Raw genomic sequence first — 224,246 nt, forward strand, 5'->3', positions numbered from 1 at the left:
TGTAGATGTGCTCAACAGTAAATGACAAGAGGGCCAGCAATATGGCTCAACAGGAAAAGGTGCTTGCTGCCAAGCCTGACAACCTGAACTGCCTGGCATTTGATCTCACATGGGGGAGAGAATCAACTTCTTCAAGCTGTCTGGCCGCTACATATATGCTGTGACATAGACACCTTCACACATAGACACACAGAAAATCATGAATATTTTAAGTGGGGGAAAAAAGGTACTAATAATGTCCATGTGTCACAGTCTTTGCTAACATTTAGATCCTGGTACAGAATCTCACACCAAAGGCAGGAGGCAGTAGTTAGGCCAACCTGCCCATGAAGGGATGTGATTTTAGGAAACAGAGATGTCCAAATTGCCACGAGAGGCAGCGGCAACCACAGATGTTTGAGATAGACTTTTTTTTTCTCACCTTTGTTGACTTAACAGTCCACTTGTGCACTCAGATTATATGACAATCGGAGTCCAGGCTCACGCCACAGGAGAAAATTGTATCATGCTCTGAAGACCCCCCAGGATCCACCGGGGTACCAGTTTTACTTTGCATTTGAAGTATCCCCACTTCCCAAATGGTGACATCATTTTGGAAGGTTCTAGAAACTTTGGAAAGTGGGACCCTGCTGAAGAAAGCAAATCACTGGGGAAGGTGCTTGGGGTCCGTGGCCACTTCCGGCCTCCCTTCCTGCTTCCTGGTTGGCCAATTAGTGGTGAGCTCTCCTCAGCCACACACTCCTGCCGCCCTGGAGTCGTTCTCAAGCGATCGCAGCCAAGCAATCAAGGACGACGTACTCTGAAACCATAAACTAAAATGAATTGTTTCTCCCCTAAATTGAAAAAAAGTAACGAACACAAATGTCCAAAATATGCTTTGGGAGTTATGAGGCAGCTTCTAAGAATCCCGACCAACCCCAGCCCATGAGAGAACTCTCATGCCCATCTACCGAAACGGGGGAGGTGGGGGCTGGGGGGAATCACCAGTTTCACAGATGAAAAACATTCCAGTTAGTTAGATAGAGGCCAACCTCTCCCCTCCTCTCAGAATGCAGAAAAGACCCATGGCCTTTCCAATTTCGAGCTTGCTCCACTACAGCAAACCACCATTTCTACAGCCACAGGGGTGCTTCCTCTGCCTAGTGGGTCACTATTAGGGCACAAAGCGGAGGTTCAAACCGCACAGACCAAGAGGTCTCAAGGCCCTGTGTGCGCTCCGTTCCTGGGTCATTCTTATCAACCCCACTAGCTGCAGTGTCTCAGAGAGCATGCTCGCCCCGAGAGCCGGGTCACCCTGAGCTGCCTGTTTATTTTCCTTCCTGGACACATTGGTGACTTGGTGTTTGAAAAGCCCCAACGAGGTTGGAATGAGAGCACACAAGAGAATGGACAGTCACCTCGAGGAGGCCTGCTGGTGATTTGGAATGTCCCTTTAGAAGGCTTTTTAATAAACTTTGTTTGTATCTGCCTTGATGAGGAACACATTTGTCTGGGACCATGCAGAGATGTTTGGCTTCGAGGCTTCCCTTTCTTGGCCTTAGAAGTTCTTGGTGGCAGTGGCTGCCTGCAGGCCCTTGGGACTCCCCTGCGGAGCACTGACCTGCCCACATCTTTGTCCCAGTAACTTTAGTCCGGCTACACTCCTGGACCTGATGTCTCTGATAAACTCCAGAGCCAAAAAAAAAAAAAAAAAAAAAAAACAGGATCAGATGATTAGGGAGTTCAACAGGAAAGGGGGCCCCCATTACCTTTTTCAAGAAGATTCCAGATTCAGAGCTGGGATTTGTTTTTCTCAATTTACCCAGCAATGTATTAGAGCATATCTGTAAGCTTAGCACACAGTAGGCGCCTGCGTGCGCGTGCGCGCACGCGCGCGCACACACACACACACACACACACACACGCACGAGAGAGAGAGAGAGAGAGAGAGAGAGAGAGAGAGAGAGAGAGAGAGAGAGCAGTAACTGGCTGTCTTTTCAGACTCTCTACTTGAGATAGTTGCCCCTCGGGATCTGCTGCTGTTCATCATATCCTATTGGAAAAATAATAATACTAAAGATGAGCACACAGTCCCCCAGTGCACAGAGTCCAGAAGACGAAGCTAGTGACCAATTGTACTCTAGCGAAAGGGTGGTAACCCTCCTCTGCTGACTCATTCCCATCTGGCTCTGGGGTGCCCAAGGCAGAACTCAGTGTAAGTAAAAGAGTTCGGCTGGCTGTGTCTGCAGTCAGGGAAGGGCAGAGGCAGCCAGGAACAGCTCCACGTCCTTTATTCACGGTGACATCCATTTGGCCCAAATGCCTGAGCGTCCACCTCGGCTGACACGTTCGATGTAAATAATAGAACGTGTGGAAGGGTGGCACGAGGGGCGGCACAGGTAAGAAGCGAATGCGTGACCTTGGTCTTGTTCACTAAGACCAAAGTCTAAGCCTGGCTGAGGTCAGGAAGGTTCCAGAAAGGCGTGGTCTGCCCCACGACACTCTGCACTCAAGCCTGCAGGCTTGCATTTCACAATCAGACTGTGTGAATGAGGGGAGGAAATGACCTAACCTCTCTTTGCCTCAGCTTTCCCATCTATAAAATGGAAATGCTTTCCGTGGTAAGGCTAGTTCTTGCTTTTATGGTTGAGATAATATGTGATGTATCCATGCCATTGAAGAGACTCTATAAACCCCAGTTGTGTTCGGAGAGGAGAGGAAGGGTTGGGTGGTGGGAGAGGTATGTTCGCTATTCCCAAGCAGGTAAGGGTGACACACTTGGAAAAGACAGAGATGGAGAGGACATGGGAAAGAATCGCAGGGAGCTATTGATAGACACTACGCATCACTTTTTTTCCTCGAGACAAGGTCTTATTATGTAGCTCAGGCTTGTGTCAAACTCATGATTCGCTCTCCTTAGCCTCCCAAGTCCTGGTGTCTGTGTGCCACCACATCTGACAGCCTTTTTCCTCTAAATCATGGCTACCTAGGGGTGTGGTTAATAGACTGTTTCCTTTCATTCTGAGGGAGAAAGAGAGTAAAGAATTTTGGTCAAAGGATCCCAAATCCTTTTTTTTTTTTTTGACTCAAAAGTGACAAGAGGAGAAGAAGCTGGGCTTGTGGACCCTCTGTGGTCATTTTTGTGTTATGAAATCTGAGAGAGAGCACTTCCTGCCATGCTGGTAGTCATGGGCCTCGCTTCAGGCTCCACAGGAGCCCCTCCCAAGCTGTAGCCTACAGCGCCTCCTTCCTAATGCCATCCTGGAGGGGCGGCCAGATATGTGGTATAAAAACACAGCAGCCAGCGGCCCATTCCACAACATCACGTGTCCAAATAAATGAAACTGTTGGTTCAGGCTGATTAGATGAGGGGCCTTTCCTAAAAAGCAATCCATGTGAGTCTAAGAAAAACAGGATTCTTGGTGGAATTAGGCCTCTAATCCCCTGCTTCCCTGCCACAGCTTGGTGGATCTGGGGGGCTGGGGGGGGGGGGGGGGCTTGATGCTCCAGAGATGTTGTCAAAAGCAGGCCAGAGACTGCATTCCTTTTGTGCTGCCTGCCTCCAGGCTGTTGAATCCTGCTAGACAGAAGGACTCTGATTTCTAGGCTTCAGTGAGACCAGGAACTCTGAGCTGCAGCCAGGGTTGTTGAAGAAACCCCATACTCTCTCATCACCCCGGTGAACTTTTTTTTTTTTTTTAGAACCCAGAAGGTGCAAGCTGTAGCAGCTCCACTTCACACTCCTAGTGAAAACTTACCAACGGTTGAGCTGGATTTATAGAGCACTGTGTGCACCCATGGCTCCGTACACCTAACAAAGCGTGCAAAAGAAAGAACAGAAAAAAAGCAGAAAAAGGCAACCAGTAAGGCCCCTTCAGAGTGGCTAGCCATCAGCAAGTCACAATGTACTGTACACACGGCTTTTATTTCAGGCACAATGACCTGCATCCACAGCTCTTACTCTGATACCTAGGAGCGAGGACCTGGCTCTAGTCACATGTCTATCAGGGATAGTGCTGATCTGATGCTTGCCCCAGCCTTACAGATGCTAAGGATAAAGCAAATGAACAAAAGCATGGCAGGCTCTGGAGGGAGATCTAGTCACTGTGTTCCTCCCCTAGACACGCTGCCCAGACCCTCTGAGTCTCCAGCTGCCTCAAGAGTTAGCTTGTGCTTGCTTCACATGGGTGCTATGAAGACTGAACCAGGAATTGCATGTGAAGAGCTAGACCCCTTGTGTTTGACCCCACCCCACCCCCACCATTGCCCATTTGACCTCCATCATTGCCCACGATGATGCCTGTGGGGCTAGCCAAGAGCTGGGAGGCTTGGGGCCCCACTTGAGCTGGGGAAACATCAACGACAGAGGTGAGGCGGACTCTGGGAAGAGGCGCAAGTACTTTTGACTAAAAATGAACGCAACTATAATGGTCAAGGAAAGAAGTCCAAGGGCACCGAAACTCCAGTGGTTGGAAGGTATGGGCAGGATCTGGGTAATGGAGGTAGAAGGAGCCAGGAAGCAGGGACAGCTAAAGCAAGGTGGGTGCCAGAAAAGAACTCCATGATAACAGGCAAAAGCAAGCAACCACAGCGAGCTGGAGACAGGGCCCGCTGGAGAAGACTATATCATGATGCGGAAGGCAGGTGGGACAGAAGGACAGACAGCTGCAGGGACATCAAGAGGACCCAGCAGGGTCCCCAGTGCTAACCTCTCCCTCTTTGACCCCACACTCCATCAACTTGGTCCAGCCCCTTGCTTGTGTGTCTGTTCAGTTCCTACTACCTCCAGGACTGGCTAATGTCTCCCTACCTTTCACTCCCATACATCCCCATCAACCAACTAACCTTCCCCTCAAAAAACCCCCTCAGTGAGAAAATGGCTTTAGGACCAGAGAGGGCTTAAGCAAGCCACTAACTTCAACACATGTAGATGTATGTATTAGCACCCGTGTAAGATGGGAAGCGCCCTGCTTCCATGACTGTGATAAGGATGGAGTAAGATAAGCTAACTAGGTGCCTGATACCCAGCTCTCAGTGAATTCAAAGCCATGGTTCACGGAAGAGCCTTCGGTGCATCCTATGAAATCCTATGCCTTCCTTCCTCCTTACACTCACAGGTATAGATGTTCCACTGGGATAACCTCTGGTTCAACCAAAGTCCTCGTGGAGACCCTCCTACCTGACATCACACAGCTTGGTGGTATTTCCAGCACCACAGGTTGCACTCTTGGAAGGCATGTCTGGCCATTCACTCTTGGGGACAGAGTGCATCCCTCTTTAACCTGCACCTGCTTGGCATATGAGGTAAGCTAAGTATCTGCAGGGAGCCAGTGCTCAAAGACCTTCAAAGGCCCAACAGGTAATACAAATGAGGCAGAGATGCTTGCACAGGCAGCAGAGGATGGGAGAGCCTGAGGCAAACAGCAGAACCAAGCTGTGCATTACATGGTTTGTTGAGTGACAAAGGGAAGAGGCTTTGCAGAGACAGAAGTCCTGAATCACTCTCTCAACAGGTCACCGCACACAACTGGCTCCCCCTTCTATGCACCGCGGAGGTACTGTCGGCAGAGGCCATTGAGCCCATCCAGCCAGGGCCAGTCCCTGCTGAAGATCAAACGCACCAGCTCTTCTGAAAGCACTTTGAAAGCCTGAGGCTCCAGAGACCTTGGGGACTATGTTCAGAAGTTCTGACGTTTTCCCAAACCAGTCCCCAAATCTCAGATGATCATGAACAGGTGTACAGTGAGGGGGGGCTTAAAAGGCCCCTGCTACCCTGCTGGGAGCTGCCTCCTATCTCCTCTGGATCTCCCACGGCCCTGGCTCTGCAAAGAGATGGTAATTGGGTCCCTCTGGAAAACAGCAGAAGCGGCTTAGGGCAGCTGGAGGCGGCAGAAACCCTATCCCCTCCAAAGCCCTGACAGTCTCCCATCAACAGAGCCTGTGCCTGCAGCCTCCTAAGACCACCTGGCCTCCCTGCCCTCCCTGTTCCCATGGCTCCCTACTGCCTTCCCACACACAGCGGCCAGCAGAGGCCAGCGGTTGGAGACACCGCCATCTTCCCTCCAAGGTCCTGGTGGCAGCTGCCAAATGGCACAATGACCTCCTCAAACCAAAGGTTCAGCGGTCACCCTCACTTTCTAGGGCAGAGGGACACTGAGCCCTCACCTGTGGTCCAATCTGACCTCAGTGAAGCCAGGTGTCCTGGTCACCAAGACCCCAAGCTGCATGTGATCAAACGTGTTCATTGGTGTCACATCAAAGATAATGTGACTGTTGTCAAGGCTCAGGCACCTGCTCCTCATGGAAAAGCTTTCCAGGATCTCCCAGCCACTCCAGGAGATGGGTGTTTTTATTCCTGCTGTTTACATGGGAAAACTGAAGCCTAGAGAGGCCAAGGGACAGAAAGAGAACCCGCTCCTGGTCTACTGTAAGCTACAAGCCTGTGGTAGCAGAATGTCTCATGTGCAGAACTTACGTTTAAAATTTCTTCTGTTTAATTTTTTTATAGCTAGGTGCAGTGACAAGTGCTGTGGAGACAGAAACAGAAGTCCTGGGACTCGCTGACCAGCCTGCCCGGCCTCCTTACAAGCTCCAGCTCAGGAAGAGACCTTATCTCAAAAAGGAACAGTGGAAGGTGACAGGATGGCTCAGCAGGTAAAGACACTTGTTGTATGAGCCTGACAACTTTCAAAGTCCACAGAAAGGGAAGAGAAGCAACTCCACGGGGTTGTCCTCTGACGGCCATGTGTGCACCAAGGCACATGTGACAAGAAACTAATAATAATAATAATATGATAATAATAAATTTTAAAATAATAAAGGAAACCGGACAGTTCTAAAGAACAGCATTCAATGTTTTTCTCTGGCCTTCACATGCACACACACACACACATGCACATAAAAACAAAGAAATGAGACAAATAAATGGTTGTGAGTGCTCTACGGAGCCATGTCATGCCTGACACTGAGTCAGAAAAGCCTACTGGGGAAGTGTCATTAAGCTGGGTCCTAAGACCCTGCCAACAAGAGCCAGGGAGCAGCCTTAGGACCTAGGGTTCAGATTATCCTCACTGGGACTATATAGCGCCCCTCGTCATTAATATCCATCCTGTCTCTCCTGACATTTCATCTGTTCATCTCTTTAAATGTACTCTGTGTAGCTCCTTTATCCCACTCAATAAACTATAGTGTGGCTGTTACATATCTCCCCTTAGCCTAGTGTCAAAAACAATTAAAATGTTTATATCAGCTCTATGATATGTACCCCAAAATTGAGCAAAACTAAGGTGTTCCACACAAGACAGTGGATAAGCAAGATGCATTGAGACCAAGCCCTGGAATACTGCTTAATAATAAACACAACCACTGATCACACACACACACACACACACACACACACACACAATGGATTAATCATTATTATCCAAAACTGTGCTGAAGGCAAGAAACCTTGCCTAAGGGTGCAGCTACTGGGAGTCCGCTTATGTGATTTTTCTATTCTAAGAAAAGCTAATCTTGATATCCATGGGAGAAAATCAACAGGGACAAAGACTTGTCTACAAGATAGTGTCATTTGCACTCCACACGTTGATGTGGACATACTCTTCATAAATATAATCCTTAATCTCACCTCACAGAACAGCAGAGCTTAGGTGGATCCATTTGTGCCCAGAGAACCATTAAACAGAGCTTTAACTCCAGTTAGCAATACCCATGCTGAACGACTTAGGAGTGCAAGGCCTGAAGTTTACAGTGCAATGTATTTTGGAAAGTAGAGGGATTAGGTTGAGGTTTCGTGGGCACAAGCCTGCTAACTGCAGTTTGGATCCCCAGAAATCAGGTGAGAAGCAAGAGGTTGTGGTAAACATCTGTACTATCAACTCTCCTGCATTGAACCGAGGTGGAAACAGGAGATGGATCCCAATACTCACAGGCCAGCTACCCCAGAGTCCTCAGACCATGAGGTGGAACAAGAGAGGCCTGACTCAAGCAAGGTGGGAGGAGAGAGTCAACTCTTCAAAGTTGTCTCTGACCTCCATATGTTTTCCAGGGCATGTGTGAACACACACACACACACGGGGGGGGGGGGCTTGGGGGTGGGATGCAGGGAGTGAGGGGGACTAGCAGAAGGCTAGGCAAAGGAATAAATCCATGATAAAGCGAATTTAGCAAAATGAAAGTGATGATTAAGGATTTGCTGTGTGTTTGATGTGTGATGGATTATGTTTGGAGCTTTCCATGATGAAAATCTGGACCTATCACTATTAAAGGACTCCCTACAAGCTACGGTCAGGGGAGTCAGGAAAGCCTGGGTCCAAATCCTGACCAGGCCATTTCCTCCTTGTGTGCTCTGGGACAAGATTTAGACTTGTGAATATTTGGTATATGAATGCATGGGAGGAAGCTGACAAATGTCACCTCTGTCCCAAGACAAGAGCTTTTGGGGATGAGGGAGCAGCATACAAAATGGTTTGCCAGAGTTCAGTGTGACCTGAAACTGTAATCTTGACACCCTGACCCCAGTGCTGGGGCTACAGAACCAACCCAGCTTTCACCCGCATGCTAAGGATCTGAGCTCTTTCCTGAAGCAAGCACTTTCCCCACTGGGACACCTCCTTAGCTCAAAAGCCTAAGCCTTCTAATGTTCAGTAGGACAGTAGGATAACATTTCTCAAAGGAAAGTCTCAAATTAGCTAGTAAACAGGACTCGGGCTGTGCCCACTCCACATGAATGGTGAATGTCTAACATGATCAACTTAGTTACCCTGACACAGTTACCTTGTATTAATGTGTTGCAGTGTTGCAGCGTCCTCATAAATGTGCCTGATCACTGCATGTCAACCAAAAATAAAATACATTTGAGAAGCTACAAGAGTAGCATGCATAGTGCCATGGATTCTATCTCCATCATTTAAGTAATTAATTTACTTACTTACAAAAAAAAAAAAAAAGCAGGATTTCAGCTAAGAGGTAAAGATGAGTTCTGTGGTTAAGAGCACATACCGCTCTTGCAGAGACCAGTGTTCTGGGATTTTGTTTGTTTCTTTTTCTTTCTTTCTTTTTGCTCTGTTTGCTTGTTTATGTTTTTGTTTTTGTTTGAGACAGAGTTTCTTTTCTCAGTGTACCTCTGGCTGTTTTGGAACTGAGTCTGTAGACCAAGCTGGCCTTGAACTCAAAGATCTGCCTGCCTCTGCCTCCAGACAGCTAAGATTAAAGGCGTGTGCTGCCACCACCCAGTTTTAGAATTCTGTTTTCAACTCTGTCCAGTTAGAGCAGTTCACAGCCACCTGTAATTCCAACTCCAGGGAACCTGACACCCTCTTCTGGCCTCCATAGGCACTGCATTCACGTCCACCAAATAGATAGATAGATAGATAGGTAGATAGATAGATAGATAGATAGATAGATAGATAGATAGATAGATAGATAGATAGATAGATAGATAGATAGATAGATAGAGAGATAGAGAGATAGAGAGATAGAGAGATAGAGAGATAGAGAGATAGAGAGATAGAGAGATAGAGAGATATAGTTAGATATAGTTAGATAAACATATATATGGTTTTATTATTTAAAAATAAAACCTTAAAATATAATTTTCCTGCTCATTGCAAGACCCTGGATCCAATAACTCAAGACTTTTGGAGAACTGCACCCTTTGTAGAAAAGAGAGATTAGAAATCACCGCCTCCCCGACCCCCCCACCCTCTCGTCCAATCAGAGATGTAGCTCGGAATCTTGTCTTTTTTAGGTCCCCCAAGGAGAAATCAAAGCACTAAGGTGTAGGCAAGGACTGTGGAGTTGGACTTAGAGCATTCTGTGCATCGATCCGACCCCAAAGTATTAGCAAATAAACAGAAAAGACACCTCACAAACCCAGAATAAAAGTTCTCTGTGAGGCTAAACTCTATACAATACAGGCACCACAGCATTCTTTCAGACAAAGAAATCACCAATGAGAGGCTAAAGAGATGGCTCCGTGGTTAGGGGTACTTGCTGCTTTCTGGGGACCTGGGTTCCACTCCCAGCTCCCATATGGTGGCACACAACTGTTTGTAACCCCAGTCCCAAGGGATCTAACACCTTCTTCTGGCCACTGTGGGCACAGCGCACACACGTGGTGCACAGTCATACATGCAGACAAAACAACCATACACACAAATAAATAACAAATGCCAGGAATTTTCTTAAAGAACAAAATAAATCTTCTGAGAATTAAAAATACATGGCCATGCTCACTTTGTAAAAATACATGGCCATGCTCACTTTGTAAAAATACATGGCCATGCTCACTTTGTAAAAATACATGGCCATGCTCACTTTGGCAGAACGTATACTAGAACTGAGAAGACGCTGAGGACACTTACACAACCCGTGCACAAGGATAACACCAATCCTTGGGTATCCTATACCTCTCTCTCTCTCTCTCTCTCTCTCTCTCTCTCTCTCTCTCTCTCTCTCTCTCTCTCTCTCTCTCTGAGGTGGGATCACAGTGAATATTTACAAATCTCTTGCTCAGATTCCATGCTTTATGCTTATATCAGCCTAATTAATTTCTTTTAAATCTGAGATTAAGAACCTGTGTGGCTCGGGAGGCAGAGGCAGGCGGATTTCTGAGTTCGAGGCCAGCCTGGTCTACAAAGTGAGTGCCAGGACAGCCAGGGCTACACAGAGGCTACCCTGTCTCGAAAAAAAAAAAAAAAAAAGAACCTGTGTGGGATCACTCACCCGGAGTGAAAAGTCACCAACCAGCAAGACATGGTGGCAAATACCTGGAACTCAGAAAGCTGAGGCAGGAGGGTCACACATTTTAAGATCAGCCTGGACTATATAGCAGAACCCTGTTTCAAAAGAATCATCAATATTAAAATTTGTGAAAGCAGGCAAATTTGTAGGTCAAATAAACTTGAAGAGATCATTTGTAACATAGAAAATCACAAGAATTATCCACAGGGTTGGACAGTGTGGTGAAGCCATAGAGGGGGAGCCGAGGTCCACTAAATCCAGAATAAGAAACCATGAGAATCGGAAAGAGGTCATCATAAAAGATCCAGTCATTGTGAGTTTCAGTAGCAATGAAAGAAGACGAATCCTCATAAGGACAAAGCATTCCATGCCCCAAGCAAATTAAACACAAACAACCTCGTGCCAGGACACACTGTAGCAAACATCAAAAAAAAAAAAATTCCTGAAAGAGTGTCAGAGAAGAACCATGTCTCCTATAAAGGAATGATTAGCCTTCAGGACGCCAACCACAGATGCCAGATGCCAGAAAATAATGCAATATCGTGTGTATCTTCTACATGCTGGGGAGAAATAACTGCTGTTCCTGTGTTCTATGTTCAGCTATATTATCATCTGAGTTATGACTCACAGACATTAGTGGACGTACACACCGCTAGAAGAAGAGATTGATTCAGGACAGGGTGGGGGGTGGAGGGGCAAAGAGAATCCAGGCATGGGCTAACTCCTAAGAAAGCAGTGGCTGTATAAGTGTACATAGATCAGTTGCGTGGGCACATAAGCCAGACAAACGCTCTTGCTTGGTTACTCGGTTGTCTGTGCCTCATCTGAGATGTTATTCTGCATGTGTTTGGGGCATGCTGCTCAGAGTCACTTCTGCTTACCATGGCTGTCACATCATGTTGACTTCTTCAGTTCTGGAATGTTTCACTATTTCGGGTCTAATGAGAATAGCCCTTCCTCTTTTAAGCACAATCCCACACTTTATCTTTTTTTGTTGTTTTTGTTTTTACCATCTTTTGTTGGTGAGGACGGGGATACTAGTTCTGTACACTACTTACAAATTCCACTGAGTAATATTTTATTTAACTGGGGGTGGGGGGTTATTTGCACTCCTTTGATGGCGCTTCAAGAAAAATTGGTACTGGCGAGATGGTCCAGCAGGTAAAAGTTTCTGCTGCTGAGTGATGTCCCCAGGACCCACATGGTGGAAAGGAGAGGAGCAACCCCCAAAGGCGACCCACTGACCTCCACGCATGCACACACATACATACACCTACAACATATCTACATACGTACAAGTACACATACACATGCACACAAAAAAATACATGTCATCTTTTCAGAAAGAACAGTTCTTGTCTGCCGGATTCTGCAGGAGGTTTTTTCACGGTGACTTGTGCGGCTGAAGGTTAAGGGTCCAGCAACACAAACAAAGCCTGGGAAGCCACACAGCATGACTTCCACTGCAACAAATATCTCCAGGCAGCCACAAACCCACTGAGATTCAAGGAAGGGACAGAGACCTGACCTTAAGGAATAGACCACACAGAATTTGGAAGCCACAGTTTTAAAATGATCACCTGTATTTTTAGCATGGTTGAAATCAGATGCACTTCCACAGCAGGAGCTAAAGTGTAAGATCTGTAACTGATGTAAACGCACTGTCTACCGCTCACCTTCCATAATCCTTCTATCTCGATGTCACAGAAAAGGAGTGTGTTGCTGAAACTGTTGTAAACATCCAAGATCCAACAGCTAGTATGTGGCCTCATTCAGAACAAGATGTGCAACGCGTTCTTGCTGTTTTGAAACTAGGTCTCTTTGTAACCCTGGCTGGCCTTAAAACCTTTGCTCTTCATGTACGATGCCTCTGATATGCTGGGGTTATAGGTGTGTGCCATCATACCTACTTTTTGTGCTATCATACCTACATGCCTTTTACCTATTCTGCCATCCAACAGAATTAAATGACTTCAGTCCCATTCATTGAAGCAGCCTATGAGGAATACAAGTTTAGATCCAGCCATCAAGAGAGGGAGGTGGCATCCAGGAGCAAGGGCTTCCTGTGTAAACAGGAGGTGCATGGGAAGCAGGACTGTGCTGCTGGGACAATGGGCAGTGAGCGGGCAGGGCCTCCAGTCTCCGGTGGGTGACCAGGCAGGAACAGCTGGGGCCCAGTGCTCTGCTGCCTGGCCCTGGAGAGGAACTGGCCTGCTTCTGGCTTTCCCAGGAGGAAGTTCCCCACTGCTTCTAGGGAAACCCTTCCCATCCCGGGCCTCCCTGTGCCTTGGCTGGCTTTCTTCTTCAGGAGCCTGTTGTCTTTGGGGCTAATCTGGGAGACAAGTCTCTTGTGAAGTCCCTGTAGCCTGGAAGTGGGGGGATGGAGGGGGCAAGGCAGGCCAGGCTCAAGATGTCAGTCCAGAAGTCAGCCCCTGCTGAATATATACCAACGGAAAAAGAATAAGGAGAAGGGGGGCAAAAGGCAGAGAGAGAGAGAGAGAGAGAGAGAGAGAGAGAGAACATGCAAGAAGGCTTAACTGGAAGGTCCAAGTGCAGTCCTGGTCCAATTGTGGATGAGCTTTGCAATCAAGACAAGACACTTGGGCTGGTGAGATGGTTCAGTGGGTAAGAGCACCCGACTGCTCTTCCGAAGGTCCAGAGTTCAAATCCCAGCAACCACATGGTGGCTCACAACCATCCACAACGAGATCTGGCGCCCTCTTCTGGAGTGTCTGAAGACAGCTACAGCGTACTTATATATAATAAATAAATCTTTAAAAAAAAAAAAAAAAAGACAAGACACTTATCTTCCCCGAGTCACAATTTCCTCATTTGTAAAGTCGGAAAATCGTGTCTATATGAAAAGCCTTGCTGAAAGATAAAACAAGGGAACACAGGTAAAGCGACAGGCACCAGGAGTTGTGTGAACGGCAACATAAGAACCAGAACTCTGACCCATATCTAACAGGTGTTCTAGGTGGAGGGGTCTCCTGAGACTCAAGGGAGGAGGCATGGTTGTGCAAGTTCTCAGTGCATGCTTGGGCATTTAAGTGTGCAATGCACCTCGTACTGCAGGACACACAGCAGCCTCGGCGTGTTTCCGAGTTCATGCGTACTTTGAGGATCACCAGTGCCCAGAGTGCTACTTCAAGTAAACATGTAATGCAAATTGGCAGAAGTGTGGTTAGAGTCATTTCACCTTTAGAACACAGAAGAGCATGGACAAAGGATCCCTTGAAACCAGAATTAAAGACAGTAGAAAGCCTCCAAGTAGGTGCTGGGAATCCTTCAGAAAAGCGGTCAATGCTCTTAACCACTGAGTCATCTCTCCAGCTGTACCCTCCCCCGCTTTTGAACAGTCTCTCCCTATGTGCTTCCGGCTGGCCTGCTACTCTCTATGTGAACCAGACTGACCTCAGAATCACAAGGATCCACCTGGCCCTGTCTCTAAGTGCTAGGATTAAAGGAGTCTACCACCATGCCTGGCTCGTGAAATAATTTCTTATGCAACTGGAGTCAGCAACTCAAGCAGCAATTTTAAAGGCCAAATATTCTGGGGCTGGAGAGATGGCTCAACGGTTAAGAGCACTGACTGCTCTTCTGAAGGTCCTGAGTTCAATTCCTAACAACCACATGGTGGCTCACAACCATCTGTAATGAGATCAGATGTCCTCTCTGATGTGTCTGAAAAACAGCTACAGTGTACTTACATATAATAAATAAATAAGTCTTAAAAAAAGACCAAATATTCTAATAAATACAACCCCAGGACAGACCAATGTGATACTATACAATGAGGGCTAGCAATAAGAAAACGTTTGCAAATTATTTTTATTTTATGTGTATAGTTGCTTAGCCAGCATGTCTGTAGTGCACCATGTCTCCTCTAATGCCTGCTGCCAACAGAGACCAGAAGAGAGCGTCAGAACCTCTGAAACTGGGGTTAGACTGTTGTGAGTTATTCTGTGGGTGACAGGAATCTAACCCGGTCCTCTGGAAGAGCAACAATGTTCTTAACCACTGACCAATCTCGCCAACCCCAGGAAAACCTTCGTGAGGTCTTTATTTTCCATAGTTAAATCATTGAGTTTCTTTGAAAGGCAGTAAACTTCCCTCGTACAGTTAAAACACTACTTATAACTCAGTGGTCTCGAGTTTGAGTTCAAGGATTCTGGCTAGCATACCTGTGTGCTCAGAACTGAGGCAGCTATGGAGTCTCCCCACTTGCTGCAGGCAAGCCCTGCCAAGAATATCTGGATTGTGTTTGATTTTTAACTCTTTTTTTTGTTTTGTTTTTGATTTTTAATCCTCACCTGTGAGAAAACTTTGAATATTGCGATTTTCCCCCAGCTAGGCCTGACAGTCTCATACAACGACCAACAGTTGAAGAAGCTGTGCCCTAAAGCCCATTCCCATAACAAGTTACACCAGGCAGCTCCATCTGTCTTTAAAGGCTGTACGCATGCCTCCATGGGGACTTCAGCTGGTCCCTGACATTGTGCCTGCCTGGACAGAGTTGCCTGGGCTTTCCTGGCCTGGGGGCCTGACTGTACTCCTGTGCTGGATGACACCCACAAAGAGGTGGGGTGACTCTCTAAAGCGAGGGAGCTTCCCACTCCAGGAACCCTGCTGCTGGCCGAGAGAGATGCCCCCATGCATTGCTGCACAAGCAGCCTTGGCACACAGGGAGGCGGTGCCTTCGCCCTCTGTCCTCCTGTCTGGGACCCTGTCTCAGAGCGCTCTTACCTTGTCCATTCTGCTGCTTCTTTATGTAGTTGCCATTGCTTCCACGAGGACACTAATGATAGCCACAAACACTGAGCCAGCTTCCCTCAGTCCCTACCTCTCACCGACCTATAATTAAATGGGACTGGTTCAGACTAGAGAGGTGATTCGGCTCTCTTTCAGAGAGCCCAGGTTTGATTCCTAGCACCCACACAGCAGCTCACAATTGTCTGTTACTCAAGTCCAAGGAGAGCTGAAGCCCTCCCTCTTCTGGCTTCTTCAAGAACCAAGTGTGCACACATTTGCACAGATATACATGCAGGCAAAATATCCATACACATTTAAAAAATACATAGCTTATTGTTATTTTCCAAGACAGCGTATCTCTCTTACACCTTACTGTCCTGGAGCTCACTCTGTAGATCAGGCTGGCCTCGAACTCATAGAGACCCACCTGCCTCTGCCTCCCAAGCGCTGGGATTGAGGCATTCGACACCACTGCCTGACCATAACTGATTTTTTTTAAATAGGACTGGTTCATATTAAAGAATCAATGACTAGTTGAATATCTAATTCCTCCCCAAACTAAAAGTTCGCCGAAAAGAAGAGACTCTAAATATGGGATTATAAACATTTATTCAATAAGTGTTTTCTGCCAGACACTGTACACATCAAGTCCTTAAGAATATAAGGATGGGCCCAGTATAGGGGAATGCCAGGGCCAGGAATTGGGAGTGGGTGGGTTGGGGAGCAGGGGGAGGGGGTAGAAGGTAGGAGATTTTCGGAGGGGAAACTAGGCAAGGGGATAACATTTGAAATGTAGTAAAAGAAATATCTAATTTTAAAAATTACATATAAAAAAGAAGAATATAAGAATGGGGCTGGAGAGATGGTTCGCCCACCAAGAGCACTGAATGTTTCTGCAGAGGACTCTGTTTTAGTTCCTGGTACCCTAAAGGTGGCTCCCAACCAATCATAGGCACACAGGAGCTGCACATACATACTTATATACATACATACATACATACATACATACATACATACAGGCAAAACTCATAAATGAACCTTATAACAATAGAATAATATAAGGATGAATAAGAGGCCAAGTGTAACAGGAGTCTATAATCTTAGCTACTGTAAACTGAGGCAGGAAGGTCACTGACATCACAGCATGGGAAGGCAGAAATGGGGATGCAGAGACAGGAGAAAGCTAGCCAGCCCCACCCTCTGGGAGCCAACGGTCTAGTGGAAGGAGACAAAGTAACAAGTAGATGGTGGTATAGGATAGCAACTTCTCCCATAGGAGTAAGCACAGCAAGGTGGTCAGGAGCCCAAAGAGGGCCCAGCTGCTCACATTCAAGAATGGGCCAGCGAGGCCTCCAAGAGGTTCTGCGAGACTGAGTGGCTGTGGGCCAGCTGGATGGCACAGCAGATAAAAGGGGCTTGCCAGGCAAACCTGGCAACCTGTTTGATTCCTAGAACCTACTAAGGGTGAAAGAAGAAACCCAATTCTACAAGGTTGTCATCTGACCTCCACACATGCTGTATGCCACCTGTACACACACACACACACACACAATGATTAATGGGCTTATAGGAAGACTCTAAGAGCAATTCAACTTTGTTATGTTCATGGATAGTAGGCAAAGGAATGCACCCCTATTTCAAGAAGACAGTGGAGGGTGTAGGCATGCAGAATACCCAGAAGATGGATATCCTGAGATAGCCAAGAGGCCATATCCACTTATGCCCCTGACACACGGACACCTTGTTAAACCATACTGAACATGAGGGTATCATAGGCGCAATAAGACCTTTGCTTACACCTCCCAGAGCACGTGGTACCTACTTTGGTCCCTGTTGGTGTGTGGCTGACAGTCTCCCTGGACTTGGACACTAGCACCTGCAGGAAAATGGGGGATGCCTAAAAGCCTTCTGTACTCTTCCTCTGAGGCCCAGCTCTCCCCTGTGAGGCCATCTCAGATTGCACAGTCTCGAGTCCCCCTTTCTGCATCTTCCCACCTGAGACACTAGAACGTAGGCTTGGAGAGCTACAGGTGGTGGGGCCCTGTTACCTGGGGTTCTGCTGGGCAGAACTCCCTTATCCTCCCACGGGCAAAATGGCCATGCAGCACACGTCAGAGAGGCGACCAGTCGTGAGATGCGAAGTTGGTGTGTTTGACGGTCATCCTCTCTCTTCCCCTTTCTTCTTGGGTGGAAGATTCTGCCCGACCTTTCAGAACCCGTGAGGTCAGCAGTCTCCCGAGTGGTCATTTGGAATCCCATTGTCATTGTCATACACATAAGAGAAATTTCCACTCGCCTGCCTGCCCTTCACAGCCCCAAATCGTGCTTATTGGTTTGCTTTCTTTCTCTTTTAAGTTGCTCGTTGTGAAGCAGTTTAGTTCATTCCTGGAGAATGACAGAATTAAATTACCACTGTTTTTGCAACCCTTAATGAAGAATGTCTCTAGGCAGTGATCATCATTGATTGTCAAAATCTAATAATAATAATGCAGACACCAACTGTAAAATCTCTTGACTAAATTGAGCAAATATGAACACTGAATGGGTGTGCATTACATCACAAAAGGCCATTCTCAGCTTTTAGGTACAATCACGGTGTGATAGTTATGTTTTCTCCAGGGTTTATATTTTAGACCTACAAGTTGAAATTCTTAAAGATGAAGTGATAGATGTCTCTGTGGTTGGATCCAAGTAGTCTCCTTCAAAGCAGACATAGTGTGGTAGTACACAACCATAATCCCAGAATTCCAGAAGCTGAGGCAGGGGGAATCAAACGTTTAAGGATAGCCTCAGCTATGTAATGAGTCCCATGCCTGCTGAGACCATGTCTCTAAGCACAAGGTAAAAGGTTCCCGAAGAACAACACCCAAGGGTGAACCCCAGCCTATACATATACATAAAGAGACCCTGGGGAAACAGAGAGGAACACAGGCAGAACATAGGAATGCTAATATATACTTATATTATCGATAATATATTAATAAATATATATAATAAAATATATAATACTTATATTATGGATACTGATTACTGAGATTTTCCTGCCAGACTCTATACTAAATATTTACATATTACATACTACCTCAACTTGTCTCCTTGGGAACCCTGATACCTGGATGCTACTACCATCACCATTTGCATTAGAAAGAACCAAGTCACAGAGAGGCTGAGAAACCATTCCAAAGCTACCCAGCAAATACATCACAGAGCCAGGATGGTGGGGGATATGGCTGAAACCCAAGCTGACACTTTCTCCCACTGCTCCATCTTGCTTACAGGCTCCAGCAAGATGGCGGCTCCACTAGCAGCAGCTGAGGCTCTGCTTGGTGGTAACTGATGTCTGCCACCTTTGACTCAGCACTCCCACCCTTGGCAAACTCAGTAGCAGCCATGTATGAGAAAGCCCAAAGCAGGGCTCTGGGCAACAGTAAAGACTAGGAAACGATCCAATGCCTCCCAACAGGAACATGGATAAATAAACCACAGCGTGCTCATACAATGGAGTGGTGCCACACAGGGAGAATGAACAGTGCCTGTCTTTGTGTATCGACCAGGAACTTTTCACAGACATATGGTCGAATTAAAAAGGCAAGCACGTGTCTTTTAGAACAACCAGATACCAGTTATAGAAAGCTACGAAATCCAGAACTTGATTTATTGCCCAGGAGTACATACACATGTTACACACATGTCATAACAGGTACAGGAATGTTAAACACCAAATCTGCCATGATGATCACTCCAGGAGAGAAACAGACAGAAAGGAAGATGCAGATGGGGCCTCAGCTGTAAGGTCTCTACCTTGAAAAGCGAAGAGGTAGTGGGTCAGGCTGGCATACACCGCAACCCCAGCACTCATGAGGCAGAGGCAAAGACGCAGAAGAGTTTGCCGTCAGTCTGTGCTACATGGGGAATCCCTCTCCTGCACCTTAAAGTGTGTACTGAAATCTAGAAAACAACTGGAATCCAATTCCCTGTTGATGGGAGCCTATACTGGTACTTCCTAGGAAGACAGCTTTGCATAACTTACCAAACTTAAAAATGCACACACCACATGACACAGCTACTAGAACATGTTGCTTTTAAATATATGGATGTGTCTACAAAATTAAGTATACAAGACTTTATACTGAAGTATTGCTTTAAAAAACAAAGGTTTGGAAACAACCTAGACACCGCTGTGTTAGTTAACTTTCGTGTTACTGGGCTAACAATGTATCTGACAAGAAAGCCTGGAGAGATGGCTCAGGGAGTAAGAGAATTTATTGTTCTTCCAGGGGACCCAAGTTCGATTCCCAGCACCCACACTGGGAAGTTCACAACTGACTGGGACTCTAACTGAAATCCTCAGGTATCCTCACACACAATGGCACACACCACACGCACACACATACACACAGAGAGACAAATACACACACCACTGAGTGGGTACGCACATGCATAAATAAAAAAACTAAATATATATATACATATGTGTATATATATCTGTGTGTATATATGTGTGTATGTATATGTGTGTATGTATATGTATATGAGTATGTATGTGTATATATATATATGTGTGTGTGTGTGTGTGTGTGTGTGTGTGTACACATATATATTTGGGCTTGCAGATTCAGGGTATAGAGTCCACCATGGTAGGGAGAGCATGGCCCTTAGAAGTATGAGGCAGATGGTCACATTGTGTCCACAGTCAGGAAGCAGTGAGATAAACGCTGGTGCTTTGCTGACTTACTCCCATCTTCGATCTGATGCCTTCCTCCCTTCTTTGTATCTAGTCCAGGGCCCCCCAGTCCGTGGGGATGCCCTCCTGCACAAACATGCTCACAAGTGTGTTTCCTACGTGATTCCAAATTCAATCAAGCTGACCGTGAAGATGCAGAACACAGCCCCTCTCAGCTCTATAAAGAAAATGCATTGAGATGGGGCATCACGACACATATCTGAAATCTGAGAGTCTGAAGGAGGAGTATCTCAAGCTCCAGGGTAGCCTGAGCTAAGAGAGGGACCCCGGGAGTGGGAGGGACTGCTATAGAAGGAGTTCTATGGTGCCGAGCTTGGTGCACTAGTTGCTACTCTGTAACTAGGAAAGTGGCAGTGTGCGGGTGCGGGAGAAAACGGGTGTTCACACTTGGATTAGGCATAAAATACAGAGTTCTGTCGGCCTGGGAGAGGTGAAAGAGAGAGAAAGAGACTTTGTACTGCAAGCCTTCTGTATTTGGGAGCCGGGTGGGGTTCAGGTGAATATATTGCTCTTCAAAAACTGATAAAAATATAAAACTCTGAAGCAAGACAAGGTTCCTTAATTTCCCAGGCTGATACAATTGAAAATTAAACAAGGGCCTTTGTCATCTGTCCCACTGTAGTGGTCCCCAGCTTGCCAATGCTATGTATAAAGACTGTGGTGTATGGTTGGCTGGCACATACCTTTAATACCGGTGCTCAACAGATCTCAGCCAAGGCCAACCTGGTCTACAAGAGAGTTCCAGGCCAGCAAGGACTATACAGTGGGACCTTGTCCTAAAACAAAAAGGCAGAGCCAGGCATAAGGACCCCCCCCATTCTTTCTGCACCAGGTACCTCTGTGGGCTAACACACATCATGCATGACCATGTATGTCTCTGGACTTGAATTTCCATTTCCATACAATGGTATCCTTTCTGTTCAGACAGGTCACTGATCTTTTATTCCACCAAGCAAAACACCAGAGCCAAAAGGTACCTGGAACAGGGCACACCAGGATCCTCAATTATCCACTGCCAAGGACCCCAAATGCAGACTACTTCTACCTGTGCCACCACAGCAGTCTGCCAGTAATTATATCCAATCACAAACTCAGAGCCCAGCAAGGCTTGAATTAGTCTGCAAAGGGGCCTAAGGAAGGATGGGTTGCTCAGCGGGTAAAGCCCTTGCATATGACTTCTTCAGAGTCCTGATAAGAAAAGGTCCCTAGGGGAGGGCTGCTGGCTATTGGGGCCCCCTACAAGACCCTGTCCACAAACCCACTTCCTGCTCTCTCACTGTCCACAAATCCTTCCCTGGGAGCACTTTCCAGGACAAGGTGCAGCATCTTCAAGCCGTTCTAGAACCTGTGTCCATCCTTGAACAAACACTGTAGCCCACTCAGGCTGGGCTTCCAGAAGGTATCCAGCGTCTAGTGGCCCTGGCCTGATCTGCAAATGTCCTGAGAACACTATTGGGTCTCTGAACTCACAGCTTGGCAGACTTTCACAAAATGGAATTCCCCTCACGTAGAGCAATGATTTGGGAAGCCATGAAGTGGGAGGGCACGCTGGCGTGAAGAGACTTGGAGTCCGAAAGCCGGTTTAACACACTTCTACTAAAATACTCAGAGTCTGAACAAATATTTGCAACAGGTAAACTGGGGGAGTAAAGGGGCGGAGAGAATTCAAGGTTGGCGGGGAGAGAGATGGGGGTCACTGTGTGTTAGAGAGATGTGTGTGGATGTTTAAATTGTAGGTGTGAAGCTGGAGGTCCAGTAGGGACGTAAGTCCCCTTTGAAGCGCTCCTCTTTCCAATGTGCTGCTGAAGCAGCTTGCGTAGAAGAGGGCTTCAGCCTCCTGGTTCCTGGTTCTTTTCTTCTGGCGGGGGAACTCAGGCCAGATAAGAAGAGGATCTGAAAGGACTAGCAGCTAGCAGCCAGCCGGGTGGCTGAGCGTCCGAGCTGAGAGGTACTGGGGAAACACTAGCCTGCCTCGCCTGGCGGTCCGCGGTGTTTCTGCGGCAGCTGCAGGAAGCTCGGCCCGGGAGAAAAGCATCTTCACCGGGGATCCACGACTTGCTCACGTAGGCGGCGGTCGAGACTTCGGAGCGTTAGACCAGCTTGCTGAGAGGCTTCTGCTCTGTCCCTGGCTCCCCCGGCAAGGCATGGGCAGGCATTTCTCTAGAGGCACAAGGAGTTGGAGGCGCTGAGGGTTCCTGAAAACCCGGGCCAGAGAAACACGGAGTTCCTCCGCCTGGCTCAGGACCGAGGCCTCGGCCACTATATGGATGGTGCCTAACCTTGCCAGAATGAAACGGGGGCTGCACAACGGGCCCGCACAGGCCTAGAGAAACAGATAGACCTGGGTCCCTACCCAGCCTGCCTAAGGGGACTGGGTAGGAGTAAGAAGTAAATCAAAGTCCACCCGGCCACTTTCTAGAGCGCCTGCTCTATCCACCTACTGCTGTACCACCGAACAGGCAAGCACCTTCATCCCAGTCTTCTTAGCTCTGGCTGCTTACCCAGGGCCAGACGCGCGGTCCGGAAGGTGACCCTTTGGGGCGCCCTGCAGTTGTGTTTCCCAGCCTTGAGCGCACAAGGGGCACCCTTTCTCCACCTGGGATTGGGGTGCTGATCCTGCAAAGGACAGCAAGAAGTCAGTTCCCAGGAATCCCAGTTCCTACTTCCACTCAGGAAAAAAAAAAAAAAAAAAAAGTCCTAAAGAGATTCTGATCTACAGTCCCAACACACACACACACACACACACACACACACACACACACACACACCTCCTTAAAGACTGAAAAGGGAGCCGACAGAGGAATTCAGAGAAGCGATGACACATGCAACAATTCTGTCACACCTGGCTGCTGAGGAGGAGCTGAGCGGCGGAAATGGAGCCGTGGAGGGGGTGGGGGATGAGACCCAGGGTCAGCTTGGGTGGTCAAAGAAAGAAAAAAAAGGAAGAAAAAAGAAAAAGATGAAGAAGAGAGAAACCGACCTCCACCCTCTTTGGTCCGGACCAAAGCCAGATATTTTGCCCCTGCCCAGACCAACCAGACTCAGATCCAGACCCTTAACCTGGGCATGCCTGATGGTGAGGGAGAAGACAAACACCTGCAGGCATGCTCAGAAATCAGACAAATATTGAAGAAGTGCTGTTTGTCTCTTGAGTGTGCTCAGGGCTGTGAGGGATAGCTTAGAAAAACATGGAGGCTACTTGGGGATACTGTCAATAAGTGGGTATTTCCCGGAGAAATTTAGAGAAGCCTAGCTCCCTTGTATCCTGGTGGTTAGGCCGGGTTTGCCCGGCTGACCTCTCTGTAGTCATCTTTGAGATGTTGGACTACACACACACACACACACACACACACACACACACACACACACACACACTGTCCTCCTTTCCCTTCATCTCAGAGTGGGAACCACACACTGTAGATAAGTGAGATAAGTGGTCTTCGGACCGGACCGCTGGAGCCACTGGCCAGTGTGGGCTCGTGGGATTCTGGAGAACTCTTAAAGTCCAAGCAACCTGAAAGAAAGAGGTAGAAACAGGCACTGGGATAGCCACCTAGATGTGTGACTGACATACATCATTCATTCAGACCATTATCCTTCACAACGTGTCTGATCATTCTTCCTCAGCCTCTCTCACACTTCCAAGACTGCAAACCTGTGTTAAAGCTGAGTGACAGGGCACACCTGATGTTGTGCTGGCACAGAAGGAATTCCTCTAAGTCCGTTTTCTATTTTCGGAGATGTAACTGGATCCCCACCAGACTTCGGCTATTATCTTAAAAACAAGGGAAAAGACGACTGTCCACTCGTGACTGGAACTCGTTCGTGAAAGCGCCTCCCCAGCCTGTGGTTTTCCTTCCTTACCTGCTGGAAGGAGAAGACGCAGGTAAAGGCTGTAAGGGTAGGAAGGACAAAGGAAGACAGAAAAAAAAAAAAAAAAGACGTTGTACTCTGGTGCTTGATTCATACACCTCACTAAGCAAAAATAAGCAAATACAAGTCTCACACATTATACATACATAAGCATACCTGGGTTTCTGAACAGCACCCTTGCGCAGTATCACCTGTATCTTAAGAACAGATTTTTGCCCCATGCCTTTCACGCGTGACACTTGTGCACGCAACAGTCCCCAAAGCCCCTCAGCAACATCCTCGGTCTGTGTCCAAGCCAGAGTACAAGGGATACCACTTGATCTTTAAAACACACACCCAAATTGTGGGATTGCAAGGCGAGTTCCACGGAGAAAGCTGGTCCCTACATCCACCTCAGCACAGAGAAGCGAAACATCCGATGCCAGTGAGCTGTACTCCTGGGTGTCTCTTCCCAGCGATCCTCTCCCCAGCCTCAATTGGGCTCAGAGAGCTCGAGGGACAGAGCAGGCCGAAGCTTCTGCCTTCCATGACACGAGCTCTGAGCTGGTTTACCTCCAGCTGCAGCAAAGTTCGGCCACTCCACCCCGGTCCGGCCCCCTTAGCATCTCGCCCCTCCCTAAGTCTCAAAGCTAGAAGTCTAGCCCCAGCACAGCCCGAAGCACAGAGCAAAGGGTTTTGTTTTCTTTCACCTGAAAGCTGCCCAGAGGCTTGGATCACCTCTCCTCGCTGGGGTCAGCATTCCCGGGGCACTGGCAGGGCGCAGCGAGCCCCAACCAGGGCCTTTCGGCGAAGCAAACACCCGCAGATTTTCAGGACTCTGAGCGTGAGCCAGGCTGTTGGCGGGGCCCGGGAGGCTCCGGAGGCTCGGGAAGGCCGGTCCAAGTTCTGCCGGCCGTTTAAAAAAAAAAAAAAAAGGAGACTTAGAGATGAACTCGCCCGTGCGCTGCTGGCTGCCCCGCTATAGGGGCGAAGGCCCCTGACGCAAGCGGAACTCTGCGGAGCCCATACGAATCAGAACGGAGCGAGGCTCCTGGCGCACTAGGGACTCCAGGAGGCGGCTGCGCCAGAGACGCGGGTCGCGCCTCGGGAAACCGGGCGGTGGGGGGAGGGGAGAGCTCAGCCAAGAAAACCCACCGAGGCGGGGACTGGCCTGGGCGGGGAGGGGCGGCGGGGCCGGAGCCCCTCGCTGTTGGGCAGACTCCCGATGGCCAGAGGCTGACTTCCACTCCCGCCGACCGCTCCCCGGGGGGAAAAGAGAAGAAGAGAGCGAGAGCCGCGCGAGGCCTCCGGTCCCCGCAGCCTGCAGAAGTTAGAGGCTCTGCGCCGAGCGCACACTCCTGCGCCCGCCTGCAAGGCGAGCCTGCACCAGGAGAGCACAGCCTCCGGGCTGCCGGGCCGCGGAGTGCCGGCTTTTGTCATGATGGCCAGCTACCCCGAGCCCGAAGACACGGCAGGGACCCTGCTGGCTCCGGAGAGCGGACGCGCAGTCAAAGAGGCCGAGGCGTCGCCGCCGAGTCCCGGCAAGGGAGGCGGGACAGCACCGGAGAAGCCAGACCCCGCGCAGAAGCCCCCGTACTCGTACGTGGCGCTCATCGCCATGGCGATCCGCGAGAGCGCCGAGAAGAGGCTCACCCTGTCCGGCATCTACCAGTACATCATCGCCAAGTTCCCGTTCTACGAGAAGAACAAGAAGGGCTGGCAGAATAGCATCCGCCACAACCTCAGCCTCAACGAGTGCTTCATCAAGGTGCCGCGCGAGGGCGGCGGCGAGCGCAAGGGCAACTACTGGACGCTCGACCCGGCCTGCGAGGACATGTTCGAGAAGGGCAACTACCGGCGCCGCCGCCGCATGAAGCGGCCCTTCCGGCCGCCGCCCGCTCACTTCCAGCCCGGCAAGGGGCTCTTCGGGAGCGGAGGAGCGGCGGGCGGCTGCGGCGTGCCCGGAGCGGGGGCCGATGGCTATGGCTACCTGGCGCCACCCAAGTACCTGCAATCGGGGTTCCTCAACAATTCCTGGCCCCTGCCGCAGCCTCCCTCGCCCATGCCCTACGCCTCCTGCCAGATGGCGGCGGCTGCGGCGGCCGCTGCTGCAGCCGCTGCAGCCGCCGGCCCCGGCAGCCCCGGTGCAGCTGCGGTGGTCAAGGGGCTGGCGGGCCCCGCCGCCTCCTACGGGCCGTACTCGCGCGTGCAGAGCATGGCGCTGCCTCCGGGCGTCGTGAACTCCTACAACGGCCTGGGGGGCCCTCCCGCCGCGCCACCGCCGCCGCCACCGCCGCCGCACCCTCACCCGCACCCTCACGCACATCATCTGCACGCGGCCGCCGCGCCCCCGCCAGCCCCGCCACACCACGGGGCTGCCGCGCCTCCCCCGGGTCAGCTCAGCCCCGCCAGCCCGGCCACCGCCGCGCCCCCGGCACCCGCGCCCACGAGCGCGCCCGGCCTGCAGTTCGCCTGCGCCCGGCAACCCGAGCTCGCCATGATGCATTGCTCATACTGGGACCACGACAGCAAGACGGGCGCGCTGCACTCGCGCCTGGATCTCTGAGTGCCACCGCGCGCAGGAGCGGTCCCCCCTATCCCGGGAGTGGAGGAGCCGAGCTCGGGTCGCAGCCGCAGCAGCCAGCCTGACAGCGCGCACTCCGGGACAGCCTCTGGATGCAGAGCCCTCGAGCGGTCTGCCCTTCCTTGGTCCGCCCGGCTCCTGCGACTCCGCTTTGTCGCCTCCGCTGCTCCTTCGGTGCTCTTCCCCACCGCGGCCTCTGCTTTCCCGTGCTGCTGACTGGAGGCCGCCCCCTCTGTGCTTTCCGCGGGCCTTCTCTCCTCCTGGAGTTCCAGAGTCACCGCAGGGAATGAGTCCCCGGCCGAGGTGCGGTCGAAGTGTCCGAGGCGCGGCTTACCTCTTGGACCTCTCTTCCAGGTCGGTGGACTCAAGCTCGATTGTATTTTTAATTCCCCACCCCGACTGCAGTGCTGTCTGCGACTAGAAGCGCTAGGCTGCTGGGGGAAGCGGGACCCACACTACCGGAGAACGGAAAGAACGTGTCTGGTCGCTCTGCGATCCCTCCTGGAACTGATCAGAAGCCGCTTGCAGAGGGGCCCACTGGGCGGGGCGGGGGTTGAGCCCCAGGCTGAAGCAGGGACAGCCTCGTTCCGCGGCCTGCAACCGAGTTCTCATCCCCCGCTCCTCGTCAGGCCGTGGTGCCTCCGCTCTGCAGAGCACCGCTTCGGGCACCTCCAGGCTAGGTCTTTATGAAAAAGATTGGTGAGGCTTTTGAAAATATTAAAAATACTTTTTAAAGAAAAAAAGAGAGAGAGGGAGAGAATAAAACATTCATGGGGAGGGGGGGGAACGGCGAAATGTAATGGCCTTGGAGTTTGCTAAAACCAAACAGCAAAATCAAAAGTTTTAGTTTTCTTCATCGTCCCTGCTGGGAAATTTGTGTAAGAATTCCCGTGGTGACTTCATTAGGCTGTGTTCAGAAGCAGGAGAAAATAACTAGCTAAAATAAGGTTTCCACTACAAATTGGGAGTTTCTTTTCTATTTAAAAGTTGAACTCAAAACAAATTTCCCCGGATCTTCCGATTCTGCCCCTGACGCCAGAAGAGAACTCTGTCTGGCTGGTACACACCGCCCCATGACACTCCTATCCCTGATTTTTGTTTTTCCAATGTCTTGTTTCTTCCACCTTCGGAAGGAGAAATGTGAAACTCGTCATGGCCGGCCCACACGGGCTTGTGGCCCCAGCCGGCTGGCCCGAAATCCCGTGACCTGGTGGTTGAGTAATGTCTTTCGGGGACCAAATTTTCTAGAGGGAACTAGAGCACTTTTGTTGTGTTTGTATGTGTGTGAGGGCGTCCCTTGTCAATTCCCAAATAAATTTTTTTGTTTTTGTTTTTCCTTTAACACGGACTTGCATTGTTTCTTTTACACCGTAGTTCAGCAGCTAGCTAGCTAAGAGAGCGAGCCTTTCAAGCAAAATTGTGTTCTTTTTAAAAATGACACAAACAAGAGTTGAGGACAACCCGGGTGGCAGGCGCTTTGGGCTGTCGCTGCTGCTTTGTTTTTCAGGAGATTGTTTGTTTTTCTGTGTCATCGTTCCTCTCTTGCAGCTGTTTCACACCGGCAAAGATACCCGGCCCTCGCTAGAGGCTACTGTAGGCTAGGTTTGTTCTCTTTTTGCGTTCGTGTAAGTTTATATTTTGCCTCTTACATAATTGTACTAGGTGCGTGCGCTGTGATTCCACTGCTATCCTCATACATCTAAGAATTATTTTTTGTCAAAAATATATGTAACAATTTTTTAATGTAAAATCCAGATTTCAGAAACACCTTGGAAGCTGCAAGCTTTTCTACAGTGTAATCGGTGATTCGTCGTACCATTGTTTTTAGCAATTGGCATTCATTTATCTTGAAATAAGTGTAGGCAACTTAGTGCTTTAGGTGGGACTTAGTGTACAATATGCTACGGAGGTGGGCTTTTGCTTTCTCTTTACTGAGCTCCATCAAATAACGAATTAAGACCCAAGCTCTCATGAAAATACAAAAGGTGTTTGACTTGGTTGCAGATGAAATCTCTCTGGTTGATTAGAGGCGGCTGACCTTCAGTTTTCCAATGGGGTGACAGATATTGGATCCCGCAGTGAGTGGCTGAGGGTTCGTGCAACAGGAGTTTAGATCCCATGCATAACCATGAATCTGTCACCTGCCACTCTCTACCTGGATAAGAGACAGGTTCAGAGGAATGAGCTGGAAGAAGCTAAGAGCTTAAGGGTATGAACCCATGGGTCCTCATTTCAGCTAACCGAAGGTCTAACCTTAGGAATGTCAGGGTGATATCTAGATTATATGTTGCTGGGATCAAGGGAAGCCTGTTCGGCTCAGAATGCACTCTCCTTCCCCACCCCCACCCCCACCCCACCCCGCAAAGATCTCAGAAGGAGGCTACAGTGTAGAGGAGGTGCCCACGGATTCTGGAAGGTAGAAACTTCAGCTCACCCACTGGGGGTAGGCTGAAAGGAGAATCTCAGTTGTGGTGGAAAGGGAGAATCCCTCAGGCAAGAAGGTGTTTCTGTAGACTTACGTCTCAAATGTATGGATCGGATCACTGTAGTCTGTGCCTGGTGTGAGGGTTTCTAGTGTCTGTTATTTAATGGAGATAGGGTATAAGCTGTGTATCTGTCATTCACCTGCAGGGAGGGTGGATGAGGATGACATATATTTAGGATATTGTACTAACCATATGACTAATATTAGGGAGTTCTTACCAGAACCCAGTACTTGTTGCATTCATACCTCGTGCTGATCTACACAGCTGTGCTCTGGGTGTGTGTTTCTGGCTTGCTGAAGGGTAACAAATTATGTGCACCCTTCACTTCATCTGACAGAGGCTCCCTGTTCCGGGGGACTAGCTGTCAGCACCCCCAACAAACTGCTATCCAGAGTAGAAAGCAGGAGGACAAGCCTCGGAGGTAGGGCTCTTGGTGGGTAGGTCATTGCCCAGCTCCAGTAAGATGGAGAAGCTGAACAAGGCCTGCACTGGAGGATTGCCTCTCTCCACCCAAGAACTACCAGCAAGAGGCATCCACAGCTGGGAAGGCTTTGCCAAGTAAGGAAACTTAGATGGAGGGGGCTTTCCCAACTCTACACAGTGGTTGGAGGAGGTAAGAGAAGGGAGCCACTTCCCCACGGATGCCTCCAGAAAGACATCTGTCTCTAATTCCAGCCCTAAGGGGTTCTGCAAAGCGCTAAAATTTGGTCCTTCTCTCTAGTTGGGGACAATAACAGACCTTCCTTGTCTCAAATTTCCTTTCTCTCCTTTCTCCCTCTGCCTTGCACTTTTGAATTTGTTAACGAATCTGATTCAGATAATTCCCTAAGTGAGAGCAAAAGTATTCAAGAGAGTTCCTGGTGCAGAACAACTATGCCTTAGTATACACAGTCTGGCTTGGATACCTAGTAGTCCATGTGGGGATGTGCATATATGCTTGTAGTGTGTTCTATAAAAGCAACATAAATAGAATTTGAGGCAAATATCCTACCAGTTTCTAAAGGATACAGGTAATGAGTTGTGAAGCATGGTACTGAATGGTGTGTGTAGCAGGGGACTCGGTTGTGCACAGACACATCCCTAAATACCGACAGAATGCAACATTTCCTCTATGTTCGAATTCTTATAGTGATCTTTGTATTCCCTAAAAACCTAAAGTAAGTGGGTTTGTGGGGGAGGGGAATTCAATTCTCTAATGGGACTAGAGAAACATTTTACCAATGCAAGAGATACACTGAGGGATTGTATTCAGCCTTGCATTGTTTTTTGCAAGCCAAGACTGAAAAGGTAGCCATGTAGAGAGAGCCCCCTGGTGGTAGGGAAAAACTGGGGGCAAATTCAGGCTTCCTGAAGCCAAGTAACCATCTTCTGATGTGCTGGGGGGTGGGGGGTAAAGCTTGGTGAAGGCCTGAAGCTTTCCAACTGCTGAGTCAAATTCTTGCCACCCAGAAAGGGGTCCCAATGCCTGGAAGTGATTTGTTCAAGCTCAAGATTCCCAAAGTGTCCCCACTTTATTTAAATAGTACTTAACTATGTTCTTTTGGCTGTGTCACTATGTCACTGCTGTGTGACAGCCTCTGCTCCTTAGCCAGAACCTCTCTCTCTCTCTCTCTCTCTCTCTCTCTCTCTCTCTCTCTCTCTCTCTCTCTCTCAGATAGGGACGGGGGGGGGGCAAAACACTGACAGGTCTTCAAACCAGGTAAGCCAGTAAGCCAGTGACTGTGTGCTTTCTGGACAGAGTGAGTTCCAGGCTGTACCAAAGGAGTGCCTGGGACTCAGGAACCAAACTCATACAATTGAGTGGTTGAAGATCTGACCAATGAAGTTGCCAGCCACAGGTCACCAGCCTCAGAAATTCTCAGAGGAGGCCTGAGCAGGTGAGACTACCCTACTACTCAACTCTGTGACAAAGCACAGCCCTGAGTGCCAGTTTAGGCAGACTGTTCATTCAGCAGCAAGTGTGGGGTTTGTGGCCTAGGTTCTGGCTTGAGATGAAACTGTCCAAGCCCATGTCACCCCAGAGAGGTGGCTCATGCAGGACGACACACAAAAAAGAGTCTGTCCACAGGGAAGACCCCACCATGGAAGGCCAGAGTCCTCCCTTAATAACTCTGACCTTGGCAAAATACTGATTCCAGATTTCTTTCTTCTTTTTTTTTTCATCTATAGAGCAGAGATAATGAATGGCCCATCTACTAGTGATTACAATAGTTAAATACTCCAATTCAAAATACCTAGTTTTATTGTTGGTATGTTTCCCATTCCTGGAAGAAGGGAGGAAGAGAAGGGCTCAGAGTGTAGTCATAATGCCAGATGGTCCCCCAGCTGTCATTTCCAGGCCCACCGCTGAACACCCCAGGAACCCAGGCAAACCAGAACCTACTGGGCTCCAGGCGCAGCTGATGGATGTCTGTCTTGCCCAGTCCCTTGACATCAGGAATGAGGGACGGATGGCCTTGAACACTTGACCCTGAGGGCACTCTTGGACTTAGCCGGGGAAATCTCCCTATTGCTTCCGCCAAGGCCCTTTTCTCAGATATTCCAAGTTTTCTCTGAGAAAGAAGCTTTTCCCATACGTCTCCTAACTCACTGGTTCCGGAATGTTTGCATTTTTTCTTTACCTTTTCTTTTTTTCAGAAGAGCAGAAGGTGGCCGTCCTCATGTGAGAGATTGTGGGGGAGAGATTGAGTGCTAGCCTGGGCCTTTGTTGAGAATCAGGGAAACCCCGCGGGAATTGGGGTCGGGTAGACGCAGGATCCGGGCTAAACTGAGAGTCAATGGCAGACACTGCTGAGCTGTGGAGCGGGAGCCGAGTTAGTGCGAGACCAGCGGCTGGGAAAAAAATAAAAACAAAACAACAAAACAAACACAAACACAAAACAGGTGCTGAGCCTCCAGGGATGATACATGCAAGTTCAGATCCTCCTGCTTGGGTGAGACTCTCCAGTTCGCCCTGCACAGGCTTTGGAGATAGGAGAACTAATGATTTGTCAGGCCAGTCTGAGCCTAAGGTAGTCTGCACCGTGAGGCAGGGGAAGGAATCCCGCAGGAGACCGAAATCCCTCAGCAGGCAGGAGCAATCGGATGGACGAGGAAGACCAAACTGAGACCACAGCCTGATTAACTGTCTTTGATAATACTACCAGCACATCAAACAAAGCAAAGCCTTACCCCGGATTCTCATCTGTGTAAAAGGAGCCTTGTTTGGGCAGGCAAACAAAAGTTCAGGGTCCCAGGAAATGTTCACCCCCGTAGACTAGGGGGAAGGGACATTAGCCATTTGGTTTTTTGTTGTTTGCTTTTAGAAGAGAAAAAAGGAAATTCGGCACATATTTTTTGAAAAATCTTGCCCAACTACCACTGAAGGCTGTTAGAGTGAGCAGAAAGTCAGGAAACAGGGCCCCCACCCGTGGTGACATCGGGCCTTTGTCCTCTTTCCTGAAGCCCCCGCGACTGCTGACCGTGCTGAGATAAAGGCCGGGTCAGGGCCTTGTGGAATCCCGGGGGAGGGGGCAGCAGGTCGTCCCGATGGCCCTTTCAACTCAGTGCGGAGAGTTGACGGTTCCAACCCGCTGACCTCCCTCGTGAATCTACCGAACAGGGGCCACAGCCCGCCTATGTTCCCAAGCCGCTTTTGTCCTGAGAGCTTTCTCATTCCTGAGAGCCGGTCCTCATTCTCACCAGCACTTTTATTTTCTATTTAGAGATTTGGACGGGGAAGAGCTGTGCTCCCTGCGGACGTGCTCTTCATTGGAGAAACAGTGTTTTTAGCGTTTGCAGCCACTGCTAGGCTTGGTTGTCCCTACTGATTACTGCTGGTGTCTGTGCTGCCATTAACTATCTGCTTGGCGTTCTTTGTCTCCCACAGCTGAATTTCAAATTGTCTGCACAGTGTCTTCTGTCTGTCCTCCCAAGCCCTCTGCAAAGAAGGCAAGAGAGGGACTGTGAGCTCAGGCTACCAACAGCTGGGTCTCAGCAAAATTCAAACCTGCTTGAGTAACTTTTGTGACAGTGGCGGTGGCATCCCCAGGATACCTTAGACACCCCTTTGAAGGAACAGAGGAGGAGAGCCAAGCAGCTGGCTGGTGTGGAAATGCAGTCATCCTTCAGCTAAGCAGCTCGGTTGTCCATTCAAGCCTTGTAGTCCCCTGAGCCTTCTTAGCCCCAAAGGACCCTGAAACCACATATTCTCCCAAGTCAGCAAGTTCTACTTCCTCCTAGGAGACTGGGGTGAAGGTTCCATTTAATCTCCCCTGAACCAAATACTTTTTATTCTTAGGATGGTTAGACCTGAGGAGGGCCAGAGTACCCTCTACCACCTCCTTCTCTGGCTCCCTGCCCCCATCAACCAGCCCGCGGGGTCTCTGTCCCCAATGAAACAGGAGCTGCCCACCGCCAGCAGATGAGAGATAAAGGAACCGGGTGGCGCCAAGTCGCGCTGACCTAAAGACCCGGATCCGGCCTTTTCCGCACCCCAGAGCGTCAAGAGAAGCACAGGAGACCCTACTTCCCCGGAGCCATTGACCTAACTAGGTAGAAATAGATCAGCTGAACAATGTATACATAGACGTTGGATTGGCCTGCTGAGTGTAGTGTGCGTGTGCTTGTCTCTGGAAGGTTCTCCTGGATCTGTGCCCTTGTTCAAGCATCCTTGTTAATGTGCTTGCATGGAGACCAGTGTGCCCATTTAACGCAGGAACGATGCCAATGCGCGTGCACACAAATGAATGATTCTAGCATCTATCCTGTTGTCTAGCCGGCAAAATACACAGGTAGTAAACAGGCCTGGCCACCCGACAGTCACAATGATGACTTACACGTAGGCTTTCACCATTTTCAAATGTGATTTTTCACAACACCCTGAGAAATGCTCTTCTTTCCATTTTTACAGGAGGGGAAAAGAGCCAAGAGTAATCAAATAAGGAGCCTTTACAACCAATCTGAGAGAGACAGAAATTAGCCACAGCTCCTGGGATTCTGGCTGCTGAACATTGGCGTGTTTGTCTAGTTCTCCCCAAAGCCGGTTTATTTAGTGTTTTCAGGGGACACAAGCCTTTTGGGCCACTTGGACAGGCTTCCTTGGAGATGAACCACACCAAGCACAGATTTTTTTTTCATTCGTTTGCAACGATCCCTTCCATATCTGGGTGACCCAAGTGTTCAGTACAGAATAGTTCCAGGATGGTCTGAAAGCTGCTATGGCATTTCCTGGTGCCTTCAAATGGTGACCTGACCTTGTGCAAATGGATCCCAAATCCCACCTGGCTTTCTGAGGCAGCAACTCCGGACACGGAGAAAAGATCATATCCCCCAAAGATAACCCTAATTAATATCTTTGTTGAGCCAGCGCCCCCGGGAAGCAAAGAAACCCGAATTCATTTAGCTCTTGCTGTCTGGAATCCCTAACTTAAGACCCAGAGCCCATTTTACAGCAGTGGTTACTAGGAGACTAGAGCGGTGAGTTCTTTCATCTCAACACCCAGAAAATGGTCAGGGAAAGGCTGGAATCCCTGGTTAGTATCCTAATCCTGGGTCCTTCTGCTCCCAGAGCGGATCACCTGGATACTGATAGCTACATGTCTGCACCTTGGAGCCATCTCACTATTAGTCTCTGACTTCCCTTGCCAAGGACCTGACAAGAAGTTTTCCCTAGGGTTCACTAAACTAACATAAGGTTTCTGCACGCTTGGAGTCTATTGGGGGATGGGATGGAGCATACATTTCTTGGATACAGAACCCTTGCCTTCTATCTCGAGGCAATTAGTCCCCCGCCCCGTGCCCTTCCCTTCAAACCCTCATTGTCGCAGAGTGAGGTTGTCCGAGGACTGTAGCTTAACCACATTTCTCAGAGTGCCCTTGGGCCTCAGCGTCTGGCTCCTCCGACAAAGGTCGCTGCTCTGGGAGCTCCAAGGCCACCTCTACTCTGCAGGGTCGGGTCTTTGGAACCCAGCCGGAGGTTCGGCAAGGCTGTCGTTCAGCCTCACAAACTACAGGCTGCCCTCTGCTGGCACCGAACAACACCGCCACCTCCTTTGCCACCCGGGAGCTGCAGCCCTAAAAGAGTGCAGAAATAGGTGCTCCTACTCTTGCTAGATCCCCAAAGTGAATGTCGCACTTTCAACTATCAAACTCTCGCATATGCATCACCAACCTATATTAGCTCGTGTGTGTGTGTGTGTGTGTGTGTGTGTGTGTGTGTGTGTGTGTGAGAGACTCTACTAGGAGCTTCATAGTCAACCCAAGCTCTGCGCTGGCAACTCTGTAGCATTGTGGTTTCCACCGGGACCCCAGGAAAATCCGCCCTCCCCAAGGCAAGTTTGAAAAGAGAACCTGCAACCCAGCAGCGCCCAGGTAGCGCGCTGCAAGCTTCTGGAGGGCTCAAGGGTCTCCAGGGAGGGCTCCAGTCTGCGTGCTCAGGCCTTTCTGCCACCGGAGCATCCATCTGATGAGGCACAGGCATCATCCAGACCCCCAAAAGCCTGACTCTAGCATACTCAACACCACTGGATGTTGCCTGGTTCTAGGCACCTCCTAATTCTTGCAATGCATTCCATTTGTCTGTCCCCCCAACAAATGGGCAGCGCTGCAGTGACAGAGGGCTTCTTTCTCTCTCTGCCTTCACACCATAGGCCCTCCTCCGGGTTTGCTGACAGATCCGATTTCAGATGTCTAATACCAATACGGCTCTGGGAAGACTTTAGCAGTGAGGCGGAGAGTGTTCCACCGACTGCAATTCACACTGCGGTAAAAATCAGTAATCACACCTGTGGGTCTCCAGGACTCTGCACATTTTCACTTGTCCCTCTAGTTACAAAAATAACTCAAATTGAAAATCGGGAAAGTATTAAGACGCTTTCTCTCTCTCTCCCTCCCTCCCTCTCCCTCCCTCCCATCTCTATCTGTCTTTCTATCTCTATCTATATTTATCTTTATTTCTGTCTCTCCCATTTTCTCTATCTTTATCTGTTCCTGTATGTCTCTCTTTGCCTCTATCTCTGTCTGTCTCTGTCTCTGTCTCTGTCTCTCTGTCTCTCTCTGTCTCTCTGTCTCTCTGTCTCTCTGTCTCTGTCTCTGTCTCTCTCTCTCTCACACACACACTAACAGCAATCCCAGCCATCCTCTGATGGAGATGACACAGCTAACATCTTGGTGACATTTCTCTTTCAGTTTATTCATATGCTGTAACACAAGTTAAATCCATTTCCCAAATTAGCAGACTGTAATTTTCATAGAAGCTACAGGATCTTGGTATATATGTAGTCCCAGCTGGCCTTCTCCTGCCTCAGCCTCCCAAGTGAGAATTTTCCATTTTGTGTTCTGCTTGTTTTATTATTTATTTATTTATTTATTTATTTATTTATTTATTTATTTTGGTTTTTCGAGACAGGGTTTCTCTGTGTAGCCCCGGCTGTCCTGGAACTCACTTTGTAGACCAGACTGGCCTCGAACTCAGAAATCCACCTGCCTCTGCCTCCCGAGTGCTGGGATTAAAGGCATGCGCCACCACGCCCGGCTGTTCTGCTTGTTTTAAATGCTGTCAATAAGGATTTCTCCAGATTTTGATTGAAAAAAAAATATGCCTGTGATGTACCACCAATTCTGTTTCCTAAACAAGAATAGTTCCTTAGTCACAACTCTTGGGTCATTCAATACACAACTGATAGTTAATCAGAAAATATTAACCTTCGGCGCACGCCTTTAATCCCAGTACTTGGGAGGCAGAGGCTGGCAGATTTCTGAGTTTGAGGCCAGCCTGGCCTACAGAGTGAGTTCCAAAATAGCCAGGGCTACACAGAGAAACCCTGTCTCGAAAAACCAAAACAAAACAAAACAAAATTAACCTTCTAATAATCTAATAAAGAGAGCCAGGGTACCATTCTCAGGACACAAAGAATCCACCCCCAAATTTGTGACTGTCCTACTGTGGAAGAGAGCCTTTCAGCCCCTTCTGACAGCTACCTCCCTCAGCTGGAGACCCAGGGAGCAAGACTGATGGCAAGGGTGGCCTGAAAGCCAGCAGGAATGGGACTTGTATCTGGACAGCTATTCTATGCTGCTGCTAGGACCAAACCCAGGTAAACTGAAAGCAAAGCAGTGTGTGTGACCTGGGTTTATGCAATGGGTCAAACATGCATTCACTTGACCCTCAGAAAAGCTACCCATGCGCTCTGAACTGCTGCACACAAATTCCAAGAACAATACCTTCCACATCAAGTACATAACCATACTCTTAGCCTGGTACTATACAAAGCAAGCTCCAACATGTGGTAGTCACCACTCTCCAGTCTCCATGTCAGCTGTTCCACATGACTGCTGCTTCTGGCTGTAGCTATCTATGGCGTTGGGATCCCTGCAATTGCCCTCTCCCTCAACTCCTGACCCCACCGCTACCGCTAAACACAAGTCAAAATTCTGGCACAAAGCCGGACACAGGTTCTCAGGACTCAGGCAGTTTGTTCCTAACATGCTCCGTGGGCTGCTCATGACCTACTGACAATCAGCCCTAGGCTTGGGTTGTTAAAACAGGAAAATATGCAAACCCTTCATTTACAGGGATCCGGCTATTGTTGGGTCAGAAATGATATTTTTGTTTTTAAAATAAAAGGTACGTTTGCTGCCACACACACACACACACACACACTCACACACACACACTCACACACACTCACACACACACACACTCACACACACACACACTCACACACACACACTCACACACACACACACTCACACACACACACTCACACACACACACTCACACACACACACACTCACACACACACACTCACACACACACTCACACACACACACTCACACACACTCACACACACACACTCACACACACACACACTCACACACACACACACACTCACACACACACACTCACACACACACACACACACACACACACACACACACACACACACACACACACTCTTTTTGCTTGCATCTCTAGAGCTCAGAAGGCAAATGATCTGACTTATTTCACCAGTTCCAAGAGCCAGGCTGGAAAGGTCCATTTAGCTTGAATTGATGTCTGACACACTCCAGAGAGATTGAGCTTTTCTGGGTTCTGTTTTTTATGTCCACAATAAAAGCATTTATGTGGGCTGTGGTGGCACATATCTTTAATCCCAGCACTCAGGAGACAGAGGCAGGCAGATCTCAGAGAGGCCAGCCTGGTCTAACACAGTGAATTCCAGGACAGTCAGAGCTACACAGAGAAAGTCTGTCTTGAAAAAAATCAAAAGAATGAGGGTAGGGGAGTAGGTTTTATTGGTTTGCCACACAAAATACCTTTCAAAATCCATCTACCAGATGGGATAAGATAAGGAGAACACTACTTCCCTCTTGAAAAGAAACTCAAAAAATATTATTTATTTTTGTTGTTTTTGTTTTGAGACAGTGTTTCACTATGTAGCCTTGACTGGCCTGGAACCCACTGTGTGTTTCAGGTCAGTCATACGCTCAAGTCGGCCTCTGCCGCCCAAGTGCTTGTATTAAAGGCTTGTGCCACCACATTGGGTATAATTTAAGGACACTTTAATTTAGACCCAAGTTTGGTGATATAATCTCAGCATGCAACAAACTCCAAGCAGGAAGATCCATGTGTTTGAGGCTATCCTGGGCTCCATCAAAGTAGAGCAGGGCTGCTTGGCAAGGCCTTATCTTTAAAACAAAACAACAAAGCCAATTTTAACCCAGTCAGTCTAACCCTATAATCTCAAATGCACACACACACACACACACACACACACACACACACACATCTCACAGAGAAAGGTTTTAAATTAGATAGATTAATAGTCAGATAGATAGGTAGATAGATAGACAGACAGACAGACAGACAAACACATACATACATACATACATACATACATACATACATGCATACATACATACATACATACATACATACATACATATATGTAGGTTGGAGTTGAGACAAAGTCTCACTTTGTAACACAGGTTGGCCCGAAATTAACTATGTGGCCCATCCTAACCTTAAAGTCATGGCTCCTTTGTGCCTTAGTCTCCTGCATACTGTCGTAAGAGGCATGAGCCACCCTACCCATCTCTTAGAGATTGTCCCTGTCTCTAGAAAGGCTTTACAATCCTGGCACCTGTAGTTCCTCCACAGGACGCTGATGAAGCACATACAGTCACATCAGGAAATCACTGATGTTCCTATTTGAACAGAAAATTGAGGTTTTGCTAAGTGATCTCTGGAAATCAGAGATTCCAAGGAGTTTTCTGCTGGAACCTTGTGGATTTGCAAAATTCCTGAGTCCAACTCTGTGTGTGTGTGTGTGTGTGTGTGTGTGTGTGCACCAGGTAAATGATGCATATTCTATTTCTGTGAACTTTGGTTATGCTGTCCTCTTGGTACATGACAAGTCACTTTGGTCACAAGAAACATAAACCTGCTTTAACTCACTTAACCAAACCGTGGGCAGAATATCGGTATAAAGATTTGTGGATGATCCTGGAACCCCAATCAGAATACCTAAAAGACTTCAAGAAAGGCTCAAGGATCTTCAGAATTAATTTGTAGCTGGGCATGGTGTACATGCCTTTTATCCCGACAGTTAGGAAGCAGAGGCAGGAGGATCTCTGTAAGTTCAATGCCAGCCTGGTCTCTCTATGTAAGTTTCAGGCCAGCCAAAGCTTCCTCATAAGACCTGGCTTCAGAAAAGAATGCATTTGTCTTGCTGCTCCTGGTGATGCACACCTACAATCCCATTCACTTAGGAAGCTAAGGAACAACAACTGCAAGCTGAAAACCAACCTGAGCTATGCAGCAAGTTCAAGACCAGTCTAGACAACTTAATGAGACCCCTTTCTGAAGATAAAAGATGAAAGGGTTCTGGGGAGATAGCTCACTAGCAGATGGCATGCGCTTGGCCTAAGTTCAATTCCCAATAGTTGTCTCCCGACTCTTGTCAGTCCTCTCCTCTGCTCTGTGCAAGAGATGAGCCTTGGTTCCATTCTATTTGAGAGAATCTAATTGGCCCAGAAGGGTCAGGTGCTATCCTGGTTCTGTCAACTGGAAGTGTTGAGGAAAACAGTCTGATCAGTTAGTACTCACTGGAAAGCAGGCAAGCAGACAACCCCTAGCCTCTCATTTTCATTAGTCTGGAACTGATAGAATCATGTACCTGCTGCGGTGGTTTGAACGAGAATGGCCCCTCTAAGTTCATCTGCTTGAATACTTGGTCCTTACTTGGTGGAACTGTTTAGGAAGGATTAGGAGGCGTGGCCTTGTTGGAGGAGGCGTGTCTCTGGACATGAACTTGAGATTTCAAATGCCAAGGCCAAACTCAGTGCCTGCCATCTGTCTCCTGCTTGTGGATCAGCTGCAGCTCCAGGCACCAGATGCCTTCATCAACCATCATAGACTTTAACCCTCTGGAATTGTACACCCAATTAAACACTTTCAGTTTATAACTTACCTTGATCTTTGTAAGTTACCTTAATCATGGCATCTTATCATTAGCAATAAGAAAGGAACTGGCACACTTGCTCAAGAGTTTCCAAGCCCAACCAATGTCTAAGAGTATTTAGGTGGCTTTAAAATGACTGTTCCCAGACTCCACAGGACACCTGGGGCTTTTTTAAAGTAACCCTGTCCATTCCAGTATAGAGTAGAAACTGAGTTCCATTGCAAAAGCCAGAAACAGAACAATAGCCAATCTAACCATTCCCTAATAACATGGACTCAAAGTAACCAGAATTAAGAGAATTATTAAAATATGATTTGGGGCTGGGGAGGTGGCTCCGAGGTTAAGAGCATTGATTTCTCTTCTAGAGGATCCCGGTTTGAGTCTCAGCACCCACATGGTGGGTCACAACCATCTGAAACTCCAGTTTCAGGGAACCTAATGTCCTCATCTGACCTCCTCGGGCACCAGGCACACAGATGGTGCACAGACATAGAGGTAGGCAAAACATCCATACACATACAAATAAAATATAGGTTGTTAAAATGATGGCTTTTACATAGCTTATTTTCCACCTAGAGACTTACATCTTGATCTAAATTTCAAATGCCATGATTATTCACATTTGGTATATTCTACATCTCTTAAATGGTGTGATAAATTCATAAAGAAACTTACTTTTCTGAAGATCTTGGGCAAAATGTTCCCTGGGCTTTTCCTGGGGTCTCTTGTTTGGCATTCCCAAACTCTCTCCAAATTGGACAGTATTGAGCTCTCTGGCCCCCATCCACAGTCCCAAACTTCAGGATGCACACAAAAGTGTGTCTAACCCATCCGCTTGCCTTCGGGTCACAGAAGAGACTAGCCCCACTCGAGCTTGGAATCGGTGATCCAAACCTGCTCCAAACCCGCTCCAAACCTGCTCCAACTCACGGGGTGCTGAAGGAACAGGACTTCATTCTGCGTTGTTCTGTTTCCTCCCTGATAGTGTTCCCTAACCAGCCAACCAGCAGATACTTATGGCAAAAATGCCAACTGCCAGGTCTAGGGTAAAAAGAGACCTATCACCTCTGAGAGTTGCCGGAACTGCCACTCTAGGCTTGGACCCTGAGGTGAATGTGAATAGAATCCTCCTTTCCTCAGCCACCAGCTCTATCCCCTCCTCAAGGAAGGGAGAGGATAAAGGAGAGCAGAGAGTTATGGGGAATGGAGAAAGGAGACCCTTTCTTCCCAGAGACCCTGCATTCAAGGTATTGCCAATTTTTTTTTTTTTTTTTTTTTTTTTTTTTTTTTTTTTTTTTTTTTTAGAAACCTGAGCAGGTTCTAAGGAGCCAGGTATAGGTCCAATTTGACAAACCTCGTCAAGGCAGGATAACTGGGGAACCTGAACCTTCGCTAAGCCACTGTGTATCTGGAATGAGACATCACCGGGAGGGGTTGCCTGGAGATTCCTTTTCAAAGGGGTTTGACATTTGCTCACACATGGGCACAGGCTGCAGGGACAAGTCCCACGGGGTTCAACCTTCCTCAGGAAACCATGAAACAAGGTGTGTATATGCATCTCCGGGTGGACCCTGTGTGTGTGTGTGTGTGTGTGTGTGTGTGTGTGTGTGTGTGTGTATGGGGGGGGTGGTCATTGGACAAATAGCCTCCCCTAGAACTCATCCATCTGAATATAGGGGTGGGGTGGAGTGGCCCGACCTAAGGGTCAAGCTGCTCATCTGTTCCCATCTGTCAAATAACTCTCAAAGTGGCACCACAGGCCCAATTACCTTTTGAAAGCACACACACCCCTCTCCAGCGCACATTCTGAGGCTACACACACACACACAGAGAGAGAGAGAGAGAGAGAGAGAGAGAGAGAGAGAGAGAGAGAGAGAGAGAGAGACAGAGAGAGAGACAGAGAGAGAGAGCCTTTGGAGCCAGAAACTCTGGGGTTGGATCCCAGCACTTCAAACTTCACCTGGCCCCTCTGAGGGGTCCAAGCTTGGAGACCACTGCTCTGAAAATGGTTTGGGGTTCCCCTATCTGCTGTAGCTTTGAGCGCAGAGTTCCTGACCGGAGTCGCGGGTCTTCAAGACCCCGAGGCCGCCGGCGGAGGCTGGCGGGGAGAAATGACGGCCGTGAGATTCCGCCCTGACTGATTTTGTTCCATTCCGGGAGGAATAATTTGTTTCGTATTGGAATCAAAGCGCCTCTCGCGGTTCCTGCGTTTTATCTCGGCCGCTCTCGGGCCCCGTGGGAAGGGGCTTGGCCGCTGCGCTGCGGCTGCTTCCCATTAGACCCAGCATGGTCCCCATTACGCGCCCGACTCCGTGCGGAGCCTGTCCCCGCTAACTGGACGCAGCTGACCCGCCTGTGCGTGGCGACACCCAGGACCCGCCCCTCCCCGCCGGATTACAGATGGCCCCACAGGGGAGAGGAAATGAGTGGCTGGGCGCTGTAGCAGAAGGCCACAGAGCTCACTGTCGCCTGCCAGGACACTTCGAAGGGGCTCTCTTCTGATCAGATGCTGCCCCCAAAGAACACCATGGGCACCTGCTCCTTGGTGAGTTAGTTCTAAGTAACTGAGTTAGTTCGCGCGGGTCTCTTGGCTTTAGTTCTGGGCTTGCCCAATTTGGCACTAAGAATAACAGGAACCCCTAAACCAGGAGATAGAAGTAAATCCCTTTCACCTGAATTCAAAAGTTGGGGCCCCCATACAGACTCTGGAGACCACTTTTTCTCCTTGAGTGGGATCCTTTCACGGATAGTGTCAAACATCAGTGAAAAGGGAAAAACCACACCCAGTCCCCTGCCTTAACATCCCTAGCAGATGAGGACAGCACCAAAACCCACTATGAAGCCCGTGAGTGGTCTCATGGTCACATGGTTTGGGCAAACCAAAGAGCCTTTTCTTCCACATTCTGGCCTCCAAGAGAGCCAACGGGACTGCCTGGGGGACTTGCCTGGGATGTGAGAAACAGCTAAGTCCTACAGCTACAACCACAAGAGAAAAAGACTCGACCCCCGAAGTCACACACAGTCTGATCGAATTTTACACTTATTTTCCTTTATTTCATTAACTTTTTTTTTATTACAAAACAATATTGTAGTAAATCATGGTAACTTATAAGTAGAACGAGAATCCGACAATCTTCCAGTCTGACCACTAACAAAGCCATTCATGTATCCATTTTTTCTATGTTGCTACACAGTTCTTAACCATTTAACAACTGGGCAGTGTAAATGCAACCTGATCTATTGAGCAAGCGACCCCACTTTAGGAAGCTACCAAGTTTTCTACTTTATAAAAAGACAATATTGCTGAAGGCTGCTTTTGTTTAAATCATATATTAAATTTTTCATAGTGTGTTTTATGAGTTTTTACATGACTACGCAGGCAGGGTTTTTGTTGTTGTTGTTGTTGTTACTGTTGTTTGGGGCAGGGAATTTGAAAAATTAGAAACATTTTGTTGTTGTTGTTTTACAAGACAGGGTTTCTCTGTGTAAGAAACATTTTTAAAATGCAAAAATTAGCCAGGATTCCACTTTTGCTCCTTAAGCTTTTTCTTGCCTCAACACTGACAGCACAGGTTCCCATTACTCCTGCAGTTTGGCTGGTTTTTGTGTCGCGTTTTGCTTTGTATTTTACAGCTGCTGCTGCTGCTGCTGCTGCTGCTGCTGCTGCTGCTGCTGCTGCTGCTGGTGGTGGTGGTGGTGTGTGTGTGTGTGTGTGTACATTTTTATAATATGACTAAAGTAATGTTGTGTCCTAGATGTGTTCCAGCCTCAATACTTTATCTCATTAATTTCTCTGTATTTTCATCTCTTTCAACTTACAAAGAAGGTAAGACTGATAAAAATGAAACAACTTGTCGGGGTCCCCAGCTTGGAACTAATAACACTGGGGGCAGAAACAGCTTCCACACCTGTATGCTACCCACAATAGAAGTCAGAATAGACTTCTGTGTACATAGAACCTCTAAGTCTCCTCCAATTCTGGATACATTCATCTAGTTGTGATTAATAACTGCTATATCTTTGCATCTGTCATTCAAATGATGAAGACTGTTATTGTTGTTGCTTGTTGTTATCTCACAATAAAAAGTATATTTGGAGATCAGAGTCTCTGACCTGATAGCTCTCTGGAGCTAACAGAACTGCTGACCAACCATGCTACTTAACCACCTTTTGCCTCCTGAGACTGTAGCAAGTGTCACATTCACATTTAAAATACCCAATAGCAGGAGGACCCAGCCCTCCCAGGGAATCTGAACCATGTTCCCAGAAGCCCCTGGTGATTGCTAAACTCCTGTCACGTGCTTGATTGACAGTGAACTTGTTCTAAAACCAGCCAGTGGTGGGGAGAGAGAGGGTGCTGGCTCAGGCTCACTGGAGTATGTTACAGCATTTGAGCTAGCTTAAATCTCCGAACAAAATCAAGCAGATACATAACACTCTGGTACTGAAGGGAAATGTATTCCCCAAGATTAATGAACTAGACATCCCTAGCACATAGAATGCTGAAGCAGGAGGATTACGATCCAGAATGGTCTACAGAGTACGTTCCAGGACAGTCTGGACTTGGAGACTCTGTCTCAGAAAATAACTAAAATGTGTGTGATCTATAACTTAAACAGTTTGAAATTTTCTTTCACTCATTTGGAATATTTGTATGTGTCTTTAAACATTCTTTAATATGTCAACAATTGGAACTAAATCAGTCAAATACAAAATTTCAAATTAGTACGGTTTGGAATATGAAGTTTCTCTGAGGAAAGAAAAGGGATTTCACTGTGTGGTCTTGAGACTGGATACCAATGGTACCAGAGTTTCTCTGTGGTCTGGCTAGCCCTCCCTCCTGGGCAGCTTGCTGCTTTTCTTACATTTACCATGGTCTGATGGATCAACTTCTTGCTCCCTCCCGAAGCTGGTGTACAAGTGGCCTCCAATAACCCTCCAGTCTCTACCCCCTCTGCGAACTGACAGCTTCACTAGGATTTGGGGGTCGAGTAGGGTCTTCCTTCGTTGCTCAGATTGGCCTTAAATACATGGACAAGCAGTCCTCCTGCCTCAGCATCCCAAGCAGCTGGCTTGTACCACCACGTTATGCTCTGCTTCTTGTCTCTTCCTTTCCCTTCCCTTCCCTTCCCTTCCCTTCCCTTCCCTTCCCTTCCCTTCCCTTCCCTTCCCTTCCCTTCCCTTCCCTTCCCTTCTCTTCTCTTCTCTTCTCTTTCCCTCCCTCCCTCCATCCCTCCCTTCCTTTCTCCCTTCCTTCCTGTTCGTTTATTCCTTGTTGGAGCAGGGATTGGGAATGTGGGAGAGGGCATTTCTCACCAAGTAGCACTAGTTATATAGATCAGGATGGCTTGGAACTTCAGTTCTTCCTGCTTCTGCCTTCCGAGTGCTTGGATTGCAGACATACCCTACCACACCCAGCTTTTTCTCTGCTCTGCCTTTGTCTTTTTAGTACCAATCTCCCGGGCACTGAGTAATACTCTCAGCTCGTCTCATAAAAGTTCTTAGGTCCAAAGTCTAGAAAAAGAACTCTCTTTGTGGTTATATCTCTTTCTTTTCCAACAGGCCCATTGGCTGTCCTGCCTCAGCTTCCTGGAGCATACCAGTCCTGTGCCTTTGGACTTCTTTCCAGCACAGAGCATCTGCGGTTATGTGACTCTGTGATTGTGCACGCTCCCCTCTAGCCAGAATACCTGTGACCCATCACCACACACTCCGTCCTTCAGTAGCTGTGGTTGAGCAGTGCAGCAGCAGTGTGTCCCATAGTTCCATGCTCTCCAGACCACTATGGACATTTGGGTTGTGGGAACTGTCCCCTACGATGTGGAAGTATTTCTAGCCTTTGCCACTAGATGTCAGTGCCCCTCTCCTCACTCCAACTCATCCTTAACCAACACTGAGGACAGTGGCAAAAGTCATGGTATGTGTGCATGTGTGTGTGCTTGTGCGAGTACGAGTGTGTGCTTGAGAATGTGTGTGTGTGTGTGCCCGTGCCCACACTCTATGCAGGGTGCACCAATAATCTCAAAAACCGGGTATGATAGCCATAATATTCTTATTTTATAAAAGACAAAACCAAGGGCTTACGCCTACAGGATGCTGCAGACATGGCCTGGGACCTCAGGCCTTCCTCCTTACCTGCAGCTTCCTCTGCTTCATAACTGTCTCCTGCTTTACTAGAGCACAGAGGATGCTCCTAGACCCAATGTCTCAGCCACGAACACACATTAGAATCACCAGGAACATCTCTTAGACTCCACCTTTGAGAATTTGGTTGGATTGATCAGTGGTGGTTCCCTGAGTAGTATCCTTGCTCTACCTTGGCCAGGTGGTTCTTGTGCTCAGCAGGCTGGCTGAGAACCTGGGGCCGTAAAAGGCATGGACATCTTCCCTCTGCACAGCGTAGACTGCCAAGTCAAAGACACAAGGCCCGGAGGAAATCAAGATGCTATAAAACAGTCTTTAGGGGAAACTATTTCCTCTCCCAGCACGGTATTAGTCATTTCCCCTCTTTGAAGCAGTATTACAGCAAGTATTTCCTTAGTTACTTAGTGGGAGATACAAAGAAAAAGATTGGGTTTCATTTATTGGTGAACTCCCTACTGAATGCTGGAAAGCCACCGCCAGGTCTGAAGAGGTTCCTGTGTTTAGTCAGCTGTGAGGCAATGAGAGCAATGCTCATCACGGAGACTGTGATGACACGGATCCATCCCTGAGATCCTGGAGTCCACACACTTCGAGGGGAACACCAACTTCGGTTCTGTGAAATCTATTTTTAGAAACTTGCTCCCTAAAAGGATGGCTCGTGGAGCTCCGGGGGAACTCAAGGAAGCCACTCCTGAGAAGGGAACCTGAAGGGATTCACATACCCATCAGGGTCCCTGCTGGTCTCTCCTGCTCCACCTAGTGTATGGAAGGTGGGGGAATCCCATTTGGAAATTCTTTGTTAAATTTGGAAATTCTTTGTTAAATTTGGAAATTCTTGTTAAAATGTCCCTTCTTAGCTAGGTTTCTACACATCTGTAATGACAGTACTCAGAAGGTAAAGGCAGAAGAAAAATCAGAAGTTCAAAGTCATCCTTGGACACATAATAAAACCAATGCAGCTTCTACAACTCTATCTACTGCCTAAAAATAAATAGATAAATAAATAAATACAATCCCTTGTTTCCTGAATTGCCAATATAATCTGTCTTTGTTAATATAGTGATCAGCTACAACAATTGACAAGTCTATATTGACTCCCTAATACTTTAAGGGTTCATAAAGTCCAAAACCAAGAACTACCACACTAAAAAGATGCTCTGGGGCTCAGAGGAGCCAGAGAGCCTTGGCTTGGCCACTGAGATTTGCCCTCCCTCTTTACCCACAGTGTCTGAGTGGGCGCCAGGACTCAGAACCCATGACTCGGAGCTCTTTGAAAACTGACACCTGTGCAGTGGATCCTTTTAACAGAAGAATCGTTAAACTGGTGTAGAGTCTTTAAATGATTCGGAACAAGTAAACACAATTTTGTACTATAGAACTTAGAAGATAATGAGTACATAATTACTTTATTACTAAAATCTTAGCATCTGGGACTAGCTATAACTGACTCGAGAGAACAAATGAATCTCAGACTTTGGCTTCTACCACAGCAGACCTGGGATCCTGGTCCATTGTAGATGTGGCCCATTGTAAATCAGAGAACTGAGAGAGGGTGTTTTTAAAAGAATCAAATAAACAAAATGAGAAGAGGTTAAAAAAATAAACCTGCTGAAAAAGGAGGAAGAGGAGGAGGAAGAGGAAGAAGAAGGAGAGGAAGGAAAAGGGGAGAGGCAGAGGGAGATAGAACAAGAACCGAATGGGCAAGAACCCAAAAAAGTACAGCATCCAAGTTTTAGGATAAAAATTGCCATCAAATCATACAAAAAAAAAAAAAAAAAAAGAGTCAAGAGCCGGGGGGCAGGGAGTGGCACAGGCCTTTAATTTCAGCACTTGAGAGGTGGACCTCTTTGAGTTGAAGCCAGCCTGGTCTACAGAGTGAGTTCCAGGATAGCCAGGGCTATACAGAGAAACCCTGTCTCAAATCCCCACCACCACCACCACCACCACCAAAAGGTCATGAGAAACTTTGTTCCTGCAACAAAGTCTCCACCGTCCCCCCAAGTCCTGGTGCTGCCCCCAGCTTGATTCCCACTCTGGAGGGAGTTGGACCAATCCTGTCAATACTGTTTTTGTGACTCTGCTAGAGTCAGGCCGCCAGGTCCATCCTGAATGGGATGACGAGTCCTTCCGATGGGAACTTTCCACATTTGTTTACAGTCGTTAGTCATTCCTTCTACAACCACATCCCAGTGCTTTATCAAAACAAAATAAAAAAGTAGATCAATAGGAGGTAGACGGGGAAGACAGACAGACAGACAGACGGGTACACACACAAGAAAAGAAGAAGCAGACCACTTTGAGCCCTCCTGTTACCTAAGAAGGCAACAAAAACTATCTGACAAGTGGGCTTCTCATTCTTAACTCTTCAAACTCCAATTCCACTGCACTATAGAACACAAACTAGCGGTCCAGGCTCCAATCTCTAGCTGACAAGGACCGGGAATCTTGGGGCAGTGAGGACAGGTTTGGTACCAGCTCCTCACACCAGGATGCGTCCTCGGGCTACCAGCCAGAGCTAGTTGACTCCCTAGGGACAGTTTTCACGGGCCTTGATACCCACCTCGGCAGAGCATTTCCTGAGAGGGGGAGAGGGGGAAGAGGTCACTGGGGTCTGCGGAAAATTAAAGACCTCCAAAAATAAGTGATCTACCCCCTTGAAAAAAAGAAAGTTTTCCAAGTGATTCTGAGGTTCTCGCCATCTTGGTCTTGCATTCTTCCCTCCCCGTCTTTCACCCTTAGCATCTCCAGGAAAGCAAAACTTGAGAAAGTCTCTACAGAACTGCAGGAACGCCTATGGTGTCCTGCGCCTGCGCTGAGAGTCACCTGCGTGGCTCAGGCCGGTGGCCGCCAGAGGGCGCTGCCAGGCGACAGGAGGGTACGGGTTAAAGTAGCTATAAAATGCTAGACCGTCTCAGGGCTGGATGAGATGGCTCTGAGACAAGATGTCCTGGCAAGATGTCTGCGAACTACAACAACATAAAGCACAGTCCTGCTTTTGTGAAGCTTCTATTCAACTTCAGGGGAGGCAGAAATAAGCAGATGTTGTAAAAGGGTGTCAGAAGTGCACCGATGCCTTGGATAACACCGGAAGGAGGGGCGGGACCGGGAGCAACTAAGGGTTAGGGAAGGGCTCTGGGAGCCAAGAGCTTAGCTCCGAACGTGTTGGTCAGACTTGCTGAAGGGAGAGGTCAACCAAGCAGCTGTTGAAGGTAAGAGAATGGGCAGGGAGTAAAACTGTATATATGTTAAATTTAGTAAGCTTTTAAAAACTGCTACATTCTGCTTATTTGCGGGAGTGGGGGGGAAGGCACATGTCTGCCACAGTGAGGGTGTGGATGTCACGGGGGGGGGGGGGCGGGGGGGGGGCACCTGGTGGAGTTTCGTCTGATGCGTCCCAGGGACCAAACTCAGCCTCAGGCTTGGCAGCAAAAAACCTTACCTACTGAGTTAGTAGATACTGAGCTATCTCATCAGCCCTTAAATGAGTGAGCGTTTGTTTCTTTTAGGATATACTAATATACATAATGGGCTTCATACATATTCATACGTGGCCTTCCCAGAAGAGAGTATCAGAACTCATTATAGATGGTTGTGAGCCATTATGTAGTTGCTGGGAATTGAACTCAGGACCTCTGGAAGAGCAGCCAGTGCTCTTAACCGCTGAGCCATCTTTCCAGCTCCCTCCTACTTAGCTCTTATTACTTCTTCTTGTCCCCTTGCCATTTCCACACACCCCCTTCCTTTTGTTAGTTTAGTCACCTTCTACTTTGGGTAACTTCTGCTCCTGTGAGGGATCCCTTACAGGACCCATACTTAGTCCCAATTAAACCCGTTGTTCCACCAAGTAGGCTGCTGGTGGTATCCCTCCTTGGTCTGTTGTTGGTTCCTTATCTAGGATGAGTAGGGTAGATGTTTGCTCATGCCTATCTTCATGACACAATTGTACTAGTGGATACATCTTACCTGGCAGGTCACTATTCGGCTTTAAATTTACAGATGAGATGGCAGCCCCAGTTACAGTATGAAATGCTCAGCCTGAGTGGGCCTCCTGCATATGGTAGCCTCGTCTATCAGTCTCTGAAATGTCTGTGTTATCCTCTAGCTCCATCATAGTTGGAATGAAGCTATTTTTCTTTTACTTCAAAATAAAATTTGTTTGAAACATAATTTTACTAGGTAGCCCAATCCAGTCTGGAACTTCCAAACCTTTGGCTCATTCTTCCCAGAGCTAGGGTTAATGCATGCACACCACACTCTGAGGGCCCCTCCCCCTTTAAATACACATACAACCTTTTCATTTCTGTGTCTGCGTAAGGGACATAGAGCTGACATGCACCTAATATAAAGAACTGCCTGCATGGGATCTTGTCCTTGACCCTTATATTCTTTCTGCCACCTCGTCTGTGACGTTCCTGTACCTTGGAGGGAGTTCTTTTTTTTTTTTTAATTTTTAATATTTTTATTACATATTTTCCTCAATTATATTTCCAATGCTATCCCAAAAGTCCCCCATAGCGCCCCCCACTTCCCTACCCACCCATTCCCATTCTTTTGGCCCTGGCATTCCCCTATATTGGGGCATATAAAGTTTGCAAGTCCAATGGGCCTCTCTTTCCATTGATGGCTGACTAGGCCATCTTTCGATACATATGCAGCTAGAGACAAGAGCTCCGGGGTTCTAGTTAGTACATCATGTTGTTCCAACAATAGGGTTGCAGATCCCTTTAGCTCCTTGGGTACTTTCTCTAGCTTCTCCATTGGGAGCCCTGTGATACATCCAATAGCTGACTGTGAACATCCACTCCTGTGTTTGCTAGGCCCCAGCATCGTCTCACAAGAGACAGCTATATTTGGGTCCTTTCAGCAAAATCTTGCTAGTGTATGCAATGGTGTCAGCGTTTAGAAGTTGATTATGGGATGGATCCCTGGATACGGCAGTCTCTAAATGATCCATCCTTTCATCACCGCTACGAACTTTGTCTCTGTAACTCCTTCCCTGGGTGTTTTGTTCCCAATTCTGAGAAGGTGCACAGTGTCCACACTTTGGTCTTCATTCTTCTTGAGTTTCATGCGTTTAGCAAATTGTATCTTAAATCTTGGGTATCCTAAGTTTTGGGCTAATATCCACTTATCAGTGAATACATATTGTGTGAGTTCTTTTGTGATTGTGTTACTTCACTCAAGATGATGCCCTCCAGGTCCATCCATTTGGCTAGGAATTTCATAAATTCATTCTTTTTAATAGCTGAGTAGTACTCCATTGTGTAAATGTACCATAATTTCTGTATCCATTCCTCTGTTGAGGGACATCTGGGTTCTTTCCAGCTTCTGGCTATTATAAATAGGGCTGCTATGAACATAGTGGAACATGTGTCCTTTTTACCGGTTGGGACATCTTCTGGATATATGCCCAGGAGAGGTATTGCTGGATCCTCCGGTAGTACTATGTCCAATTTTCTGAGGAACCGCCAGACTGATTTCCAGAGTGGTTGTACAAGCTTGCAATCCCACCAACAATGGAGGAGTGTTCCTCTTTCTCCACATCCTCGCCAGCAACTGCTGTCACCTGAATTTTTGATCTTAGCCATTCTGACTGGTGTGAGGTGGAATCTCAGGGTTGTTTTGATTTGCATTTCCCTGATGATTAAGGATGTTGAACATTTTTTCAGGTGTTTCTCTGCCATTCGGTATTCCTCAGGCGAGAATTCTTTGTTCAGTTCTGAGCCCCATTTTTTAATGGGGTTATTTGACTTTCTGGAGTCCACCTTCTTGAGTTCTTTATATATATTGGATATTAGTCCCTTATCTGATTTAGGATAGGTGAAGATCCTTTCCCAATCTGTTGGTGGTTTTTTTGTCTTATTGATGGTGTCTTTAGCCTTGCAGAAGCTTTGTAGTTTCATGAGGTCCCACTTGTCAATTCTCGATCTTACAGCACAAGCCATTACTGTTCTATTCAGGAATTTTTCCCCTGTGCCCATATCTTCAAGGCTTTTCCCCACTTTCTCCTCTATAAGTTTCAGTGTCTCTGGTTTTATGTGAAGTTCCTTGATCCACTTAGACTTGACCTTAGTACAAGGAGATAGGAATGGATCGATTCGCATTCTTCTACATGTTAACAACCAGTTGTGCCAGCACCATTTGTTGAAAATGCTGTCTTTCTTCCACTGGATGTTTTTAGCTCCCTTGTCGAAGATCAAGTGACCGTAGGTGTGTGGGTTCATTTCTGGGTCTTCAATTCTATTCCATTGGTCTATTTGTCTGTCACTATACCAGTACCATGCAGTTTTTATCACAATTGCTCTGTAGTAGAGCTTTAGGTCCGGCATGGTGATTCCACCAGAGGTTCTTTTATCCTTGAGAAGAGTTTTTGCTATCCTAGGTTTTTTGTTATTCCAGATGAATTTGCAGATTGCACTTTCTAATTCGTTGAAGAATTCATTTGGAATTTTGATGGGGATTGCATTGAATCTGTAGATTGCTTTTGGCAAGATAGCCATTTTTACAATGTTGATCCTGCCAATCCATGAGCATGGGAGATCTTTCCATCTTCTGAGATCTTCTATAATTTCTTTCTTCAGAGACTTGAAGTTTTTATTATACAGATCTTTCACTTCCTTAGTTAGAGTCACGCCAAGATATTTTATATTATTTGTGACTATTGAGAAGGGTGTTGTTTCCCTAATTTCTTTCTCAGCCTGTTTATTCTTTGTGTAGAGAAAGGCCATTGATTTGTTTGAGTTAATTTTATATCCAGCTACTTCACCGAAGCTGTTTATCAGGTTAGGAGTTCTCTGGTGGAATTTTTAGGGTCACTTATATATACTATCATATCATCTGCAAAAAGTGATATTTTGACTTCATCTTTTCCAATTTGTATCCCTTTGATCTCCTTTTGTTGTCGAATTGCTCTGGCTAGGACTTCAAGTACAATGTTGAATAGGTATGGAGAAAGTGGACAGCCTTGTCTAGTCCCTGATTTTAGAGGGATTGCTTCAAGCTTCTGACCATTTACTTTGATGTTGGCTACTGGTTTGCTGTAGATTGCTTTTATCATGTTTAGGTATGGGCCTTGAATTCCTGATCTTTCCAAGACTTTTATCATGAATGGGTGTTGGATCTTGTCAAATGCTTTTTCCGCATCTAACGAGATGACCATGTGTTTTTTGTCTTTGAGTTTGTTTATATACTAGATTACGTTGATGGATTTCCGTATATTGAACCATCCCTGCATCCCTGGGATGAAACCTACTTGGTCAGGATGGATGATTGTTTTGATGTGTTCTTGGATTCGGTTAGCAAGAATTTTATTGAGGATTTTTGCATCAATATTCATAAGGGATATTGGTCTGAAGTTTTCTATCTTTGTTGGGTCTTTTTGTGGTTTAGGTATCAGAGTAATTGTGGCTTCATAGAATGAGTTGGGTAGAGTACCTTCTGTTTCTATTTTGTGGAATAGTTTGTGAAGAACTGGGATTAGATCTTCTTTGAAGGTCTGATAGAACTCTGCACTAAACCCATCTGGTCCTGGGCTTTTTTTGGTTGGGAGACTATTAATGACTGCTTCTATTTCTTTGGGGGATATAGGGCTGTTTAGATCATTAACCTGATCTTGATTCAACTTTGGTACCTGGTATCTGTCTAGGAACTTCTCCATTTCATCCAGGTTCTCCAGTTTTGTTGAGTATAGCCTTTGGTAGAAGGATCTGATGGTGTTTTGGATGTCTTCAGGATCTGTTGTTATGTCTCCTTTTTCATTTCTGATTTTGTTAATTAGGATGCTTTCCCTGTGCCCTCTAGTGAGTCTGGCTAAGGGTTTATCTATCTTGTTGATTTTCTCAAAGAACCAGCTCCTTGATTGGTTGATTCTTTGAATAGTTTTTCTTGTTTCCACTTGGTTGATTTCACCCCTGAGTTTGATTATTTCCTGCCGACTACTCCTCTTGGGTGAATTTGCTTCCTTTTGTTCTAGTGCTTTTAGGTGTGTTGTCAAGCTGCTAATGTGTGCTCTTTCTAGTTTCCTTTTGGAGGCACTCAGAGCTATGAGTTTTCCTCTTAGAAATGCTTTCATTGCGTCCCATAAGTTTGGGTATGTTGTGGCTTCATTTTCATTGAACTCTAAAAAGTCCTTAATTTCTTTCTTTATTCCTTCCTTGACCAAGGTATCATTGAGAAGAGTGTTGTTCAGTTTCCACGTGAAGGTTGGCTTTCTATTATTTATTTTGTTATTGAAGATCAGCCTTAGTCCATGGTGATCTGATAGGATGCATGGGACAATTTCAATGTTTTTGTATCTGTTGAGTCCTGTTTTGTGCCCAATTACGTGGTCAATTTTGGAGAAGGTACCATGAGGTGCTGAGAAGAAGGTGTATCCTTTTGTTTTAGGGTAGAATGTTCTGTAGATATCTGCCAGATCCATTTGATCCATAACTTCTGTTAGTTTCACTGTGTCCCTGTTTAGTTTCTGTTTCCATGATCTGTCCATTGGTGAAAGTGGTGTGTTGAAGTCTCCCACTATTATTGTATGAGGTGCAATGTGTGCTTTGAGATTTACTAAAGTTTCTTTAATGAATGAGGCTGCCTTTGTATTTGGAGCATAGATATTCAGGATTGATAGTTCCTCTTGGAGGATTTTACCTTTGATGAGTATGAAGTGCCCCTCCCTGTCTTTTTTGATGACTTTGGGTTGGAAGTCAATCTTATCTGATATTAGAATGGCTACTCCAGCTTGTTTCTTCAGACCATTTGCTTGGAAAATTGTTTTCCAGCCTTTCATTCTGAGGTAGTGTCTATCTTTTTCTCTGAGATGAGTTTCTTGTAAGCAGCAAAATGTTGGGTCTTGTTTGTGTAGCCAGTTTGTTAGTCTATGTCTTTTTATCGGGGAGTTGAGTCCATTGATATTAAGAGATATTAAGGAAAAGTAATTGTTGTTTCCTGTTATTTTTGTTGTTAAAGTTGGCATTCTGTTCTTGTGGCTGTCTTCTTTTAGGTTTGTTGAGGGATTACCTTCTTGTTGTTTCTAGGGCGTGGTTCCTGTCCTTGTATTGGTTTTTTTCTGTTATTATCCTTTGAAGGGCTGGATTCGTGGAGAGATAATGTGTGAATTTGATTTTGTCGTGGAATACTTTGGTTTCTCCATCTATGTTAATTGAGAGTTTGGCTGGGTATAGTAGCTTGGGCTGGAATTTGTGTTCTTTTAGTGTCTGTATAACATCTGTCCAGGATCTTCTGGCTTTCATAGTCTCTGGTGAAAAATCTGGTGTAATTCTGATAGGCTTGCCTTTATATGTTACTTGGCCTTTTTCTCTTACTGCTTTTAGTATTCTATCTTTATTTAGTGCATTTGTTGTTCTGATTATTATGTGTCGGGAGGTATTTCTTTTCTGGTCCAGTCTATTTGGAGTTCTGTAGGCTTCTTGTATGTTCATGGGCATCTCTTTCTTTAGATTTGGGAAGTTTTCTTCTATAATTTTGTTGAAGATGTTTGCTGGTCCTTTGAGTTGAAAATCTTCATTCTCATCCACTCCTATTATCCGTAGGTTTGGTCTTCTCATTGTGTCCTGTATTTCCTGGATGTTTTGAGTTAGGATCTTTTTGCATTTTCCATTTTCCTTGATTGTTGTGCCCATGTTCTCTATGGAATCTTCTGCACCTGAGATTCTCTCTTCCATCTCTTGTATTCTGTTGCTGATGCTTGCATCTATGGTTCCAGATTTCTTTCCTAGGGTTTCTATCTCCAGTGTTGCCTCATTTTGGGTTTTCTTTATTGTGTCTACTTCCCTTTTTAGGTCTAGTATGGTTTTGTTCATTTCCATCATCTGATTGGATGTGTTTTCCTGTTTCTCTTTAAGGACTTCTACCAGTTTGGTTGTGTTTTCCTGTTTTTCTTTAAGGACTTGTAACTCTTTAGCCATGTTCTCCTGTAGTTCTTTAAAGTCCTTCTTGATGTCCTCTACCATCATCATGAGATATGCTTTTAAATCCAGGTCTAGTTTTTCAGGTGTGTTGGGGTGCCCTGGACTGGGCGAAGTGGGAGTGCTGGGTCCTGATGATGGTGAGTGGTCTTGGTTTCTGTTAGTAAGATTCTTACCTTTACCTCTCGCCATCTGGTAATCTCTGGAGTTGTTATAGTTGTCTCTGTTCAGAGGTTGTTCTTCTGGGGATTCTGAGTATCCTCTGTCAGCAGACCTGTACAGACTAAGTTCGGCGGAGTCCCGGAGCCAAGATGGCGCTCCCTGCAGGGCAGGTCACTGTTCTCCGGCTGGGAGGGTGTCGGATGTCTGCGGCCCCAAAAGGGTGCTGCCTCAGCGGTTCTGTGGCTCCCGCCTGTCCCAGAAGCTGTCTGCCTCTGTGGTCCTCACTCTGACCTGTACAGACTAAGTTCGGCGGAGTCCCGGAGCCAAGATGGCGCTCCCTGCAGGGCAGGTCACTGTCCTCCGACTGGGAGGGTGCCGGATGTCTGCGGCCCCTAAAGGGTGCTGCCTCAGCAGCTCTGTGGCTCCCGCCTGTCCCAGAAGCCGTCTGCCCCCGTGGTCCCCACTCTGACCTGTAGAGACTAAGCTCGGCGGAGTCCCGGAGCCAAGATGGCGCTCCCTGCAGGGCAGGTCACTGTCCTCCGACTGGGAGTGTGCCAGATGTCTGCGGCCCCAAAAGGGTGCTGCCTCAGCCCGCCTGTCCCAGAAGCTGTCTGCCTCTGTGGTCCTCACTCTAACCTGTAGACTAAGTTCGGCGGAGTCCCGGAGCCAAGATGGCGCTCTCTGCAGGGCAGGTCTCTGTCCTCCGGCTGGGAGGGTGCCGGAAGTCTGTAGACTAAGTTCGGCGGAGTCCCGGAGCCAAGATGGTGCTCTCTGCAGGGCAGGTCTCTGTCCTCCGGCTGGGCCTTGGAGGGAGTTCTATAGATGCCCCACTTATGGCATTTATTCTTGGCATTTTAAAAAAGATTTATTTATTTATTTAATGTATGTGAATACTGTGGCTGTCTTCAGGCACACCAGAAGAGGGCATTAGATCCCATTACAGATGGTTGGGAGCCACCATTTGGTTGCTGGGAATTGAACTCAGGAACTCTGGAAGAACAGCCAGTAGTGCTCTTAACCTCTGAGCCATCTCTCCAGCTCCTATTCTTAGCATTTTGACTAGTTCCTAATCAACAAGTGGGCTTCAAAGGCCAGGTAACAAACCTTAGATGCCTCTCTATCTGGTCTATACTTACCTCCACATCTTCATCAGAGGGCATCTAAGGCTTATGCTGGACATTTCTGGCTTTGTTATATATAACCTACTTTCCTGATGTTGCCACCAATGTAACTGGAAAAAAATGTGTGAATTTATGATTTTCTTTGTAATCCTACTATAAACATTTCATGAAACTAGTACCACATTTGAACATAAGAATTTGGGCCACAGTCACTCTGGTTACTGAGGTGATGTGTTGGTGTGTTTACTGAGGTGATGTGTTTTAAAATGTATAACACATTTTAAAATTAAGGGGTCTACATAATTTGCTTTCTTTCATGCCAAACAATATACCAATAGTAACTTTCCCTCTTTCTCTTGTAAAATCGAGTATAGTCACGCAGAACAGGTTAGGTGACCTGGCTTCCAGCTTGAGATCTTCCTGCCTCTGTGTCCCATGTGCTGAGATAACAGGTGTGCATCACCATTACTGTAAACCGTGTCGCTATGCTCTGCCAATCAATAGATTCTCTATTGACAAATTTTTCTCAGATAAAAATCTTATAAGGGGTGATGCACACTCACTACTCTCTCCACACTCAGGAGACCGAACATGAGGCTCTCAGTCACTTGCCAGCCTTGACTCTATAAAGGGGTCACATCTCAAAAAATGTATTGAAGAGTAGAACGTATAGCAGTTGAATATTTAATTTTTAAAAGGATCATTGAATCCAAGTATGGTGGTGCTCCTCTGTGGTCCCAGCACGAGGGAGGCAGAGGCAGGAGGACCAAAAATTTAAGATCGCCTTCAGCTGAACATCTTGCATTTTAAGATAGCTATAACCCCAGACAGGTGTCCTGAGGAAGCAAAACTGCAATCCCAGTATTGACTTTCACCTCATCATCTTCTGTCTTATCCTCTAAAACACGGGGCTACAGTCCTGGTGCGACCAGGGCTTAGTGTCATAGCTTTTTGTATCAATAGTCATCATAGTGATTTTTTTTTTTTACCTTGTAGCTTTTCTGCTCTAATTGGCACTTTTCTGTTGTCTTAAGGTGTGGGATGGAGAGAGTGAGTCAGAGGGAAAGAAGAATGGAAACTTGGATTGTTTTAAAGAATCCCATTGAGCATGACAGAGAATAAGAACAAGAATGTGAAGGGGAGACTGTCCCAAAGCTATCACCATGCCTTTGAAATCTATATGCTTCCTCGTATAAACAAAATTCAGGGAATCCCGAAGGGCCAATGGCAGAAGGAAGAAAATGCTTTTAATCGAAAGGCTTAGATGAGTATTTCTTGCTGCTGCAGCAGCAGCAGCAACAGTGTCTTGGTCCCATGGGAAGGATAAAAGGTCCCTGGCAGCCAGAGGGACATGTTTTCACACTGTGCTGTGCTCTGCTTGGCTGGATACAGCCTGGGCACACACCAGGAAGTCTGGCCAGTTTTCTTAGCGTGTAGCTGTCTCCTCCACATTTAAACATTCCTTATGAAGGGAAGAGGGAGGGAGTAGGAGGTTGCTCAGGAGGCAGACTTTCAAGAAAATTAGAGCTCAGAAGAAAATCCTAAGACTCCTGAGGCATAAAGCCCCCTCACTGAGGTTATCTAAGCAGTAAACAATTGCTGGGGAAGAGGAGCCTCTCCTGTGGGAATCCTTGCACTCTGTATAATAAACCAATCTGTTCACAAAGCTGGATAAAGTGGGACTAGTTTCTTTGGCCAGAACTTGGTGCCCGACCTGGAGTGAAGAGTGAATAGGTGTTGGTTCCCATCCCTCCAGGAAAAGTCGCCATGCAGGACTCAACAAGAAGGATGCCTGTACCACTTCCGATTTCATGTCCACCAGCGTGGGCAGGATCAGTGTCTGTGACACACAATGTTATATGGCTCATGAGAAAAATGGCTTCTCTGTGATGTGAACACTTTCCTTTACCAACTCCACATGTTCATCTGTCCATAGATATATGGACAGATTCAGTGTGCATCCACTGAGTTCAAGGTGCCCGACGGACCAGTTTCCCATTGCTACTGTAACAGGGCGCTATAGACTTACTAGTGGCTGAATAAACAAGCATATTCTTACAGTTCTGGGGGCTGACAGGCTGGCATGGATATGCTGGCCAGCCCTGCTCACTCTGAAGCTTCCAACGAGGCACCTCTCCATTTCTGTCCATCTCTGAGCACAACTATCAGTCCTTGGTAGTCTTTGATTTGCGGCTGCAATGTTCCAAACCCTGCCTCTGCCCTCCGCTTCCCTCTGGGTCTGTATGTTACAGGTTAAACTATGCCCCCTCCAAATCTGTATGCTGAAGTGCTAATTTGAAGAACCTCAGAATGTGACTTTGTGGCTAGTGTTTTTACAAAGTAAGTTAAAGTGAAGAACATAATTGCTCTAAACAGTCTTTAGTTCTATTCAGCTTACATGTCATGAAGAAAGGAAATGGTCCACATAGGTGTGCAATGCACACCACACACATACACAGAGAGAGAGAGAGAGAGACAGACAGACAGACAGACAGACAGACAGACAGAGACAGACAGAGAGACAGACACAGAGAGACAGAGACAAAGACAGAGACAGAGACAGAGACAGAGACAGAGACAGAGAGGCAGAGCCAGGATGATGCCTTCATTAACCAAGGACTGACAAAGATGGAAAACTAGCAGAAAGGCCTTCCCTCTCAAACAGAGCAACCAACTCTGCCAACACCTGATTTGGAACTTGTAGAGTCCAAGACTATGAGGAATACATTTCATTTCTCTCATTAAGTCAGTCAGTTTGTATACAGTCACCATCCCTTTGGTGTCTGTGGAGAATCAGTTCCAGAAATTCCCAGTAGATACTGAAATCTAAGGATGAGGGCTGAAGGTTTAACATACACCTGCCTAGCATGTGTGATATCCGGTGCTTAATTCCCAGCACTTAAAAAAAAAATCCAAGAATGCTAACATTCCACATATAATGTCCCTGCATTTGCACAAAACCTATATGCCCAGCCCCATATACTTAATCATTGCTAGATTATTTGTAATATGGTTGCTATATAAATAGTCATATCATATTTCTGGACTAGGAAGATGGGAATAATAAATCTGCGTGTATTTAGTACAATTAAATTATAGATGTATGTATTTGTGCATAGTGAGTCTTTGATGGTGTGTTTTAGTGTTGAGTTTTACATTGAGGGCTTCGGATATGCTAGGCAACTCTTAGACCTCACAGAAGATTTTTGAGTTGCAGTTGGTTGAGTCCATGGTGAGCGTAAGCTTTTTCCCCCAGTGCTAGAAATCAGAAAAGGTAAAGTCTTTTTAAATTGACTATTTATATTCCCTGTCCTTCTAATATCTTACTTGAACATTTCACCAATAATTTAAAAACACCATTTGGCATTTTAAAAATCTATTCATAGAAACTCTTTTATGTAAGGGGTACAATGTGTCTGCCATCTGTTTTGTCCAGTTCTCTCCCATTTGTCTATTCTTTTCTTTAAAAAAAAATTATTGCCATGACAGTCAGAAATTTCAGAATATTAAGTAGAGCAGTGTTCTTTAATGTTGCAGATATTGTGCCTGAAACTTCTGCTTCGTTAAATTTTACTACTTTAGTTTTTTGAAACAAGGCTTAGTTATAAAGCTTAGGGTAGCCTGGAACTTGCAATCCTCCTGTTTTAACCTCCTGAGGGCTGGGTAGATAGGCCTGGTGATCCAAGCACTGGGGAGACTGAGGGAGGAGGGTCTGGAATCCAAGTGTGCTCTTATGAATTACGTAGTGAGATTCTCTTAAATATCAACTAAACAGGCACAAACACTCCCAAATTAAATCTTTATCAGACTTAAAAACAAAAAAACAAAAAACCTCTCATTGGTTCGTTCCCTTTACTTTATGAGACTGTAGATTCTATCCGACATTACTTATCTGTTTGTCTAAGACTTTACAATAGCGTTAGGGACAATTCAGTGGTTGTGTGTTTGTACATATGTATTATATACACTAAAAAATAATTTATGTAACCCACGACCTCACCCAGGATAACTAAACGCCCTAGTATTGAACTCTATACCCTTTCCCTAAGGTTTGTCTGTCAGTAAGTGAAATTCAAACATCTCACTAAAGGAAGAACTATATATAATAGGGAGACAAGATGAGCAAAAACCTCTGGGCTAAGGGCTAAGTGTAAGGCTCGGCAGCCAAACAACACCTGTGGTCATACAGAGGGTTTCAAAGGCCGGACTCTTCCACCTAAAATGACCGTTCTTATAGCAGAGAATGGAAGGCCGGCAGGGCAGTGGGAACAAAGGGTCTCGGCGGAGGAGTTGCCTCTCTCGGAGGTGCGGGTTATTCCGAAGGCTACAAACGCTGCTGTCAGACCTGCACAACAAACAAGAAGGTGACACCCACAGGGCCTAGGGGCAGCAGCGGCGCAGCAAGGCGCACCGCAGAGCGCTCCACTGTGCACAGTGGCGCAGAGCGGCGCACAGCAGGAGCAGGATTGGCCCCAAAGCGGAGGGTAGGCGGGGCCTATAGAGGCAGACACCGGGAATTGGTTTTCGCGCGGAGCGTGGGCGGAGCCTCTGAAGAAGGCTCTCGCACTCGCGCAGGCGCAGTAGGACAGTGGGCGGGGTCTCGTTGAGCCCGGAAGGCAGTAGGAGGCTGGGCGCCCGGCATGCGGGTGCTGGAGCCCGGTGGGCGCGGCCGCGAGAGCTGCTGACTACGTCGTGCGGTCGGGAGCCGGTGACGGCGCGCGGAGCAGGTGAGCGCGGGAGACAGTGCTGGCAGCTTCGGCGGGCGCTTCCAGCTCGGCCTGGCCGAGCGGGCTCCGAGATGCGTGGTGCCCAGGCCTCGGTCGGCAGACAGCAAGCAGCAGTGGGCTCAGGGCAAGAGGCCCCGGAAAGAAAGGGTGTGGGGCGGCCACCCGAAGCTGCGGACCCTCCGGTGCCTCGGCGCAGTATTCGTGGCGCGGTCCGGAGTTCTCGGGCTTCGGACCTGTCGGAGTCTCGGTGCCGCTGCTGACTGCGTCCCAGGCGGCCCTTGGCCGAAATACCCCAGAGAGGTACCTACAAGTACCTACCTACACGTACCTCCCGGGGTTGCAGGAGGCCGAGCGAGCTAACCTCGCCGTAAGTGCTCGGTGGACCGGAGCTCTTGAGAGCAGCTCACTGCAGCATCCTTGCTGGCTGTGGCTACTTCCTTCGTGGAGGTTGGCTTTAGGGACAGATTTATTCCTGAATCGCTCTAGTGTTGCAATAAGCTCAACTCGAGTTGCTTAATGAAGGAGCCTGTTATCTTACAGCAGGCAGAGTGGGGTTCTGTAGTCTCTTCCTGTTGTTTTTCTCATGCAAAGGCTGACTTGGAGACCTGTCTCAGGTATAGAATGAACTGGTTCAATGAAACACAGCGAAATTACGCTGTACTCAAGGTGGAAGATGGTGGGACAGGTAACTTGAGTTGTTTTGCTGTTTAACCATCTAACGTTGCATTCAATCTGCCCCCTGTAACAGCGTGTAAACACAAGTTTAAAAATATGAAAATTGCCTTGCACTGCAACCAATGCTCATGTAAATTCCATTGTGGGCGGTGCTACTGTCGGGTGATGTCATCATAATTAGATTAGATAAGCACCGTTTCTGAAATACTGAATGGATTTTGGAAATACAGTTTATAGTAAAATCATCGTTAGTGATCTGGGGGTTGTTATTCCATATAAGGTTTTATGCTAAGAGCAGACCTGTGCAGGTCATGGTGAAGCTTAGGACAGAGTGGTGAGGTCAGGACGCAGGCGTGAAACAAGTGATAATATGAAGGTATAATAACAAGGTGTAATATGAATTATATTGACCATAACCAAGTAATTTAAGAAAAAAAAACCCTGTTGGGCCAAGAGAGCAACTCCAATGAGCTTTGAAAGTACTGAACTTGAAGTGTGTAAGATCACAAGTCACAAGACTGTTGGAACTTCAGGTCAAACACACAAACAAAAAAACAAACTTGTAGTGGAATCCCAAAGCAGGACTCTTGCAGAGGTATTTTGAACATGTTCTTAAATGTTATATGAGATTTATTGATGCGGATTACACAAGATGGGGAAAAATATTCCTTACACTCAGTGCCCTCTGTGCCTGTGGCCTGCTGGAAAGTTGAACAGATTAGGAATAGCAACGGGGTGTCACTTAAAGAGGCCTCTGTTACTTTGCTATCCCCATAATGAGGGAGAGAGTCTAGCAGAAGTGAGCTCAATGATTTTGTTATGACTTTTCATCGTGGAAATTGTAGGACTGGGTTGTAGCAAGGTTTAATCCTTGTGTAGAAAGCACTTTTAAAAGTTTCTCTTTGAAAGTGGCACAGGATTCTGTGCTTCACCGCCTTTCAGAAGCCATGAATGCTGTTAAAAGGTTTACAGTTGTTTGTTTGTTTGTTTGTTTTTTTAAAAGGAGTTCTAGATCTTTGGGGGCTGGAGAGACAGAGGTTAGGGGGCCTGCTGCTCTTGCAGAACAGAGTCCCAGAGGCTCACAACCACATCAACTCCAGCTGCAGGGAACCTGCTATCCTCTTATAACCTCCACGGGTACCTGTACTCACACATGCATGTGTGCGTGTGTGCACAAGTGCACAGGAGCGTGTGTGTGTGTGTGTGTGTGTGAGTGTGTGAGTGAGCGCACGCACATGTGCATATGCGCACATACACACAAAATGATGCACACACACACAAAATGATAAAAATCATAACAAATCTTAAGTCTTGCTTAAAAACAGTGGGTATATGAACAGGGAAAACTGAAATGCTTGTGAACTCTCACTAAGGCAGCCTTTCTCTTATTTGACCATATCTACAGAAAAAAAAATAAACACAGAAACTTGTGAATTTGTGTTTTGCCAATTTGACACTCACAATTATAAATAGAAATTGTCAGATAGTTGCTTACTCTGACCATTTTATATCATTTTTCCTAAGATGTGCCCTCTAAATTATTGGAGCGCACAACATCACTAATTTCTAAGTAGTCTGTGAATAATTGTGCGTGTATCAATATCTGTTGCTAGTTGCAAATTGTTTTTCTGCTTTTTGTTTGTTTGTTTGGGGGTTGTTTGTTCATTCCTTTTGGTTATTCAAGACTGGGTTTCTTTGTGTGGCCCTGGCTGTCCTAGAACTCACTCTGTAGACCAGGCTGGCCTCGAACTCAGAAATCCGCCTGCCTCTGCCTCTCAAGTGATGGTATTAAAGATGTGAGCCACTACTACTGGTCTAATCTTGTTTTTTTAACTCCCCTTTCAACTCACTGTGTCTTTATTTTATTTCTTTGTTGGTGTTTTGTTTTGTTGAGACACAGTCTCACTCTATAGCTCTAGCTGTCTTGGAACTCACTATGTAGACCAGGCTGACCTCAAACTCATGAAGATCTGCCTGCTTCTGCCTCACAAGTACTAGGATCAAAGGCATGTGCTACCATACCCAATGGCCCAGTGTCTATGATACTTGGATTAAAAAGGTGTTCAAATGAAGGAACCTATGTCTCATCTTTAAGAAAAACTTGCTTTTACTTTGTGTGTATGTGTGTGTGTGTGTGTGTGTGTGTGCGTGCATGCACTGGAGTGCAGGTGCCCTTAGAGTCTTAAGAGGACATCAGAACTTCCTATTGGAGGAGTTACAGGTGGTTGGGAGCTGCCTGCCTTGGATGGTAGGAACTGAACTAGTGTTCTCTGAAAGAGCAGTTCATGTTCTTAACCACTGAGCCATCTCTCCAGCCCCATGCTTTATTTAGTGCATCTCAGTAATATTTGGAGGTCTTTAGATTACAAAATACATCAACTTTCTCAGGTTTGAGTGGTGACCTTCCTACAACACTCTTAAAAGTCATATAACAAAATTTGAGTGACATCCCTTTGTCCTCTCTGATAGGCTGAGAAGGCCTTCAGTAGTTATAGCACATCACTGGGTGTGTCCTGTTGCTAGACATAGAAACCTTTCTTCTGGAATATTTTTGAAACGATTTGTGGCACCTGACTGTTTCTAGCAGAAGGGGTCGGCAGTTTCTCCTTGTTAGCAAAGGGAAGCATCCCTGGGCATCCAGGCAGGGAAGACACTTATTGAGGAGGGTGTTAAAACTGGAGCACACCTTGGGAGCGAAACACAGACAAAGCTATAGAAGCATTGCCAGGAGTAGGCTGCTCACTGCAGCTTCCTCTCCGGCATCTCCTGTGCGTGTTAGCATCTGTATGCTTCCGAGTAGCTCCCTAGCGCCTGCCTTCTCCATGGAGTGTTTGCTGCACCTGTAAGCACAGGCGAACCTCCGGCTTATGAAACTTAACTAACACTGAAACAGTGCTCTTCTTGCTTGGTCCTGGTCTCTGCTTCTAGATGCACCTCTGCTGGAGAGCTGAATGAGACCTGTAGGACTGCGGCCCTGCTGGCTGACGTAAATAAGCGAATAAACTTTGCTCTCACAGGACAAGCTAGCATATTCTTAGCTGTCTCTGGGGGGAAATGATTTAAATTATGTTAACCTTCTAAAATAGAAGGGTTGGGTTTTAAACCTCACCCTGAATGTTGAAGCTGCCCCCGTGTTTGCTTTGGAGTTTCACATATTCACTGTTTGTCTCAGCATTTGGTGTGCTCCCCGGAGCACGGCCTCAAACCCTTGGGGCTTCCTGTGCTCCAGGAAGACACCTGGGACTGGGTGGTCCCTTGGGCTCAGACAGCTTTAATATGATATAATATTCGAGATAAACTAGAATTTGTGCCCCCATTTTAACAAACTATTTTTAAGAAATTATAATCCCAACACTTGGGAGGCAGGCAGATCTGTGAGTTTGAGGCTAGCCTGGTCTACAGAGTGAGTTCCAGGATAGCCAGAGCTACACAGAGACACTCAAGAAAAAAAATTTTAATGAACAAATACATTGTAAACATTTAACATAAAAAAAATGGATTGGCTGATTTGTATGCTCAATTCTCTCTGAAAACAAAAGACTGCCCTTCTCCTGTACATAATTGAATATGTGGGCAATTTATGAAAGGATCGCAAAGTTAAAAAAAAAAAAAAGCCTTTGTAGCTGTCTTTGTCGCTTCCAACCTCTCCCTGCTGCATTTCTGCTTTTCTCTCTTCTGGCTGCTAATTGGATTGCAGACTGTCGCTAACCATGGCGTCTGGAGATGACAGTCCTATCTTTGAAGATGATGAAAGGTAAATGTCTTGTTTTGCAATAAAGCTAGCCCTTGAAAGTTTGGGGGTTGTTAGGATAGGCCTGGAGAGTTCTGCGCCTGTTGGGGACGCATTCTCTGTCATCACAGAATGCAGGCTCTGCTTTCTGACTTGGAGGAGATGGTAATGAGTGGGTATGGCCGCAGTAAATGTGGCATCCTCTTCCATAGACCGTTCTCAGCACAGAAGTCTTAGCAACCACTTGCAGATGGTTTAGAGCATACAAAGTAAGAGATTAGAACAGGTGGAGAGAGAGATTCCAGAGAACAGTGTTGGAGCCAGAGTCTCGATTTACAGCCTACTCCTCTTGACACTGTCAATGTGGCCCTGCTTAAACTTTGGGGACTCTGTACCTCCTCTTTAAGGGACTGATAGCATCCTTCTCATGGAGAGGAGTCTGAGATTTAATGGCAAAACTGGTCCACAGAGAGCACCAGCCAGCCACAGTCAGCTGTGACCCTATTACTTCAGTAAACATTACTACACAAAGCCAATCATCTATATCAATATCAAACTTCTTCTATGATAGTGTTTGAATGACAAATTAGAACACCTTTGTTGTTGTTGTTGTTATTGTTGTTGTTGTTAAATTCCCAGTCATTGGTTCTGAAAAGTTCGAAGAATTCTTGTTTGGGATCGATCTGATATATTTATTAGCACGGCTAATTTCGGGGCTTTTGGTTTTTTGCAGAAGTGGTCATAAAGTAGATGTTTTCCCTGACCTTTCCATGTACGAGACTAGCCCCGCCCAGCGTGCTGTCTGGGATTAACTGTTACAGTCTTAATTGTATTAGTATTTAGGTGACTTTGGGATTATTAGACTATTCCTGTGCATAGCTGCCTCTTGAGGGGAGAGCCGGGAGAGAGAAGCAGCTGCATGTGCTGTGAGTAGGGCGTCTGGGGGCATCACTTTACCATCTCATAGTTCCAGGGCCCCTGAAAACCTGGTATTACCATGCTGGAAGGGCTAACTAATCAATCTCTTACTGAGTTTTTTTGGTTTTGTTTTTTGGGCTTTTTTTTTTTTTTTGATTTTTTGTTTTTTTGTGAGTTTTTTTGGTTTTGGTTTTGGTTTTGGTTTTTGGTTTTTGGTTTTTGTTTTCCTTCCCCATTTTAATGGCTGTTTTATTCCTCCAGCCCTCTCTATAGCCTGGAAAAAATGACGGATCTCGTAGCTGTTTGGGACGTAGCATTAAGTGATGGAGTCCACAAGATTGAATTTGAACATGGGACCACATCAGGCAAGCGGGTTGTGTACGTGGATGGGAAGGTAGGAGACCATGTGTGACTTTGTAAAAACAAGACAGCGACGCTTGGTTTTGTCTACATATTTGGCTTATATAAAGCAACCCAATGGCTACTACAGAATACATAGACTTTAACTTCTAACATCTAAACTTAGAATGACTATCCTGGGAAACTGGACAAGGAGTAATAAAAATATAAATCGTACTGTCATTAGAACACTCTGAATTTTTTTATGTTGTTTTTAAAATCGAATACTAATTTTTCTCTGTGCTTATTACAACTGTATATATTATCATGTAGGAAGAGATAAGAAGAGAATGGATGTTCAAGTTGGTGGGCAAAGAAACGTTCTGTGTTGGAGCTGCAAAAACCAAAGCCACCATCAATATAGATGCCATAAGTGGCTTCGCATATGAGTACACGCTGGAAATCGACGGGAAGAGCCTCAAGAAGTACATGGAGAACAGGTCAAAGACCACCAGCACCTGGGTGCTGCGCCTGGACGGCGAGGACCTGAGAGTTGTTTTGGGTAAGTCGGGACTGTCGCTGCAGAGCCTTCCGGCCATCGTGATATTCTGCTCTCCTGACTTCTGTGGCCACTTTCCTAGGCTAGAGAAAGGGTCTTCATTTAGCCCACTGGGTTTTACATGTGGAATCTTAATGTCAGGTTTGATAAGGTTGGATTTGAAGGTTATAATCTTGGGTTTAAGAAGTAATATCTATCCAGGCATCGACGGTTTGCAATCTCTCTATATAAATAAAAAAGCAGTTAGAAATTTAAGAACCCTCGCGAGGACAAGAATTTTCTGCAGGTAATAGTGGGAATAGGGTTCCATGAGATCAGAGCCCTGAAAGCCCAGGTTAAAGTGAGCTTTTAAGAAGTAACCTTGTCAGCCAGGAGATGGTGGTGCACGCCTTTAGTCCCAGCACTTGGGAGGCAGAGACAGGCGGACCTCTGCGGGGCTAAGCCTAGTCTACAGAGCAAGGTTCAGAACAGCCAGAGCCACACAGAGAAGTCCTATCTTGAAAACAAAAACCAGGAAAGCACCTTTTCGTTATTCTGATGCCCCCATTTCCTTCTTATATTACTAAACAAAAATGGTGTAATAAATAAATGAATCAAATAATTCATTTATTTAGGTCGTGTTTGTTAACTGCCTCTCAAAAGGAAGATAGTCTGCCAGACATTGAGGGTGCACAGAAAAAAGGAACTTTGAGCATGGCTCAGCAGTTCATATTCTCACTGGGTGCTAGCAAGTAAGGTTTTTGTTTGTCTGGATTTGTTTTGGTTTTAGATGAGAAATATTTGTCAATAATAAGTCACATAAAAAAACTCAAAGCCAGGCATGGTGGCTCATACTAGACGTCCCAGCACTTCAGAGACTGAGACAGGAGAAACCAGAAGGTTGAGGCAGTTGGACTACAGAGTCAGACTGTGTCCTTTTACAAGAAGGGAGGGGGAGGTAAATAAAATAGTTACTTAGTGTAAAATGTCAGTTTGGCTTGTGGTGCGTCCGTGTTTTCTGTAAAGTGGTACCTAGCTGAAGAGCTGTCAAATTTGGGTTATATTGGATTTTCTTTCTGGCAAAACCAACTGAGAGTTTGCTGGTGTCTTGATGCACACACAGTGTTTATTGTTCTCTTTCTCTTCAACATTGACAGCTGTATCCACCAGGGTTCCCTAGAGGAACAGAACTCATAGGGTGAAAAAATACACACGCACACGCACACACACGCACACGCACACGCACACACACACACACACATTTATCAGACTGACTGGCTCATTGCTGTGCTCTGGGTATTCCAGTCATGGTGGTCTCACACTGGAGAGAGAGTTCATCCCATGAGTCTGGTGTCTTAGCAGCAGTATCAACCTGGGACCGAAGGCGGAGGGGCCTTGGAGAGCCGCTCGTCTTCAGTCCACAGTGGAAGCCTGATGAAGCTGAGTTCTGATATCAGGGAGGGAAGATGCAGCAGCAGGGTAGACGCACCACCTATCTAGAGTGAAGGCAGGCAGGCTGAAAGCAAAGCTTCTTTCCATGGGGGCTGCCCCTGGGAGGTGCTGCCCTCATTTAGTATGCACCTTCCCACTTCACTTAGCCTGAACATTCACACATGTGCTCTGTGGCTAACCTTTGGGCTGATTCCAGATCCAGACAAGTCGGCAACCAGGATTAAACACGACAACAATTATTAGTGCTTAATGTCTTGACTATTCATTCATCAGCTCTTGCCAAACAGTAATACTTGAATTCTTTCTTTCTTTGCTTCCTGTCTACATGTTTGTCTAACAAGACACTCCCAGTCACCTAGCTGTTGGGCTGTTGTTATTCCTTTAGTCTCCAGCTTTCAAACTACTGACTTGTTTTCAATTTGAAATCATTGTTAGTACTAAGATGGGAACAATTCGATCTGCTGTAGTACCAAATTGTAATTACCACTTTCATCGATGCTTAAAATGTCCCTTTTGGGGACAGGGGAGCTTTATGTATGTGTGTGTGTATTTGTTTTGAGACCGGGCCTTGCTCCATCTCTGCTGGCCTGGTGTTCTCTGTGTCTCCCAGGCTGGTTGTAAACGTTTGCCTGTCCTTGTGCCCCTGCCTCCCAAGTGCGTAGATTGCAGGTGTGAGACACAAAAATGTGCTGTTTTTAACCCCCAAGGAGCTTGTTAGAGTGGCTCCTGAGTCCCTTTGGCATATTCCTAGTGGACTTTGGCAGCCACCTCCAGCTTCCTTCCTTCAGACATAACAGGATGATTGGAGCTGTTTTGAACATTTATGCCTACATTTAGATATTGAGGAAAAAATTATTTCAAGATTTTAATGTAATCTAACCAGACACTAAGAGTATTTGTTCTGTCATCATTTGCTGATTCTCAGTGAGCAAAACAAGGAAATCAGGTTGGGAATTGATGGATGGATGATAGATGATAGATAGATAGGGAACAAGGGTGGGAATAGCACAGAGGGAAGAAGGAAAATAGGATAGGAACAGATCATTGCTGGTTTTGTTTTGTTTTGTATTTTAACACAGGGTCTCTCTGTGTATCAATGGCTAGCCTGGAACTTAATATGTAGACCAGGCTGGACTTGAACTCCCAGATCCTCCTGCCTCTAAGAGAACTTTTCTTTGAGGTGTCTTCTGAGTTCATAGTGATACTTGGTAAGTCAAGATGAGGAGAATAGGTTTTACTTAACCTTAGCTAACCTTTCCCCCACTTAGAATCCTCCTTTTCTTTTTTTTTAAAGGTGTAAGTATGTATGTATGTATGTATGTATATATGTATGTATGTATGTATATGAGTACACTGTAGCTGTACAGATGGTTGTGAGCCATCATGTGGTTGCTGGGAATTGAACTCCAGCCCCACTCGCTCTGGCCCAGAGATTTATTTATTATTATATGTAAGTACACTGTAGCTGTCTTCAGACACACACCAGAAGAGGAAGTCAGATCTCATTACAGATGGTTGTAAGCCACAATGTAGTTGCTGGGATTTGAACTCCAGACCTCTGGAAAAGCAACCAGTGCTCTTAACTACTGAGCCATCTCTCCAGCCCAGGACACATGGGATGATGGGATTACAACATCACATAACTTACTCGCCTTTTGCCAAATTGCAGACATATACAATGATTCCATAGCATTAGCAGCGCTGCCACCATGAACATAATCACCAACAGCGTGTTCACACTGTTTGTGCATCATCCTCCAGCTGCTCTCAGCTCTGCTCCCCTCCTGCCAGCCCTCACTTACAGGCAATCAAGCCATTGTGTTTCAGCTTCTGTCTGGTCACTGTGATGCCTGAATCTTCTGTCAGTGTTCCTGAAGAAGGGCTCATGGGAACAGTATTTTGAATTCTTGTTGTATCTACAGGAGCAGGGCTTGGGGATGCTCAGCCAGCCTGCTCTCTGCTGAACTCTGCCTTTAGGCCCCCACAAGGGGTAACACAGTTGCTCCCTGCTCCCTGCTCCCTGCTCCCTGCTCCCTGCTCCCTGCTCCCTGCTCCCTGCTCCCTGCTCCCTGCTCCCTGCTCCCTGCTCCCTGCTCCCTGCTCCCTGCTCCCTGCTCCCTGCTCCCTGCTCCCTGCTCCTTAGTGGCACAGCCATGCTTCCCCTGCCATTCTGGATTGCATCTCCTCAAGCAACAGCCAGAATAACCCTCTCCTCTCCTGTGTTGTTTCTGTCAGAGCAGGAGAGGGGAGAGTGACACAGACACAGCTTCATCTGCAGGAAGCGTGGGGAGAACTCTGAGCCTTTAACCACGCTGGTTGCTGGTTGCTCTTACTTTATCTCTTTCTGTGAAGGCCAGTCATTGTACTAGAACAGTAAATCCATGTTTGTGAATGTTGGTTGATCCAGTATATAGTCAAGGAATTTGGAAGATGTTTCTGTTAATAATCTATTACTCAAAATTACCCCATTTCCTTTTGCTCCATATTTGAACTGTATTTTTATGTACAGTTCTTATTTTTCCAGGCTTTCTTGTTGGCTTTCTCTTACTTACTTATTTACTTAACTTACTTTGGGTTTTCAAGAAAGGGCTTCTTCATGTAGCCATGTCTGTCCTGAAACTCACTCTATAAACTAGGCTGGCCTGGAGCTCACAAAGATCTGCCTGCCTCTGCCTTTTGAGTCCTGCAATTAAAGGCATGCGCCGCCGCCACCACACCCAGCCTGTCTTTCTCATTCTTGTGTAGAGTATGTGTGTATCATTTGCACATCCTTCCATTTTCTTATGTCAGCATTTTTCTCATAGTCTCCATCCCTTGAGTTCCATTTTATGCGTGTTGGTGTTTTTCCCACATGTATGTCTGTGCACCCCATGCCTGCCCTGCTGCAGAGTCAGAAGAGGTCACTGGATCCCCTTGAGGTGCAGACAGTTGTAAGCTACAATGTAATGCTGAGAATCAAACCCTAGTCTTCTAAGAGCAGCCAGTGCTTGCAACCACTGGGCTGTCCCTCCAGTCCCCCTTCTTCCCCTTTCAATCCTTGGGTTAGTTCCTCTCTGCTGGAGAGCAGGAGATCCAAGCCTTTTCCAGCCTGGCTGCCTAGGGTTTACTCTCATGGATGCTGCTGGCAGCTCCCAGTTTCATCTTGTTCCCTGAAATGCATCTTTAAGGGATTATTTCTGTGGTTGAGGAGATAAACATTTCTTGGCTTCTAAACTGAGCTGCTATTTTTCTTGAATATAGCGTAATCATTTCCCTCAGAATGTATGAAGGTTTTAGTCCCCAACTTTATTTCCATGTTGTATTCTTCACTGTTTTAAATGGGTTGTGTGCCTGTGTGACTCTCCCCCCTCCCCTTATTGAAGCTTTACTAATTGGCTTTATCCATCTTTCTGAATGTCACCATGATGTGGTCAGGGATGCAGTGACTCACTTCATCCCAACACTTACTAATGGGAATTTTAGTTGTGAGGGGTTTAGAGCAGTGGTTCTCAGCCCGTGGGTGGCAACCTCTTTGGGGGTTGCATATCATATATTTACATTACAGTTCATAACAGTAGTGTAAGTACAGTCATGAAGTAGCAACAAAATACTTCCTTCATTGGGTATCACTACAACATGAGGAACTACGCTGAGGGTTGCAGCATTAGGACGGCTGAGAACCCTGGGTTAGAGACCTCGTGCGTGTGAACATTCTGGCCTTCGTTTTTGGACAGCCTTGCAGTGTGGTTCTGGCTTGTTATTATATAACATTGCTTAGATATATCCATGATCTTTTCACTTGTGCAGATTTTGAAAATTTTGTATTCCAATATAATCTATTTTTATTTATGGCTCTGGATTAGCCATGCCCCTCATGGGCATGTCAGCAAATCCTTCTAGCTAATTTAGATAGTCTGAACACGTGTGCATTTCAGTAAATAGACTGACTGCCAGTTCTCACTACGACTGTCCCTGATCTTTGTTCTGGGTGTTCAGCCACACATTGTGATCCACTGGGTTTCCCTGCCTCTGACCATGTGTAAATCACATTCAGACAGCCTCTGGGGTGACCTGTTGCCTTCCCCCTGTCACATTTAGCCCTCCTCAGAGGCTTCCTGCAGTTTAAATGAGGTGGCCATCTGGCTCAGGATGTAGAGAGAAGGGAAGCTCCTTTGGCTTGTGTCCCACAGCAGGTAGCCTGCCAGGGTCACACCTTCTGCTGGACCCTCAGACATGACCCCTGGGCTTGACTTTGTCCTTGGATCCCAGTGCCCACAAAGGTCACTCTTTCTCTCTGCTTCCTCATCTGGTTCCTTGTCACCACAGTCTTCCAGCCTATTCTTAGGACTCCAGTGTTGACAGGCAGTGTTGGGGACTCCCCCTACTGTGAACTATGGTAGCAAGCTACTGTCTGAGGATGTACAGTGATCTTGTAGAGCCCGCACGTGTGATCTGTTTTTCCTTAGCATCTAGGAGTTTATGCCACCATCCAGTTAGCTCTGTCTATGTTGAGGCAGGAGTTATCTAGTCACTGGTGCTAAATCCCACTCCCAGTGAGCATCTGAACTTACTAAACCACGTTTTCTATGACTAAGGGCTTCCTCATTCCCTCATTGATTTGTAAACTCTTTTACAAAGATTATCCTTCAGAATTTTTTTGTTTAATCAAAATTTTTAATCACATTCTGATGGGACTATAACCTTCTTAAAAGATTTCAATAAATTTTTTTTGGTTTCATTTATGAGCAGAGTTTCTTCAAATTTTGAAAGTTCCAAAGACATTGAAAGTACGGAGTCTTAAAATGTAATTGTAGTTTATAGTGTACCCAATTTTACAAACGAAGTTAACCTGACATATAGAATTATAACTTGGAATTCATGTTGCTTTTACAGAGAAAGACACTATGGACGTATGGTGCAATGGTCAGAAAATGGAGACAGCGGTGAGTTGCCTTCCTCTATCCTGGTATGTGACAGTGACAGTGACAGTTCCTCACCCTGGAGCTTTTTAAAACGTAATATAGAGGCAAGGATATATGGGTAAGGAGGGTGAGAGCTATAGAGAACGCTCAGTCATATAAACTGCAGGCAAGTGCAAGGGCCTGAGTTAGGATTCCCAGCTAGGCATGACCCCGCCTCCCCTCCATACCCTCTTCACCCCACCCACCACACACACGCGTACACACACACACACACACATGTACACACACACACCAAACACCACGCATACACACACCACACACACCACACACACCACACACACACACACACACACACACACAGCTGGAGCAATGACTCCGTGGTTAACAGCACTTGTTGCTCTTGCAGAGGGCAGATTCAATTCCCAGCACCCACATGGTGGCTTACAAACATCCGTGGCTCTGGTTCCAGGTGATCAGCGCCCTTTTCTCACCTCTATGGCACCAGGCACACATATGGTATATAGAGATACATGCAGGCAAAGCATGCAGACATATAAAATTTAAAAGTTAAAAAGAAGAAAAATTCATTTTATGTGTTTGAGGCAAGGTTCCTCTGTGTAGCCCTGGCTGTCCTGGGACTTGCTTTGTAGACCAGACTGAACTCACAGAGATTCCCCTGCCTCTGCCTCCTAAGTGCTGGAATGGAAGGTGTGCACCACCATGCCCGCTTCTCAAATAATTTCTTTAAAAATGAAATAGAATTTTAAGACAGTAAATGAAAGCTAGGGCTGTAGCTCACTAGCAGCACACTCACCCACGGGTGAGGCCCTCAACTTCATCCCCAGCACCGAAAAACTGGCAGTAAAAAGGTGGGTTTCTGAAATCATTGCGGATGTCATTCGTACAGAGTAATGGGTTTCAGTTATAAGTGCACGCAGCTTTAGGAAGTAGGGTAAAGATAATGTTCGTCTATGATGGGCTTGTTATTAGTGACTGGCAGGAAGCCAGCATGAAGCCAGGCCTCTGTAACCCCACTGCCTGCTTGTAGCTACAGCAGTTGGGCAGCGTGGGCAGCTTCCCTACCTCAGCCTGCCCCCATCTGTGCACATGTGCAGGCTGCCCACCCCTCCTGTGCAACCCGGATTTTCACCCCAGTGTCATCACTAACGTGTGTGAAGCTGCTAAGAAGCAGGGATCGTGTTAGCAACCCTTGCTGGGCTATCCAAAGGCTTCTGCCAAGGCTCAGGACAAAGTACCCCAGGACATGCCACACACATTACACATCCCCTAAAGACCATCTGCTGGAGCAGCTCAGAGCCCAGAAAGCACTTCCTCTGCCTCCCATGTGCTTGCTGTTGCTCAGAGAGCGTGGGCTCCTGGCTAGCTCACTCTGTCCATCTCTCTGATGCTCAGATGTGCTGTCAGGACCCAGAGACTCATGCGCTAAGCAAGGCCTCGAGCACTGAGTCAGGTCCAGCCCATGAAGACAAGGCTGAAGTCTGAGTGTGCTTCCCTTGCTTTCTGGCACAATTCATCTCTGTCCTCAAAGCCCCTGCTTTTTAAGCTCCAGTTCTATTCCATAGAAATAGAATATGAACCGTAAGTATGAAACTTAGATGTAATTTCACCTTTCCTAGAAACAGCACTAAAGGGAAGGGGAAGGTGGGTTAATTTTAATGCTTAATTTAAATCAGTATATCAAGAGTGTCTTAAGAGGGGCTGGAGAGATGGCTCAGTGGTTAAGAGCACTGACTGCTCTTCCGAAGGTCCTGAGTTCAAATCCCAGCAACCACATGGTGGCTTACAATCATCCGAAATAAGATCTGACACCCTCTTCTGGAGTGTCTGAAGACAGCTACAGTGTACTTACATATAATTAATAAATAAATCTTAAAAAAAAAAAGAGTGTCATAAGGACTCATGATGGTATATGCCTTACTTTAATCCCAGCGCTCAGGAGGCAGAGACAGGCAAATCTCTGTAAATTCAAGGCCAACCTTGTGAGAACTGGGTAGTTCCTGGTCAATTCCAGGACAGTTAATACAGAGTCGTCACACTGGGTACCCATTAACCTTCAACCTGGAGGGAACTGGTTTTCTAGTGGGAACCCTTCTGTCTTTTGCATGATGGCACTTCAGCAAGTTATTAAATATGTTGCTCTTCAATTTCTGTGTCTATAAAATGAGTATAATAAAGATACTTCCGGCAGCTGCTGTAAAGACAGTTGCAATGTTGAGAATAACTGAGGAATGTGTATTGATGTGTTACTGTTTTTAGTTTTACAAACATCGTCTATACTGAGGACACAGAACTTTCTTCTCCTGAAACTTAAGATCCCTCACTGACACCCATGGTTTGTTGTAAGTGAGGGACTCTAAACGTAATCTCTAGGCTCTAATTTCGCAGTGTTTGATGTTATGACCCGTAACTTGATGTACATAGGTATTTTGGCTGTGTGTATATCTGTATATGGGTGTCAGATCCCCTGGAACTGGAGTTACAGACAGTTGTGAGCTGCCAAGTGGGTCCTCTGGAATAGCAGAGCCATCTTTCCAACCCCATGACTGGTTCTTTAAGATGACGTCACTGCTCAGACAAAGAGCTTTCTGCACCCTGACACTTTCTCCTTCGCTGTCCTAGGGCGAGTTTGTAGATGACGGGACTGAGACGCACTTCAGCGTTGGGAACCATGGCTGTTACATAAAAGCCGTGAGCAGTGGAAAGAGGAAAGAAGGGATTATCCATACCCTCATTGTGGATAACAGGGAAATCCCAGAGCTCACTCAGTGACACCTTCTTACTGAGTTCTGAGCTGAGGAGGTGACCTCGGGACTCGCCGATGGCTGTGGTAATTAAATGGGTTCAATATGTACATATTGGTAGATTTAGTCTGCAATGTTTTTATTTTTATCTTTTGTTACTTGAAACTGTAATATTCCAATGGTCAAGAAAAAACATGGACTCATAAAAATTTATTTTTAACTAATATAAAGTGTTTCTAATTCAAATGGAAAATAAAATGTGGACCAAACCACTAACATCTCACAACAGAAACCTTGACTGTAGTTAACACTGTAGAATAAAATGGTGCTGCTGGCCCTGCACAGCAGTGGGTTTGCTTTCGTGTGTTTCGCGCCTGTGCAGCTAGGTTAGCCTGTCATTTGAAGCAATTGATGTAATCAGAGAAAACAAGAAGCAGTTTTCTGCCTGAAGGCATGAAAAAAATTCAGTGATGTCATAGAAGAATTAATGTAAGTGCTGAAGAGATGGCTCAGCAGATAGGAGTGCATGCTGTTCTTGCAAAGGACCTGGGTTCAATTCCCAGTATTCACGTGGCAGCTCACACTAGCTATAATTCTAGCCCTAGGGGACTGAACCCCCTGTTTTGACCTCCATGGATATCATACATGCATGTGGTACACATACATACATTAGGACAAAAGAATCATACACATAAAATGAAAATAAATCACTCACACCTTTAATCCCAGCACTTGGGAGACAGAGGCAGGTGGATCTCTGAGTTTGAAGTCAGCATGGTTTACAGAGTGAGTTCCAGGACAGCCAGGGCTACAGAGAAACCCTGTCTTGAGAAAAAAAGAGGGAAAAAAATGAATTTTATATAAATTCATAGACAGGAAAGAAATACCCTTTATATATGTATATAGTCTTAGAAATCCTTTTATAATGCCCACATTAGGAGAAAATTAATAACCAAAAGTGGCAAAAAGATAAAAAAAGGAACCTCAGGGCTATGATAATGTTCTTGTCTTCATCTGAATGCTGGTTACAAGGACAACTTATAAACATTAATATACCTGTACACTGTTTACTTTTCTATAACATATGCTCTGCACAAATCTGAAAATAGTAATTTTATAATTGGTTTAGGGATGTAGCTCAGTGGTAGAAGGCTTGCCTAGAGTGAGTGAGGCCATGTTTGAACCCAGCACTGCCCCTGTGTGCACACACACAGACACACACAGTGACTGAAGCATATACAAGCCTACTCAACGCATTCTTTAAAAGCACCCTCACTCTCTCTTCTCTTAGCAGTCTGTCACTTAGGAATGAAACCATGAGCAATGGCTCAATGGTAAGAGAACTAGCCAGCCTTGAGCTGAAATTGTGGCCTAAAATAAATCTGTCTTTTAAATTGTTTCCCTTGGGTATTTTGTCATAGTGATGGTTGTGATTACAGGGGGAGAAGTAAAACAGATCCATATAGAGAGAACCTCTTAGAAACGTCCCCTGTCAATAAAAAAGCCAATAGCCGATGAGCTGAGATGCGAAGGAGTGAGCAGGCTGGGACTGGGACTGAAGGAGAGGTAACAAACTACACTGTAGGTAGAGAATAGTTTAAATGGGTTAAATAGCTGGTCAGGGAATGTGGCCTAGGCACTTATTCATAAATAAAAAGCCTCAGAGTCGCCATTCCAGGAGCAGAGATTGGGAAAGGAAAACTTGGAATTAAAAATAATTTTTTTTATAGATCCAAGAGTGAGAGGGTAGAAAATCCCTCTATGGTACCCTAAAACCATAGGGCAGGAGTCTATTGGCAAACCAAGGGGCTGAAGACAGGAAAGTCTAGAGGAAGGGCAAGAAGGTTTAAAACAGGAAGCATTTGGTGTCATACTACTCCTGAGGGCGAAAGCTTGAGAACTGGTGTGCATGGCTGTAGACAGCTCTTTCTTCTGGGCCTGACATCATCACCACCTTGGAGTGACCTTAACCCTTGACAGTCATGGCGCCAAAATCAACCACTTTGGCAGGTAGTGAGGTGTGTGGTAAAACAATGGGCCTTGTGGCTGCTTCCTCTTGGAAGGAGGGGAAGAGTCACAGACCTTCCATGAGATCGTAGTTGATACTTCCTCTGTTTTAATATAAGAGGTAAAATAATTGACTGGGATGGGACTTGTCAGAGGTACAGCTGCCTGGGAGTCACCCATGATCTTGTGAGAAACCAGTAAGTCTCGTTGTTTTCCAAGCTAGATCTGACAGGATCTTTCTTTGCTTTATGGACTTCCTCCCTATTTGGGGTGTGTAGATGTTTATTTTTATAAAACACGAGACACCAGTTGCTCTGGCAACCTGGGGGAGGGTGGTGAGGAAATGGAGAACAGCCCCAGTGAGATGGGCCTGTACTACAGCGAGTGAGGAATTGGTGGGGCATGAGTAAAGATGAACAAAGTAAGTGACCATTGGAAGGCACCTGAAAGCCATGGGCAAGGCTCCATTGGCAAACCAAGGGGCTGGAAACAGGGAAGTCTAGAGGGGAGAACTAGGCATTTGGAAGCCTGGGTGCAGGAGAAGATGGAAGTCCAGAGATGATACTCCATGTGCACATAAACACTGAGTGGCCCCAAGACTGAACCTCAAGCACCAATCAGTCCACAACATGACAGATTAGGATAACAGCAAACCAATACAAGTGCCCATTCATCAAGGGTGGAACAGATGCCCATAGCAAGAAATACAGCCAATGACCAAACTCCAGATACAGATCCTACCACAAAAAACTACATGAATGACCAGGATAAAACATCTCCCAAAGTGAGCATTCTCATAGTTGTATTCCCTGAGAAAAGCAACTTAACAAACAATAACAAAAAGTTATTTTAAAATAGCAACTCTAAGGATGTCAAAGGAACTTGAAGAGGATATAAATAAATGCCAAAATGAAGACTGAAAACACAGTTGAATGAAACAAGGGGGAAATTTCAACATATGAAAATAGAATTTAAAAAAAAGTCTGAAGAAAAGCCAGACTAAAATAAAACTCAAAATTAAAAATTCAGTAAGCCAAATAAAAAGTGCAATTGAAAGTCTCACACATGGAATGAATCAAGTAAAAGAAGATCAAAGCTTTAAAAAAAAAAAAGGTATTGAATAACCTAGCCAAAGAAAATATTAAATCCATCCCCCCACCAAAAAAAAAAAAAAAAACAAAAAACAAAACCATAAACAGAACACACAGGAACTCTGAGACACTGTAAAAGGGAAAAACCTATGACCCACAGAAACCCAAGTAAAAGGTACAGACAGTATTTTCAAAAACTAATAGAAAAAAAAAATCCCCATATCTAAGGAAAAAGATGGCTATCAAGGTGCAAGAGAATATATATCAAATTAGACAGGCCCAAAAGGAAGAAAAACTCCCCATCCCTTAATAAAACACTGAATGTATAGAATAAGCAACAACAATAGATATCAAAAGTTTCAACAGAGAAACAGGTCACTCACCTATAAAAGCAAGCGAAGACTTTAAAAACCAAAAGGGCTTGGACTGATTATCTGAGATTTCTGAATGACCACAGATACCAGCCCAAACTACTATACCCAGCCAAACTATCAGTTGCAATATAAGGAGAAAGAAAAAAAAAAATCTGTGATAAAAGCAGATTAGAGAAATGTATGACCACTAAGCCAGCTCTAAAGAGGATACTGGGACTAACACTTCAATCTAAAAAGGATGGAAACAAGCAAGAGAACATGGGAATATATAAGCAATGTTAGAATAATCAAAAGAGATTTAAGAAAATCTAACAAAATAAGAGGAGTTAATACAGTAACTTAATATTTACCATCACAATTAAAACAATAAAGAGACCCAGACTAGCAGATTGGATTGGAAAGCAAGAACCATCCTTTTGCTGCCTCCAAGAAACATACCTTACCTTAGGCAAAGGGATGGAAAATGATTCTTTAAGCAAACGGAACTAAGAAACGAACCCACTAAGAATCCCTGGCATCTGCAGCAGGAACCCTGTAGTCTTTTATTTCAGACTTTCTGTCTCTACTACTGAGAAGAATTTTCTGGAGCTTGAGCCACCAAGCTGTAGGAAAACAGTTGTTTATCCTAAGTGAGTGACATACAGCAAGATCTGACTCATTAACTCCTTGTGCGGGCGTGTGTGTGTGTGTGTGTGTGTGTGTGTGTGTGTGTGTGTAAGCCAGGGCCCCCTTGGAGGCCAGAAAAGAACACTGAATCCCCTATAGCTGGCACTGCAGGCAGTTGTGAACTATCTGAACCCTAGCCTGGTGAAAGACCAGCCAATCTGTTCAGTTGAGAGACCCTGATTCAATAAAATAAAGAGGAAAATAATTGAAGAATCTCAACTTTGTGTCTCCACAACATATGTGTACACATACATGCACATGCACCACCCTCAACACAAATAGGTACTTTCAGCCAGTCGTTGCTACTTTGTGGATTCTTCTTCTTCCCACCCTTGATCCCCTTTGGTTTTACCCCCATCACTAAATAGGGGAGAGAGAAGGAAAAAGGAGAGAGGGAGAGGGAGAATAGATGGAGATCTTTGAATCTCTTCTTGGTTCTCCTTGAGCATGACTACTAACTAACCGCATCCAACCTCCCTGAATGACCAAAGACCACCAACTGACCTATCAGGTCACAGACATTTATATACCTTCTGAAAAATCCCCAGGATTCCAAACATCACACAATCACAGAAACTATCTGCACCTGACTAACCCATGCCTCTGCTAGAGCATGAGGCAGATCACAGTCAGCTGCTGCGAAGCGCCCCCACATCCCCACACCTGAGATTGAAACGAAACCGTGTTTGTACTATTCCTGTGGCTTTTAGAGAAACCAAACTTCCAGAATATTCACTATATATACTCACACTAATAAATTAGAATATACACATTAGCACAAAACCGTCAGCACCCAGGGGAAGGAGTTGCAGGCGCTGAATTTGCAAGAACGGGACTCAGGAGAGCCACTGCTGTGCTAAACTCCGAATAGGACAAAGAGTGAGCACACTGCAGTTGTTTTCTTTGGCTCTGCAGTGCACCTCTCATCCAGAGAGCATGGAAATGGAGTCAAAGCAATATTGTTTGAAGGACTTAGTTTTGTCTTTTTTTTTCTAAGACTCAAAATTCAAATCATACTTGCTTTATCAATTGATATCCAGAAAAATTACATCTCCAAGATAATTGCCCCGGGTTCCTTAACCCCTTGAATACAGGGGGAACTGAAGAAAGAGAAAAAGGAAACAAAATTATGAAACACCAGTTTATTCTCACTAAGGACTTCTTTTTAGGTTGATGACGTGCGGGAGCACAAGGCACATTTCATTGAAGATACAGGATCAAGGAGTCAGCAGAACTTAATTAAAAGTTCAATTGATGTAACCTCTGGAGCAGATTATCAGCCTGAAAAAAAAAAAAAGGCATCTGCTTAGGAAAAGCAACTGTGTATAATAGTGCAAATTTTACATATGCTAATGAAAATTAGAAATATATTTTAAAGCCTCAACAATGCAAATCACTTACAAATACAAACACGTAATCCAAACATTTAGGAGGAAAGGTAGAGGGAGCCTAAGTTCAAGATCAGTGAGGGCCACAAAATGAGACCCTTAAAAATACATCAATAGCACAGTTAAGAGCGTATAGTACCCTTGGGGCTTGAGAGATCTCTCAGTGATTAAAAGCACTTATTACCCCAGAGAGGACCCAGGTTTGAGTCCCAGTGTCCATATGAAGGCTCAACCTTAATGCTAGTTTTAGAGGGCTTGGCACCCTCTCCTGACCTCTGAGAGTATCTGACATGCCTGTGGTGCAGACACACATACATGCAGGGAAACACACAAAACAAATCTTGAAATAATTTAAAGAATGTACACTGTCCTTTTTAGAAAATACAAACGGGACCGCTGAGATGGCTCAGTGGATAAAGCATTTGTTGGCCATCAATACACCCTGAATTTGATCCCTGGGACACAAATGGAAGGAGAAAACAACTATATGTTCTTTTATGACCTCCAGCATATGTCATGGTACTTGAGCACACACAACTGTAATAAGAATGCATGCACACATATTTGCATAAGTAAACACATGAAGTAGAAGCGGATAAGAGAAATGGCACTACATATACTGAGGAGTGCCAAGACGTGCTTGGAGCGGTGAGACTGAGAACTATGGTCGCTCATTCTGCTCACTTATTCCACACTGTAGGAGACATTTTTTACCTGGCAGCACTCAGGCCAGACAGAGTGCCTTTGACTAGAGTCTGCACTCGTGCCTGTGACCAGCACAGTGTGCTTTCTCCTACCTAGCTCTGTGCCGACACTCCTGCTCTGGAGGCGTACAGCATTCAGAAAACTCTTGAGTTCCACATGGAACTCTTCTTCACCTCCCCCCTTGGTGAATCCATAAAATAAGCTTCATCAAAAAAGGAACAGGGAACATTGGCCTGTGTGTGTGAGAGGTGCCATAGTAGGCCTGCGGATGTGGGAGCAGCCCCTGATGGTCTACATCTAGGGTTGTACCAATCAGAAATTTCTACTAAACACGTGTCCTCAGCAATCTTCCAAAGCATGAAACCCTAGGTCTCAAAAAAGGGATCTTAAAACTGACATAACAGAGCACTTGTCACCGTCCACCTGCATCCAGTTTGCTATGGGAAGAAGGTCCAGTGTACTGCAAGCTATCACCTTTCCGATTTCTGAACTTGAAGGTATTCAGATTGGGCACCGGTCCACAAAGAGGAAACTTTGCAGCCTGACAATCATAAGGAGTCCTATTGTCCTCCTGGCCATCAGCAAGAGCTGTGCACTTCCCAGCCCATCTCATCCCCAATTTTAAGAATGAAAACAGCGACACAAGGGCTGTAACATCACTGCCTGATACCCACAGGCTTCTCCGATCCATCGATTTTCTTCCTCTGTTCCAGCCCCAGTATTCTAAACACCCAGCTCTTCACCACAGAAACCACAATTGTCTTGATCCATGAAAACACAAGCTCAGAGTGCTCCCTCACATCTCCGAAGGGATGACTCCGACAGGTATGGCCATGGTGAAAGCTTTTTATACTCTCTGTTTCAATACACACAGAGTAGACTGGGGCGATGAAATTGATTTAATTCTCAGGGCAAAGTCAGAAGACAAGGACGACAGCCACAGTGCACGGTGCAGCTCGGGGTTCTTCCTCACACAATAAAATTTCATTTATATTGAAAATCATCACGAACTTTGCAAAGAAGTTAGTCACTTCCTATTTTTCTGTGATCTAAATACATGTGATAGCTTTACATTTTAATCTATGTGAGGACATTAGAAATACTTCAGAAAGTGACATTATAATTCTAGGGCTGTGGGTGGGGCTCAGGGACAGAGCTAGCAAGCATGAGGTCCAGGTTTTACTCCTAGCACAGTGAAAATGAACAGATCCCATTATTACTGTAAAATACCGTTTGTTTTATGTAAGTTCTGTGACTTCAGCACTGTGACATTTCACCCTGTTACTGAGAAGGCGCACTCTCTACCCACTACAGTAACTTACCAACAACTGTCAGCTGAATGGTCCCCTTGGCAGTACCAAAGGCATGGGACACTTCACACTGATAGGTGCCAGCATCAGAGAGCTGAACATCAGTTATATGTATAGATGCCTCACCAGACCTGATGTCATTACTTGTAAATTGCACACGTCCTTTCATATCTTGATAGAAGTTGTCGTAAATCTTGTCTGCTAAATATACAATAAACTAAAATTTTAAAAAAAAGCAGAAAAAAAAACCATAAACAAACATGGGCTGAAGAAGTGGCTCTGTGATTAGAAGCATATAGCTCTCATCAGGGGACCCAAGATCAGGTTGCAACACCCACAAAGCAATTCACAACGTAACTTTCAGATCCATGGGATTTAATATCCCCTCTGACCTCCACAGACACTAGACACGCATGCAGTGCAAAAGACTCAAATGTAATAAAAAAATAAATCTAAAAAAAAAAAAAACTTTCAGTAATGCTATGCATATACCATGGTACCATAATTTTTTTTTAAAAAAGAAATAGCAATGAAAGAGAAAGTAAAGAGAGCTGGTGAGCTGGCTCAGATGACAAAGACCCGAGTTAGGACCCTGAGAGCCAATGGAAGAGGCAGCCATGATTTCACGGACATGAAGCCCACCACTAGAATAAGGGGTTGGAGGGCAGGCAACCCCAGGCACTTGCTGGCCACTCAGTCTAGCCATCAGTGAGTCCCAATTTCAGTGAGAGACCATATCTCAAAACACGTGATGGAGAGAGAGCGGGTGACACCTAACCTCATCCTCCAGATTCCACAGATAAAGGCATGCCCACACACATACGCATACACACACATCTGCTCCACGCATACTTCATTATATACAGAGGGAGGGAGGGAGGGAGGGACGGAGGGATGGAGGGACGGAGGGACAGAGGGACGGAGGGACGGAGGGAGATGCTATACAGAAACCCACACTTATAAAGACATAGAACGATGAGCTAGAACTGGGTCCACGTAGACCTGGGATGCAGTCCCTGTACCCCCTATTATTATTACTATTTTAAAGCTTTGTTGTTTTTATTATTGTTTTAAATCATATTTAGTTAGGCTGGCTCAGGTGTGGTGGCGTTCACCTATAACCCCAGCACTCGGCAGCCAGCTGGGAAGAGTACGGGGCCACCCAGAGTCGGAGTGACAGACAGTTAAGAGAAGCCATACCACTGGGTCCTCTGGGAAAGCAGCCCCGTGCTCTTAAGTGCTGAGCCAAACCTTTGGCCTCCATACTCCCATTATGAATGGACAGCCAGGTTTCAGTGTGATTAAATAACTTCTAACATAATTAAATACCATAGTCCCATACTAGAGATGGGGTCGGTGAGACTGGACAGGTTCACACACGTGTTCATTCACGGATGTTCCTGTGTCGCAGCTGCCTCAGAGGGTTTAGTAATAAATCAAGTAAGAACAAGAACAGTCACTAGGGAGGCTGAAGCTTGACGTGACAAATATACAGGACCTAGAACCCACACTCCACACACACACCCTTGTTGCCCAGCCTGCTCAGCACACCCCTCTTGTTCCTTGTCTCCTGTTACACAGGTTCAAGACCTCATTTTCTAAATGTCCACAGCATCCTCTTGTCCTCTGAAACCTTCCAGACATCTGAAGATTCTTCCTCTTCTCAAGTCACGGGTCATTCTGTCCATGTCCACAGGCCTGGGCAGTGGGGCTTTCAGGCTGCAATGCCACACCTGCCTAGTGAGAGTGAGCAGGCACAAGGCATACTCACCATGCGGTTCACCACCTCATTTTGAGGTCCAGTAAGCTGCATCCAGTCAATGAACAGTGGTCCATGGTCCTCAGGGCTAAGGGTGAACGTGCAAGGCAGATGGACAGTTTCCCCTCGGGCTTTCTGAATTGTCTGCTCCGGAGTAGTGATGCTCACACTCCCAATGTGATCTGGAGAGAGAGAGAGAGAGAGAGAGAGAGAGAGAGAGAGAGAGAGAGAGAGAGAGAGAGAGAGAGAGAGGTGTGTGTGTGTGTGTGTGTGTGTGTGTGTGTGTGTGTGTGTGCATGGCACTGAGTATCTATCTGTTGTCACTCACTGGCTGGCTCCAGGCTGAAGTCACTCAGGAGACAGGATGGGGAGATGTGAGTGAGACCTGGACCTAGAAGGATGCAGATCCCACCCAGGGATGCCCAGGTTAGTTTGTGGCTTCATGAAGTGCAGTGACTATGGGAATTTCCTCATCCTAAGTGATCACCTTAGAGTGCCACCACCCTCCTGGCATTCTGCAGACATGAGCTTCCACCAGGAGGTTCTTGCTCTTTCTAGCAGGCACAGACAAGTGGACTTAGCTAGAGCTCTGGGAATGTTGTCAGCATATGCAAGGCCATCCTGACTCATGCTAGCCAGAGGGCCACAGGCTCCTTGCACTGGACAACGAGGCTAGAAGCAGGTATAGATCCCTGAGATTGGAGTCACAGATAACTGAGCAGCCATGTGGGTGCTGGAAATCAAACTCTGGTCCTCTGGTAGAATAGCAGACAGTAGCAGATCTGGAAAGGGTAGGCAGAAACTGTAGTCCTTGGTACAAGCTCCACAAGAGAAAACAAGGTTTCTCTCCTTTTACAACTTATTCCTCTCCTGAACACTGCATACCCCAATACTGAACAAGGAAAGGTAATATGAGAATGAAGGGGGTGGGGTAGGTAACAAACTACTTCTGGTGCACACTTCTCAGTACAGAACCAAAGGTCACATAAAATACAAGCTTCTTGTCCCCTACCCCCAATTGCTAATGTCATTATAAGAACTCCAGTCAGAACAACCTACAAGGTCTTCCAGACAAAGTGTTCTAAAGAGTGGGTATAGCTCTGTGCAAACAACTAAAAAAGAGGACATGCTTGCCGAAAAACTGCATACGGTCAAGCCAGCCAGAATCTCAGGATGGATGGATGGGCTGGGGACTTAGAAGTTTGCATGTTTGAGGAGATGTTGGAATTCATGGCTTCTCATGGGAGAGAGATTGTTTTCCTCAGGGACAGAGGCCATGAGAGGCTGCCCTACTCCAGTAGATGAGCCTCAACCCACACCCAGAAGGCACCACTGAGAGGGGAGACAGGGGGACAAAGAGAGGGAGAAGGAAAGGGAAAGGGAACTGGGGGTACATTTGATAAAACTACATTATATACATTTGTAAAATTCTTGAATAAAGATCCCCTCACTTCATTTTAATTTTTTTGTGTGAATTTTAAGTTTGTCATGGTGCCGCATGCCTTTAACCCCAGCACTTGAGAGGCAAGTGCTGCCATATCTCTGTGAATTTGAGGCTGTCATGGTCTACTCAGAAAGATCCAGGCCCTCCAAAAATGCAAAGTGGGACCCTGTCTTAAAAACAAGTGGCTGGAATGATGGCTCAGAGTTTAAGGGCACTGGCCGCTCTTCTGGAGGTCCCTGGTTCCATTCCCAGCACCCATGTGGCAGCTTACAACCATCTGTAATTTCAGTTCCAGGGGATCCGTCACCCTCTTCTGGCTTCCAGATATACATACATGCAGACAAACACTCATATGCATAAAATAAGATGGGAAAAATGAGAACAGAAACAAGCTGAAGCAGCAACAATGTTACCTCTTTTCTTTTGACAAAAAAAAAAAAAAAAGAGTCCACTTGGTTTTACACAGTTTGGGGATGTTAGAATACCCCAAAGTCTAAAATTATTATTCTAGAGCTAGGCGTGTGGCTCAGTGTCAGAACCTTCCCTAGTAAGCATGAGCCCTGGCCCAGGCTTCCCCCAACAGCAAAAAATGAACATGACTCTTACTTGAGAACCGAAGTTTTGTCTTATAAATTGCTGTGACTTGTGCTGCAAGCATTTACCCTGATTCTAAGACACTCGTCACCACCAACAGAAACTTACTAGTGACAGCCAGCTGGAGGTTCATGTTGACGGTGCCAGGGTATGTTTTCACCTTGCACTGATAAGTGCCAGCATCCGAGAGTTGGACATTTGTTATATTTATGGATGCATCACCAGACTTGATATCGTTACTTGTAAAATACACTCGTCCTTTTAGATCTGGATAGACGTCGTCATGAATTTTGTCTGCAGAATATAAAATAACCTAAAAGAAAACAAAGAAGGAAAAACTAACTAAACCAAAACCAAACATGGGCTGTACTTGTGGCGCATGTGTAGGGTTACCTGCTGTGGTGTTCTGAATAGGAATGCCCCCATAGACTCATGTGTGTGAATGCTTGGCCCATAGGGAGAGATACCCTTAGGAGGTCTGGCCTTGCTGAGAAAAGTGTCACCGTGGGGGCGGGCTTTGGGGTCTTCTATGCTCAAGCTGTGCCCAGTGTGGCACACAGTCTCTTTCTGCTGCCTGGGGATCAAGATGTAGAACTCTTGGCTCCTTCTCCAGCATCAGGTCTGCCTGCCTGCTGCCATGTTTCTTACCATGACAACAATGGGCTAAACCTTTGAAGCTGTAACGCAGCTCCAATGAAGTGATTTCCTTTAGAAGAATTGCTGTGGTTATGCTGTATCTCCTCAGCAATACAACCCTAAGACACCTGCCTATGAGGGCACTGGGGACAGAAAAGGGCACTGGGTGACTTGCTCCATACTCTCTACCTTATTCCTTTGAGACTGGGTCTCTCGCTGAACCTGGATCTGGCCCACCAGCCAAAATGACCCAGGCATGCTCATGCATCTGCCCTGCGCAAGGTTGGAGCTCACAGTGTGAATCACCACACACAACTGTTTATGTCCAGGCGAGGGCTTTCATTACAGTCCCTTACCCTTCTGCACAAGCCCAAACCCACTGAGCCATCTTTCCAGCCCAATGTTGGTGATTTCATAGATAAAAATGTGTCGGATGAAGCTAATATACAACATTTAAGGTAAAACAAAATACTGAAGGACCATCTAAAAGGCAACTGTGTCACAGGTAAGGGAGACTGGATCTGGGGGCGTGGTGCATCCTCAGAGCTATCTTTGGCTTTCTTGCATTCTTCATTTGGCTCTGTTCACTTTTATTAGAAAAACTTCTATAACAATATTTTACATGATTTCTATAATTTAACACTGATATTTGACAGACTTTAAATATTTGCTTGTTTGTTGTTCGTTTGTTATAGGGCCTTACTATGCAGTTCAGGCTGCCCTGGACTTTGCTGTATAGCCCACACAGGCCTCTGACTCTCCTCTCAATCCTCCTGCCTCATTGTACCTATATGGAGAAGGATTGTAGGCACATGCCAGCATGCTCAGCTTTTGTTTTGTTTTGTTTTAAGAAATGTATTGTATGGGGGATTTAACTTGAGCAAAACAGACTGATGACGCTCATTCTCTGTACATTGAGCTCTCCATGTTGGTGGCTAAAGGAGCCTCACGTGTTTTAAAATATATCATGGCCAGGTGCAGTGATGTGCACTTATGGATTAGCTGCGTTTTAGGGGAGGCTGGGGTATGGAAGGATTATTTCACCCTGAACTTTGAGACCAGACTGGACAGCATAGGGAAATGAAAGGATACAAAAGTAACAGGGGACACTTATTCTGAGTTCTGAGAGAGTCTCATGATTCTGGCTCACACACAATATACGTCACCCTCGCTGCCCAGCTGCTCAGCACACCCTCTTGTTCTTCGTTTCCTCTTACACATGTTCAAGACCACATTGTCAGAATGTCCACAACATCCTCTTGTCCTCTGAAGCCTTCCAGACATCTGATGACCCTTCCTCTTCTGAGGTCACATGTCATTCTGTCCATGTCCATAGGCCTAGGCAGGGGGGCTTCAGGCCATGACACTGCACCTGCTTAGTGAGAATGAGCAGGTGTAGGGCACACTCACCACATGTTCCATCGCCTCATTATTAGGTCCTGAAAGCCGAAGCCACTCAATGTTCAACGGTCCTTGGTCCTTGGAGATAAAGGTGAACATGCAGGGCAGATGGACAGTTTCCCCTTGGGCTTCCTCAATTGTCTGCTCTGGAGTAGTGATGCTCACACTCCCAATGTAATCTGGTGAGAGAGAGAGAGAGAGAGAGAGAGAGAGAGAGAGAGAGAGAGAGAGAATGGTGCTGAGCATCTATCTGCTGTCACTCATTGGCTGCTCCAGGCTGAAGTCACTCAGGAGACAGGATGGGGAGATGTGAGTGAGATCTGGACCTAGAAGGATGCAGATCCCACCCAGGGATGCCCAGGTTAGTTTGTGACTTCATGAAGTGCAGTGACTATGGGAATTTCCTCATCCTAAGTGATCACCTTAGAGTGCCACCACCCTCCTGGCATTCTGCAGACATGAGCTTCCACCAGCAGGCTCTTGTTCTTCCCAGCAGGTGCAGAGAAAATGAACTTAGCTAGATCTCTGGATGTCAATGTTGTGTACAAATGCAAGGCCAATCTGACTCATGCTAGCCACAGGGCCACACTAGCTCCCTGGGGACCCTGTGTGTAGTGCATGTGAGGGTAACTTTTCATGCACTTTCTGCAAATTGTCTTTGATTCTAAATTTTCATGAAACCTGAATCTGTAAGTTTTATGGATACTTTGTTCTTGTGGCAGCGGTACTGAGGACTGAGGCTGGAGTCTATATTAGGCCAGCAGTCTGCAATGGGGGATATTCCAAGCCCTGCGGGGTTAAAATTATTTCCAAAGAACAGGTTTTGATAAAGACAGTTTATAAGGAAGCACTGCCAAGTTTCATATGTATCTTAGGTTCTTTTCTAGTGTTTTGGTAAGATTCTGTGACCAAGGCAGCTTGGAGAAGTAAGCGCTTGTTTGGGTTTACAGTTCTAGAAGGATAAGAATTCATCATCTTCTCGGGGGAGAGGCTGGCATGGTAACTTGCACTGGCAGCGAGCTGAGAGCTTACATCCTGCTCAGGAAGCAGAGCAAGCACTAACAGCAGTGTGGTACTGTGGCTTCCTCAAAGGTATACTCTCTCCATCACGGCCGCACCTCCTAAACCTACACCAACAGTGGGACCAACTGAGTGCAGAAAACTCTTAAGTACTGTGTGCGTGTGTGTGTGTGTATACATGCACTAAATAATTGGCCTAGGTATATGTTTAAAACATTTCTTATTTTATCTTTTTTTCTAGATCTCGTTCTAAAATGGTTACTCACATATACTTTACTATTTTTGAGAAGGCATTTAAACTTTCACAATATTTACATCTTAATTCTAAGATTTGTGTTCTGTGACAATGGCATTTAAGACAGGCCCAGTGGTTCAGTGGGTAAAGGAGTGTCCAGTGTAAGCCTGGCCTCCTGAGCTGGAACCTGAAAACATGTAAAGGTATCAGAAGGAAGCCAACTCCACCCCTGTCCTACACACACACACACACATACACACACACACTCACACACACACACATTCACACACACATACATATATACATACACACATACATACACACACATTCACACTCACACACTCACATACATACATATATACATACACACATACATACACACACATTCACACTCACACACACTCACATACATACATATATACATACACTCACACACATATATACACACACATTCACACACTCACATACATACATATATACATACATACACACACATTCACACTCACACACATTCATACTCACACACATATCACACACATTCACACTTACACACATTCACACTCACTCACTCTCACACACACATACTCACACACATTCATACACATACATACACACATATTCACACTCACACACACATTTACACTCACCTCACTATTCTCTCACCAGCCCCCTAAACACCCAGCTCCTTTCTGTAGAAATCTCGTTAGTCTTTGTGCAGCAAAAGCAAAAGTTCAGAGCACTCCCACACAGCTCTGAAGGGGAGACTCTGACAGGTACAGTGACGATTAAAGCCTTTTAGACTCCATGTTTCAATGCACATAGAGTGGACTGCAGACCAAGGGCATGAAACGTATTTAATTCTCAGGACAAACTCAGAAGACAAGGTTCAAAACAACAACAGCACAGACAGCAACACAGCCTTCCTGAGTCCAGGCTGGGGTTCTTCATTTATTTTGAAATATGTCAAGAATTTTGCAAAGGAGTTGTTAGTTGCTTCTTATTTTTCTTGTGCAAAAATGTGATAGCTTTTCATTTTAAGCTATGTGAGGACATTAGAAATGCTTCAGAAGGTCACATTATATTCCTAGGACTATGGGTGAGACTCAGGGGCAGAGCTCTTTCCTAGCAAGCGTGAGGCCCAGGTTTCACTCCTAGCATAGTGGAAATGAACAGATTCAATTATCACTGTAAAAGCCAAGTTTGTCTTCCGTAAGTGTTGTGACTTCAGCCCCATGAGGTTTCACCCTGTTACTGAGGGGCTGCTCTCGACCAACTACAATAACTTACCAACAACTGTCAGCTGAACGGTTGTCTTGGCAACACCAGGGGCTTTTTTCACTTTGCACAGGTAGGTGCCACTGTCTGCAGGCTGAACATCTCTTATTTTTATGGATGCTTCTCCAGACATGATACCATTACTTGTAAAATTCACTCGCCCTCTCAGATCTTGATAGAAGTCAGAATAAATTTTATCTACAGTATACAAAATAATCTGAAAAAAATCCAAAAACAGAAATAAAAAATAGCCAAGACAGAAAAAATATAAACAAAAACCCCATTTCATTACAACTCTTTACATATCCTACTGCCATAGAATCAAAATTAGAAAGATAAGAAGGAAGGAAGGAAGGAAGGAAGGAAGGAAGGAAGGAAGGAAGGAAGGGAGGGAGGGAGGGAGGAAGGAAGGAAGGAAGGAAGGGAGAGAGGGAGGGAGGGGGAGGGATGAAGGACAGACAGGGGAAGGAGTGAGGAGAGAGGCGAGGATATGCAGGTTGAGGAAACCTACAATATTTAAAGCAGGAAACGACAAAGTAGAAATGTGCCCATGCGATCCCGTGCCCATGCGATCCCTGTTGTAGCCCCACACTCCCATTTCAAATAAATCACAGAACCTGACAGCGATGAGAACCATTTGGCGGAACTGGAGAGGAGCACACACGTGTTCATTCCTGTCTGCTCCTGCGTTCCTGCTGCCTCTGAGGCTGCAGTTCATCACCAGGTAGAAACAAGACTGTGCCACCCCTCTGCTTCCGAAGAAGGCTGATCATAATTTCCCTGTGCGATCTAATAGGAAGACAAGTTCCTTTCTTTCTTGATACAAAGTCGGAAGCCAGGCATGATGGGGGCACACCTGCAGTTCCAGTAACCGGGAATACTGAGGAATGATCATGAGTTCAAGGCCAATCTGAACCTCCAGGCCAGTGGAACTATAAAGTGATTCATTGTCTTAAAAAACTAAAATTAAAAAAAAAAAAAAATAGGGCTGGTGAGATGGCTCAGTGGGTAAGAGCACCCGACTGCTCTTCCAAAGGTCCGGAGTTCAAATCCCAGCAACCACATGGTGGCTCATAACCATCTGTAACGAGATCTGGCTCCCTCTTCTGGAGTGTCTGAAGACAGCTACAGTGTACTTACATATAATCAATAAATAAATCTTTAAAAAAAAAATACTGCTGAACTGGAGAGATGGCTCAGAAGTTAAGAGCACTGGATGCTCTTTCAGGGGATCTAGATTCGGTTTCCAGCACCCATGTGGCAGCTCACCACCATCCGTAACTCCAGTTCCATTGGATCTGATATCCTCTCTGGCCTCTGTAGGCAATGCACACAATAACCATACACACACACACACACACACACACACACACACATACATATACATATATAAATACATACATATATAAAATAAACCTTAAAATACTGCTTAGATACTTACAATTCATAAGTGCTAATAAAAAAATAATAAAGCAACTGCTTTAGACAGTTTAAAATCTAACAAACACAAAGCCCAATGTCTCCCAGGACTCACATATCTAAAGCATGACCCTAATGCCAATGAAGACAGATTTAAAAGACAACAGACTCTGTGTTAAACTTGAGTTGGGAAAGAATTGTAATAATCTCCTTGATCATCTCTAAAATCAACTTACCATCTTCTAACTTTCACATTGCTAGTGAAGTTCCTCACTGGAGACACCTAAGACCCGTAACAGCAGTGCCTGAGTCATAACCAGGAACAAAAAAACCGCTGTACCTTCCAGATGCATTTTTAATTGACTGTGGCGCTGGGCTGCGTCATCAGAGTCATTGATTGGCGTCTGGGAAGACTGCTTTCCAGGTGGACTCTGTGGGAACCTATTGAGCCGAGGGGCAGGGCTCCTTGTCTGTGTTTCACCCCCACCCTAGCTTGCAGATGCTCTCCCAGGCCCCCTGGAGCTCTCCTTGGTGTCTTCTTCTGCATCTTGGGAACTAAGCACATAACAGCAGCAGGTGAGGGTCCAAGGCTGGCTCCCTTGAAGGGTTGCTGTTTCATTTGGTTTTCTCATCACACCCTCTTCGCTTGCCCCTGAGTGTCAGCCCGGAGCACAGAAGATGCTTGCTCTTCACCTATGTCTACCCCAGATTCCCTCATGCAGCCACCACATGAAAGTCTTGAATGCTGATGGCAGGCATGTCATGTCTCTGTCAAGGGAGAGCGGGGGGCGGGGGAATAGCAGGACCTGGGGTGGAAGCTGGTACTGAGGATTGCAAAACACAGGGAATGAGGGGTGGGGAGAACAAAAGGGAAGGGAGTGTGGGTGAGTGTGCAGAGTTGGGTCCTACTTCTTATGCTTGGGAGACAGGAGGGAGTTCCAGCAGCAGAGTACATAGAAGAAGTGCATCCTGGGAAGGGAAGATAAGCTATTCACAACCCTTGAAATCACCTCAGTTATCGTCATGATGCCATCGTGGGCAAATTGCTGAAAAGAACCAGACTGCCTGATTTAACACTGACTTAGAACATTCCTTTCAGGGTCTAAATGATGATTTCTCTATGAACTGCGAGTAAAAATAAAGTTTCTTTCATGACATATTTACTAGCTGACTCAAGAGATGGCTCAGTCCTTAAGGGTGTTTGCTGGTCATCCAGAGGACTCAAGTTCTAGTCTCGGCGCCCATGTTGGAAGGCTCACAATAGCATGTAGCTCCAGCCCTAGGAGATATGACTCATTGTCTGGCCTCTGTGGAAACCCCTACCTGGGATACACACACACCTCAAAATATATACCCAATATTTTCATGTGCTTTCTCTCCCTGAGCTAATATAACTTAGAAACATCACTTTTTGTCAAAAACAATATATTTTCATTCGTGTGTGTGTGTGTGTATGTGTGTGTGTGTGTCTATGTGGGCCTATGGGTCTGCGGAGGCAAACAGACAGCAACGGGTTTCACTGAGATCGCGTTCTACCTTATTCCCTTAAGACAAGGGTTTTACCGTTTCTATGATGGAACACCATGACCAAAGGCAAGCAGAGGAGAAAGGGTTTCACTGACTTACGCTTCATCATCATAATTGAAGGAAATCAGGAACTCACACAGGGGGCTGGTGAGATGGCTCAGCGGGTAAGAGCACTGACTGCTCTTCCAAAGGTCCTGAGTTCAAATCCCAGCAACCACATGGTGGCTCACAACCATCTGTAACGAGATCTGACGCCCTCCTCTAGAGTGTCTGAAGACAGCTACAGTGTACTTACATATAATAAATAAATCTTAAAAAAAAAAAAAGGAACTCACACAGGCAGGAACCCAGAGGCCCGAGCTGATGCAGAGGCCATGGAGGGGTATGGATTGCTGGCTTGCTCCTCATGGCTTATTTAGCTGGCTTCCTTATAGAACCCAGGACCACCAGCGGAGAGATGGCATTACCCACAATGGACTGGGTCATCCCCACATTGTTCACTAATTAAGAAAATGAACTCCAGGCTTGCTTACAGTCTGGTCTTTTGGAAACATGTCTCATTTGAGGTTCCTTCCTCTCCAGTGAATGCCTGTAGCTTGGGTCAAGCTGACATAAAAGTAGCCAGCACAGCAGGGTCTCTCCCTGAACCAGCTGAGATGGAAACCAGCAGGCCTCTGTGGTCCTCTTGTCTCTTGCTTGGGTTCAGTGCTGCTGTTGCAGGCAGACATTTCCACACAGAGCTTTCTACAGGAGTGGCCAGGTTCTTGTGTTCTCCCAGCAACTTCTTTTACACACTGAACTATCACAGTGTCCATCACCGATTAGTTTTTAAAGTAAATGTGTCTGGTGAAGCTGGTGAAAGCATTCCAACTAAAACAAAACAAAACAAAGCAAAACAAAATAGAATCAAATAAAATACTAAATGTGAGCCTGTACTTGGACTTGGGGTCACTGGATGTGCCTCTTTTTGGCACTGTCTTTGACTTTCCAGTATTCTTCATTTGGCTCTGATCACTTTGATTAGAAAAACTTCTTGTGGTGGTTTGAATATGCTTGGCCCAAAGGGAGTGGTACGATTAGGAGGTGTGGCCTTGTTGGAGAAAGTGTGTCACTGTGGAGTGGGCTTTGGAGGTCTCCTCCTACACTCAGGCTCCACCCACTGTGGGAGGGAGCTTCCTCCAAGCCGCCTGAGGATCCCAGTCTCTCCTGGTTGCCTTCGAATGAAGATGCAGAACTCTCAGCTCCTTCTTCAGTACCATGTCTGTCTGAATGCTGCCGTGCTTCTTGCTATGATGACAATGGACTAAACCTCTGAACCCGTAAGCCAGACCTAATTAAATGTTTGCCTTTATAAGAGTTGCCTTGGTCATGGTGTCTCTTCACAGCAATGTAAACCCTAACTAAAACTCTTCTACAACAATCTTTTACATAGTTTCTATAGTTTAACACATATTTTATAGACTTTAAATTTTTCTTCATTTTTGTTTGCTTACTTGCTATTGCTGTGCAGCTCAGGCTGGCCTGTAAATTGGATGTAGCCCTAAGCTGGCCTCAAACTCTCAAGCCTCCTGCCTCACTCTCCCTACATAGAAAAGGATTGCAGGCATGTGTCACCATGGTTGGCTTTTTTTTTTCTGCTTTTGAAGAAGTTGGTTGTATGAGAGATTTATCTGGAAATGAGAACAACAGACTGTGAGAATATATATGCTTATCACACTGTATACATCTCATGACCCCTTTGCTGGTTATAGGAGCCTCATATAAATCTTAAAGTCCTTCCTGGGGCAGATGCAGTGCAGTATACTCAGCTGCTGAGGAGGAGGGGTTAACATGGAAGGATGACTGGGCTCTGGAATTTGTGGCCAGGCTGAGCAACAAAGACAGAGGACATTGACTCTAAATTCTGACAGATTCTAGATCACACTCACTCTACACACACACACACACACACACACACACACACCCTCACTGCCCAGCCTGCTTAGCACACGTTCCTTGTCTCCTTTTACACACTGTTTTTTTTTTCCAAAGATTTATTTATTTATTATATGTAAGTACATTATCTGTATTCAGACACTCCAGAAGAGGGCGTCAGATCTCATTACGGATGGTTGTGAGCCACCATGGGGTTGTTAGGAATTGAACTCAGGATCTTTGGAAGAGCAGCCAGTGCTCTTAATCACTGAGCCATCTCTCCAGTCCCTCTTACACACTTTCAAGACCACATTTTCAGAATGTCCACAACGTCCTCTTGTCTCCTGAAGCCTTCAAGAAATCTGATGATCACTCCTGCTCTGAAATAGCAGGTCATTCTATCCATGTTCACAGGCCTGGGCAGTGGGGCTTCAGGCCATGATTCCACACCTGCCTAGTGAGAATGAGCAGGTGTAGGGCACACTCACCACATGGTCCATCGCCTCATTATTAGGTCCTGAAAGCCGAAGCCACTCAATGTCCAATGGTCCTTGGTCCTCAGGGCTAAGAGTGAACATGCAGGGCAGATGGACAGTTTCCCCTTGGGCTTCCTGAATTGTCTGCTCTGGAATAGTGATGCTCACACTCCCAATGAGATCTGGAGAGAGAGAGAGAGAGAGAGAGAGAGAGAGAGAGAGAGAGAGAGAGAGAGAGAGAGAGAGAGAGAGAGAGAGAAAGGCATGGTACTGAGTATCTATTTGCTGTCACTGGCTGGCTGGCTGGCTCCAGGCTGAAGCCACTCAGGAGACAGGATGGGGAGATGCAGGTGAGACCTGGACCTAGAAGGATGCAGATCCCACCCAGGGATGCCCAGGTTAGTTTGTGACTTCATGAAGTGCAGTGACTATGGGAATTTCCTCATCCTAAGTGATCACCTTAGAGTGCCACCACCCTCCTCACATTCTGCAGACATGAGCTTCCACTAGGAAGCTCTAGAGCCCTGGAGGTCAATATTGTCTACAAATGCAAAAGCTCCCTGAGGACCCTGTGTGCAGTGCACATGAGAATAACTTTTGATTTGTTTTCTGCCAAATTGTCTTTAATTCTAAATTTTTATGAAATCTGATTCCATAAATTTTATGGATACTTTGTTCTTGTGACAGCGGTACTGAGGACTGAGGCTAGAGTCTATTTATATTAGGCCAGCAGTCTGCAATGGGCGATATCCCTAGCCCTGAATAGTTAAAAGTATTTCTGAGGAACAGGTTTTGATAAAGGTAGTTTATAAAGGAACACTGCAAAGTTTATATTTCATCTACCTGTCTATGTATATATATATATATATATATATATATATATATATATATATATATATCTTTGTATCTTCCACTTGGAATGGCACAAGTCTTCTGAACCTCAAAGCCTGCCCACAGTGATGCACCTCTTTCAACCAGGCCATACCTCATAGTCCTCCCTAAATAATTCTACCAACTAGGGACCAAGTATTCCAACATATGAACCTATGGGGGCCATTCTCGTTCAAACCACCATATACAGTAATAATACACAACATAGAATTTTAAAAATGCATATTTAGAGCTGGGCCTGAGGACACAAGCTTGCCTTTAACCCCAGCCCCTGGGAGGCAGAAGCAGGTGGATGTCTATGACTCTGAGGCCACCCTGGTCTACATGGTGAGTTCCCAGATAGTCAAGACTGTTTCAAGAGTCTACACCCTCACCCAAGAGAAAAATTTTTCCAGAGGCCACAGACACCCTGTGCCTCCTGATGTGAAAGATGCAGCAACGCTCCCATGCTCCTGCTGAGGAAAGTTCTGGAAGCCAGCCAGGATGGAAGGATATGAAGTGCACTTTCTCCCAGTGTTTTTCCTAGGTAAAAAGTTTCTGCTGTTTCTAGTTTCTCAGTTTGTCCCTATATCTTGCAGTAGGGCCATTGACCTACCCATCCCTGCTTCCTGTAACTGTTAATTCCTCTACCTGTACTACTCATATGGTGCTTAGCCATATGGTGCTTACTCATATGGTACTCACCCCTATGGTACTCATCCATATGGTGGTACCCTATGGTACTCACTCATAGGGCACTCACCCATGTGAGTACCCTATGAGTACTTGGCACATGCTGATTTGCATACCTTTATAAGTGTTAAGGTGACATTCACAGGCAGAGTTTTCTCGCAGCTCTTAACTCTTATCTTTTTCCCAAACTTCCTTGTACCCTTAGGTTATGCAGATTTGTTTTAAGGCTATTTGTGTTCATTCGCCTCCCAAAATTACATGGGAACCATTATGTCTGCCTGTAAGAAGCTGGTTGGTGAAATAAAGTGGCTGGTGGCCATTGGCTGGGCCGAGAGACAGAGGAGGACTTTAGATTTCCTGGGCAAGGGAGCAGGAGAGTAAAGGAGTTTTTAGAATGACCTTGACTGGGGGTGGGGGTGGGGCAGAAAGATCAAGCCTGAGAGCTGCAGGAGAGAAAGCATACAGTATGTAAGAGTTGGGGTAAAGTGACCCAAGGGGCCCCTCCCCTGATTGGGTCTGGGCAGCAGAGATGGAATATAGATTTTAGAAAGTAATAATTCAGGACTATCAGAGCAGAGAGTGTGCTAGTCATGGGGAGGTTTGGAAATACCCATCCATTGGGCTGTTTAAGGCATATTAAAAATAAGGCTGCGTGTATGTATCTTCCTTTGGGGAATCCTTGGGCAGGTGTAGAGGAGGCACGAACAGATGCTGGGGTGTTTAGATCTGGTTAACATTTTACCGAAACAACTGTAGCTGTCTTCAGATGCACCAGAAGAGGGCGTCAGATCTCATTACAGGTGGTTGTGAGCCACCATGTGGTTCCGGGGATTTGAACTCAGGACCTTCAGAAGAGCAGTCAGTGCTCTTACCTGCTGAGCCATCTCACCAGCCCTTCAATGGCTTTCTTTCTTTCTTTTTTTTTTTTTTTTAAAAAAACAGGCTCTTTTTTTTTTTTTAAGATTTATTTATTTACTATATGTAAGTACACTGTAGCTGTCTTCAGACACTCCAGAAGAGGGTGCCAGATCTCGTTACGGATGGTTGTGAGCCACCATGTGGTTGCTGGGATTTGAACTCTGGACCTTCCGAAGAGCAGTCGGGTGCTCTAACCCACTGAGCCATCTCACCAGCCCCTTCAATGGCTTTCTTATAAATTACAGTTTATTGCCAGCATTTAACTTCTCCAGGCATGAATACTTCCTTTCAAGAGAAGACTGAATTTCTAAGTATACTCCAGTTTGAAAAGTTTACCTAAAGTGAGTGAAGATACAGCACCCATATGTGAAGATACAACTATATAAATGAGGGCTAGTGAGATGGCTCCGTGGGCTAAGGAGCTTGCCACCAACACTGACAACCATAAACAGACCCCAATCCCATATGGTGGGAGGAAAGAACTAACTTCTGCAAGTTGTCCTCTGACTTTCACGTGTGCACTAAAGTAAACATGTGCCCAACACACACACACATGCAAATAAATAAATAAAATGTAAATATTAAAAACATGTGCATGTATATATAACTAACGATGAAAAACATCCTGGTTTCTATGTATCTGCTCTCAAATGGAGCAGTACTGGAGAAGAGAGCGAGAGAGCGAGAGCGAGAGAGAAAAAGAGAGAGAGAGAGAGGTTGATTCCGAAGTCCGGAAGTGAACTCACAGGAAGCCAGGAAGTGACCTCATTTCTTTAATTAGGTTCTGCAAGTTTAAGCTGTTTGCTGGTCTGAAGAGTCTTTGATGACTTCCTTCTTCTTTCTGTGAGCCTCAAATTATAGAAAAATGGAGCTTTATGTAAGAATTTCCATTTTTCTTTTGAGTGAGGAAAATCTTAGAGAAAAGTAGAAATTGGCAAAGAGGAAAAAATGTATTTAAAAAGAAAGTCATCACTTGGCATCGTTTGGTAAAACCACAGTAATGATCATTTCAGGCAAGATCGTGGGAGTTGGCAAGCATGGAATGACAAAGATCTGGGTGTTTTATACAGCACAGAGCGCATCCTACAGACAATAAGCATGTGCTTATGAATTACAGAAGGAAAGCCAATGGCTCCCCACTGGAGAACTCAGACAGACAGACAGCACCTATGTCTGATGATCTGGGGCTGGAAAGATGGCTCAGAGCTCTGACTGCTCTTCCAAGGGTCCTGAGTTCGATTCTCAGCAACCACATGGTGGCTCACAACCATCTGTAATGGGATCCGATGCCCTCTCCTGTTATGTCTGAAGACAGCTACACTGTACTCATGTACATTAAATAAATAGATATTTAAAATAAAACCAAAAAACAAAGGGTTTTGCATCAGGGCCAGAGGCTCCAGAAAGTGTCTCAACCACAAAGACACCGAAGGGCTGCCAGGTGGAGTACCCCCGTACAGAGTTCAGCCATGCAGAAAAATGGGCTGATCTTAAATGCACTTAAGGAGAGAGACAATCAGAAAAGGCTGCACAACATGGTTCCAACTCTAAGGCAGCCTGCAAAAGGTGAAAGCAGAGAGTGAAATCATCAGTAGCTGCCAGTGGTTAGCAGACGGGGAAGCCGGCACATGAGTAGTGAAGTGAAAATTTCTGGTTTATTTGGAGACTCAGTTGTGTCATGAGATGTTTTTTCTGGAAACTGTCTTATGAGAGAATGTTTTTTGCTGAATCAGACCTGAGAGAAGATGTTTTGCAGAGAACAGACAGGTGGTGTTTTTCTGGAAGCTGCCTGGAAAAAGGGCATGTGATGTTTTTCTAGAGCGAACACTTGAGAAAACATGATATTTGGAGAGGATATTAATATAACCCAATAGACAGTGGATGACGTTGTGTGGTATTGGTTCACCTTACCATTCTTTGCTGGTCATTGTTTGTCGTAGAGAAAGAATCACCATTAAAGAATTTCTGGCCAGGCAGTAGTGGTGCACACCTTTAATCCCAGCACTTGGGAGGCAGAGGCAGGTGGATTTCTGAGTTGAAGGCCAGCCTGGTCTGCAAAGTGAGTTCCAGGACAGCCAGGGCTATAAAGAGAAACCCTGTCTCGAAATAAAAAGAGAGAGAGAGAGAGAGAGAGAGAGAGAGAGAGAGAGAGAGAGAGGAAGGAAGGAAGGAAGGAAGGAAGGAAGGAAGGAAGGAAGGAAGGAAGGAAGGAAGGAAGGAAGGAAGGAAGGAAGGAAGGAAGGGAAAAAAAACCCAAGAAACAAACAAACAAAAAAGAACTTCTGGTGGTGTTTTGATGGCTTCTTACCACTTCTGCAGACTCAGGCCAATTGACAGAGCCTTGTCATTTCTTCTGGATCAACTTGCTGTTGTTGATTTGTAAATGGTGTTTGTGAGTGGATCTAGCAGCTTCATGTGAACTGAACTGCTGATATCCTGACAACACAGATGGGATTTGCTCCAAAGAGCTATTTCTGAGCAGGCCCACACTGTCCTTTGCTCTATTAACCTTTCCATTCCACTACCTCTGGTGGGTGGTGGGCTAGAAGGGAGGTTAAAACACATAAGAACCCTTATTAAAAGTAGAGTTTGAAAACTCTGAGTCTACAGAGTAGGGCAGTGAACGCCTTCTGTATAAATGGTGCCTGCTTGTTATGACAGGTTTATCCAAACCCATGAGCAAATCCGGCACTAAGAGTGACTCAGGATGCAATATGCAGACTTGGGATGGTACTCCTGCGTTGAGCTAGGTGCAGTGCCTCTTTGGGATGCTGTGCATGAGTGGGGGCAGAGGTGTAAAGGAACACTTTATTCTTTGTGCTCCATTTTGCTGTGAATCTAAAACTCTAAAAATGTAAGGTTTACTAAAGGGGGAGGAACTTCCATGTAAGATAGCAGATGAGATGCCACCTTCATGTGACCCCGTTAAAGAGAGGGCAGACCCTGCTCCAAAGAGGAAGCGTCTGGGCCTCATGAAGGCAGACACAGACCAGCTGAAGGGTACCAGTGAGAATATGGCGACTCCACAAAGAAGCCAAGCTTAGCTTAGCTCCTGCCACTCAATGGCCTGGCCCATGGATGGGAAGCAGAAGCCTCATTCAAAAGCTTAGCCAGGTGCCTTGGACAGAGGAGACTGGAGGTCCGACCCTGCAGAGCAGCCTAGAGATCTCAAATGAAGATGCCAGGCTTGCTGAGACAGTGGTCCCTCTGGTGGATGGGTCAGTCACAGAAAGGAATCCTATCTTTTCACTCTGCATGACGTGGAGAGCCATGGACAGACATGGTCGTGAGAGGGAACCTAGTGTGTATAACTGGTGAGCTTCCTGAGATTAGCCTAGCCTTGCCCAGCATGAGAGAGGACCCTGTGTGGCAGGCACGAAGAGTCAACAGCCTAGACACTGACAAGCAAAAGGAACCAGGTGGTGAGAATCGCAGATTAGGCTGTGACTTGTGCTTGGTGGTCAGGAGCAGACACAGCCTTAGAGTCTGATGGTCCCAAACATGGAGTCAGCCATCTGCCACCCATTGCAGTGGAACCAGAGAACTATGAGGTTCCAGTACAAGACTTGACATGCACACCTGCATCCCTCAGCAGGGAAAGTTGCAGTTTCCGGGGACCCCAAACAAGGTGCTCCAACACCCTGTTTTGCAGGGGTTGTTTTGTTTGGGGGATATTTATTTATTTATTTAGCCTCTGTGATTCCCACTCCTGTGGGGTTTTTGTGTGTTTATATTTGTTTGTGTTTAAGATTTATTTTTTGACCAGGCAATGGTCATGCCTTTAATGCCAGGACTCGGGGAGGGCGAGACGAGAGATCTCTGTGAACTTAAGGCTGGCCTGGTCGCCAGAACAAGTTCCAGGACAGCCAAGGTAACATGGAGAAACAAGAAAAACAAAGATTTATTTATTTTTATTTTACATGTATGAATGTTCTGCTTGCATGTATGTCTGTGTACTATGTGCGTGCAATGCCTGTGGACACTAGAAAAGGGACCAGATTGTCCTGGAACTAGAGCTGCAGAGTCACACAGCTGTGAGCCACCAAGTGTGAGCTAGGAGTCAAACCTAGAAACCTAGCCCTCTGGATGAGCAGCCATGCTCCTAACCACCGCACCATCTCTCCAGCCCTCCCATTTCTTTGCTTTTAACTACACTTTTAGTAATATTTTCACTTTTATAAAAATTTTTATGCTTTTATCCTCTATAAGCCCTCATATATTCATCTAACATTGCTTATCAATTTTTACATTATTGGGAAATCTTTTCCTTTCCTCTTTTTATTCATTCAATTATACTTTTAGTGATATTTTGACTTTTTAAAATTGGTATTTATTTATTTAGGTTTCTATTCTTGTTGTTTCTGGAGACAGGATCTCATGTAGGGTGACCTCAAACTCCTGATGCAGCTGAAGATAATTTTGAGTTCCTAAGCCAATGAACATTTGCTGAATAGATGAGGTTTTCCTTGTCCCAAGAAAACAAAGGAATGGTTTGACACATATTGTTAGGTAACTGTTTCCTCAGCAATTCAAACATTCCATTCTGGAGGGAAGCTCCTTAAATGGGAAGCTCCTTAAACAACTCAAAAAGCTCCAGGAAGTTCCTGAAACAGACCAGCTTTGATAGACCTCTCCCTCCCAGAGTAAGTAATAAAGTTGCCAAGAGTCACTTACAGACAAGCCAAGCTGCAAAGAAGACTAGGACAGCTGAGCTGCCTGGAAGAGGCTTAGTTCAACTGAGTCCCTTGGGAAGGACACGCTCTAACCTGTTGAGCTGCCTCCAGGCTATGCAGTGTGCTCCAGGTTCCCAGCTTTTGTGAGCTGTCACCCATGCTGAGGTGGACTTTGCTGATGTGGCTGTCTTTGAGTCATTTCTGTACCTGTAATTAACTGTCATAAAATTCATTGGCTCATACTGGTTGGTCCCGGGCTCCCTATCTGTGGTGAGCAGACAAGTGTATAAGGTTTCCTCAGGAAAAGTTTGGTCACACAACACATAATTTCACTTCATCTAGTATAAACTGGAGTCCTAGGAAAAAGCCATCTCCATGTGAAAGAGTCTAAGGGTCTAATCATGGATTAGAATTTCCAGTTGTTCAGAATTGGAACATCCACTTTCCCCTTGCTCCACCAGCTCCATTACAGAGCTAAAATTACCTAAGACTATATTAGTATAATGCCCTTCGAAACCACTCACTGCCCACCTGTGTCTGCTCTAATATGCTCTTAGTGATCACAATAAACCTTGGGAATGTGTTAACAGATCATTGCTAAGAATGTCATCAGTTGGCATCTTAGACTGACACCATGTTGCTATTCACCTACCTAGTGTTCTCACCCATGTGTTTGAAGAAGGCTTTGATTTATCACTTTCTTTGGTTTTGGATCTATAAAAGTTCATATAACAACTTCTGCCATTATGGTAGAACACAAGCCACTGTCAAGGTGGGGTGGGCAGTAGCTAAAGGGACCGTTTGGAGAAGAGTACTCTCACAGGGTGAGAATGGGCAGTGGCCTGGTAGTCTTCTGTGCCCACCTACCTGTTTTAATGGGCTTTATGCTATACATGGTGTGTTGAACAGTTTTCCTGAGAGGGGTTGTCCTATTCATGTGATTGAGAGACATTTACCTCTGGCTGCTATGGGTGGTAGTCTGGTGTCTCTTGGGTGGTTCACAAAGTCAAGACTCAGAGGCAGCCATGAGACTCAGGTCCAGTTCTTCTGACCAGCAATGGTGATCAGAGTCACAAGGTTGCTTTTTTAGTTCCTGGTTTTAGAAGACACTGGTCATGAGGGAAGAGTTTGTTCCCAGTGACCTTGAAGCCTGGTGAAACTTACTATGAATCAGGGGAAACGATGCACAGACATGAGGCTCTTCATCTGAGAGCACAACAAAAGAAGATCAGTAGAGATGAGCTGTCAGAAGAGGAGAAAGGTAAGGTGAAGTGTGACTGAACGGGAGCCCTCGCTGTACTACACCTGAACAGATGAAATCCAGAAGGAAGAAATCAAAAGGGACAGCAGTGACAAAGATGAGTAAGCCATACTGGTGGGAGATGCGTGGGATGTTCTGTCCCTTCCTGGCTTTCTCCTCCGCTTCGGTCCAAGAGCTGACTATTTATCAAAGCCAGTCTTTCTGGTGACCGCTCCCTCTCCATTCCCACGGGCAGTTTTAACTGTTCTCTCTGTGGCTTATCAGAATTAATTAGTGGAGTCCCAAAGGCCAGGGATCAAAGGGGAGCCAGATTATACAGCGTTTCCTCTATTATAGGAAATTATTGACAGGTTCCAGCCTTACGTATCGGGATCATACTTCCTCACAAAGACTGGATGCTTAGCGTTGGAGGGTGTGTCCAGCCCTTTTCATACCTAACCCAAGTGCAAGCAGCGGGAGGTGAAACAAATTCATTGCATCCATAGGTCCAGAAATAACTCACCCATTGCCGTAAAACACACGAACCAGAAAACTGGGGTGGCATTCTGACAAAGGCAAAGAGCTGGAGGGTGAGTGTCCAATTGACACCAGAACACAGAACAGACCTCCATACAGCCACGCAAATGAATCAACTAGCAACCCCGACCTGAATAAGCTCACCACCCTGAAGAGGGGACCACACCAAGGACTGCTGCTACCCAGCCCTGTGGACCACTGTGGACCACAGCCCGTAGCACGAGCCTGCATTGTCAGATATCGAAAGGATTAGGAAGAGTCAGCTTTTGAGAGGTGCATTCTGACCTGGGAGGGAGGCAGGGCCTTAGATGTGCTGGCTCATTTTATGATGCTGCTCTGACCTGGACCCTTTATCTCTCAACTGTGTGCTGTGCTGTGCCTATCGACCCCAGAACACAGAACAGACCCCGACAGAGCCATGCAAATGAGTCACATAGCAACCCAGGGCCTAACACCAGTTATATCACAACTCAGGTGCAAGGAGTTTTTGTTTGTTTCTTTTGTTTTTCCTGAGACAGGATCTTACATAGCCCAACCTCATGAGCCTCCTGTCTCAGTTTCCCCAGTGTTGGAATTATGGGTGTGACACCAAACCCACCTGGAAGTTTTATTTAACTGCACTTTTTTGTTTGTTTGTTTGTTTTTTCGAGACAGGGTTTCTCTGTTTAGCCCTGGCTGTCCTGGAACTCACTTTGAAGACCAGGATGGCCTCAAACTCAGAAATCCACCTGCCTCTGCCTCCCATGTACTGGGATTAAAGGTGTACGCCACCTCGCTCGGCTTAACTGCACTTTTTTATCTTACGTGTTTAATTGCTGGAGAGTGAGCCCCAACCCTCTCACACACTTGGCAAGTGCTCTATGACATCCTACATAAATGTAGAATCTTTAAAAAGCTGAAGTAGAGATGGGAGATGATTCAGCAGGTAGAGTGTCTGCTGTGCAAACAAACCTAAGACTCTGCGCGTTGATGTACAGTACCCACACTTTTAAAGCTAGCGAAGCCCAGGAGAGTAACAGGAAAACACCAAGTTTCCTTGCACAGCACCCTGCCCTGTCTGTCTGGTAGCCCAGCGGGATGCGTGACTGCCTGTTCTCTCTGGATTGAAGCCTCACTCACAGCTCTGCATGATCTCCCGAAGCACCAACACAACATCTGGTCCACAAATATGTACCATATTCTTTTATCCACTGGGACTGGGGTTGCTTATAAAAATTTAAATATACAACTCATAAGCCAGTACCCAGAGAAACGTAAGTTATAATGTAAAAAACAATCAAGAGATTTTTAAAAATGTGCCTATAGACCTTGTACACGCATTTTCTGAATTGGCTCACGGCCCGAGGTCCTCTCCTCCCCTCACACACAGACACGCTCCTCCAGAGAAACACTAAAGCTTCAGTCTCAAAAGGACTCTCATCGTGGGCCTGGAGAGGTGACTTAGGGTATAAGATCACTGGCTGCTCCTATAGAGGACATGAGTTCAAGTCTCAGCACCCACATAGCAGTTCACAACTGTTTGTAACTTCAGTTCCAGAGGATCTGATGCCCTCACACTGACATACATGCAAGCAGACCACACACACACACACACACACACACACACACACACACACACACACACACACACACCTTTAAAAATGAAGGAAGAAAGGAAGGAAGGAAAGAAAGAAGGAAGGAAGGAGAAAGGAAGGAGGGCTGGAAATGAGTGGTAGAGTCTTTCAGAGAATGTTCAAGGCCCTTGATTAAGTTCCCAGCACCAGGAAGGAAGGGGAAAAAAAAAAGAAGAAAAGAAAAGAAGAGATGGCCAGAGGAAGGAGGGAAAATTCTCTCAAGTCTGGAACGAGGTCTGGACATCATGGTATTTGAGGTCTTTGGCCCCTCCCAAGCAGAAAGGCCTAGAAAAGAACCTTTCCCTGGCCCCATATCATCCTAAGTTGAAATGTGAATTGTTCAGAGAAACGACAGAATGCTCCAAGCTGAGAAGGGCGAAGCCAGTGCTGTTCAGAGCCACTCGGGCTGACAGGAGCAAGAGCTGGAAATGTGATTTGTTCACTGGATGTGACCACAGTGGACACTGCGCCCTCACGAGGTAGAGGAGGGTGAGAATTAGATTCCAAAGAGCAGAAGAATTAGTGAGCAGTATCAGAATGCTCTGGGTTAAGATGGTGTCTATCAAAATGGAACATTCCAGAAAAAAATATCAAATCTAGGCAATTATATGAAGATCCTCTAGGGTAGATTATTATTATAAGCGACTTGCAGCCTTCCTCATTTCTGCTCTAGATGGCTCTAAACCATGTCCCCACCTCCCCTCCCTCCCTTTCTCTCCCTCCTTCTCCTCAGAAAACACCAGTGTGTTCTCAAAGCTGCCTTCATTGAAGATGAGCCATAGAAACTGGTAACTGTCCCTTTCTCTGCACAGGAAACTTTACTTGGGAAATTTCAGCCAAGCTTACAATGTATCAAGGTGGGAGTACTCATTAGACTCAGATGAAAACGAGGCTTGGAAACAGAGCACTGGCTCCTGGATACTGTTCTCGAGTGTGTAAATAGGATTTTAATGGGATCAGAGCCATTCCCGCAGAAAGACCACCAGGACTCAGAACACAGAATCTACTAATAGGGGCTACTACCTATGTAGCCTAAGTTGTCCACACATTCACCATCCTTCTGCATCATCTTAAGTGCTGGGATTACCGGTATGCATCACATGTGTGATGGGTCCTTGCATTTTAAAAATGCTCCCACACCGCCCACTGCAGCCCCAGCTGCCAGAGAAGAAAAGCAACACAATGTATTCGATGTGTTCTTTAGCAATTACCAAGTCATTCTGTCTCGTTTAAGAAAAAAAAAAAAAATCAGCCAATACATTATGGACTTGAAGCAGAGGGCAGAGTTCCCTTCTGCAATGTGCTCTGGGTCTGTAAGAGATAGCACTACTTGGCTGTTTTGTTTTGCCATTTAGTTAACAATCCTGGCTGTGGTTGGATGTATCCATTCCGTGCCTTTCTCTTAAGGCAGCCTGGACCATCCAAGGCTCAGAGCGGTTGGGAGTCCAGTGAGTTAGGATTTGTCAGTCAGCCTGTACCTGACCAAGCATTTGAAATCTCTGGACAGACACTAAGCACAAGCTAACATGGGACAAGGCAGGAACAAGTGAGTCACATCCTGCACCCTGGGCGGCAGTGCTCTGGAAAAAAGCAAGAGGCTCACTTACATGCCCTGAGCTCCAGTCCCAGCTCTTTGACCCTGCACCCCAGGCAGCTCCCTTGCAGAGGCTCCCTCCACTCCTAGCTCCCGCTCTGGTCCTGTATCCTCCCCAGTGGCCCCGCAGGAGCAGAAGTAGTGCTGGGGACCTAATGGCCCTTACTTACCCGTGACTCCACACAAGAACAGGAAGCCCAGCAGAAACACCATGGTGGCTGTCCAGTGGGGCTGCAGCGCCAGGAGCTCAGCTGTAGCTCTGGGTCCCGAGCTTCCCTAAGAATCGATTGGCACCAGGATTCCCCATCCAACAGGGCAGGTGCTTCTGGCCCCTGTGCCAGCCCCACCCCCATGTAAGGTTACCAGGGCACCCTGGCACTGCTCTGGACTAAGGCAAACGCCCAGTGCTACTTGAGCTGAGTTTCCTGAATTCACCTGTTCAGTTGTTGGGAGTTTGTGCTCCTTGCCCTCTCCTGGGCCCTGCCTTCCCTCCAGAAACTCGTGGCAAGGCACAGATAACTTGCACCACTGTATCAACTGTAGGCATTGCCAGTCATCTTCAGTCCCACCTTCTACAGTTTTCTGCAGAGCCTGGTCTGGAGTTCTAGGGGGCAGGAGAATTAGGCGGTTGCATTAGCAATCTTCTTACAGAGGCAGGTGAGGTATATTGCATGAGATGACTTTTCTCAAGTAAGGTCCCAAACCTGCAGCTGGGGCTTGGGAATTTCTGTTGTGTTAAAGATGACTCCACCAGTGAAGTCTGTCAACTGAACTAGTGAGATTGAAAAGTGTGAGCTAAGCTGGGCGTGGTGGCGCACGCCTTTAATCCCAGCACTGGGGAGGCAGAGACTGGCAGATTTCTTAGTTCGAGGCCAGCCTGGTCTACAAAGCGAGTGCCAGGACAGCCAGGGCTATACAGAGAAACCCTGTCTCGAAAAACCAAAAACCAAACAAACAAACGAAAAGTGTGAGCTATGCAGGGCTGGCTGAAGGCATAAGGTGGGCTGTAGGATGGGAGGTGTGAGTACTGACAGGAAGATCTTCCAGGTTAGGGCGGACCGTCGGGGTCAATTGCGTCATCCTGCTGTTCATTCTGGGTTGCTCCCCCTGGACAATGTCCATGTGGCTGCAGAAGCAGCTGTGGTACGGTGTGATAGACCTGGCCACCATCTGGGTGAGTTATTTAGAAATGGCTCTACAGAGTGGGGAGACACACACACACACACACACACACACACACACATTTCCTGCTTGGCACATTGCAAGGAATGAACATAATATACTGGGCCTGGCGGCGGTGGTGCACAGCTTTCATCCCAGCACTGGGAGGCAGAGGGAGGTGGGTTTCTGAGTTCAAGGCCAGGCAGGTCTACACAGTAAGTTCCAGGACAGCTAGGGCTACACAGAAAAACCCTGTCTCCAGAAAAATAAACAACTAAAAACCCTTTTTGTTGGGCCAGAAAGGACAAGGGACATTAATTGATTAGATTAACTCAGCTGCAATACTGGCTACACAATAAATTTACATGGAGAACATGTTTATTTAAAGACCAAGGGCAGAGCCATACTCAAATTTAACCTGGTAGAATTCTGTTAAGATGAGCCCACATACAGATGGGAGATATGATGGACTGGGGAACGACCTGCTATTGGTGCAGGCGCACAGTCGCACACAGCATTTTGGAATTTAAATCTTTACTTCATCACATTTTATGAATTAGAAAAAGATCGAAGTCATTCACTGTCACACTGCTGAAGACCGTGTGGTGTTTTCTTACTCAAGCGGAAGGTAACACGGAAGGAAGACTTGGGGAAGTGGGGATCAGCCAGACAGTCTTGAGGTAGGTGCTCGAAGATATTGTAAATAAGATATTGCTTCAGAGAAACCTGGAGATTAGAGAACTGGTATCCTCCCAAATTGGATGGCTTCTCCACTCTAAAATCTAAAATTGCTTCGGTCTATTCCAGCCTGCTTATTAAGTAGGTAATGAAATTATATTACATCAACTTCAGTTGGTGGTACCCCCACATACCTTGGAACTTGGGGAGGAAAGAGTTTATTTCGGCTTACAGGTCCATATTACAGGCCAGGAACCCGGAGGCAGGAACTGAAGAGGCCATGGAGGAATGTTTCTCGCTCAGTTTACTCTCTTTTACTACCTAGGACTACCATCCCACGGTGGAACCACCCCTAAGGTCTAGGCCCTTCCACACCAATCACTAATTAAGACGATGCCCTACAGGCCTGCCTTCAACCTAATCTTATAGAGGCATTCGCCAAGAATGCCAAGTAACTCACTGGCAGAGGTTGCAGCACAAGTGTGTGGCTTTATGCCCCCAAGGGGGTCAAGACAGATGTATAAAACACATGCTGAAGACCTGACACTTCTTTTAGGAGCACTCACTGAACCACAGGACAATGAGTGGAATCCTTAGGGTGCCTCTGAGCAGAAGTTCTAATTTTAGAGAGGCACAGAAACACAACACGCGGGCTCATATCTGACTAATGAGTCAGTTACGATGAGCTACAGGTAACACGTGCACGCAGGAACAAAGAGTGATCGCCGTCCACATGTGATCTGATGATCCCCCAGCTGTGCTGCCTGGAGATCTGTGTTAACTCTAGCCTGACATCCTCCAAATACTAACACCAAGGTCTCAAAGCCAACCTGGAGGGCATCTGGGCCTTTGGCTGGGGGCCAGAGAGGGAAAATGTGCTGCATAACAAGCTTGGCATTTAAGGAGATATAAAATATAGCTTGCTCAAAGTCATGGCAGCGGCTAATCAGTCTTTGTTCAAGCAGATGCTAGTACAGCCTAGAGTGTCAATTCATTCCGGAATGTAGTTAGCTTTCTGTCTTCTTAGACAGAGACAAGCAATTCAGCAAGTATGGACGGAGCACTGTCAGTGTCTAGCTACTGAGCCACACTTTCCCGTGTGCATGCGCACATGCACACATGTAGTGCAGCAGAGTCAGGGGAGATGAGGTTGTAACAGCAAACTGTCGGAAACATCTCCTCCTCTAAGGCTTGCATCCTCCTGGTCCAAGAGGCCTCCCAGGTTGTCCATGTGGAGCGAGAAAGCAAGGGGAAGCTGGGCAGAGGCCCCGAGCCCAAGCCCACTCCTGAGGCTGGTTTGTCCACTGACGTGGCCATTTGGGAGAGTCCCAGTGGGAGCTGGTTGCAAAGTCTGTGCTTCCCAAAAAGAAGACACCCACATGTCCCCAAACAGATGAAACCACCCATTTATTTGACTGAGAACATTAAGAAGGACAACAAAATTAAACACTCTTTAATAAAATTCCTATAGAAAACTGAAGTCACAGGGCAAGCACTCAGTTGTTTCCCATGCCACCGAGGATTGAGGGCTCCCATGTCTTTGGAGAAGAAAGCAGTAGTTTTGCTGGATCCTGACATCCATTTACACAGCAAACCAGTAGTTCCTATTGCACATGCTAACACCACTCATCACCTAGCACCCTGGCTATATGGTACCTCAACAAATAAATTAAAGATTCCCATGTGGCATGAATCCATGTCAATTTGAACTAATACCATTGAAAAATCACATTGTTATACATTTTAATAAATACATTAAGAACAGCTGGCATATTACTAAAATACTGAAATTTAGGTTTCGAGTTTATTCCATAAATAGATTCCTTTTCATTTGCTCGCCTCCTTGGATGCATCTGCTCAAGTATTGTGTTCTATGAAACGAACTCTCAGAGCTACACAGAGAACCCGCATTCATGGCGCCTCAGTGCTGAAGCGGCTGGAAGAACTGGATCTACAGTGAACCGAAGAGTAACTTAGGGAAAATCTCTGCTTCTGTAAAACCTGAAAACACAGGCTGAAGAATACCAAAGAAACATCTTCTTATATAGAACTCCCACTAGAAATTTTATAAATATATATGCAGCATATATATACATATATATTATATATATATATATTATATTTGCCCCACCAATAGATTCTCAGCGAGTCTGGCTGAAATGATGCCATCATGATAAATATTAACAAAATTAGTGAGTTTTCACAGGTTTAAAATATTTTCTTTGAAAAATAATAAGTTCAACATAATCAGTGTAATTTGTAGCTCACACAATTTAAAAAGGAGAGGGAGATCCCTTTCTTAGAACTGTTCCCAGCCCCCAAATGTGGTAAGTTGTTGGCTGAGTCGCAGCACTGAAAAGAAGTATGTACACCTCTCTGGTAAAGACCAAATACTGAAGAAAAGAAAGAAAAGATCCCAGCAGTCCCTAGGAGCATTCCTCGCGTGCAAGGTCAGCAGGAAGGGGCCTCCATGCTGCTGTTCACGATGAGTCCTGGAAGCACTCGGGAACAGAGGGTGGGCATGGGGTGGTTCAGACAAGGCTCTGCGGGACACCGTGTTTTGAACTTCACTCTGAGCTTCAGGATTTCATTCCCTTTGCATTTCTGGCAGGGTCGTGTTCAATAGTGCAAGTGCAAAATGGAAAGGAAACGAACAGGCAAGTGCGGCAGAGCAGGGTGGATGCTAGGACCTGTAGTCTTTCCGCACTGTGTGAGCCATCCAGTTCACTTTAGTAGTCCAGCTTTCCCTGAGGGCCTCGTCAAACTTCTGCTTGAACTGCTTCAGTGCTTCTTCCTCGCTCTTCCCTAAGGCAAGCGAGTCCTAAAACCCAAAGTGAGAGAGAGAAGTGTGTGACATTACCCGCCCTGGATGGAGGTCATCTACAAGATGCTGGTGTGGCCAGCCTCTCCATCGTTCAGACGGTTAGTTCCATGTCTCCACGTGGATGTCACCTGCAGAGCAGGATGAACACCAAGGAAGGACAACAATTTGGCCTTAGCAAAGGAATTTTGAGGATGAAATTAATTTGTAATTACTGCAAGACACTCAGCTGCTTTTCTGCTCTGATGACTGAAGGTCAAAGGCAAACCAGTGGAAACCAAAGTGCGGGCAGCTACTACCCCAGTGTGTGGACCAGCACGGTAGCATGACCTTCCACTGTGGAGAAACCATCTACATTACAAACTCCTTCACGGGAACGTCACAGGTTTTTTTTTTTTTTCTCTTTTTGGCAAACACCGGAGGAAATGATCTTGTTCCACTCCCTTTGGATGCTCGATTTTTAACAAGATGACTGGAGGTTGGTATCTCTTAAGTCATCTTTATAAAAAAAAAAATTTATAACATGTGCATGCCCATGCCTGTGAGCATGAGTCAGTGTGTGTGTGGTGTGTGCGTGTGTGTGTGCATGTGGTGTGTGTCTGTGCATGTGGTGTGTGTGTCTGTGTGTGGTGTGTGTGTGTGTGCGTGTGCGTGCATTTTAGAGCAGATCTAAATCGGATCTAAAGCAGATCTAGAACAGGGAGTTGGTTCTCTTTCCAGGGACTGAACTCAGAGCTTCAGTCTTGGCAGCAGGCCACCTTCCCTGAGCCATCTTACCAGTTCCCTTTGGAAAAAAAAATATTTTTTTAAAAGGTTTTTTGAGACAGGGTGTCTTTGTGTAGCCCTGCATGTCCTGGAAATCCTTTTGTAGACCAGGCTGGCCTCCAACTCAGAGATCCACCTGCTGACTATCTAGAGAGTGCTGGCATTAAAGGCAGGTACCGCCACTGCCTGGCTCCTTTGGACATTTTGAATGGCGAGCTAACTGAGCCCTGTGTCCACAGAGTCTCACACACACAGAGAGAACAGTGTTTTACCTTAAGATACTGTATATCTTTGACCGATGTGAGCTCAGGCAGCCCTGCAGTCAACATCAGGGCAAACAGAGTGATGAAGAGATTCCCATGCCGCCGTAAAATCAGGTACGCATCTTCACAGCACTGGCGGAACCTTGGGTTGAAGAAGCGCCCCGGAGCATGGTATTGGAGGGAGGCAGGACATTTGCAAAGGAAAACAAGACACCTTTAGAGCGAGGGCACCTCCATGTGTGCTTCAGCTAATGTGTGCCTCTCCGAAAAGAGTCCTCAGACTATAATTTACATAATTCAAGCTTCCTACAACCATAGGTCTCTCTTCAAACCAGAAGTAATTAAGGTTCTACAGTAATAGGCAAGGCAACAACAATCCACACGCCACATTCGCCTGACCACTTAGTACCTTCTGTCCACACTGCTGACCACAAAACAGTGACAGTTACAGTCTCTAGGCCTTTCTGAACGTCCATCTGGGCTCTGGCTTACTAATCTCGTCAGTCCCTAAAGTCGAAGCTGATGATGTGCAGTCCTGTTTGTTTCTCTCTTTTTCCCCTTTAAGACGACAGTGGTCAAGAGCCATCCAACCCAATTCCCACAGAAATATTACGATCAGTCTTTATTAAGCACAGAGTCTGGTATCCACGTGACACACCTCTGCTCACCACTCAATTACTTCTGCCCACATTAAAACTTTTGTTCACATATATTTATTCATTCATTCATGCCTTTATTTATCTAGTGTGTGTGCGCGTGTGTGTAGCAGGGGCCAGAGGACAATGGTTCTCCTTGCACCATGGAGTTTTGAGGCTTAGACACTGAGCCCAAGCTTAGTGGTAAGCACCAATGGCTCCTGCTGAGCCGTTTCTTCAACGCCTTTTGTCCACATTAAGATAAAGGAACAGAGGCAATATAAGTACAAACATCCAAACAACAATGCTCTCATCAAACCCAGGCTTCCTCTCTGGTTCCCCACACAGAACAATATCAAAAAGCCTGCTCTCCCAGCATCTTCCTGTTAAATATATTAGTTTTGGGATAAAATTTTCTGAAACAGGTAGAAAGTATGCTAAAGCACCGTAACATCAAATTTCTAGCATTCTATCTCCTTCCTGGTTACTTCTGAACTGGTGAGGGATCTGACAGTAACTCCTCCCCACACCCAAGTCTTCTGTTATCCGACCACGAATCTCCCAGATCTAAATAGTCCTCAGCTGGTGTGATGCACAGCGTTAACTGCCCACTGACAGGATCTGGAGCAGATGGGAGCCGGGCCTCTGGGCGTGCCTGCAACTGTTAGCCTTGAGCGTGTTTGATCAGAGGGAGCACTGCTCCCTGGCTGGAGGGGGAGAAGTGAGCAGCAGCAGGCGGTGCTCCCGGCTTCTGGGCCATGACACAAGGTGACCGCCCGCTCCTCAAGCTCCTGCTCCTACGACTTTCCCACAAGCCCCTAAACTGTGAGTCGAGTAAGTCCTTTCTCCTGTATGTTGTTCTTATCAGGGTATTGTATCACAGCAGCAGGAAAGTACTAAGACATTGGGAAATGTGAGGCAGCTGGTCAGAAGTGGTAGACAGTTCTCCTGGACAGCGGGCAATACTCACCTGCCAAATTTTTCAGTGTTCCCCGTTTTTCCTTGTTGAATGACATGAATGAAGTCGTAAGTAAGAATAAAAGGTACTCGCTCCCTTTTAATGCCAAATTTAGATTTGAAATTTCCAAGAATATGCCCAAAATCTATGTGGAAGAGCTGTAAAATAAATGGGATTTTATTTTCCAAGTGAGCCTCAAATATTTCTATTTGGCATAACTTCTGTAGTGCAAAGTCCTAACTAAATACATCACCTGCTTGAGCCGTTCGCCTGATCCAAGGACTCCACTGTTTGCACTGTTGGGTGTGAGGCATCTTTGGTTTCCACCCACTAGAAGCTGTAGCACCACCCTCTCACCCTTATTTAGAACAGCTTTAACTATCTGTGAAAATGGCAAACATTTCAGTGGAGTATCTGGTTTAGACTGGCTTTGGTGGCTATCTTTTTTCTGAGAAACATGGCATAGGTCTGTAATGTCACTTCTCAGAGGCCATGTTGGGAGACTGAGAGGCTGAGGCCAGTGAGAACCCATTTAAAAAGCACACAAGAAAACCAGGAGAAATGAGGTTCAGAGCTTGAGACCTTGAATATTTGAAAATATCTATTTCTGGGCTAGATGTGGTAGCACATGTCTTTGAGCCCAGCACTTGGGAGGCAGAGGCAGGTGAGCTCTGTGAGTCTGAAGTCAGCTTGGTCTATACATGAGTTCCAGACAGCCAGGGCTACCTAATAAGACCCTATCTTTAGAAGAAAAAAAAAAATCTATTCCAGGACTGGAGAGATGGCTCAGGAACTTGCTACTAAGCCCTATGACAAGAGTTTGAGTCCCCACAAACATAGATACAAAAATAAATGTAGCTTTAAAAACGTGACTATTCCATCTTATACTTGCTTTGCTTGCTTTCTGTTGAAGGCTAGAGCCACCTTTCCTCTAAGCTATAAAGGCTAATAACTTTTATTGTCTTATAAAGTTTCCAACACAGCTATTAAAAACTTTTGAAAGGCACTTGCCATCCTGAACCTATGTGGTGGAAAGAGAACTGACTTTAGCTTCTATAGATGTGCACATGCACACATAGACACACAGACACACACACAGACACACAGACAAACACACACCATGCAAAATAAAAATAAATAAAATTTAAAAACATAAGAAAAAATGATTCCTAACTCTGGCATGCAGGCTGCTATGTGTGTGAAAATCCCTTCCTAGAACCAGTCACTTTTCACAAGCATTTTGCAGAGCGTAGGACCAAGAGTGTAGGACCATGCACTTGGTCACTTGTGCTTCACCTCATATCTAACATGGGGGTCTTTGCCAAATGTTTTGTCTGTGTATAATATAAAAAATGTTATAAATAACACTTAGTTGCTTATGAATAATTTAAACAGTTTTTATTTGAAATGAAATCACATCACCTGGCTCCCTAGCTACCTCAGAAAGATACTACCTATACTTGTCCCAACTCCTACGATGATCAAGTTTGATGGTTAAAACAAAACGAGACTCGGGGTTGGAGAGATGGATCAGTGATCGGTGGCTGAGAGTGCTGGCTGCAGCTTATGGCTTCTCTGTAAGAAGCTGTCCGTCTCAGGGAAGCTGACACCTCCTTCTACAGGCACAAGACCTGCACATGCACACAAACATACATACAGGCAGGATACCCATACACAAATTAAATTAAAAAAGAAAAGAAATCAGATTACTCAGGTTCCATCCGGATTTTATTATTTTTTTCATCATTGGTTATTTTTAAAAAGATCTTATTCATTTTTATTGTATTTGCATTGAGTGTTTTTGCCCACATGTATGTATGTGTACCACATGTATGCCTGGTGCCTGTAGGACCAGAAGATGGTGTCAAATCTCCTACTATAACTGGAGTTATAGACAGTTGTGAGCCACCATGTGGGCACTGGGAAAGGAACCTGGGTCCTCTGGAGGAGTAGTGAGTCGTCTTAGCTGCTCAAGCCCCCAACTGGTTATTTTCTTAATTTTTCACTTATTGGTTTGAGACAGGGTCTCGAACAAGCAACCCTTCTGCCTCAGACTTGTGAGTGCTGTGATTACAGGTACCTATCATCAAATCGGGTCCAGATACAAATGTGTGCAATCAAAAGATAGGCCGCTGTTAAATAATAGCAATTGTTAAACATTTAAATAAACACTTAGCACTAGATCCTAACAACACATAAAGTAAGCGGCAGCTAGAGTGGGGTTGTGTGCAGCAAGGCCATTGGCTTTCTTACTGGCAGGTGATGCTTATACGAGATTCTACAGGGTTGGCAGGAAGGTGAATGAAAAGACAAAGCACACGCCGCCATCACGAGACCCACAGCCTCTACAGTGCAGCTTACCTGGCCGGTTTTCTTCACCATGATGTTGTCACTGTGCCTGTCACCAATGCCGAGGACATAAGAGGCTACACAGTAGCCAGCACAGGACAAGGTAAACTCCTCAATCGCTCGGTCCAGGTCATCCCTGAAGGTAGACAGAGAAGCAACAGGAGTTAGAACTCCAGTTTGGGAGATGAGAACTAAGCCCCATCGATGCTGAGGGAGCGCTGCACCAAGAGTGAGCATATGGGCTTGGGAAAGCAGACGAGTCAGGCTGGCAGCCAAGGCCTTGCCTAGCAGAGCCTTAGCCACGTGTCCCGATGTCTCAGGAGTCCTGGTTCAGGAGGCCTTAGGTTTACACAGAAGGTATTGTAAGAGACCACCATGGGTTGGATCATCCTTGGGCCTGGCAACATTCTTACCAGCTTTTGTTTTGGTTTTTAGCTTTTGGAAGGCAAAGTCTTACTCTATAGCCCAGGCTAGCACAAAAATCACCATGGAGCTTGTCAGGTCTTGAACCCATTGCAATTCTCTCCTCTGTCAGCCTCCTAACTGCTAGGTTACAGGAGGAACCATTCCAAGCCAGGGTGGCCTCAGATTAGAATCCAGGCTTCGGAGCCTCAGTCAGAAGTGAGAACACAGACTCTTTGTAGAAGGCTGTAAGACTGAAACTGCTCCGTTCTCATGGAAGCCCTGAACAACATGATGTTAACTGATGACACTTGAGCTGATCTTAAGTCTTTGGCCAACAGTGCCTAGAAAGCACTTCCTTCACAGTGAGACCCTTACTTCCTAGAAGAGGGGTGCAGTCCATCACCTTAACCACAGATAACACGCTTTACTCTTACAGTATTACTGAAGCAGGGTCTCATGGACCATAGATAACACGCATTACTCTTACAGTATTCCTGAAGTGGGGTCTCATGGCTGTTTTCTGCCTCCACCTCCAGAATCCTGAGATGATAGGCACGTGTCCCTGTCCAGCTGTCTGTGGTCCCAGGCATCAAACCCAGGGCTTTGCAAATACGCCACTAACTGATGTATATCCCCAACTCAGTAACACAGTTTTAAATATTTTCCTTTTAGTTTGGAGAGATCATAGACTATAAACTTCGATCATAAGATTAACCTAACAGGGCTGGAAAGATGGCTTCGTGGCTCAGAGTACTTGCTGTTCTCCTGAAGGACCTGAGTTTGGTTCCCCACACCCACATTGTGGTTCACAGTCCACTGTAACTCCAGCCTCACAGCATCTAAACCCCTCTCTGGACTCCATGGGCACCTGTACTCATGTGCATACCCACACACAGACACACATGTACACTTAATTAAAATAACAGTAAGGCTAGGCATGACAGCACACACCTTTGATCTCAGCTCAGGGGCAGAGGCAGAAAATCTATCTCTGTCGTCTACAGCATGAGCTCAAGGACAGCCAGGACTACAGAGCTGCCCCATCTCCAAAAACTAAACAAAGCAAATAAATCTTTTAAAAGAATGAACCTATGAGAAACCTAAGTTCATAATTACATAAGCTGATGCGAATAAGCAAGAGAACTTCAGCCCACTATCTTAAAAACACGGCCCAGCATACTGAAGAGCTTCTATACTTTGCCATCAAGTTTTAAGACTTGAATAAAGGCCCATGAATAATAAAGGCTTCTGTGCTGAATGAAGCAATGCAGACACTCTCTCTGAGCAGGCAGGGCTTCTGTCTCGTCACCATAATCTGTCAGTGTTCCTATGAGAAATGCAGAGGGCGCACTCACCCAGAGTTGTACTCCTTGAGCCAGTTCAGGAGTGCATCTTTGTTGAAGGCTGCCGTGGCAGCCACGTTACTACTGTTCAGCTGAATGTCAGCGATTGTCTCAGAGGTGCTCACAACCTCAATGAGGCCAGAGCGATCTCCTGTTGCTAAGCAGCCATAGGGGAGCATCCTGGAAAGGAACACAGACATAAGGGGCCATGTTCTCTATGACAGGAAACATCCATTTTCCAAGTTTTATCCTTTGATTTAAAAGAGAAGAATTTTATTATTAACAGCTTGTCAGTCAGTAATGCCATACGGAAAATGGAACTTGGACCAGCAGATAGAATGGTTTACCAGAATGCTGCAGCTAAATGCATCATTTTCTGTATAATTATGCTTATGGAATATTCAATTTGCCTGAGCTGATAAAGAGGAGCATATCCTATAAGCAAGAACTCATCCCCTTTTTACTCTAAAGCTCCAGAACCAGAACCATTCTCTTTGTCGAGACAGGGTTTGTCTGTGTAGCTCTGGCTGTGCTGGAACTCACTCTGTAGACCAGGCCAGCCTCAAACTCCTGAGTGCTGGACTTAAGACATTTGGCACCAACACTCAACTTTCTCCAATTTTCTAGAAACTATATTATAAAAAGAGTGACTCGTGGAAAGGCAAGATGCTTCAGTGAGAAAGTGCTTGATGCCAAACCTAATAATGACTTGAATTCAATCCTTTGGACCAGCATGCTGGAAAGCAAGAACAGATTCCTGCAAGCTGACCTCAGATTCATGCATAAGCCTCAGGACAAGCACATACACAAATCATTTTTTTAAGAATTACTTGGGCTGGTCATGGTGGCACATGCTTGAACTGCCAGTGCTTGGGGGTGGGAATTTAAGGCCAGCTTGTGTTCCATGAAACATTTGCTTAAAACAAAAAGAGAGGAGAAAGAATATGCTGGTAATGGAGTGTACTACCTTGGGAGACTCAAAGAGACATTAAATTAACTACAGAAAATAGGAACAAAGCAGGGCATGGTGGGGCCTGGCTGTAAGATTCATCCCTTGTTACATAGCAGTCTGAGGCCAGCCTGGGCTACATGAGACTGTAGCCCAAACAACCAACCAACAGACATAATGTATGGGCTCGGGAAATGGGTGGGTGCAGCTATGTGGCACACTTTTTATCTGATGTCAGATATGATTCAGAAATAAGCAGTCTTGCTCTCACTAAGCTTATGAAGCACGAGGCACAATGTGAGTGTGGTCACTGAGGAAAGCCCTGGCAGGGGGAGGGCTCAGCACTGCTGCTCTTAACAGAGGATGGAAGAAGTTCAGTTCCTAGCACGTACATCAGACAGCTTACAACCTCTACCTCCAGCTCCAGGGGGGATCTGATGTCCTCTTTTTGTCTCTTGAGGGCAGTGCACTCACGTGCACAAACTACACAAATAGTCATAATTCAAAATTTAAAAGTCTTTTAAAAATTTAAAAAGATCTCTAAGATAAAGAGATGGCTCAGTGGGTAAAAATGTTTGCTGTGTAAGTGTAAGGACCTCAGTTCAGATCTCCCAAAATCGACATTAAAAAGCCAGCTGTGCTGAGGAGACAAGGAAGGGGGAATTGATGGGGATTGCTGGTCAACAACCAAACTCCAGGTCCAGTGAGATACTCTCTTTTAAAGGAATAAGGTAGAGAGAGATGGGCGGATACCTGGCTTCTTCCTCTGGCCTCTTGTGTGTGTCCTGCCTGCACCCCTCTTCCCAGAGAGCTGAAGGCTTGTCTGGTCTACACAGTAAGATCAAGGCCAACCTGAGCAACTTAGAAAAGGCCTACAATTCACTAAAGACCTTTTGAGGGGGGAGGACAGCAGGGCTCCGGGATAGGGCCAGAAAGAACACATGAGCAAGATTAGAAAAAGATGTGACATACTGGAAAGCTGGTGTGGGGTCCTGCAGTTCATGTGAGGGTTAGTGAGAGAGAAATTGGGGGGGTGGGGGGGGGTGGGGGGAGATGAGTCCATTAGTGTGTATCACAATCCAATAAAAGGAGAGAGCTGGATTAGCTTCTAAAATTACTTCTAAAAAAGAATTCAATTATTACATACTCTTTTACATGCGAAAAACACCGTCAGCTGACATTCTGGCAGACCAAAATGCTAATCAATTATTTTAGACCCATATTACTTTCTTGTCTTCTTTTAAGAAGAAACTAAGGAATAGTAAGTTTTTTACTAGTGCCTTTCAGCCTATTGTGACACAAGCCATGCAAAGCAAACAGGGCTGGGTTACAGTGAGCTTTCTTGCATCCTGCATCCCCTCAGAGCCCAGTCACAGCCCAAACTGGGCAAAACTCCAACAACTTCCTCTTCAAAAGCAAGCAATGATGAAAGCAATCAGTGACTTAAAGATGGGCTTGCACAATGGGAAGGAAAAAACATCCTCATCTGAAAGATGGTTTGACAGAAGTCATGCTGGGGACAAGCTTAGACCCACCCCACCCCCACCCTACCCCCCACCCCCACGATCACCTCAGGGCCTATATCCACAGTCTTTATAAAGGACATGCCAGCACTTTCAACTTTACTCTCACACTCTCTGACCTAAGACAATGCTACAGTCATGGGAGATTCTAGAACGAGACACACCATGCTAGAGGGATGGAGGAAAGTACCACACAGATCCAAGTCTGCGGAGCACCTCTACCCACTATGAAGGATCAGACTGCAAACCCTCCTTTACCTAGCGTTTGAATTACTCTCACATGCCAGTACCAATATCATTAACATCTTACATTAAACTTTTGCATGGTCTCCGATAAGTGAAAAAATTCCATCAGTAGAGCCAGGATTACTGGGTGTGGGGGGCAAGTGGGGAAGTCTCGGTGAGCTGGAGACCAGTCTGGTCTCCAGGGCAGCCAGGACTGCATTGTAGAGAGTTCCTGTTCCCTCTTGCCTGCCTAAAAAACCTCCCATCAATAAAACTCAGATATACATGTGAATGAAGACAACTACACCCCCTCCCCCTTTTTTGGCATGTAGCTCTGGGACAAGGGGCACAGGTGACTGTCAAGTCTACCAAATGTCAGACAGATTTGAAGTTGACAACTTTTCAGTTGGCAGGAAAAACTGACTGCTAACTGTGAAGCAAAAGACAAGACATCTCAACATATTTATGCCTTATAAATGTTCTACTCCTGACAGGAGAGACACCAGCGTAACACGACACTGAGAGACTTTAGATGAGCATACACAGGTCTGTTACTAGGGGCAGGGCACTGTTACAGTACTAAAATAGTAACATATAGGAGGTACCAAATACTTGACACAGAAGAGGCACGTTGCCCAGAAGAAAAACAAACACAGCGGGCACGCTAGGGTGGGTATTTATAGAGACAGTCATGGAGGGTGGTGAGGAGAGAGGAGGTCAAAGTTCAAAGTGCCAGCAACATCCCACTGGACACTCGGTGTTTCCTATTGTACAGGAACAGAGCACACACCCAGCACTCCCACACATGGCTGCCTCTGTTTTTCTGAGGTTAGAATGAAGTTCATGATGCTAAGTGCAAGCTAACTTTGGGTAGAATGAACAGAACCAGAATGGAGAGAAAATCGCTGGGTTGGAGTTTTCAGTTAGGCTGATGAGACTAAGAAGCCAGTCTGCAGCTCAGGCTCTGTAACCCAGGAAGGCCAATGATCTGGACAAACCTGCAGTTATGTTAGGAAAGCACATAGCATTACACCCTTGTGTCTATGTGTGTACAGTGGCTCTCCTTCCCCTTGTGTCTACGTGTGTACAGTGGCTCTCCTTCCCCTTGTGTCTATGTGTGTACAGTGACTCTCCTTCCGTCATGACATTTGGGGACTGAATTCAGACACTGGGTTTGTGCTGCAAGCAGGTTTACCCACTGAGAGATTTCAGTGGCCCCTGAGTTGCTTCTTGGTAGGAATTTGGTCACAACAACAACAACAAAAGATTGGTATATTCCTTATGAGTGGTTAAGGAAAAAAGAAAAAAAGAAGGAAGGAAGAAAGAAAAAAAAGCTAATTGTGTTTTAAAGTAGTTAATAAGAAATGTGTAAGTTAAAAGAACAATATATCACATATGGTGACTGCTGGGTTCTTTTTAGGTTTGGGAGCAGGGTCCTGGAGCTGAAAGAAGTGGACACATGTCCCCATCCTTCTTAACCCAGAGCTATCTCCAATTGCTAAGTACTTGAAAATGAAAATTTAATTTCTTCCAAGGAAGTCTCGCTAGGGAAAGGAGCTACTCTTAAGCGTGGCTGCGTGCCCAGCAGGAGATGGCTGACAGGAGATGACTGCAATAGTGTACTGTCTTATAGTGTCAGGGCTTTTATATTTAATTTTTGTAAAATTTTTTAATCTTATTATGTTTTTCCCCTTCCTTTACCCCACATGTCCTCTGAGTACATACTGGGTTCCAGTTTCGTGTTTTCATGGGACTCCTGAGTGTGAGCACAGGCGGGCTCACTGTCTCTTGGGGCTTCTCTTGGGGTGAGGTGGGGGTCTTTTCCTTGTGTTTGTCTGTTTTGCCCAATCCTGGTGTGTTAGTTTTTATTATATCTTGTTCTATTCTATCTTACTATTATCCCTTAGAAGCCAGTTTGTTTTCTAATGAGAACAGAAAAGGGTAATTCTGGAAGGAGAGGGGAGGGGGGAGGAACTCGGAGGCACAGAAAGGGGAGAAATTGTAATCTGGATATGTTATTTGAGGGAAAAAAATCTATTTTCAACAAAAGGGAACAAATTCAGATCTCTCTTATTGCAATCACATTTACAGTTTCATGAAAGGGGAAAAAAAATCACACTTGATTGCTCTAACTTAAGGAAACTGGAAAAAGTATATTCTAGAAGGATCTAAAAACAAATACCCTTCCTTTAAAACACAAACAAGGTAGCAAGTGAGGTAGACAATTCAGTGGGTGTAATGCTTGCTGCTAAGCCCAACAATCTGACGCTTGCTCCCCAGATCCACAGGAGGAAGCCAGCCTTCAAAAGGTCTTCTGACCTCCACATGTGCCCCCATGGGATATAAATATGCACACGTGCATGTACACACACACACATGTTAAAAAGAAGAAACCATAAAGGCATTTTGAGAACTGACATACTTTGGCAAACAAAGGGTTACTGGACATGAATTTGTATGCTACTCTCTCACTTTGGTAGGAAAATAAAATACAGAATATATCGACTTAAGAATCTTGACAATCCTGGATTTGAGTCGGACACTATTTGAATTTTTGGAACCTCTGCTATAACATCACTACAGTCCCAGCTCTTCTCGAGTGGAACTGTGAGGTTTGAAGGGGATGATGGGTGTGAAGCCCATGGAGCGCCTGTCAGTCAATGCACAGCAATGGTTTCAAATCTTTGTACAAAAGAGTTCATCAGAGTGTGAAGACACATGACTTGAATCCCAGCACTTGGGGCACTGAGGCAGGAGGATGATGAATTCAAGGTCATCTCTCCCTGTAGAGTAAATTCAAAATCACCCTGAGCTCCACAATGGACCCTGTCTCAAACCAACACTGCCAAGCTTGAAACTACCCTGGCGCATGGTTCTGGATGTTTGCCCAAACCGACCCATTCCCAGGAACCTCAGCACATACAGTTTTAAGTCTGATAAGGTTCCAATAGGGCAGTGACTAGAAGCACATTGTGAAGAGCTCACTGATTATTACTATGGACAATAAATAAAATAGCAGAAGGAAGGGCTAAACAGGGAAAACAGCGTGGAATAAGCAAATGCTCTGGAATGCTCACCGCAGGTCCAAGCCAGCTTCTTTCCACAGCAGATCCATCAGGCGCAGCATCTGCAGTGTCAGCATGTCCTGCCGCAAATCTAAGGGAAACACCCGTTACGTTACACACACTTACACTCTCACGCCCCTCGCCCGCTTACACAGTACCAGGCATTCAGTCAGATTCAGTCATTACTAAGCACTGTACTTTCCCTCCAATTTTAATCTTTCCATAGTCACTGTATCAAACAGGCTCAGCGATTGGCATGTCCTGGTACAATTTCAGAAAGTAAAATTTCAACCATTTCCCATGTATGAACTACTGTGCCAAATTTCTACTACACAAACCACATTGTTAACTTTTCCTGCCTTTAATACTATACAGAAAGCTTTTATGAATGATATGGGTTAGTGCATCAGGAGTCCAGAAAACTGTAAGGGTTGAATCTATTTATGATTCTCTTTATGAGAGCTTCCAGTCTCAGCACTCAGGAGTCGGAAGCATGAAGTCAACAATTTTGAAGCCAGCCTTGGCTATATCATGAGATCTTGAGCCAAAATAATAATGAATAATAAAAGTTAAAGAATACTTTTAGCCTACATGATGGCCACACTTGTAACCCCAGTACTTGGGAAGTACGAAAGGTTGGGTCAGCAGAGTGCAAGGCCATTCTTGGCTACATAGTGAGTTCAAGGACAACCTGGGCTATATAAAAACACCTCTCTTTTCTTCCGACCTCCTCAAAGAGTGCTTTCAGATAAAACCATGTCAAAGTAATAACAAGCTATTTTATCACAGAGTCCTTTAAGGACCCTGGTATGAGATGAAGAACCTAAAGCCCATCAGTTAGGGCTTGCTTGTGGCCATATAGCTTACAAGCTAGGACTGTCTTGGCTGTTGCTTCTTTATGAAGTCTGGGTCATTCAGCTCAGTTAAAACCTAGAAGCTCTGGCAAGGATATAGAAGCTACTGGCACTGAACAGAACACATGAACACACATTGAGATATCCTTGCTTTTTACAAACTTGGCGTCAAAAGATTTACCATTTGAATTTTACAGAGTAAAGTGGGAAGGCTTATCAGGTCAGTAAATAAACTGTACAAGCAATGCCAGAGAGGAGTGGCTTCTGGAGTGTGCTGAGAGCTGACCCCATGAGCACCGGCAGCTGCATCTTGCCTGCTATCACACTGTCACACTCACTTTCCAACATGCTGCGACATACTGGGGACTTACCGTCACCATTTTTAAAAATCACTCCAACCGAGTCCTCTCCAAAGGCTCTGCTGCTGTAGACCAGCCACAGGGGCTTCATCTTGGAGTCCATGTATTTGCACTTTTCAACACTGAAATCAGAAAGGGGGAATCAGTCACTTCACACAACAGTGCGCACGGCTACACAAGTGCCCCAAGGCGCCAGGCTTGCAAGCTCCTCAGGTGAAAGCCAGCAAACTTCTGTGTAAGAAGGAGCCCAAGGGCAGCTCTGGCTGGTATATAGTCATGCTCAGAGGGATGAAGCCACGCCTAGGATCTGACCTTCCTTTGGCTGCACTTGTCATCCCTCCTTGGTTTTCAGACTTTCTTAATGTTACAATATTTAGTAGTGGGTAAAAGATTAGAATATACTGCTGTATTAAAATCAGGACTACAACTGGCTCTTTTTAAGGATACTTTTAATTTATGTGTGTATGTGTACGTGAGAACTACAGAGGACAGAAGAGGCCATCAGGTCCCCTGGAGCTGGGATCGGTGCTGTTGTGAGCCTGTGAGCCACCGGAGGTAAGTGCTGGGACACAAAGCGCTCTTAAATGCTGAGCCACATCTCTAGCCCAGATCCTTGAGTTCATAATGTGGGATAAATTCTGAAGAGTTTGTTAACACAAATTATAATTTTCTATTTCTGTATGAAAAGTGAGAAACAGTTTAGTGGTGCACTTAAATTTCATTTTAAAGTGGGAAGTCAGTAAAGAATGTGTTGTGGTTTCCAATGTTTTGCTCATCCAGGATTTTCAGTTCTTAGAGACTGATATTATAGTTAGGAATAGTGGTACGTGCCTGCGTGACTTGCATTAAGCAGGCAGGAGGATTATGTGTTCAAAACCAGCCTGGGCTACAGAGAGAGGCTAAGGCTAGCCTGGGCTTCATAAGACCCTGTATCAAAACTAACTTGAGCTGGAGAGATGGCTCAGTGGTTAAAAGCATATATAGCTCTTAGAGGACCCAAGTTTAGTTCCCAGCACCCAAGTCATCAGCCTACAATAGCCTGTAACCCAAATCCCAGGGGACCTGATGCCTCAGGCCGCTGTGGACACTGCAGCCATGTACTCATACTCGCCACCCAAATTAAAACTACATAACTTATATATGTTCTTAAGTTATATAAATTGAAAGAAATGAATTTGCAGTATTACTAGTCCCACAGAGAAACCTAGCTAATAGTTATACAGCTTAATGAATATAAAAAGTTTCTGAAGACTCAAGGCTTTCCTTCCGTAGTTCCTTTGACGTCCTTGGGCTAACAGCCCGCCCCATCCGCTCCCCAGCACACTGAGTCAGGAGCCTCTTCTGCATTGCTATTCCCACGGAGCAGAGACAGTCACTTACTAGAGCTCTGAGAGGATGACGCAGGGGTTCAGCGGCGACTGCAGGTCAGAGAGCGCCTCCCGGTAGGCACTCTGTTTCAGGCACGTGTGCATGGCCTCCTTTCCTTTAGCTCTGTTCAGCTTCACCGCATTCAGTTTGATTAAGCTATTTAAAGTTTTTAACTTATTGAGTGCTTCCACCTGGAAAATAAGGTTCCCCACCCCCAAATTCACTTATGGTTAAAAATATCATGATCTCATGAATGCAGTCACATTCACCAGGAGCTCTAACAAAACGCCCACCCCCAAATCAGGCTGAAGTAAAAACCCTGAGTATAAGAAGGGTTTTACAAGGGCTGGAGAAATGGCTTAGTGGGTAAGAGCACTGACTGCTCTTCTGAAGGTCCTGAGTTCAAATCCCAAAACCACATGGTGGCTTACAACCACTTTTAATGAGATCTGACATCCTTTTCTTATGTGTCTGAAGTCAGCTACAGTGTACTTATGTATAATAATAAATAAGTCTTTGGGCCGGAGCAGGCAGGGACTGAGGGACCAGAGCCAGCAGAGGTCCTAAAAATTCAATTCCCAACAACCACATGAAGGCTCACACGAGTGAGCTACAGTGTACTCACATACATAAAATAAATAAATAAATCTTTAAAAGAAAAAGATCTGAAAATGTTTATTTAAAAAAAGGGTTTTTTGTTTTTTTTTTACAAACAGTGAGTTATTACTATTTATTAGTCAAGGTATCACTTTTAAACCCTTTATTAAAAGATATGTTGTAAGCTTGGGAAGAGTCAGCAGGCATAAACTATGGGTCTTTTCAGATAGGTATGAACCTGTACTCAACACTATACTTCATGGAGTAACAGGACTGGGAACACCTCAATCTGAACCGCTCAATTTAGCCCCCAGCACAGGGCAGGGGGCCTGTGCAGAATCCACCCACTATTCCTGAAACAGTATTAAAGTTCTGAACCCTTAGTGCCTACTTGTATGTGCTTTTCTCTGTCTTAGACACAGCCTTTCATGTAGCCCAGGCTGCTCAGCCTCCCTAGGAACTATACAGCTATGTGTTAACGTGCCTGGAGGGCCCTGTCATCCCCTGTCTAAAATCACCTGCTTTCTTTCTACTGCCAAGACAACAAGAAGAGATTATAATTCAAGGTATTTGTCCAAGATAAAAATCGCTTCTTTGAAGCTGGGTACAGTGATGCATACCTTTAATCCCAGTACTTGGGGGTTGGGGAGGGGGGCAGATATGGGCAGATTTCTGTGTTTGAGGCTAGCCTGGTCAACAAGGTGAGTTCCATGACAGCCAAAGCTACATAGAGAAATGCTGTCTCAACATTTTTTTTCCACTTTTTTTTTTTTTTAAATTTAAAGATTTGTCTTGGGCTGGAGAGATGGCTCAGCAATTAAGAGCACTGACTGCTCTTCCAGTAGTCCTGAGTTCAATACCCAGAGACCACACGGTGGCTCACAGCCATCTGTAAAGGGATCCAACGCCCCCTTCTGGTGTGTCAGACACACCACCAACAGTGTACTCACATAAAATAAAGAAATAAATCTTAAAAAAAGTAAAGGCTTGTCTTATTTTTAAGTGTGTCTATGTGCCTATGCCTGAGTATATGGGTGTATACCATGTGCATGAAGGTGCCCACTGAGTCTAGGAGAGGGTGCCAGATCCCCTGGAACTGGAATTACAGGTGAGCCTCCTGACATGGATACTGGGAACTGAACCTGGGTTTGCTACAAGGACAAGTTCTTGTAACTACTAAGGCATCTCTCAGATCTGGGAAAACTCTGGCTTTCAAACAAACAAACAAACACCTTTGTACTTGCAGCATAGCAATGGCCAACTAGATCAAAACCATTATTTGTAAAAGCCACTTTAGTCAAGCATGGTAGTGCATGCTTTTAATTACTGTATACATGGTGGGTAGAGGGAGAAGGATGAGTGTGGTCAGAGGCAGGGGGACCTCTGTGAGTTCAAGGCCAGCCTGGTCTACATAGTGAGTTTCAGGTCAGCCAGGGATACAGTGAGACCCTGTCTCACTCAATCAGTCAGGCAAGGAAACAATAAACTATGTTAGGCAGCTGTAACGAACACCCACCATCCCAGGGGTCAGGAAGCAGAGGCAGGAGAATAGCTACAAGTTTGACAACAATTTGGTTTACATAACAAGTTCCTGGCCAGGCAGGGCAATTACAAAGACACCACCTTACTCTCCCCACAGAAGTTCTTGTTATCACCTAATAACTGGGAGTCCAGTCATATTATATTATATAAAACTAATGAGAATATAATAACCATAAACCAGGAGGAACTTTACATGTCATTAAAACTAGAAACAACAAATAATGATAAACACATATAAAGAAAAATGCCAAATATATGAGGTACACATATACACTGGTTTGTAATCCCACTTTCAGGGAATTTATTTTGTATCATGTTTTCATTTTAAAATTTGGCTTCTGTGCAAGAAAACCATTCAGACTATGTATGGATGTAGATTCTAGCATATAGTTTCCAAAGACTGGCTGAGACCTCGCTCATATAAAAAACTAAGATGGTTCTATGTAGCTTATGATAAAAACAAGACGGCCAGTGCTTGCCAAGTTATCCATCTGTCAAAACCACAGGCACTCCATTTGTTAACAGCTTCAGGAGCTGTACAAATACTGGCAACAAGAGAACCAGATGAACACTGGGCTATGCAAACCAGACCTTTGTAAACTATGTCAAACTAGAATGTCTTCCAAGCTTGTACAGTTGGGGACTGCTACGTCACTGCCAATTGTCCTGGTCTTCCTTTCCTGAATAGTATCCTAAGTGGCCATGAGTCAAAAAATACTTTTTAAGTATTTCAACAATTGTCATTTTACACCTTTATAATGATAAACTTTATAGCGGTACCACAGTGGGCTGGCTGAGTAGGTCAGTACGTATAGGACTCATGGCCAAGCCTGGAGACCTGAGTTCCATTTCCAGAACTGAGCATTCCAACAAATCCCCCTCTGACCTTCACCCCTGCGCCCCCACCCCACCATGGAAAGGGTACGGAGTCTTTCTCTTATAATTCGTCAGTCAAGAAAACAGTCATGACTGGGCCTGGTGGTAGTTACTTTTACCCAGAAGGCTGAAAAGTTCCAGGCCAGCGTAGGCAACTCAGTGAGACCCTGTCTCACTCAAAATAGACTTTTTTAGAAATAGGGATGGGGTGATTTGGAGACTCGGCCTGAAGAGATGGCTCAATGGTCAAGTGTGTTTGCAGAAAACTGGAGTTTGGTTCCTAGCACTCACACTGGTCAGCTCACACCTGTAGCTCCAGCTCTAGGGGACCTGACAGCATACTCTAGCATCTGTGACTATCTGCTCGTAGAAAAGGGCTGGGGCTGGAACTTGGCAGTAGAATGCTCACCTATGGTACAAGAGGACCTGGGATGGGGAGGGAAATGGGGAAGGGAAGAGTGGTATGCATGTCTCCTTAGAAAATACTTTAGTAGTAGTATTAAACACTTCCAGAGAACCAAGAGGATAGATATGCAGTGTGCTTGAGAAATAAGCAAGGGGAGCCGACAGACACACAATGAGGTCGGACACACAGCAACCAACCAGGACCTTTTAAGTCTGGGTAGAAAAATCCGGATTTTCAGTGTCATGAACAATTATTGTTAGGGATTTAAAGAGAATGATATGACTGGAAAACAAGATCACTTCTCAGATGTTCAGAGGCTGTGCTGGGGAGGGGAGGCAGACAGGAGAGGGTGGGAATGAGGAGCCCAGTGTAGAGGGTGGTGGAGTAGAAGACAATGGGTCAGATGAGGGGCCACCATGAGCACTGGGTCACAGTGTGGATCAATGATGCTGTTTCGTGGTGTGAGTCTCTGTTAGCTGCTATCACCACACCCGTGGCCTTTCCAAAACGTATCACAGTCATTTCGTAAAAGCTTATGGAAGGCTCTCTAGCTAAGTAAGGGAGCAAAGAATGGTAGCAGACTCTTACATTCTCAGAATCTGGGGGAGGGGGATCATGAGTTCAAGGACAGCCTGTGGTTTATACACACAATGGTCAATTATAAGGAGCACAATTAGACAGCATGCTTAAAGCAGTATGAGTTCTTGACAGAGGGTAATTATTTAATAACTTAATGGTAATATCAGCAATACTTCTGGACTTGCAAGAACGTATTACAATGTTAGGTATGAAGATATAGCTTGAAAAGGTGACAAGGACTCTGACTGCAGAAATCATGTGTTTATACCTCACTATATTTCGGTCTAAAAGATGAATTATATGCATCATAAACTATACTAAAGAGTCGTAAAGCTTTAAAAACATACATTTCCATGAAAAGAGTGATGTAGGCTACGAAACACTGGAGGCAGAAGTCTACCTCCCTCATGTCCATCTTGAAATACACTATTAAAATGTAAGGCATCCTATTAATATAGAAAATATGAGATATGCTTTAATTCTAAGCTTTCTGAAACTTATCTTGACAGATTTTCCTAAAAGCTAATGGCTGGGAAATAGCTCAGAGGTAGACTGCTTGCATGTCAAATATACTGCCTTGAGTCCATCCCTGAGCACAGCATAAATTAGACACAGCACCATATGCTATGGATCCCAGCACTCAGAAGGCTGGGGCAGGAGGAGCTCCTGACCATGGACCTCTCTGACTAAATGGTGAGTTCACGGTCATCCTGAACTTCATGAGACTCAGTCTATTCCCACAAAGCACTGATCAGGGTAAGTTACTGAAAGGGCAATAAAATATGTGGCTGGAGACTTTCCGTTTGATAAACTCGGTTGATCACCGTGTGCTAAAGTGAATTACAGAAGCCCCTACCTGTTTGGAAAGCACTTTCATGTGCCCCACGCTTCCTCGACAGTATGCTTCCAGGATGACACCAAACTGTATGGACACAGCAGGAGTGTGTACCTCTGACCTGCAGAAAAGCAACACTGAAAAGGTTTGTAATCAAACACTTCAGAGCGTGAAGAACAAGCACTGACCTCCTTATTCTGCCATGAAATGCTCTCTGATGCCAACCAGGCGAGAGCTGGCCATCCCAGGCACTTACTAGTAAGAGGTCACACCGCAGTTAGGACTCAGAAGTTATGAGATCTTAGTGGTCAATTCTTAAAGAAAACTAATATTCCGACATTTTAAACTGCCTTTTGAAAGGGAAAGGAAATGTAACTTAGGAATTTGGAGAGACTCAGGTGGAAACAAAAATCTCTCTGACTGCACCAATGAGCCAGTCAGCCTAACCACATTTCTGTCCCCCTTTCCCACTGTCATTGAGTGCATAATGGGAGTGGGGCATGAGCCATGGGGGCACATGGAGGTCAGAGGACAAGTGAGGAGAGCTGGGTCTCCTCTTCCACTTCATGTGGACTCAGCTTGGCAGGTTTGCACAGCCAGACCCACTGCTCACTGAAGCATCTTGCCAGCCCCAGTTTTCTTTTCTTTCTCAAACAATGGCATATATGTATTGAAAAAAAAAAACAAGAAATATTTACTTTGTCATTCTCTCTTTAGTAAGGGAAAATCTGCTAAAATTAATACCACAGTATTATAGAGACCATGAGTTCTTTAAAAGCTTAGTCAAAAGGAAAGTTGTTTTTTTTTTCCTGACAAGCAGTTTGAACAGTGAAGTGCAAGGAAAGGTTAGGAAGACTGAACTGACCACACACGTGCCGTCTCTGTGGTCTAGCCCAGCCACTACAAAGCAAACACACACATAAACACGGGCAGGAGAGGTGGCTGGGAGGCTAAGCACTGGCACTGCTCTTCCAGAGGACCTGGGTTCAATTCCCAGCACCCACACGGCAGCTCACAACTGTCTGTAACTCCTGTCCCAGGGGATCTGACATCCTCAAGCCGACATACACACAGTCAAATCACCAATGTACATAAAATAAAAATATTTCTTAAGAAAGAGTGCATGAAGTTGGGAGGGAAAAATGACAGTAGGAGCTGGAAAGGAGTGGCTGGGGTAGATTTGATCAGAGCACACACAGTATAAATATTTAATCAATATTTTAAAACAAAAATTAGTTGTTAGAAAATATTACAATATAACAGTTACTAGCTTTAGTTCAAAATCTAGAAAGTATCATAGAATACTTACCTGAAATACTTTGCCAAACAATGAAAATAGAATTTAGGTATCAAAAGATAAGAGAAGGCACCAAACAGTATAAGTGTCACAGATGGATCAGAAAGCACCTGGAGAAGCTGCTGCTAGTCCACTGGGTGTCTGACAATCACACCGGGTTAGTTATTAGAGAACATCATGGTATCAAATCCCAATAGCAAAGACTTACCTAAGATGCCAAAACAGAAACTGCCCAATCCTCCGATTATCAAGTGCTCTTTCTAATAGGAATCTGGAGAGGGCACAATCGAGAAAAGGCTCATATTTCAAAACTTGCACCAATTGTAAAAGATACTGAGAGAGTTCTTCATCACTGAAAGAAACAAAAGGGAGAGAAACTCAGCCACCTGTAACATGAAAGGACCCTTCCCTACCAACTGTCACATGCCCTGGCTCATGTATGTGGGTCTCCTGGACCAGGCCTGTCATGTGTTTACATTCGCTGTACCACGTGATTATACATATAATCTGCCAGGAGTCCTGCCCACTGCCCCCAAATGGCCACTTTAACATAATTATTTTGTGTGTGTGTGTGTGTGTGTGTGTGTGTGTGTGTGTGTGTGTGTGATGTATGTGGTGTGTGTACCAGTGTTCAGAGGACAATGTGGTGGAGTGACTCTGTCTAGGTAGGTTCCAGGGGTCAATAAGGACATCAGGTTCTGTGACAAAGTTTCTCCATGTCCCCTTATAAAAACCTATAGCTACTAGAAACAACAAATATAAAGTGGGAGGCTACTTCTCCTAGTCATAGGATTCTACATCTCAGACTAATACAGAGGTTACATAGTTCCTTCTGCCTATCAAACTATTCAAAATAGATCTGATTTTAAAAGCAAGGAAAGACCATAGCCAGGATAGGGACAGAAGATCAGTCTGAGCTTGACAACTAGTTAGCCTGGGCTACACGGTGAGTTCAAGGGCAGATCCCATGTGAAAATAAATAAACTTGCCTCCATCATAAAATACCAACCCTTCTTATTTGGGGCAATTAATAGACTCTGGGGAAGGAAAGAGGGGACACAGGCATGGCTGCTCAGTTTAGAAGTGCTGGCCTCCAGGGTTGGCCAAGGGCAGGCGCTTGGAAACCAAGGTTTCAGAACTCGGTCCTGTAGTGAAAGGGGAGAGTGGCCTTCCCACACCTAAGCTGTTCAAGCAGCAGTAAGGGCTGCGCCGCAGAGCCAGCAGAGGGCGCTAAGATCCCACACAAGACCTGGCCACCAGTGCTCACACACATTCCTTGCCCACTCTGGTAACTCCTTGCCCCATGATGGTCCCAGAAAAGAGATACCTCATCTGCCGAAGGCAGCCTACAGCGTATTCCCGGACATACTGGTCTGGATAGTTGAAATCCAGGAGTTCCAGGGCTTCCCTGGGGGGCAGTTTGGGCCAAATCTGCAGGAGCGCCTGAAGCTGTTTAAAATGAAAACTGAGTCAGAAGTTTGGTGGACATAAGTAACTTACCTTTCCCGGCACATGGGAGCAGAGATGAGTCAAAACAAGGAAAAAATTTAACTACTGATGCCTCAAACTCCTGGCAGATGCCGACTAACAAAGGTTGTCTTTGTTTCTGAAACATTCTGTGTACGTTTTAAAGGTTACTCTGTGCCTACCGAAAACAAAGTAAGACACTGCAGGTATCTACAGTGATTAACCACCGCATAATTTAAGAACAAAACAACTATAAATAAGCCAAGTCTCAAGCTAAGTAAAGACATATATACTAAGAAAGTCAGTAACTCATTATAAAACTACAAAGTTTTATGTATGTATGTATGTATGTATGTATGTATGTATGTATGTTTGTTCTAAGGCAGAGTTTCTCTGTGTAGTTGTGGCTGTCCTGGAACTCTGTCTGTACACTAGGTTAGTCTAGAACTCAGAGATGAGCCTGTCTCTGCCTCTCAAGTGTTGAGATTAAAGGTGCACACACCACCAAGCACACACCGTCTGCTTTTAGATGAATGTTTAAAGAAATCTATTACTTTACAGACTTTTTTTAATAACCAGAATAGCTTGAGCTCCTCAGATCAGAAATAAATGTGAGTGGTCCACGAGAACTGAATAGTGCCTACATTCTGTTTATGGTTAATAAATCCTGTGACAAATGCTACCGGACATAAGACGACAAGACTCCCTGGGCAAGAGCTGGAGCTGCATGGGAAGACATAGCTGTGGCCACACCCAGAAGAGGAACTCTGCCATGGCTCTGTGAGATGTGGAGCCCTCCTTCTGTGGGCAGGACACTTTTACAGGGCAGAGTCTCACAGGGACAGACAACTGGGATAACTTGTTCTGACTGAGAGTGGAAAAAGTTTAATTTGTGCCAGTCAAATCAAAGCTCAAGACTTGATAAAAACCTTACTCTCCAGGATTTGCTATCTCTTGTTGGGTTTTTCTTGAGTAGCCTGGGCCACTGACAGCAATTTACTGGGCAAGATCAGTGCTAGAGAGCTAGGTTGATGAGACTACAGCGAGGAAAGGATGTCCCTTCAGCTTCTCCAAAGCAACTGTGCCAGGCATGGTGGCCTTTAAAGCCAGCACTCAGGAAGCAGAGATGGACGGATGTCAGGGAGAGACCAGTGTGGGCTATACAATGAGTTCTAAGCCAGTCATGGCTACGGAGTAAGACCCTGCCTAAAACAACAAAGCCACTTGGGGTTCTATGAGACTGGAGAAGGTACCTGGGGCCTGACTATCGTCCATTTTGATAGATGGTGTCTCCCAAACTACCGTTCCAGTTGTTGTTTTATATTAACTCCTGGGCCTGGTCGCCCCACCACCCAGATGCCAAGATCTCTGAACTTACATAGAATATGTAAAAGTTTAAAACCTCAGAAATAGCTCCTGCAGAGAATTATCCACCAAGTTAGGCATGATGGTGCATATCTGCAATCCCAGCCCTTGAAGGCTGAGACAGGAGGGCTGGACATTTGAGAGAGGCTAAGGTTACACAGAAATAAAACAAAAACATCCAACAAATGGAAATACTTCTGCGGAAAGACATTTTACACAAAAACAAAGAGTCACACACACACACACACACACACTTGTTATTTGGGAGAAAGAAAGTGGAAGGAGAAAAGGAAGAGATGGGAGAGGGAGGGACAAGGAATTTTCTGTCACCTGAGCAACATCTTCAAGTTTATTCCATTTGATTGACAGGAGTAGTTTTGGCAGTGACTGAGGGAAATTTTCTCGGCAGTCTTGCCGTAGAGTCCAAATAAGGTCCATTTCGTTCTCACACAGCTGAGACAGGGGGTCCCGGTCCAAGATTTCTTTCAGTACAGCAAGAAATTTTTTCCCACCACGACTCTTTAAGAAAGTAAAATGGCCATTATGGAATTTAAATGTGCAAACCACAGGCAACCGTTCAGCAAATTTATATACAATGACTTTCTAATTGTGAGCTTTACCAACTGAAATTCTGAACTAGATTCATTAACGTGGCTCCTTTTAAGAAGTCTGCATTGTTCTGTGTTAATAGGTTATAAGTTATGTATAAAATCCAAGTGCAAACACTAGATGGCACTATTGCTTTTAGGTTAAATATACTGTACCATTTAAATAGCTTATAAATTCACTATTATTTGAGTTAAATTTTTTCTTTAACTTGCTCTGTAGATCAGGCTAGTGAGCCTCTGCCTCCCAAGTGCTGGGATTAAAGTCATGGCAGGTGGCAAGCACTTTTATCTCCTGAGCCAACTCACCATCTCCTGATTTCTACCAACCCTCAGCTTCCTACCCCGAGATAGCCCAAACATATAACGAATATGAAGATGTGTAGCATATAATATCAAAAAACAACACACACTATCGCTGGCAGTACATGAGACTACATGTCTGCCTTTTGCCAAAGCCTGTCCCGCCGAAGCTGGCTCTGCCTCTCTAGACCTCTGAAATCGCTCTCTCCTTCCCAAGGCTGGCTGCTGTCCCACGCTCTGCCAGTCACCTTTCCCTCGTGCTCAGTTGTCTTGTCACAAGAAGGGAAACACCAGACAACTTGCACAATCGCTGGGCACAGAACCTCGAATCCTAATTTCACCAACTCTTCTAACAGCCTCCAGCCTACCTCATGTCTTCACGTTCTCCAAGTCCAAAAGGACTGACCATCCATCCCCTCCTTCTGCCTTCCCTCTTCCTCTTTGCTACTTGAAAGAACACAGCCTCCTCAACTAGCTGACACTAAGATAGCATTGGAATTCTGTGGTGTGCTCTAGCAGCTACCGTGGGCCATCTTATGCAGAAATGGGCTCCCCATTCAAGTCATACAAGCCACCAACAGAGCCACATTTAGCCAGCACTGGGATGCGCACATTTATCCACACTCACAGACTGCTTCCTAGTTACATCTCTCACACATTCCTTACAGCAGATGAGGTAAAGGCCCCTCATATCACAGAGCTCTGCAGTGAGGACCAGATGGAGCTTGGTACTTACAGACACATTAGCACTGTCTCCGCTGGCAAGCTCAGCTGCCTTCTCAATGATCTGTTGGAAAAAAGCAACTTACATTTTGTCTTGATATTTGTAAAATTTCTACTGTTAATACCTATGTTTGCACTTAGATTACAAGAGACTGCACATGCTTGGCACTCAAGCTTTTATAAATGGAAACAAAATTAACAAATGAAACAAGACCCTAAATCAGTGTCCCCCAAGGGCTTCAAACAATGGTGTCACTGAGGGGACTGCAGGGCAAGGCGCTCGCTCGCTCACAGACTGCTCCTAGACAAGTTAAGGGTCACTAGGGTGGGGGCTGAAGTGGTGGCATGTGCTCCCGAGAACTCAAATGGTGGTTCACAGTCACCTGTAAATGCAGTTTCAGGGATCTGATGTCACCTTTTGGCCTCCCTGAGAACTGCAGGCATACGGTACACAGATATGTGTGTCGGCAAAAGACTCTACATATAAAATAAAAATAAGCTAAAATATTTTAAAAGGTCCTAAGGGAGAGTCCCACCTACACGGTCCAGCAGCCTAAGCAGGTAGAAGACACACAGAGGCCCACCTGCTGCCAGGCAATGCGGACGGAGAACATCCAGAGAGTAGCCTGCAGCCACATGGCACGGGTGTGCTGTATACACAGAGGCCCACTTGCTATGGAGTGGGCAGAGGAGGGCACCCAGAGGCCCACCAGCCACGTGGCCTGCCCACAGTGGGAGCCACTGCAATGTGCAAGTATGTGGTGGACAAGTGGGAAAGAAAGAAAAAGAAGCACAGCATATGAAGAGAGCTGGAACTGGAGACCTAGGGTAGAAAGGAATAGCCTGTCCTGAGCAGCCAGCCTGGCAACCCAAGGCCGTGGTGAGGTCCCAGCCAGTACTGCCACCTGAGGGCCATGTCCGGGTCTGTGTTGATGTCCATGGCTCATATTACCACTAGAGATGTGCAGATGTCCCTGGTCTGGCAGCCACCCGGGCAGCACAGTGGAACTGGCCCTGGTAACAGGGCCTTGGATGTGAGCATTAGAGTTGACTCTGCCAGCCACTCAATCTGCCACAAGGCAACATGGAAACGAAGGTGGTGTGTGTTTCTCCCATCCCCATCAGCTGGAGTTTGGAGAGCTGGCCCTGAGGTCATGAGTGCAGATGGCCTGGCCCTACTGCTGAGTGGTTTGCAGCAGCACTGAGGAGAGCAGGCCCCGAGCACACCTGGGCAACACAGTGGAGCTGGCACTATTGACATGAGTGCAGGCGAGTCATCTGGAGAGCATGGGAGAGCTCACCCTGTTTCTTGCTGGTTAAGGCACTGGGTGAACTATCCAGGGCAGGGCTAGAGAGTTGGCCCTGGTGATATGGGTAAGGGAGAGCTGGTGAGCGGAGCTGACCACTTAGCTACCATACACACCCAGATCCAGGGCTTTGATTGGCCCATCCCAGCATCTACCTCATTTATGAAGTGCCCAGGCACATCAAGACCAGTCTTGCTGATCCAAAGTTGCAGAACCCCCGTGACACAGGGTAACAATAGGAAGTCCAACAAGAGTCCTGGTGAGTGAGGGCCTGGTATTGATAAAATATCAGAAGCCAGAGGCCTTGAACCAGTCCAATGACTCATTGCAGTGAACATTTACAAGAAAAGATGTGTGAGACACACTGTGACACACTACGGCTTCCAGGATGCTGTCTATGCTTTGTTGGGTTTTTTGTTTGTTTATTTTATTTTCCTTTGGTGGGTAGGGGGAGGTTGTTAGGGCAGAGGGCACATAGACAGGGATGGAAGATGAGCGAGCTAGGGTGCATGCTGTGGAACTCACAAAGAACCAGTAAAAAGGGTTTGGAAAAGTTACAAGTAAGCCTTATTACACTTGACTTTTTATAGTTGTCAGCTATCAAGGGCTAAGGTGCGTCTAAGTCAAGAGGAAAGCATTTGCAAAGTATGTGCGAGGTCCTGAAGGCCCAGAATCTACAGCAAGTCTGAGCCCAGTCTACTGAGGGATGCTGTGAAATGAAAGGAAGGATGGCAGCAAGCGAGTGGAGAGCGGGAGAGCAGGAAAGGAGGGAAATTTAAAAGGCAGAGGCTAAAGCTGCGAGCGGGCGGGCGGCGGCAGCTTGGTGGAGGTGCAGCTCAGTGGGAGAGTGGTTCCTAGCACTTGGCTGATCCCCAGTGCTGCGGGAAAAGTCCAACAGAAGCACTGACGCAGATGGCTCTTGAAGATCGGAACCTGCCAGTGTTGGGGAGACAGGAGAGACTCAGAAGTCCCGGCCTGTGATGGGACTCTGGTAAAAGTGGTCATTCCCAGCCTACTGCACGGGGTGGTTTCTAAGGTCAAGTGAGAGTACTCACTACTATTGAGCTTTGGTCATAAAATCCCCTTGTAAAACAGGAGGTAAAGAGGACAGTGGCAGTACAGAGTGACTCAGGACGTCAGAGGCTTCTCTGCCTTTTACTTCTGTATGACTTATCTGTAGTCATCATAAAACTCTCACTGAGGCAGAAGGACCCATCAAGGCCTGCCAAGCACTTGACACAAGGAAATTTTAAATGGAGGCTAGACAGGCCTGATTCAAAGAAAACAGGGCAGGGCCAGGAATATAGCTCTGCAGTAAGTCCTTGCTCACACTGTACAGCTCTGCAGTGGAGTCCTTGCTCACACTGTACAGCTCTGCAGTGGAGTCCTTGCTCACACTGTACAGCTTTGCAGTGGAGTCTTTGCTCACTCTACAGTCTCAGTGCTCAGGCTGAGGCAGGGAATTAAAAGCTGAAAGACAAGGATTAATGATGACAGAGCAACAGTGAAACTATACATGCAAAGAAATTCAACTTCTCTAAAATTAGATAAATGCAAAGTATTTGTATACTACATTAGAGACATCTAATCTGATCCCCAGTTAACTGTGACCACTGAACACACACCACAGCTGACAACGGTCACCAGAAGACTGCCGTGCAGCACCTGAAGCAGTACGTATAAAAATGGCAAGTTCTTACATAGCAGCTGTTTTAGGAAACACAGTTCTTTCTTTGGTTTTAATTTTCCAGTCAGAATAGTGTTTTAATCTTATTACAAACTGGTGCTTGAACCCAGGGCCTCGCATGTGCTGGGCGCACACTCTGCCGCCGAGCTGCATCCATAGCTCTCTCTCTATATTTTTTATGTTTTTGAAAAAGAACCACTTTATATAGCCCAGGGCAATTTGGAAATCACAATTCTCCTGCTGCAGTATCACCAGTACTAAGGATTATGGATGTGAGGCACCATACTGGACAAAAGAACTTTTGTTTTTCTTTTTCTAGACAGGGTTTCTCTTTGTAGCCCTGGCTGTTCTGAAACTCCATAGACCAGGCTGTCTTTGAACTTAGAAATCCACCTGCCTCTGTCTCCAAAGTGCTGGAATTCAAGGGGTGTGCCACCAATGACTGGCTAAAAGGCATTCTTAAAGACCTTATAATGATAAATTGGTTCTTGGGTGGATACAACTGATAAAGTACAAATGACTAAAGCAGCACTGAACTACATAAATTAATTTTGCATAAGACTCTAGAAACCATCTCTGGGACTCACTGAGTACATAGCTCTGTATTTATGAGTTCTGCTTAGCATGTGTGAGGCTCTAAGGTCCACCGCTCCCCCACTGCTACAACACACACAAGACTCTTATACAAGTCTGTCAGTACTCAGCATGAAAGTGAACTGAGTGTGTAAGTAGATTAATTTAAATAGTATTTAGTACTTTAAATGCAGCCTTTTCTCACTTGGGCCAAGAAATCTCTTGTGCATGTTTGTCCAAAGATTTCTGTATTAAAATCAATACCAGGGGCTGGAGAGATGATGGCTCAGTGGTTAAGAGCACTGACTGCTCTTCTGAGTTCAAATCCCAGCAACCACATGGTGGCTCACAACCATCTGTAATGAGATCTGATGCCCTCTTCTGGTGTGTCTGAAGACAGCTACAGCATACTTACATATAATAAATAAATAAATAAATAAATAAATAAATAAATCTCTTAAAAAATCAATAACCAATCATACCTAGGAGAGGAAGGAATATCATACTTGAAAATCAAAACATTTTAGAGGCTGGAGAGATACAGTGGTTAGGAGCACTCGCCCTTCCAGAGTACCCAGGCTCAGTGGCCAGCAACTACACATCAGCTCGTAACAGTCTGTAAGGATTCCCAGGTTCATCTTTGGACCTCCCTGTACACCAGGCATTCATATTCATAGACAAAAACCTCATACACATAAAATTACAAACACAGTATCATAAGAGAACACTAGGAGAGGGCTGGGGATGCTGTTCTGTGGCTAAGAGAACACTAGGAGAGGGCTGGGGATGCTGTTCCGTGGCTAAGGACGCACCTCCAAGACCTGGGCTCAGCCTCTAGCAGCAGAGGGGAGGGAGAATAGGACACCTCTGCTGTCTTAACATATAAATCGTTACAGTCCTGTTTCAGCCACCACTCAACAGTCTCATTTCAGAACCATGCATGCAGCTTATAAACTAAGGATGTATTCTGAAACAGAAATCCTTGCCCCAGATTCTATGGAGTCACTGCCAGGGATGGTGCCTCACTCCTGGAGTCCTAACTCTTGGAAGGTGGAGGTAAGAAGACTGTCACAGAAGGCTAAGTGTGACCTCCACAGCGAGTTCGAGGCTGTACTGGCTCCAGGTCCTGACAACAGTCATACCTGGCAGGCAGAGTCACCTCTTCTCTCACTGCGTCCATATCTCTGAATGGACATGACATCATTTTATACACCTCACTGCACACTCGTAGCTATGTGCGAATACACCTAAGAGGCTCTTTACCTTAAAGGGAAATCAACCAACTAAATCTCTCTTTACAAACACGGCTCCTGAACGCCAGAGACGCCATGTTTCACTTGGTCAGTGATAAGCACACACCAACTGCCATGGTGCACAGCCTTCCACTGGATCTCACTGCCCATCAACAGTTCTGAAAGAGAGCTAGACACACTGAGGTTGGGTGACCATGCACGCCTAGGAATAATGCAAGGGCTTTGTGCATCGTGGCCCTTTAATTAGCTTACCTTATCGAAGGGGGGATAATAATAAGGCTGCTTCTTATTCTCTGGGAACTTAATATGCAAGGCAGTAGCATTCTCAGCATATGGGTTCGTCTGCACAGTCCCCATGGGATTCAGCATTTCTTCCAGCTCATCTAAAACATGCAAAGAATCTGGCTTTTTATTTGGATAATTAAGAAAATGTTTTTGGAACTGAACTTTAAAAAACAGAAGTCTGGAATTCATGAAAATGTGCTAAAGGTTGTGTCACCTAAGCAAGTTTAGTGAACTGTATCAGTAAGCCTTTAGGCACATGAGAAGGACTTCATTTCTCTTGATCATCAAGAGAACTCTAACTGGAGAACACACACTTTTACTGTTTTCTATCTCTGCTGAGAGCTCATCCACCAGTCAGAGTCAGGACACTCTAAGCGCTAAAGCCTGCTACAAAGAAGGCACTGATGCTTAGAAGGTTTCCTTTAACACCTACAAAATAAAATGTTTAAAACAAGAATACTCTCATTAAAATTGCACATATAATACATATTGTTAATATAGCATATAACTTATATAATTACATAATGTAATATATATACTATATATTATATTTAATATACATATGTATATACACACGAGAATCTCATACCTATAGCAAAATGCTCTTAAGTCAATTTGAGTATAAATAACTGGTAGGCATGGTGGCATACGCTTTTAATCCCAAAATTCTGGATGCAGAGGCAGATGAATCTCTGTGAGTTCAAGGCCAGCCTGACCAAAATAGTGAGTTTCAAGTCAGCCACATAGAGAGATCTTGTCTCAAAACAAAGCAAAACAACATAAAAGAATATATAACCAAGACAGTTTTTGGTTTTTTACTGAAATATGACGATAGTGAGTCAGAGAAACACTGACTGGTGCACCAGTAAGACACTAGCTGCTCGCCAGAACTAAGCACTGCCGTTAAGAATCTTAGCCAGTGTTGGTGGCACACACCTTTAATCCCAGCAGCCGGGTCTCTTGAGTTGGAAGCCAGCCTGGTCTACAGGGTTTTAGGACAGTCAGAGCTACCCAGAGAAACCCTGTATTGGAAATTTAAAAAGCCCAGAAAAAAAAACAAAAAAAAAACAAAAAAAAAAACCCAAATCTTACCAGGAAATGAAGACCAGCTATGCAATGTGACGTCTCCAGACCTCAGCTGTCCTTTGAAGTCAAAAACCATGGTATTTACCCACGCGACAGGATAATGCTGTTGAAAACAGCACTGCATAAATAAACCCAGAATGGACTCCAAGGAATCACAAAACCCGTGCCCCATGTTTCAATGTAAGTACTAGACATTTCTGATGTTCTAGGTAATTTCCAAAAATTTATGCAAATTGAAAACAATATATTAGCCATTTTAGTATCTTCATAACTTTAAAGAACAATTCGACAATCTAATTAATATACCACAATAAAACAGTATGCCCACAAACAGAAATATTTCTGCAACTGAGGGAGAGGTTCTAAATGATTAATATAAGATGGGTGGGTGTACAGTAGATCCTAGCATGGGAGGAGGCAATGCCTCTGTGTACTGCAGGAATTACTTACATTGTTAAGAGAGGGGCACTTTTCACATGTGGTGCCTCACACCTGCACGGCTCGGGCAGCCAAGGAGGAACAACTGCAGTGAGTTTGAGGCCCGCCTGGGCTACACAGCAGGCTATAAAGAACAGCCTGCTCTACAGAATGAGATGTTTGTTTGTTTTTCAAAAAGCAGGGCACATGGCCTTAAAATGTAGCACAGCCAAGTTGCACAGTGAAAGAGCCTGCCTCAAAAACAACACAAGCGGCACTCTGCAGCACAGCTCTGACGAAGGCACTCAAATGGCATGCCGACTTTTTTGGTTTTTTGGTTTTTTTGAAGGATTTAGAGTACTTGTCTAGCAAGCAGGATACTCTCAGTTGGATTCCCAACACTGCATAAAACTGGTGGAGTGGCTCACACCTGCACTGCTAGACCTTGCGAATGAAAGCCGAAGAATTAGGAGTTCAAGGTCATCCTCAGCTAAATAGCCTGCTAAGGCCAGCCTGGGTCACAATCTTTAAATATGCATAAGACAGACAAATAAATGTATGTGTGTTTACATATATATACATTTTTTGAAACCTTTGAGAATTTTATTATCAAGGTAAGAAAACCCAGAAAGGAACCATCCCTTCTATGATGTTTGAGACATTACAATTTATAATTTATAATTTATAATAAGAAGAATATATCGTAATAATCAGAGACTCCTGCTTAAGTTCCCAGATCTTCCTTCCCATCTTCAGGGCTGTTGTAGACCAGGCTGGTTTCAAACTCACTACAAAAGCAAGGATGACAAGACAGGAACATAGAGAGTTCAAGGCCATCCTTGGCCACAATCTATGGGCTAGTCTGGGCTATGAGAGACTCTATCTGATGTGGGGGAGGGCTGAGTGGGGGATGGGGGGCAGGGGGAGAGCATACGAGCAAACATGAGGAAGGAGAGTAAATCATTTGACTAGTAACATGCAATGGAGAGGCCAGGCCTGTGGGTCAGTGGTAACCCAGAGCACACAGGAGGCCCTGGCATTCCACAGCACTGGAAAAACAAATGAAACAAAACCACTGCTGGTTCTAAGACACCTCTGGTGGCACACACTTTTCCTCAGGAGAGAGGCAAGGAGACAGAGCTCTAGTGATTCTCAGGGCAGTCTGAACTGCACAGAAAGACCCTGTCTTTAAAACATGTAATACATGTGTGTGCACGCCTGCCTGCGTGCGTGTGTGTGTTGAGAAGGCCTGATTTTTCACATTAAAGACTCACATCACTATGCTTCTGTGTCTGAAAGTCACATCAGGTGTGCTGAGTGAAGTACAACCTATGAGCTTCCTAAAATTTAGAAAACAAAAATCTTAATTTTCAAATATACGCAGTACCTAGAATTCTGATTAAGGTACTGACCGGTATTTTAAAAATGTCTTTACTTTCCGTGTCCAGTGACTCATATGCACCATGCAGAGGCTAAGGCAGGGGTGTCACAGTGGCTTCAAGGCCAGCCTGAGCTACATGCAGGATGAGTTCTGGGCCACCCTATGGTTTTATGCATCTGTATCATGAAATCTCTTCAAATAGATTTGAGAAAAGAACATAAAATTGACACGAACTCGGAAACTCATTATCTTCTTGAAATTAGTTCTTAGAGTTCAAGTCACACGAAATGATTTAACTTGTTAGTCAATTATCCCAGAGCCTTAAAATTTCCCATTATATAAATAATTTTCTGGTTATTATTTTATTACCACTTTCCCGGCTTTCCTGATGGTTTGATACTTAGAGGGATTAATAGTTTTTGTTGATTTCTTCGTTTTTACTTTATCCAAAACTGCATAAACAGCAAAACATAATCGAGCCATTCTTGGTAAGTCGCAAATATTAATATCAAATTCCAGTTGTTCATTCCAAATATGGTCGTTCTTTCCTGATATCTCTGAGCTTACGACAGTTTTACACAGGAGCTCGGTTCCGTGAAAAAGCCCAGCTCGGACATGAACCTGTGATGGGGGAAGAGAACCATCTTGAGTATTGCATCCTGAGGAACCCACTCAAGGACAATGAGGACACGGCAGAGCCATGCAACAACAACAGTTGGGATAGTCACCTACAGACATCAGAGAGCACTCAATACACAATGCTGAGGTAATCTGCCTTTCCCTTAGTAAGTGGAGCAGCTACAGCAGCCAATACTGGTCAAAACACCAGTGTTCTCCATGGAGGAATGGAACTAGAGAAAAGGGTTAAGGCTAGCCTCAGCTACACAGCAACTTTGAGACCAGGATGGACAATGTGAGACTATCTCAGAAAACCTATCCAAACAAAAGAAAGAATAACTTATGAGTGGGTTATCATCTGCTATCAGGCATCTAAAGACATTCTACCTTATGTACAATCACGCCGAGTATCTAAAGACATTCTACATTATGTACAATCACGCCGAGTATCTAAAGACATTCTACCTTATGTACAATCACGCCGAGTATCTAAAGACATTCTACATTATGTACAATCACGCCGAGTATCTAAAGACATTCTACCTTATGTACAATCACGCCGAGTATCTAAAGACATTCTACCTTATGTACAATCACGCCGAGTATCTAAAGACATTCTACATTATGTACAATCACGCCGAGTATCTAAAGACATTCTACCTTATGTACAATCACGCCGAGTATCTAAAGACATTCTACCTTATGTACAATCACGCCGAGTATCTAAAGACATTCTACATTATGTACAATCACGCCGAGTATCTAAAGACATTCTACCTTATGTACAATCACGCCGAGTATCTAAAGACATTCTACCTTATGTACAATCACGCCGAGTATCTAAAGACATTCTACATTATGTACAAATACGCCGAGTATCTAAAGACATTCTACCTTATGTACAATCACGCCGAGTATCTAAAGACATTCTACCTTATGTACAATCACGCCGAGTATCTAAAGACATTCTACATTATGTACAATCACGCCGAGTATCTAAAGACATTCTACCTTATGTACAAATACGCCGAGTATCTAAAGACATTCTACCTTACGTACACTCACGCCGAGGATCACACACAGGACAATGCAGAGCAAATGAGAAATGTCTAGTAAGATTTACTAGTGCCAGGGATGTAGCTTAGGTGACAGACTACTTGCCTAGCATGCACAGAGCCTCCAGTTTGATTGTCAGCACTGTGTATAAATTAAAATGAACATCTCTGTTTACCCTTTGCTCCTGTATCTTTAGTAGCACCCTGACACGGCATACAAGAACTACTTGCCAGCACAAGAAATGCCACAAGAAATGAAAATGAATTAACTTCATCCAGTCCCTTGTAAAAAGATGTGTGTGCATGCATGTGTGCTCACGTGTGTGCAGCGAGAGGAAGAGGCCTACACTGGGAAGTTTCCTCTTCCTCTTTCACTGTCCATTGTACTTTTAAAGATGAGTTCTCTGGGTAAGCTAGACCTTATTAATTCAGCTTGACTGGCCAGTAGCTCCAGGGATGCACCTCGGAAGAGTGATGCGCTCTCCTCTGAGGAGCCTCTACTCAGTATCTGGGCACTTCTGACTTTCTCTCTCCCAACATTCATGATGAAACTCAAATCCTTAATAAAATCTCCCTGCACTCGGGTGGTGGGGCCAGGTAGGTCTCTGGAGGCCAGCTTGGTATATAAAGTTCCAGGACAGCCAGGACTACAGAAAAACCCTGTCTCAAAAAAAACAAAAAACAAACAACAAAAACAAAAACCAAAAAAACCACAAAGCCGGGCAGTAGTGGCACACGCCTTTAATCCCAGCACTCGGGAGGCAGAGGCAGGTGGATTTCTGAGTTCGAGGCCAGCTTGGTCTATAGAGTGAATTCCAGGACAGCCACGGCTACACAGAGAAACTTTGTCTGGAAAAAAACTAAAAAAACTAAAAAAACAAACAAACAAAAAAACCAAAAAAACCTAAACCAAACCAAAACAAAACTTAAAAAAAAAAATCAAAAAATAGTGAGGAGCAAAAGTAGAAATAAAAACAGCTCTATATGGTGGAGAAGCAGCAGCGGCCAGCAGACCTGCTTAGTGCAGCAAGGCCTCCCAGGAGGAGCCCTGCATGGACACAACGCCCAACAGATAGGTATCAAGCGGGGCAGCACCACAGACTTGAAGACAAGTTCATAGCCCTGTCTATGTAATATGACACATGTTTACTCATTAAATAATCATATATGGGATTTAATTCTTTTTGACAGAGATTGAAGGTATAGCATTTAGTGTAAAGATTATCCTTGTATGATTCCAATGTTGGCTTCTCTGCCCTCATTTCACTTAGGACACCGGCATTGAAATGCTTATGTCAGGAACCTCCTGTCTCAAGTTTGTGTAAGCAGCACTTACCATTTATTCTTGGCCTTGTCAATAAAAAATACAATAAAAAAATCAGCCAATGACTGAGCAAAAGAGAGAATCGAGTGGAACTTCCATCAGCCGGGGAGGGGAAAGAGAGGAGAAAGGTAGATTCAGCCACAAGGAGGGAGAGGGGAGACATCATGGAAATACACCTGAAGCCCAGAAAGCCAGACCAATACTAAAATGCAAGTATCTCGAGGATTTTGCCTGGGAGGTAGCCCAATTAGCCTAGAGGATTAAAATAAATCAATGACTGCCCAGTATTGTGCAGTAAAGCTTCATTAAATAAATCTTGGTCTCTCTGTGTAATTACTGGGGTACTAGCTAAGATAAAGTATTAATTTACTGATTACATTTATAGTAATATTATTTGCTACAGTAGGTTGTCACATATTCCAGGCTGACCATTCAAATGCTGGTCCACCTTGCTCCAACTCCCCAGGCCTCTGCCATGGCTCCTCTGTTCCTTCCCATGAGAAACTCTCTCAGCATCACAAGCTTATCGGCAGGCAGGTCTCCAAACGCAACAAGCCTTCCTTCCATAATCATTGATCTTTTCTACCACACTAAGGATAGCATCAGCATCCATTTAGACACCTTTCACTTTCAATCCACCAAAAATTTATTAGAATGTATCTACAGTAGAATCTTAAATGAAGAATGGAATAACTCAATTACTGTTAAAAGCATATTTGCGCTGTGACCATGTTCTGGAAAAAACATGAATAAAAGTAATTTATAGTTGGATGCCAGGAATATTGGTGACTGTCAACCCCTAAATGACCTTTGATTTTACTTTCGCTATCTTTTAAATATTTCTAAATTAATATTCTAGGAAGCATTTAAAATGGTTAAAGACTTTTAAAACTGAAAACCTTATTTAGGACCAGTGTAATGAATAGTTCAGCAAAGGTAAAGGTGCGCTGATACCATTCCTGACCCCTAAGGCCCATCAGTGGAAGGAGAAAGTCCCATAAGTTGTCTTCTGAAATACAAACATATATGTGCAAACATACAATGGATAGACAGACGGACAGATGGACTGATGGAAGGACAGAAGGATAGATGGATGGATATTTTTAGAGGTAGTTTTTTTTCCTAAGGAACATGTTTGACTTCTGGTCTGCACCTGTGTGCACATACACAAACAAGTGCACATGTACACACACACCCATACACATACATGTACAGACACACAGAGAAAAGCAGACAGACAGACACATGTACAGAATGCAATAAATGAGGTTGAAGGTACAGTCTCTGTACTTGGATGCAAACAACAGAATCAAGAGATGGAAGAATTGAGCCCCAGTCTACTCACCTCAGGAAAACATCTGGAGCTAGACAGAGAGCAGTTAAGAGGACATCTGTTCTTACAGAAGACAGAGTCAAGTTCAGTTCCCAGCACCCATGGTCCTGGAACTCCAGCTCCAATGACCTGACACGTTCTCCTGGCCTCCACAGGCAGCTGCACTCATGTGCATACACCACACACAGTGAATTAAACATAAAATAAATCTGCCAGGTATAATGGCATATATCTTTAATCCCAGAACTTGGTGGGTAGAGGGAGGTAGATCTTTGTGAGTTCAAGGCTAGCCTACCCTACATAGCAAGTTCCAGGCCAACCACAGCTACACAGTGAGATCCTGTGCCAATAAATAAACCAATCTTTAAGAAGACTGTTCCTAAGCCGGGCAGTGGTGGCATATGGTAGATAAATCTACCTTTAATTCCAGCACTTGGGAGGCAGAGGCAGGTGGATTTCTGAGTTCGAGGCCAGCCTGGTCTACAGAGTGAGTTCCAGGACAACCAGAGCTACAGAGAAACCCTGTCTAAAAACAAAACAAAACAAAAAAGAAAAAGAAAAGAAGACTGGTCCATCTTTTTGGAGTTGGGGTGACAGAAAACATGAGGGAGGAAGCTAACAAGCTGTCTAGCTTCTGAATTCCTTGGCTCCAAAATTCCTGGCACTACCTGCTTTCTCTGTCCTGGAAGTCTAGTCACATTTTGATTTTGTCTTCTCCTACATCCTAGTACCTACAAATCACTAATTCTCCCATCTCATGTTTTTATATCTTATTTACTCTGTGTGTGCACAAATGTATGTGTGGGAGCATGCATACAGAATCAGTGGACGCTGACTCTCCTCTCTCATGTGAGTCACAAAGATGGAACTCAGGGAGCCAGGCTTGATAGCAAGTGTGTCGGCCTCATGCCCACCACAGCCTTTAGCCACCTGCTGTGACAGCTCACTCCAACACTTCCTAGGGGAGACTGCAACTTCATGACCTGTTTCCCAGCTAACACATATTTCAGCAGATATTTGCCTCACTTCACCAGAACTCCCCAAGCACCTATCTCCCCTCCTCTCACACTCTGAGACCAATCTAATTACTGTTTGCTCAGTCTAGGGCTGACGGAGCAGTGTCAAGTGAGAAGCTATTAATTAAGCACTGGGGGGGCCACTCTTTATCTCGCCCTCACTCATCAATACTACAGGCCTTTTACTCTCATAAGATGAGCCAGAGTCACAGTCAGTAAGTTACAAATGTTTCCAAAGCCTGTTAAACTATCTTTCTTAGAGAGGTTTTCTGTTACTTGATGGTATCTTGACATGACAGGATACCTTCTGTAATCAATTCAATTTAGAAGTTGTAGCATATTAGATCAATGAGACAGTATCTCATTATTAGTTGAGGTATTTTTTAAAATATTACAATCAAATTTATGTACCTAATATAAAAATCAGGTTTTGATCCTTAACAAGCAGAGACACAGCATTGTTAATAAAAGAATAAAGTCATTTGGGAGTGGTACACTGCAATGGGATAGCAGAGCTTGAAATCTGAAAATCAGATGTTTTCATGGCTCCTGAAGACAGCACACGTACATCTCCATAAAGGCATAAAGAGTGGGTACCATGGACCATCTGCTCACTGTAACCCCTAGTTAGGAACTCTGTGCCCAAGGAGGACTTTAAATCTACCCTGAACTCACAAAACTTTTATTTCCTTAATTACTCCCTTTTTAAAATAGATTTTTTGGGGGGCTGGTGAGATGGCTCAGACTGCTCTTCCGAAGATCCTGAGTTCAAATCCCAGTAACCAAATGGTGGCTCACAACCATCCGAAATAAGATCTAATGTCCTCTTCTGGTGTGTCTGAAGACAGCTGCAGTGTACTTATATATAATAATAAATAAATAAATCTCTGGGCTGGAGCAAGCAGGGACTGAGTGAGTGGGCCAACCCGAGTGAGCAGAGGTCCTAAATATTCAATTCCCAACAACCACATGAAGGCTCACAATCATCTATACAACTACATACATACATAAAATAAATAAATAAATCTTTTAAAAAATAGATTTTTCATATTTATTCATTTTACTTAATGCTTAGGTTAGGAGTATTTTGCCTGCATATATGTGAGGTGTCAGATCACTGGAATTGGAGCTAAAGATGGTGTCATCTACCATGTGAGTGCTGGGAACAGAACTCCGGTCCTTTATAAGAGCAGCCAGTGCCTTTAACCACCGAGCTACGTCTCCAGACCTCTTTATATTTTCTTTGAACTCCTGAGCTTCCTGCCTCCTTCCAAGTGCTGAGACCACAGTCATGCTCTACTCCACCCTGCAGAGCAGAGTGTCTTCCGCCTAATCCTACCGTAAGCCCAGCACAGACAGACAGACAGACAGACAGACAGACAGACACACACACACACACACACACACAGTTTTCAAAGGACACATGATATATTTGTTTGGAAAATTCAAATAAAATAAAACTACCACACAGCCGAGAGGCTTGCCTGGATCAGGCTGGGGTCTCCAAGAATGATTCCATTCCACTGCACTGCCAACCACACTAAATCTACCAAGGGAAAGACATGGCTTTACACATTACACTAATACACTAATTCACTTAGCATATCACCCAGCGTATCTGCTTCATAATGACTCACTAAACATACTTGTTTTCAACTGACAGTATCATCAACTGCTAGCTCATAAAAGACTGCGTTTATTTTATGACATTATGAATATCATAACTAAGTTTTCCCTTTGTTTGTTGGCCCATCAAGCAGTTAATCACATGCACACATGCATATCTACGTTTTCTTTAGAGACAGTGTCTCATGCAGCTCAGCCTGGCCGTGATGTTCTGCACAGAAGCATGACCGTGTGATCTTCTTCTTTTTTTTTGTTTTTTGAGACAGGGTTTCTCTGTGTAGCCCTGGCTGTCCTGCAACTCACTTTGTAGACCAAGCTGTCCTCGAACTCAGAAATCCGCCTGCCTCTGCCTCCCAAGTGCTGGGATTAAAGGCGTGACCACCACGCCCGACTCCGTATGATCTTCTTGTCCCCATGAGGTGAGAGGATTACATGTGCGCTCCATCATACCTGGTTATGCAGGGCTGGGGGTTGAACCCACCTTTGTGCATGGCAGGAAAGCTCTCTACCAACTGAGCTAAATCCCCACACCTACCAAAACTTTTGTTATTTGTAAACTGAATATTCTCATTATGTTTTAAAAAGTCAAAACATGAGAGTCCCACAAACTATTTCTGAAATGTGACTAGATAAATCACTAGTAAGGCACATGGAAGACAAGAATCGGTCACGTGGGGATTTATTATAGACATGGTATTTCTTACTCCTGTGTCCTTAAAATGTTATGTACTTGTTAGCTTCTATGCACGGAACTTAATTCAGAAATAGAATCCACTCAGTAAATGATGACTTTAACAATGAACGTTTTCCAAGGTTCTGTTGATGAAAGAGAGCCTGAGCTCTACAACCACACATGCTCTGTGATCTGCACGGTCACTACGAAATTAAAACAAGCACCCACCATATATGTGCTAAATAAATATTAATTAACAATAGCTTAAAAACAAAACAAGACAGAATGCCTATAATCTCAACACTCAGGACGCAGATGCAGGAGGGTCTCTGTGAATTTAGCCTGGTCTGCAGGGCAAATTCTACACCAACAAACTTCTGCATCCCCTGTACAGAGAGAGAGACACTGACTATAGCCTTAGGCCACAAGCCTTCTCCCCACTTCAGTGCAGCATTCAAGTTTCAGGTCTCAAAACTTCTGATCAATTGGAAATGAACTGAGGGGTCCCACAACCCTGCCTCCAAATCCAGTAATTCAGTGTAATGGGCCATGAACTACAGGAAGCAAAACCACTGGTTTATTTTAGTAGCTATTAAAAAGGACAGGGATGAACAGCTGATGATGTAGTGACCAACCCAGAGTCCATGTGAACTACGAGCTAAGAATTTTTGTTGTTTTTAAATTAAATTTAATTTTATATGTGTAGATGTTTTGCCTGCACATAAGTCTGTGTGTCCCTGGAATTAGAGTCACAAGTGGTTATTAGCTGCTATCTAGGTGTTGGAAATTGAACCCTGGCACTCTGGAACAGCAGGCAGTTTTCTTTCTTTTTTTTTTTAAGATTTATTTATTTATTTATTCATTTATTTATTTATTATATGTGTGTACACTGTAGCTGTCTTCAGACACTCCAGAAGAGGGCATCAGATTTTTGTTACAGGTGATTGTGAGCCACCATGTGGTTGCTGGGATTTGAACCCAAGACCTTTGGAAGAGCAGTTTGTGGGTGCTCTTAACCACTGAGCCATCGCACCAGCCCACAGGCAGTTTTCTTAACCACTGAGCCATCTCTCCAGCTACTATAGTTTTGTTTTTGAATTCATATGCATGAGTGTATTTCCTTGTATGTATGTAAGCACACTGTATGAATGTCAGGTGTTTGCAGAGGCCAAAAGACGGCACCAGACCCCCTGGAATGCAGTTAAGACAGTCATGAACTGCCATGTGGGGTCTGGGAACCAAAGCTGGGTCCTGTAAAAGAGCAGGTAGTCTCTTAACTGCTGCACCAACTCCACACCTACCTTGTTAGAGAAATTTGATTAAGAGTTCAAAGTAGGCATGAATAATTAATCACTGGCCACTGATCATTACGCTGGTCTCTAGTCTCTTGCCTCATCTTGTGGTCACCAGGTGAGACCAGGATTTAGCCCCCATTAGTGGTTCCTCTGATAACCAGCCCTTATCCTACAGCTATGTAGGGTTAGGGGTTTTTAAGCTACCGGTAAACTCATTAATTTAAAAACAAAATCAACAGAACAAGATGAAACTCTTCAACCACTACACAGACACGAAGAGTTTTGGAATTTCTCTCAGAACTAGGGACTGGGTCAATTTGTATACTAAAAGATCTTCCAGTCAGATACAGTGATGCTCTCATGATTCCAGCACTTGACATGTGACAGAGGGAAGAGAGAGAGTTCAAAGCCAGCCTGAGCTACATGATGTCCTACCCTCACACTGCCCAACTTGCTCACCATAATTAGGATTCTCCTGTTGTTCAGGAAATGACATGGGCTTTGCAAGCTCAGTGCCAGAGATCACATATTAATTTGTTACATCACAATCTGTCAAGGGAAGCTTTGTTCTGACTTAGAGAGGAAAACTACCCAGGCATGTGGTGGTGTTGATGATGGGTACATTAAATGTGCAAACTCACCACACAAAGTATTTAGTGTCCCAAACAATAAAGAAGGAAGACAAACGGATAGAGCTTATCTTTCTACTTACACATATTTTAATTGATTAGGATTGCCACATCACAAGGCTAGGAGGTATTGTGATGAATGCCTACATGTAATGCAGAATACGCCTGTGTCAGGTTAGGGTAGCACAGCCAGCCTCTGGAATCTGTGCGCTGAGACCCTTTGCCAATATGAAAGGGTTTCCCGTGATTACTTCTTCAGGTAGCATGTGTTTCTGAATTGTACCCTTCTCTTTCCTTCCTGAGACCCAGACTATGATCCTGTCAGACCTCCTGGAACTGCCTCACTCGTGGGTCCTTGAAACCCACAGCACTCTGCACATCACTCTTGGTTCTCCTCTTTAAGTTCACTAACATTTCCTTCTTGACACCATTCTGCAACCAAATTAGTTAATTTATATATAATAGACTGTAATCTTTAGGTTTGGGATTTTTGGCTTGTTTCCAATATCCCAGGGTAGTCTAGAATTCAACTTACTATATGCATTAGAAGATGACCTTCAATTCTCGATTTATCTGCCTCTACCCCCCAAGTGCTAGGATTATAGACAAGAGCCACCATGCCTCTTAGCTTCTGGATTCCAGTTTTTGTTTGTTTTGGAGAGATGTTAGGCTATATAGCCCAGGCTGGCCTGGATATCATCCTGCCTCATCTCTCAAGTAATATAAGTGTGTCATCATACAGGTTTAGCTTTGGTTTCTCAGCTGAGTCTTTCTTCCTTTACATATTCTGTCTCTGTGACACCTGCATCACGTCAGCATTCCATTTGATGACTGTCACTGTCCATACAACCTGGAGTTTTCTTAGTTTTTTGTACGCCAACTGCTTCTGAATTGTACCTCAGACAGTCTATTAGTAATGAAATACTGGATTGGGTGCACACCCAATGCGGAGCCCTGCCTTTTTATCTGAGGTACCTCAATGAGCCTTCTCAGTCAGTTACAGCTCCAGTACCTTCAGTGCTTGTGTAGGGCTACTGTGCATGTGCACATAGCAACCAGTCTGAGAATGAAGGCAGAGGTCCTCACATGCACAGTCAAGGAATAAGATGAACAGCATATGAAAGTTAACTGTACTTTCCAAACTCTGCTTATTCTGTAATCTTACAAGTAATTTACTGTAACTCCAAGATCTTTCTCATCCAACCAGAAAGTTGGGGTTTTATACATGTGTACTTTGTGTAAGCTACACTAAGCATTTTCTGTTCACAAGAAGCAGGGAGAAAGGGGTGTAATGATGTCCCATACTCTTGGGATTACAACACCTCTAATGGAAAGAAAACTAGCTTTAGATTTAGGATTCAGCCCATCCTGAAAGCTAACCCAGATACTGCTGCCACTGCTGCCTAGTTAGACACTAAAGTAAATGAGAAGAAACTAACAGAGCTGGCCAATGGCTCAGGGGGTAAAGCGCTTCCCACAGAGGAAGGAGAGAACCTACCAATTTCCCAGTTATCCTGACCTCCACACAAACACCAAGTGACTACACTCAAATACGCAAAATAGATAAAAGAAAAAAATTAATTTAATAGAGAAAAATAACAAGGAGACTGAAGCTAAGGTCTTTCCAACTAGGGTAGCTCCTGGCTTCTCTCTAAGCTTCAACTGCCTAATGTGATCTTCTGTACCATGAGCAAGTGAACTAAGGCATGTGCTGATTTCATGGCAGCACATGCCTACATAAGACATACATGTCTGGCAACATGTGTACATAAGACACACATATGTGTGGCAGCATATGCCTATAACCCCAGCATTTGGGAGACAGGAGGATCAAAAGTCTGAGGTCATCCTTGGCTGTGAGTGAGGTTGAAATGAGCCTGGACCACATGAGACACTATCACAAAAAACAAACAAAGCTATGTACACACAAAAGATGAAAAAACACAGAACTGGGCCACGACTGAGCAGGAAGCTGGAGCACAGAGTGCAGTGAATCATCCCGGAGCAGCTCGAGAGGACTGCACTCTGGGGATTACATGTGCTACTCCAAAGAACTGACGTCACAGAAGGACACTCTCTTCATTGAGCCTGGCCTAGCTGGTGATTCTTTAAAGGGATTCTACAGCTCAAACGACTCCTCAGGCTGAGAGGACGCACTGCTTTTCCAGAAGGCCAGCCTTGGTTCCTAGCACCTGAAAAGGGCGGCGCATAACCACCTCTTCAGGTCTCCTTGGGCACCTACATACATACCAGGGCTTACACATACTCGCATGAGCATGTGACATTTGCTCGCTCACTCGCGTGCACACACATGCGTGCACAAACACACACACACACAAATAAGTGGTGGCTATATTCTGGTCTACAAAGTGAGTTCCAGAACAGCCAAAGCTGATGAGACAGAGTGAAACCCTGTCTCAAAGCCAAACAAACAAAAATAGGAAAGTTTGGGGGAGCATCCTGTAGATCAGTAGGTACTTCGCCGAAAGATAAAAATTACCAAAATGGGCACAAAAAAAATATACAAAATTTTACTACTTACATAGCCTGAAGAAACTTAGAAAATTTAAAATTTCTAAATTAACTTGTGACAATATGTATATGTGTGTGTATGCATGTACATAAACAAATGTTTTAAATTTTCGTATTACATGTGTTTCTTTATGCATTTACTTTGTACGTATGCATGCATTCGTGCAGGCCAGAGGGAAGCCTACAGGAGTCAGTTCTCTCCTGCCCACACATACATGGGCTCTGGGAGTCAAGCTCAAGTCGAGTGGCAAAGGCAGTCATCTGCTGAGACATCTAGCCCACCCCTTTTATTTGTTGTTAAGTGTTAAAGATGAAATTTTGTTAATTATGTGTTTGTCTCATGAGCGTGTTGAGTGTGGGAAGCTATGGAGAACAAAGGTGTCAGATCCCCTAGGAGCCAGAGTTACAGGCCAATGTGAACACAGCCGCTCAGTGTTGCTGCTGGGAATGGAACTCTCTAGCCCAGTCCAGTTTTCTTTTCTTTCTTTGGTTTGCCTAGAACTTGCTATGAGACCAGGCTGGCCTCCAACTCATACAGATCCTCCTGCCTCTGTCTACCAAGTGCTGGGATTAAGGAAATATAACAGCAAACCAAGACTTTTTTCCCTTTTCCCTTCTTTTCCCTTCTTTTCCCTTCTTTTCCCTTCTTTTCCCTTCTTTTCCCTTTCCTTTCCTTTCCTTTCCTTTCCTTTCCTTGACAAGTTTTCTCTGTGTAGCCCTGGCTATCTGAGAAACTCAATCAAGACCAAACTGGTCTCAATGCACAGAGATCTGCCTGCCTTTGCCTTCCCAGTGCTGGGATTAAAGGCGTGTGCTACCACCACCCTTCCCACAAAGAAAAATCAAGGATGAGATAGTCTGAAGTAAATTCTCTCAAACATTTAAGCAAGAAAAATTACCACACATTACTTTATTGAGAAAACAGACAAGGTAGGTGGGATGGAAAGATGGGTCCGTGGGTAAGAGCACTTGCTGCAGTTCCAAAGGACTTGAATTACATCATCAGCACCCAAGCAGGGTGGCTCACCATGGCCTGTAACTCCAGCTCCAAGGGGTTCAATACCTCTGGTCTCTTAGAGAGCTGGGACACATGTGACATCATACATACATATATTTAAATTTTTTTTTAAAAATTTATGGCTATGATGGTGTATGCCTTTAATCCCAATACTCAAGAGGCAACGGGAAGAGAATCTCTAAGTTTGAAGCCAACTAGGTCAACAGATGGATGGAGTTCTAGTACAGCCAGAGCTCACAGAGAAACCCTAACTTAAAAAAACAAAAACAAGCAAACAAAACAACAAAATTAAAGAAAAGAAAATAGACAAGGAAGAATTCTCCCTCCACTTTATGCATCTGACCATTGTCGACCCATGTACAAAGCAATTCCTACTCACCCACCCATCTGTCCACTTATCCTCGTACCTGCACACGCCAGGCAGGTCATTCCATTGAACTCCAGCCCAGCCCTTTTCACACCATCTGGGCCAACACTATCCTGATACAAATGAGAGGCACTGCACGTCAGAAAGTAAGTCAGTCAGGTAATACATGCTTCTAATTAATGGTGAGGCTGTAAGAGGTGGGAAGACTTCTGCAAGTTCCTGTGTTACAGTGTAAGACTCCTGCCTGGCCCAGCCTCCAAAAGAAAAAATGTTGTCCAGTAGTTTTCATGAGCAAAAATGAAAACCTACAGACTAACTATTAAGTCTTGTAACTTGTAAAGACATGTTCTTCTCATGCCATACGACTGGGACTGAAACGCTGACTCTCTGGGGTCTTTAGCCAGACTTCAGACACGATCGTGTTCATGAGTCGTGAACATTGTGGGGTTCTCAGCCTTTCTGACTTGGACAAGAACTAAACCACTGGCTCCCTTGTGTCTTCAGCTTGTCAACTTTGCAGATCCTGACGTGCCATTGTATACTTCCAAAACCATTCAAGACAGATCTTCCTAGTAAGTCGCCAAATACATCTGTGTGTTCTGATGTATCTATGATACATGTCAATAGTCACATGCAAGCATGCACGGTGATCCTCTCTTAGCCGTTGTTACAGGAAACCCTCGGGCATTCACACACCTGCCTCTTCTGTTTGTAATGCACATCTCAGCCAAGGGAGTCAGAAAAGAAAAGGCTGGGAAAGATGCAAAGTGTTGCTCTTTTGTTTTTTACTTTTTATTAACACGGGCTAGAGCACCTAACCTTTCTAGCAATCTGCATCTGCAGGAAATATGTCATTGCTTCTCTTTAACTTATTCTATGATATCATGAGATGGGAGGACAAGAGAATCAGACAGACAGGGGGGTGGGGTAGGTGGGGAAACACATATTAAGTAGCATGTCATTTCTTCTCTCCACAACCAATCTCCAGCTGATGGAAAACAACAAAGCTGTGAACCTAAGATGCTAAGGACTCATTCTTCCACTAACAAAGAAGTGGTGGATAATGTGCTGCAGAAAAATAAAACACATACTGAACGCTTGATTAATCTTCTGGAAGAAGAAACTGAATGAAAGAAAAGAGCTGTCACTATTAAATAATAAGAAAGAACCACAAAAGCAGCAAAGAACTGGGCCAGCAAGATGGCTCAGCGGGCAGTGGTGTCTGCGGCTAAGCACAATGACCTCTGGGATCCACGGTGGAAGGAGAAAAGCAATGTGTGACCAAGTCACCCTCTGACTTCACACACATGCCATGGTGCAGGTGTGTGTGCACTGACACACATGATCGGTAAATAAAGTGTAGTAAAGTTTTAAAGAAATAACGACCTGCTCAGCAATGGGGGCTTGCTCACTGTATGCAAGGCCCAGGATCAACCCCCAACAGAGGCAGAAAACAACCAATACCAAAATCAAGAACTGATAAAAGTTTTGGAAGTCACACAGTAGCCTCAGAGGGGAGGAGCAAGGATACAGCCCCACCTGTACATACATACATTCTGTATCTGTAAGGAAACTCCTGAAGGACCTGACTATACAAACTCTGTCCACATGTCCTTCCAGAGTGCCTTAAATTCTTGGTCCTCCTGTAAGGGCTGGGATTATAGGCCCACAACACCACATTCTACCACTATGTTTGGTTTCTGCTTTTAAGAATGAAACCCTTTAAGGAACTCTACTGACTATTTGCTAATCCACAGGAATGTCTAAGATGTACTTAAAGATGAATAAAATAAATTATTCATTAGCAACACTCAAGAGACAAAGCAAACACACCCCACTCTTGCTGCCTATCCTGTGTGGGTTTTGCATCAGCTTAAACACAAAGGACAGTGACAAGGCTTGAGTTAAACTTCCTCCTGATGGCAAGAAGGTGACAAGGGAAGATGAACATCTTCTCTCTCCATCCTTACAATGCTGTGTTGTAAGTCATGAGACACTTTTTTACAAAAGTTTTTGTTTCTGTGCATGTGGGTGGTTATGTGTGTATGCACATATGTACATGTGTGAACTCACACATGCTCATGTATGTGCCTATGTGAATTCAAGCACACCATGAATACACAGGAGTCCACAGAAGTCAGAGAGTGTATTGGGTAATCTAGAACTAGAGTTACAGGTGGTTGTTAGCTGCTGAATCTGGGTCCTCTGACACTGAGCCATCTCTCTTATCCTGTGACATACTTTTTAAATTGGAGAAACAATCAAAGCAGGGTATGGTGGCCTATGCCTATAATCCCAGTGCCTGGCAGGTAGGAGGCCGAAGAATAGTAGGAGTCCAAGCAAGGTTATCTTTTTTGCAAGAATAAGTTTTAGGCCAACCTGACCTACATGAGAGCCTGTCTCAAAAAAATAGGGGGTGGGGGTGGGGGGAAGAAAAGCAGACTCTAGGAGGACAGCCAGGATTACACGCAAAAACTGTCTTTAAAAAGAGGAAGAAAAGCTGGGCAGTGGTGGCACATAATTTTAATCCCAGCATTTGGGAGGCAGAGGCAGGCAGATTTCTGAGTTCAAGGCCAGCCTGGTCTACAGAGTTACTTCCAGGACAGCCAGGGCTATACAGAGAAACCCTGTCTCAAAAAACAAAAAACAAAACAAAACAAAAAAGCAAAACAGATCCAATGCTCAATAGTTTTACAACAAGCTGCCAGACTCTTACAAATGATATCATAGAGTTCATGAATTATACAAATAAGTACTCAAGATCATTCAACTCTTACAAAAGTACTCACTTTCACAGTTTCTTCTGTATTAAGCTTATTTCCTTTTACCAAGATAATTTGGAAAGGGTTGTTGTTGTCCCAGATATGCTGCAAAAGAACAAAATAAACACAGAGACGTTCAGTGGAAGGCGTGACAAAGACATGACAGCTGGGGGGCTACGCATGCCACCCTGACCAAAACTACAGTCATCTGAGGAAGAAACCTCAGTCAGGAAAATGTTTCCATAGGATCTGGCTGTAGGCAAGCCTGTGGTGCTTTTTCTAGATTGCTGTAGAAAGGTCCAGGCCATTGTAGGTAGTGCTGCCCCTGGGCTGGTGGCCATGGATTCTACAGGAAGGCAGGCTGAGCAAGCCATGGGGAGTAAGAACCCCTTCATGGACAGCATCAGCTCCTGCCCGCAGGTTCCTACATAGTGTTGAGTTCCCCAGTGAACTATGACTCAGGATATGTAAGTGAAGTGAGGGAGAGGCAGGCAGAGGGCAGGGGGACGTGTTAGAACCCATCTGTAGTTCCAGAACACAGGAAACTGAGACAGGATGATTATGATTGCCTTGGGTCTAAACGAGTTCCATGCCGCCAGCCTGAACCTACAATGGAACACAGGTTTTAACTGCCATAGTCACCCCAAAACTGTCCTAAAAGGTTAAGCTGATAGAAATGAAATATGCTGGGCTGGAAAGCTGGCTCAGTGGTTAAGAGCACTGACTGCTCTTCCAGAGGTTCAATTCCCAGCAACCCATGATGGCTCACAACCACCTCTAATGAGATCTGATGCCCCCTTCTGGTGTCTGAAGACAGTGACAGTGTACTCATATACATAAAATAAATAAAAATCTTTTACAAAAAGAAAAAGAAAAGAAATGAGATACACTGCTGGGGATTTCTAAGCCTCAAGTTGGCAACCAGAGCACAAGCAAGACTGAGAAAAAGAAACAACATAGAAATAGACTGCCTATTCAGATATCTTGTGTTCTGTGTCTCAAGCTGATAAAGTATAATGTCTAACCTGATAGTATTTGGTGAGGGGGGCACTAAAAATACCATGCAGGAGAAGGCTATTTTTCAAGTAAATGGTGATGAGCTTTTGGCAAAGATGTTGATTTTCACAGAAGGAGAAGTGAGCAAAGGAAACAGGTCTGAGACTGAGCACACAACTGAAAATCACATGGTTTGGGGGTTACCAAAGGCCGACACAGGAAACTTACAGAAATAACTCGTGTTTTCTTTGGTGGTAAAGGGAGAGGAAGGTTGGATGAGTTTCGGTTGATGGCAGCCTCTATGGCAATCATTTCTTGTTCATACATTTTCTTGATCTTACAACATTCCACAAGGATGAAGTGGGGCAGGGTTCTATTCATCACACAATTCCGGATGTACTGTAGTAGCAAGAGAGGCGAGGGTAGAGATTTATAGGCATCATTTAAATCAACAAAGAAAATTAATATGAACAGCACTACATTACATGTACAGTATAGGTATATGTTACTCAACTTAGTATCAAGAATATAATCATTTAAAGTCACAACACAGGAAATCTGGAGAGGCAGCAGCCCCTGGATGCTCCAGGGAATCCTGCAACCACCTCTGGCCTCTGTAGGCACTACATATGCATGGTGCACATACGTTCACGAGGGCAAAACTCCCATACACATAATATAATAATAAATGTAAAAGTACTACAACACAGGAGTCGGTGAGCTGGCTCAGCAGGGAAAGGCACTAGTCACCATGTCACCAAGTCTGATGACTCATGTTCAGCCCTGACCTATGGTAGCAGGAGAGAAACTACTCCCAAAAGTTGTTCCCTGACCTCCATAAGCACACTCTGGTGCACACAACTACACACAGAACAAGTGAAAGCGTTATAAAGTCACAGCACAGCACAGCACAGCACGCTGATGCATCCTTGTGGTGTACTGCTAGGAAACTAAACCCAGGGGCCACAAGCTTGAGGTCAGCGTAAGGAAACAGTAGCTCAGCTCAGTATGAGCAAGAGGCCCTGTCTCTGAAGACTACGGACCAAGGATGGAATTCAGATCATTGCTCAGTATGAGCAAGAGGCCCTGTCTCTGAAGACTACGGACCAAGGATGGAATTCAGATCATTGCCTAGCAGGTGCAAGAGACCCTGTCCAATTGTTATCATCAAACAAGCCATCAACAGCAAAAACCCACATAAAACAGCCACTGTTAACTGAGTACCCAATTACCTAGGAATGGAGAGAGATACTTACATTGTGGTTATTCTTAATAATAGTCTTCAAGAGACCAAGTTCCATTTCACAGGTTGTGGCCATGAAAAGCAGAAGGGCTAACTTACACACCTCGTATCTCTTAGACCCAAATATGAATCTATATATAAATCTATATATCTGATGCCCAAGTTACATGCTGGCCAATCAGCCAGGAATGGCTTACGTGGTTCACTCCAGAGGATGCTTGACGTGGCCCTTTTGCAGCACAGGATTCTAGGCAAGCACTACCAGCAGTTTACCCAGGAAAGACCTTCCGGTCTTTCAGTCTAATGTTTTATTTTCATAAAACCAGGAGGCTCCACAAAAGATAAATTAAAAAACAAACAAAGATCCATTCCTACTTTTAAGATTACAAATATATATGTATAAATCTCATGAATTTCTGAAAATAAACTCCTTCTATAGATCCAACGCTTGATCCAGCTTGCTCTGTGCTAGCCTGATGGAGGATGTCTTGTACAAGACGACAGACCGGGAGGAGAAGAAGGGCCTCCAGGTTGCTCACCTCAAACTTTTGCTTTCTTCCTGCTCAGCCAGAGCTCAATTGCTCGCTACCCCAAAGCTGTGCACATAAGCTGTCCTATCCTAGGTCTCCTCCTGAACAAGAGGACACGCCACAACCTTAGCAGACAAGACAGTATAAAATTCTGTTACCTGTTAAATGCATCTCAACCTGTTTTCTCTTTGGACACTTGAAATAAGGGATCGAATAGCCTGGTCTGGTTGTTGACTCCAGACCTCTTGCCTCTGCCTCTCCACTGCTAGGAGCATGAACACACTGCTACACCTGGCTTCAAAACTTTCTTTTCATACAGACATCACTCAATATGTGGCCCCTCCACACTCCTGACAAGAGCTAACTCATGTGTGTAGCTCAATAGCTGGAGGCTGGAGCAGGATTATATCCCTGTGGGCTATAGAGTGGAACCTTGGTCTCAAAAACCTAACACTACCACAAAATGGAACAGAATCCAACCAACCAACCAACCAACCAACTAACCCACCTACCCTAGGCTTTAAACTGTTCTACTGATCTGTATGTAGCTTGGCCCCTTTTCAGTTACTGCTCCTATAACAACCACCTTTCAGTTTCCAAATCAATACAGTATTTTTTAAGTTCCTTGATGACAAACCCAAACCTTCTGGTGAAGAAATCTCGAGGTAATAAGATAGTGGGAAAAGCACATGCTCAAATTACAGAAGGGCCTGGGCTCAATACCCAGAAACAACAACAGAAACAAAAAACTAAAAGAATCCTTTTCTTTTTAAAAGGTATTATTAGTGTGTGTGTGTGTGTGTGTGTGTGTGTGTGTGTGTGTGTGTGTGCGCGCGCGCGCGCATGTCTGTGTGCGTGTGTGTAATGCATGTGTGGGGGCTGTGGAGGTGAGAGGACAACTCAGTGGAGTCCGTCCTTTCTGTCCACCTTTTCAGCAGTTCCTGGGAACAGACTCAATCTCAGCAGGGCTCAGTAATCACCTTTACTGCTAAGTCGCCCTTTAAAAACCTTTACTTTTTCTATGAGATGCTTGTAAGTATCTATTTCAACAAGTAGGGTTGTTGGTTTTTTTTTACACTTCCTCCAGAATATAACTCTCAAATATGTTTATAAAAAACTAATAAGCAGCTATACATAACACAGTTAGAATCCCATGCTGCAGGAAAATAATGTGAAGCACTGAACTAACCCACTAGCAGAGTGCAAGAACGCAGACAAACTCACACGTGCAATCACTGTCCAAAGCAAACAGAACTGCGAGGAAAAAGAGACTTGCCAAAACTTTAGTAAGGATCACCTAGGAGCAGGGTCCAGTAACAGATGTTTATTATATAATTCTGTAAAGTTTTCTGTAGGTTCCAAATGGTCAGTCAGCTACAGGCACTTCCTTAAAGATCTGGAAGGTAAAGGTGTCTATGTACACAGTCAGTCACTATACATACCTGAAACTGAATTAGTGGATGATCGCCAAACACATACTCCACTCTCCCACTGACCTGTAACACATAGTCACAGGGGCTAGCTTCATCTTCCTTCCCACGAATAGTGAGGCGTTTCTGAATTGCCAATTCATTTATTTTTATAGGATTCAAATTGGGAGACACTTGAAAACTAAATACATCCTAAAAAGAGGGAAGGCAGAAAGTGTGATACATTTTATATTTGCCGGGAAAACACAAGTGTGCTCAAATGTTCTATATGCTAAACATTTACACACTGATAATTTAGAAGTAACGTTATTGCATTCTGAGAATCACAGCTCCGCTCCGAAGGTAAGATTACTATTCAGCTAAAGTTGCTGGGTATAGTGGCATTCTCCTATAGTCCCGGAGTTTAGGCAGTAGAGCCAGAGGCTCAGGAGTTCTGGGCCAGCCTGAATACTTTGGATACTAGGCTTATTCTTTGGTTTGGAGTCTTTGCTAATAGAAATATTTACTGGTCATTTAAAAAATATATTACCCGAGGAGACTCCGAGTTTTATGAAAATAAAACAAATGTGATATATATAACATTTTTTTCTTTATGCAAACATATTATTTAAATGTCATAATCATTTGTTTTGTTTCTAAAAACCCAAACCAAAAATTAGCTGAAGTTTACTCTCAGATAATAGGTCAATGGATAGTGTCCAATTAATTATTACAAAACCTGGGATCCTGGTAAAGCTCCGCAGCAGCCCACAGGCCTACCATGATGGCCTGGCTTGTTATTGTCGTTGGTTTGTTTTGCTTTCAGTTTTGGAGACAGGGTTTCTGTGTGTGGCCCTGGCTGTCCTAGTTTTCACTCTGTAATCCAGGGTAGTCCCGAACTCAGAGATGTGCCTGTTTCTGACTCTGGAATAACAGGTGTACACTCCTGTGCCATGGCCTAGGCTTGATGCCCAGCAGAGACAAAAAAAGCATGTGCTGGTATGAAAAGATCCATACCTTATTGCTGATTAACCTATCAATTAATGATTTCTGTCCAACTGTGGGGACAGGAAGGGGAAGAAAAGTGCTAGGGTTTGAACCTATGGCCTTGTGTGTAAACATTCTACTTCTGAGCTACACAAGCAAACACCATCAAATAAAACAACAGTGGAGTTTCAGTCCAAGTGTCTGCCTGGCAGATGTCATGCCATGGATTCAAACCCCAATGCTGTATAAACCAAGCTAGGATGTACCCCTGTATGCCAGCAATAGGGACAGAAGACAGGATCAAATGTTAAAGGCCATTTCATGGGACCTGACAAAGAGGAGGGGGAGGGGGTGGGGGAGGGGAAGGGGAAGGGGAGAGGGGAGAGGAGAAAAATCATGTAACTAGGCTTCCCCCCGTCCCCCATTTAAAGCATCTCTTTTAGAAGCCAGAGAGCAGTTTCAGCAGTGGCGAGCACTGGCTGCTTCTCAGAAGAACCTGGGTTCAATTTCCAGCACCCACATGGCAGGCAGCTCACAACCGTCTGTAACTCCAGTTCTAAAGGATCCAAAGCTATCTGGCCTCTGTGGACCACAGGCATGGAAGTAGTACACATATATGTAGGGAAAACACTCCTACACACACAGTAAAGTGAAAATCAAACGCCTCTTTCAATGTTTTCTTTCTTTTACAACTTTAAAAGGCAATTAAGTGGTTTGACAACTCTAAAAATGACAACTCTAAAACACTATTGTAACACGTCAAGAACTTTTGTACAAAGGCTATCACAATCCCACACAATTACAAACTAAGTCTATTGACTCTGCAAGTTTTCTTTCTTTGCAGTAGTGCTTTCTAAGCAAGAAGCACTTCTAAGAATGCAGTGGTAGTCAGATAAAATCAGAGGCTCATTACAAGATAATACAAATATTATATCAAACACTACCTGGCTATTTTCAAAGTGCACAGCCACAACCAGCTTTCCTCCATAAAGTTTATCTTCCAAGTTCTCCAGGACGGACGGCTCGTGCTCAGGCGGATACGTGTGCTTTAGCCAGTCGATCCAAGACAACCCCACCAGAGACTGAATCTTGGCCTCACTGAATTTGCGCATTTTTCTTCTAAATTCATTTACTTCGGGATCCTTCAAGGCATCAAACTCATGAAGACCTAAAGAAATTTTGTGAATGTTACATTTTTCATAGTTAAAAATAGTTAAAAAAAAAAAAAAAGAACACAAAATATCTTCAATACAAACTAACTTGGATTTTGTCTTTTACCAAGCAGATAAAACTAGGCAGGAAACTACCATGAAAGATGACAAACTAACACAGATAAAATGGGTCTCACATATAAAATATACATGCTGTTGAATCTCTGGAACACACAAATTTAAAACATTATGGAGAAATATAGGTGGGTTATTAATCTTACAACCATCAAAACTGGGATTGAAGGTGCACACCTGTAATACTGAGAAAATTTGGGAGTGGAGGCAGGAGAGCCACTACCAGTTTCAGACACTCATGAACATAGTTATGGCATACTGCACTCACAAAAGTAAAAATGTAATAATAAAAAATGAAATTCATAATACACAATCTTAAACCACATTATAAAAGAGCCATAGATTTTCCTGGACAGTCTTACACCTGTAAAAAAAAATTACTATAAATTAGCTATGAATGTTTTAGCAGAAACATTTGGACACCACCCCCACCACCCCCAGCAGGCATGTGTAAACAGCCACATATGCCCCAGGATAGCGATGAATGTGATCCAACACAAAACATTATGAAGAGCTGGGGGAGGAGGTAACTTGTGCATGGTTTGTGAGCAAGAATTCTGCAGGTGATAACATCTTGCCGCCTACAATGGGAGCTTCTTAGAGTGCACTGTTAACACTCTTCTACTCGTGGATAATAGATTAACAGGGGAGGAGAGAGAAAGGAGTATCCACCAGCAAAAAACCAGCCTCCTCACTATGTCTGCTCCACCTCTTTCTATGGGCTATGCGGGTGTGGGGGAATATTCGAGACAGGGTTTTACCACAGCCTAGGCTGCTCTCAAATTCAAATTGAAGGCAGTCCTTATATCTTGGCCTGCCTGCTAAGACTGCTGGATGCACTACCATACCCAGCTCTAAAATACCTTCTACATGTCTTCAAAGTGTCTACCTGTCTGTTTCTGCAGCCATTAACTCAATCCTAGTCCTCAGCATCTCTCCCTCGGGTGATGTCACACATTTCCCACAGATTCCTTAGTTGAAAACTTTTAAAAAGTTATATGTTTATTCATTTAGTGAAAGGGTACAGACACATGTACACACACACACACGTTAAAAGGCGGTCTGTGGAAGCCACTACCTCCTTCAACCATGTGGGTCCTGGGAATTTACCTCAGACTGTGAGACTTAATCTCTAGTGTCTTCACCCAGTGGCTGGCCTTGCCAGCCTAATCTCTCTAATCTTAGTCTGCACAAGTTTTCTAAAATACAAATCTGATCATGTTACTTCCCATTTAAATTCTTTTAATAGGAAATTTCCTAGAATGGGGCTGGGGAATATAGTTCAGCTGCTAAGAGTATACACTGCTCTTGCAGAGGCAGACCCAAGCTTGCTCTCAGCCCCTACTTTGCTGACTCTTATAACCACCTATAACTCCAGCTCCAGAGAACCTGATACCTTCTTTTAGCCTCCACTCTCATACACAAACCCAAATACCCATAATTTAACTTTTTAAAAATTTCCCAGGGAACAGAAATGGGATGAGAGTCTAAGCCATTATCTGGGCCATGAGGATGTTCCTAGAGCCCAGATTAAAGTGAACTCCAGAGGACTTGGCTCTCAGGTAAGACAGTAGTATCCCAGTTCACAGCGTTCAGTTAACGGGCCTCTCAAATGTCATTGTTCCCTTCGGAGAGGTTTTCTCCTGTGAATGTTTAACTTTTCCCATTCTCTTACATTATCAGGAAAAACATTTCCAGCTCAGCCAAGATAAAATGACTCCTTCTACACAGATTAACATCCAGGGTCTGTTTGTTCCCCTGAAATTACACATGGAATTTAAGGCATTGTAGCAGGTTTGGTATCTTCCATGTCTTTCAAGCTCAAACATTTCACAGGATCCGATAGAGATGATGGTGTAACTACTGGTTGTGAAGCTATTCTTGATGGTCCATCACAAAGTAAACCAGCAAGACAAATGCTGATCACTATAAAGCAGTGTGCTGGTCCTGATGAGGCTGCATCTTGCTGTCTTTTGTTATAATGACACATAAAAAGGAAGTGGGGGGAGGAGGGACACTCCCTACTCTGAGCTACTATATACCTAATAGACTTTGCTGCTTATCCTGGAGGCCTCTTTCAACAACCACCATCAATTCTTGTTCTTCTTCAGAAGGCCACCTTTCAGCTCTCACTCCCTTTTGCTCACTTTCCTATAACCCCTTCATGTGCAGACCCCTCCTCAGCGCCTGTTTAGCATCAGACGCCCCAGCAGCCTCACTCACTCACCAGTACCCTTGCCTCGGCCTCGGTGACTGGGAGATGCATCCACCGCACACTAGAATCTGCCTACTGGTCCATTACTTCCAACCGTGAGTTTCATACAACATGGCTACAATTCCAAGTATGAAGATCCAACATACATCGAAGTACGGAAATCTCTGCTGAGTTGGTAATAACGTCTTCTTTAATGCATGTGTGAGGGTTTATGCACGTATGCGTACATATATACAGGTTGGGACCAACAGACAAGGTCATGCGTTATTCTCAGCAACACCCTGTCCCTTCCTTTGAGAGGACCTCACTGTTCTGGAGCTCACTTACTGAGCTAGAGTGGGTAGCCAACAAGCCTGCAGGATCCTCTTGTCTCTGTCGCCCAAGTTCGGAGAGTCCAAGCATTTGCTCAGTGTTTTATTGTTGTTATTGTTTGTTTGTTGGAAGGGAGTCTCTCTATGTAGTGATAGGTGTCCTGGAACTTACTATGTAGACCAGGCTGGCCTCAAGCTCACAAAGATCTCCTCTGATGCTTCTGCCCACCAGTGCTAAAACTAAAGGCCACACCTGGGCTATGTATGTTCTTTATATAAAGTAATGCTTCCTGAATTTTGAGAACCACTGCAAAAATCTTTCAAAAATGAAGTTTGGAGGCCAGCAAGATGGCTCAGTAAAATATACTTAAGTAAAGATGCAAGGCTGATAGCTAAAGTTGATTCCTGGAACTCACATGGAGGAAGGAGAGAATGGACTCCTACAATTTGCTCTCTGACCTCCACACGCGCAACAACAATCACACGCACCCTCAGGGCTTGCTGCACACAGGGTAGACATGCAATGCCTGGGACTCAGAGGGGACAGAGAGAAGCAACTTTCCAGATTGTCCTCAACCTCTGCCTGTGCACTCTCCATGGACAAATCCATACATTGACAAAACAACAACAACAATTTGTTTTTTAAATTTAAAGCTAAGGTTAAGTGTGGTGAAATTCTTATGAGGCAAAAGCATGTGGGGCTCTGTGAGCCCGAGACAAGCCTGGTCTACACAATGAGCTATGGCCTGCTAGACAGTGAGACTCAGACCTTTTTTTTTTTTTTAAATTACTATTGCTGTGATGATGATGATGTAGTTGTAGTTGTAGTAGCAGCAGTAGTAAATTAGGGAAGAGCAGTCAGGCAGTGGCAATTGTCTAATCTGAGGAATTTCGAAGTTTAAAGCAGTAAGATCTCAAATTTAAGAGCAGCAAGGTCTTCATAAGCTAATTCCAGGTCAGCCTGGGTGGCACAGTAAGACCCTGTACTAGAAAGCACTCTGCATGCTCCCAAAGGAGAAAGCTGAACACCAGCTACAAACCCGACAGTCTATAATGGCGTCCTGTTTGCAAGGCAAGCTAGTGCACTTCATGACATGGATCCCTACCCGGCACTGCTCGGGTGACTAAAAACTTGTACCTAAAAAGTCCAAGGACCTAGGGAAAAACCAAATACTACTGCTCTCCTAAAGGAACGGCGAAATAAAATGACTCCGTGTGATATTCTGCTATACTCATAGATCAGCTCTGCCCAGCTATCGTCAAAGAAGCCTCCCCTGAGACAGATGGGAACAAATGCAGGGACCCACAGCCTGACAGTGTGAGAGACCTTGGAGCACTCAGCCCTAAACAGTATGTCTCTATAAAATCCCTCACCTCGGGACTCAGGAAAATTTGGGGAAAAAAACCCAGTGGAAAAGTCTAAGAGCCAGACGGGATGGAAGACACCAAGGAAACCAGGCTTTCCAAAAAGCAAGACTGAATCACAAATGAACTCAGAGAGACCGAGGCAACATGCACAGGGCCTACACGGGTCTGCACCAGATGGGGTCCTATAACTGAAAGGAGAGGTGGACACATGCCCCCATCCCTAACCAAGAAGCTATCTCCATCTGATAACCAATTGCAAATGGAAAAAAAAAAAAAAAGGTTTTCTACAAGAAAGTCTTATTGGAGCCAGGCGGTGGTGGTGCACACCTTTAATCCCAGCACTTGGGAGGCAGAGGCAGGCAGATTTCTGAGTTCGAGGCCAGCCTGGTCTACAGAGTGAGTTCCAGGACAGCCAGGGCTACACAGAGACACCCTGTCTCAAAAAACCAAAAAAAAAAAAAAGTCTTACTGGGGAAACACACTATTCCTTCTTTCTTTCTTTTTTTCTTTCTCTCTTTTATGAAGGTTTGGGATTGCTTCCTAGGACTAACACTGGCAGAGGACAAATGTCATTAATAACTTAAGCTAAGTAAGTTTAAATCTAACTTTCCATATACTTTCTCTTAGGAAAATGACAGAAAACAGTGCATGACATATAGCAAATATTATACTTAAAAGGCACAAGAAAACACTATGATCACACTAAAAATATTGCTACAATTCTACAGACTGCCAGGCAAGCTGGCAAGTGATAAGACTCATCCAGCACTACTGAGTATAGCCATGGGGCTCAATCAGGCCAAGAACTGGAGACCAGCCTGGGCAAGATAGTTAACCCAGTCTCAAACAGAACAAAACCCAGAGCTGGTGAGGGAGGGGCACTGAGCGGCGATGGTGCTTGGGACTGAACTCAGGGCCCAGCACATCAAGCCGGTACTCTACACCAAAGCACACTCACAGCTCTCTTCTTAGATGCTTATTCTGACAGCGGCTCACCAGATTGCAAGACTGCCTTTGAGGCTTCAACTTGTGATCTTCCCTCCCTGGCCTCCGAAGCAGCTGAGATCACAAATCTCCAAAACCAGACCCAACTCAAACAGTCTCTTGAGACTGCTGATAAACCGTCTGCCTGTGCGTCTGCTTTCCTGGGTGCTGTGGAAGGCAAGGCATGGGAGCATGCCCTTTCACGGGAGGGAGCAGTCGGAGCACAAAGACCTACTCGGTAAATAATTATTTAGAATAAACAGTAAAGAAATATCAAGCACACCATCCTGGAGGAAATGGTATTTTTAGCCTGCCCAGGGCCATTCTGCTGTAAAAGTTCTATTGTTTTCTTTGGACAGAGGAGGGAGCAACCTTGTTCCTGAAGTTAAACTGAAGTAATTGTTTATTGTTTTCTCAGGAGGCATGACCTCACCCAGCCCTGGATACAGTCACTATGGACAGAGCAGCAACTGCAGACACCGACTGTTAGGTATGAGGACTTGCTCTGAAACACAGACTTCTACATAAAAACTTTCAGTGTGGGATCTCAAAGAATTTCCAGATCCCCTAGGAAGCAATATTTATAGACAGCTAAGCATATAAACTGCTTAATTTGTGCTATATATATTGTTTATATCTTGATCAACTTGCAGAGCACATGACACAAAATACAGATGCAGTAAGTCAAAAGACAGTGCATGAAATATAGCCTATTGCTTTATATTCACACCCTGGCACTGTACTGGGTGGGTAAAGGCTGCAAGACGAAAAGACAGCTCTGCTCAATCACACCATAGATAAATCCTGAAGACATATTTTAGCCCAAGTATATTATACTCTATGAAATACTTCTATCTCCTATATTTTTATTTGCTAAATTTAGCAAGCTTAGGACAGTTAGTGGTGGCTAGTTAATCCATATCTGAGATTTGGGCCTACAGGGTAGCTTAGTGGATGAAGAGGCTGACCACCAAGCCTGAAGACTGGAGTTCAATCCCCAGAATGTACTTGGTGGGAAACCAGCAAAAACCTTGTCCTATGACTCTCTCTCCCTCTTCCTTCCTTCCTTCCTTCCTTCCTTCCTTCCTTCCTTCCTTCCTTCCTTTCTCTCTCTCTCTCTCTCTCTCTCTCTCTCTCTCTCCCCCCCTTTCTTCCTCTCCCTCTCTCTCACATACACAGAGACAGAGAGACAGAAACAGAGAGAAAAGAGAGACAGAGACATAGACAGAGACACAGAGAGACAGGGAGAGACAGACAGAAGCAGGCTAAGTTAAGCAAATACCCACACACAGATAGATAGATAGACAGACAGACAGACAGACAGACAGACAGATAGGCAGGCAGGCAGGCAGGCAGGCAGACAGACAAGATAGATAGATAGATAGATAGATAGATAGATAGATAGATAGATAGATAGATGATAGATAGATAGATAGATAGATAGATAGATAGATAGATAGATAGATAGATGTAATAAAAAATTGAGGTGCTACCTAAGCACCTTACTTCTGCCCCCAGAGAAAAGTTAACTTGAAGGTGTGGCACTGAGCTGTGTTGCTGCAGTTAATCTCACCCAAGCAGGGTGTCAATCAAACTCAAGAAGCTCCACAGACTTCCTGCTTCGGGATTAATCCTCAAAGCCCTATCCTAAGTAACCCCGTGCGTGTAGTTCCTAAGTCGGATCAGCACTTTCTCTAAAGCAAGATGTGGATAGACATTAAATCTTGTCTGTTAAGATTTGTATAGCAAGAGAGAATTAATCCCTCTGTGTCCTTAATTTTCTCCAGAAATTTTTTTCGTGTTTTGACAGGGTCTTGTCAAAGGAGGCCCTTGGGAGCCTCCAACTTGCATGCAGCTGAGGATGACTGTGAACTCCTGACCCTTCCAGCACACATTACTGTTTGCTTGCTTGGATGGGCTCAGGGATTCATGCATCCTAGGCAAGCATTCTACCACCTGAGTGATAGCTTCAGCCCCTAGAAATAATTTAAGGATTGTGCATATATCTTTATTTGATACAAAGATAGCTTCTAATTAAAAATAACTTCAGTAAAAGAACAAAAATTTGCTAAGAACGTGAGTTAATTTATAGAAACATTAATCAACTTACGGTCTTAATTGGTAAACAATTAGGGTATTTATAGGCAGTTCATAAAAAAATAAAAGTCACCTATTAGGAAAGAGTTTCTCAGCCAAGAAAGGTGTGCAAGCCGCTAATATCTGTACCCTTGAGGCTGAGGCAGGAGGAGAGCAATTTTAATCTGTCTGTCTGTCTGAGACAGGGTCTCACTATGTATCCCTGGCTGGCCTGTAACTTGCTGTGTTGACCAGTCTGGCCTCGACCTCACAGAGTGCTACATTAAATGAATGCAGGATCACACTCAGTGAACAGCAATTCCAAGACCTCAGCTGGTCTACACAGTGAGACAAAAACCAATCGAGGCCATTATCGAAGACCGTGTATTGGAGAATTTCCCAGATTACTTGAGGTAAATTGAAGACCAATACTTGTATAAAAGAAAAATAAGCCAGTAGTAAAGAAAGGAACATGAAATGCAGGCCCTTGGGTGCAGAGGCAACATCACATAGCCCGAGCTGTGTCATAACATTCAGCCTTCAGTTCTGCACAGACCTTATTCTCCAACCCATGGACTAACTATTGAAGATGATGCCTCAGGAGATACTTGCATGCTAACACATAGAACAAAGATAAAGCTAGCATTGCATACTGGAAACTTATGAGTTACCTTTTCCTATAAGAACTCCAATTTTTGAGTCCAATTTTTCTGCGGGGTCACAGCTTCTAGTCACTAGTTTGAGAACTGGAAGAAAAGGTCTGACATCACAAAGTCTTCGTGTTTCGTCTTCCAGCTCCTCATATACAGCAGTTTGATTCACACATGCAAACATATACGAGTCAATGTCCATGAGGAGGTTAAACATCGGGTAGTTGTGAACTTGCTTCCATAACATCTGCGGGGACACAGTAAGACATTATCTGCAGCGCTGACACACACGCACAGAGAAACAAATACAACCATGCCCACTGCCAGCCTGCAAAAGTCAAAACTCGTGCAGTTAGACACGATTCAGCAATCAGCAACACTGGCTGAGACAGGGGGACACCTTTAATCTCTCCACTTGGGAAGCAAGGACATGTGGATCTCTGTGAGTTCAAGGCCAGCCTGGTTTTCAGAGAGATCCTGGACAGTCAGGGTTGTTACATAGACACTTACCTTGGAAAAAAAGAAAAAGGGAAAAAAGAAAAAGAACACTGGCTGCTCTTTCAGGAGCAACTGGGTTCAACCGCCAGTTGCTCCTCACAGCCTTCTGAAACTCCAGTCCCAGGGCATCTAAGCCCTCTTCTGACCTCTGCAGGCACTGCACAGCTTGTCATGCACAGACATACATGCAGGCAAAATACCCATACACATAAGATAAATAAATAAATACTCGCAAAAAGTCAACTCCTAGAGAAGCTAAATGTTTAGTAGTAAGGATCAGATAACTGAATTACAGACCATAATAAGCTAATGAAAACAAATACAAACCCAATTTGGGAATTTATGCCATAGAGATTAGTGGTTCTCTTTTTGTTAAGTGGGGATATAATTTGGACTAGATCTCAAGTGGAAGCTCAGGCTGTCCTGGAACTCAAAAAAAAAAAAAATATATATATATATATATATAGCTTAGTTGGCCTCAAACATTCAGTATCCTCCCCGATATCTGATTACAGACATAAACAACCACGCCTAGTGAAATGGTTTTTCTTCTCTCTCTCTTTTTTTAAACAGGAGTTATATGCATTGCATTGCATTGCTATGTTGTCCTGTGCTATTTGAACTCACTGAGAAGTTGGCTCTGAGAGCTGAGTTGTTCCTTCCCCATTTTAGACTCAAATCTGTTTGTCTCAAAAGTAATTCCTAGAGCCTTGTTTAGGGATGGGACTGGCCACCTAACTCAGAACCAAACAGCCCAAGAATAGAAAATGCCATGATCTTGAGACCAGCTAGGAGATGGGGCGTTCCTCGAGTTACCCTTGAGGTGGGCAGCGAGAGCGGGAGTCAGAAATTCAGCTGTGGGAGCTCCTCCATCAGAGCTCCCTGACTGCTGCGACTTCCCCAGCTGCCTGGGGTTTCTATGCCTTGAGGTGATGTTTTGATAGCTAACTTACTTGTTATTTGTTCTTTTACTTTTGTTTGCTATTTATATACTTAATAAACTCATTGATTCAAAACCAATAGTATAGCCATTATAGATCATTCCCTTGCCGATACAAAACAGTAAATTAAATAGGTTATATAGGGAATTGTTCTACATTCCTATGTAATATAACAGCACACAAAATATGCAAAGAAAATTGCCCATGAAAATTAAAAACCAATGATATTTAACATACCTAAAAATAGCTTTGAATAAAAAAACAAAAACAAAACAAAACAAGGAAACAATTGAGCAGAGTGTGGTGGAATGGGCCTATAATTCCAGCATGTGAAGCAGAGTCAAGAGGATCAGGAAATCAAGATTGTCCTGCTGTATAAAAGTTCAAAGCCAGCCTGAACTATAAAAAAATCTAAAAATGTCTAAATTGTAAATCTTAATGTCATACATATCTCTTAATTAAAAAAAACTGGAGAGTGTCAATGATTAACTCAATCTCAGGAAAGATTAGATGTCCCACTTGTCACTGGTGACCAAAAACACAGAAAGCTGGTACGGGGATACACACACTCCTTTGATTTCCAGTACTTGAGAGAAGACAGGAGGAACGAACAGTTCAAGGTCATCCTCAACTACACAGTAAGTAGAGATCAGCCTAGGCTACAAGAGACTATCAAAAACAAAATAGCCAGGCTTTAATCCTAGCACTGGGAGGTGGGAGGTTTGGGGGGGAGGGAGGGACACGACTCTGCGAGTATGTGACACTGTCTCAAACAAAAACAAAACAAAACAAAACAAAACAAAAAGGAACAAACAATAGACACTCTCAGTAGCAATGCAGTAGCTAAATTATGTATTTTCTACTTTAGAAATCACAAATTTAGAATTCTCATGTATACTTATTACATTTTATAACACGTATTATAAAATGTACCTCACAACTTTCCTGATTATTATGCAACTCTCACTTAGTTGTCTATGGTTTAGCTGTAGTTCCTAGTTAGTTTCCTTCCTGCTTAGCAGTCTTGTAATAAGTGCACTGTAGGAAGTAGGCAAGATGGCTCCCTGGAGAAAGGCACTTGATGACAAATCCGATGGCCTGACTTCAATCACTAGAACCCAGAGATGGAAATGAGAAAACCAACTCCTGTGAGCTGTCCTATGACTTGCACACATGCACGGTTGCACATGTACCCACAGCCCCTCCCCCCACACACAACTCACACAAAGACACACCCACATAAATACCATTAAAAGAAAACAAAAACCAATGCAGCTCTCTGACAGGGACAATCAGCAATGCTTGCAGTGAAGGTTATCAAGTCTTTTATTTTAAACCAGCAATGGAGCAGACCTCGGGATCCAGAGTACATGACCTTGGGCAGGGCCTCATGCCTCTCCCAAGGCATTTCCTCAGACTGCAAACAACTATTAACTGTGCTTACAGTGAAGATGCGCTCACTTCCTGCAGCCCTGAGATCTAGACTTTCCCTTATCAACTGTAATCCTGCCACGTGTGCCCCTCCTCCTCCAGGATCCATCTGGTCATCTCATTTAGATTCATTATCCACCATTAAAAGAACCCTCCAACCCCAAGCACGCTTTGGCAAGCATGGTAGCTCATGCCTTTAATCCCAGCTCTTAGGAACCAGAAGGAAGCAGATCTCTGTGGCATTCAAAGCCAGCCTACTCTACATAGAAAGCTCCAGCCAGTCAAGACTACAGTGAGACTTCTGTCTTAAAGTGAAGTCTTTGTTAAAGCCCAACTCTGGGACAGGACAGATGGTTCTGTGAATAAGGGCACAGGCCACCATGCCTAATGCCTGTGTTGGGTTCCTCAAAACCCACATGGTAGAGGGAGAGAACCAAAACCTACAAATTGTCCCCTAGGACCAGAGTTTGAGTCCTAGCACCCACATATTAGTTCACAATATCTGTCACTAGTCTTGAGAGATCTGATGCCCTCTTCTGGCCACCATGGACACTGCACATGTGGTGCACAGCCATACATGTAGCAATCATACACATGAAATTCCTTGGACTGCTGTGCCTGCCCCCTCACCCACATTAGCACTTGGAAGGCCAAGGGAGGCAGTCAGCTATGAGTTCTAAGCCAGTCAGGGCCAGAGGAAAATTCTGTTGGGCGGGGGTGGGGGTGGGGGGCTTCACGGGTCAGTTTTTTTTTTAGTGACAACTCTTCCTCTGGCTCATAACAAGGGTGTTGGGTGTGGGGACAAAACATCGCACAGAAAAAAGAAGTATGACAAGCTCAAAAGTCAGGAGTTACAGCAGGATGGGCTTAGCTTTCTTACCCTTCCACAACAGGGTCCACAGGTAGCCCAGGCTGACCTTGGACTTACTATGCAGGCAAGGCCAACCTCCAATACCTCATCCCCTGCCTCCCCGAACTAAAGGCTGGGACTATAGCATGTCACCATGGTTACTGCCATTTTTTTTTTCCTGGTTTTTCGAGACAGGGTGTCTCTGTGTAGCCTTGGCTGTCCTGGAACTCACTCTGTAGACCAGGCTGGCCTAGAACTCAGAAATCCACCTGCCTCTGCCTCCCAAGTGCTGGGATTAAAGGTGTGCACCACCGCCACCACCGCCCGGTCATTACTACCAATCTTAACACTGCTGTTACATGTAGGTTAAAAACAAAGGTGGGAGACTAAGCATGTTTATATAAAAAATAGGACATATCAAAAATTTAAAGATGCAATGGCCTGAAAGTTAAACGTCTCTCTGCTTTACCAATGATTTACATTATTTTCTATAATGTCTTTTCCAGTAAATTACAAAGAAAGTAGCTAAATTCTGAGAAATTCTAATATAAACATACCTGTTTAATATAAGAAATGGTAGCTTCCCGAGGTACTTCCAACTGGATATAAATCCCTGTGGGCAGAAGGAAATCGACGGATATGGTGCCATCGGATGCAATCTGTGAGTCCACTGCCCAGATGTCAAGGTTGTCTGCCATAGCAGGAGGCATGATAGGGCGGAAGCACACTCATAACCTCAGGGCCCTGGAACCAAGGAAAACGGAACAATAAGCCATTGGTCGATCTTTACAATAAAGCACAGCAATCCAGGCATGCTGGACCGTCCTTCTAGCCCTAAGCTACTGGAGACACTGAGCAGGAGAATCAGTTGAGCCCAACACGGAAGCCTAGAAAGCAGCAAAGCATAGCAAAACTCCAGAAAATGGAAAACTACCTATCTATGATTAGTTCTTTAAGAAAGATCTCTATCTTATGTATGCATGTGAGTACCTAAGTGAATGTGTGCATGCTTAGTGCCTACAGAGGCTAGGAGGCTCTCGGGTTCCCTGGAGCAGTTACAGAGTATTTTCAGCTGTTCCAAATTGGGTGCTAGAAACAAAATTCAGGCTTCCTACAAGAGCAGAAAATTGTCTCAAACCTCTGATTCATATTCAGCTCCTACAATTAATTCTTATTCTATACAGACAATAATGCAGTAGGAGACCAGTTTAATATGGTTTGTTTTTCTGATTTTAAGTAATGGGGTGGAGTATGTCAGGATGATTGACAGTATCCATGGGGGCCAAAAGCATGAAATCTGGAGTTTGAGTTATAGGCCATCATAAGCCACCCCAGTATCGTGCTGGGAACTGAACCTGGGTCCTCTTGAAGAGCAGCAAATGTTCTTAGTCACTGAGCCTTCACTCCAGACCCCTAAATGTGGTATTTAAAAAAGCAAAGAGGAGCCGGGTGTGGTGTCGAACACTTTTAATCCCAGCACTCAGGAGGCAGGGGCAGGTGGATTTCTGAGTTCAAGGCCAGCCTGGTCTACAAAGTGAGTTCCAGGACAGCCAGGACTATACAGAGAAACCTTGTCTCGAAAAAAACAAAAACAAAAAAGCAAAGAGGAGGATGGAGAGCTGTCTCAGCACCAAGACCTATAATGAGAATTTTGGTTTCTTTGAAAAACACAAGAAATATTATGAGAATATGTTTTCATTTTAATCCTAGGTGTGGGATTTGGGGCTACTTCAGATTGTCTACAACAGCTGACTATGATTTGCCTCGTGCTCTAGTAGGGGTGTGATTTTGCCAGCTGCAGATAGTTTTTGCAACTGTGTGACATTTGGAATTCAGGGGACTTTTCAGAGGATATATAAATGCTAGCTAGGCCCTAGGAGCCAGGGTTGTTAGTTGTTCATGGTTTTGTTGTTGTTGTTGTTGTTTTAAAAATTGTCATGCTCAAAGAAGACGGAAGAACAAAGATCAAAGTTGCCCTAAGGGCCTTGATGCCCCCCTAATCAGAAGGAAGTAGTTAAAGTTAATGGCACCCCCTTTCCTCTCTATCCCTTTTCCTCCCCTAACCAGTGTTAGGGGTGGACAAGGGTAGAAAAAAAAAGAACCCACAAAGTAGCCAAAGACCAGCTATAAGGACCCACATGGAAAGAGAACCAATTCCTATGAGCTATCTTCTCTTAGGGAAGACACACACACACACACAAATCAGATTTTAAAAAATTAAAATAAAATAACCAAAGGAAGGCAGTCATGGGGGCTCATGTCTAGAATCCCACTACTTGGAGGCTAAATCAGAGAAGCATTGAGTTTGAGAATAGCCTGAGCTACATACAGAGAGATCTGGCTTTTAAAAAATTAAATTAAATTAAAAACAACAGCAAACAGGGCTGGGGAGATGACTCGAGTGGCTGCCCCTTCTTCCTGCTCTCACAAAAGACATGGGTTTGATTCCAGCACCCAGCTTGAACGGCTGGAACTTCAGGGGATCCAACACCTCTGCTTCCTAGGGATCTGAAATTATGTACATATATCCACACATAGACACATATTTAAAAAAAATAAGTTAAAGAAAAAAAAAGCACAGGAAGTCACTAGTCACCGTCACCAGTTATTTAAGTTCACTTTAAGTCACCACTATGTCAAATTTAAACACACATCTAGAAACCACACTGACTCAGGTCTAGGACACTGCTGTCTGTGTGTGCTACTTGGCTACAAGCACATCCAATGGACCCTAACAATAAGTGGGAATGGGAAAGCTTCTGCAGAGGTCCCCTCGAAGTGTTTTTAGCTATGAGGGTTTCACTTGAAAAGGTGTCCTATAGAGCCCAAGCTAGTCTCAAAATGGAGACCCTCCTGTTTACCATAGGACTAGGTAACAATTGTGTGCCATCATATCTGCTTTGTAGAGGCTTGGCTTGCTCTGCTTTGGTTAGGTTTAAGGGGCTGGTTGGGGAGGCCAAAACCCTGTACTATGTTAGCCTAGGCTGGCCCTTACAGTCAAACCAATCTTCCCATCTCAGTTTCCCAAGTGCTAGAATTATCATGTCTAGAATTGTATTTCTCCAAATGCTGGTGATCAACCCCTGAGCCTTGGCTAGTCTAAGCAAGCACTACACATAGAGCTCCATCCCCAAGACAAGGGGAGATATTATTTGAGAGACACAGATTCACAGGATGCAGAGTAGCCTAGAATTCCAGCATCTCCTGCTTCCACCTCCCAAATGAGGGTTACAGGCATACATCACCATCCTTGTTCCTATTAGAAATACTTTAAGGCAGATGTGGTTGTACAGGCCTTTAATCCCAGCAACCAAGAGGCAGAAATAAGAATATCCCTGAGTCCAAGCTCAGCCTGGTCTACAGATGGCTACACAGAAAAACCATGTCTCAAACAAAGAAAAATACTTGTAAAACAGGACATGGTAACACACACCTTTAATCCTGGCACTCAGGAGGCAAAGGCAGGCAGATCTGTGAGTCTGAGACTAACCTGGTCTACAGAGCAAGTTTCAGGACAGCCAGAGCTTTGAAATAAAGACCTTGTCTCAAAAAGGGCAGCTCCTCCCACTAAAATAAAAATAAATACTTTTAAGAAAATACTATCACAGCTGGGTGGTAGTGGTGGTACACACCTTCAACCCCAACACTTGGGAGACACAGGCTGGCAGATCTCTCTTCCAGGCCAGAGCTAGTTCCAGGCCAGCCAGAGCTACATAGAGAAACCCTGTCTCAGAAAAAAGAGAGAGGGAGAGGGAGAGAAGAGAAAAAGAATAAAAGAAAAAGGGAAGGAAGGAAAGAGAAAGAAAGAAAGAAAGAAAGAAAGAAAGAAAGAAAGAAAGAAAGAAAGAAAGAAAGAAAGAAAGAGAAAAAGAAAGAAAGAAAGAAAGAAAGAAAGAAAGAAAGAAAGAAAGAAAGAAAGAAAGAAAGAAAGAAAATTATTAAGGAAGGAAGGAAGGAAGGAAGGAAGGAAGGAAGGAAGGAAGGAAACTATTATTATGGTGGGAGGGCCTACCTAGCATGCATGAGGTTCTGGGTTCAAGGCCCAGCACTGCACCTCCCACTGCTGCTACTAAACTGAAAGTAAAGCATTTTGTTCTCCTTTGCCTTGTCGTTCTTCTTGCACAGAGAGCAAGCACTACATGCAGAGCCAAGCCTACGAGCTTCCGCTCAGGAGGAGTCTTAAGAGTGGCATACTCTCCTCATAGAAAGGTAAGAAAACTAACGCCCAGAGGCAGCCCTATCCCGGAAGTCGGGGACAGAAGCAGAAAGGGTAGTCTTTCATTTTTCCAAGCAATTAGCCATGTTTCCCTCACCTCCTTTAAAGGAAATGTCTGCACAGGGCTACCAAGTCTTCAAGAGCTCAGGTCATTGTATCTTAAGTATGAAAGCATAAGATCTAACGCTGAGAACAAGAAATATTTTTAGGTATGACAACTTCTCAGGGAAGCTTTAGGGGTACAGAACACAGCAGGGACAACTGGCCCCACTGAACCCTTGGACAGGAATTACAGAACACAAGCCGTGTCTGTTCACAGGAGAAAGAGGAACAATATAGAGACCTCCACTTCCCCAGCAGCATGCCAGCTAAGCCACTAAAGTACTTCTCTAAAATCAGGAAAGAAGGAGAAACCAACACACATGTACACATGTGAACAAGCACAACCAAAACAACTCCGAAAAGGATAGAAGAAGCTCTGAAAGAAAATTAAAGGATACGTTATGTCTTATTTCCATGATAAAGTGTGAAGAAAGGTGAGTCTACTGTTTTATGTGTGCCTTGGGTACATACAGGGGGACACCCACTCAGCCTTCCAGGTTCTGCTGTCCTGGAACAAAAAGATGGCAGAGGACCATGTGGATAGTAATAGAAATCGTTTCTAAGAGAGAAAGGCCCTCCTGAGAAGGGAAACGTGTGCTCGAAGCTAGGAAAAGGAGCAAACAGTAGGGTTCCGCTGCTCTCCGCAGATCATCTAGATGTCGCCAGGGCCCACCTTCTCCCAGTCTGGGAAATCGTGGGCCTTTTCCCTTAAGCATACTATTTTAATCATGTATCCCTGGTGGCGCGAGGTTTCCTGTCTTCCTCTGATAACTGGATTCTTTGTCATTATCCTCTCTGTGTGCCCTACTCTCCAGCCACTGGAAGACACCGTGCACACTGGCAGCAAAGGCTGTATCTGCTACTGCAGCCTGTAGGCTTCCTTCAGAGGTGACTTTTAAGTGATAGAGGCTACTAGGACTCTTCCCCATTCCACCACTTACTCTGCTCTGCAGGAAAACTAAGCCAATTTGTTACTTTGTTTTACCAACATGTTTTCACTTTGTAACCTAGGCTAGCCTCAAACTCACTGTAATTCTCCTGACTGCAGCAAAACTACAGTGGACTACATATAACTACTATCAGCATTTCATTTTTAAAATAATTTTAAAGCACTGTAATGCTATGTAAAATCTCTCTAAAGTGATTTTAAAAATTGCATGTGTACACAAACAAAATGCAAAACAAAAAGTAAATTTATAATGAAGTTAAAAGACTGATTTTAAGCCGGGCGTGGTGGCACACGCCTTTAATCCCAGCACTCGGGAGGCAGAGGCAGGTGGATTTCTGAGTTCGAGGCCAGCCTGGTCTACAGAGTGAGTTCCAGGACAGCCAAGGCTACACAGAGAAACCCTGTCTCGAAAAACCAAAAAAAAAAAAAAAAAAAGACTGATTTTACGTTTTTAAACATATATTTGAGTTTTTAATTCTATGATTATCACTTTTTGTTTTGTTTTGTTTTGACACAAGGTCTCTCTACATAGCCCTGGTTGTCCTGGAACTCACAGAACCTGCCCACCTGTAGCCTTCTCCTGACTTAGACAAGCACTGCGGTTAGAGCAGCATGTCTTGGAGATGTTTCGTTTCTTGGGGAACAATCTGGATGGGATGCTGTGGGTCTCAGCAAGGGCATTTCTACTTCATCTATCACAGTTTTCTTTCACTAATCTGAATTGCCCCATTACTGCTGTTGTGATCATTCACTGTGGATTAACAATTCAAAATCAGTTCAAACAAGAGGCCAGAATGACAAGACAGCAAGAGGGCTCGGCAGGCAAGGAATCTGCCCTGCAAGCATGGTACCCTGAGCTTGTTCCCAAACCTGAGTGAGAGTGGGAAGAGTCTATTCATGAGCACTGTTAACACCCACATACACAGTAAAGAAGGCCAAGTGAGGGGTGTGCCTTAAAATTAAATTCCTCTGACCAAAACAAACACAATTCACATAACTGCTTTACAACTGCTTAGAACTCACGGGATGCGGCTGCAAATGCCCAGAAGGAATGGCAAAGGCTACTACAGACTCTTCCTCCCATTACAAGGGCACTTTATCTTGTGAATTCGAATACTAGGCCACTCCTGCAGCTTGTGTACATCCCAGAAATTCTGCCTTGTGACACATGTCTTCCCTTAAAACTTATCTAAGGGACAAGTATTCATGACTTTTTTCCTATTTGTGAATGAAAAGCCTTGTAACAAGAGTAGGTCGTTAATCTGTAAGCCAAATCACAGGATCTACAGCAGTCATGGCTAAGAAGCCTCTAGCATGCTCAGCTAGAACAGTCTGTACTGGTAAAAGACACAGACAACAGGGACCTAAGTCCAGACACAAGCATCATCTACTACAGTTTTGCTGAAGTATTTTCAAAACAAAAGCCAAACCTCTTACTGAGTATTTAGCCGCCATGGTTCCTATAGCTTTCCATACCCTGACTGGCATGAGGGCCCACATGGGACCTAGGAGATGGACGGACGATAAGGAGAGGATGAGGAGAGTGCAAGTGGATTTAGTGAAGGGGCAGAAAGAAGCTGGGCGTTCTGGTGCACCTCTGTAATCCCAAGCCCTGGGAGGCAGAGGCAGGTGGATCTCTGCGAGTTTGAAGCCAGCCTGGTCTACACAAAGACCTGTCTCAGAAACAACAACATGTATTTGAGTTTTTAGTTCTACCATTACTACTTTTGTTTTGTTTTGACACAAGGTCTCTCTACATAAGCCCTGGTTATCCTGGAACTCAGAGATGTGCCCACCTCTGCCTCCCAAGATTAAAGGTGTATGTCACCATGACCAGCTGGTTATGTGGGACAGAATAACCCCAAAAGGCTGGAAAAGTCTTCATCAATACAAAAGGAAACTTTTCAGAAGTTTCAGTGTCTGAGTGCTGGTTGGCTTCTGTTCCTTACTCCGAAGGCTGTGTCTGACAGGCTTCTAAGTGGGCTCTTTTGAATGTTAGCAAGTCTTCCAAGGATCCCTGGTTCTTTTTTTTTTTAATTATTATTATTTTTTAATTATTCACTTTACATCCTGCTCACTGCTCCTCCCACAATCCTTGCCCCATCCTCCCTTCCCCTTCTCTGAGCAGATGGGGCCCTCCCTAGGTGTACCCCCACCATGTACCATGACAATCAGCAAGGACTCTGTGTGGCAGAAGACACTCACATGTAAACGCTGTGACAGAGAGTCATGAGCCCACCATACACGTGTGTGGCGGTGCTACTGAGTAACCATCGGCCTCACATCTAGGAACTGAACCAGGGCCAGACAGCCATCTGGATGGCAAATAGCAACAGGAGAAGAATTTTAAATAGCTTCAGCTGTAGGAAAAGCTCTACTATGGGCTCTAGACCTCTTAACCATTTGTCTGCTGTCATCCTGAAAATAAGTGATAATACATACAGTGTAAAAGAGCAAGCTATACACACTGGCTTTATCCACAGCCATCTCAGGACTTACTATTCTTTAGCATACAGTTTAACTTTGGTTTGCAGAGAATTTTTCTGTTTTGATTGTGCCTTTGATGACAATTTTCCTTTGAAGATATCTGGACATGAGTAACAAAATGGATTTTGTAGTAGCTTTGTTTTGCCCTTATTACTGACAGCAAAAGGAGAGTAGGGAACTAAAGATAATAAAGAGGCATCTGTCACTGGAGTCCCCATGCACTGCCTGTTCTCTTCAGAGGACACAGTAAACTCATTTAGTGCAAGGCACTGAGCAAAAAGGAGGACAGGCTAGTGATGAGGCTCAGAGGTGGAATGCCTACCTAGCAAGATAAGGTCCTGAGTCCAATTAGTATTTACTAAATAGTCACTCTATTAAAGGCACACTGCACACTGTATTGAGGAAAGATCAGATCTAAAACATAAAATACTGGGGCTGGAGAGATGGCTAGGTGGTTAAGAGCACTGGCTGCTCCTGGAGAGGACCTGGGTTTAATTTCTAACACCCACATGGAGACAGCTCACAACCATGTTACTCTATTCCCAGGGATCCAATGCCTTCTTCAGGCCTCTGTAGGCACTACACACATATGGTACACAGACATTCATCCACACATATAAGAAACAAAATTTAAAAATAAGACACCAAGCAGTCTGCATCTCGCCTGCACAGAGCACTTATGTCTGCTGAGTGGTGAACTGTCAGTCAGGTCTGTTCCACCTCTACTGGGCAGCATTCCTTATATGAAGAAATGTGGCTGAGATGGCTCACTGGAGTGATGTGCACCTCAGCCTACAGGAGCCTCAACCACAAGGATCAGGGTGACCGATGGGAAGGAGGACTATAGAGCATTTGCTTGAACTTCCCAAGGAAGCAGGATGGTAAGATGAACTGGAAGGGCTGCTGGGAGCAAGCATGGCTGGGCAGTGGAGGTAGGCTCCTCTGAAGGAATCAGCGTAGCTTTCATGCAAATGAGTCAGTCTTGTCTCGTCTCTTCTCATCTCTTCTCTTTTCTCTGTCCCCACCCTCATGTATTCATGCATGTGCACACATACAAGTGTGTGTGTGTGTGTGTGTGTGTGTGTGCATATCATTAATCCCAGCATTCCAGAAGCAGAGGCAGGCAAGAGACCAGCCTTGTCTGCACATGAATTCCAGGTAAGCTGAGGCTACACAGCAAGACGCTGTGTCAAAAACTAAAATATAAATAAATAAATAAATAAATAAATAAATAAAACAGTCATGCTTCCTAAAGAACACAGACTATTTGAACCAGTTCTTATTACTTCAAAACCAGCTGTGGTACCAATATGTTTACCAGCGTGCACAAATGCATAATCTCAGAACTATACATGCTATAACTTCTATTTGCTATAGAATCATAATGAAGTCTCGTTTCTATATTTTCTTTTTAGACAGTGTCTTAGCGTGCATTGCTGGCTAACCTCAAACTAGCAGCAGTCCTCCTGCCTCAGCCTCCTGAGTACTGAGATTACAGTATGGGCTGCCATGCCTGGCTCCAGGATAAAGCCTGCATCTAGGATCTGGGAAAAGCTAGTGAACTTCAAAAGCTTGACTGTGATAACAGAGCTAGTAAGGACCACCTGTTACAGCCTGAATTTCTTTTTTTTTTTTTTCATTTTTTTATTAGATATTTTCTTCATTTACAATTCAAACGCTATCCCAAAAGTCCCTTATACCCTCCCCCCCCCTGCTCTCCAACCCACCCACTCCCGCTTCCTGGCCCTGGTATTCCCCTGTATTGGGGCATATAATCTTTGCAAGACCAGGGGCCTCTCCTCCCAATGATGGCCAATTAGGCCATCCTCTGCTACATATGCAGCTAGAGACACAAGCTCAAGGGGTACTGGTTAGTTCATATTGTTGTTCCTCCTATAGGGTTGCAGACTCCTTCAGCTCCTTGGGTACTTTCTCTAGCTCCTCCATTGGGGGCCCTGTGTTCCATCCAATAGATGACTCTGAGCCTCCAATTCTGTATTTGTCAGGCACTGGCATAGCCTCACGAGAGACAGCTATATCAGGGTCCTTTCAGCAAAATCTTGCTGCCATATGCAATGGTGTCAGCGTTTGGTGATTGATTACGGTATGGGGCAGTCTCTGCATGGTCCTTCCGTCCATCTCATCTCCAAACTTTGTCTCTGTAACTTCTTACATGGGTATTTTGTTCCCACGAAATATGGGTAGAACTTGTAAGGACTGCCTGTTACAGAGTAAATTTCTATACCATGGGATGTGGGTAAAGATTCTGGGAGACACTTGGCCTTTAATCACTAAGGAAAAGCTCGCTGCTATAAATCTTGAGAAAATGCATTCTTTTTTTTTTGGGGGGGGGGGGTTAAGACAGGGTTTCTCTGTGTAGCCCTGGCTGTCCTGTGAACTCACTTTGTAGACCAGGCTAGCCTCAAACTCAGAAATCCGCCTGCCTCTCTGCCTCTGTGTGCTGGGATTAAAGGCATGCGCCACTACGCCCAGCGAGAATATACATTCTTAAACATCCTTTTCCTCACTTTTTAAATTATATTTGTTTTTGTGTGAGCAAGTGGGGAAAGGGCAGACATGTACATTATATTACATGTGTAAAAGAGGAGAACCTGTGAGAGTTGATTTTCTCCCTCCACCATGTTGGTCTCAGGCTTACTGATAAGCACGTTCACCTACCGAGCTGCCTCACCACCCCTGACATATGGATTCGATATCTTAAATTTTAAAAGTAAGGCCTTTGGTGGTGTTCACCTTTAGTCCAAGTATGGGGTAGGGGAGAGGAACAGGGGGACAGGACACCATACAGGACAGAGACTGAGGCCTAAGAAATAAGATATCAATGTCACTACTGTGACAGACTTGGAATTGTGGGCCACAGTGGGCCACCAGGTAAGCCATACATTCCAGCTACCTGTGCAGTCACTGTGGCAGTATACGCAGGTCTCTCCACTCCACTGGAATGAGTGGAAATGACTGTGCCAACCTCAGATCCGGGGTCTGTAGGATGACCACCTGCGTCATCTCATTCTCCTTACAACAGTGACAACAGCAGCCTGAGAGCACTCTGTACCAACAACTGCTTCTTAAATGAAAACACAAGGAGAGTCTACTGCATTTGGGTCATCATTCATTTTCAGTCTGTTACAAGTGGTCTTCACTACTCAAACACACACAGTCGCAAGGCTATAACTAAAACTCATTATCATTAGTCACAGGTGGTTCAGTATCAAATCTCTTCCTTCTCTGTCCAAACGGTAAACAGAACCCCGAGGAAGAGTGGAGAGAGTACCTCCATGAAGCTAGCAAAGCCCTCACTGCCGACTCCAGCTTTTCTCTCTGCTAATTACTTTGCACACTGCATCTTAAAGCACCCACCGCCCATGGAAACCAACATAGCGATGGCTGATGGCTCTCCCCCTTTTAGCACCTTCGGAGAATTACTGTTTTCACAAACAGCTGCAGAGGCGCAATGAATATGAATCTGACATAAGGCAGACATGAAACTGGGCAGAGAGAAAAGACATCAGAAGCCTTGCATATTTTAAGAACTGCAAGGCCCTTAAGCCTGGAACCCAGGAAGGCAGAGAACAGGAGCAGAATGTCAGCAAGATGCTAGGTACAAGATGTCCCCTTGACGTACATGACCAGGAGAAGAATGAAGAACAGTCAACAGGTGAGTACAAAATGATTAAATAAAGCACGGTTTAGGGATAGGGATATAGCTTAATCAAACCCTAACTTCAACTGGTCATGAGCCAAAGCACACAATTTATAGTACTGAGAAGTTCCAATGTGAAAGGGAATATGTACGAAATATGAATCCAACATAAACATCACAATAAGCAGAAATTTACAAAAGCCCAAATAACCCAAAAGCATATAGTAAGAGTGCTTAATATAATTATTCACCAAAAACATGAAGATTAAAACGGCAATCAAGGCAGCAGATGCCCAAACCTTCGAGCCCAGCATGGGAAGTAGAGGCAATTGGGTCTGACTGAGCCAAAGCTACAGTGTCTGTCTCAAAATAAAAACCAAAACAATGAAACAAAACCCACTGGAAAGATGGCTCAATGATTAAGGGCACTAACTGTTCTTTCAGAGATCCTGAGTTTAATTCCCAGCAACTATATGGTAGCTCACAACCATCTGTAATGGGATCTGATGCCTTCTTCTGGTGTGTCTGAAGATAGCCATAGTGTACTCGTATAAATAAAATAAAATTTTTAAAAAAACATGATAAAAAGAAATAAAACCTTGATATTCACAGATCACTGTCAGCAGGTGAACAAACTAACTCAAATCTTTCTAAACAGAACATCAAAGCTCACTACTCTTTATTCTGTGACACTCTTACCCAAGAATAGAGGTATGTGAACATTTAAGCTAAAATTTTTCATAATAACCAAAACAAGTCTCAACTCAAACATACACTAATAGAACAAGAAACTGAATGTTTTATAATATGGAAAAATAATTAAATACAACTATATACACCACCATTAATGAACCTCACAAACACTGTTAACAGAAATAAAAAGGGCCAGGCATAGGAGCCACATCTGTATCCATAGTAATCAGTGGGCAGAGACAGAAGAATTGCTACTCAGTTTCAGGCCAGTTTGAAATAATGAGACACTGTCTCGATTTTTAAAAAGGAGGGGTAGGGGAGGAGAAAATAGCAAAAGGACACATACCATGAGACTGAATTTACTTAACTATAAATAACAGTTAAAATATCACTAGAGATAGGCATATTGAGTCAGGAGGCTGAGAAGGGACCGTCACTGCTAATTCCAAGTCACAAATAGATGCCAGTCCTGCTCGGTTACAAAGTAGAACCGTGTCTTAAAAACAAACAAAAAAAACCACAACAAAGTGAAATCAAAACCACTGGGAATGGTGACACATAGCAACACTCAGGAGGCAGAAGCAGGCACATCTCCTTGAGTTTAAAGACAGTGGAGTCCATAGCTATCTGAGGCTACACAATTGAGATTGTCTCCAGAAAACAGAAAAAGAAAAAGAAAAAGAAAAAGAAAAAGAAAAAGAAAAAGAAAAAGAAAAAAGGAAAGGAGGGGGAGGAGGGAAGGAAGGAAAAATTATTTTTAGATCATCAAGATCATAAAGATATAAAAACATCCTAAGGAGATTAAAGTTCAGTAAAGCGTCTCTTGCAAAGGGTTAGGAAGCAGAGGAAGTGATGATAATGACCCGGGTAGGTGCTCATGTGTATATATGGAGTCTGAGGTAAGTCTTCTCCCATTGTTCTTCATCACAGTCACTGAGGCAGGGTCTCTACAGTTGTACCAGAGCTCACAGTCTGGCTAATCTAGCCTGCCAGCTTACTCAGGGGATCCTAGCTCCACCTTCTAAGTGTGGGAATTACAGTCAAGCTGAGTGAGAAGTTTACCCAGCATTTACTGGGTTCTGGGGTCTACTTTGCTGTTTGCACAGTGAGCATTTTAAATGCTGAGCCCCTTCCCCTTTTGTGCATGCATAATTTGACCGAGAGAGCAAATGCAAAGCCTGGCTTGAAGAGCCATGTGATGGGAACTCATTCTCCAGTCTCTCAGCCTGTGGGCTGGATGTTAGTGTTACCTACTGAGGGACAGAAGGCTCTGCTCCCTGAAGCTGCACTCTCCCTGCACTGTTCCCGCTAAGCTCCTACCATCCACCTACCCAGCTGCTTGTTATAACTTTTGTCTTTACCTCTACATCTTAAGGCAGAAGACACATTATGGACTATAGCAAGGCTATGTATCCTGCTAATTGTTGCTCACAACACTATAAATAGTACCTGAGCTCCTAAAAGGCTCTGGGTTCAAGACCACATACACACAAAGTCTGGATTACAGAGCATTTCAGATTAGGAAACTCAATCTATAAAATTACACGTAAATAGATCCTACATGTTATGCTGGGGCTGGAAAGATGTCTCCTTGGAAAAGAGCACTTCCTAAATAATTATAAGGGCCGGAGTTTAGATCCCAGCACCCATGTAACAAGCCAGGCGTTACCGTATACCAGTACCCCATCTATGCTGAGGGCGGGTGTAAAGGACTGCCTGGCTTGGTGGCTTTCAGGCTAGCTGTGAAAATGGGAGCCCAGGTTCAGGAAAAGGCTATGTTTCAAATGAACAGGTTGAGACTGGTAAGAGAAGACCCAAAGTCATCTTCTGGCTGGCATGTGTGCAGAAAGGCTTACAGATTCCCAGACATGTGTTCACACAATCACACAGTCGGACACAGACACACACATTTAAAAACAAAGAACAAAAAAACAAAAAAACTCTTTGAGGCTGACAAGATGGTTCAACAGTTAAGAGCACGTCTTCTTACAGAGGACCCAGGCTCAATTTCCAGCACCTACATAGCAGCTAGCTATATAACTCCAGTTTCAGGGAATTCCACACCTGTTGACCAGGTACAAATGTGGTGTACAGACTATACATGGGAGCAAAATACCCATACGTAGAAAATAAAATAAATCTAAAACAAACCAACGTGGACTGGAGACATGATTCTGCAAGCAAAGGTATTCACAGTACCAGGTAAAGATGAGCTCTGAAATCCACATAAAGGTGGAAGGAGGGGACCAACTGGTCAAATTGTCCTCTGAATACATGAGTGTGCTCGCTCGCGTGCTCTCTCTCTCTCTCTCTCTCTCGCTCGCTCGCTCTCTCTCTTTCTCTCTCTCTCACACACACACACACTTTCACACACTAATAAGTTATTATTATTATTTTTAAGACTGTCTTAACCTAAGCTTTCACATAAAAATATGTATATAGGAGCACAACTATTTGACACTCTCTTCCACTAGAAAACTGCACTGAGAACAAGGCAGCCATTTATACTGCCCTTTGTCCACTACTTCCTCTATCGTGTGCCTATCAAAAGACTAAATGAGATTCTGGCAACATAAAAAAAACAGTTTTGAAAGGTCATGCTATGCAGACAGTCACAGCTTTCACAGTACCCTGTCTGTCTATGGCAAACTACATGACGATCTGACCAGCTATGTTCTGAGTAAAAGCAAAACGCACATTGCCAATGCACTGTCAAAGGACCAGATCTACAGACACTCAATATTTTTATGAACATCATTTGCAACTGCATAGACATCCAGTACATATTAATGAGAAGGATCCTTGAGCAATGAAGGAAAACTGCAGGCAGCACCAGCTTCCCTGAACTCTGGCAGGCAAGCTGAGATCGGGCCACTCTGTTGACAAAACACATAACCTTTTACATTAAGACAGATCAGTGCCAGGCTTGGTGGTTACCTGCCTATAATCACAGCACTTGGGAGGGGAAGACAGAATGTTCCTAACTCAAAAAGTCCAAATCATGGTAGTACATAGGCCTCTAATCCCAACACTTGGGAAAGATCAGGAATTCAAAGTCAGTCTCATACAGAAAGAGTTAGAGACCAGACTATGTTACATGAGACCCTGTCTCAATAAACAAAAACCAAAACCACAAAAAGAAAACAACTGTCAAATATTCATTTTCCAAGGAAAGTCTAATAGCTGCACTCCACAGCAGGTGTCCTTAATGGTGGAATGTGTGCTTAGCATGGTGAAATACTGGATTAAACCTGTAGTGCCTAGAAAATTACATTAGCCCTGCTCGTGGGCATGGTGGTATACATGTCTGACTGCAGCACTCTGGAAGCTGAGGCAGGAAAATAGCCCTGGGTTGAGGCCAGCCTGGGCTACAAAATGAGCCCATATTTCAAATGAATAACCAGCCCCACGTTGATCATTCTTCCCTTCCACTCCTGGTATTCCCCCTCCACGTTCATATCATGTGTTTTATTACTCTCCCTGACTCACTCTGATCATTCTTCAAATTTTCCCTAATTTGATTGTTCAAAACCCTGTCAGCCAGGCATAAATGGTGCACAATTCTAACCCCAGCACTCAGGAGGCAGAGACAGATTTGATCGTGAAGCCCGTCTAGTCTAAGCTAGTTCCAGACCATTCCAGGCACAGCAAGAGTGAGACTCTGTCCCAAAACAAAACAAACAGATAAATGGGGCTGGAGAGATGACTCAGTGGTTAAGCGCACCAGCGACTCTTCCAGAGGACCCAGGCTTAATTTCCAGCAATCTACATAGCAGCTACAACTGCATCACTCCAATTCCACGGGGTCTGATGCCCTCTTCTGGCCTTCACAGGCAGCAAGCGTGCAAGTGTTGCACAGGCATACATGCCTGCAAAGCACCCACACACATAAAATAAAAAAATGGGTAGAGTTGGGGCTGTTGGTGGAGCCCGCCCCACCCTTCATGTCCCAGTACTGTCATGCACGAGAAAGGGTAATGAATCAGTACAAACCACCCAGCTCCTGAAATGTCCAAACCTGGAGGCTGAGGAACAGCTCAGAGGTCAGGACAGGTGCACTTGCTGCTCTTCCAGAGGTCCCAAGTGCAATCCCACCCTAACATGGTCGCTCACAACTGGCTATAACTCCCAATTCTAGAGGGCCTGAAATCTTCTGGCCTCGGAAAACACTGCACATATGATGGAGACACATTTAGACAAAGCACTGATACACATAACATTTAAAAAGAAGTGTTCAACCTCATAGGTAAGTAACAGCAGTCTGTCTGCTTTGCTTTTGTCATCTGGGCTAGGAGGTTTTGTGCTCTCAGCAATGCCATCACCTGAGAAATCTTTATTTAAACCAATAGTAAGGCAGGCACAACACTGCACCTGCCTTTTATCCCAATGCTTGGGAGGCAGAGGTAGGCATGGCTCTGTGAGCTTGAGGCTAGCGTGGTCTACACAGCAAGTTCAAGGATAGTCAGGGATACACAGAGCAACCCTGTCCCCCAAAACCAATAACAACAATAATAAGAATCACCTTCATCTAGTACTAGTCTCACTGCTGTGACCCCAGTACTCTGGAGACTGAAGGAGCTCAAGTTCCAGGCCAGTCTGTGCTTTACAGTCAATTTCAGAGCAGCCTGGACTAAAATATCAAACAAACAGAAGCAAGCAAGCAAGCAAGCAAACAAGCAAGCAAGCACACAAACAAGCCCTCTGAATTACGCAACCCTAAATCTCAGCCTGCCTTAAAGTGAGGTTTAGGGACTCAAAATACAAACCATGAGATTAGAAAATATTTAGAAAAAAATAATTAGAAGCTAACCAATATTCATACTTTCCTTCTATATTCAAGTTTGTAAAAGACTAAGAAATAAAATCTACAAAATTGGACACTTACCTCAAAATAACAGCCCCCATTTCAGTCTTCTAGGAATATATGATATAACTTATTTTTAAATGTGAATTATTCATGGAAGACTTTTTCAGCTTAGAAGATGAACTGCAAAATAAAAGGTTGGAGACAGACAGTTTTAATCAGAATGGACAGTGTTAAGTGTTCCCTCCCCGTGTGTCACTTGATTGTTTACAGCACACACAGTTTAACACACTGGCTCAAAGATCTACCAAGGTTAAAAACTTACGATGTTTAGGATCTATGTTCCAATATTCTCAGCTTTGGGAATTTACTAGTGTGTGTACATATTCAAGATCAAATCTAAGTAAATAATTTATATAGAATGTAGTAAAAAATAGAAATGCAAGAGCCCTCAAACCAGCCAGGGATATACAGTAAAGCCCTGTCTCAAAAGAAATGTTCTACAAGGAAATATGTCTAAACCCAAACAAAAGTGTAGAGGACCAGAACACAGACTGGACAGAGTTTACCTGTCTGTCTGTGTCCATTCTGGTGGCCCATTACCATCATAGCTCCAGAGGCCTTGGACAGTCATCTCACAGAAGGAAGCTTAACCACTAGGCTAAGTGATCATGACTAGTGGTCATGACATGTCTTCTGACCACTGAGAGAAGATAACAATGACACTTATGCTCTCTGAAGACATCAGGCCAACCAAACACCAGATCAAACAGGATGTGAAAGCTGTGTTCACACTGATATCACCCAGGTCAACACCCTGAGTTCAGCCTAATGGAGGAAGGCAGCATCCGTTCAACTGTCTCCGGACTAGGATTCTCTGGATACTGTCACAACTGAGATCCGCAAAGTCCAACTGGCTAACTCTAAATGTAAATCTCTTATCTCTATAAGAATTTTGGGGCTGGAGAAAAAAATTTCTAGTATTGCTCTTCCAAAGAACCCAAAAAGTTTGAGTCCCAGTACCCGCACCAGGCAGCTAAGTCGAGCTCTGAGGAAATCAAACCCCTCTGGCCTCTGCGGGCACCTGATGACGACAGGAGAAAACCTAACTAAAGATACAACTTTTAAAACTTTAATAAGTAAAGCAGGCATGGTGGCTCACACCTTTAATCCTAGAACCCAGGAGGCAGGAGGACATGGATCTCTGTGAGTCTGAGGCCAGGCAGGGCTACAGAGACCCAGTCTCCAAACAAATGAATCAATGAATGATGCAGGGCTACTCATTCAAAAATGAGGAATTTCAAGACAGAGATGGCTTAGCATTAGATTAAGCACAATTCCTCCTCAAGTAAGGAGCCTGACATGCCCATGGTGTCAGCCACACTTAAGGCACTAATTCAAGGTTTGGTGACATATGTCTTTAATCCCAGCACCTTGAGGCAGAGATAATTGAATCTCTGAATTTGAGACCAGCCTGGTCTACACAGTAAGACCTTGTCTTAAAAGGGGGCTGGGGGTGCTGGAGAGATGGCTCAGAGTTAAGAGCACTGACTGCTCTTCTGAAGGTCCTGAGTTCAAATCCCACCAAGCACATGATGGCTCACAACCATCCATAATGAGATCTGATGCCCTCTTCTGTTGTGTCTGAAGACAGCTATAGTGTACTCACATACAATAAATAAATCTTAGGGCTGGAGAGAGCGGGGCCAGAGAGAGTGGAACCAGAGCGAGCAGGGCCAGAGCAAGAAGAAAAATAATAACAATAAATAAATTCCTTTAAAAAAAGAAAAAGACACTAACTCTCTCTTAAGTCTATTAAATGGACAAGTATTATTTGCCCAGCCTGGTACAATACACCTGTAATCATTGGACTTAGGTAGAGGCAGGGGAATTATTATGATTTCAATGTCATCCTCAATTACATAGTGAATTTGGAACCAGTCTGAGCTACAATGAGATGCCAAAAAAAAAAAAAACAAAAAAAACAAAACCAACAAATCAGATTGACCCCAGTGCCTCCCTAGAAAATCTCCCAGCCCCTACCAACTGGCTATCTCTCTCCATTTTACCTTCTGTAAGACATTAGCTCAAAACCAGGCGTGGTGGCGCACACCTTTAATCCCAGCACTTGGGAGGCAGAGGTAGGCAGATTTCTGAGTTCAAGGCCAGCCTGGTCTACAAAGTGAGTTCCAGGACAGCCAGGGCTACACAGAGAAACCCTGTCTCGAAAAACAAAAACAAAACAAAACAAGACAGTAGCTCAATACTCCTCTAGCTCAGTCTTCCTGCCTCAACCTCCCAAGTGGCTCCCAACCTCGGCTTCCAGGCACGCACTAACAATAGGCTTAACTTTATTTTCTCCATACACTCTTCCTTCTTCTTGGTTTTTGAAAGCAGTGTCTCACATAGCCTACAATGACTTTGAACTCTTCATGTATACACATTTGAATAAACACGAGGATGTACACACACATATGCCACAAACACAACTGTCCCCATTCCCTCTTACTTTTGTCCAATTTATCATGTGAAATATAGCCTGCTTACTATAATGAGCTGAAATTTACCTATTTTTAAACATAGGAAGCTAGGAATAAGATTTTAACAAAATTCTCTAGAACTCAAGTGTGTGTGTGTGTGTGTGTGTACATGCACATGTAAACATACATATATATGTACAAATATGTACAAAAATAAAAATGTTATCTTTATCTTATGCTCATTGGTGTTTTAAAGGCCGACATGTATATCTGTGTGAGGGTGTCAGAAGCCCTGGTACTGGAGTTACAGATAGTGTGGGCTGCCATGTACTAAGTGCTGGGAACTGAACCAGGGTTCTCTGGAAAAACAGCCAGTGCTCTTAACCACTTAGCCATCTCTCCAACTCTAGACCCCAGTTTCTTAAATTGGGGGTTATGGCTCCATATAGGGTTTTTTCTGAGGATCACAGAAAAACTGGCAACAGTGAAATGTCTATGGCCATGGAACCACCAAGGATTAATTGGAAATGACCTAGTGGATCCCTATGTGTCCGCAGCTTGTGCTGCACTGAATCGGGACTGCCGCAACCTTGGTTTGGAAAGCAACCATGGTCATCGTGCCACCTTGACCATCTCTGCTCCTGTCCACCACTACTGCGGCTTGGGAATTCTTTCCCTGTAGACACAAGGCTCTCTGCTCTCATACACATAATGATTTCAGTATGGAAAGCAAACACTTTCAGTTGTTATTTCCCCTTACTCCTCAGCATGTAAGCACCATTTCCTGTATCTTTAGATTGTGTTGAAATGTTCTATTCGGTCCCCAGGGGCCACTAACACACGCACACCTTTAATCCCAGCACTGAGAGGCAGAGGCAGGTGGATCTCTGAGTTTGAGACCAGTCTGGTCTGCATAGAGAGTTCTAGGACAGTCCTGTTTTAAAAACCAAAACAAAAGTTCTCTTTAGGTAACGTATCACCAGAATATATTTTTCATGTATATACAGCTGGCGGGGGTGGGGCATGATTTTTAAAGTCGTTTTTTGAGTTTCTGGCTCAGGTTTCATAAACAAAAATGGCTATATAGATTTTTGGCTTAGGATTAGATTATGATTTTCAGTAGCGTTTAAAGTGGCCCTGTACATATTTCTGACATTAAAAGTTAGCAAGCATATCCACCTGTTAATATGAAATTTTGTTTCTATCTTTAATACATGAGAAAAATAACTATATGCCAAAGAATTATTTTTAAAAACTTATTACTATCAATATATCTTTGATTTTGCATAACTATTTCATATGCTTATACAGTAGGGGCCACACAAAAGTGTCTTGAATGAAAAGAAGTCCCAAAGAGAAAGAACAAGCAGCCCACTCTACACGGAGTAAAAGGGGTAGCAGTCAGAAGAGTAGGAAGCCAGATGTGGTGGCCACAGCTGCAACCTCAGTTCTCAGGTGGCGGAGGCACGACTGTGGTGTTTGAAACCTAGGAGACATAGAGAGCCCTATTTCAAAATGAAAGAGAAGAATTTGGGACCCAAGAAGTTTGTTTATCATTTAGGTTCTATAAACTGACTTTACTGAATTGTAATTAAAACTGATTTTAGTATTTACCTTCACTGCCACACAGTGTTGAAAGCCTGCTCTCCTGCCATGCAAGAGGCAGGAGGAAGGTCACTGCAAGCCTGAGGCCAGCCTGGTCTACACATATGGAATTATGGACTAAGTAGGGTCTCATAGTCAAACAACAGCAGGAAATGTTTGTGAGGGTTTTTTTTTTTTTTTTTTTTTTTCGAGACAGGGTGTAGCCCTGGCTGTCCTGGCACTCACTTTGTAGACCAGGCTGGCCTCGAACTCAGAAATCCGCCTGCCTCTGCCTCCTGAGTGCTGGGATTAAAGGCGTGCGCCACCACGCCCGGCTGAGGGTTTTCTATAACGGGGTTTCATGTGCCCTGGGCTGGCCTCAACTCTAAGGATCAATACCTGATCCTTTAGCCTCCACCACTCAAGAGCTATAGTTAGAGGCAGGCTCCCCCATGCTTGGCTAAAACGTTTTTATTTTTATTTATTTATGTGTGTGAATGTTTTGCCTGCATGTTATGTCTGTGTACCACATGTGTGCCTGGTGCCAAGGAGAGCAGAAGAGGGTGTGGGATCCTCCCATATCTGGACTTGCAGGCTGCTGTGAGCGCCGTGTGAGCGCTGAGAATCAAATCCAGGTTTTATGGAAGACAAATCGGTGCTCTTAACCACTGAACCATCCCTCCAGCCCATAAAACTTCTTTTAAGGTAGGGTCTCACTATGTAAATCAGGCTTGCCTTAAACTTCAGGACACATCTACCTCTGTATCCTGAGTGCACGTACCATACCAGTCTACGGTGTCTCTCTTGAACCTTCATCTGTTTGCATCCCCAATGCTTCGTACAGTTATAAAAACACATCCTCTCAATAAATGTTCCATGAAGAAGTTGACAGGAAAAAACTCACATGCTCTAATGTTGAAAGTGTAGGTGGATGGAGTAGACATTCCCACAACCGATTCTTTAGCTGACAGAAATGTATAAAAGAGAGCCCATGAAAAACTGGCAACGATGCCAGCTGTAGAATAAAGGATACATTCAGACCTGGCATGACACAGTAGATCAGACCTTCAAAGGTCTGCCCTACGGCAGCAAGGAAAGCTGACCCCAAACGGCAACTCAACTCTCAACACCCACAGCTCCAGTCCTCTGACGGAAAAAGCATCCACCTCTGCCCAGAAACAATTGCACCACTGTTCTTAAAGGGGCTGGCGAGGGCCATGATGAGGTAGGGTGAACCCCAGCAACTGGGGACTAAGAGAACGCCAAGTATCTGGTGTCGGTAAAATAAATGCACGAGTACTTGAAACTTTCATCAAAGTACAGTAATAAAATAAACAGGGCTAATGTGCAGGTCAGTGGAGGGGCAGACATGACCTGGGTGACTGATCACTACCACCAAAAATAAATGAAATAAATTAATATTAAAAATTGGGCTGGGGATCTACCACAGTGGCAGAGTGTGTGGGGGCGCATGCTGTTCCATTTTCAGTAACACGTACAAGCACCAAAATAAATGTGATAAACAAATATATCTACCCTAGGACCTTAATGATCAACCAATATACCAAGATATATTCCCTAAATATCTGAACACTCGTTCCAAGGAAAATAAATCATTTGCAGAAGGGCCTGGAAGATTGGAGCAAGGTGCCACACTAGCCAAGAGAGCCCTCCCCCTCTCCCCCAGGCGCTGCAGCCTTCAGCACAGCTGACGCGTCCTCTGCGCCTCTATTCTCTACTGTAAAATGAAGCTCTAAATGCAGCAACTGTGTACTGCGAGTTGCAGAAAGTCTTTAACTCGTGTACCAAGAAAGCCTCAATCCCTTGGAATGAATCTGGTATGCCAATGATTTATCTCCTAATCAGTCAACTCCCCAACAGTGTATGTCATGTTGGAAGGCATCCACTGTGGTTAGATCATTCACAGACGAGGTAACACTGCTCCCACATTTTCTTTACTACATCTAGTTACTTAGGTAATGTCTGTGTACACAGACATATTCATATTTTTTTCTCCTTTGCTCATACATGTGAGCCAGTACAGATGATCAGAAGGAAATCTTAATTTCTGGGCTGCAGAGATGATGTCTCAATGGTTAAGAGGATTTGTGTGAAACCATGAGACCCAGAGTCCAATCCACTCATGCAGACACATACAAATAAGTAAAAAAATTTAAAACACTTAATTTCTGCTGGGGTTCGTGTTACATACTTAAGAATAAAACACTTGGGATACAGAATTGGAAGAACACAAAACCAAACATTTCTGCAGTTACTTCTTCCAATGCAGTGGCTCTCAACCTTCCCAATGCTATGACCCTTTAATACATTTCCTCATGCCGTGGTGACCCTTATGGACCTAAGTACTACTGATGACAGATGTGATGTTAGCACATCCTCTCCTTTCTGAAACATGAATTAAAAAAAGATCTCACAATGCAAGCATTTGCTTTGGTGGTGGTGGTGGTGGTGGTCTCTGTATAGTCCTGGCTGTCCTGGAGCTCGCTCTGTAGGCCAGGCTGGCCTTGAACTCACAGAAATCTGCCTGCCTCGGCCTCCCAAGTCCTTGGAGTAAAGGTGAGCACCAGCAATACCCAGTGCTCTATTAAAGTAAATGCTATTAAAGTAAATGTCAGTTACATTTCATGGCCTGTCTATTGTATTTCATTGGTTCATCTATTCAACAATAAATCTGTTTCCTTCCTCTATGCCCAGAACTTTTAAGATTAAGCTCAGGAAAGTCAAGTAGGTCACCAAAGCAAAAACAACAAGAAAACAACAACTTCTCAAGGCCTTCTGACCCAAAACCCCTTCATTGACCTGCATACATAGTTAACTATGCTAACATGATACATTTAAGATTAGGTTTTTAGGGCTGGTGAGATGGCTCAGTGGGTAAGAGCACCCGACTGCTCTTCCGAAGGTCCAGAGTTCAAATCCCAGCAACCACATGGTGGCTCACAACCATCCGTAACAAGATCTGGCGCCCTCTTCTGGAGTGTCTGAAGACAGCTACAGTGTACTTACATATAATAAATAAATAAATCAAAAAAAAAAAAAGATTAGGTTTTTATTTGCAGAGTGTGGTGATGACAGGGTCTCATTATGTATGTCGCTTTGGCTGGCCTGGAACTCATGAGTAAGCCATAGCTAGAACTTCAGGTATAAGCTACCACACTTCATTGCTAGTTACTTATTTTTAAATAAAGGTGGGAGAGGGGAGCACTTATTTAGCATGCGCAAAACCCTGGGTCTATCTGGGCAGAAGTATACTGGAGTAAATTACACTTGAAAACAGACCAAGAAGTACAGAGCTGCTACAATGGTTACCAGAAAAATAGCACAATAAATAAATAAATGGCCAGGGTGTGGTGGTGCACGCCTTTCAACCTCAGCGGTCTGGAGGCAGGGCTCTGAGAGTCCGCAACTACCCTGGCCTATGCAGAGAGTTCCAGGACAGCCAGGGCTACATAATAAAATCCTAAAAACCTAAATAAACAAACAAGAAGCTGGGTATGGTGCCTTATACCTGTAATGCCACCATTTAGGAGACTAAGTTTAGAGGATTACCCCAAGTTCCAGGACAGCCTAGGCTACAGTGAGACGTTGACTTTCAAAACCCAAAACAAAATTAATCATATTTAAGACCTGAGGCTATAACTCAGTGGTAGAGTGTTTGCCTAACATGCATGAAGCCCTAGGTTCAAAATAAGCACAGCCATGGTGGTGATGATGGGAATAGCAATGATCTGGTGTGGGAAGAACAGCCTGGACTACATACCCAGTTACTTGGGACAGGAGAGCAGAAAAACAGACAGAGCTAGAGTTAAAGACCTGATTCTCATGGGGCTAGATAGGTGGCTCAGTGATTAAGAGCACTAGCTCCTCTTCCAGAGAACCCAGGATCAATTCCCAACACCCAAAGGGCAGCTCCCAGCCACCTCTAACACCAGAACCCTCTTCTGGCTCCACAAGCAAGAGGTACACGTGATACGGACACAGATGCAGGCAAAACACTTGTACACTTAAATACATACTCTTTAATCTGACTCTCAGAGCTGGAGAGATAGCTCAACAATTAAGAACACTGCCTCAATGTAACTCCAATTTCAGGGGATCCTATATACAGACATACATGCAAGCAAAACACTAGTGCAAATGAAATAAAAATAAATGATCAAAAGAAAGCCATACACATAAAACTATTTTTTTTTCTTACATCTGACTCTACTACTCATAAACTTTGTTCCATTTGATATGTAACTTCCTGAAATTCCAGTTTCCTCGGTGGTGATGTCATTCGTATCTTCATTAGAGAGTTGTTACAAAAATTACAGAAAGCACTTAGCACAGCCTGACATGCAAGTAAGCATCCAATAAACATTTGTTGTTGTTAGTCTGCTTTAGTGCCATATACAGTAGGAGACACTTGGGAGTTTTCCTAATATGTTATACACACAGACATAGCTTTAAGAGGTAAAGGTCGTAAGAGGAAGCTGGTGCTAGGCATCAGTAATGCCAGCCAAGGGAAGGAGAGGCAGGAGGAGCAGGGGCTTGAGGGTAGTAGGCTCAGCGGCAGTTAGAGGCCAGCCTAAACCATGTGAAAACAAAATACAGGCCAGCGACTCACTTGGTAGGGTGCTTGCCTAGCACTCCTTGAGGCCCTGGGTTCAGTCCCCAGCACACAAACGAGGCAAGTGCTGCTGCAACCCCAGGACTACAGAGATTAAAAGAGGGAAAATTCGGAAACTTCAGCCAGCCTGGGCCACACAGAGAGGCAGCTAGGTCTACCTGTCTACATAGCAAGGCTATCTGCAAACACCACCACTAACTCACCACCACCACCTCACTCGCCCCAAACACAACAAGTGACAAGTCTGATCACTGACTCATCACAGAGGCCGCGTGAGAACCCTCAGCTCACAAGTTCCTCATCAAGACAAGACACGGACAGAGAGGGCTGAGGTGTGGTCAGTGTGTATGAGGCCTTGGGCTCATACTCAATAACACAAAATAAAAATACCAGAAGAGAGGCGAAGTCCCACAGCATGAGTTAATAACAGACTGGGTGTGGAGGTACCCAGGCAGGGGAAGTCATCCTTAGCTAAACCATCAGGCCCTGCTTCAAAGAAAAACAGGAATAATATGGAAGTGAGGGTGTGGCTTAGAGTTAGAGGGTTTGGCTTGTCCAGCACACAGAAAACCCTGGATTCCATTCCCAACACTGCAAAACCAGTAACTTTAAACCTAGGTCAACTAATTGATAAGAATTATCCAGCTATTATATGAAATCCATGGAGGTAGTGGTGACCTAGCCTTATAAACAACACCTCTCAACCAGAAGCTAAGGCAGGAGGATCACAAGTCAGGCCCACCTGGGCTGCAGACGGAGACCTTGCCTGGGGCGTGGGAGTGTCTCTTCGGGCAGGCCTTCAGGAAATTTAATTTCTAAGAAAACTGCCATAGATTAATTTAAATGAAGCAAACTCCAACTTTGATTATATTTATAATTCTGATCATCTTAAATGTCAGTTGTTCAGATCTGAACATCTCAATTGTTTAAACTACTGATATAAAAATGTGTCCAAAGGGAGTTCTGACCTCTTGTTGAGAGCCATTGAAAATGCCTGTAAGTGGCTCAGCAGGTAAGGAATTCATGGAATTCCGGTCTTCAGTCTAAGGATCACTGTGGCTGACCACAGTCAGCACCAAATTATGTGGGCAATGCAGGTTGGTCATCTAACTGCTTGAATGCCTTCCATCTTTTCCCCACTTCACAACTGCCATTACTTCAAGCAACAGGAAGAATACAGTTTGTGAACAGAACACAGTTAGAAAATATTCTTAACTATTAGGCCTGCCCAGGGACAAACTATGGTGAGGAATGTAGATAAACTGTAGTTTAAAATAAAGCTTTTGGCTTACTACCCGATTTCTTTAATCTACTTAATCCTCCAGTTCAGGCATGGATAATCAGGATCACATTCCTGTCTAAGGCAAATGGTCACTTGCCTGGTGGTCTCCCCAGTGACCTCAGCACTAGATGAACCAAGCCACAGGGAAACTGGAAACTGAAAACCTGGATCATAATGACACCACAAAAAAGGACTGTTAGATTTCAGCAGTATATTATTCCCAGTGAATGACCCAACCCTCAGGCTATCTGACCAAAATTATAAGAGCTATTTTACAGGCCAATACTGATTTATATAATCCTAACATTGCACAGCTATGAGTTCCAGACTAGCCTAGCTAGAGACCCTGCCCACTGGAGAGCTTTTCCTGCTCCAGAAAAAACAATCAAGGATTTATTTATTTTCTGAGGAAGTAATAGAACACGTAATTAAGCATATTAGGCTGGACTCAAGTAAGAAACTGAACAATGACATTTGCAAAGCCCTAAAGGCAGAGGTGGTGTACCATCCCTCAGTCACTAGAAAACTGACTACCTAAAAAAGTGCTAGAATAAAATGAACAGCTATCAGAATGCATACACAAAGTGAGAGAGAGATCAAGAAGAAAAGCTAGGCTAGGGTGATGGCTCAGTGGTTAGGAGTACCGGCTGTTCTTCCAGAGGTCCTGAGTTCAATTCCCAACAACTATATGGTGGCTCGCAACTGTCTATAATGTGAGCTGATGCTGTCTTCTGGCATGAAGGTATACATGCAAAAAGAACACTCATACACGTGAAATAAATAAATCTTAAAAAAAAAAAAAAAAGTCAGCCGGACGTGGTGGCACACGCCTTTAATCCCAGCACTTGGGAGGCAGAGGCAGGCAAATTTCTGAGTTCGAGGCCAGCCTGGTCTACAGCCAGGGCTATACAGAGAAACTCTGTTTCCAAAAAAAAAAAAAAAAAAAAAATCGGGGGTGGGGGGTGGGGGCACTGACAGGTAAGAGCACTGACTGCTCTTCTGAAGGTCCTGAGTTCAAATCCCAGCAACCACATAGTGGCTCACAACCACCTGTAGTAAGATCTGATGCCCTCCTCTGGCTCATCTGACGACAGCTACAGTGTACTTATGTATAATAATAAATAAATCTTTAAAAAAAAAAAAAAGAGGGGGAAGGAGAGGAGGAAGAAGAAGAAGAAGAAAAGCTGAGCCAGGCATAGTACTGCATGTCTTTATGGTTTCCTGTTTGTTTGTTTGTTTGTTTGTTTGTATGTATGCTTATTTATTTTGGTTTTTCAAGACAGGGTTTCTTTGTATAGTCCTGGCTGTCCTGAAACTCTGTAGACCAGGCTGGTCTCCAGCCTGGAGACTGATCCCTCTGTCCCTTGCCTCTCAACCACTACGAGTAGAACCTACTGGGGCTGGTACTTGTCTTTAATCCCAGCATAAGAGATAGAGGAGACAGAGGCAAGAGAATCTCTGTGTGGTCAGGACAGGCTGATCTTCTTAACAGCCAGAGCTAATAGAGAGACCCTGTCTCAAAAAAAAAAAAAAAAAGGCGAGAGAAGGCTGAGTTCAGAACATCATCCCCACACTATCTGGTGCTAACAAAGAATACATGGGAATCTTAATTTATCATAGATTGGGGGACGGAGGAGGCAAGGATATGGCTCAGCAGGTAAGCCTGCCAAACCTGACAACCTGAGTTTGGCCCTCACTCTAGAAAGTTGTCCCTGCCCTCCACACAAGTGCTGTGGCATCCTGTTCTCACCTCTAGATACACATACACAATAAGGAATGCATAAACAAACAAACAAACAAAAAGGATGGCCAGGCAGGATGCGACAAAGCCTATGTCAACACACCCGAGTCTGAGGCACAAGGGTATATAAGTTCCAGGCCAGCCTTGTATATGTATTGAGATCCACCTCAAAGCAATTCAAAGTAACAAGAAATACCTTTTAATTTAAAAAAACCTCCTTAGTCACCAAAGAGTGGTCAGGCACACCTTTTAGGCCAGCACTCTTGCAGCAGAGATAGGCAGATCTCCCTATTACCAGTATGAGGTAAGGCCAGCCTGGTCTGTCCACATATCAACCTCCAGGATAGCCAGAACTGCATAGACAGACATCTCATCCCCACCGTGCATCTAATCCTTGACTTCCCCTCACTGACTACAACCTTTTGAGTCAATTATTTACCGTAGAGACAATCATGGAATTCGTGCAAAACCAAATCCACTAGGTAGAACCTTTCCAAAAAGACAGAGTGGAGCCGACAGACACCAGGACTACAGAAAGGCAGACCTTGATTGCAATAAAATAGAAGACTTCTCTTACTGGAAGGGCCTCTCACAGGTGCACAGGGACATTTTGGACTGTTCCAGGAACAGAAGCTCTCCTTAGAAAACCAGCCCAAACAAATGAGGAAATACAGGGGGAGGGGAAGAGGGGAGAATCCAAGAGTCACCGCTTTCCCACCCCGCTTTGCACTTCATGTGTTTCACTATTCTGCTTCTAAGACTTTACATTCCAACATCTTCCCCTGTGTTTCTAATGTGACAATGGACATACGTACAGACTTCAAATTTAGCTTTTCGTTTTCTGAGGCAGGGTCCTGTACTGTAGTAGCCCAGGCTAGCCTTTGACTCATGGCAACCCTTCTGCCTCGGCCTCTTGGGTGCTGGGATTAGCGGCATAGTCCACTTCTGAGTTTTCTATGGCCCTTCTTTGCTAACCAACCTGCTGTACAATTTCCAGGTCTGACATTTCAGGAAGCTCCAGAGAGAAATCGTAAATGATCTGTCTCTATATACAGCATGACTACACTCTCGAGAAAGCAGTCGGTAGAAACCAGATGATAGGCATTTTTCCACAAATAAAGCAGTATGTGGTAACTGAAACAAATGATTGAAAAGATTATACACACTACTGCCAGATACAGGTACACACTCCTGCATGTGTGCGCTGAGCTTGCACGCACGCACGCGCACACACACACATTTTCTGGCACACATATACATATATATAATGGAAGGTTCTCACATGAGCTTGAGGACAGCCTGGTCTACACAGCGAGTCCAGGCCAGCCAGAACAACACAATGAAACACAACCTCATAGAAAGAGACACAGACAACAGAGCAGGCAAAACAATGAGAGAATATGAAAATAAGGTTTGGATTTTCTGTTAATGAGAGGGCATGGGTACAACAGAATGGTAGAAATGCTGATTGCTGGGGTAGTGCACACCTGCAATCCCAACCATGGGAGATGTACGAAAGGAAATCACAAGTCTCAAAGCCACCCGGACTATACAACCAGACCCGGATGCAGAAAGATTCATAGAAGGCAAGGGAGGGAAGGGCTGAAGAGGGGCGGGAGAGAAGGAGAGATGAGAAATTACAATCCAGGAGGAACAGAGATGCTGGCAAGAAGGTATGTAAAGAAAAGTCAATCCTGATGTATCTTAGAAGTGAATTTGAAAGGCTTAAAGAGCTGAGTGTGTAGGTAGAAGGAACAGTGGGGCAGACAGGACTTGCAGATGTACTCCTATAATCACGACTCTTGGAAGACCAAGGCAGGAACATCACTAAGAAGTCAAGGCCAGCCTGGGTTACACAGTGAGTTCCACAGCAGGAGAGACACTGTGTAAAAACCAAAACAAAATGTATGGCCACTGGAATTTTCACTCAAGGATAGATAGTGGGGTGGGGAAGAGTCATGAAATGAACAGGTTGCTAGGCATGGAAATGTACACTTGTAGTTCCAGCACTTGGGACACAGAGGGACCAAGAGTTTGAAGCCAACTTGGGCTCCAGGAGGCCCTGTCTCAAAACAAGTAAAAAAAAAAAAAAAAAAAATAGGTTAGGGAGTGGAATTAGGAGCTCTCTATTTGAATATTACATACACATACACACACACACACACACACACACACACACACACGGTATTAAACTCAATTTCTGCAAGCATGCTAGACAAGTGCTCTGTCCACTAAGTTAATGCCCAGTCCTGACCATATTACATTTAAAATGCCTACAAATTGGACTGAAGGGATGGCTCTTTGCTAAGAGCACCCATTGGTCTTGCAGAGACCCTGGGTCCAGTTTCCGGTTTTTTTTAAGCTAGTGTCTCTGTCTGCGGTCATGCGAGCCTAAAACTCATGTAGCAGCCAGGCTGGCTCTTGAGGATTCTCCTGAATCAGCCGTCCAAGTGTCAGGGTCACAGGCAGCATCCATAAATCATCTCTTTTGTTTTGTTTTGTTTTGTTTTTCAAGACAGGGTCTCTCTGTGTAGCCCTGGCTGTCCTGGAACTCACTCCGTAGACCAGGCTGGCCTCAAACTCAGAAATCCGCCTGCCTCTGCCTCCCAAGTGCTGGGATCAAAGGCGTGCGCCACCACCGCCCGGCTCATAAATCATCTCTTTATTCATTGTTCCCTCTACTCTACACATAACCAGTTCTCTAGCCCTTTCAAATTTACCTCTAAAATTTACCCTCTACAATTTCAGATCCAGAGGATTTCTGGCTTCCACTGGCAACCTGACATTCATATGATTCACAAACATACACTTAGGCAAAACACTCATAGCCGTAAAATAAACTTTAAAATTTTTAAAAAAAAAATTGTAAAGGATGCCTAGAAACGGCCATGGACCCAAAGGGTAGCTCAACGTTGGAACACTTGCCTGGCGAGGACATGGAGTCTGATTCCATCTCCAGAACCACAAAACCTCCATCCTATCCAGATCCACTTCCCCCAAAAAAAATTTAAAAAAAAAGAAAAATGTATAGGTCTAGATGTAGCTGAAGCTTAATGCTCAGGACCGGTGATAAAAATCTGAGTCAACAACATGTGATAATATTTAAAGAGGGAAGAGAATGACATCATTCAGGATGAGCACAGGTAAAGAAATGAAGAGGGACAGCCAGGAGGCCCTCGGGGATTTGGGATGTTTTCAACACAAGGTGTGAGGCTGAAACAAAGAGAGAAAGAAGAAGGTCTGGAAACTCTAAGGCCTAGAAAGTTCCCTGCCATTATCTGAGTCTCCTATCATACAGAGTCTCCACCAAAGCCACCTCTTCCTATCTGCCACATATTTAGCTAATGCCTATCATTTGAAAATCTGAGGTTCAGAAAGACTGGGCAGAATCCCTACAACTGCACCTCTTTCGACTCTGACTTAGGTCAAAGTCTAGAGCACTTCTGACCCTCAGCCTTTTCACTGTGGGCAGCAGGAACAACAACCTACAAAACAGACAACTGGGCTGCGGTGGCACAGCCTTTAATCTCAGCACTCTGGAGGCAGAGGAAGGGGAATGTCTGTGATTTCAAGGCTACCTTGGTCTACAGGGTGAGTTCCAGGACAGCCAAGACTACACAGAGAAACCCTGTCTTGGGAAGAGGTAAAAAAAAATCATCTAGGCTACGGGATTCACTTTTGCTTTCCATATAATTTGCTGACATACACAAACCAAGTTGATTAGGGACCGATCCACCTGAAAAAAATAGAAAAATAAAAACCAAAGCAGGAAAACAGGGCTGGGGACATTAGCTATGGGCATCTTACCCTGTGTTTAGACCCGGGGTCAATCATCAGTGTTCACACACCGAGAGAAGGGAAGCCCGGGCAGAGACAGGACGTGGCCCAACTAGTACTGAAGTGCAGGAAGCCTGCTAGTTTGATTCCCAGCTCAGCATAAAACCAGGCGTGGTTTACAGGTGTGTGGTGGAATCCCAGAACTAGGGTGAAGAGATGCAGAACTGCCCAGAGATGCAAGAAGCAGGAGCTAAACTGCAAGTCGAAGGCCAGCCTAAGGATAGAGCAATATTCCATTTTAGGTTTGTTTGGGTTTTTTTTTTTTTTTTTTTTTTTTTTTTTTAGTATACAACAGGGCTGGGGACAGGTAAGCTCTGGCGTAAAGCACTTCCCTGATATAAAAAGCCCTGGGTTTAAAAAAAAAAAATTAAAATAAATCAACATCTGACTTGTCGTCAGGCCAATGATCTTTAGCACAAGAAAAGCAGCCTGATTTTTCCACTTTGTAAAAACACCCTGACCCTGAAGGTGGAATGTCCTAGTCAGTGAGTGAATCACGAGGGTAAACTAAAGATGCTTCTTAAATCCTTTTGGCTTTAGTGACTACAATTTCGATTTTACCATTTCAGATTTTTGGTCTTCCAAAACTTAGGCAATAGCCTAATCCAAGCCACCCTGATCTTTCACACATTATATAGTCTTTCTACACAGTTCTGTCTTCTGCTTTCTTTTTTAAAAATCTGTGTGTGTGTGTGTGTTCCTCAGATGCCACACATCTTATTTTTTTAGGTAGAGTCTCTCATTGGCCTAGGGTGCCACGATTCTGCTAAGCTAGCAGGTCTACCAGCAAATCCCTGGAATCTACTTGTGTGCCCCTCCCCCAGCAATGGGACTACAAGTGGATGCCACCCTAACTTTTAACATCTATTCTAGATATGCCGAGTTCTGTAATCCAAGGCATGAATCAAAGCCAGCCTAGTCTATAGAGTGAGTTCCAGACCACTGAGGACTAACACCGCAAAGTTCTGTCTCAAAAGATCCATAACACTGCAAGGTTCTGTCTCAAAAGATACAAAACAAAATAAAACAAAACAAAACAAAAAACTTACAAAGCAGTACCAAGACGGGCAAGTGATAATGAACTCCTGGAAACTCAGACTCCTTGGAGATTTCATTACGACTCCTATTCCCAAACATCCATTCAGCACTTCAGAATAAATACTCATCTAATTTAATTATGATGACTTCACCAGACAGTAAGTAACACTGCCCACAACGATGTTTACAAAAGCACTTGTCACTCCCTTCGGATGTAGCAATGCAGGAAAAAAGGAGTATGTTTCCATACTCTTCCTGTGTTTATACTCTGTAACAAGTGACAATTTAAGTGTCACTTCAGATGGGTTAAATACCAAAGTAAGTCAGGTAACATGTCCCACCACCATCTTCCACGTTGTGTAAACTCTGATTCTGATAGGATTCTTAGCACTAATTCACTCCGTACCCAAGACAGGTTTCCAAGTCAGCCTTTCCAAGAGAGAAACTACAGAATTCTAGGAAGAGACTACAGAATCCTACTCTGGCCGCTGTAAGATAACAGGCTCCTTCGTTAAGCAACTCGAGTTGAGCTTATTGCAACACTAGAGCGGTTCGGAAATAAATTTGCCCCCAATGCCAACCTCTACGAAGGAACAAGCCAGAGCCAGCAAGGATGCTGCAGTGAGCGGCTCCCAAAAGCTCCCGTCCAACGAGCACTTACAGCGAGGTGAGCTCGGCCTCCCGCAATCCCGGGAGGTGAGTATTCACAGTTCCCGCTTCACATCTCCTCGGGGTTTTCAGCCAAGGCCGCGCGGGACACGTTAGCCGCGGCACCGGGACTCTGACCGGTCTGAAACCGGAGAGCCCGGAATCGCGCGGTGAACGCTGAGCCGAAACACCTGAGGGTCCGCAGCCGCCGGGCGTCCGCACCGACACCGGCTGGGCCGTTCCGCGCCCGCGCTCTCTGTGGTCGCCCACCGGGCGCCCTCCGCTGCTCGGTGTCCGCCGCCCGAGGCCTGGGCGCCGCGTATCTCGGAGCCCGCGCTCCCGCGGCCGAGCCCGGCAGGAAGCGCCCGCCCGAGCCGCCAGCGCCGCAGCCCGCGCCGCCTCCCGCGCTCACCTGCCCCGCGCGCCGCCACCGGCTCCGGATCCCGCAGCGCCGTCAGCAGCTCCCGCAGCCGTGCCCGCCTGGCTCCGACACCCGCATGCCCCGCTCCCAGTCTTCTGCTGCCTTCGGGGCTCAGCGCGACACCCGCCCACCGCCCACGACCATGGCCGGCTCCGTCGCAGCCGCTGCACCGCCCGACGGAGCACGCGCGCGCCACCGCCGTGCCCGCGCCTGCGCGAGCGCGCGCGCGAGCCTCCCGGGCTCTCCTCCCCGCTGCCCGGCCCCGCCCACCCTCTAGGGCCAATCCCCCGACGCCCGCCTCCAGGCAGCCCCGCCCACTCACCGCGCAAGCCCCGCCCCTCGAGGGGAGGCAACACCAGCCTCGCCCTGTGCGGCTGTCGGTGCCGCGTTCCTACTGCGCTGCGGGCGCGCAGGGGTTGGCTCGCAGAGCACTGCGGTGTCTGCAGCCCCCCAGCTCGCCGCCTTCGGGAAAACCTGCACCTCCCGGTTCCGCTTCTCCGCAGACTCCCCTTTGTTCCCACGGCCCAGCTGGCCTTCCACTCCCTGCGATGTGAACGATCATTTAGATGTAAAGAGTCCAGCCTTTGAAACACTTCTGTGTTCGTCTCTGCACCACCGCAGCTGACGTTTGGCTGCCAAACCTTACACTTCGCCCAGCGCTTTTTTTTTTCTCGCCTCTGTCTCCCTGCTGTCGGGAAATTTCATGGCTCTTTAGTGAGACGCTTGAATTTCACTTACTGTCAGCCAAACCTTGGACGCGGTGGATAGAGCTCAGCGGTAGGGCACTCACATAGCCTAAGAGGTCCTGCGTGGGATACTTGTAGTCTTTTTGTTTACATATAGTAAACCTACTGTAACCTAACGCCACTCTAACAATTCAAGCAAATACTTGAGCAGTCTAGGATAGAATCTACAAGTAGAAGGAAAATGAGACAAGGTGCAAAACAATAGTTTGATTCTGCGGATGTAACTCAGTGATTAAAAAAAAAAAAATCAAGCGTGGTGGCTAATGTCTATAAAGCTCTGCGTTCAGGACCAGAAGGTCGGTGCATTGCCAGGCCAGCTAAGTTACTTCCTGAGTTGCGGACTAGGCAAGGCTGCATAGCAGGGTCTCTGTCTCAAAAAAAAAAACAAAAAACAAAAAACAAACAAAAAACAAAACAAAACAAAAAAAAAAACAGAGGTTAACCTATTTCACCATGCTTGTACGAGTTTGGGGTTTCTACAAGTAATTTTATGTGGAGCCAGCTTTTGAGGCTTCAGCCCATTGCCAGTGGGACATGAAATGCTTAACCCAACTGTGAAGCCCAGGTCTTTTCAGATGTCTAATGAATAGAATTCCCCTTAATATTTAGCGAGCTCACAGCCAGAAATGTCAGTAAAGGACCTTCACACGTTGATCTCAACCCTTGTACCAAGCTTCTTCCTTCCCCTCCACCACAAGGTCAGTCTCATGTCCACAACAGAAGCGAAAGTATCTTGCACTAGACTAGCAATGGCTTTCTGGCCAAGCAGAAAAGGGTTGGTGACACAAGCCAGCCTGGCAGATCTGTGAGTTGAGGCCAGCTTGGTCTACAGAGCAAGTTCCAGGAAAGCTAGGAGTACACAGAGAAACCTTGGAGAGAGACAGAGACAGAGACAGAGACAGAGACAGAGACAGAGACAGAGACAGAGACAGAGAGAGAGAGAGAGAGAGAGAGAGGCAGACACAGAGACAGAGACAGACAGAGACACAGAGACAGAGAGTAAAACAAGAAGCTTGCCAGTCAAATACCTGTAAAGTTTCTGTGAATATTGGGGATGGAAATGCTAGAATAGGAATGTACTATGACAAAGAGTGGATCGAGGCCTAATCTTTACACTGTTCTTTGCTGATAGTATTGCTATGCAGTACTTGGAAAAGCTACCTGGGAGATTAGACACCAGGGAATTTCGAATAGTCTGTGTGTGATAAGAGTTCTGTGATGTGTTCCTCTTTGCGTTGTTTTGTTGCTAAGATCCTCACCCACTTGTCATCGGGACCTTATAAAGAATGAGTACACTTTGGATGTATATGAATGATTTAATCACACATTCATGCTTTGATTTGTAGTCCTGCATGTTTTAAAAGCTTTGAGCTTGAAATGATCACACAATAGCTTGAAAGGGTGCAAACAGAATAGTGGGTTGTTTGGCTAGAGGGTAATAATTTGAGTAGATAATTAGGTTTTCTGGTTTTCAAAAGTTTCGATACAATAAAATCTTGTGTTGTTTTAGAGGAAGGGATTAAATGCCTGTCAGCCCCGGAAAGCTAGGTTCAGGCACCCATCCCCATCCTCCACCCCCAACCTAGCAATGAAAGAGACACGTAATCAGGAGATAGGAATGCATGCATCCCAAAGAAACATCCTTATGGAATCTGTGAATGTGACCTTAGCTGAAAAAACAATGCTTGCAGATCTAGGTAAGTTAAATGTTTTGAAATGGGCTCATCCTTCCTTTAGAGTCGACCTAATCCCGAAGATAAATGTCCCTACAAAAGAAAAGGCAAGGCCAGGCCTGGTGGCAACACCTTTAATCCAGTGCTTGGGAGGCAAAAGCAGGCAGACCTCTGAGAGTTCGAGACCAGCCTGGTCTACAAAACAAGTTCTGGTACAATCAGGGCTGTTGCACAGAGAAACCCTGTCTCAAAACAAAACAAAACAAAACAAACCTAGAATGAATGAATGAATGAATGAATGGCAATCCTGTAATGCCAGAACTCAAGCAGCCTGAGCCTGGGCTAAAAACTGTGAAATCGTGTCAAAAGAATAATAAGACAGGAGAAAATAGAAGGAAGAAAGTTAGAGGCAGCCTGGTCTACATAGTGAGTTCTAAGCCAGCAAGGGCACCTAGTGAGACTGAGACCCTGAGTGGATAGATAGGTAGATAGATAGATAGATAGATAGATAGATAGATAGATAGATAGATAGATAGATAGATAGATTAATAAAAATAAAAAGAGAGAAGATAGATTTGACAAACAGAGGAAGGTAATGTGAAGAGTGTTTATACATCTTTTACAACCTAGGGACACTAAAGTTACTAGCAGCTACGGGAGATAGGGGGACGTAAAGCAGAGTCTTAATTCCTTAAAAGGAACCGACCTTGCAGGCATCTTGACATCACTTTTGGAGTTTAGAACTATAAGGAACTAAATTTCTGTTTTTAAAAACAAAACAAGTCAAGACATAAACTTGGCAATGATTTCTTCAACCAGACCAAAGTCTACTGTAGCCGTTTTAGTATAATACTGCTCATAACAGCAAACAAACAGGAAGGACGGAAAGGGGGGGGGGGGCATGACTGGGAGTCCAGTCCACTAGTTTGTTTAGAGGTCTTATTTTATTAATTTTGACAACCTCGAACATCTGAAGTTCTGGGATTGCAGGTGTGCATTACAATTCTCATTAACTCGGTTTTTTTGGAAAAGAGAAAGAATTGCACATGGCATAAACTAATTACTATCCCAGAATTGGGGGGAAAGCCTAGATGGTGAACTGACATAAAGGCAACCTCATCCTATCCTACCTCCAAGGCTGGCCTGCTGCCTCTCTCACTCTTCTTCTCTTCAAAGACCAGGAGAGAAGATCCAGCCTCCCATGTTCGTGCCACGAACCTTGGGAGGAAAGGGACAGAAAAAAGACAGAATAAGCATGGGGGGGAGGGAGGGGAAGACCAGGCAGCAGCCATTTGTGTAGAGACAGACAACCCCTGCAGTGGGAAACCTACAGATAAGAGAGGGAGGAACTTCCAAAAGATAAGGTGAAGCAGAAAAGATGCCCCATACCCATCTCTTCTTGGCTCGGGTGAGAAAAACACCCTTTCATAAATGCTTGATACCGGCTTTATTGCTTATAAGTGTATGAATGCTGACTTGGCCCCTTAAGGGTGAGGCATATGTGCTAGGGTTGATCCCTGGGCCTCATAGGATGCTTGTCATTGCTATGCCATCCTGCATCCTGAGCCCACAGTTTGTAGGTTATTATTTATTTTTATTGAATTTTTTGAGACAATGTCAGGTTTTGATTTTGTTTGTTTGTTTGATTTTGGTTTTTCAAGACAGGGTTTCTCTGTATAGCCCTGGCTGTCCTGAAACTCACTTTGTAGACCAGGCTGGCCTCAAACTCAGAAATCTGCCTGCCTCTGGCTCCCGACTGCTGGGATTAAAGGCGTATGCCACCACTGCCCGACTGGGTTTTTTGTTTGTTTGTTTGTTTGTTTGGGTTTTTTTTTAAGATTTATTTATTATTATATCTAAGTACACTGTAGCTGTCTTCAGATGCACCAGAAGAGGACGTCAGATCTCATTACAGATGAGATCTCATTACAGATGGTTGTGAGTCACCATGCAGCTGCTGGGATTTGAACTCAGGACCTTCGGATAAGCAGTCGGTGCTCTTAACCACTGAGCCATCTCTCCAGCCCCTGGTTTTGTTTTTTTAAGTGATCCTGGCTAGCTTTGAACTCAACAATCCAGCTGTCTCATCTTCCCAAGTGAGGAGATTACAGATATTGATCACCATGCTTGTCTGGAATCATTTTTTTCCTGTTGTTTGCTATGCTTTAATTACTTCTTTTTTAAAAAATTCTAATTTTTATACAATATATTTTGATTGTATTCTTTACCCTCCCCCAAATCCTTCCAGATTCCTCCCACCTTCCCGCTCACCCAACTTTATGTTCTCTCTCTTGCTCTCAAACACACACACAGAGTCACACACACAAATAACATGGAGTTGATTGTGCATAGGTTAGCTACTTTTGAGCCTGAAGCCTGCCCTGGAGTGTAGTGTATATAATGCTGTGACACTCCACTGGAGAAAACTGCTGGTTTCCCTCTTCCAGACTTTTTTTTTTCTTTTTGGTTTTTCGAGACAGGGTTTCTCTGTGTAGCCCTGACTGTCCTGGAACTCACTCTGTAGACCAGGCTGGCCTTGAACTCAGAAATCTGCCTGCCTCTGCCTCCCAAGTGCTGGGATTAAAGGCATGTGCCACCACCGCCCGGCTGAAATTTTTTATCATGACCACTTATGTGGTCTCTCTATAATGTGCCTAGTTTGAATATGCATCTATCCGCAACAGAAAGCATTCATAGTCTATAAGTAGTAGCACACACCTGTTATCTTGGCACTTTGGAAGAAAGGAAGGTCTGAAGTAAGGCCAGCCTCTGCGACATAATGGGTTCCAGGCCAGCCTGAGCTACTTAAGATTGTGTCTCAACAACAACAAAAACCATAGGAGAGGACTGAGATTTACTGAGGGAATAACTGTCACTGAAGAAAGAAAGCAGAAGCGGGGAGGCAGATGGCTAGAGAGCATGACTGTGTGGCCTCAAGGGTAGCTCCAAGGGCAGGAAGTAGGCTGAGAAACCAGCTTTGCAAACTGCGAAGGCCACTTCACACTGTAGTTTAACAAATAGTTCTTCGCGCCCTGTAAATGCGTGGACCTAGAATGATGTCGTCCTGTACTGGGAAGGCTATAAGGATAATAAATCAGATACTTTACAAGTCATTTCGTGCCAGTATATGTAATGAGTGAGATCAAAGAGAGGAGTCCTGATATGGAAGAGGTTTGAGTGTGACTCTGCCTTGAGGAATGCGAACTATTTATCAACAAAGGCTCTGCCCTGTTTGCTTGTTGACAAGCCTCTTTAAACCACAATTTAAGTTACTTTTATATTTAAGGGAAATAATCCAAATAAATAAACAATTTACACAGAGTACAAACTACTTAGGAAGAAAGGAAGGACTGCTGGGTGCCTGGGAGGTGGGGGGGGCGGGGGAGAGAGAGAGAGAGGATGTTTAGCTTCCAGGAGGATCAGGTCTTATTCTCCAGCACCAGAGAGAGAAGGGAGGAAAGGGAGGAGGGGGGGGGAGAAGGAGAGGGAGAGGTGAAGTTTTTGGAGTTTAAGGCTTACATAAGCAATATAAGAAAGCGTGTTGAAAGAATGATTGAGGTAGAAATGTCCACAC

At 45.0% G+C, this 224,246-nt stretch overlaps 4 protein-coding genes across 9 annotated transcripts; 2 read left to right on the forward strand and 2 right to left on the reverse strand.

Annotated features, from left to right (window-relative positions):
* The first annotated feature begins 25,511 nt into the window (after positions 1 to 25,511).
* Foxl2 (forkhead box L2) lies at positions 25,512 to 26,639 on the forward strand. The gene has a single exon (XM_021173347.2). The coding sequence runs from the start codon at positions 25,512 to 25,514 to the stop codon at positions 26,637 to 26,639; it is 1,128 nt and encodes a 375-aa protein (XP_021029006.1).
* Positions 26,640 to 62,516: 35,877 nt separating this feature from the next.
* On the forward strand, positions 62,517 to 79,369 carry LOC110301941 (fas apoptotic inhibitory molecule 1). Of its 5 annotated transcripts, none has more exons than XM_029481149.2 (6): positions 62,519 to 62,655; positions 67,028 to 67,084; positions 68,240 to 68,372; positions 68,651 to 68,879; positions 75,180 to 75,229; positions 77,849 to 79,369. In XM_029481149.2, the coding sequence occupies exons 2-6, from the start codon at positions 67,041 to 67,043 to the stop codon at positions 77,996 to 77,998; spliced, it is 606 nt and encodes a 201-aa protein (XP_029337009.1). In that variant the 5' UTR covers positions 62,519 to 62,655; positions 67,028 to 67,040; the 3' UTR covers positions 77,999 to 79,369. The 5 variants fall into 5 exon arrangements, with proteins under 5 accessions (XP_021028323.1, XP_029337009.1, XP_029337010.1 ...); XM_029481150.2 differs by lacking the exon at positions 62,519 to 62,655 and adding an exon at positions 62,662 to 62,955; XM_021172664.2 differs by lacking the exon at positions 67,028 to 67,084 and having other exon boundaries at positions 62,517 to 62,655.
* Positions 79,370 to 84,160: 4,791 nt separating this feature from the next.
* LOC110302465 (coxsackievirus and adenovirus receptor homolog) lies at positions 84,161 to 111,620 on the reverse strand. Its single transcript, XM_021173256.2, has 7 exons — positions 111,520 to 111,620; positions 99,224 to 99,393; positions 93,888 to 94,092; positions 91,355 to 91,524; positions 89,417 to 89,621; positions 87,283 to 87,452; positions 84,161 to 85,728 (listed from the first exon to the last, which is right to left on the reverse strand). Exons 1-7 carry the CDS (start codon positions 111,560 to 111,562, stop codon positions 85,510 to 85,512), a joined length of 1,182 nt encoding a protein of 393 aa, XP_021028915.2. The 5' UTR covers positions 111,563 to 111,620; the 3' UTR covers positions 84,161 to 85,509.
* Positions 111,621 to 114,620: 3,000 nt separating this feature from the next.
* Positions 114,621 to 218,456, reverse strand: Pik3cb (phosphatidylinositol-4,5-bisphosphate 3-kinase catalytic subunit beta). Of its 2 annotated transcripts, none has more exons than XM_021171807.2 (24): positions 218,245 to 218,456; positions 200,671 to 200,772; positions 184,235 to 184,421; positions 179,979 to 180,204; positions 172,012 to 172,235; positions 170,114 to 170,293; positions 167,127 to 167,297; positions 165,930 to 166,007; positions 150,024 to 150,275; positions 147,863 to 147,959; positions 146,738 to 146,868; positions 141,679 to 141,729; positions 140,365 to 140,553; positions 138,530 to 138,651; positions 137,411 to 137,554; positions 135,927 to 136,026; positions 131,083 to 131,261; positions 129,715 to 129,824; positions 128,502 to 128,580; positions 122,740 to 122,907; positions 120,992 to 121,115; positions 118,643 to 118,788; positions 117,047 to 117,179; positions 114,621 to 116,009 (listed from the first exon to the last, which is right to left on the reverse strand). In XM_021171807.2, the coding sequence occupies exons 3-24, from the start codon at positions 184,385 to 184,387 to the stop codon at positions 115,872 to 115,874; spliced, it is 3,195 nt and encodes a 1,064-aa protein (XP_021027466.1). In that variant the 5' UTR covers positions 184,388 to 184,421; positions 200,671 to 200,772; positions 218,245 to 218,456; the 3' UTR covers positions 114,621 to 115,871. The 2 variants fall into 2 exon arrangements, with proteins under 2 accessions (XP_021027466.1, XP_029337209.1); XM_029481349.2 differs by lacking the exon at positions 218,245 to 218,456 and adding an exon at positions 217,846 to 218,078.
* Between the last annotated feature and the right edge of the window lie 5,790 nt (positions 218,457 to 224,246).

Source organism: Mus caroli, unplaced genomic scaffold, assembly GCF_978045245.1.
Source record: "Mus caroli unplaced genomic scaffold, Mus_caroli_1 scaffold_11, whole genome shotgun sequence".
NCBI lineage: Eukaryota > Metazoa > Chordata > Mammalia > Rodentia > Muridae > Mus > Mus caroli.

Excerpts from the sequence above, each read along its gene's own strand:
- Foxl2 (XM_021173347.2), top strand. The coding sequence starts at position 25,512 with ATGATGGCCAGCTACCCCGAGCCCGAAGACACGGCAGGGACCCTGCTG.
- LOC110301941 (XM_029481149.2), top strand. The coding sequence starts at position 67,041 with ATGGCGTCTGGAGATGACAGTCCTATCTTTGAAGATGATGAAAG. Across the intron at positions 68,880-75,179 it reads GGACCTGAGAGTTGTTTTGG|AGAAAGACACTATGGACGTA; the intron begins GTAAGTCGGGAC and ends TTGCTTTTACAG. Across the intron at positions 75,230-77,848 it reads GTCAGAAAATGGAGACAGCG|GGCGAGTTTGTAGATGACGG; the intron begins GTGAGTTGCCTT and ends TCGCTGTCCTAG.
- LOC110302465 (XM_021173256.2), bottom strand. The coding sequence starts at position 111,562 with ATGGTGTTTCTGCTGGGCTTCCTGTTCTTGTGTGGAGTCACGG. Across the intron at positions 87,453-89,416 it reads CCTCCAGCTGGCTGTCACTA|ATCACATTGGGAGTGTGAGC; the intron begins GTAAGTTTCTGT and ends CTCTCTCTCCAG. Across the intron at positions 85,729-87,282 it reads ATGAGGTGGTGAACCGCATG|TTTATTGTATATTTAGCAGA; the intron begins GTGAGTATGCCT and ends TTAAAATTTTAG.
- Pik3cb (XM_021171807.2), bottom strand. The coding sequence starts at position 184,387 with ATGCCTCCTGCTATGGCAGACAACCTTGACATCTGGGCAGTGGACTCA. Across the intron at positions 172,236-179,978 it reads TGGAGTTCTTATAGGAAAAG|GTCTTCATGAGTTTGATGCC; the intron begins GTAACTCATAAG and ends AAATTTCTTTAG. Across the intron at positions 129,825-131,082 it reads GTCATCCTCTCAGAGCTCTA|TGTTGAAAAGTGCAAATACA; the intron begins GTAAGTGACTGT and ends TTCTGATTTCAG.